This window comes from Pelmatolapia mariae, linkage group LG12 (genome assembly GCF_036321145.2).
Source record: "Pelmatolapia mariae isolate MD_Pm_ZW linkage group LG12, Pm_UMD_F_2, whole genome shotgun sequence".
Classification (NCBI taxonomy): Eukaryota; Metazoa; Chordata; class Actinopteri; order Cichliformes; family Cichlidae; genus Pelmatolapia; species Pelmatolapia mariae.
In genome coordinates, this window is record NC_086237.1 from 20,673,093 (window position 1) to 20,957,957 (window position 284,865).

Consider the following 284,865-nt stretch of genomic DNA (forward strand, 5'->3'; position numbering starts at 1 on the left):
AGAAAAATCTACTCTCCTCAGGATTCCTGGCAATAAGAGAGATATGTGGAGTGGGTGTTGGTGCGGGGTCATGAGTCGGCAGGACCAGAGGAGGACAGCAAAGAAGAGAGTGGGGTAGAATATATAGTGGCATTTTGTTACTGGTGAGGCTGTTTGGGAATGTCCTCACACTAGAGGTTTGCATTTGAATTTAGTACAATACAAGAGAGGTGAGAGAGGTGATTTCTTGTCTGGAGAGGGATTGTGAGCACAGAGCATGAAGATGAATCACAAAGATCACATCTCGAGAGAGGCATTAGCAAGGAAGAGAAATAAATCAAAAGGTGTGAGTGTGTGTCTAGTATAAGGTAAATTATCCTCTTAGACAAAACAACTAAATAGGTCCAATTTTCCCAGGGTATTACATACCATTACTGACCTATTGCTGCTCACCGTGTCAGGTTTTTTATATGTATCTGTGGAGGTGCTTTTATTGCACGTGAACAAGAACAGACAGAAAATGAAACTGTGACACTTCATCAAAGAATCAAAAATTAAAAAAAAAAACTAAAGACAATATAGCTCGCATGTATGAAAACAAAGATAATTTTATCCTATTATTCTTCCTCTTTAAAGTTAGCACTTTCATTAGTTTTAATTTATTTACTAAATAGTTCTGACATTGTAGGTAAGCAAATATATCTCACAGTGCAAACGTTAGATATTACCGTTCCTATGAATCACTCAAGCATAAAAAGAAATGTAAATCAAGGGATGAACCAGTGTTGTTTCAGACAACTTACAGTAGCAAAGAAACGATCTTAAATTGTATTTTTAGGCACTTTCTTATTAGCAGCCCACCACAAGCTACGAAAAATGTCAAACATAACAAAGTCTTATAGGCATAAAATAGTATTTTTGCACAAAAAGACAAAAAGGGTGATTCCCAAAGAGTTATTAGCTGAAACCATGGCATAGGCTGACATTGTGAGCAGAAGAAGTGCCAGGTCTAAAATAAATATGCAGTACATGAACAGTATCTGAAAGTCATGTCCTTAAGAAAGGGAAAAAACACTGACTAAGACCTGAGACAAGACCTGGGAGGTTCATCTGGCCCTTCAGTTGTTCAAACTATTGTTCACTGCTATGGTCTCACTGGAAGGGTGGCTATCAAGAAGCCATTCTTAAAGTAGAGAAGTCATGGCATGACCTCCCCAGAGTCCAGACCTCAACATTATGGAAGCAGCGTGGGATCATCTTGAATAAGAATGGAGCAAATAGCAGCCAATATCAAAAGAAGCCTGAAGAACTATTCCTGAAGATTACTTAAAGAAATGACGAGAAAGCTTAGCTAAGACAGTCCAGACTGTGTTAAAAAATAAAGGTGATCATACCAAATACTGACTTTCAAACTTGTCAAAATTGCACAAACTGGGTTTTGCATACGTCAGTGCAGCTATTTTCTCAAGGGGTCCCTCAAGACCTTTGCACAGTACTGTATAGTTTGCATTCTTGTTGTCTCCTGTGCAGTTTATGTACTGTAAACTCAGTTGTTGATCATTTTCCCACCAGACATGCTTTAATGATATGGGACAGATTAAGTGTGTCAGTGAATATAATACGTCTCTGAAAGAGAGGAAGTGCCAGGTGACAGATGCAATATGAATACTGAAATCACCAAATGATTTATTCGAGTCTGACATCTAAATCTGGCAATTAAAATGTCACCGGCTTGTCACCATGTATATGTATATATGGTGCTGTGAACGTGGCAGTAAGAAGACTGGGTTGGTAATAAAAATTGATAGGGAGGGGAAATTGGAGGAATAGCCAGGAGTTAGGAGAAGCAGGATAACATCTCTCATAACCATTCTAAACAGGCACGTTATTTCAGCCTATTTTCTCAATGTTTGATAATGCAGTCAGATACTGTGCTGCTTTGTGCGCAGTATCTGACTGCACGAAGCGGCAAATACTGTCACTGTTTCCTGCAACTGAAGCAATTTCATTTTCCTACACAGAATTAATGATACCTAAGGGGAAGATGAGAGACATCAATCAATAGCTGGGGTGACAGACAACCTTATAGGTGGATGACCAACATTCACTGTATGTAATATCGTATTTACCACAGTGTTTTTGCTGAACCTTCTCCTTATAGTCGCCTACTAGGGGCAAGTTCTGGTCTCACGAGCCATTTGAAAAACCAAGGTTTCCTAGAGAATTATTGATTGTGTCACATAACCCAATTTTTCAAAGACCTTGCTCCATGGGGAAGGAAGAAAAGGGGAGAAAAGAAACACCACCCCATACCGCCAACATGGAGTAATTTTTCTCCATAACGGACGAGGAAGGAGCATATTTCCATTCCAAATGGGTTTGGACTTATTAGTCTGGTCGGTGGGTATTCTGTCATTGTCATAAGCACAGTGAGAATTAATTGGTGAAATGGCACCCCATGAGCCACCTTGTGGGGTGCAAATGACATTTTCTTAACCTAAAGATCTTAATCAAAAGCAGATAGGTGGGGCGTTTTTAAGCACCACCAACAGGTGCAGCCTGACACCAATTTGGAAAGTCAGCAGGACTGGATAATAGAAAGGATTAGAGTCAGTTTAAACTCTTTATGATTTACCACTTATGTTCTCTGGCAATCAACCAAATTGGGGGCTTTAAATATTCGTATGAGCACAGCTGTTAGAACATCGACATATCTTCCTATACGAACAAGTTTTGCAATTCCGCTCAGAAAAATGCTCATATTTTTAGTAAAATAACACGCTCACCTAAAATGATGCCAGGTGTCGATAAAAAGTGTGGGCGGAACATTTTCTGTTGCCCTTCCATTTACAGCAAGTCACTTGAAATTAAATTATGGGTTTAATTAACAATTGTACACACTTAATTGCTAATATTAATTCAGAGGCTTTGCCTGAATGACTTTCGCACACGATAAACAGTAGTGTGAAATATGATAAGTTGGGTGAAGTGGGATATAATAAACTAATTTGATAGTCGTAAATACAATCCAATTAACCTCCTTGAGGCTTTGCAACAGGGGAGAAATAACATAAGAGGAAAAAAAACGGCACTTACTGAAAGCAAACTGGAGGAAACCAGGAACCCCTACAGAAAAAATGTAATTTGCTTCTATTTCTCTCAAAGAAATGAAGGAACTAATTAAATTTAGTAACTCATAACCATTAAAGAGATAGATTGTAAGTGATATATGAAAATGTGTCTAAATCTGTTGCAACATCTTACCTCTGTCATAACCTTAACTAAACATTTAATTAGGTGATAGCATCATTTAGTGTAGTTTCCATTTTAGTTAATGTAATACTAATTGACCTCCTTATTATGCTCCTCATAAAGCCTTCTCTCTGTTTCTCTGTTTCTCCTGCCTTCTCTTTCTTCTTCCCCTATCGCTGGCCTTGTCTGGAGGAGTAAATAATTGACGTCCCTCTTCTCACGTTGTGAGAAATTTATGAATAGTCGTAGAAGGGTGGCTGTATTTTTCTCCCTAACTTCTCAGTAGTCTTTCTCGAACTTGTCTGTGTATCCGCACGAAGGTCAAAATAAGTGCATATTTTATAAAGATGGATCACCCCTGCTAAACTTGTAGTCAGCCCTGGCCAGCAGTCTCCAGCCTAAGATGCTTACTGGCCATACCTAGCCCCAGGACAACCATTTCTCACTCTGCATTTTTGTGTTTGTGTGTGCAGACGTGCCTTTGACTGCAAAATGTGCAGCGTGATCACCTGATTTATGAATCAAGCCTAAAAAGGCACAAGAGTATTATTACAAATCTGAAATAATGCATTTTATCAGTAGTGTTGGACTTTTTTTTTTCTAATCTGCTACCATGAGAGAAAAAAAGGTGTACTTTTGCTTCTGCAATATTTAGTTGAAAAAAGCTGCAAGTTTCATCCAATTACTTTGAAGGAGAGAGAAGTAAGAGAGGAAAATAAGTTCTCACAGTATCTTCCAAAATATACTTTTTTAAAGAAGACTTTCATGAACTTTGCTATGGCACGGTCCTCAATCACACTTAGCGACAGACAGGGAATTATAGATATCCCCTACCGCTATCTGCTAACATCTGTCAGCTTATGGGTGTATTTTAGGCTAGCAGCACAAAGTCAAGTCAGCTACAGCACAAAAAAAATGTCTTTAGTTCAAATATCACCAGTGAGACTCAAAATAGAGCGACCCAAAGCCATTTTTTAATCCCAATACTTCACGGATCATTTCTGTTGTTCCTATTTTGAAGTGTGAAACTTACTTGCTAGCTTCTGCATTTGAAGGGGCTTTGTACGAGTGGGAACGTTGAACAGAGTGGGCAATACATTTAATTCAAAGTGAAATAATGTTGATTTTAATGGTGTTGAACAATTCCAACATTAAAGAACCAATATTGACAGAATCATTTTCAGATGAATTTCAAATGCAATCGTGTCTATAGTTAACAAAGTCTGCACAGGAACATTTGAAGTACGAAGAAGATGCTGGGGTTACACGTCAGTAAGGGCTAAATAACGGTCCACGGTGACTTAAATCTGAGAAGCATTTAACACATCTACAACGACTGAAGGGTAGAGGTTTTTTGTGTGTGCTGTTTGGCATCTCAAAGTGCCAGTGATCAAAATAACAGGTTCAAAGGCACCACCGGAAAAAAAGCATGACTTTCACTCAGATTATAGTACATACTGGTTGTGTATACCTTCAACTAACGATGATGATTACCATTATCAAATCTATTTCTTTGCTTAATTATTATCATTACTTTTTTTTTAGCTGATCAACATGTCACTTTAACTACATAATTCACTCTGCAGCAAAGTGTCAGGGGCTCTACATTGCGTATTGGTAAATGAAGCATGTAACCTGCATTTCTCCTGCTTCCCTTCTGCCCTGGGTGACATGTGCTGCTCTTCTGTGCTCTTCACTCCAAACAGCATCAAGGGCAGGAGCACTGGGAGGCAGCTTAGTGCACTCTGCCTGTCTCAACCATTCTTTTCAAGCCCTGCCAATACACTCCCTGGGTACTGTATGCAACACTGGTTGCTGGCCAAACACTGTTTATGGAGGACACATTTGCAGTAACACACTGACTGCACAGCTTGACTTTGTCATACAGGTAAAGTATTTCTGAAATGGTGATGGATCAATTTGCAGCTCAAATAGCCTTTCCGTAAACAGGACATATACGGATTAAAACACACATTCAGTCAAACCGTGTCGGTGAGGATAAAACACAGGAAAATGTGCACCCACATGCATAATAAACACGAATGATACTTGGGAATTATTATTAAAAGTTATCAGGGACATTAAAAAAATCCCACTGAAATTTCCAAAACCAAGAATAAATTATTTGCATCTATTACAACTATTGTCATCGTTATTTGTTTATAAATGTGTTGTTCATTACAAATATCTTTGTTAGGTTAGGATTAACCATTCAAAACTACTTGGTTTGATTTGTATGGGTTGTTTTTAAAACGAACTCTTTTAAAACATTGTTTTTCAGTTTCCATGGTGAGATCGCATTCACTAGAAAAAACACATGCTCCTGACACAAAATACATTTCCTATTGAGATACATTACTTACAAACGCGTGTTCACTGACAAGAAGAGACTGTGCTTGCCAGTGTGCTTCCTTCACACTATTTGACTGCGTTAATGTGGCCAGAATCATCACTGACACCCATGCCAGTAAAATTTAATTGCCAGCGAGTCTGGATGAAAAAAAACAACAAAACAATGAAAAATCAAATGTTCTTAAAAATATAAAATCCCAAATCTGACTTGACTCACAAAAGCCTGGTACTGCCCCAACCTGTCTGACCACATCCACCGCGGCTCTCAACTTTTCCAGAGTAAATGTGTGCATCAGTTAGAGAAAAACAATTTTGCTTGCCCTCCTAGTACAAAGTCTGTGTAATAGGTGCTTGAGCCCCTGTGTGATTGTCCGTAGAAATCCCAGTGAGCATTTTTGACCTGCCTTCTGCACTCTCTATCCAGTTTGTCTCACCTGAGACAAAAAGTATATTTCTGGAAGTAAGAAAGCATCTGACACCGACAGTCTCCTATTGTCTGCTCCATGTCATACTGTCCCAACTGCCCTTCTTTAATCAATCTCTGCAGTTCATGGGCCAAAAATGGGTCTCGATTGGTGCAGACATGTGAAAAGTTTAACTTTATTTAAAAGTGTTACAAAGGAAAATCAATAAAGGTTGCAAAACTTTTGTAAATGTGTTCATCTATTTTTTTTTTCATCCTTACAACACTTTGGTATTTTTAGCACTTGTTTTTATTGACTTGTTTACTCTGCTGTCTGTGCTCAATCTGTAAAAGGTCATTGTTCTATAATGTTAAGTCTCTGAGCAAGAAACTGTGTCAAATTCACTCTTCTTTCAGACATGATCTGAATTTTAGATTAAGTCCCAGCCATCACCCCCACCATCACCACCTCCTTCACCCAGAAAACAAACAAACAAATGTAATCTTAAATGTGTCCCTTGAGCTGCCAGCAATAGCTGAACTCAGGTCAGATCAGTGAAGCATTTCCTGCAATTACACATATTCAATATTAAGTTGGTTCTCATTATTTGTGCTCTGTGTGTGTGTGTGTGTGTGTGTGTGTGTGTGCATTGGTTCAGGTAGCTGTTTCCCACGTTACCCACAGACCACCAGTTTAATTTTTCATTTTAAACATTTGAAGTCAAAGTCGGGCCTAGTCGTTTCAATTAAACTCTGGCTTACTGAACTATAACAGCATTCTATTAACTTTATCTTAATTACTTCTCAGTGTCCACTGTAACCTTGGGGTTGCAATGCAGTCCCACAGCTATGAAGTGTAGAATGGTATGGCTTTACGAGAAATCACTGCTTAAATATGTTCATAGTCGGGAAAAAAAATCCATTTTTCTTTTCAAGAGCAGTGGAGTAATTGAATTTACATTTTTTAATGCATGTCTCCCTGGTAAAATTTGGTCAGTATACGATCTGCTTCTGTCTTGGGTACGCACAGTTCAATGTTGTGCGAGTCAAGGCCGAGCAGTTATAGTGGAACTGCGGTGAAATAAACAAACTGCATGGAGCTTGTTGATCTCACAGCCGCTAACAGCAACACTATGGCGTCTTCTGATCTGCTGATTTCTGTCCGTGAGCTTGTGACCTTTTAGCTGTGCCAGCCTTACTGGCTTTATATTTTTTGTACCTTGCTAGGATCGCAAGTGACGGTAGGGTTAGCATTTTCAACACTGCAGCACGCTACTGAAGAATAATTTTGTGTACTTTTACTCAAACGTAAAATTTTTTATTTGCAATCCCCTCACATTCTCCCACTGGAGGAATTTACACTAAACTACCACTGAGGTTGCTGAACAAATATCTAACGTAAGAACAAAAACAGTAAAATGCAAGTTACTACACTAAAATGTTCTATATTTTCTCGTCACTTTATAAAGTGGAATGAAGTGATTGCTGTAAAACTCAGTGACTCATTCCTCTATGATCCAACTGTGAACTCAACAAACACTCCATGACCTTAAAGAAAGCAAATCTGAGCTTTTTTTTTTGCTAACTGCTCTTTTTACATACTTAGCCAACATCACAAGGACAGAAAATTAAAAATGAGGGGCACTCGGAAAATAAGCCTTGTAAATACATCTCTTTAACATTAATTTTATGTGTACAACAGGAGAAAACTGAGTAAATTAGAGCATTACTGCAGAATTTAATAAAGCACGAGACATTTGACTGCAACACTATGTGTAGTCTTATCCTTAGTTCACTGTATTTATAATACTCCACATTTTCTTTTAAACGGATAAAGGCTCTCTTATTCAAATATTCTGCGCTCTGCTTTATTTTCCTCTCCTGACTGCTTAATTTGAGATGTCCAAATTCTTGTTTGGGTTTTATCTTAGGTGGCTTTTTCTTTATTTGTCTGCTTTTCGAATGACTGAATTATTCATTGTATCCCATACACAAACATGTTATTTTAAACAAAATGTCACAGACACATCAGTAATATTAAAACACTGATCAAAATTCAGGGTATAATGGTCGCAGTGGTTTATTTACCTGTAGAGAGGCGGGCTGTAAAGTCCAATTTCCGGGATTTTGATTGCTGCTTTGGAGGAGTTTGCATCATTAATTATTCATGTCTTTACTCTTTTTCTCTCTCTCTTCCTCTTGCTGTCTATCTCTCACTACTTACCTCCCATGCGTGAACAACCTTCCACATGAGTAAGCACACTGTCATTCACAACACACCCATCGACATCAGTCTGGGCCAAGATTGGCAATAAAAAAAAAAAACAGGCACATATGTGCCTTATTTCATATGCCATTCCCATTTCATCATTCATCACTTTCTGGCTACTTTATCAAATATTATTCAATTAACCACCTTTATCTGCTGGTATGCCTGGGGAATTTTATAGTATACCTAAGCTGTTCCATATGGCTCAACCTTTAATCTAAAGTAAAAGTACAATTAGTATGTGGAAAACAAAACAGGCAAGAGGACAGACTTCATTATATTTTCTTTAATTAAGTAAATAGCTTTGAGGGCATGCGATGTATGGAGTGGAGAGGCTCCAAACAATTAAGCCACAAGGTTTAGCCTGAAGTGATTTAACGCTTTCATTTCAAGAAAGATCAGATGACATATTTGCTCAGTTTCTTCTTATCCCTCTGGGCTTCTAAAGAAATGATTACAGCTCTGGATCATTAATAAGCCCTTGGTTACCGTAGTCTTGTGTTTAAAATGATTTCTTCAGTGGCAGTATAAACAGAAGTCCTTCGTGTTCTGCCTTTTGTTCTTGTTCATAGAAGTTATGATGTGAAGAAAACCAGCGCTGAAATGTTTGACAGATAATTAAGAACGTATACTGTTATGTTGCTGTTTTTGATTTAGGTAAGTGTACAGATACAATACAAAAGCACTTTCAGCTGCACTTTACATTATAGTGTATGCTGTGTGGTTATTTGGAGAAACATTTTCTTTCAGATTGCGCTGCCTTTAATGTTTGCCCCTCGTGGCTTCATCATCACATTCAGCTCAGGCTGCATTCTTTAAGAGCAGCTCATCTCAGACTGATTATCTTATTAATGTGGTCTTAAGTGAGTGAATGAACAGGGATGGGTTCAGAGTGAGAATACCTAGCTGCATCTGGTTCTGCTCATTTTAATCTTTTCTAACTGCTGCATAAAGTGGAATCTGGGCAGATGGGGAACTGTGTGATCACACCAAATGTGAAGTCAAGTTTCACCTTGCATTACATGTGTGAATTCAAGTTACAAACTTGTGAATATATGCCCCGTCACATCCAAGAGGGCTGGGTGGGTGGGGTGGGGGGACTCCACTTTCTATTAACTCTTATAATTTTGCTCACTTTTCTCCAAGACATCTCCAATTTTTTCCGTCTCCATATGCCCTCATATCAACAAGCTTGTCTTCTGTTTGTGATGGTTGTTGTTATCGGGGGATTGTTGACAGCCTGTGGAAGAATCCCTGCTGAGGGCTTTTTTATGACACAGCATGAAATAAATTTTTTGCCAAAGTTAAACTATATTTGTGTGGCCTGGCGAGAATTCACTTTATATGTGGTCTTGCTGCTTCATATTTGACGTGAACACCCATCGAGATCTGCCTTTGAGGTACAACAGGAAAAAATGACTTGCCTGAAAATTAGCAAAATGTGTACTGTGATTTAGCCAACTGTATCTTAGGTATACTATAAAAGTGAGTGAAAAGCATAATCAGCTTGAAAAACAATATAACATCAAAACAATTAATTATTAAAGCATTAAAGCTCTTTTAATTTGTCAACTGTCATTTGCTGGGAAGTTTTTATGCTTGAGAATCATTTTCCTTTGACTGCTCCGTCCAGTTTTTTTCCATCTTTAAATGAGTAACACATTAATGTTAATTATATTTCTAATTGAGAAACATTGTTCCTGTGGCAGTCGCTAACGAGACAGACACTAAACAGACAGTGTGTGCCTGACACCACAGAATACCTTGTAAGTCCTCTAACATCCATGCCCTTTACTACAACATTAGTGCTGAGAATACATTGGGGGATGAGCGGAGCCAACATATAAACCATATAATATAAACCACAAGCTTTTAAAGAGTGTGAAAATCAGAAGTGCTACATGGATTTAAAAAATGGATAAAATGAAACTTAGTGTGTAATTATAGTGTTATCCACTTATAAGACTCAAGTCAAGCTTGTTGGGAAAGGTCATGGTTATCCTCCCTTCATTTGGATGTCAGTGATGCCAGGACCTCCATGGCTTTAAATTAACAGTCCATAAAAAGAGCAACAGTCACACATGAGGCATAAACTTTAGATGAGATTGTAAAGATCAGGACAAAAAGGAAAAAGTCCTGAAAATGGTGCAAAATCAGGTGAATAAATCCATATTTTGCTCCAACATTGCTTCATTTAATGTTGATTTTCACTGCAGGACTTGTTGCTGCTGTTGTTGTTTGATTTCTTCTTTCACTGCTGCAGCAATCAAAGATTTCAAAGCAGCTACGTTGGTGCACACAAATAAGAGAGAACTTTTTCAAATAGCTTATTTCTGATTAGAATATTTAACCTTAAGGGTAAAACATTATAAATTAATTAATAAATTTATTATCAAATGGTGTCTGACATTCCACCTGATGTTACATTCTGCCTTGCCTAAAACTAAAATGAAGGGGGATTAAATATTTAACTTGATCTTATGACATACAAAATGTCATCTGCAGTATTCATGTACTGCCAAATAAGTTGGCCCTATCAATAAATGAATGTTGCTTCTGAAATAAAACCTTTGAGTTTTATTTTAGCAAACTGTAAGAAAGTCCTGTGTGAACATCATTTCCTTCACTTTATGGTTATGGATATTAGAAAGAACAGAAACAAAATACAGAACACCCTGTAGCATAACAATAAAATCATGTTCATTATTAATCATTTCTGCAATATTAGCACACTTGCAAATGAATACAGCAACACTTTTGTGGTTAAGGGAATAGTCAAAAATAGAAAAGTAATGGAAACTTTGATCTTAAAATTAAATTTACATTTCTTTGAGATGCACACCAAATTATAGTTTTACAGAGCAAAGAGCAGAATGCAATCAGACTCTCTGATCACTGAAACAACACAAACAATTTATTATAGAAAGGTCAGAGTCACAGTGGCCTGACAATTTTAGCTGAAACTTTAATGAGACCCAAGTGGGAGACTTCATCTTAGCAGAGAACAGAATAAAGATAAGAAATAGAAAAACAGTGCTGGTATATTGCATTGATACTGAGAATAGACACGCATATTTGCAAAAAGATAATCTTTATTATCTCAGGTTGATACTGTGGAATCATGATGTGATGGATAAATGATCATGATCCGGCAGCCACCCCTCTGTCAGTGCGCCCCAGGGCAGCTGTGGCTACAATGTAGCTTGCCATCACCAGTGTGTGAATGTGTGTGTGAATGGGTGGATGACTGAATGTAGTGTAAAGCGCTTTGGGGTCCATAGGGACTAAGTAAAACGCTATACAGGCCATTTACCATTTACCAATCATAGAAGAGACTTTAACTGTGCAAAACAGAGACAGCAAGGGACATACGGGTGGGATATGGGACTTGAAGAATTTTACTTTTCAGCCTAAATTTGCACAACCGGTTCAAGACTGCTTTCACTGTGGTTTGCATTTTCATTGTTAATGACTGTAAACAAAAATATATCCAGAGTTTAAAACTCAAATGATTATTTTATGCAAATACTGATATTATTTTAATAGTAAAAAAAAGTAGTAGTCTTTCTAATTATTGCCTGTGTGTACTCATGACAACTTGTGGGATAATGATTTTGAATCTATGTAAATTTTAATAATTTGTCACCTTGTTTTGGGGAAGAGTACATGAGTCATAGCAGTCATGGCAAGGCTGCCTGAAAGAAGTTTTCGGACCAAATTTAGTAAGAGTGACAAATGACATTACCTGTGTAATGCCCTCAGTCAAGGCTGGTGGATGCCATTTGACAGCATCCAGTCACTGGGGAAAATGTGTATTCCCAAAATGGTTGGGGAGTGGTTTCTGGTAGTTGCTAACTGAAATCAGTCACAAAGAGGGTGCTGCATTAGAAACCTGATTGATTTGGTTGTGAGCAGATTGCTGTGCTCACTCATCGTTTGCATGGAAGATTCTGGATTGTTCAGAACTACTTAACTACTGGGTGAATGGTAGTAACCAGTAAACAAGAAACAAAGCATTCACCTTCAAGGTAAAAGTGGTGCCTCACCACTGAAACCGACACATTTCAAAAGGCGCAATATTTACTTCAAAGGCGAATGGTCTCTTTTTCTAACATGTTTCCACAGTTTCAGTGTCACTCAGAGATCAGTGGGTCAACGTTTGCAGGCAAGTTTGACAAGTTAGTCGATGAAAAATATGGGCAACCAATCTGATCTGTCAGTGACCAAAGTAAATTCAAAAGGTTTTTTCATGCAGCACCATACATATGACTCTTACATTTCACCATGAGACAACTTGCAAACAGGTCAGAGAATAGACATTGTTTCTTAGCAACCTGTGGTCGTCAGGGGCTCCACTAACCTCTCTATGTCGGCATGACTGTTTTTTTGTTTTTGTTTTTGTTTTTTTAGCAATTTTACAGTGACATCAACCTTTGGCAACCAGTCACCAACTGGTTGTGGAACTGACATTTTTCAGTCATGATGAGTGCTTACCGGATATGTCTTAACACAGAATGATGGTACATACTTACTCTGACAGTATGCTTGTTTTTCTAAAAATATCAAATATTTGATAGATTGCATATGCTATCTACTGTCCACTTATAGTGACTGAAGTATTATTTCAATTTTTACTGCAGTGTTTAGGCACTAGCAACATCAGGAATACTCTCTGGTTTAGTGTAAACAAGGTCTACAGTACCTTGAGGCAAAATGTATTCATTAATTTTTTAACTCAACCCATGTTTCCTTACCCCAACCAAAGACTTTTTTCTCTAAACCTAACCAAAGAAAATCAGTTAACATTCAAATGTGGATATCTCATGTAACAAATTTATACTAATTTATACTTATACTTAATGATGTAGCCACGTCCCACCTTATACAGTCCATAATTGCAAAATTTAATCCATGTTTCTCTAATCATAGGCCAGTGTCTATTCTTGTAGAAAAATGGGACAATCATTTAAAAAAGATATGCAAGTAAAATTTTAGAAGGACAACGTTGCCTAGAACTTAGCTGAAAAGGCTACGGTGACATTGATGTGTCAAATCAGAAAAAACAAACAAAAAACTGAATCTAAAAAAAATTATTTTCCCTAAATTATATCCTTCTTGAAAAACTGGGAGCCTGAGGTTAACATGAAAGCAGAAATGAATACTGAACAAAATTATTACAAGTTATATTTCAGCATGTCATAACACAGTTCCCTTGATAGGTCTGTATAAAAGATGTAATCTTCATCAGACCAGTTACTGCTTTTTCACTTCATTATGGAGGATGACTCATAACACTTAGTTCTGCACTGTCTGGAACAAACTGTGGCTGTTTACACCTGTCTGCTTATATTTATAACAACATTCTTTTATTGCCTTTATAGTTAAGTGAATTTTTGCACAGTTGAAGTTGATAAAATGATGTAGATCTAACCTGCATAATAAAAACATGTAAAAGTAAAGAAACTTTCAAGCAATACAATCCCAGTGCTCAGAAGATTGAACTCTGTGCTACCTCGATTGCTACGAGCACAACACAAAATCTACTGGTAACCTTTACAAACTTCTCCAAAGTGAGAAAATGAAGGTAATTATTAATGTCTAATACTTCTCATTAAGGTCCTGTTATTGTTTCTCTTTTTCCTTTTAACGTGTTCTCATTTTGTGTAAGATGATATTGCCTTTTGTGTCATCACCCATTGCTGCAAGCCATGTTTGAATAAATTATTGAATGCACCTCAGGAAAAGCAATGATTGACTGAAAAGTGCACAGACAACAGAATAATGCCACTTAGAAAAAGGGGGAAAATACTACATATTTAATAAAAGAAGCATCTGCTGAAACCTGTTAGACAAAGAGTGGTGACCAGACCTATAGTTTAAAAACACTAAAATACCCCCTCTTTTAAGAAAGTTAGGAATGAGATGATTTCCAGATGATTTCACTGTCGTACAGGAAAACAAAAATCTGAGTACGCCAAGTACTTAAACTAAAAAAAGACAACAACACCAAAAAACCCACACAAACACACATTAGCACTTTCTTCTCCTAGCATTTATTTTATGATTCATGTAATATGAAGTTCAAATCAAACAGAGTGGGGAAGAAAGGTGGTTTGACTTTGAGCTTCGCGTGGTTGTTGATGCAAGACGACTGGTCTGAGTTTTTCTGAAACTGCTGGTCTCCTGGTATTTTCTGCACAACCATCTCTAGGGTTTAGAGAGAATGGTCTGAAAAAGAAAATATCCAGTGAGCAGCAGTTCTCCCGCTGAATATGCCTTCTTGATGCCAGAGGATAGAGAATGACTGCCAGACAGCTTCAAGCTGATAGAAAGAAAATCTTAACTTAAATTAACACTTAAGGCTTAAAACCAAGGTATGCTGAAGGTCATCTCTTAATGTACTATATATCCAAACTTGGGTAACAGGAGCAGAACCTCCCTGCCAGGTGTCACTCCTGTTTGCTAAGAACCAGAAATGCATGGCTACAATTTGCATGGCTCCTCAATATTGGACAATCGAACAGAAAAACTATTTTTGCTGCAACATTTGGATGGGTCAGAATTTGCTGGAAACAACATGAAAGCATGGATCCATCCCACATCCATGGTTGCTGCTGGTCAGGGGATATTTTCTTGGCACACTTTGGGCCAATGTCACAGTCTACCTGACTTTTTTTGCGTATCATGTGCATCCCTTTATAACCACAGTGTACATCTTCAGGCTGCTTACAACAGAATAATGTCCCATATCACAAAGCCCCAATCATTTCCGACTGGTTTCTTGAACATGAAAGTGTCTTTACTGTAAAATCTCAATTCGGTAAATGACTTTGGGATGTGGAGGAACAGGAGAGTGATGCCATGGATGTGCAGATGACAAATATGCAGTGACTGTGTGATGCTGTGACGCTGACACTCTGTGGGTAATGTTTCCAGCACCTCATTGAATCTATGCCACACAGAATTAAGGCAGTTCAGAGAACAAAAGCGGGGTCCAACACAGTACTAGCTGTTTCCAAAAGTGTCTGTTGATTAATTTGTGTATCATCTGAAATACAGATAAAATGCCTAAACATCAGTTGCTCTCTGTAGATGTTGTCTGATTTGGTAGTGACACTATATAGAAATTCAATCAGGAACTTGAATATTGAAATGTTTGCATAACAGACTGACCAACCAGCTGCATTTATTTATTTATTTTTTTCAGTTTGCTACGACACATTTTTCTCATTCCTCTCTTCAAAGAAAACCGCGGCTAAACCACCAGCAATCTCACGTCCACGGTTTGTAGAAATTAAACATAGTTTGACTGTTTTCATCATGAAACAGAGTCACAAGCTTGTGTTTATGAGATTTGTCTTAGTCTGAGGCATTCATTTCAAGTATCTGAGATAACTGCTCATATATCTTTTCTCTACCTTTGCTTTAGAAATTGTGTATCTCGACACCCTGAGCTGTAAAAAGAGAAGGTGTTATCGCATACACAGAGGATTTTGAAACCTTTAAAGTTATCAGTTTGACTGCACAAAGTGCTTTGGGAAACTGCCCCTTCTAAGCTCCTCTGATCCCATTTAAATTGCTAAGTGGGGTTTTCAGACTGTTGCATAGACAGACTGTTGTGTAACTGTAAATGTTTGACGCAATGAGAAACACACACACACACACATATATGAAATAGTTGTGAAAATCAAAATAAGAACATTTAGTGCATGATTTTTGGGTTAACAAAAAGAAACAGGGGCTAAATTAAACATTCTCAGCACCAACCCTTTGTGTACACTGTCCATTTTACTATCAGTGTAAGCCAATTCATCTTAAATCTTTAAGTAATCACCTCTTAGAACACAAAAAAGAAACACCACTAATGAGAAAATATAACACAATAGGAGAAAAAGATGACAACTATGTAAGTATGTGGAAGGTATGCATATTTTTTCCTAAGAGTGAATAAGTGGATTCAGCTGAAATGAGATATCAGGAAGGGAAGGGAAGAAAAAAAGACAGCTGAGGAGTGGTAAGAATATATGAAGAGAGTGACATGGAGATGTGTGGATTTGAAGCATTTGCACTAGGATCAGCTCTGGTTAAGAAACTAATACCTCTATTCACCACCTGCAGCCCAGTATAACACTTTCTTTTCACATATTCATCTCTGACATACAGAAAACCCTGAAGGAGTGAGAGGAAGAGAGCAAGAGAGGCATAACACTCACCAGCCCAGCTTTATTTTAGCTCCCATGAGGCACAGCTGAATTTGTCATATTGAGAAGTTGAATTTTTGACAGTTTCCAGAAAGCTGTAGAGTTGGATTTTACACTTCTGTATTCAAGCCTTTTAGCTCCGTGGTTGTCTACTTGTTTTGGGTTTTTGAGTTTTCCATTGACACGACATCAAAACGTCAAAATAAATGAAAGCGTTATTTTAAATGATGAACCTTTGCTCATGTGAAACTGTCAGAAAATGATATTCATTGGTAATTTTGAAAGCACATTTCCCTGTTTCCTTGGAATTGATTTTTTCTTAGTTTTTAATACACCTTATTCTGTCACCACTGTGATCTTAACAACTATATAAGACAAGCTAGACCCAGCAAACATGGTTGAAGCCCAGACGTCCTCAAAAATTGTTGCGGTACAATGTCAAAGAATGAGTGATGGACCAATGCTGACGTTCTTTTCACACAGACTAGAGGTCGGGTCGGACCATTTCTCACAAAATGAGAAATCAGATTATTGCAAAGAAAAATTGAAATTACAACAGACAATAACAACAGGTATAGCCTGTTTTAAATTTCCACAGTCAATAGTGCAATGGTACAGTGTAATTGTATATAAGGAGTAGGTATAGTAGGTGTGTGTGGGTAGGGTAAAAAAAGTGGGTAAAAATAATGCAGTCATTATTGTGCAGTGCCAGTAAACCAGTGCTTTCCTGCCAGCTCATGTGTTTTTACATACCAAAATTTCAAATCACAATGAGGTCCAAATTGCCAGAAATTGGACTTCAAGGCCATTTGACACATTTGCGGTTTCAACTTAGCACAGAGCTGTCATCTTTTTCACAAATAAATGCATGAAAATTTAGTAGGGTAGGTGACTTGAGAGTTTTGGTTTGATTCCCTTCTCCCTGCGTCAACATCAGCAGCCCCAATGAAGAAGACGCTTCTGGTGCTAGAGCTGTACTGTCGAATTCTTTATATAACTCACAATGCAGTCTCTGGCTTTGTCATTCTTTAATTTAACACACACCAGCACACGCAGGGACACACATAATATATTCACTCAACACTTACCAAACACACCTCCTACCCTGGACGCATACATCACATACTAAACAACTCATGGAGCTCTCACTGGAGACTCAATGGATGTGCACCATATAAATGCAAATGATGCAGGACACACAGCTTCCCTTCTTTATCCTTACACAAGGAAAGAATAGCAAAGGGGAAAAACACACTCATATATTGGTGCACACTAATCATTTTTTAATTATCCTTAGCCTTTGTGTTTGCAGTTCGTGTCTTTGCATGTCCACTGTCTCTTGTACATCAAAAAGGTAAGAAAAAGAATGAGGGAGCGCCAGCATGCTCTCAGGTCATTACAGCTTGCAGGCACTAACACATGACAGTCTGTGTCATTTCTCAAAGGTCAGTCCAAGATGGAGCTCCTGCTGGAGAATTAAAGATTCAAGTGGTGTGCCCATAATGGTCTTTCATGGATGTTCTTTTGTTATGTGTCAGGCTCAGATGGAGCATACAGAGGCAGAAGCAAAGCATAATGAAGATTTTATGAGAGCCAAAACATTATGTTGACTGGAGGCAAATGTAATGCTAAATTTTCATAATAAAGTATTGAAAGAAAGGTAATGTCAGTAGTTATGAAAGTTCTGTGATCCACATTGATGCCATCCTTAAAAACGTAATTTTCAGGCTTACCGTGCTTGACTGTGCAATTCAAACTAATAATTTCACTTAATTAGCATTATTATTACTACTACTTACTAATAAGTACTATTTCTTATGTACTATACTGCAATGCCTGTTCTAATATTACTTCTTAGACTTCTACCATCATAAAAATGTCATGATAAAATATTAAAAATCTATTAACACCATCATTTATCAATCTGTTTTTGTCACACGATGCATGCAGACACTGTGCAATGTCGTATAAGAACTTGTGCTGGTGTTCTGCTGCAAATCGTGGCACAAATGATGCTCTTAACATGACATCAGTGTCACCAGAGAAATTATTTTCAAGCCTGAAATCACCGGAATAAGTTGGGTTCTTGCTGAACATTTTCTGGGATAAAAGCTTTAAGAAGCAGGTGGCAGAAAATCCTAATCACAGTGTTTCAGCTCTATCTGCTCCCAGCGTGTCCCCCGAAATACTGCTCTTTTCAATTGTGTATATTTCACTGTGTTCTTTGTGACTCGTATATGGTTATCATCTAGAAAAACAACAGAAAAAAGAAAAACTTTCAGAACTGGAGCAGGTAACTTCTCAACGTTAATCATCAAAGTTCTGATCTGATCTGATTTGCTTTATGACTGCAGGATCTTGTTGCAGTTTCAAAGAACATGAAGTGGTCATTCTGATTCTAATTAAAATAATTTCTTGTTTTTCAGACAAACACATCTTTTACTACAGTTTAAAATGATGAATAGCCTTAAAGTCCCTGCCACTTCATGCAATGATGTTGCCTTGTTTCTTGCTAATGTGAGGAGACAGTGGTGGTCTGGGGAGCAATAAATCACTTTTACCATGACCAAAAAGGAATTTAATGATCCAAGAGAAAAACGGAAGGGAGGTTGAGTATCCCCTGCTCTGTACGCTTGACAGAGAGCCACAAATTAGATTTATTTCCATCAAGCCATTCACTTCACTACTTAAAATAATCGCACAAAGCCTATATTTGACAAGCACACTTGCCAAGGTACATATACCACATTTCCTACCTTGAGAATTATTTTATACTTCTATCAGCCAGGTGAATCATGTTAGATATTCTTTGGACAACTGCCCATGGGTTCAGCCACAAAGGTAATAATAATTCTACGTTTTAGTCCACACTGGTGACATGTGCACTGGTGTGTGTATCTTCAGTCTCAGTTGGATGGTTGTCTTGATTAGAGTAATATAAGTCTGGAGCCAATGGACTATGTTTGTTTAACTGTATATAATTAGCCAGTCACATGCAGCAACTCAACTGCATTTAGGAATGTATATGTAGACCTGGTGATGACAACCTGCGGAAATTGAAGGTGAGCATTTGGGATGGGTTAGAAAAAGAAGAAAGGTGATTTAAGTGACGTTGAACATGGCATGGTTTTAGATAGATAGATAGATAGATAGATAGATAGATAGATAGATAGATAGATAGATAGATAGATAGATAGATAGATAGATAGATAGATAGATAGATAGATAGATCTTTATTAGTCCTACATGCGGGGGAAATTTTTTATGGTGCCTGAATACTGGTCTATTTGTAGTATTTTTAAACTGCTGATCTACAGGAATGTCCCCACACAATCATCATCTGTAGAGTCCAGTGAGTTTTCTGGGTTTGCTGAGTGAAAATGTCTTGTTGATGAGTGCAGCCACTCAGCTAAGAACAGGAAGGCATGGTTACAATGACTATGGGTTGCACAAAATTGGATAATTGAAGATTGGAAAAAAATTGCATGGTAGAGTAAGAATTTAGCATAAACAATGTGAACACATGGATCCATCCTGCATTGAATTTGTTTATAGTTCAATCTGGTGGGAGGTGGTTTTCTTGGCACAATTAGGGCTCCTTAGTACCAACTCAGTATTCTTTAAACACCACAGCCTACCTGAGGATTGTTGCTGCTTCCTTTATGACCACAGCATACCCATCCTCTGATGACTGCTTCCTGCAGGATAATACACAATGTCACAAAGCCCAAATGATCTCATACTGGTTTCTTGAACATGACATTGAGTTCACTGTACTCATATGGTACAGAGTGTCTTTAGGATGTAGTGAAATTGAAGATTTGCATCGCAGATGTGCAGCCAACAAATCTGCAGCAAGTGCATGGTGCTACTCATTCAACTTAGACAAAAATCTCTGAGGAATGTTTTAAGCATCTTGTTGGATCTATGTCACAACCAATCAAGGATGTTCTGAAGGTAAAAAGGGGTCAAACCCAGTGCTAGCAAAGTGTACCCACTAAAGTGACTAAAGTCAGAGGGGTAAACTTGTGGAGGAGCTGTGATGAGGAATCACAATTATGCTGTGTAATTTGCTTTGTAAATGTAGAAAATCCTGTAAACAAATAAAAAACTGAGTAATTCTAATCATTATACAGCTGATTAACCTCCCCACCCACCCACCAATGAACTTGAATTGAATAAGTAGATGGATGGATATTAATAATGGCTGAAATTTGAGGGGGAAACGTCATTATCAATTTATGTCAGATAATAATATCTGTATCCATCTTTTTTTACTTATTAACAGTGCTATTCTATGAGGTCTTTGAATTCCAAATTGGGGGATGTAACATGGCATCATTAGCATTAGATAGACTTCACAAAGGAGGATCTAAGGATTCTTGGCTGAACTCAGGTACTACTAGAGTACTAGGAGCACTTGAGTGTTTTAGCACTATAAGAAACCCAAATGTCATGCCTATTGAGTTAAAACTGCTAACAAATTTAATATGCTGTTTCTGGGGAAAGGTAGACTGGTGCTATATTAGCAACAAGAAGATCTACCTTCAAATTGCAGTTTCTGTTTGATATGTGCTCATCAAAAATGAACCTTCAGTGTCATTCCAGTTTTGCAAGAAAGTTTTCAATTATGTAACACAACTCATCCAAAGTTTCTGAACTACTGTGGAACAATAATGTTAAATGTTATAATACCATGTTTATAGCCAGACGTCGAACTAATATAATTCAGTGGAAAAATAATCACATAATCAATTTTGCTCTAAACAGAGAAAAAGATTGTTACAACCTAACCTGAACACCAGGTACCAAATGAATATTCTTTGTCTGTAAACCTGACTATGTCTGATAAGACTGATTGACTTGTGAGTGAATCATCCACTTTATTTTTCTAATAATAGCAAACACCGAGCTTCTTTGCCAGTCACAGCAATGAAGCTAGATTCTTTTATAGGTTTAAATTTTATTTATATTTTTACCCTATTGTGTCCTGCTGATTATCCTATTGATTATGACTAAAGATTTATTGTGGTACTTTCCTCAGTTTTGACAGTGGAGTTGAGTTTACTAGATACAAATTCCTATCAGCAAACGAACAAAAACCCTACACATTTCTCGACTGGGAGTTTGGTTGTCATTTACCATTAGAATGATCCCCAGTCAGAAAGGCTTAAAAATGTTGTTTGTCTCATAACTGTGAACTATTTTCCATCATCCTGTATGTTTGCTTGCAAAACATGAGATCCCTTTTTGACCCAGGACCACGGCAATTCCTCTGCAGTCTGTATGGGTTGCTCTTTTGGTTTCATTATTTATTATTGTATGCATTATTTATTGTTGATATGTTCCTGTGCAGCTTCTGTGTGAAGCTGACTTGTTATCACATCGCTTTTATATACACCAGGAAGAAGAAATAAAGTAATTACTCACTAGCCACTTCATTAGCTACATCTTGCTAGTGCTGAGATGGATCCTCTTTTGCCTTCAGAACTGCCTTTTTTTGGCATACATTCTACAGGATATGACAGCATCACACGGTTGCTGCAGATTTTTCAGTTGCACATCCATCATGTGGACCTCCCCACCACATCTCCCAAATGTGCTCTACAGGATTGAGATCTGTGAAGACCGTGAACTCAATGTCATGTTCAAGAAACAAGTTTGAGATGATTTGAGCTTTGTGACATGATGGGTTATCCTGCTGGAAGCAGCCATCAGAACATGATATACTGAACATACAGGGATGGACTTGGTCAGCAATCCTCAGGTAGGTTGCAGCATTTAAATTACACGCAGCTGGTTCAAAGGGGCTTTGTTACCCGTTGAGGTTTCGGGTCTGGCTACCAGGCCGAGGGTCAGCTTACACTCAGCTTTAACATCACTCTGGGCTCTTCGCTAAGCTTTGTGTTTATATGCTGTCTGTGCAGATGCTTGCAAACAAGCCCGAGTTGTGCTAGCAACTGGATGTAGACGTTGTCCTGATGCAGTCTGAGGCAGTTTACATCATGCACTTGCACTTTTGTGCAATAAATATAAAGATATTGCCCATATCTCCACTCTGCTGCACCATTTTCCTCCTTCCACACACAAACTGAAATCAGCTGATTGCAGCAAAGTTCACAGGAAGAAAAAAGCTTGTTCGTTTCATTTTTTATTCTTTCTATGGATCTGTTGTGCAAATGCCTGAAGAATTAACTTTTGTTACCCAAGTAATAAGACATAATTGTAACTGTAATGTAATTGCTGAATTTTTCACATGTTGCATGCAGCATTAAAGTTGAAATCGGCTCATCAGGCCAAGCAATGTTTTTCATTCACATTTCCAATCTTGGTCAGGCTATGCAAACTGTAGTCTCTTTCTGTTCTTAGCCGACAGGAATGACTTTCGCTGTTATCGTGTGCTGCTGCGTTCTACTTGTTTCGTCTAACGCTTACAATCACTCGCTTAAAGTCACTTAAATCACCTCTCTTATAAAAATAATAATACACTTTATTTATAGGCACCTTTCAAAACCCTCAAGTTCACCTTTCATAAGTACAACAGTACAGTACACAATTAAATGAGGATTAAAATAACATATAAAACCACAAAACAAAACGTCTAAGCTGACAATAGATAGCTGACTACACAAGGGCAACAATAGACTATAATGTGTTGTAATGAATGGTATGCAAGTCTACAGATGGGTTTTGAGATGTGATTTAAAATACAAAGGCCCTTAAGTCCCATAGTAGTCAGGCAAGTAGATGGAATAGACTGAAGAGAAACATAGAAGAGCGAAGCATGCAAGAGGGGGTGTATGTACCAAGAAGCTCAAGCAAGTATGGAGGAAGGAGGTTATAAAGAGCTTTGAAAGTGAGGAGGAGGGTCTTGAAGTTAATGTATAGGTGAACTGGAAGCCAATGGGTTATTTAAGAATGGGTGTGATGCGTTCAGTGGATCTGGTCCTGGGTATAATGCATTCAGCCTGGTCTATCTTATCTATTTTGATCAGTTTGAAAATCGGCATATCATTTTGATGATGTCTACTTGTATAAATGCAGTGCAGTGTTGCCATGTGCTTGGCTGATTAGATATTTGCACTAACAAGGATTGAATAGGTGTAACTAATGAAATGGCTGGTGAGTGTATGTATGTAATGTGTGTGTGTGCATCTGTCTTTTTACTGTAAATCGTGGTCTATAAGACTCGCCTGAAATTAAATGAGAACAAAGACTGCGAGTGAATCCAATGAGTAGGATGAAAAGGGGATTTGTTTTCTGAATTTGAGAGATTTTGACTTTAAACCATCTAGTTCCCCGAGGAAGAAAAGCTGGTGTTTGAAATGCTATCCCCCAACTGCAGCTGGTGGGATGGTAACACAGTCTTCACAGTGTGCAGTATCAACACAGCCAACTTTCTCTCTCTTACATCTACATGGTAGATTCTTGTCCTCATTTACACATCAGTGTTTGTTTGATCTCCATCAGTCATGCAAGTTTAAAGTGGCAGCCTTGCATCAGGGCAAGGGATGAAGAGACATGGATGTTTTAAGCACATGCAAGCATGCATCATTATCCTTTCCCCTTCCTTCTAATTACTTAATTGAAAGGACATCTGTGTAATTTCTACAACACATTAGTGTTTCCCCATAGATCTGCTGTGTCCTGATGCCAGATCTTTGTGGCATCTTTTTAAATGGGTAATCCAAATTCTGACGTATCTAGGCAGTTTTTATGGAACAATTTCACATGTTGCAATTGATTCTCAGGCTGATGAAGGCAAATCAAAATCGTGGCTTTTTTTCCAGAATATACTACAAGATGCATTTTTCTGATTTATGTAAATACACTGGGGGTATACGCATTTAAGCCGTGAAAGCCCCAAAATATTATTTTATTTTCTCATGCTTCACTCAGCCATTTAATTCCTTTCTCAGCTCCCTTTTCAATACCTCTGTGTATTTCATATAGATTTTGTCATAAGACACAATCAATATCTCCATGTGAGGTTTGGGTTGGCTTCTTAAACCAAAGCAATTTGCACAGCAAGTAAAACACCAAGAGCTGCTGGACAGCTGTGATGAATAACTAATCTTTAGTTGGCTAAAATATTGGATACATTTGCACCGGACGTATATACATCAAGCTACCTTAATGTACGCACCCCCTTTATACAGTATATTTCTAATATTTGAGTTTCCAAGAAAACGAATCCAACTTGGCAGGACAACTTGGTAAAATTAAGATTATTAGTGAGGTTAAATTCATTGGCATCTGTTCAAAGAAGATCGATCATAATTCACCAGGCTGAATATAAGAATTTCTGTATGAGTGCAAAGTCTTCACACTGTGCACTTTAAATGATTTAATCATCACATGTTCTACCCACCTGACTTGTTTGTCTTTATTCTTCTCTCACGGGCTCTTTTTGTAATAGACTGACAGGAAGGTGCTACACTAGGTAACAGCCAAAAGGTGTGATAGCAGGAAATGCTTTCTGGGAAACACTGACACCCCAATTACCTGCTGGCAGTAGCAGGGGCAGCTCCTTGTAGTGTCCTTGGGTTGTGACATTTTCCCTTTCAGCTCTCCCTCAGATTTACTGGGATGAGCAGGGTTGCTGAGCAGGGCACTTTATAAATACATCTCCTCCCGATTACTGTGACCACCGGCCCAGGGCGGCAGAGTGTAGCTGCGATGGCTTCATCCCTTGAGATTCAATGCCGTACATCAAGGCCCCAAATGGCCATCCTAACTCAGCTATCAATCTCTGTTATTGCCTGCCACTGATGCCAGCGCAAGAAACACACACACATTGTGCTACCATCTAATCAGCGTGGTGCCAATCACTACATGGTAAACATGAAACAATAGCTCTTTTGCTCCTTGCCATGTGTTGGGTACAGAGAGAACGTGTCATTAATGATTATTGATGGGTGTTATGTATTTTTTTTTATCAACCCACATACTGATAAAGCATTTAAAAAAATCGGTGAACCATTATACTGCTACTGTCTTTACAACAAGCTCAGTAAATTCAGCCTGACAACACATTTAAGGTTCTACATAAATACATGAAATATATGCTGTGTAATGTGATTACATCTTAACTGTAATGAAACTAAAACAAACTATGTGGGAAAATAGCGAGGTTTAATTTGGGTGACTTTAAGAACATATTTTTAGTGGGAATCTTAGTAAATGCAGAACATATTCTTCCATTAGGTTTCAGAAACTCGCCCTTCAAGACAGTGTTTGGCTTTTAGTCCCCACGCAACTACACTATTTTGGTTATTCTGGCTAATGAGACCACTTTTAAGGGTGACATTTTACAGAATAATGCCTTGGAGCTTTGCTTGGGTTACCATGTCTGTGTAGTTAAAGTAATTACAAGTCACAACATGGGTTGCGCTGTAGCTGTTCACACATTCTTTAGGATGGGTGTAGAGAAAACTGTGGCTACAGGGAACTGCACTAAGGCCTTTTATACATGTGGGTGTGTATGGGTGCACTGACAGGTAATTAAACTAACACATCACTTGCATAACTTTGCATAAGGAAACAAACTTATGAATTTAGAGCTATTTTGTACCACTATGTCAAAAGTTAGACTTTAAAATGATTTTAGGGCAAAAACTTGCAATATCACATGCAATGCTTTCAGCCTTTGTGTTTTTGTCCTTTTTGAAGATTTTTCTTTTTTTTTTCAGATAAATAGTTCCAGCTCCAGGGACTTAGAGAGCTTCTGACTTGATAATTGCTCTTGTAAACACAAGTTTTGTTGCTACTGCACCTATGCATTATTTACACGGCTAACTCCGAGCAATTGAATGTTAAACACTAGTTAAGCATGCTTTGGCCTCCAGGCTTTTTACATTCGCAGTGGAAAAAGGTGCAATCTGTCAACATACCCGGAGTATATTTTTGCTCTGAAGATGAAAGAAAAGAAGGTAGAAGAGTATGAGTTTAGCAGAAATTTAAATAGGGAATGTCTTTGACAAGGTAATTAAATTTTTTTCAGTAAATTGTTTTGAATATGACATGCCTCCAAACACAGCTGCACACAGATCCATACTTGGTAAACAAAAACTGCCAAAGACAAGGCTACATGAGCAGTATTATTTATCTGATGTGGAGACAGTTTGGTTGCAGATTTTGATGTGTAGTTGCGGCTATTGTAGTTTTCAGCTGCGAGCATCAAGCAAATATGAAGTATGAAAAGTATAAAAAATGTCTGATAACCTGACTTCTTTCTCCACACCTGCAGATTTTTGTTTCGTTTATAACTTGACATCATATCACTTGAGGCAATTACTTAGATTTAGTACAGCTCCCCGTGGAGACACAAAAGGTTATATTACAGCTTTTTGACATATTCTATAGCGCTTCCAAAGACCTGTAAATAGACTTTTGTGTGTAGAATTTGTTTTCCTCTTAAATGTAAAACAGGGGTAGGTCTAAGATCTCCAAAAACTCTGTGGTGTCTAATACTACATCTACTACAGTTTTAGAAAATAGTGTCTTTAGTTATGTAACCTAAAAGCCACAAATCAACAAAAACAAATATATATGTTGTTCTTCTTGACATTTTCACATAGTTTATGACACAGTCAGAATAGATAAAACAGTAGTTGGAGATTGTGGTAAGACCAAGTTTATTGCAACTGCAGTCTTGCTGCCTTTGAAATGGTTGCTATGAAGAAAGTGACCACGTTTGTGAACACTTGCATACAGCTGCTATCTTCAAAGAGAATTTGGTGCATCAAGATAGTGACAAAGTTGAGCGTGAAAGCCGTCGGCTTGTGACTGAATGGAGTCAGTCTATTGCCATCTACTGTGCTTTACAAAGTTATTAGACCACAAGTAAAAAACCAACAACTTTGAACCAAAAAAACTTGTTTAAAGCTAAAATTTATATTGTTATTTTTTTAAGCAAATCAGTTGACTTCACATTGTTATACCCCAGTTTGAGCTGGCACACTAGGCTTCAGTCAGAAATTAAACAAGCATAACATTCAACAACTAAAGCTAATGTCTTTGTCTTCTTCTTAATCTTCTTTTTGTTTCCTGTTCAGGCATGCAAGTAAATAACTGAATTTTGGCATCTTCATTTAAAAAAAGTGTTTAAGTATTTTTTCAGCTTTTTTATAAATAAAACAAAATCAGAAAATTCATTGATGAAAACAATAATTATATGTTAGCTTTAAATATATAATTCCAATGACGCACTTACACGTAGAGATGGGTTGACCATTACAGAATAGAAATACTCCCACAAGTGGCACTACAGCATGTAAAAACATAAAGATAAGCTCTGGCGGACTTGGTTCTATGGTAGGTCTTAAAGGGTTAAATAGCCTGTGGCAAATATATTAGTGTTGTCTTCTCACTATACATGCTCTTAACTTTATGCAAGAAAAAATAAAGTATAAAAAGATGATATTTTTCGCAAAGAAACTCCGTCTCGTGGTTTGCGAGCTGGTGCTGCTGTACGTGCACCCGGATTTGCGACATACTTTACGGTAACTCAAAACAAAGACTGCACCCTCTCCACTCGCTGTTTACAGACTGCGTACTTTCTAGATGACCACAGGTCAGGTCGTATATCGTGATATATATCGTTATCGTGATATAAAATAATTCATATCGTGATAAATATTTTTTCCATATCGCCCAGCACTAGTCAGAACCATAATAGATTTAACAAAACAGTTCCTCCATAAATAGTGATACAGTTGCAGGACATCAACTGATGACTACAAAAAGATGGAAAATATACAACACTACTTTTTTATAGAAATGGAAACCAGTTGAGTTGAATCCCACATTGTAAAGCGATGCATAGAGATGTGTTTGGCTCATTAACACAGTCTAACTCAGACTGATTGCAACATGCTGGCAATCTGTTGATGTTTATAAGTTATATCGCAATTATTTGCAAACCTTTGGCAATCTGTCTGAGAGTGATTGGCATCAGTCTGAGTGCGGTGATTATTTAGAGACTTGTTTCCTCCCACCAGGCAACCAGTGCAATTGCCTTACAATCAAAAGTGGTTGACTAGAGGTTGAGGGGGTTGCATGTTTAATCTCTGAGTACCCAGTTGATTACCACAATTGCTTGCAGTTTTCTTTGTCAGCAAAAAAATTCAATCCAATCACCAGGCAACTACAGAGTTTTGCTACTTGCAAGGAGGTTGCATCTTAATTTTACTTTAATTTGACAGAGCGATTAACTTTTAACTAAAACATATCTTAATACAGTGTTGCCTCTATTCGTAGGCATCCTTTTTTTGTTGCCCGTTGTCCTCTGTGTATAGACACAGGGTTGGAGCACAATTCCAACCTAATCAGTGCTTTTGATTACAGTTCACCACAGTTTTATTTTCAGTGCACTTATGCTTTTCTGAGCGCTCTGTGTTATGTCATCATTATTTTTTCTGTTGTTTTCCAGATTGTAACTTATTGGAAAACTGATTTCACATTTGAAAATCAATCAATCTAAATGAGCAAATTATGATAAAGAGCCATGTCATGTATATCAAGTACAAAAAAAAGATACGGTCATATATCTATCATTACTTATGTTTTATAATGATATCACATGGTTTTCAGTGAAATAAACCAATATGCCTTCTGATTTCCTCAAAACAAGGTGACAGGCTGCAGCATACTTGACATGTTGGAAGTAGCTGTTCCTCTAGGTACTGCAAAGGCTCTGATGAGGCCATTTCATTAGCATACAATACCACTCCAGTCCCAGTTTACTCCAGTTTAATTTTATCTCAGACCTTCATATGGCATGACCCTCCTGAGGTTTTAAATTGGCTCCATGCTTAGTGGGAGATGGTTGCCCATCATGGTCAGATGGCTAACAATAACCACACACTGTTTGCTGTATTTTGGATACTCGAGCTGTAGGGTTACTTCCAATCCGGCTGTCTAACTGTGTGACAGGAGTCATTACTATAAAAACTGGCACACTAATTCATGGACCAAAAATGATGAATTTCTGTTGACTCCAGAGATTTTCACATAGTGCCACAGACAGAAGAAAATCATACAGTTATCAAATTGTTAGCCATTGTGGCATTGAAATAGTGGCTCTATATTCTTAAAGAAATTCATTCTGAGAAGACTATGTTTTTATACCCGCTGTCACACCAGCAGTTTCTCTGCAGTTCAAGACATAGTCATCAATAACGAGTAATCTATTCATGTTCATGGACAAGAATTTTCCTTTTTTTTCTGTACATGTACACAAATAATGGTTGCCACACAGTCTGAAGTCTTTTTGTGCAATCTCAGGCAGTTTGTGAAATAGTCACAAGTTGTACCTAACAATTCATGTCCGTAGACACAAATTATGGTGCTCCAGTTTGATGAAACAACTAAGCATGCATTAGGACGCACGAGGAGGTGGTGGTTGTATAATTCACTTGTCATTCACTTAAAAGACCACCGTCTGAATCACTTATTAGATTGTTCTTTTGAGTTCACTCACTGTTTGGTCAGGTTTAGAGAAAAATCATACTTTGGTTAAACATTTTACTTGCATCAAAATGCCATTTTCTCTGAAGAGTCTCAAAAACTTGCAATACATAGAATCTTACAATTTCAGATTGAACTAAGTCTCACTAAATGTCACTAAAGAAAACATAACATTTGCCAGACAGGTACTATAGAAAAAGAAAGCAAACCTTCTGTCAATTCTGTTTTACAGGACATCAAAATAAGCCATCTGACCTTTAGCAGTAACCAGTGTAAAGCAGCAAACAACAGATTTCACAGTTTCATTATTTATTCAACAGAAATGACGCCAAAATACAGGAGCAATGTGTAAAATAATTATTTGCCCTGGTCTTGTGGCTGAAAAACAGGCACAAATCACCACCCCTCCACCACTGTGCCCGACAGTTGTTATGAGGTGTTTGTGCTGATATGCTGTTTTTGTTTTTTTTCTGAACATGAAACTGTGTATTACAGCCAAATCCTTTCTAAAGAAGATTAATCTAGAAGTTTTGTAGGTTATTTACATAGAACTTTGAAAACCTAAACTGTTCTGCCATGTTCTTTTTAAAGAGAAGATTCTTTCTCCAGGTTACATTTAGAAACAAGTCATACATTTTCAGTCTTTTTATAATAGTACTATCATGAAACTTTAACATCTAACATGCTAACTCCAAATCTGAGATATATTTCTCTGAGTATGTCAGGATATGACCTTGAGGTGAATTTGACAGTCGACTCCTGGGAAGATTGGAAATGGTCTTAAATGTTTTCCACTTGTGAAAAAAGTCCATCATTCTTTCTCAGAATGATGGACTTCAAATTGTTTGGAAATGGCCTTATAACCCTTCATAGATTGATGGGCAGCAACAACTGCTTCTCTAAGATCATTGCTGATGTCTTTCGTCCTTGGCGTTCTGTTAACACGCACCTGAATGCTCTACACCAGCAAACTGGAAAACGTTTTTTAAAGAGGGGCCCCCGCTCACTGATGATCAGTTAATCAATCAGTGCATTTGATTAGCAGCACCTGTTTACTACTTGCCTACTTTAGTCCTATAGAAACAGTAAGGATGTCCTTAGTTTTTCACAGGTTGCTTCTGCATTTTGGCCTAGTCTTTGTTGAATAAATAATGGCACGGTGTATTAGGTCTTGTGCTGCTCATCTGAAGTTGTACATACTTAATTTTCAGACCTGCTAGACCAGATGATTCATATTATTATGTTTTATGCACAAACGGGTGTACCTTCTTTTGACCATGACTGTACATCCTGACTAATACAGATCCAGATCAGCCCCATTTTTGTTTTTGTTTTTTAGTGAGTCTGAACTTGACAGAGGTAAATTTTGTTTTCCACAGGTCTTACTGTGTGTCTGTCTGTGTATATTCTCAGTAATCCAGGTCATTGTAATCTAAGTAGCTTGGAAAGAAAAATGACTGGTGTTCTTTAAGTTGCTTGAAGACGTTAAGAGACTACGAAGACTAGTGGGAGAACTTGAAAAGGATAAAGCCATTGACCGCCCTACATACCACTGTCTGTGGCCAGGGGATGCTATACACTGCTTATATGAACTTCCAAAGATCCACAAAGAAGGAGACCTATTGTTAGCAGCCACCTACAACATTTCCAAGAACACAGCCCATCACATCAAAAACTCCACTGACTTCACCAACAAGGTCCAGAAACTTTTCTCGGATCCAGATGAAACCATAGTGTCCTTTGATGTGGTCTCACTTTCACTTGCATACCTACAACTGAGGCAGTGGAGACGGTCAGAAAACAACTACAGCAAGAAAGCTCCTAAGAAACAGAACCAACTTTGCCCTGATCAGGGACAGCAGCTAGCCACTGGTACAGATACGTGGATGACACGTGTCAAATATCCAAATTATGACCTAATATATGTGACATGCTCTACAAAATGATACATTTTCTAAATCCTATTGCAATTTTGTGCTATCTTGCTTACAGGGACTATTTTAACAGAACTGTTACACTGTCACCTAATGTACTTTCAATATCTTTAAGCAAAAACAAAAGTGCCAGTATCTTAAATAGGTCTCCTGAAACAAGAAAAGAGCCCAAAGTTTTTCCATTACCCTTTGCAAAGAAAAATCACTATTTAGAGGTGATAAGAAAAGGGCAATTGCAGTAATTACAATGAGTGTAGCAGTGATGCACAGTGTTTTTCTTCGTACTTTCCCTTTGGCAGTTTAGGTTGTTAAGAAGAGAGACTTCTTAACAAACTGAATAAACCAGTCCAAAGTCTTTGTATTTTACTCACAGAAAAAAAGCACAAGCTATAGTTTTCAGTTAGTTTTGATGAAGCTGAACTGAATTTCTAAACAGTTGAATGAGTGTAGTTTTCAGCTTTTGTAAAGTCCGTAGGTTTTCTAGTCACTTTTCTTAGAAAAGGCGCAATGCGGGCAACCACAAGCTCAATTTCAGTGCAGTTTTTATTTGGTTTTTTTTCACTGATTAAACAATGCAGTGACAGTTTTCCACACATACTACAATTAACAAAAAGCAAATTTCAACTCTAGACTGGCACAAGGCTTTGTAAAAGCATTATTTGTACACAAAGGAAATAAAAGGAGACACATTGTGTTTCTTGATCACTGTGAGCCCACACAGTCAGGGCTTAGTGACAGCATGATGAGTGTTAGTGGTCAGTGGGTAGGATGACGTTCCTGAGCAATGGCTGTTGTCACAAGGGTGGAGGGAAATAATAAGAAATGGGTAGTTACTGTAAACAAACAGAAGGTGACTCATGTGGGGGGCTAAATTTTAAATTGAGGAGGAAATTAACAGTGTGGCACTGTTAAAACAGAAAGTAAATCGTTTCAGGAATAATGTTGCAGTGAATGTCGTCTTTGACTGATTTAAACTTCTTGCCTCCTTGCAAACTGCTTCTCCAAGGAAAATGGGAAGGCAGAGATGAGCCAGAACTTCAAATAAAGGAACATGAGTCAATTATTTACTGTCTTGCAGCACCCTAACAGCATTTGTGATTTTTCCTGTTCCACTGACAAAACCTGGAGCTACAGATGGAGGATATTAATAACTAACTCTCCTGCTTTCCTTGTATAGTCATATTTTTCAAAATGCCACCATAGTTTAAATTTCACATGAGGCTGGTCATAGTATCTTTTTTATTGGGCTTAGAAAATACAAATATTGTACCTTGTTATATTATGCACGGAGCGTGAAAATGTCCTACAGTAATTGGCTTGTTAATTTTGCTCGACTACAGCTAAACCTGCAAGCCAGCACAGAGCCCATTTAAAATGAGAAAAATGTGTCCACTATTTCAAGGCATCTGACATTGTGGAACGTATGCAATAAATAAAGGAAGGGTGCTCTCCTCCTTAATGCTTTAGAACTGGAGTGGTGAACCACACGTTAAAGAAAAGCAACAAAACAGAGGTGGCAAAGTTGATTTAAAGCCCTGATACTTAAGCAAGATTAGGGAATCAATACCAACTGTCACGAACTGGCTCAAAGTAGGTGACTAATTTTCAGACAAGTGGGAGGTGGGTATTTATGCACCAATTCCACTGGGCCTAAAAGCAACCACAAACTGCCTGGAAGTCAGGGGAAATACTCCCAAGACACTGTCTTCAACCACACTGACTGCAAAATTAAAGAGACTTCAGACAATTAAACCACCTAATGTGGCTATACTCACTCAAAAACGACAAGTCAAATCTTGAATACATGGATTTGAGAGCAAAAGAGAGCATGGATTCAAGAGCTGTTGCTGCTGTCTTCCAACGTCAACCACAGAGTTAATTAATGTTACCAATCCAAATTAATGCCATTTTGTGTGGAACTCCATTGAATATTGGTCACAATGTTAGTATTGTGTAGCACTATCACAATAGCTCAAACTTTAATCTTACCAATGGATTAAAAGATCCCGGATAAGCCCCCGTTTATCACGAACTAGGCCAAAACTGGTGACAAGCAGGGGGACCACAGAAGACGCCTACTTAAATTAAAGATTATTTATTAAACATAAACTAAACAAAAGACAAACCGCACAGCTGTTTGATGCCAGGTGTAGCGAGAGAGACTGAACAGTTCATCTGGTCCAGTTTTTATAGCCTGCAAGACACAGGTGACCTGCATTCGCTGATGATCCTCCCATTATCAGTAACAACAGGCCAGGGCTTTTTTGACAGTGGGAGTGTGGTCTCATCACACTGAATCTGTTATTAGTGCTGTACATCAAGGCAAAAATAAGTGTGGAAATATGCCCCATTCAACTGAAATGTCGACACCTTAGTGGAAGATGCTGAAGGTTTGCTTGCTAGCTAGTTTTCGAGCCTGCACTTAGTATTAACATTGCATTTGTCAGTGCTTAGAAAGATAAACTAGCTTTTCACACCAAAGTGAAAAATTCTGATAAACAGTGCATATGGTACATGTTTCATTATTCATTTTTAGCTTTCACTGTAATGTGCTGCTTGCATGATAAAGTACCAGGTCCTCTGTTTGTGTTTTGCAGCTAAAAAGCGTCCACTATGACCACATCATGTAGCTCTAATTTGACACATCCCTGAAAATGTTTTATGCCATGCTCTTTACTATTTGTGAAAGTTTGCATTTTTTCACACTCTTGTTATTTTATTATGTGTAATTCTTACTTTTGGTTTTATCTGCCACTGCGACCCGATGATTTATTTCATCGCCCCATGCAGCTGCAGCAAAGCTTTATTATTTATCTGAAAGAAATTCTTGTGTGGCTTGTAATACAAAAAAGTCATTTTTATGAGGAAAAATCTATTTTTCTCAAACTGCTGTTGATCTTTTTGTTACCCTGGGGAGAAGTGATGAAAAGTCTCATAGTGATAGCTGTGTGTATTTTTCCATCATTTCTCTAAGTGACTAAGAGTCTAGGAGTTCCCCAGTAACCATTTAGGATGCCAAAACAATACTGAACATCCCCAAAAGCAGATATTGTGGATGCATTTTTCATGAGTCGTTGAACATCAAAGAATGGATCAAGATAAAACATGTATATTTTGCAACAGTTCAAATCAGCTCTGGTGACAAGTGAACCACTCCCTTTTTCCTCTTCATCACAAATCAGAAATAATGTAACCCTCTCAGAAACTGTACATCTTTCATTAATCTGACATTTCACATCCACCACAAATAAAATGTTATTGATTTTCCGTGGGTGTGCTGATGCTGCTTTATACTGTTCTGTGCCAGCCTAATGAGATTGACATGAGCTTTATGTGGCCAGACAGCCAACTAGGGGGCAAAATAAATCTGACAATAGGATATTAGTAATTTTATTGCCCTAAAAAGAGGGCAGAAGTGGAGGAAATTAAAGTATAAGATCTAAGTACAGGATTGTAAACCACAAACCTTGTTACTTTTCTGGCAGCTCACCTGGTGGATGCCAGAGGCCCAAATCCATCGATGAGATGAACAGGAACACTTTCAGTTGTTTGTCTTTCACAGAGAATCCATTAAAAAGTTCTCACTCCCTTGGTTTACAGTGCGTTTTACTTGTACCCCATAAATCACACCTCTGTCTAGGGCGTCTCCCTACTGTGTTCTTCCATTTTGTACCACAATGGTTTAACAATGTGTCAGACACAAACCCATCATGTACTGCACAGGGTGATGACGGTAACAAAAATGCTATTTAAAAATCAGCCACTAATTAGTGCTTTTAAACATTTTGTGGCAAGTGTGAAGGAAACGTTCAGCATCAATTCATCCAGGGGAAGAAAAATGGAACAAATGGAAAATAAAAGGAAACATTCAATGGAAAGGAAGATGAAAAGAAATGGCAATAAATCAATATGCTGGATGTCTTTTTAGAGGGATATATTCTCTCTCTCAATCTGTCTGTTTATCCATCTGTCAGATAGAAACACACATGGAAAAATATAAATTTACTAATACATATTTTGATGTGTTATTGTAGATAAAATCATCTTTAGCTGAAAAATTACAGTGATATAAGCAGTAGGGAATCCATAATTACATTCCAGTTTTTTAATGTTTCCAGTATTACGACTTTACCCACATTAAAGGTCTAAATGCTTTCCTTTTTAATGTGAAAAACATTTTTTTTCAATAGAGAACAATTTTCAGGCTCTGGTTGTAGTACCACTTTTCACAGAACACATCTATATTAGAGCTCCAGGAAGGAACCTGTTGTCACCTTCTAAGAAAAACTACTACCTATGTTAATAATAAAAAACTTCTACTTAATAAATATTTTCACATTTCTATATAACTTCTGCAGAGACCGTATGTATTTTTAAAATGTTAACAAGACCACTGGAATCGTAATGCTTCTTTCACTGTTCAGCGTCACTAGGTATTCAAGTTCAAAGGGGGGTCCCAAAACAACATTGCTTTTAATTGGTGCAATCGGGTTAATCATAATGTCACCTATAATTTTGCCCATTCTTTGAGGATACCAATTCATAGTTGAAGGAAAGCAGCAGAAAGGGGTTGTGAATTTTGCTGAATGGACGAGGACGGGCCAACATTATTTGTGATTTGCTCAAATCACCTGTCCTACCACCCTCACTCTCTCTCACAGACAGATACAAACATTCAGCCAAACTTAAAGCTATATTTCAAGATACTATCAACACAGAGTTCTCATTATTAAACACAGAAGAACATTTTGAGGGAACTGTGTCAAATACTGCTGTCCAAGGTGCAAAGTTTCCTCTGCCTTGTTTAACTTTCACAAAACGGTGTGCAGAAAGGAAAACGGCTCCTCAGCCCAACTTTCTCCTGACATTCTAATGAGGACAGTGAATTCGGATGAGTAAGAATCTAATTTCAGAATCACCGGCAATCCACCATCTCACTGACTACAATTTGCTGCCTCGCATACTTTGCACCCGCAGGGTGGAGATTAAATGCGAAATTATTGGACATCTGTCATATTAACGAAAGTTGAAATGTCCCTGGGTCTTTTGAGACTGAGGGAAACGATATTACAATGACATGACAAAATGAAGGCAGGTGAGGCAGTCTTTGATTCTGTCAGAGCTGAGATATCAGAAGTATTAAATCAGATATTTTACAGAAAACCCTTCCTTTCTCTCCTTTTGTTTCTGCATCGACATCTTTCAGTCTCGCTCAGTCTCGCTCCAGTACATGATATTCTTCTTCTCTCCGTCCTTTGTTTCTCTTTTTCAGTCTTGTTAATTCTGTCATAAATCATCCTGTGGCAGTGACAGAATTTGATTGTGATCTTGCAGTTTCCTTGTTTGATAGTGTCTCTTGCTTGATTTAGTCCTTTTCACTGAACATACATCAAGCCTTCCTTCTCAGCAAGTGCTGACTGTGGGCTTTTTAATAGACCCTGGTAAAAAGTTCTCTTTGAATGGAGAAGTAGCTGCATGGGTTTTAACAAATATCCACTTCCTTCACAGTCTTTCTTTTGATTTCCTTCCTCATTTACTCAGGGCTGTTGATCATGCTTTACTCTGATGTTCAGGGCCTGCATGGAGGATCTGCAAGCTGATTAATTACATCTCTTACAGGCTCTGCCTCAGGGGGTACTGGAACAGTCAGCTCAGGATGAGCTTGATTTAAGCTCTAACAGCATTTTACCATGATGCCAGGAGGAAGGTCAGAGCAAGTCCACAGAGGAGGCGAGCAGGAGGACAAGGGACTTAACACCAGATGATGGATGCCAGTGGTAATTCAACATTCCCTCAAGGACAAGAAACCTGGCTGTAAAGTAAAAGAAAATAAGTAAATACACATTACCTAATGAGATAGACACATCAAGTCTTCAACTTTGAACTTTGCTGGCATTAAACCTCTAAAGGAGTGAAAAGTATTAAGTTTAATTGCAGACAGGTATTGCCCAGAGTACTGTTCAAAGAACTGGCTGTGCCAAATAAAAGGACTGCGAACAGTCAGGTTAATTTTAGTTTCTTTTAAATTCTTTGTTACCAAACCCCCCAAAAAACTTTACATGGAAGCATGAAGGGCAATTGAAAAGAACTGCAGGACCAAAGTGGGGCCCACAGGGCGTCAGTCAAATGATCATATATTATACATTCGCACTGCAGGTTATATTAAACCCGGGAGATGTTATGACCACTGATCTTCTTCTGTGGTAGTCTAAAAATATTATAATTAAATGAATTACTTTATCAACAAGGACATTTTCATTGTGACTCTCATTTTTAATGAAATATTTTCCTGTTATTTATTCTATATATTTTTCATTATCTATTGACAAAAATCTTATCCCGTACAGAGAGTGACACTAAAACACATCTGCAGTGGTTCCACTATGAGATCCTTCTGTCTGAAAGGAGCCTTTGTCTGCATTTGTAAAGGAAGGGAGTCTGCATTTTTAATCTGTTTCTTTTCTTTTGCATTCAGCAGGGAGGTGAAACCTCCTTTAAACTAAGTTCGTGAGGGTTCATTGTGTAATTCTCCTTGATAAGAAATGATTTATTTGGATGCATACATACTACAAGTTTCAAATAGCTCTTGAACAGATAAGATAGCTGAGTTTATACCTACTAAAGGGAAGGAGTGCACAGACAATTCATCATTATTGTGACACACAAAGAAGAAAATCTGAAGGGGCGCAGAACCACACTGACGAAACTGATGGAAAAGCCTAAATATAATCAAGAATTGTTTGCCTTTCTACTGGTTGTTGTTTTACATTTTATTAAGAAGCATACGTCAAATGTGCATTTTATTTTGTATTACATTTTTTTTCTGTGTTTGATGCTCTGTAAATTAGACTGTGGTGTTATATTGCTGCCAGTAAGTTGCAAAATAAACCTGCATTTAGCAACATTATTTTGTTTCTAAATAGCAAAGAGAGCATTTTAATTGCTAGGTTCAGACATCTTCCTAGGAGCTTAAAAACCAATCAGTATCCTACTTCAGCTGCCCTGGAAAGCTGCTCCATCACCCACCCTCAGTTTTTCCTCTCGCTTCTCAGTATGTTTGACAGCAACCAAACAACATTAGTTCTTGGGAATAATTATGACTTCATAATGAAAGCACATCAATTGTATCAAAGTGGACCCATTTCCAAGATTTTCAGGGGTTTTGTAATACAGCTACATTACCGATGTTGATCTTACTGCCTCAACCAATGACTGTTGGCCTCAACTAACAAAAGCTCTAGCACCACCACAGTGTTTTAAGGCCCAAGTTTTACTTATTTATTTAAATTAATTCCTTTAAATATCAAGTGTGAGAGAAAAAAACTCATATAGAGAAGTGTGCAAAAGTCTTGAGCCAACTCTCTTTTCTTTGCTTTCTACATTTTGCTCTGAGAATGATAGATGGTAGCTACTGAAATATATAATCAGACATTGAAACACAGTGTCAAAGGCAAAAGCAAAATTTCTACAGTTATTACAAGTTTGAAAGTCAATATTTGGTGTGACCAGCTTTTTTGTTTACTGTAGACTGAACTCTCATAGGCAAGCATTTCTGTAATTTCTTTAAGTAGTCTTTGGGAATAGTTCTCATGGACATTTCAAAGCTCTTCTTTGGATGTTGGCTGCCTTTTGTTCTTTCTTCTGTAAAGGAGTTAGCAAAGAAAAGCGTCTGGACTTCTTAAAGTTGCTTGAAGACGTTTCACCTCTCATCCGAGAAGCTTCTTCAGTTCTAAGGTCAAATGGCCGAGAGTCCCAGACTTAAACCCAGTGGGAGTATCCCCCCAAAGAGGGACAAAGGACCCCCTGGTGATCCTCTAATCACATGAGCCAAGGTGTGAAAGCGGGTGTGGGACCTAATCAGCCAGGGTTTCGGGTATGCTCATTGTGAAACCTGGCCCCACCTTGTCGTGTGAATTCCTGAGGTCAGATGGCCCAGGATGTGAGTGGGCATTAAGGCGTCTGGGGAGGGAACTCAAAACTGGATTATAGATGGCAGACAGTTGGTGTCGTAAACCACCGCCTCTGTTCAAAGATGGTCGCTCACAGTGGACATAGATGGCCTCTTTCACTCCTCTTTCAAACCATCTGTCCTCTCTGTCCAAAATGTGAACATTGGCATCCTCGAAAGAGTGACCTTTGTCCTTAAGATGCAGATGGACTGCTGAGTCTTGTCCTGTGGAGGTGGCTCTTCTATGTTGTGCCATGCGCTTGTGAAGTGGCTGTTTGGGCTCTCCAATGTAGAGGTCTGGGCATTCCTCGCTGCACTGTACAGCATACACCACGTTGTTAAGTCTGTGTTTTGGAGTTTTGTCTTTCGGGTGAACCAGTTTCTGTCTGAGTGTGTTGCTGGGTCTGAAGTACACTGGGATGTCGTGCTTGGAGAAAACTCTCCTGAGTTTCTCTGATACACCGGCTACATAGGGGATAACAACGTTGTTGCGTCTGTCTTTCTTATCCTCCCTCGCTGGTGTCTGATCTTCTTTTCTGTGCCTCTTTGCTGACTTTATGAACGCCCAGTTAGGATAACCACACGTTTTGAGTGCTTCCTTTACGTGTGTGTGTTCCTTCTTTTTTCCCTCAGACTTAGAGGGAACATGTTCTGCCCGGTGGTGTAGGGTCCTGATTACTCCAAGTTTGTGTTCCAGAGGGTGATGGGAGTCAAAGAGGAGGTACTGGTCCGTGTGTGTGGGCTTCTGGTAAACTTCGATGTTGAGGTTGCCATTCTCTTCAATGTGCACAGCGCAGTCCAGGAAAGGCAAACAGTTATCCTTTGTGTCTTCCCTGGTGAACTTGATGTTTTTATCCACGGCGTTAATGTGCGCAGTGAAGGATTCCACTTCTTGTGTCTTGATTTTGACCCAGGTGTCATCTACATATCTGTACCAGTGGCTGGGTACTCTTCTTTTGAAAGAGCCAAGAGCCTTCCTTTCCACGGGGGAGCCCATGGCACAGCCATGTTTTTGTCTGTAGAAGCCTTCGTTGTATTTGAAGTATGTTGTGGTAAGGCAGAGGTCTAACTGTGTGCAGATCTGATCGGGTGTGAAGTTGGTCCTGTCTTCCAAGGAGCTGTCTTCTTGTAGTCGTTTTCTGACAGTCTCCACTGCCTCCGTGGTGGGTATGCAAGTGAAGAGAGAGACTACATCAAAGGACACCATGGTTTCATCTGGATCCAGGGTAAGTTTCTGGACCTTGTCGGTGAAGTCGGTGGAGTTCTTAATGTGGTGTGGGGTGTTCCCCACGAGACGTGCAAGGATGGTAGCAAGGTGTTTCGCAATGTTATAAGTGGCTGAGTTTATGCTACTGACTATGGGTCTGAGTGGGACCCCTTCCTTGTGGATTTTAGGAAGTGATGAGGTCCACTAATGGCAACTGTTGCGGAGAAATGGCGAAATTGAGTCCTTTGGCTAAAACCCTCTTTTCAGGTTCAGTGAGATGCCGGTCTGAAAAGTTCTTTACCCATTTCTCCCGACTGTCTTCAGGTGTGTTTTCTTCTCTGAGTTGTGTGGGTTCAGACTGAGGAGTGTGGGTTTTTGAAAGCAAGGTGTGAAATTTCCTGTGTTGTCTTTCTTTTCCTTTAGAGTGTTGGGCCCGCTGAGCCTTGTCCACAAACTTGTAAACCTCTTCTAGGATTGGAGAGGGTAGAAGGGTTTCCAGTTACTGCAGAGTCCGGCTGATCTTGATCTGGAGGGCATCTATAGTGAAATGGACCTGTCTTATCCTTTCACTTAGAAGGTGATTTTGTGCTCTCTGTAGAATCAAGTCTGCTCTGTGTCCCCTGACAGTGGATCCAAGGTGCAAGCTCTTAGGAACAACTCTGCTTTGTCTGCATCTTAGGTTGAAACGAAGGTGGTTCCTATAATCCGCCAGTTTCCTTGATTCCCTTTCATACTCCCGTACCAGTTGAAGGGTGTTCCTACCAAAGTGTACGGCAATATGTCTGTGAAGGTTCTCAGTCATCCAGGTCATCGTAGTCAAAGGAGTTAGCAAAGAAAAGCGTCTGGACTTCTGAAAGTTGCTTGAAGACGTTTCACCTCTCATCCGAGAAGCTTCTTCAGTTCTTCAAGCAACTTTAAGAAGTCCAGACGCTTTTCTTTGCTAACTCCTTTGACTACGATGACCTGGATGACTGAGAACCTTCACAGACATCTTTCTTCTGTAAAGATGAGCCAACACTGCTTCAAAGAAAGTGAGGTCTGGGCTCTGGAAAGGAAAATCAATGAGTGACAGTGTACCATTGTATGTTTTTTTCTGTCCAGGTATGCTTTTGCTGCTTTGAATCATTGTCATTGTGTACTACTCACGCTTTCCAGATGGTATTGTGTGGTGAATGAAAATTAGATTGCACTTATATGTATTCATAATTTAATCAATTTTTGACAAGATCCCCAACATCACTGACTGAAATATAACCCCAAACCATGACACAGCCTCCACTGTGTTTTATAGACCCCTCTCCTGACCTTCTGCTTACATATTGATGACAAGTTCCTCGCTTTTCTTCATAGATAGATAGATAGATAGATAGATATAATTTTATTTCGAACATGCAAATATAATTGAAATAACAACAGAAAAAAACAAAAAAACAAACAAACTTAAAAATCATCAAGTTTCCATGTATATATCTATTAGGGGTGCAATGATACTCGTATCGATATTGAACCGTTCGATACAGTGCTTTCAGTTCGGTACGCATGTGTATCGAACAATACAAAATTTTTAATTTATTTTATCAACTTTTCTTCTGACGATGCTGTCTGTGTTGAGAGCTCAGTGGATCTGCGTTAGACTACTCCGCCTAGGCTGCACTGTCGAGCGCAGATCCACTGAGCGCAGCGCAAGCTAGCAAGACAGAAGCTAAGCTCATTGCAACATGGCAAATTGAACCTCCCCCACCCTCATTCAGATCTGGCCTTTGGAACTATTTTGGTCTTCATGTGAAGTATGAGCCTGAAGGTAAGCGCGTCATGGACAAAAGTAAAACAGTATGTCGGATGTGCCACGCAATGCTCAATTACATGGGTGGGAACTACTGTGTTAGCGCAGTTTGCTTGTTAACGTGTTGACGCCGTCCAGCCCCACGCACTCGTTAACGGAGATTTGCCGTGTTGTGGCGTTAACGTCATTTCAGATTAACGTGGACAGCACTAGTGGGAACACAATGAATATGATTGTACATTTACGCCGACATCATCCTAGTGCAAAGACAAGTGGAAGCAGACAAAAAAAACAAGCACGCATGCTACAAACTTTACCCGAGTCACAGCCGTTAGCACATGATTCTCCTTATGGGGACCTGATATGTTTAATATGCTGCTGAGAGTGTACCCCAGAAGAAGCGTATAGTATAGCTTTTATTTTTGGAAAGAGCCATTTCTCTGTAATAAACTCTCTTTTCCAAAGATGAGTGATTTCTCCATCAGATATTTATTTTTTTATTACTTTGTCGTTTCAGCAACATTAAATTTAAAAACTGTACTTTTGAGTTAAAATATATATTTATAATTTTAATTAATGACAAATTAAAAAAGCATGAACATTTTTTTGTATCGAAAAAATATCGAACCGTGACACCAAAGTATCGAACCGAACCGTGAATTTTGTGTATCGTTGCACCCCTAATATCTATGTCTACAGAATGCGTGTGCTCGAAAAGGAGTAGGATGAAGTTTACACTTTTCTTGTTCCCCCTTATTTCAAATTTCATTCCTTGCAAATCCATATCCAGGATTCAATATTATTTGATCATATATGGTTAACTATGTACAAGTCTAACACATTGAACATACACAAATAAAACCATTTTCAGCACGTAAACCAGAACAACAACAAACTACATTTTTACATAAACTAATCACCCTGTCTATAACACCCGCTTAATCTCTGAGCTTATTTTATATCTATGTGACAAACACCTTAATGAACACTTAAGGTTGGGTTACTCAGGCCTTGATCTATAAAAAATGAGGACACAATGAGACAACTCATTCACTGAGAGGAAGATTTCCTATATTCATGCAATTTATTATTTTTGAACAATTGTGTGAATTTTTGTATTGATGTACTTGTCTTGATTTCATCTAGACAGGTGTTCCACACACTAACTCCTCTGACTGTAATGCTCTGATATTTTACATTTGTCCTTACTACTGGCTTGCTGAACATAAGGATTCCTCTCAGGTCATGAGTATTTGGTCTTATTTGGAACAAGTTCTGAATGTTGTGGGGCAAAGATTTATTCGCTGCTTTGTACATTGTTTGCACAGTTCTGAGGTCAACCAAATCTTTAAATTTGAGAATATTTAATTTGATAAAAAGTGGATTTGATGTTTCTCTTGAAGTAGCTTTATTTATTATCCTTATTGCTCTTTTTTGTAGAATGTATATTGGATGGGTGTGTGTCTTATACGTGTTTCCTCACACTTCCACACAGTATGTCATGTACGGCAGTATAATAGAACAATAGAGAGTATATAATGATGTTTGATTTATGAGATCCTTAACCTTATAGAGAATTGCCAGAGACTTCGATATTTTGCCTTTGATATGAGTAATGTGGGGAATCCAGGATAGTTTGTGATGTACTATCACACCAAGGAATTTTATTTCAGATACTCTGTCTAATTCAGTGTCATTTGTTGTCAGTTTACTGTTAGTAGAATATGTGCGATTCCCAAATATTATGAATTTTGTTTTGCTCAGGTTAATTTATGTTAATTTATTATGGTCGAACCAGGTCTTCAGATTATTTAATTCATTTTCTAGTTCATTCAGAAGTTGTTCCAAGTTACTTCCACAGCACAGTAAGTTTGTATCATCCGCAAATAATATTATTTTCAAAGACTTTGATATAGCACATATCTCATTAATATGCATCATGAAAAGCAGCGGCCCCAAAACTGATCCTTGGGGAACCCCACACACAACGGGTTTCAGTTCTGACTTCATGGCATTTATTTGGGTAAATTGTTTATGGTTTTTAAGGTAACTGTTAACCCATGATAATGCCACCCCTCTGACCCCATATGTACATAGTTTGTTAAGTAAAAGGTTGCGATCAACTGTATCGAATGCTTTCTTTAAATCTAAAAATACTCCGACAGCATATTCTTTGTTTTCAATAGCAGTTGTTACTGTATCTATAAACTCCATTAAGGCATGCGTTGTGGTCCTTTTGCGTCTAAATCCATACTGCTGTTCATATAGAACATTTTCTCTTATGATAAAGTCATATAATCTATTGTAAAATATTTTTTCTAGTATCTTAGAGAACTGAGGTAATAGAGAGATGGGCCGATAGTTTGTGAGAAGATGTTTATCTCTGGCTTTATATATTGGAACTACCTTTGCAATTTTCATCTTATCAGGAAATAAACCACTTTGTAATGACAGATTACAAATGTAGGTAAATGATTTCACAATACATCCAAAAATATCTTTAATTAAGTGCATATCAATGCCATCACAGTGAGTTGATTTCTTGGAGTTAAAGGATGTAACTATATCCATAATTTCCTCTTCATCTACACCCCTCATAAACATTGCGTTTGCTACATTAATAGTTTTAGTTTTAAGAGGGGGCCTAGTTTTTACAATTTCTTTAGCCAAGCCAGGACCAACATCAAGAAAATAGTCATTAAAACCATTTGCAATTTGTTTTATGTCACTAGTTGTTGTATTTTGTATTTGAAAGTTATTTGGATATTCCAATCCTTTAGTTCCTTTATTTACAATTTATTTAGCACTGTCCACATGTTTTTCATATTTTTTTTATTTTCATCTAAAAGTTTACTGTAGCTTTTCTTCATTACAAAAAACAGAATAGAAACAGGTCTCCATTTAGTCCATATCTGATGAAGATTCATTACAGAAGAAGCATCAATTGAAGAGGAAGCACACACGGACACACACACACACACACACACACGCACACACACACACGTGCGCGCGCACACACACACACACACACACACACACACACCATGCCGAGGTATGCCAGGTAATAGCTTTTTGGGAATCACATTCTTGGTGCAAAACTTTGCTATCTTAGATATTTTCATAGATTCAGCTAAAGATGTGGACAATGTTGTTTTATGACAGGTTAGTAGTAACAAAGTGCGTAAAGATACAATTCACAATTGTTTTTCTTGTTAAGTTGTCTGTTATGTGCGGGCAGAACTCTATTTCATCCCTAGAGTTAGGAGTCTTTTGTCAGTGTGAAGTCACTTAACAGAAAAGTTAAAAAAAAAACCAAAACAAACAGAAATGCAGATTCCTCTAAAACTATTCAGGTGGATCAAAAATAAGTGAAAAAGCAATCTCGAGAACTATTACTTAAAAACATTACTAGGAAGTCTGGCACCTTGGAAGCAAAATATATAAAGAAAATTCAACTTTAGCCTTTTGCAGAGTACTGTACATGTCTAATAATTAGCTAAAACTAAAACAAAGAAGGTGTTTACCCTTTGATATGTATTTTACATTTCACTGCACATTTAATTGTTAATTTGCAAATCGATAGGGGAAATCAAATGGATAGTTTGACGGTTTTTCAATTAATAATAATCAAGGGAATTTTTGAGTTTGCAGACATGAACAAACGGGTAAATTTCTCAAGCATGGAATCACATCCATCCATTTTCTGATTCAGAGGAGACGCACACTGGGCCAAGTTATTCAGTGTTAGACGTGTGCCAGTGGAAACCCATGAATATTCTCTGCATGTGAGCCTAGCTAATAGGCCCTTCCTGGAATTCAGATGGCTACTGTAAATTACTCTCTGATCAAATTCATCATCGCAACTGTGCCCCAGAATCAACGTAATGGCACATGTGACACTGTATTTAATCACTGCGGTTTATTTTTTGTTTATTTATGAAACAATAAAAGCCATGAGTCGTTAATTCCACAGAATAAAGATCATTTGTTGGATGATTAGTACTTGTGTATACTGGGGTCATGAGAGACAAAGAATCTCGGCAGCACAATGTCATTAAGATTTTATCGAGGATTAAGCCTCCGCCTCCTTTTTACTATCAGTTCATTCTCTCACTCGCTGCTCTCATTGCCTATTTCCTGAAAGACGGAGACAGAGAAAGAGCTTTACAATGCCTTCATTGTCCAATTAAAAAAGGTATTTGGGCTTTTTATTTCAGCCCACTGACACCTTTACCACCACCCACAAAGGGAACACCCTAAAATAAACATAAATAATTTGCACCAAAACAAGTGCAAATTACCCATCTGTCAGCTCACATTGTTCATGTTTTCAATTTAAAACTCCTCAAAGAACTCCACATCCCTCACTGTCAAATCATTTTCAGAGCCAACTGTACTCTAAACAGTCTTTCAAAAATGTATTCCACCACAGAGAAATTGTTGGCGGCGGTGGCCACAAACGTGGGCATGTATTTACATTAGAGTGCATATTTCCTCCAGCCTCAGGCCAGACGTCAGGCTTACTTCATTTACTAGTGTCTTCCCTATCAGACCTTTAGCTAACACTATGGAAAACAGTCAGGGTGGAGCAGCCAGCCTGCTGCTGCCAACAAAGGCAGTTAAGCTTCCCTGCTGGCTCTGTGCAACTCCAGCTGTTGGGGGGGGCTAGAACAAGACAAGGCTCTTTTAAGCCTGCCATCTGGGGTGAGCTGGGTAAAGGTGCAGGGTGATTCAGGTGTGTGACTGGAATTTTAGGGAGCTGTAGTGTTTGAGTATAAACTAATAATGAATCACAGATTTGCAGAGGGAGAGATTTAAATGGCGGGGAACCACAAATATACACTGTTCAAAAAAAAATTAATGCATATCTTGCAGGATATCTATGGTGACATGGACTGTGTAATGCATTAAGAATGAAAGGATGCCACATCAATTGATGGAAATTAAAATGATCAACCTAATGACGACTAATTTCAAAGACATCCTGAAAATCAAATTGAAGAAATGATGCGGCAGGCTAGTGCATTTTGCTGAAAATTCATTGCAGAAACTAAACACAGTACTTAGTAGTTTGTATGACCCCCAAGTGCTTGTTTGTGGGAGATCCTCCTAATGAGATGATAGATAGTGTCCTCTGGGATCTCCTCCCAGATCTAGACCAGGGCATGACTGCACTCCTTGACAGTCTAAGCTTAAACATAATGTCCCAAAGGTGTTCTTTTGGATTTAGGTCAGGTGAGTATCTAGGCCAGTCAATGGTAACAATTCCTTCATCCTCCAGAAACTGCCTGCACACTGTCGCTACACGAGGCCAGGACGTACTCCACCAGAGTATGGCCTGACGTCTGACAATGGATCCAAGGATTTTATCCCAATACCTAATGCCAGGCGGGGTGTTATCACCTAGCCTGTAGAGAGCTGTGTTTTCTGCATGGATATGCCTCTCCAGACCATCACTGACCTACCAACAAACAGCTGAACAATGTTACAGGCAGCATAAGGTTCTCCATGGCTTCTCCATACCCTTTCACATCTGTCACATGTGCTCAGGCTGAACCTGCTCTCAACCAGCGGTGGACCTGCTAATCCTGGTATTCTGTGGCAAATGCCAATCAGTCTCCATGGTGCTTGGCAGTGAGCATAGGGCCCATTAGAGGATGCTGGGCCCTCAGGCCTCCCTTACGAAGTCTCTTTCTGATTATTTGGTTAGAGACATTCACATCATTGGCCTGCTGGAGGGCTGATAGTACTCATCCTCGTTCTCCTTGCACAAGAGCAAGTACTGGTTCTGCTGATGGGTTAAAGGCCTTCCACAGCCCTGTCCAGCTCTCCTAGAGTAACTATCTGGTTTTTTGAATCTCCTCCATGCTCTTGAGACTGTGCTGGGAGGCAGATAACCTTCAGGCAATGGCAATGGCATATTGATGAGCCGTCTCAAAGAAGTTGGACTACCTGTGTAACCTCTGTAGCGTCCAGGTATCATCTCATGCTATCAGTACACACTGACCCTTGCCAAATGCAACACTAGTGAAAAAACAGGCCAAAAAAAATGAGGAGGGAAGAATGTGTGTGGCCTTCACCTTTAAAAGCATTCCTGTTTTGGGAGTTGTCTCATTGTTGTTAACTCATTCTTGATTTCATTCCTCGGCTACTAAGCTCACAAAGTTAATAGTTTAACTGACTTGGTGCTATAATCAAACAGAGCATACAAATATTTATTGCAAGATGCAAACAGAATCCATTTGAAGTTTACAGAAAACTGAAATGTAAGTAGGAAAATGTCTTTGAGATGTTCTTTGGGATGAGTCTCGAGTTTTTTAGTTTGTTCCTCAAGTTCAGCTTTCCTCTGGCTTACAGTCAATTAGCCAGCCTCATTCAGACAAGTCATTCTGTTTCAGTCTCCAGTCAGTTTCATTTCCAAAGTGCTCTTGAATTAAAAAAAAAGAAGTCAAGTTGTCCAGTATGGACAATGTGAACTCAGGTAAAATGAAAGAAAAGGGTCTCCTCCTCCAGCAAAAGAAAAAACTCAGAGCAGCTTCTCGGAGTAAGGAGGTGTTCAGGGCAGGCTCATCATCTTCTTTATCAAGGAGAGTCCCAGTTGATGGGCATTTCCTCGAAATCACAAAAACTCATAAAAGTGTGTATAAAATCAAGAAATATGATTTCTTAATGGCCAGTCATTAAACATATTATATGAACTCAACACCAAAGCATTAACAATTACATTTATAAATTACACGCTAATGTGTACTAATTGAGGAGTAAATTTTATAAATGATAAATTAAGCATTTACTAACACATTTCTAATGCTTAAATAGTGTGTAGTGTCAAACTGCTTTTGAGAAATCTAGTTTATTTTGAAAGGTGGGAGTATAGAGCAGTAGTCCTGTGTCCGTTTCTGAAAACGTTATTGCTAAAAAGTCAAAATTATTTAATTAGTGTGGCACTTTATTACAGGGACGGCACAAAGGACAAATGCAGTCCTCTTTAGTTTCTCTTGCGTGCCACAGACACACATAGCACAGAATAATGGAGGGGGAAACAAAAAACAACAAACTTGACCACAAGCCAAAACAATCACACCTGTGTCTCAGAGGCCCCCAGATCCACCAAACATATTCCAACCGCATGCAGTGAGAAAATCTAATGTGCTGGGTAAATGAAAATCCACAAGACAATTATTATGACCCCCTGCTGCACTTTAACAGTCAGGCTGTGAACTAGTGAGCTTCGGTCCTTCCACACCTAACCTTTTTGGGCTTGATGAAATGAGCTCTGATGAGATTAGCCATTAGTTCAGTTCATCACCGTCTCGGGAGGTTCCAAGCAAACTCTTGCGGGGTTTGATCTGTGATGTGAAACCACATCATTTTGTGTAGTGATTTCATACTCATTACAGGTTCTGACCAAGGATTTTTAATATCATAACTACTGTTAAACCTTTCTGTTAAGAAAAATACTCCCTGATCTGTAACTTTGAAACCGTGCAAGGTCAGTTGGTAACCATGGTAACATGTATTACATACAGGCAAAGACCATACAGTATGGTGTTGCTTAACATCCAGACCTTTCACTTGGGTTGTTTAGTATTTCAAATATTATATGGTGTCATTAGCACTTACAGCTCTTTATGAGAAAAGAAACAATGTGACGACTAAAAACAAGTCGTGCATCATTACCTCTACCGAGGAATTTATGTTTTTGGTCGCGTCTGCGTGCATGCATGCCATTCTGTCTGTCTGTAAATTCGATAGCTCGAAAAGTTTTGAATGAATTCTGATAAAACTTTGTAGGGGGTAGCGTGGGGTCATGGTAACAACCCATTAAAATCTGGCTTATATCCACCGAGGTCTTCAAGGTCATCTTAATGATTTATTGGTTGAAAATGGACAAAAAGTGTGGTGTGCATTGTTAACATAAGGAAAGTACTGTATGGAGATTTAAAATATCATGTCAAATTTGACCTCTGACCTCTCCTTCAAGGTCAATAGACTGATCTGAAGGTCATCATGATAATAATGCTGTATAGAGATATTTAAAACCATGTTTCTTGCTGCCATTGTTGTTGTGGCAACATGTAGGCATATGATACATGGGGATTCTGAATATTTCAGATTTGACCTCCGATCTTAATTTTACATTTCACGTCTGCCTTTTTTTTTTTTCAAATTGACCCAAGCATTTAATATTTTTACTTGACTACAAACCTTTTAAGCTGCACTGAATGAGAACAAAAAGACCAAAATGTATATATACAAAACACAACACTACAAGTGGATTTAGCATTAGCTATAGCAAAGTGACCAGTTTGACGTCTATCAGTTAAGTAGCTCAATGGACTATCAAAGAGGAGGGGATGTAACCTTTGTTTTGTTCATTTTAACAGTTCTGAGAGTTAAAAGCTTACCACTACAAACATATACAGCACATATGTAACACATTGTAAACTGTGAAGCTACATTAACCCAAGTTAGCTTTGACGTTTCTGTCCTCCTTCTCTCCTTTAATATCCACTTTAAGTTTGACTTTTTGCTAGGATTTGAAATTTAGCATTGCAGCTGCAAATAAGCAGAAACATAGAACAAATATAGGAGCAGAAGAAAACAAAGATATGTTAACCTATCTATGCTAAGGAGTTATTTGCCCTTTTGATTTCAGCTGTTTTTAAACCTGATCGTTTTGTATGATATATTTAAAATGAAAAAGAAAAGAAATGGTCAGATTTCGAAGAGTCACTGTAAATTGTAAGTAAAGTAAAGTGTAGTTACTTTAGTCTGCAGGTGCTTTTCTTGGATTAGTCTGAATAATTCACAACCTTTGCCAAGTGAATTGTTTTGTAAAGGTTATGCTTGTAGAGAACAGATTGTACACAAATGCCACAGGGGAGCAGAATTTAAATGACTGCAAGAGGAATGACATTAACTGGACTTAAACTTGCTCAGTGTGGTCCGCAGAGTCTTCATTTCGTTCAGTGTTACAAAGTCACAGTTTCATTCACATCCGTGAATCTGATCAAGGATTTATCTCTAATACCTAACTGCAGATGCAAATTCCCGAATAATAAACTCAAGGTCTATGATAATAAAATTATCATTGACGGTAACTTCTTGGCAAATTCTCCTAACAGTAGTCCTTGAAACACTTTAATTTAGTGTGTCTCTTCTGTTCTTTCACCTGACCAATCTGCTACAAGTAACAGTGCAATTGAAAAACAACAAGACAAAGGAAGGACAAAAATAGAAGCATCTATCTGTCGCTTCTGCAAGCAGACCCATATTTCCAGAGATCTCCTCACAGTATGTCTCATCCCTCTCACCCCCTTGGGGTGACCCGGGAACAATTTGTCAAGCTATTTTTCCACGTCATAGACTCCAAGAGCTATAATTTGCCCCGACAGCAGAGCAGTGCACTGACAGGCTAGTATATCCATGTGTTGAGATTTGCTGTTGGGCCAGGTCAGAGCTGAAATGCTTGTTCACGCGGTATACTGGGTATTTGGCCTGGAGAAATTGGCTGGTAAATTCTACCCAAAGCTCCAGAAACAGACTAGCGGGGCTCATTCAGTGCAAGAACAGCTGTGACAACAGCTCACAGCTGATATGTTCAGGAATCTCACTAAGTACGTGTGAGTCTGTTGTCATGGGCTAATACTACAGAAGACACTAAAGGACAAGCAGTCAGTATTAGACTTTTTTCACTTTACCTCCACTGTCAGATGAATTTTCTAAAAATATGTGATTGTAATTTTGTACAGGTCCCTATTCCCTACTTTCTGCTATCATCATAATCACAGAAACACCAGTGTGAATAAGATGATAGGTGGTAGTAAAATTGGCCAGTAATCATCATTCATTTGAATCATTATGATGAATTACTAAATTTTAAGATAAATTATCTCTACAAAAGGCCCCATTAGACCATCATAGGTTATACAAGATATGCATAACGGCTTAAAAGATTCAAAATCAGTATTTCAAGAAATCTTTATTGTATCATTATTATGAATACAGAGGTTTTTCATATATAGAGAAGGTGATCCCCCTAAATCTGAAAATATATGAAAATATTTAACACAGATGGAAGACTGTCTGGGGCCACTGGGAAACATAAGAATACATTAGTGTAACAAAGAAAATACAAAATAAACAACAATAATAATAGCAAAGCTTATTTCTTTTTAGAGCATTATTAGGTATGTAGTTAGTGTATCTTACTGTTGTATAGTTATAAAATGAAAACGTTATGCTTTTCTTTAACATAATTTCCAGCTTTTATCCAAAGTATAATCCACGTACAAGCTTATTTAGGAGGATCCTTTAATTATTGCATCAGGTAATTTTCAGTAATTTCAAGTAAACATAATTTTTTAGAGGGATTTATATGATGAAAGCAATCACGGTCATTTTGACCCCAATATAGATCAATTGAAATCAAGACACAAAAAACAACTGGGCAGCCCAGAGACAGAATCTCTCCAGCATGTCCCGGGTCTGCCCCGGGTCTTCTTCCCTATAGGTCATGCACCAAACACCTCACCTAGGAGATGTGCTGGAAACATCCTGGGCAGATACCTGTTCCACCTCAGCTGGCTCCTTGTAGTGGGAAGGAGTAGTTGCTGTATGTGAGCCCCTTTCAAGGGACCACTCTTCTTCTAGGATAGAGCCCAGACGTCCTTTGGAGGAAACTCATTTCTGCTGCTTGTGGTTTAACTTTTTTTGGTCATTACCCACAGCTCAAACCATAGGTTTGGGTAACAACACAGATTCATTTCTATAAATTGACAGCTTTACTTGCATACCCAGCTGTCTATCAGTCTAGCACTCTACTTTCCCCTCACTTGCGAACAAGACCCTGAGATACTGGAACTGCTTCACTTGGGGAGCACTCATCCCTGACCCGGAGTGGACACTTCACTCTTTTCCAGCCTGAGAACCGTGGCCTCAGAATTGGAAGTGCTAATTCTCATTCCAGCTGCTTCATGCTCAGCTGCAAACCACCCCACTGCAAGCTGGAGGTCATGGCTCAATGAAGTCAAGAGAACCACATCATTTGCAAAAAGCAGGAGACGAGATGCTGAGTCCGACATCCTCCATCCCTTGGCTACACCTAGAAATTCTGTCCATAAAAGTTGTGAAAAGAATCTTAATATAAGGGATAAGGGACAGCCCTGACAGAGACCAGGAGAGGGTCTGACTTTTTTGCTGGCAAAGTTCTCACTGAAGCAACTAAAATCAGCTAAAGCTGAACACACACAACAATCACTTATAGCATATGCATTTGCCTTATGCTATGCTTAGGGCATGCTGGCTGTGCTACCTTCTTGTCTGCGTTTTGGGAGGAAGAATAACACCTTTTTTCGAGTAGATTGTCCAGCCGAGTGTTGGACAGTCACATCAGCTGGTGCAGTTTTCTTCACTCTCAGGAGAGTCATTGCTTCTTGGATTGGGCCCTGAAATGTAGCCGTATCAGCTCTCCTTTTTCATGTGTGACCTGACCAGTGCACACATCAGCTGTCTCGGGAAAGCTGATGATCTCGGGGAGATACAGTGATGTCTCCAACTTTCCAGTCTAGGAAGTTTCCCATCCAGATGATGAATGCCATAATGGTGTTCTTTAATGTGTCAGAAACCTTAATTTGGGGTCCACTGCAAAAGTCAACTGAATAAAGAGCTTCACTTGTTAAAATTACATTTCTATTATTTCTATTTTTTTTTCATCACTAATCAAAGCAGAAACAGAAAACCACAATGTGACATCATTAGGAATAAACGGACAATTTCATTAAGAAAAATGTAATAATTAAAAAAAAAACACCTGTGCAATCTGACTAAAATATACCTCTCGGATCTCTGTGAACCCTAGGTAGTAGGATGAGGGTTAATTAATTTCATAGGAGAGCCATTACTTTGTTGTGCCGATTCAGCTATATAAGGAAATGAGTGATGAACATAGCAATTTTTCTCAAAAATATCCTCGAGTAACCACAACAGTCTCATTCCCAGGGCTTCAAATCCTGTCATTTTGTCAAAGCTGCTAGCATCTAAAAAATATGCATAAGATGTCCTTTGGTGTCTGTGCTGTGATGCACCTGGTTTATGCAATAGTGAGATGGGTGTGCCTCTCAGCTCATCTCTTATGGATGCTTGTAGAGGACCCCTCAAGTAACATGGTGAGCATTGATTTTCAACTTGCAAGTGTTACGACGGGAGAATTTTTATCCAAACCATAATATTTTACCTTATCCAAGTAGTTTTTAGTGCCTAAACCTAACCATTAAAGTAAGAGCAAAACAGGCTAGTAATCATCATTCATGTAAGCAAGAAGCAAGAGAAAATGAAACAAATCAGCCAGTGAAAGCCAAGGACACAAAGTTAAAAAAACAAATAAACTCCCAAACCAGTTTGCTGGCTGATAAAGCTCTAACTGTGTTGTTCTTAAAAAGAGATTATCTGTTGGTGTCTAGTAATGCCAAGGCTGGTGCATGAAGACAGACTGGTTAATCTCTGAGATGTGACATTTGACAACAATTGGAGTATTCGATGCCCTGGGATTAGAACATGTTGTGGTAACATGTGAATCCATATAAATGCCGCCCTCGCCTTGCCTGGTTCAAAAATAAACCTACAAACAGTCCAGCATGTAATCTGCATACATGGTTACTTTTCAGACCTAAAATCAGCTGCTGACATCAAAAATGTGAAACAAAATTTTTGTAAAGGCCTGCTAATTTGATATATTTCCTTGTTATCTATATAATTTCTGACATATATTGTCTTATCCATATACTTAATAATTTAGTTTCATGCCTGTATTCTCTAATAGGAAGAGGAGTGGAGGATGAGATGAAGCTTTACTGAAATATCACAATTGGTAAATTTGATTTTAAGATTTTCAGAATTAAAGCTGAATCCTTATAATCACACACTTCACAGTCAACTGCAGAGCACTTGAGCAGTCGCAGGAATAATAGCAAAACCGTAGAGAATTATAAGTGATTTGAAAGACAATCACGAGCATTGGAATTTTGAATAAAATAAGCCTGCAATAGATGGAGAATGCCTAATGACTCTTTAAGTGTCAAGCGCTCGAGAATCGACAGTAATGATGCAAAGCAATTGTCAGCACTCTATTTTGTACCTCCTCAGACTGCAATCCTTTGTTCACTGCACATCACTCTTGTTATTCTGTTTTCTCTCTCTTCTATATAAATAAAGTGCTGCCTTGTTTTTCGTTTCTTTTGTTGTTTTTTTATGTTAATTTGGTTAGGAAATGTGGTTTTGTTGTCTCCCAGAAACTTAATAAACGGCTCATCAAAAATAGTGCAAACTGAATTTAAACTGGGGTTGAAAAAAATTGGGGAGTTTTTATAATGTCCTGTATTTGCTTTTTGGCTTTTTGAAGGTGTTCTCAGTTTGCATATTTGAAGCTGAAATGAGTTTTTCTTTCTTTGCAGATTGCAGTATTTCTGACATCTCATCTCTCCTTTTTGTATTTGGAACAGAACAACAAGCTTCATCTTCTGGCTGTTGTTGGAGCTGTAGTCCCTTGAGGTTCTTCTGTAATTCAGCATCATGCTTCCCCAGCTATTGCTTCAACACAATGTTTTTTTTCCTTTGCAGTCTTTACACACAAAAGAAGTTGTGCTGGTGGAGAAAAACTGAACATTGTGACAGTGAGTGCAGATATGACCGTCTTAGGCATTGTATCAACACAGTTTGCTGTTCCACATGTAACAACCCACCAATTAAATGACCTATATACTTTAAGTAGCGATCATAGGGACAGATACTATTTATAAATCAGGGGACGTTCAATAGTTTTGTTATATAAATACACATGCAGTAAATACTGCATACAGAAAGAAACAAAAGGTCTAATTTACCAGAGGCTGATGGTAAACAAGACTATAGCCCTCCAAGCTCCTCTATGGATTATGAGCTTTGCTCTGTCAGTAGACCGGAGCACACTGAGTGTCAGAATTATGCAGCTGAGAGTATGTTGGTAGCGAACACATCATGGTTTAAACTAAACAGATCTGTCAGGTTTATCATGAATATATACATGCACACAGACCACACAATCCCACACCTGTGTAAAAGCAAATGCACACAGAAGAATACACACTGATGAGTTTTGATGGACTTTCTAATTATTGGTTTTACTTTGGTTGACAAAAATAAATAAATAAATGGCACAGATGTGAAATAAAACAGTGATGCTAAATTTGGGGATATTTTGAGGTTCTTTGATGCTGTTGCAGGTTACAGTTTGGGCAAAAATGATGATTTACTGGCCTTAAATTGTCAAGAGGGTTCTCCAGTCAGACCATTAGATGTCAGATGAGTGGCACAGGTCCATAACACTAAGTGTGTGTGAGGTGCATAAAGGTGAAACCCTGACTCTGCTGTTTCCGAGCTCCTGCTTAATATTTCAAATACTGCAACCAGCACAGGACAGTGGGTTGGCCTGACAGCTGAGTGCAGGACCCTGAGCTCTGACTTGAGCAATGACTGACGCCCCTGAGCTGCCTGCTGTAGCATGCCCAAGCAGCCCTGGGCAGATCGATCACTGCTTTAGGTATAGCGCTGCCACGGAACTTTTAACAAATACAGATGGGAGGAGATGGATACTTCCCAATGCTTACTATTTACATGATAAATTGTTTTTCTGGCAGCATTTTTCTTCATTTTCTTTTTTATATATACATTATTGTGATATTCTGTACTCCTGGACACCAGTGTATGCACCGAGAATGGCAATGGACAGCATTTATAGGTCTTTGTAAAATTTCCTGTGAAAAGTTCCACCACAAAATGTTAAATATTAGGAACAGGAGCACTATCAGGTTGTGCTCACAAACAGAGCCTTAAAAGATTAGAAGGTTTTATGTTGTAACAAACTAACAAGCCAGAAAAGTATCTACAATAGAGAAGACTAATGTTAGACACAAAAGACTCACTGAGATTGAAGCAACAGCCTTATTTACTGAGTTGTATGTTCTGTGACACAATCAGAGTTTGTTGCTACATTTAGTTTTAATTTTTTTAAAAATCAAACTGTTCAGGTCTTGGCACAGAGTTTTCCTCCGGGTGGATATTGAGTATTTCAGTGGGTATTTCAAGCTAATATTTGTCTTTTGGCACTAAAACAAATGACTTACTAGGTATGTTATAGGACTGCACACCATGAACTTGTTTTTCAGGATTTGACTGTCAACTGAAGTCCTGCTATAATGTCCTGAGACATTTAGATCATTCAGTGGAAGCAACCTGAATTGTAGCATGTGCTGGCTGATTAAATGTGACCTCAAATATCGAAAGGGGGTTTTACTCAAAAAATATTAGCCATGATAGTAGCCATAGCTCTGCAAATAAAGACAAGATTGAAAAAAATCACATATAGTTTGGGGTTTTTTTGTTTTTATTTTTATTGTCATGGTCCTTGGTCTTTGACCCAGGTTTTTGAGTTTGTGTAGACTTGTTGTTTATTTACGTGTTCAGTCTCTTAGTCTTTCTTTGTCCGAGTCTCAGTGTGCTTGCCACTTCCTGTTTTATTTTGACAGTCCCTCGTCCCCCTGTTTCATGAGTCAGATTTGTTCCAGCTGTGTTTCCTCCTCTCCTTATGCTGTGTATGTAAGTGCATGGTTTTCCTCTGTTTCTTGTAACGTTGTCATCATCATCTCATGGTGTGCTCCCGTCTGTTAGTCAGGCTTTGTGGTTTCAGTTGGTTTACTCCAGTTCAGCTCTGCTTGTTATATTGTTCAATCAGCCATTTGCCTGCAAACAGAGCTGTGTCTTAAGTTAAGCCTGTCCACCAAGTCTTGCATTTTGGGTCCTCTCTCTGCCTGCCACACAACCAGCCCATGACACTGATATAATTTTATCAGTAATGATTGTAAAGTAAGGAAACATGTTTTTAGAGTTTTAAAAAAACTAAAAAGCATTAACTTTAAAATATGCTTAAATTCACTAAACCTTTCACTAGCCCTATTTAACAATCATACATCATACATATATTAAATTATGGGATCATAATTATTTATTTGCCCCCCTGTGCTGTGCTCCAGGTTTCAGTCAAAACATTTCATGTCAGTTGACGAAATGACTCAAAATAGCACTAAGGTGTGGATGAGCTATGTGTATGAGCTGTAACACACTGTATTTTTTTCTGCATTTCACACAGTTCATGCTGATTCATGGTCCATCACCCCTCAAGTCAACAGGAATAAGCAGAGAAGAAAGATGGATGGGTGGTTGGAGAGATGGCTGGAAAGATATAATCTGTTAAAAAATATGACTGAAAAGCTAAGCAAGTAAAAACACTTAGATTAAGTTTTTTAAAAAATGTTTTTAAATGTATTTTTATGTGCACATTATTGATCCAAACTTTCAATGCCTATTCAGCATGTCTCTCATATTTTAAACTCTATAATTTAATAAGCTGGATCAGTTCACATTGTTGCTGTTTAAATGCACTCCCTGCTGTAACTAATATCTTTTCATATTCGCTGTCTATGCAGCTTATATTTGCACGCCTCCATCTTCATAATCATATAGAGGCAAAGACAAATGTGATAACTATATTTATTCAGTGCTACATTAGTACATTTTGTTCTTGAATTGAGCTTCCTCGAGGATTAAAAGTTGTTGAATTTCCTTTAGATTAGACATCAGAGTGCTGATGCATCATTTCGCTATTCTCCTTAGGAACAACAAGTTGTGACCGGTTCTTCAGTAAATTGATGTTGATTATGTTTGACTATCTGCTACATCTATTTTGGCTTAAAGAAATAGGTATATGAAGTCCAGAGTCTCAGGATTCATTTGCTGTGGAATTACATATGTCCTCAACAGAACATAGAGATCTCAGTGTGCCATTTCTAATACAAAAAAACTGGTTTATAGTATGCTATCTAAACAAAGGCCAAATGATTTCAGCAGGGACGAGTGCTGCAGTGCGCTACGCTATGACATAATGACATTTGATGCTAGATTTCAGGGCTGAAGACAACTCCCTGCTGTTCAAGCTCATTCTGGTTTGATTTATTGACAGACCTGTGTTAAATTGTAAGTTAGATCGTACACAGCAATGTATCACCCCCTACAACTTTCAAGGTCAAAAGTCAGAAAAGTCCAGTGCTATCAGATCAATACAGTATCTGATTTCCCACGAGGGGATGAGCTTACACTTTCACAATTAATTTAGTTGGATCAGACCACGTGGAGAGTTATGACCCCACTGAGTTCACTTCTTTAAGATTTGCAAAAGATTTTATATTGAAAAAAAAGGAAGTAAATAAAATAATAATACAGTAAATACTCTTAAATTAATCATGTGAACAAAAACTATAACAATATGACAAACTGAAAAAACAAGTTGTCAGTTAGAGTGAACATTTCAAGAAGTTACTAACCTACTGTATATATGTTACTAATTTTCATATTCAGAACAGAAGGAAAAGAGACCAAGACTTCCAGAAGAGTAATAATTTACTCTCCAGCTTGCAAGGGCAGATTCCTGACTTGAAGCAGTGGCACTGAGCATTTTACAACAGAAACCTTCAAGCTATGTTTTGTCTCAGTCCTCAAGGGAAAACAATGTACACCCTAAGGCAACAAGTCATGCATAAACAAGTGATAATAAATTATGTACTATTCATGAATGATTAAACAATAAACAGAATTGAAGGTGAAAGCAAATCGAACAGTATTTTTAAAAAAACGTAAAAGAAGTAGAGCTAGCTGTGCTGCCGGTCCTGTGCCTAACCTAAATGAACCCTTCAAATGAACCACACCTATCTATCATCACAAAATACTTATCTCTATCCCTGCACATACTCACACTATCAAAATGTTTTCTCTCCATGAAGAAAATGCCAAATGAAAAGAAATCATCCTCGGTAGAACTTTATTAGGAAATTGCTAAACTAACTCTTAATTAAGGGATAAATCAAATTTTGCTTCTGAATCAAACAATAACAGTCTAAAGTAATTAGGCAAAAGTAATGAAAGTGCTCACTCTAGAAAGTTTCCTTCCATTTAAACTGTTCTTTCATTCTTTACTATATTCAAAAATTGATTGCCATTATTGTTTTTGGTTTATAGTGTGCTTTACTGCACACACTGAAATTGGGTATCTCTCTATCAACAGTATCTGTACTGGACAGTATAATTTACTCTGCACTTATAAGACACAGCAAGCTGTACTTAGAAAAATGATGGGTAGCACCTAATAATATAGTTTGAAACTTACACAGCAGTGTAATTAAAAAACATGTTCCAAACAGTTTGGATTTTTATGATATCATTTTTAGCATCATTTACATAGCTATTGCTAAACTATAACAAGGAAGTAACAACTGGCTGTTTGGAAAAAATAAGTAAACGAAATGAAATGCAAACTTTCCCTTAAGTATTTTTTCAATATCTTTAGGGTTTTTTTTTTCTAAATATAAGAAAAAAACACTTATGCTGTAAGTATTTTTTAAATGTATAGGTACCTTTGTAGCAGTTAAAAAGGGGGTGGCAAAAAAAAAAAAACAAGTGTTTTTTTTTATTAAATGTATACATTCATTTGTTTTTTAAAAGAAATAACATACATGTCTGATATAAAAAGGTGTAATACTGTCTAAGTGCAGTATAATTTTTATATAAACATTTCTAATTAGAATATAACTTGGGAGTAAAGTGTCAAATTAGCGTATTGACTGCTTACTGTTTAATAATGAACATATTGCTTCTACTTTTCTCTAATTTGATACAATTTATAGCTTGAAGCATCTTATTAGTGTACTGACCAATAATGTGTGATTGTCAGTTGACCCGTAAATCCACTTCTGACCATTATATTTAAGAACACCTAATTAAGGTTTTACTTTCAGTTAGTCAGTGAATGGAAAATGCATTTAACTGAGGAAATGTAATCGGATAGAAACAGTAGGTTGTGTAAAAACTTCAACGAGTCTTAAATGACAATCACTGGTTGGGGTTGGGAGGGTTACTTGTCTGTATTGAAATGTCTCCCCTCTCTATCTCTCTCCTGCTGATTTGACACAGTCCATTTGGATTAGATGTAGTGGTGCAGAAAGAATTAATCTTTGGTGAAAATACTTAGATTGATAATTACAGGTTGTCACTGTTCACCCTGTTCATTCAAGTGACTGGTGTAATCGGTTGGAGGGAAACCAACTGTGCAACATCCACTCAGCCAGAACAGACGTTATAAAATACAAAGGTGTACCATCAGAAGGAGATCTAATCTTTCATTAGAGCTGAAAGACGTCAGTTAAATATCTTTTGACTAAATCCCTCATATTTTCAGCAAAATTGTTCAGGCCTGATGCGTACACATCATTGAAATAATATTGCAACTCTGCTACTGTAGACATAGTAAAACTAGATGTTTTTTTCACATCCATACCCAAGCCAAGACAAAGACTAATACTACAACATAAATCTATAGATACCCATGCCGATACCACATACCTGCTACACCTAAAGTAGCCTAGTGAATGAATTCAAGTATTTTAACAAAAAAGTATTGAACTAACTTTATCAAAATTATAGCCATTTGATATATATTGTCTCCTATTTTTAGAAGCTCATATATAGTTGGATAAACTAACATAATTTCACATTTAAGGCTTGTTTTTTTATTACTAGGATGAACTCATTTGTACTTAATCACTGCCTGAAGTCCAGGCAGTGATTAAGTACATTTTGGATCTCACCAAATTCTCTTCCCTCCCTTCAGATGCTCTGCAAGTCGTTTACTGCAGACACCTTTCATTGCTGTTTGTTCGTGGGTCTCTCTGCATTCAGTTTTATCTTCAGTGACTGAAAAGCACGTTTTTTTTTTTTTTACTGAAATCAGGTCACTCACTTGGCCATTGAATAATACTGCATACTTTTGCCTTGAGGAACTCTTACTTTGCATGGTGTTTTGCATCATTAACCATTTGGATTTTTAGGTTATGTTCAATCAATTTTTATAGCATTAAGCTGAACTGGTACAGAGAATATCACCCTGCACACTTTAGAATTATTTTCTTGCTACTTCTGTCAGCAGGTCATATCACCCAGTTTCACTGGCAGCCATATATGCCCATATGTAACTTGCCTCCACCATGTTTAAAAGATGTTATGGTATGATTTAGTGCTGTTTCTCTCCTTCTTCATAATTTTCTCATTCCATCATTCTGATACGAGTACCAAGTTACTCTTGGTTTCATCTGTCAAACCTTTTCTGTTCTGGTCTTCTTGCTCTTCATTGTGACCAATGGTTTGTATTTACATTTATGCATATGTATCTTTACTTGCCTCTTGGACAATTCTGTGATTATCCACTTCAGTTGTCTTCTGTGTTGTTTTCAGGAGTTGCTGAACTGGCCAGTTCAGTCTGTGAATAAACCAGACTGTTGATTTGTTACTCCTGAAGTTCCTGCCATCTCTTTGATAGGTTTATTTTTATTTTTTTTTTTTTCTGGTTGATGGTAGCCTACTTTGCTTTACTTCACTGCCTCTTGGGATCTGAGAGTCCCAGTCAAAAGCTTCCAAACGCAAGTGAAACATATGGAGCAAACTCTGGAATTTTCATCATGAAATAATGAAGAAAAAAACCTCACTAGGCCTCTGAGTTGCTTGTTAGTCATTTGTCAGATTAGTTTGTAGACACTAAAAGTCTGTGATTTTGTGTAATACTTACAAAATCATGAATAAAAGCTGACAGTAGATATACTTCAGTCACAGCTTTCTTTTTTATTGTTTGATTGGAAATCCACAGAAGTGGTGTCCAACAGCAAAAACGTAAAAATTGTTTCATTGTCCAAATAATTTTGATCCAAACTGGAGATAGCTGAAAAGCTGTCATGTTGGGGAGAGACAGGTTATCATTCAGTAGTTCTAAGGTGTTGTACTTGTGTGGGTGTCCTTCTAGATTAAGATTGTCCTATCCTGTGTTAACCACTCTAGGTAAGTACCCATGACTTGCAGTTCACACATTTGTGCTGTTAGCTACTTCCACTACATGGGTGGCATGGATTGTGTCAAGCCTGGTTGATGGACGTTTGCCTTTGCAATATTAACTGGTTTTTGATCTGTTGTATGTTGTGATTTCTTTTTCTCCCAGATTTCAAGTATTGTTTATCGTCAGCACTGGATGGGACTGGTCCATCCAGGGTATATTCCTTTGCTGGCCTGGATGGGTCTTCGGAGAACAAGACATTTGTTCTCTTGGGAATTGTTTCTCGTAGTCGCTTAGCAGTCAGAGCTGGAAGTCTTTGCTTGCTTAGCTTATTAACCTCCTTCTGGGGTTCTTGGACCTTGACTTTCAACCTTCTCGTTGCACTGGCTACATGTTGCATTATTAACCTAATACCAAGGGTCTTCAGGATTACTGTTGCAGTGGCTTCTATGATACTGGCAGTGGGAATAGTGAGTAGATCAGTGTTAACATCTGCCACATCTCTCCTAATGGGACTTTAGTTAATGAGGGATTCACATTCAGGTGTGTATGGCAGTGGTCAGTGCCATGCCCTTTTCAAACTTAATAGTAGTTTCCATCTATTAATGTTAGAGCCCTGAGCTACCATGTCAGTGTGGATGTTGGTCTTCTGCTCATCCTACATCTGTTGTATCTAACCTTTGTATCTGGAAACAGCTTTAAGCTGCTGAGGCGTGAGTGAGTGTGTGTCAGTGCTGATCAACAGAGTAAAAACTTTTCCCATTACAAGTTTAAGGTGTTACGGGACTTGTTAAGGCACCACTTTAACTGAGTGAATGTCATTAAAACTACATTTGTGGAACTAAATAATTTATCTGTACGTGAGTAAGAAACTGTTGCCAAGGTTAACTCCATACATACCTTGACAACAGCATAAGAAAAACAACTTTCAGCGAGGACAATGCTGGGAGCAATTGTATTTAAAAAAAAATGTTCAACAGCACTTTTGCTCAATGTCAAGCCGTCCTCCTGTCCACTGTGTCTCTGTCTAAATGATTTGGTAAAGTACATGCTTTATTTTATATTAGTTTATGAAAGGGTACTCAGCATTTGTTCTTTGACTGACAGATGCTTTATTTGTCTGTTTCCCTTGTCTCTCAGGCCAGCAGGTCCCTTATGAAAATGGACTGTGTGTGCGTGTGTGTGTGTGTGTGTGTGTGTGTGTGTGTGTGTGTGTGTGTGTGTGTGTGTGTGTGTGTGTGTGTGTGTGTGTGTGTGTGTGTGTGTGTGTGAGAGAGAGAGAAAGAGAAAGAGACAAAGAATTTGTAGTCACCGTAGTGACAGATAAGTCGATCTCTCTACTTGTTATAAGCTGCAATATCTTTTGTTGTCAGGTTTCAAAACGCCAGTCTGAGCTGTGAGTTTTGGTTAGTAGAAAGCTTGATTATACTGTGTAATAAAGGTTGGTGAAGAATCATAAGTGTTCATAATTAATAGTCTTCCATGTGACCTACACCCATCTGAGAGTGACGGGGGGGGGGGGGGGGGGGGGGGGGGGGATGGTGTTTTGAGAAGGAGCCAATAAAACTATATTTTTTCACATTTACATGTGTCTTATCTTCAAATAACACATATTTCTGCTGCATATAATAACAGTAAAGAAAGTGTAAATGATATGCTTCAGGTATAGACCGTCTATATAGACCTATTGATTCCAGGCTACCACATTTATCATCAATACCATGGGCTTCATGCCCATGGTATTGATGAGGCTTTCCTTCTTCTCTGGAGGTGATTTGCATTTAAAATCTCATTTTTATGAAGGTCAGGATAATTTATTTTTAGAGGGATAGACACTCTTTACATATTTGTTTAATGGAATATGAATCACTTCACACCTGAGAAATGAATAGATGCAGTGGTGACATTTCCAAGATCTGTTTTTGTTTTAGTATCATAATTTGGATTTGATAAATGACCCAGACATTTAATGGAGTAAAAATAAGGTCAAAAACAACTTGAGCATCATTAACTATTTTCGCTGTTTGTCACATATGGTTTTCTTAATGATTAATGCCACTCAGTAATGAAGCTCAGGCTGAGTAATTTACATAGGCACTCTCCACAATGTAGCAACACTAAGTACCAGAACAACAACTTCACTTACTTGTTTTGTATTATACATTATCACGACACATCAGAGTAAATATATTTAACTTGTTATTGTAAGATTTATTTGCTCACGCTGTTAAGAATCATGCATAAGTATCCAGGTCGCTGATGTTTCATGCAAACACAATATGAACATTACACAGCTGATAATATTAGAGACATGATTATTATAGTTAACTCACAGATGTTTTTGAATTATCTTCATTTTTCTCTCCTTTGTTACATCATTCTCAATTTCTGAGTGTTGCACATTTGTTTTATTGTTTTTCCTCTCTCCCTACCTGGGAAATACAGCAACTTTACCCTTAGCTAGCTAACACATTTTGGGACAAATTGCACAGCTGTGTCTTCAGTGATATTTGTTGAGCTGTTTGAAAAGTTTCTTTTGAAATTACCCGCCTCTTAAGAAAAGTTTCTCCCTTTATTTCACTCGTCTTCTTTGGCGCTACCTAGATGCTGACCAGGCTATATCATGAATGCACTTTCAATTTACATTGTCACCATGGAGGCATGGGACAAGGGTGAAAAGTAAAAAGGGATGTTTTGAGAGTGTACACAGGCCTTGGGATGTCATTATTTTCTTATTGAATTACTGTGCAAACGTCTCCTCTGGAAGCAACACCAGGCTGCAGCACATGACAAACTAACTCATTCACATGTACCATGCATTAACTGACCTATAAGATTTAATCACTTATAAACTGAACATGCTGGAATCCCATTCCAGAACATTCTGGTTCACTTTAATCCCTGGTGATATTTATTCTGATCTTCTGAAATCCTGCCCCTGACAAATACGCTTCATATTCTAACAATTACAAAAAACTAAAACTAACAATGAAAGTAATAAAACCAAACTATCTACTGAATATTTTCAAACAGTGAAAAGCAAACGGAAATGATTAAAACTGCTCTGGAAACTAACTGAAACAAAAAATAATACAAAAATAATTAAAAATTAAACCTATGACAAAATGCATTGAAATCAGGATCATCGCAGTGATGCTGCAATGTAGCACATCCAGACATTTTGATATTGGTGCTCTCTTAGCTATGACTTCAGGTTTTTCCTCTACAGTGAGTAAAGAAGACACAGTTTGCATGCTTAAGTCTACCAGTGGCAAACACATACACAGCCCAGTCCATATTTAGTTATTAAAAAGGCTATACCAACAGTGAATGTAAACCTGAGGGTATGAAAGTCTGAAGTTCTCTTTGTTGCCTGACTCTATTAAATACCTGCATGCACAGCTTTAGGTGAACAGCTCTCTCACTCCCCCAGTGTGAGAGAGTTGCACATTTGCAGGTGCCGGACAACAGCAGTAACACCATTAATGATTCATAACCATTAGATCAGTCAGTAAATCTGAGAACAGTGAACTGCGTAATGCACTTTGGTACACCTCAGAAAGGTGAGCTGTCACACAGTGTTGTACAAGTAAATCATTTGATACTCATTAGCTTTCCTCAGGTTTGTGTCCTGAACTCAATCACAGCCATTTATTTCACTTTTAGTAAGCGTGACCTGCACTAAAAAGTCAAAATTATTTCAAATTCAGTCAGTGTTTTCAGTAGTGATAACTGCATTATTACTGTTGGCATACATAATTACCATAACTGTATGTACGATACAACCTCTAACTCAAAAATTATAGTAAGAGTAGTGTGATAACAATTAAAACACATGTTAATATTTAGCTTTTTCAGCTTTAGTTGCATAATAACACATAAATAGACATAACGACCACAGGTTATATTAAACAACCATTATTTTCTTTTCTTAGTTTGTACAGTCACTCATATATTGTGTTATTATTGAGACACCTGGCCTACTAATTTTCACTTTGTCTTTTCATGTGTATTTAGCAAATCAATAAATACATTTAGATCTTTAGGTAAATTAAAATATTATCAGAAATCAATATTCATGTATGAATTTACTTATTTTCATCAGTCACAGCTTCAGCATAGCATAAATCTTATGAGTCAGTAAAGTTTCCTGATTAATTTTGCATTAGAGCTGTAACATTCTCAGTGTGCTTAATATTTTGATGAAAAAGATATTAAGGTAAAAATGTCATTTAACTGACATAAAATGCCATTTGTAGAAAAGCTTGCAAGGTTTGTTCTTTGAAATGAAACGCTAACTGCGCTGACAGTGGGGGAAAAAGCTATATAAACTGGGTTCATCAGGAGGTGGAGAAGAGGAAATAACGCAATAATACTGCCATTTTTGCAGGGCAGTGGGCTGGACACCATCAAAACCTGATGAAGTGATGAGGAAAACAAGTCTTCAGCGTACAGCATCGAGAGTAAATCAAAGCTTTACAATGGTTAATGATCTCATCTCACTGAATGCCTCATGAAATTAATTTATACGGTTTAATCAGTCCACATTCTGCACTTCTCTCTGATTATAGTAGGTTTACAAAGTTATTTCTTTCTTTACAAAGTAAGACGAATAGCTCTGGGCTCTGCAATATTTTCTTCTTTCACCTTAATATTTATTGAAATTTTTAGCATGCACACACATAACATTAATGCGAGATGAAATGCAGATGTACAGTCATCTTTCTTTTGCTCTGTTCCTTCATATAATAATACATGTAATGTATTCTCAGCATTAGAGCCAGACAATTACATTTCTAAAGACAGAATAATCTGTAAGCCAATGAAATTAAATGGGATTGTAGTGGATTATGCAGGGAATAAAGAAGAGAGTAAAATGCATTATGTGCAGATTACAGTAAACCCCATAATCTGTTTGTCCTAAATGGGCTTTGTTCATTCGAAGCCACAATCCATCTGTCCCTCTGGGACACTGTTTCACTGATGCCATCTCCAGCTGTAATTATTTAGACAAGTCTCACATTATGGTTTTTCTTTGCACCTTCTAAATATGCTATGCAGTAAAAACTCCAGGTGGAGTCATCCACAGGCATCCATTAAAAGCCTCAAAGGCTTGAAGCGATTCTCTATGTATATCTGAGAGAAGAAAAAAAAACATTTTCTGCTGTAGATTGAAAATAAAAGTCTGTAATTTTACTGAGAATGTACAAACTTGATGAGGTAAAAAATAAATTTCTTCTGTAAGGTAAACATATATATGCAGGCAGGGATTGTTCAGGATATACAGTGTGTGTGGGTTTTTTGTTTTTTTGTTTTTAAATATGTGTATGTTGTGTTTTAATATCTCCTGACTAACCACAAATTGGGTGTACAATGTTTACAAGATGATTCTGTCATGACCTATATAGTGCATAAAACATTAATAATGTCTGGATTATGAAAATACAGCTGGAACAAGGTACATATTTTTCTTGAGCACACACAGTGCTTGATATCAGAGTTAGGAGACACAGAAATATACTACATACAGTCAATCATGCGTAGTGAAGTGGGAGGACCCAAATGTAGGACACATGGAACAGACTTGAACAAACGGCAAGCCTTTATTTTGTCTGATCAAAGTCCAACAGCGAAAATAAACAGGAATCCAAATCAGAGTGGGCAAACCAGTGGGGTGTATGACGAAGCCAGATTAATGGGTTAGCGATCTTAAAATCAGACTTTCCTGTGTCATGAAAATGTCTCTCTTTTTATCTGGCTCAGTCACCATGATACTTTATGCTGAACACATAACCAGGTCGGGAGAGGGTGATGTTCTGACTTTCTGTTTAAAACTGGCTAGAGGTGCCAGGTTTTCGCTGATTATTTTATTTACAGCATGTTCTAAGTGCATTTTAGATGCTCTGCAGGGGGAATGTGTTTTATATGTGAAATTTCCCCTCACTCCCAACCGACTGCACTGGCTGGCTGCCCCTCCCTGAGCTTAGTTCTGCTGAAGGTTTCTTCAGGTTAAAAGGGAGTTTTTCCTTAACAGTGTTGCCAAATGCTTGCTCACAGGGGGCTGTGGGTTTGCTTTCCAATATTGCAGGGCCTTTATCTTACAATATAAAGCGTTCTGTTCTGAATTTATGCTATATAATTTGAAATTAAATTGAATTGAAATGTGTTAAGCTATACCTTAACAAAACTACTAAATAAAGTGCTATGTTGTCTTGAGAATTTGTATGTATTAATTTGGTGATGCAGAAAAAGTATATGTTGTTATACTTGATTGTAATCTGCTGCTAAGTCTCTTTTATACTGCTGTATTTACAGCTATAATAGCATGTAAAACAAAGAATACCTGTAGGCCAAAAAGGCAAGGACACAACACGGCATGACAAAGTAAAGAGGAAAGACTGAAATTATATGTATAGAAAAAGCTTGTGAACATATAATTTCACAAGCGCAACGAGATACAAGACAACGGCACAAGAGGCAGGAAGTAAAAACAAACAAAAGACATTTAACTAACAAAATAAGACAGACAGTGAAAAACAGTAACTAAAAAGGCTAAAACAGACACATCGATGAATTAACAGGACAATGAAACAAAGGAAACATGCAGTGAACTGATAAACTCTGATCACTAACTGAAACTGAAAAGAACAAAAACTGATACTAAGACAGATAGAAAACAAAAGCTACACTAAACAATGTAGAAAACAAAGAAACCATAAGAAACAAACCAGTAGCTAAAAAAAAGAAACTAAACTTCAAAACCTCAAAATCACTGGGACACACCCAGAGGTCACAACACAATCACTCTATTTATTGCTGCATTCCAAATCACATTCCTTATAAATGGCATGGATTTAACTTACCATAACATGCATTCCTTCTGTGGTCTCTATTGTTATATCTCTTCTCTTTCTGTCATACATCAGCTGCCTTTATATTTTTGTTGTCATCCTTCACTTGCAGAAGACTGCAGTGAGGAAGTTTAATGGCCCATGTGCACCAGCCCACATGGAGTGCATGATGTGAAATGTTTTAATACATAGACTTTATACACCTGCATTAGCCTTGTGTGACTATACTTTTGTACAAAAGCAAGAAAAAAAGTTGCTTTGTCATTTATACGGGGGAAAAAATGTTTAAATATAAACTTTAACATAGTCATTGTATAGGCTGTATCAACTAAAGAATATACTCTCATCACAACATGAAGTTTTAAATCATAGAATAAATTACATTATGTAGTTTTACTTTGAAATGCCTATGCTCTGATCAGGAAGTTGTTGTTTTTTAAGATAAGGACTGGTACTTATGTAGCATCTTTCTACTTAATTTGACAACTCAAAGTGCTCCAAATGCATTCCATTTTGAATGGTCTCCAACTGAATAGCTGTGATTAGTATACTGTAAATTCTTGCATAATTAATGCCGTCAGATAAACTGACCAGAATCAACACACTGTATCCATTTATTCATTTTCTTTACCAGTTATCCAGTGAAGGGTGGCAGCAGGGCCCATCTAGCTTTCATAAGGCGTGAGGCAGGTTACATCTCAGACAGGTCACCAGTCTATCACAGAAACCTTGTACATGTATTGCATGTATTTTTGAGTGGCAGCTTAATATTTAATATTGTGAATTCCAACTGCAGCAAGGATGTATGTCTTATCTGAGTCGTGGCCCTCAAGCAAGGCACTATACCTGCTCAGGGGCTTTGTATAGTGACATCACCAAAACTGATTACATCTTCAGCAAAAAAAGATGGGCAAGAAAGAAGTCGGTAAGAATGATGACATGGTCCATATATCACAATAAAGTAAAATGATGAACATACGTCAGAATGAGGGCTTCAGTAGCCTGGCGTTTTGAGTGATGTGATCACGCTGCACTATATCCAGACAACAGCTCTGTGCTGAAAAATGCCATTAGCAGTTGGCTGCTCTTCAGCAGGGTTGTGGGTTCAAGGAGATGCACAGCAGTGCCAACAGGCTGATGGGTAATCTGACATGACAATATTATTGCGTAGGAGGGCACAGTTGGCACTTTCCCCTGTCATCTCTGCTCCACTCCACTTTGCTCCATTACCACACACAGCACAAAGATTGTTCTCTTTGTGAATGTTCCCATCAAGAAGGCGCAGAATAAGAGAAAAAGCATGAAAGTCAGGGGTAGAGAACAGAAAGAAAGACAATAGGCAGCAGAAAATAATAGAGACATAGCGACATTGTGACAATAAACAAGAAGATAACTTCTTCTAATGGACTTTCACTAAGGTATTTGTTTGTATCGCTCTTAAATGAGTTTACCACAGTACGCAGCTAAGCCCATTTCTGCACTCTAACTCATAAATGACTGCTTTGTGTTAGCTTTAATTTAACTTTTTTGTTTTCACCCAACTTTATTATTGCAGAGAATGTATAATGGGACTTTAGCGGTACATTATACCCTAAGCCATAATGTCTACACATTTTAAAAAGTGCACATTTTCTACAGTTTGCTTTCCATGACATGAGCTGGCTGATTCAAAGTACTTCTGATCACGAGAGCACAGACTAAAGATATTATATTAATTCAATTTAGTAGAGACATTTGGATTTTACCCAACATTAACAATTTACAGCTCAAGTCAGATTCCTATGGATGATTTTTAAAGAGCATGGCAAAAAAAGAAAAGTGAAACATACTTGTCTTATGTTAAGATTAATGCAATGATATAAGGAGAGAAAAATCACTCATTTAAATAACCCTGCTTAAAATAGTGGAGAGCTTCATTAATCTTTATGTCATTCCCAAGGATAAATGAGAGAAGTAATTAGAGCTAATAGGAATTTCATTTTCCCCTCTATTTTGTGGAGTTATTATTCACTATCTGTCTGTGATGGGGGAAACGATTGCACAGAAATAGTTTGTGGGCTATGTGATAGAATGAGGTTATATCATTTCTTTTCAGTTTTTGGATAATAACTGGAAACCTTAGCCTTTTTCAGTGTCAAAAATCACAAATAAATTCCAAGTACCTCCAGGATTTATGCCATTTAAGTAGACTCAACAAGACAAGCCTAATAAATGGGGGAGAACTTGATAAGACCACCACAGCATTACCACGATCTTGTGAATTTTAATATGCAAAGTTTTGATTACTTTATTACATTTTTCCAAATCTAGTTTTTAGGTGCTTTTTGGTTACAAGTATATTTAAAAAGGGGGATTTTCTTCTTTGATTTTGAAAATTGTCTTCATCCAAATGAAAATGAAAAAACAAACAAAGAAAACCAATTATTGTGAGACCCTGTGAAGAAGATTTCTTTGATGTTCCAAGTCGAATTCTTCATTTCCGTTGTCCACATGTAAAGTTTCTGAAAATCTTCAACATGGAAGGAGTTTCTCAAAAGCTCCATTTTCAGTGACCTAAAACATTGTTTACGTACAAAAGCACAGAAAAAGTTATGTTTTCCAAAACATTTGTGTATGTGTGGATAAGGCTTTGATGCATTTAAATAACCGAAATAGAGACATTGCAAGCAAACTTTGGCTATGAAGTCTGAGGTGTTACATGGTTCATGTAATAAAAAAAAACAAAAAAAAAACATTTTAGATGACATCTAGGTCAAGTAATGTAATGCACTGAAATACAATGAAAAAAATTAAACAAATTAAAATATAGCTAAATACAGCCACTGCATTCAGGTGATAAATCAATCAATCAATCAATCAATCAATATACTTTATTAATCCCGAGGGAAATTAGGGTTACAGCAGGCAGCACGCTAATGGCGCATGAGCACTTACAAAGGAACCTTCTGACCAACATTACACAAACATCACATTGGGGAGACATGTCAGAAGGTAGGCTGATAGGAAGAAAAAACAACGAAAATATGTAACATATTTAAATTAATAAATATTAACTCGTACTTGCTTCCAGTCAGTGTCCAGCCAGTTGGGCTGTGCAGAAACTGAACAAACCAGCATGATATTACAAAAACAAAAATAGCATCATATTAAAAAAGCCATTTCTAAATACCTCAGTCACACTTCAGAATGACATTAATGCTTGCTGCATTTGAGCTTTTCTCTTTTCAAGAGAAACGACTGGATAAAGTCACTGCACGTAGAGGCTGGTTTTATACCGCTTTCATGAAATTGCCGCCGTTTCATGTTTAACATTTAAGATGTCAAGTGCTGTTCTGTGAGTGGCTACATTTCAAAATATAGGACAAGAATTTCTATCACCACCGAATGCTGCAGGATTACTTATAGCAACATTAACAGTGACACTCTGCCACTGTACATTATGTCAAACAACACATTTCTTTTTGTTAACCTGGTAGCGATAAATCCATGTGGCCAAACGGTTGTTTTTCAATTCATGATCAGCTCTGAAAATCTTATCTTGGAAAAAAAGTAAGTCAAACACTCCCTTGACTTCCCAACTTATCCCAGAGATGCCCTTGAGCAGCACACTTAACCTCATATTCTGAAGTCAAGCTGCTCAGTGGCCAGCTCAAAAAGACCTGCAGTTATATTGGGCTGTTTCCAGGTGCCATTAACATTACTATAGTAATATTAAATTAATTTCTTCAGTGCTCTTACCTGCTTCAGACACTGACAATTGGCTGTGTCTGTGAATGTGCAGAGTAACTGTGTATGCTGACTAAAAAATCTGGGCAACAGAGGAACACATGATTGTATTAATGCAATGGTTGATTACTGGTAAACATCCTGAGACATACTGAGGGATTTGCTGAACCTGCTACAACATAATGGGCATCACCATCAAGCTATCATTTAAGCAAAGATTGCATTATAGATATGCTAAAATAACATGCTTTCCAATAAATTTAAAAGTTTTGCTCCATTTATTTTCACTCCAGACAGAATGAACAATCTGTGAGCCCCTGCTACTTTTGATCTGTATGAATTTGAGATGATTTAAATCAGACTTTATCCATTGAAAACATATATCGCAAAAGAGTGTAATTCATCTTTTACATTTTTATATTAAAAGCTAATCCTACCTGTACAGAATGTGACAAATAATGGGTGTCGCCATATCATAACATATCTTAATTAACTGGGAAAGATTTACACATATTTATTATTTGGGAAAGAAGCAGACTTGAGGGCAAACCATAATCATTTTCAAGTAGTCACACTGGTGTTTTACATGATTGTTAATTTTAGCTTGGAAGTATGGAAACAGACAGTAATGCTGAGAACTAATGACAAGGTTTATGCCACAGCTGCCTGAAAATTAACAATACTGGTAATTACCAAATTATTTTTTAAAATGTTGCTGTAATGTTTAACCCACCAGTACAAGCTTTTTAATGAAAAATGATATCTTTAATGTTTTCAATTTTTTTTGCTTGCTACAAAAGAAGTAGTAAAGCATATGATATTTTTTAAATAATATGACCAATTGCAGTTATTTACTGGCATTCATAAACAGAAAAAAAATGTTTTTTGGTTAATTTTTGAAGTCCAGTGTCCAAATTTGGGTGTAGAAATGTGAATTCAGTTTGTTATTTGCCTAATAAATAATGGCATAATTTTTAGGTAGGTAGGTAGGTAGGTAGGTAGGTAGGTAGGTAGGTAGGTAGATAGATAGATAGATAGATAGATAGATAGATAGATAGATAGATAGATAGATAGATAGATAGATAGATAGATAGATAGATAGATAGATAGAGTTGTTGTAGCTGCTTTGTCTCCTGTTTATTTGCAATTGCGAAAAATTTGGTCATGTTATGCTTTTTGGAGAGCAGAAGGTTTAGCAGGTCATTTTTCACTTAAATTGGTAAAAATCACATCTTCTAACACACAACGAGTCCCAGAGTACCACATTTTAACTGTGGGGGCCCTAGTGCCAATCCATCACCTGAATGGAAAATATGATTTATAAGGCATCCATACAACCTCCAGGAGTGATAAATTAACTGGAAAAAACATTCTTTGTTGATCCCATAAGAATATGACAGCAAACGCCATTATTCCCTTATGCCACAAGATTTTGTGTTTTTTTAAAACACACACCATTTATGTATATGTATATATGTGTGTGTATATATATATATATATATATTGACACATTGTGTCAACAGCACATTCACAAAATGAAAAACTTCTAAAGTAAAATGTTACAGTACAGTACAACAACTGATTACGTACTGAAGTTCTGAAAATAAGTCATCCAGTCACATTTTTTTCCTTCTTCTATTTTTGCGGTGGTGAAAGATTATGAGCAACTTTGGGGGGGCAGGAGGCCTGGCACACACGTTATGCCTGAGGGGATTGAGTAATGGTGTAGTAGCACATGTACAGTAAGTAAGTCCTCTAAAAGTGTGTATCAAAAGTGAGTGAGAGCTATAGCAGGTGGGGGGAGCTGGACAGCCCTGATAAAACACATAAACAATAACTCATCCATAACTAATGCAGTGTCATCGGTTTCATTTTTATCATGCAATCTGCAAATGGAACATGCTTCAGGTTTGATAGCCACTGGTGTACCGGTCACGCAGCTTGCATCGTGCCATGTTTATTGCGTGTTTTGTTATAGAAAAAAAAAATGTTTTGCTTATGGATTACCACTGAGGTACTTATGTTGATATCAACAAATGCTCAGATCACAGGCATTCTGTCCTGCTGTAAAAGTATTTTTCCATCCTTAAATGCGCATAAGCTTCTTTGAGCTGTCCCTGCATCTGCACAGCTGCGCTGAGGAATCGTTCCCTGTCACCACATCTAAGCCACTTTACTCACCTCAACAGGGAGGGAGAGAGAAAGGGAGAGGAAGAGAGAGAGGCAGAGAAAGAGAGAGAGAACCACTCTGGGATGATAACCAATGTTAAGAATTTCAAGCGAGAAGAGATTAGGCCACATTCAGCTACAATGGAGGGAGGACTAAAGGGAAAGGACTTTTCTCAGAATCCAAAGCAATGCTTTGAGGATTGAACCAAAACAGAATATCCTTTTAAAAAGTGTCAGAAGTATTTGTAAGATAAATCTATCTGGTAATACACGAGTTTTAGCTCCGATTTTTAACAATTCAGCAACCTCTTTTCCATCTCCCTACCTGACAGCGAATGTCTCACACTTTGCTGTAATAATCATCCCTGATATCCATTTTGACTGCCTTGTTATATAACTGTCTCAAGTAAATATGACCACACTAACCAGAGAAAGAATGAACAATGGCATCGTTTAATGTCTGGAGTATATTTGTGTGTGACTTTGTGAATAAAAGATTCACCTGACAGCTTCATAGTTGATGGGATTTCTTTTTTAGCACACTCAGCAATATCTTGCTTTTTTTTTCCTCCCCTTTTTTCTCCCTACCCTGTCTCCTCAAATAAACACTGAGTCTGTATTCTATAGCTGACTTAGGGGTGTTTGAAATGCATGGTGGTGGTGCAGCAGTATGATAAACACCATCCTAGTTAGACCACTGAGGGAATCTACATCAGGGTTCACTTGAGGGCAAACAGCATTCATCATTGAAGTGCTCTGATGTGAGTTATAAGCTGCTGTAGCCATTATTATGGGTCAAAAGCCTCATGACAGCACTGGAGTACAAAGAAGCTTTGACCACAGCAGACATAAAACAATAGCATCAATATGGCAGTTCTTTGTTGTGTGATAGCGAGCCACCATAGCGACCAAAACTATTGAGGAAGTCTATTAAGAAACTTGAAATTGCTTCTCTCTGGCTGCTTGACTGCCTGACTTCTCTTTCCATTTTCAGAATGGCCCAGACAGTAGAGACAGGGAGGATGGCCTTTATTTTTCTAATGTGGTTACTCTGTATGCCCTCACAATCTTCTTCTCACTGTGGGACCTTAGGGACCAATATAAATAAATTTCATAGCAATTATCAATATTTTTAACTAAAAACAGTTATTTCAGTTTCTCAGTCGAATATCTAAAATATAAAATATCTAAAACTACCTTACACACATGAGTGATATTTAAAAGAACAGTAGACAGTAAAACATTACCTGATCTAATTTGTAAGAATAAGAAGCACTACTGCAACAGTGATGTTCTGATTTGCACTTTCAGCACAGCTTTACACTGTTTTTAAAATGAGAGGCATATATACACTATATGACCAAAAATACTGGCCCACCTACTTATTACACCTACACAGGCTGCTCACAGTTGGCCAGGGGAGGTTTGGAGCTCTGCAGTTATTGAGTCAGCAGAGCGCTGGAGACTTTTACGCACTGTGCCCCTCAGCTCTCGGCGACCCCGCACTGTAACTTTACGTTATCTGCTCTTCATGGCTGAGCTGCTGTGGTTCCTAAAGACTTCTGCTTTGCAATAGTACCGCTCGCAGCAGATCGTGGACTATCCAGGAGGAATATCCAAGTAACAAACTGACTTGTTGCAACAGTGGCGTCTTTTTACAGTCTCACGCTCGAATTCAGTGAACTCTTTAGAACAACACGTTCTTTCACAAAGGTTTATAAAGGCAAACTGCATGGCCAACCACTTTATTTTATACACCTGTGGCAACAGGATTGAAACAAACACCTGGATTCAAAGATTAAGAGGTAGTCTGCAATACACTAAACTTAATGGTACTCTGCATTTTTTATGTAATTGCAAGTGCCTTCAGTGTTAATTAAAGCCATATTCTAATCCACTGCTCTGATTTGAATTTCAGTAACTCTTTAGCTTGTAAGTTAGTATTTAAGATGTGAATTGTAATTTGTGGATTACAAGATTACATTGAATTAATGCTGATTTTTCATCCGAATTATTATTATGGTCAAGATTGAAATCTCAGTGCTAAATAAATGTTGATGAAACCTACAGTGTAATAGCAATGAGATTAGAATAACATTGATTTAAAGTTTTTGTTATAATTGATTGATGAGCTATTTATAGTTGACCAGGCAACAACAAAGAGGTTAAAAATTCATAGATTTATAGTTGACCGGGAAATTAAAGCTATTATCAGTTGGACTGTTCCATTGCACCACATCTGTTCAACAGTCATTGATTTATAGTTGACCGAGAGATGATATTTGAAAATTATGAATTTATGGTTCACTGGGAGACAATCTTGTATCAGTCGACATTACTGCACCCCTTGCATCCAGATTATAAATGAAGGTTGGGGAATGATGTTTGGTCAAGCACGGCAGCAAATTATAAACCTGATGAGAGAAAACAAGAAAAACCGTGCTCAATTAAGCGATATCTCCTGCCAGCTTCATGAAACAGAAGCTATTAATGAAGAGATATAGTGGCATCTCCAAGACACGGAGAAAAAGAATCAGGAGCTGGAAGTAAAGCTTGATGAAGCACTGGGAAAAAAAATAAGGTAATTCTTCAAGAAAAGGAACAACATACATAAAAGAGAGAGACATGCAATGCAAACGCCAAAACATGGGGAAAAAATCAGTCCTGCAAGTAACACTTGATGAATCACTGCACAAAAATGCAGAAATGCTTCACAAGAAAGAGTAACAGCAAGAAATACAGAAAGAAGCATAACGTATTCTCCAAGAGTTTGAAAGAAAAATAATCTAGAATTGCAAGCATGTTATAACAAAACTAGAAAGAGAAAAGTAAAAACTGGAAAAAACAAAAAAGCTCAGACGTGCAGTGTGAGTTCAATGAAATGCAGAGGAGAAATCGGGATTTACAACATACATATACAACAAATGTACAACATTTGAAGAAAAACAAGCAAATTTAGTAGAACTGGACAAAAGATACAAGAAATTTGAGGAACAAAATCCAGAAATCAATCACATGAAAAACCTCATCGTACTGAACAAAGAGCTACAGGAACAGTGCCTGAAAAAGAAGAAAAAGCACTTCCGCTTTTTCCAGAAGAGACACTTGGCTGCTTCCTCACTCAATCCTGAGGAGGAGTAGCCTCATCTTCCTCCACTTTTTTTCTATTTTAATTTTCATCTCATCTCCCCTCCTTCCCTTTCTGTCCTACCACCTCTCCACCTCTCTCCCTTTTTTCTTCCTCTCCTCCCTTCTTCATCCCTTTTCTCTTCTTTTTCCCCCCAACCAGTCACGGCAGATGACTGCCCCTCACTGAGCCCGGTTCTGCTGGAGGTTTCTTCCTGTTTAACAATTCCTGTACGTTGAAGCTCTGATTCAACTTCTTTACCCAAGTAAAAGTAAAAAAAAGTACACGCTCTGGTTGACCATCTTGGGGAAAGACCCCCATCCCCTCTGATTGCCTATATGGGCATCAAGCACACAGAGGTGTTGCTAGCAGACCCCGACTCCTGCGAGTACTCCCACGTAATGCCGAGCAAAATCCGGGAGCGGCATATGGGAGTGGCAGGGGCCACAAAAGCCGATCCCTTCCTTTCTGTCACTGCAACAAAGCCCAGCAGCAAATCCAGCTCAGCTGCCTCTTGCCGGGGGAGAAGATGAGGACGAGGATTTTAACATGGATATCCTCGGAGATGAAAATGAGGAAGATGCCATTCTCCCTCCTGCCCAGTCGTCAGGGTCTAGCAACTCCATCGTTGGGGAAATTCAGTTCTCCCTATCTCCCCGTGAGGTCAATTTACATGAGATATGTAAGCGTGCCCAGGCAGGCTGTCCATGAGATGGCATGCAGTGCAGGATGACAAGGGCGAGGAGAGGGATCTTTACGACGATAAAATATTGCCCGCTCACCAGGTACCCATCAAGCAGCTCATGCCCACTGTCCCGGCGTTTATGAAGGAGATGAGGCATTACTGGAATAAACCCTTTTGCCACCGAGTACCCATCAAGGGTTACACTGGCCTGGAGATTGCAAATAGTGGAATTTTGGAGCTAACCAAACCCCTGGTGGTGGAGCAGTTGGTGGCTTTTCAGCTCCATTTGAACTCACGTCAGTGGGACCAACCCTTCAGGTAAAATGGAGCATTTTACAGCCATCGTGTACCAGAAAGTTTATAAATCAGCAGCTCACTCAATAAACTATCTGAATGTGGTCACCCTGCTCTCTGTTTCAGGAGATGGGTCACCTGTGGATAAGGTACCCTGAGTCCTACGGTTTGGGAGGAGGTATGTATCATCACAGATCTTATTTTCCGGCTCTCTAGGGGTGCAGTGCAGGGTTGTGGCTGTGTCATGGGCCTGGTCGTCGCAGGGGAGAGATCGCGGTGGCTCAATTTCACCAACCTGCCTGACCAGGATGAGCAGGTTATTATGGGTTTTACGTACAAACCGTCACAGGCTAGGGGATTGTTTGGGAAGGTAGTAACCACTATGCAGCAGGCTGGTCAAGAGGTGCATGACCTGCTGATGCGACACAAAGACTGTGTCTCGCGACACAGGATGTGATGTGAAAATTGTCACTAGACACCCGCGACACAAGCAACATGGTGAGCATAAAAACGGCCAAACCGTCTACTTTCAATGTGGAAACGTAGCGGCTCTATTCTGTACTGCTCCTGAATGAGTGAACTACTCACCCTATCGCTAAGGCAGAGCCTATCCACCTTTCAGAGAAAGCTAATTTCTGCCGCTTGTATCTGCAGTTTCATTCTAATAGTGTTAACATAAGCATCAGGTGAGATTAACAGATTTGTGGGCTTTCTCAGCAACGATGCACCATCTGGTGGCACAAGGCTGCATAACATTTAGCACACAATAATTTACCGGCATTGGGCATCAATTAACATTTTAACAGTTAGATTAAACGACTAGTAAAAGGGGCATATTTCAAAGGCTAAAAAAAATATCTAAAATATATATATTTGTAATAACTCCAGAATCCAGAGAAAAATGCAGTCTTCCTTTGTTTGCCGTTTCCTATTATCACCGTAAGCAGAGACAGCTAATTATATACTGCATCTCCATTTTAATTTTTGTGTATTTTTCTGTCCTTTCTTTCCTCCAGTTACAGAAAAAAATAATAATTTGAGCTTGTTGCATTTTCACAGTTTTTTTCTAGCAATGTAAGATGGCTATTTGCCCAGCCTCAGCTACCCAACTAGGTAATAGCGGTTTCCCGGGAAAGAATAATGCCAAATTTGTTTGTTAAAGCCCTGGGATTGAACGTATCCCTACACTAAACATTTTTTGTCCTCTTTCTTTTTAACACCACTGGAGCACCTGCTGAAAATGTTCATTTAAGATGATCAACATAACTGAACGGTATTAGTGTGAGACTGTCATCATTTTTGAACAGAATGACATTTGCAAGGCCTCATGTATAATGTAGTGTTGTCTTACAAGCTAAGACCTCAAGACAAAAACACTTCTTATATAGTAGCTGTGAGAAAGCATTGTTCCTCTGTTCTAATTAACTGTATCACAGCTATGCCAAAAATACACTCAAGGACTGATTTGTTTTAGGCATATGGAGATGGAGAGAAAAAGATCTTCAGATAGAACACCCATGTCTGTGGGGAGAGAGACCCTGAAAACCTGCATAAATTACTATGTTGCGCACAAAAATCTCTCATTTCTCTGTATAACGTGACCTAATTTCTCGTACCTGGGGGACAGCATCTCTAACTCCCCCTCCATCGCAACACTCATGCAGAGGCAAAGCATTGCATCAGAGCACTGAACATGGAGAACTGAGGCTTTGATGACGTGAAATAAAATGCAGTTCACCACCGGGTAAAATCTGGTATCTGAAGTGGCAGTGCAAATGTCATTAGTGAGCACTCGAAATTTATGGTTTGCTATTGTTTTAGAAGCAAATATCAGTGCTGATCCAGTGTCAGTATAGGCGTTTGCATGAACATACATAGTTCATGCGTGCTTTTCACTTAGGCTAAGATACCTGCTAATATTCAATTAATTTTTAAAGACACAGACTTCGTAAAAGTGCTAGAAAGAACGATTGGGTAGCAGGGAAACATCCGGAGTCACATGCATTTTTTTTTATTTCATATTTGAACAATGAACATATAAGATCTTGTTCAACCAATTAGGAGATAAGATGGTGGCAAAAAGTACCATTTTTTGTATAATTTTTTGCTTCCCAAGACAGTACTTGGGAAGCAAAATGGCAGGGGTTTAGAATAATGTATATACTTTCAAAATTTAAATTTAATCTAATAAGAAATGTTAGTAATGTATTAATACAGGTCAAAAACTAAATGATAAAAAGAATGAAAATATTTTACATTAGACCATAATATAACGTCAAATCATATTTTAGTGTGCATAGCCATATACATATATAAGCCAGCAACTTCAACACTTTGATTAGTCCAAAGCTTGCACCTGTTGCTAAGTTTCCAGAAACAGTTAATTTAGGTTTAACTGTGAGCAGCTTTCTTTTTGTGCTTCATTTTATTTTGAAGACATACCCTTTTGCAAAGTAATTGAGCAAAGACAATCAGGGGAAACGTGTGAGACGACCAATATTGCACAAAGGGAAGCTGCGTTTCAACAGAACATTTGTCTCTCTGGGTGCTGAGAAAGTTCTACTTAACATGCAGATCCCAAAACAAAACAGTAGGAGGGCGTATAGACTGAGAGCTTGATATGCAGACAGGCATGGCAGGACAACAGCAAATAATAAACATGCTAATTTACGAAAGTGTAGCAGCCACTTATCTAGAGCCAAAAAAGTCACATCAAAATTGGCTTAAGCATTCTCTTCACCTCTGCAACAAACAGGCAGCAGCAGGCATTATGAGGTGAGGTTGAGTGCTGCAGCCGCAGTTTGTTTGCTGCTTTCCACCCACAACTTATAAAATATTAAAGGGCTATTTTGATTAGAATAACATAATCATCGCTTGTGGCATTTACATATATAGTGCATGCTTTCAATGGAATAATGGCTAAGCTCAAGGACAGGATAATATTGGTTATGGAAAATGTCTGAAGCCTTTTATTTCTCTGGAGTATGTGTTTTTGTGGCTCATTAGAATGTAGACATTCCCACTTAATGGAAATGGAAATGAAATGTGGGGAAAATACAATTCAGTCCAGTTCAGCATTGTTTTCTTTTGAAGATATTATACAATGTATTAAGAGAGATATATCCGTTTATCTGCCAGACCTAAACTTATAGTATGTATGCCTCCTTATACATATTTTTTTTTCAACTTGCTTTTATTTTTTCATGTTAATTGGTCCCGTATGTGCAGGGGACGCAGTGTTCACATGAAAAAATTCTGTCATTTTGATGCACGCCAGGATTATGATTGCCTTTTAAGTGATTTGAAAAACACTGCAAAGATGGAACATTATTTCTTTAAGAAGCCACCATAATGTCATATGAATTGTGGTCTGAAAATACATCTAAGATTATGAAGTGCTGACAGGATCGCTCAACACATTCTCATCTCTAAACCAGTTGAGGTCTTGAGGATGTGCTGAGCACTATTCAGGTAATCAACATAACTTGACACTTAGTCATTCATAAACAGGATCTGGGCTGTCTGTAAGCGCTGGCATAATAAAATAAATGTTTAAATGGCTTTGCTTTTCAGTCTTTCAGCAAAAAACTGGAATGCACAGGGTTTCTTAAAGGTTAAAAATGATTACAGTTTTTCAGTTACCTCAGCAAGTATTTATGCTGGTATTCCTAACTTATTTCTGTAATTACATTATATTAGCAGTCATATACTCTGTGTGGTAACTTTTTCCTCTCACTCTGTCACTAGATCATTTTAAACAGCTTGATCCTAACCTACTGAGACTTGCCTCTTAACTTGAAGTCACCGCAGCTGACTGGCACCATTTCTTTTTTCCAACCCTGAGCCATGGGAATCTATGAGGTCATCCCATACAGTACGTAACCATTGTAGCAGCTGCCAGGCACAACATCTACTTGATGAGCAGTTCGATTTCCAGCTAAGATCCTTTCATCAAAAATCTCCAGGGGAGAAAACTCAATTTCCATTTTAAACTATTTCAGGTGTTTTGCAATAAACGGTCCCAGGTGCCAATATAATGTTAGGGCCCTCGCTGCATGTGTCACATCTATGTTGATTGTTTGGTTTATGGTCGTGTCATAAAATATAATGACACTCATTGAACTCCTGTGGCAGAGGTGGGAGAATGAGCATAAAGAAAATATATAGTTCTTCTCATGAAATTCAATTATTCAGGATCACTTGCATCATGTGAGATTTCTGAGTAGTCTGTATAAATTCATTATGTATGTTTTCATTGCGATGTTTTCACTTTTGTGGATGCTTCCTTATATAATGTAGACTGTAGCCTGTATCTAGTGTGATTGTGATAATTCAAAAAGCTTAAATATTTGTAGTACTGTTTAATATATACTCATTTGCACCAGTAAATACTTTTTCTGAAGGTGTGACCAATTTAAAAAAAATGTTAAATACTATTTTTTTGTGTTTTGTTTTCTGTGTGGCTCATGACTCTCTCTCGCTTTTTTTCAAATTAAATTACCAGCAATAAAATGTTGTGGCTCTGTAGTTCAAAATCTATCTACTCTCCTCCCTCCAAAAAACATCTACAGTTTTTGTCCCCAGTATATGCAAATATTGAGCAAGATCTATTATTCAGTTTTATGATCACTGTGTGTGCAGCGGTGTATCACCTAATTTATACACTTCATTACGGCTGAGTCAGTCTCAGGCTGAGGAGCTGTACTCTATTGTGCTAAAGTCTTCGTCTGTTATGCAATGTAAGTCGCAGTGGTGAAACAAAGAAATGTTGGTTTGGTACACTAATGTTGTATTAGGTAATGAAGAACTGAAAATCTGTTTAGACACGATAAGAGGTTTTCCTCACTCTGTTGCTGCCCGAGCCAATCATCATTCAATCATGTAGTGTCTGGCTACTTCCCTGCCACTGGCAATGAACCAAGCCATTGCTGACTTTATTTCCACATATAGACTACACTATTTTCTGCACTAGAATACTTTCAAGACTCATAGTTGGCAGACAATCAAGCCACAAACAGAGGAGTACATGCATGGTAGGAGTTTGTGTGTCTAATGAGATTTTCCCCACCAAATGGTATTTATTTGAACATGAATACTGGTTGTATTTGTCAAACCTGTTACATGCCTCTTAACACAATTTTGCCCTACACTCTTTAGGATCCAGTCATGCAGGGCTAGTGACCGCCTTGGAACCACAGCTAAATAGAGAAAAATATATCTGAAAAATACAGCTTGTGATTTTCTGTCAGTCGCTATGTGACTTTGGTTGCAAAGAGGTATATGATGCTGCACTGAAAACCTCCTTGTGAATGCTCTGGTCTCAAACAATTTTATTCCAAGGTTTGCATGGAAGACATCAACTTCTCCACAAACAGTTGCCAACTGCCCAGCAAGTGCAGCAGTAGTGAAACAGGAAAAAGTGCAATGCACTGTTAACTGTTTAAACAGCATCTTGCAAGATGTTAGCTGCAGGAAAAAGGCACAACTTTTACTTTGAAGGGTCTTAGACCAATTGGTCCCTTCCCTGCAAACAATAGATATTTCGTACAACACCATCTTTATGATCTTTTCACAGCCAGCAAGAACACAATAGTACTATAATACTACTACTTAGAGCACTCAAGGAGTACATGTTTCACCAGGAAGTCCCTACCAGTCTGTTGGAGAGAGAGTAGTAGATACTTGGTAAATCATCTGTTTGGTTCTTAAATTTTGCTTCCTGAGTAACACACTTGTCTTGTTCCTGTAGATACTGTTTCCAAAGTAAAACATGTATGATATTTTAAGGCATGAAAATGAATAAATCTTAAAGTGGGTCATCTGTTAATCGGAGGGTTAGTAGATGATACCTGCCAAGGTATCCTCGGGCAAGATACTGAACCCCAAGTTGCTCTCCGATGTATCCATCAGAGTGTGAGTGTGTGTGAATATTTTGGTAGAAAGCACTTAGGTAGAAAAAGCATAGATTGCATGAATGGGTGTGAAGCATGCTGTAGAGCAGAAATGTGCATCTTAAGAACCAGTCCATTAAATAAGTAAACATCTACACTACATATCAGAAATATCTTTGATTTCCAACCCACTGGCAGTCTCTGGTTATATGTCTACAAACTCTACTCATCTTTAAGCATTGAACACAGAGAACAAATGTAACTTTACATTTATTGGTAGGAGCTTGGCTATGACCCTGGCCGTGACAAATCTATTGTGGCTTAACAATATGACAAGGAAACAAGTGCATCACTTCATCAACAAAAAGGGGCGAATTTCAAGGTTTTTGTGATTCATGTTCTCCTCTATTACATGGCTCTTACATAAAAAAAAAGAATTTTTTGAGAAGATGGCCTCCTGCAAATGATGCGTGACTGTGTTCCTACCAGATAGTACATAGAGAGCTTTCTCTAAAGAAGCCAAAATCACTGTCTGCCAAATTATTATATCAGCACTTTAGAAAACTGCTCTTCACTCTCAGCCATAAGGACTTTTGCTTTTTTCTCTATTCACAAACAGTATTCCTTTCCTCCTTTTTAGAAGTGTGAAGCACATCAGTTGCCACTTCTATGTTCTACATATTGAAAGGAATACCTGACCTTGCAATGGCTTGAATTTCAATCAAGCAACACAGAGTTTTCGAAACAAAAGCACAAACATTCCCCGCTGCATTTTCATTTGCTCACAGATTCGGTTTTATTTTACATGCATCATGCATAAAATACAGTGCATTAAAAATTTACAAGATTTTTTCACCCAGAGTATCTGTCAGCTTTATGAACTTGGCTTATTTCCTCATTTGGACTCTTTTCATCCTGACTGTATGACACCTTACAGTTGATCAAAGTCTTTATGCAGTTTCAACACTGCCTGCGTCTGATAAATTTACCCTCATAATTTACTCTCATACCAAGGCATTTGCTTCATCCTTGGTGGGCTGTGAATCCCTGTAAATGTTCTCTTAGAAATCAATAGGGCCATATCTTTTCCCACAGTGCCTGTGGTGACTGTAAACTATCTGTGGGGAGAGAGCCGTGTGATACAGGAAAGATAATTGCTTCCAGGAGTCTGAACACTTTAAGAAGTTACCTCTTTCTTTGATCAGGGTCAGCCCAGTTACGTTATTAATAAAATATGTGTGCTAGATACTGATACTGAGGGTAACTGAGCAGCTAACGCAGACACATATGGCCTTGCAGGTGTACATTGTATTGACATAGCATGTTCCGGCTATTTTGGTGAAAACTATCATGTGAATGTCAAAACATAATAAAAATCACTTTATCCTTAAGGAGTCTGAAAATTGGGTAAATACAACCCTGGACGAACAACAACATTTGAATTATTACACCATGTCATTATTTATTTACAAAAATACAGAACCATTGTGTGAAAAACCAACTAACCCTTGCTGCTTCCATAAGATTTAAGAGGGTATGTAGGAGACAGGTGCTACTAAACGCATTTGATTAACTGATCATTAGCAAGTGTGAGCACCTGTATAAAAGCAAACAAAGTTTGGGCAGTTTGCTGGTCTAAAAGACATCATCACCAGGAGTGGAACCTGAAAAAAAGAAACCCAAGAGCTACATCTTAGAGTTTAAATGTTAAAGTTCATGACAGTAAAATTAGAAAAAGCCTGAACAAGTATGGCTTGTTTGGAAGTGTTCCCAGGTGACATTCCATCGTCTCTAAAAGAACATGGAAGAATAGCTTTTTAGCATGACTGTACGTAGCTGTATTTGAGCAGTGCATCCCTTACCAAAGCCACAGAGAGCGATACTAAGTATATTCTGTGTTCTGTTCTATGTTGTGCTCATAAATTTAAGATATTAATCATACAGTCATATCTGGGTGTCACATATTGCATTTATTTTGCATATCTCCTGATAGAACAGTTGACTACACCATTTGCAGAGCTAAATATGAGTGCACGTTCTTGCACTATGACAAACCTCCAGGTACCTGTTTATGTCAGTGCCCCTTTCTTCTGTATCTAATACACAGAGAATCCTCTCAAGTGATATCTGATTGGAGGCCAAGCACACCAGAGACAAAGTCATTTACATATCCCACATCTTCTGTGTACACGGTTCCCATTTATCATCAAAGTCAAATTTATGGATAGGTATTTCAGCGAGCGATATTAATCAAGCACAAATCCAAAGGGAAACAGAAATCAGGAGCCAGAGGACAGCAACTTCTTGTCTGTGTGCTGAAGGCCCATGTCTTGGGTAAATATTGCATAGAGCTAAAGTGTAGGAGTAAGCAGAAACAGCAAAGAGAGGGAGCACAGTGTGCAGAAAGTGAGTTATTTCAACTCAGCATTTTGGCTTTGCCTGATGTGCTGGAATATACACACTGATGTTTTTGAGGGACTAAGTGATATGGTCGCAAGAGGCAATGGTATTTCTCATTTCATATTGGGCATCGATACCAGCTCCACCAAAAAAGACATACAAAAATGTATGCAACATACAATATTTTTCTAAACGTGTAGACATGCATTCAGTAGAAGGGCAAGTCTGAACAGTCACTGTTAGAGGGGGAAGATTTACAGTTACATTGCGGTATTATAGGTGTAGTAGTGGTGATATAATTTAAAACCCTAGCATGGGTCAGTTTCAACAGGAACATTAAATGGGCTGTCATAAACCCAGCAACAAGGATCACTTGATGAAAAGATACATCCTTCCTAAGGTCTTAATGTTCATGACAGCAAGTTCACAGAGCACTTAAAGACCAGCTTCTGTAGACAGAAAGCATTTCTGGACTGGGCTGAAAGCTCGGAAGTTACAAGCAGCATCACAGTTGGGTGCTATTAACAGTGCTTCATGCTTCAATACAACATGACTTTTACTGCAAAAAATAGACCTAAGCGCACATAAAATTACAGTGTGAATATTTGGAAATAGCTGACATTTTGTGCCCACGCTTTATAAGCTATAAAGTATTTTTATCATATCATTTGCTTTGGCACTGATAGAGGTGGGTATTTGGGACGGGGACCTATCGGCATCGATACATAATGATGTTACTTAATTTACTGTGTTTAATGCCCCCATATTTTAAATGTAATGATTGTTTTTACAGAAATTATTAAACCATCTACCCAGCCATGTTAAATTATTGCGGCTGTGGATATTCTTCACCTGACAACAAACATTACCTTGATTGAAGTCATCATGTTAATATTTTTTAGGGAAATTTATGGAGAAAGAAACTTTCCAGCTAGCATTTTAATCTCTCCACTGTAGACGGACACAGACCGCTAAGAGGCTGCTTCATGACCAAAGTTATCGGAACCATGTGCAATGAACATGCAATGTTGTTAAAGCAGCAATAAGATGGAGAGGGACTGCTATCAGTCTGCGATTGAATGGGATCTAGTTGTTAAATTCATGCAATGTGTTTGTTATAATACGACCAATTGATAAAAACTGCAATTATGCTCATTGTCTACATCCACAGACATTCACATTAAAGAGAATATCGCATTTACTGCTTACAGAGTCCAGACAGACCAGAACCTCTTAGATCAGAAGCAAATATTCAGAAATTTCTTCACAAATACTGAAGTGCAGGCAGGTGATTTAACTGCAAAATGACATATGTGCTCATCAACCTTGCCTTTATACTGTATCTATAAATATATAACCACAATAGAACCAGTTCAGTTTAGTCCCCAAGTGCAGAGGGTCATGTTGCAGACAAGTTGCACTCAATAGTGTGGACTAAGATTTACTCTGATCTGTTTGCATTTATAGTCATAAAGTCACATAAGCCAAAATAACTTACACTTAGAAGAAAAGAAGCACTTGTGTAAAGCAGACACAAAGAGAAAGTAACACGTTTTATGTTTTGTCTCACTTTTTTCTCACTCTACATCTGAGTTGAAAACAATAAATGCACGTTTCATCAGTTTGTTGTGTTGTTCACATGCTGTCCCCAGAGTGAGTATACATTGTGAGCAGGGAGTGAGAAAAGAGAACAAAGACAAACTCCTGTGTATGGAAATAGGGAATCTGTCCATGTTTGTGTCTTCAAGGTCATGAAAAGGACAAAAATACAATGGTTTTTTATTTCTTTAACAAAACGCATGATTTATCTGTCAACAAGTCATACCGAGGTCAATAAAGGATGACAGATTTGCAGATGAATTAAACATGAACTCACTGTGAAGCTGTAAGAAACACCCTATGGACAAAAGTACTGGGACACCCATACATCACAGCTACAGGAGCTGATTGGTCACCATGAAGCTCCTGGTGCTTCAGTTTCTGTGCTGATGTTAATGCCAGAGGAGGTTGGGAACACTGCAGGAACTGAATCAGCAGCGCATTGTTAGTTTTTATACACCATGCCCAGCTCTAAGTTTTACGTGGTCTGACAGTTCATGGAGTTGCTGCGCTACTTTGCAATGATACTACCTGCAGCTGATCACGGCATATCTAGGAAAGAAGACACTTCACAGACTAATGTGTGTTGCAAAACTGGCACCATACTTCTAAATGATTGTTTCACAATGTTCATAAAGGCAGGCTCTGCAGCTGGTTGCTTGATTTTATACACATGAAAAAAACCTGAAAGATTAACAAGTGACCCAGAGTTTTGTCCATGAAGTGTATATCAAACTGACCTATTTTACAGTGTTCATTGTGACTTTAAGTGCCATTACACTACAACATGCATTGTTACTATGCAACACAGACTCCTAGCTATACGTTTCATGCTATTTTCTTTCACCATGCTAGATTTACTTGTAACACAGTGTGCAGGGTCAGAGTCTTATCTTTCATTAATTTCGTTTAAAGTGACTTTTGCAACTCAAACCACAAAAATGAAGGTGATTAAGATTAACAAAAAATAAGAATAATCAATGCACTTCAAAGTTATTTCACTTTAGGAGATACTGAAACAATCCCAGGATGTTGTGCTCTATAGTCTTGTTGAATGTATGAGTTAAATTCCAGAGTAAAAGCTTATTTATTTCTAGTAAGAATGCAATGGCTGTTATCTGTGGTATGAAAGTCTTTTATAATCAAGTATTTTAGAGGAATAGTTTGGCATTTCCCTAAACATCTACGTGCATTATTTCTTTTTATTTTCTTTTTCACATTAATTTAAAGGTTAGGCCACCTGTTTTTCTCCATTTCCAGCCTTTTTACTGCTCGACAATCTGTTTAGGACATGCATGTAAAGGGTTAAAGTTTCAATAATAATGTTGACGTGGAACAAAGATTGGTCTGCAATAATCTATGGGAGCATTGTAGCAAGGCTCTTTGATATCTCTCTGTCCATAAGTACTCATAGTGACTCTCCTGTAATCATAGGCAGACTAACCTACACAGAGCATGAGCAAATAATCCCCAAACCCCAAAACAGAGCCAAGTCACATCATGTGTTCAGGCGTCCTGATTGCAGCACAGTCAGGATTACTAAAGCTTTCAAAGTAAATTATACTGTGCAGGAATCGTTTAGGATTTCAGCTGAGCAGGAATCAGGTTTCCTTCAGAGTCACACAGCATTCCTTTTAGTGTCTGTCAACAACTTACAAGAAATGCAAATCAGAATTCTGCTACAGTATCCTGACGTTTTCTACCTCTAAAATCACATGTATGGATGAGAAGACACACTCTTAAATATCAAGGGCCATTGGTGACATTCAATATCACAAGCTCTAAACAGTTGAGAGTTAACGTACTAATAATAAATAAAATTAATGATATATCTGTTTAACATCTTGAGCATGTTTAAATATGTTTCGTTTTTTTCAATAACCAGCACTAACATAATTTAATGTAATTTAGTTACATGTTTTTCTGTAAAATGAAACATTATGCTGCTGACTTTATGGCACCTAACTGCAATATTCTACATACAGTTGGTTCAAGTTAGTTTGAATTCATGTATATGGTGTGAATTTATTCTAAGTTGACTTTTTGAGTGCTATGACTATTACATTATTCAGGTGCCAGCTATGGGCTTATCTGGTGTGTACTGCCACAGGGAGTTTAGTGTCCTGAGTTAAGGACTCGTCTGCCACGTGTGAGTTAGGCCTTTAAGGCACAACCTTTCATGGTTTCTAGCCACTCAAAGAAATCTGCAGTATGAGACCAAGTTTAGTTTTAATTTAGGCCAACAATGTTTCTGTTGTAGCTACAAAGTCCCAAAAGGCATGACTCACACTTGGAGAGATAAAAATGTAATTTAAAAAAAAAATAAACAAAAAACTTTTTGCATAGAGTATAAACTATACAGAAGTGAATATTGATAAGAACAAGCTGTATTAAACTAACCTGGTCCTAGCCCCTGAATCACCTGGCCTCTTGAAATTTATGGGTTTGTTGTAGTCCAAATCAGCAGCATGTTCTCAACCGAACTGTGAGGCACCTATGCAAATGAGACTAGACCTAGTCAATCTGTGACTGAGACAGGAAATGGGGGCTGAATATTCCAGCATGCTTGCTGGTTATGTGATATTATGCATGCAGACCGCTTGGAAATGAGCCACCCATACTGAAGATGGAGTGGGCAGGAAAACACCAGTTTCCAGGTTTTGAAGTGGCACTCTTTCACAAGTACCACTTCATTCCCAAACGAGCCTTCTTGAAGCGGTATTTAGACTTTGCTGCCAGATTCGGTGGTGGGTTTATGTATCAACCAGATACATGAAGGTATCGCACAATGAATGGGGTGCTCTAACATGACTACTCATTCATTCTAATGAAAAGTGCTCACATAGAGCATATACCAGAAATGAGTAGTACTTTTCCTGGACTAAGCCAGTCTGAGAAAAATATTCTCTAGGAACTTCTTGGAACCGCTGCATCATTTTTAATAGATGTACTGGTCAGAAAAATTTCCATAATATTTGAATTGCTGCTTCTTAAGTAGTAGCTGTATGTTGCAAAACCTATTTCTGGACCTGAAGCCGAATAAACAAACACACAAACCTGATATACGCTCACTGACCGCTTTCTCTGGTACATCTGTTAACCTGCTTGTTAAAGCAAATATCTCATCTGCAAATCACATGACAGGAACTTAATACATTTAGGCATAGCAAAGATGACATTTTTGGAGCTTGATGGGATGGTCTGAGTATTTGAGCAACTGTTGAGCTACGGGGATTTTCCCACACCACAATCTGTAGGGTTTACATACAGCAGTTCTCTGGGTGAAAATGCCTTTCTGATGTCAGAGGTCAGAGGAGGTCAGAGGAGAAGGGAGAGACTGGTTCAAGCTGAAAGGAATGTAACAGTAACTGAATGGTGTGATGGATATATCCTTGGTACATTTTCTTGCAAGCAAGTTGCACCTTGTAAAGTCCTTAGCGAGTATATATTGGCAATCATATTACATCACATTGTAATATGCAACTTTTAACTTTTGTAATATGCAGTTAGTCCATCTGATTGGCATAGAGAAAAGAATGCACACATAAGAGATAAGATAAGATAAGATAAGATAAGATAAGATAAGATAAGATAACCTTTATTGGTCCCACACATGGGAAATTAGTTGTACATGTACATATTTCTTATTTCATCAAATTATAACACATCTTTCTAGGAATAACAATTTAGCTTCATACAGTGTATACAAGATCCAGTAATAGTCCACAAATTCTTCTTCTGCATCAAGCCCTGGCTTACCTACCCACACTACACTGTGACTTCTGGCATTTCTGTTCTAGATACGGTGTATTATGCTAGTAGTGACTAATTTACCTTCAAGCCTAGTCAAGCAGAGATTAAAAGCAGGCTAAACATATCTGCACCTCACCTCTCCATTTTTTTTAATTTGTGCCATCTCTTGGGGGAGTTTATCAGACTTTATGAAGCACCCCTCGGGACTTGTAAACAGACTTTGATGTGTGAAATCAGTTCCTCTTTAACCTTACTACAGTATTTTGGCTGTTGTTCCATTAGCTGTTGTAGTTTTGTTCATTCTGATTAATATTTAACCACAGACATACAGTCAGCTCGCTCTCAAGACAACACAAGTATGGCAAGACAACACTTAACATTCCTTAAGTTATCTTGAAACTGCTTTAAATTATTCTGCCATTTCACACACTTGACCTTTGGTGATACAAAGATGTGAGCCTAGATTTATTATTTATGACTGCCTTCATTTTCTTTTTACTGTAAATGACCTGTTTTTACTCGGTGCTGTGATTGTGCATTACAATTGCATTTGTTGTCTTCTAAACTATATGATTCCCTTGTAATAGTACCCCAGGACATTTGATAATCCCAGCCTCCCAGTATCTCTGCTTCTATTACAAAATGTTAACATTGCAGTGAAGTTCATAATATCTCTTAAAATTAGCAGTAACTGGATTTTTCAGCAATACACGCATGAACCACATTACCCAGGTCACAAGTATAAAGGTTCATTTTTCAAGTATGGCAGTCCAGGTGGGAATAGCATTAAAAAGGAATACCCATTCCTTTTAATGCCAAAGGGAAAACATCAAACAGAGAAAAGAGCATGAACTTAAGGCATTTTCTTTTAAGGAATATATTCATTTTCACCTCTGATCAACTTTTAACTTTAGCTCCTTAGATCACAGAATACTCGTGTATCCCTGCAGTCTGGTGGAGGGATGATATCTAACACAGTTCAGTCCTTGAGACTAAGGTGCGTGCTTCTGTTCAGTCTGACCTGAAACATGTTCAAGATCTCTCCCAGGTCACAAAAACATCTAAAAGGCAGACCATCAAGGGCACAGTGAAAGAAACAAGAGAACAAGAAGGCTCCGTTGTCTTCTGTTTTTGAAGTCAATGTGCATGAGTTTCAGTGTACCGTGTTTGTGGATGAGGCAGAAGAGAGACAAAGAGGTTGTATGAGAACTACAATCAGGAATAGGTTGCACAGAAAAATGGAACTATTTCTTTTTGAGTATAACACTAAAGGCTTATTTTCTCCTTGGCTGAGGGACTTAAGAGCAATCCATAACTCCACAAGGTTTCACAACCTCGCAAAAACAAGGAAAAGTGTTAAGGCATTAATTGTATTTAAATTATTTTACTGTGGTGAAGCGCCATAGTTTTCCCTGACACTCACTTTCTTTTAAACAGATACCTGTTATTGCCTTAGCCTTTCTGATCTTACAAAGCTGGCTGATAGACAAGAAAGCCAAATTAGTCTGAGAAGAAAAAAGATTGCACTTTTGGAAGAAACAACAAAGTATCAACAAGACAAAAGCAAGAATGTTGCAGAAAATTGTTACCAAAATGAGTTGCAAATGCAATCAGTTACTCATCAGTTTCATGTGACAGCCTATCTCGATTTCACAGAGCCACCCCTCATATATTTATTTTTTTAATTTTTATTTTTTTGCTTGCATGCAACCAGACCTTCTTGCAACATTTTAAGTGGTCTTCAGCGACTGTACTTTTGCAGCAACAATGATTCCCAAAGAGCTATTAGCCAAAACTTGGTATATCTCAGCATGGTGTGCAGTGTGTAACTAAAGAAATTAAGGACACCAGACAAGTGTAGAACAACAGAATAGAGAAAAAGCACATGAACAGCAGATGAACTTTATCTGAAAGTCATGCCCTTAAGAGTTAGGAAAGACAGGATCTGAATGAAGCATCTGGCCCTTCACTTGATCCATCTACTTTTTTTGACGTGTCATCAAAAATGGTCTCAGTGGAAGGGTGGCTGCCAAGAAGCCATTCATAAGGAAGAGAAATGGGAGGAAAGGATAAAGGATGCCAAATAAGAAATACACTGAAAATCAGTGTCTGCGGGTCCTATGGAGTTAAATCAAAACTTACAATATTTAGTTGAAATCATTCAAAGGCACAACAGTGAGTGTCTATTTCGTCTGTAAACCACAATGGATGTGCAGTCATGCTTTGGGGTTGCATTTCTGCATTTCATGCAATATCATCTGCAAAGTGTCGTGGAATTTTGTAAATAAAGTCTGCAACATGGAAAACTGTGGTCAAACTATTTATTACTGCGTGCAGGAGAACACACATACACATCAAAGCATAACAGGTTCATAGTAATGAGCGTTCTAACCTCGGGGCGTCGCAGCACCACTTTTGTAACATCGCACAAACTCTGTGTATCTTTTAGTTACAACAGTCTTTTGTCCAACCAGGGCTGCTGCTGAACAAAGAAGACTCCCACTGTCCTTTCCCAGGCCAGCACCTGGCGCTGGCCCTGAGCTTCATCCTTCTGAGCAAAACAGTTAGCAGATCACATAGTGAAACATTGTTAGGCACAGCTAAGCAGCTTTCACAAAGTCATGCTGACACATACTTACTTAATCTTAAGCATGCAAAGGTCATACAAAAATCATACAGTGAAATTCTAACCACCTAAATCTAAATGTGAGGGTTAACTAGAATTTTCCCATTACAAAAGTATCTGAATGGCTTTATTTATTTTGCACCACAATGATCCCTGCTATGCTTTTAATGCCAGTGAAGTTAAAACACACACACGCAATGGAACAATCTCAGTCATGGATTGGCCTCTCCAGAGCTCAGATCTCAACATTTGAGGTTATTGATTGTAGGTTATTGTATGGTCTTACAATATCCAATATATCTTACAATATAAAGTGCCTTGAGGTGACTGTGATTTGGTGTTTTATGATTTGAACTGAATTGAATGAGGGGTGGCTCAAAACCTTTGAACTGTACCGTAAGTTTCCACATGGATTACTACAAATATGAACATACTGTAATTAAGGGAGTCATTATTACCTTATAGTAAGTTTTTTCTTCCTCCTTACTTTCTTGTAAAGATTTGCTAAGGTCTTTTGTGATATAGGATTTAGCTACCTTTAATATAAGTGCACACAGGTGAAAACCCTTAAAATTTAAATTAATATAATGAGAACAACTTATAAAGAAACACTAATTCAGACTTTAAGGAATATCTTAAGTTGATGTGTTTTGCTTAACCTATCAGCTGCATAAATATTAAAATATATTTTATTTTTAATAAAACCCAAAGCATTCAAATAAGTGGCTCTGTGAAGACAAGGTAAATAGCAGTGACTCAGTAGCTGAGATCACAGCTAAGATGTTACATGTTGAACAGAATTAATTTTCTCACAAAAAGCTTTGGGGACTGCTGTACGTTCATATCTGAATCTCCAAGTAGTATTGTGCTGTCAGAAAACTGTCAAGACAGGCTTAAATACTCCCATGTCAGCACACGACACCTTGTAAATAGCAGATTGAGTCTTGAATGGGAAACGGCTGATAGTAGGAGAAAAACATGAAGCTCATTAGGGAAGTGGTGTTCCCCAAAGTCTGCCATGGAAGTTCTTTTTGCAAGTAAAATGAGGCTCAGTTTATACAAGATATCCATGTTGTAATGGTCACTCTACATGACTTCTACCAAAAACTTTGTTTTTCTTTTGCTAAATATAATATGTTGTTGACCTTTCACTTTATTTTTGTTGTGCTTCAACAGAATTTATAAGCTTCATCATTTTCAGATGGTTTAGTCCAGTCCTACCTGACCTACTTTACCATTTTCAGAGAATTTTTTATTTTTTATTTTTTGCATCTTAAGCCACTTAACACTGACCTTTGAATCATTTAACTCAAGGGATGAACTAATGTAATGTCTGCACATAACAACATCTCTATCCTTAGGCACTTTATTATAGCAGTCTGTTGAAAAAACACATTTTAATCCTGCTGAATCTATGAAAAAATAGTTTGACAGGGATAAAATAGATAAAATATACCCACAAAATGTTCTTCAAAGAGCTATTAGCTAAAAACTTTGTACAGCTCTGCATGCTGTGCAGTGTGTCCTTAACTATTTCTAGGGATGCAGCGAGCCACCCTGCATTTCTTCAAGTTTTCTTCAGCAATAGTATTTTTGCAGCAACTATGTAATTTCCATAAAGCTTTTAGCCCAAAACTTGGTATATCTCAGCACAGTATGCAGAAGAAAAAATAAATATGCAGCAGATGAACAGCATCAGAAAGTCATGTCCTTAATAAATAGGAAAGAAATCCCTTACAGAGGTTGGGGGAGATGTATTTCAAGACTTCTACATTTTACTGTATATGAAATCATAAAACCAGTTACTTAAAGAATTCAGAAACATAAATCTCAAATAAATATTAATATAAATGAATAATCCAAACAATTATGTCTGATTTTCTTTAAACTTCTTCCTAACACGTGCCTTTTCCTAAATCCACTAATCGTATTGCATCCATCCATCCATCCATTTTCTTCCGCTTATCCGGGGCCGGGTCGCGGGGGCAGCAGCCCAAGCAGAGAAGCCCAGACCTCCCTCTCCCCAGCCACCTCCTCCAGCTTATCCGGGGGAAAACCAAAACCAGGCCAGCCGAGAGATATAATCTCTCCAGCGTCTCCTGGGTCTTCCCCGGGGCCTCCTCCCGGTCTGACATGCCCAGAAAACCTCGCCCAGGAGGCACCCAGGAGGCATACTTGTCAGATGCCCGAACCACCTCAACTGGCTCCTTTCGATGTGGAGGAGCAGCGGCTCTACTCTGAGCCCCTCCCGAATGGCCGAACTTCTCACCCTATCTCTAAGGGGGAGGCCAGCCACCCTTCGGAGGAAGCCCATTTCCGCCGCTTGTATTCGCGATCTCGTTCTTTCGGTCACTACCCACAGCTCGTGAGGGTAGGGGCGTAGATCGACCGGTAAATTGAGAGCTTCGCTTTTACACTCAGCTCTCTCTTCACCACAACAGACCGGTACAGCGTCCGCATCGCTGCAGCCCCTGCACCAATCCGTCTGTCGATCTCCCGCTCCCTTCTCCTGTCATTCGTGAACAAGACCCCGAGATACTTAAACTCCTCCACTTGGGGCAGGGTCGCGTCCCTGACCCAGAGTGGGCACTCCACCCTTTTCATATTACAGTCACTAATAAAATAATTATGCTAAGTATAACTAGTTGTTTTATAGTTGCATGCAGAATGAGTGATATAAAAAAACACAAAACAAAAAAGCATCATTATGAAAGTACAAAATTTTCCTGAGCTCGGTCTACAACTGAAGGGTAAAGCTATGAAAATCATCCATCTATTGATGACAAAGACGTAACCATAAATTTCAAACTGTCCCCAGGTCAGAACAATCCATACACTGCTTCAAAGATGTCATCAAGTCTATTCAAAGAATCTGCAAAGTCAATATGCTAACAAAAAACTAGAACTCAAGGATTCCTGGGACAAGAGTGGTGCTCGGATGACTGTACGCTAACCTGAACCAGGCAGCCAATAATAAGCAATTAAATCTTCAGCAACAAAGAAGAGATCCACAGGTTTGCTGACTGTCTTGTGTGGTCACAAATTATGGTCTGAATGTACTGTGGACATCCATCCTGAAGCCATGACAGGAAACGGGCTACGTTTGTAACATTGCAGGTATGGACACTCTTGCACTGTTTTGACTTTGAGAAATTAAGCTTAGAACACTTCTTATTTTAATATATAAAATTCCCTCATTCATAACATTTCTTGGAAACACCAGTTAAATATAAATAAATACGATAGAATAAAAAATAAAATACCCTAGCAAGTTTATTTATCTACTTTAACGTGCCTTTGAATTGACTATGTAAGTCTCTGAAACTCTGTTAGAGGGATGGAGAACCACTCTCCTGAAAGATTTTCCTTCACTTTTTTGATGTTGGTGGTAGATAAGTATAGACTGGGTCATTATTTATGTACATGTATACTTTTAAAATCATGAGCAGTGTTACAGAGGTTTGCCTCTGGCTAAATCGTAGCTTTAGGCTTTGATGGACAAGAAGACAAAAGAATTCTTAAACCAGCTGAGGCTGCATTGGGGGACTTAGAAGCATCTGCCCAAGGGGAGAACCTGGTATGGAGGTTGAAGAACATGAGTTGGATCAGTGATCATTTTTTGACGCCTGCCTGATTATTGTTTCATCAAAGATACCCTGGTCTGTTGACTGCTACCTTGCTTTTATGGCTCTCTATTAATCTAGGCTTTCGTGTATAGTGAGGTTGCCAAGCCAGGCAGGGATACCTCAAGGATGTTTTCACCTGCCGCGTGGTAAAATGAAGAATCACTTTCTGGGAAGGAAGGATAGCCACAGTTATTCCCCAGTAAAGGCATTTTTTACCCATGAATACTATGTTAATCTATTTTCAATGGTATCTATAACTGTCAACCTACACATAGGCTATATTGTGGTCATGCATATCCACTGGTAAGTGGTTTTCAGGGTGCTTGAACACAAACACTACTTCCTCTGTTGTAGGTATTAACAACGAGGGAGTGCTTCTCTGACAAATGGATAAATCAGAGTCTTGTGTTTGTATATGCAGTGGGTCTGACATGAGACCCTTTACCCCTTCAGAAAACTTGTACATAATGCTTCAATGAGTGTGAGTACAGGATGAACAGCACTAGTGTATTAAAATATTCAGTTTGGGATGCAGGTTGTCAGTGGTCAAGGTTTCAGACAAGATCCTGTTCAACGCTGACCTTCTGGGAAAACACTTAATAACATGGTAGTTCATTGCATTTGTGGGAGGACATAAGGCAGCAGGGTGTTAAAGGCTGATCTGAGATCAACAAATAACATTTAGTATAGACTGATGTTGGTAGTTAGTGACTAAGTACATAACACTGTTGATTGCATCTTTTTCTGTTTTTGTACAAACTGGTAGGCTCACATCTCGATCCCTATCTTCATCAGCAAAACGAGCAATAGATCTAAAATCGTTGTTCTCATGTGGACACGATTCTTAGGGATCAGTGTGATAGTTGCAGTTTTCCATTACACCGTTGCCACGTGTCTATAGGAACCTATTAAAAATAGGATACTAAGCTGATGTCAATTCATCTGCACATGCTTTGAATAGACAACTAGAGATGCTATCTGGGCTTCTGGCCTTGTTAAAATTGATTTGCTTGAACAGCCTATTAACGGGGTCAATTTCTAGCCTGTCAACATCATAAACATCAATACCATCACCACCATCACTGTGTCGTGTTGGCTGAAAAATAATAGGTGCCCAATGCTTGTAAAGAAATACTCACTGAATTTGCTATCATCAATTTATTTATTTTTTGTGGTTTTCATGCTGGTGACCAGGTCCCATAGTTTTTAGAAAATATTTTCTTTCACAGCATGTTTTCTTTCTTTGAATTTCTTGTTTATTTCCTTTTTACAAGGGTTTTTTTTTTTTTTTAATTTCAGTGGTCTTAAAAGCCTGTTTTATTTTGTTGATAAAATCCTTCATTTTTTTCCAAATGCATAATTTGTTTCTGGGTGAGACTTTCATTGTCTGTTTTAGGATTAAGTTGTTGACAAAAAAAAAAAGTAATCTGAGGTAACCTCTGTGATCTTGTCAGTGATATATTCAGTTCTCAAGGGAAGCTATCCATGTTTGTGCACAGAAAACAGCTTTTTGGTGGCTTATTTCTGTCGTCTGTCTATTCTCTGATGGAATTCAGAATTATGTAAAGTGTCTTTTAAGGCTGTGGTTAATCTATGTCTGCATGTGTGTGCAGACATAGATTTGGGACTTGTCAAAAGTCCTGTTCTTGGTCATATTATATTAAATACACATTGGTCTGCAACTGATGTATCCATAGGCCTATATTATTGGCTGTGTTTTTTAGCTATTTGCTGATATATTGGTATTAGCATTTATTGCAGCTGATTCATAAAAATTAAAAAAGGAAAGTAGCGAGAGGAGAAACATCCTTCAGCGTGTTATAAATATTAAGATTGCATAGTGTATCTACTAGCGCTCTGCAACTTCCCTGTTGGCAATATGTGTTTGGAGCAGACACAGCACACAAACAGCAGCGAGTTGAGTAAGAGTGTAAACAAGTAATCCACAAGTTTTTGTGACAGTAAAACAAGTTTATTTTTAAACTGCATTGTCAAATTATCTCAGTAAGAACATATAAATTACACATAATAAATGTTAAAGAAATCTGTTTCTGTTTGTGTATCTGAAAGAAAAAAATATCGGTTGATATATCTGATTTTTAAATACTGGTTTCTTTATTGGTCTTAAAATCCCAAGATCTTTGGGTTCTACTACAAAATCTCTGAAATAGAACATTGATTTTGATCCTTTTCAATTACTAGACCTCTCCTAGCTGAGTGAATGCCTATCAGAAGTTCACCGGGGAAGGTTGCTGAGTTTGGCTGGATACTTGGTCCACATTTTTTTCCATGATTTCATGCCTAGCAAGGCCAATAGGGAACCAGTCTAAACTACAATGGTGTCATTACTCTGTATCCATTTAATATTTCATATTTAATATATGCACTGAAAATTGACTTCATAAAGGAAAGCCTCAAGGCAAAAAAACAAAGAAAAAAAACCCTTGCATCCTGCTTTCGTTTGAAAGACATTGTCTTGTCAGTTAACTAAAATCAAATTGAGATCAAAGCACCATTTCTGTGCTCCTAATCATTTAAAAACAACAACAACCTAGAACTGATATTTGAAATGATTTACTTCTTGGTGCAGTAAATCATTTCTGTGAGTGTTTGCATGAGCATGTCTCTGTGCTTACAGCTCTCTACCAGACAACATTTTTGAAGATAAAATGAGCAAATATTTACCATAGGGGAAAAACTGCGGAGCTTAACCAACATATTTGCAAACAATCACAGTAAAGATGCAGAACAAAATTATGCCTCTGTTTGTTTATTTCACGCCTCCTGAGGTTCATGGTTTCTATGGAGACCCACAGTATGTGGGTGGTGGCTGTGGGGACTCAGGAGAGACCTTATCCCCTGCTCAAGTTCTGCAACATCGACAGTCCAAACATTTTAGATTCACATTCGTTAATATCCGCAGCTTTTCAAAATGTTTGCTCACATTTACTTTTTAAAGCCTTAAAAGATTTCTTGCACAAAAAGGAAGGGAACTGCATGTTATATCTGCATCCAGGCTGTGGGTACAGTGTTTCATCATGTGGCCAAAGTGTTGTTTTGTTATTGCTTATTTATTCATTCATTCATTTACTTTTCTGGTACTCATTTACAAAATATAGAATCATTTGTGGGTTTGGGTTTTTTTTTTTATACAGCCCTATGATATAAGATACTTGTTGCTAGTACATTAAAGCTTAAATAAAATAAATACTATATATTCACTTTTTGCAGTTTGTTTGTTTACACTACAGTACTGGGCAAAGACACAACATAGCTAAATCAAAATCCATTAGAAACCACAATATTTGAACTGAAAGTTGGCATTTCCAGAAGTCTCATGGAAGGTACTTTTGGCTGCTCCCTTATTTCCCAAGGGGTCACCACAGCAGATGGATCCTCATATTTGACATGACACAGATTTTACACCGGATGCCCTTTTTGAGGCAACCCTCCCATTTATCCAAGCTCGAGACCAGCGCGAGATCAACGCTAGCTTGTGATCCCCCGAGGCTGGGTTGCTTTCCCTCCTAGACTCAAAGCAGGGATCTTTTGTCTGTAAGTTGAGTGTTTTAATGACTATACCGTGGAGACGCTATTTCTGGAAGCCTCATGAAAGAATAAAATCTCCTTATCGATAAGGAGGAGAAAGCCAATTTTGTATTGTCAGCTTTACTTCAGCAGTGTGCCAATTACCCTGCAGCGTCCACAGTTCCCACAGCTGTTTTCCAGATCTGTAAGAGAAAGGGAAACAAATTTAGGAAGGCTTATGCTGCTCAAAGATGGCTCTTGAATTGGAATGGAAAAATGTCAAGTGTACTGCTTTGTAAAGACTGGGATAACAAAATTGAAAATACCTCCATTGCCAAACAGAGAGTTTCTCACAGACACAGGCAATCCTTGCATAACATCTGAATTATTTAAATATGGCAGTGGGGGGTGCATAAGCATTGCTGATTTAAGTCTAACTGGGTGAGAATGGACACAAGCATTCCTTGACAGCTATAAAATCATTTTCAGCTGCAGAATATGTGACAGAGTCCATAGAGTAAAGGGTGACAGTTTCTGCAAGTAGGATCAATATATTGATCGTAAGTCATGGATCACTGGTGCTGTCATGTCGGTGGTCATCCCAGCTCTGCTTAACTTATTGATCATTTAATAGATTTTGCCAAGGAAGTTAATGGTGATGCAGGAATTAATCATTACCGTTTATCAGCCTGGTGTGTCTATGAAGGCATCTGTAAAATACCAGTTATTATTGCAATGTTTTTTTTATCAGTTTCATAAAAAAACAAAAAAAAAAAAACAACTTTCAAGGAAAGTATTTGGTACTCATTGGAAAGTGCTCTGTTTTTCTATTAAATTCATATCGAGACTCTAAAGCTTTGTGATACAAGGGCATTGGATTGTCAGATATTGTCCTTATAAATGTTGCTTTTAGTTTGGGATGAATGACAAAAAAAAGAAATAACATTTTCCCTTTTTTGGATCATGCCTGTTTTGTTTTACTTCCTATATAAATGATCAAAAATACAGCCATGTCTGGAGTATACAGGTGTGTGTTAACACAATGCCACAATCTTCCCAGGAGTGGACATCCCTCAAGGTCAGAAAGTGTAATGGTCAGAGCAATTTGAAAACCCAGGAGCTACAACTCAGACTTTACAGGCCTCAGTTAGCATGTCAAATGTTAAAGTTTATGACAGATGTTCAACATTTGACAGACAAAAGACTGAACAAGTACAGTTTCTGTGTTTGGAAGGGTTAAGCCAGTCAAGTTTATCAAGTTTTTATATAGAATACAATGAAAAACAACAGCTGTTAATATAATAAAATAGATTAAAAATATAAAAGAAATCATGTCTAACAAGAACATGGCAGCACAGCTGAGGTTTGCAATATTGTGTCTGAAAAATACACAAAACATCTGAAACAATGTGCTCTGGACAGATGAGATCAAAGTGGAGATTACTGTCTGTAATGCACAGCACCACATTTGGATAACACCAAAACACAGCATATCACTACAAACACCTAATGCCAACTGTAAAGGACGGTGGTGGGGTGAGTATTCTTGAGCCAGATGTGAAGCTACCTGTCCAATAGCTAAAGTTTGGCCATTAATGAACAGTGAAGCCAAAGCACAGGAGCAAATTTACACCAGAATGACTGAACAAGAAAGAATCAGTATGCTGCAATGGCCCAGTCAAAGAGCTCAGCCCAACTGAAATACTGTGAAATGTCTGCAAATCTCAATGAACAGAGGCATAAGAGTGGGCTAACATTCCTGTATGACTTCATCAGAGACTGATAAACTCATACAGGAAATGGTTACATTAAGTTATTGCTGCTAAAGGTAGTTCTGCAAGCTACTGACTCAGGGGGTGCATAAGTTTTCACAGGACTGCAAAACGTTTTGTGAAAACTATTTATTTTCACATGACTAGATTATACCACTTGTATATAATATAACTCTCAATACTCATTTAACATTATATTTTTACATTAGCCTTTATTGCTGAAAGGCTTGAAAAAAAAACAATAAGATTGTGTTGCTTGATTTCAACTGAACTCCCTGCCACAAGTAATTAAACAGTAAAATTACCAGCAGACCTAGCTGCTGGTAATATGTGACTTTCACTGACGTGCAGTTTGTCACTTTCCTTAAGTTATTCAACTCTGAAAAGAAGATTTTCACACATGCAAGTGAGTAAACACTGTGATACTGTTGTTTACTCTCAGTAAGTGGAGGCTTGATGTTAAGTGTCACCTCTTGTTTATCCCTTTCATCTCCTCCGTTTCCACCCACTCAGTTACTGCATCATGGCTGCGATTTTGGAAAACAAGAAAAAGAAATTTCAGAGGGCAAAACATTTACTTGTTCTTTGAGTCAGGGATTTTAGATATGACTGGTGGCTCGATGGTGAGGTTACTGTAGTACCCTCACAGCAGGACACTTCTGTGTTTAAAGGTCAAGGTTAGGTTTAGCCTTTGTGGAACCATATGAAAAGATGAGAACCCTCAAGATGAAATCTGTGAACCCAGGTGCTCTGGTTTCATCCCAAAAGCCAAACCTTTTGGGTTAATGGTATAATCTATTGAAATAATGTGTGAAATTCAAACATTGTTATCGTTGGATAGAGCTGTTTACCCCTTAATGTTAAGCTACGTTAACTGGCTGTTTCTGATACCGGTTTCATTTTTATCCTGCACAAATGATCATCTAATCTAACTGTTGCAATAAGAGCACAGAAATATATATATAACGGGCCAAAAAGTCTGTTTTTTAAAATACTTTTAGAGTGAACTGGCCTGTCAGGCTTCATGTACGTTTGCTTGAGCCAATAAGATCATGACATTATGTGTATTATGTAAATGCACTACACAGAGATACAGTAGAGACAGGGTAGCAGCTAATTTTGCTTTAACAGGTTGTTTTGCTGTCTGTGGCTGTTTCATTGCACTTTAAATACAAAACATTGCCAAATATGTAATCCACAAACACTTTTTGCAACAACCAGTAAACACGTTAGCACTGGCTCTTTCAATTTCCAAATGTCTTTTTTCAGCTTCTGGGTGTCTGTAAATACTTTCTATGGTTCCAGTGGAACAGAGGCTGTAAGTAACCTCCGTAAATGGTTTTATAAGCAGTTCACTGAAGCATGATGTCTCCTTACCTGAAAGCCCTTTTCATTATCCCTCACATATTACCACTGATACAATTTATTTTCAGGCATTTGCGGCATAGGCCGCTGATTCTCTCAACTGAGGCTACTTCTCACACTCTTCAGAAAGATCGAGTCATCCATCGGCCTATGTTCTCAAGATGAACTATAACTTTATATCTATAGGAAATCTCACATTAGGAAACTTTTCTAGACTTTTGGTTTTTCTTTTTTGTTTGGTTTTGTCTGAGAACATTTTGAGTTGCATGTCTAGGTTGAGGCTAGAAGGGCAAACAAAGGCCAGTTTTTACTGCTCGTAAAACAACTTCAAACAGGATTTATGATCAGAGCAGATCCTTTGAAAGGCCGCAGCTTTTAATGAGTTTTGTCAAACAGCAAAGCATACTCATCAAGAATAACTAAATATATCACCCCATTTCATAAGGCATTGCAAAAGAGAGAATTTATTTATAATAAACACACATTCGTTGATACTTTTAAAGATTCTTCTCAGCCTTTACCTTTTAGTGTGAGTTCTGCTGTTTCTGGTTGTTACTGGTAAACAGCTAAAGGGCTACAGGAGGGAGGAATGGGTAGGGATTTGGACATGATGGTAGGCAACGTGTGTTTACCCGAGATGATCACAGAACTGGAGGAGTCGGGTGGGAGGATTTGGTCATAACTCAGACTGTTACATTATAAATCCTGCTGTCTCATGCAGGCAAAGAGCGTATTGATTTTTGCACAAGAAATATAGTCCAGGTTGTTTGCCTTTGTTGATATGCAGCATTGTGGTGTGGAAAATGAGTTGCAGAGGTCTTCCGGGGGGGGGGGGGGGGGTGATCGCACACATTGACGTGAATAACCACCCCTCAGCATAATCATGCATTTGTGTTTTCAATTCTGGTTCTTTGGTACATTTGTTTCAGTTGAGTGAGTCAGGTGTGCAATGTGTGCTTACACGGTTGGCCCAAAGTGCTCCTATAACTTTGTCTTTGCATATTTCAGCTGCGTTTCTCAATTCTTTGCATTACCAGGGGCTTGCTCATATTTCTGTGTTCATGAGAAAATCTGAAATGTGTCAATACTGCAGTCCTAAACTTTTTGAGACAACCCTCATCTTTTCATATTTTGCTTGGAAAATCAGAGATAGGTGCAGTGGTTTAATGAAATGTGCAAACATACATGGAAAAACTAAGCAGAGAAAACCAAACCTTTGTAGAATTCTAACAAATCTGAAAGGTTGGCACGACCACCTTTATTTTTCAACTGAGCCTGAACTCTTAGTCAAGGTTTCTTGTCATTTATTTACATAGTCTCAAGGAATAGCTCTCCAAGCTTCTTGAAGGACGCTCCAAAACGCTTTAAATGTTGTCTCTCTTTTGTTCTGTTGATCCCACTTCAGTACTGTTGATGTCTGCGCTTTTTTGTAAGCTACTGTGTGCTTTTTTTTTTTATCAAGCTATTTCAGATTATTGTCATACTGAAAAATGAGGGACATTGTCAATCAGATGCTTTCCATATAGTATTGTATTGATCAGAATCTGATGGTACTTTTCTGCATTCATAATTACATCAATTTCTTACAAGATCTCCAACACCAGTGGTTGAAATGCACTCTGTCACAAATCGTGACAGAGCCTCCACCGTGTTTCACAGATGGCCGTAGACACTCAGTGTCACTTGCGTCAATTTGAATCACAATTTCCAAATAAAACCGGTTGTCACTGATTTTCAGTCCAGTTCTTGTGTGCTTTAGCATACAGCCTTTACTACCTGTCTCCCTAGAGAATGGTTTCTTCACAGCCTCCTTTCTATTGAAATAATTACTCATGAGATTTCAGCAAACAGTAGACTGATCAACTGTTGCACCGATGTAACTTCCTTCTAGGACGCAAAATATAGAGAAATGAAGGGTGGTTCAAGACTTTTGCACAGTACTGTACCTTTAAATAAAACATTTTTGAAACTGAATTCTGAAAATCTGGAAAAGTCCAACAAAAACAATTTAATCTGTTCAAACTTTTTCCTCCACACTTCGGAAGCCAAATAAGTTTGCTTCTCACACCCTGCAATTTTTATCACCCACTAAAAATTAAAAAGCAAAGGATTTTAAGTTTTTCTTAAAGGTCATAACAATAGCACCAGAAAATTCTGTTTTTATAACATCATCAGTGTATTCAATTTAGTTCCCCTCAACTTTTTCACCTTTGTGTGTCCAACATTTTGAGAAAACCACTGTGATAAAGGAACTGTTGTTAACAAGACAAAGAATATTTGATCAGTCTGGGTTTTTTTAACCTCTTTTTTTAACATCAAAAAATTGGTGATTATCATCTTGATGGTGGTATCACCAGCCTTTGTGGTTGTGTCTCAGTTTCAGGCAGTAATTGTTGTGAATTAGAGGTTTAAAACAGAAAGAAGTTTATAGAAAGAAAGAAGTTGGTTCTGTCATTTTGGATGTATAAATAGCATTCAAAGATAACAGCAGTTACCTGAGCCAGTCATTGTTGAGGTTTTCTCTCTATTATTTTAAGGTTGCTAATATAAAGCACCTTGACTGCTGTTGTGATTTGGTGCCATATAAATAAAACTGAATTGAACAATGACAATAACTTGTGAGACGGAAAGTTTAGGTTATTCAACACATTAAGTCCCTGGACTCCAGTGTGTTACTACATCAGTGTAACAAAGCCTACCTAAATATTATGATTTTCAGCCATAGTTTAGAAAAGAAATATAGGTTTCTGAATGAGGGGAGTCAGGCCAGTGTTTCAGTTATCCACCAGATTGTTGCCTTGGACATATTCATGGTGGAAACAGATGGGGCAGGGTGCACTGTGGCAAATGTTTGTTTTTGTTGGGGCGAGTAATGGAAAATGTTTCTTGTAAGGCGACGTATTATCGTTCTTTCACTCTAAAACTCAAAACTCACAGGGTAACTGGGCTGCATTGCAAAAGAACAAAATGTATCATATAAATATTGATACGAGTGCAACAACGAGACAAAGGGGTTCTGTTTCCTCATCATTTACAGTTTAAATAGTGGAACTGTCTACTGACATAAAAGTGGCTAATATTGAGCATCACAATCACAGCTTAATTAATCACCTCACTTTCATTGCATTTGTAGTTTTAGCACTCCGTGTATTTGCAGCTGAAAAAGTATAATAATAAGCAAAATGACAAAGAGAAGGAAAGTATGCTTGTGCCAGTGGTATCAGGAGCGAGGGACCAGAAGAAGAGAGGAAAGAGAAACAGAGAAGCCTGCTGGGGGAACATAACTCCGCTCTGTCCCAGTGCTGAGAGAGGAAAGAAAAAGAAGACACAATGCAATATTCTCTTTGGAATTAATACACTGTCTCTTCTGCAAGAGCATCTAATTTAGTGTTACTTGCCTTCCTCACAGTCTCAAGCTGCCCCTCGCTCTGTGTCTCTGCCACTTTCTTCATCCATCTCCTTTACTATCTCGCCGTTTCCATCCTGCTCCATGCCATAACCATCCTCCCACCCACCCCCCACCCCGCAACATCCACCACCTCTTTCACTTCCCTGCCTCTCATTCTCTTCTTCTCTGCCTTAGGCCTTTGTTAGACTGTCTTTGTGGCGAGTGCAGAAAAAGAGAGAGAGGGGCCTTGAACACAAGTCAAGCAGTTTGAATGGGAAAAGGATGGCAGAAGAAACTGGAGAAATGGGAGATGAGAGAGGGACCGAGTGGATATGAAAAACCGCTCGCCTCCTGTGAGAGACTGAGGGAATGAAAAGGAAAGGGAGCGCGCTAATGGAAAGACAGGCAGGCAAGGACGAAAAAAGTGGTTATCTACAGTTTTAAGAAAGTTAACCTCATTAAAATTGTGCTAAGAGAAATGCTGAGGGCATACCAGATAATAAATTCTCATGCTAATAGTACATGCTTGGTCAAAATTCATAGATTTTTTACCTATTAAGTTCCAATTCAAAATTATTTCTGCATCCTAAAGGTGCTACAGCTCCCTCTCCAACTGAATAAAAGCAAAATCTCTTTATGCCCCAAATGAAACATTGCTGGAAGAGAAATAGTGAACACCCGTCTTCAGCTCTTTTAGTTTTTTTTTATAGAAATGAAAACATGGAACTCGTTTTAGTGGCTAAAACAAAAACAGCAGTAAATGAGTCAAATATGAGAAGGTCACTTTGTTTTCCAGCCCGTTGCTCACCCTAAATGGGTCCCCACGGTCTAAATGAGGATGGATGCGAGCTGAAGACGATTCACTGATCTGTGCTCCATGTTCCGACAAGCCAAGGGAAAGACAAGGGCAAAGGAGGCAAACGGAGTTGAGTTTGAAGAAGGACTGACCATGTCAAGGTTTAGATATGCGAGTGTGAAGGATTTACAGAATACACTTGTGGCTGCTGTGATCTGTTTCTAAGCTGTGAGAGGAGACTGGGAGGAGGTCAAGAGGTCGGTACTTAGCGTGGAGATTTAGCAGCGAGCCCTGGTGCCAGTGGACAATCTTCTTTGATCTTCTCTTTGTTACTCAATTGTTTTGCTTTTTCCTACAGGGCATACACAAAACTAATGATGTGTTTAATGATCGCAGATGCATGCTTTTTAGTCAGATGTTAAAGTTTCATATTTTTTAGATGACATTTTGTTTTTCTGACTACAAATAAAGGCTTTACCTCACACATTTTACTGATACCTTTATTTATAATGATATTATCAGTGCAAAAGCATGAAATCTATAGTCAAAGATTGAGAGGACGGGATGTGATCTTGGAGGGGCTGGATAGACAGGTACTATTTTAAAGGGACCAGTGCAGTTCTTTGTTGTAGCAATATAAAATAGAAGTGGATCCTGTGTTTTTCATATGTAGGAATGTCCGTTATTGGAGTTGTGCTTCTCTAGACCTGTGCCATTTCCTAAACCTAATTTATGGTCCTGCAAATATGTCTGTCTGCATACACATTTAGGTGTGCACACAGAGGTGCAGTCCTCCAAAATCCCAAATGCACGTTGCTGGACACAGATGACCTATGCCTGTTGATTGACCTATTGGCTAACAAGTGGGCCTGAATAGGAAAGGGGGTAGCAGTGGAGTTTGCCAGGAGTGGGAGAACTTTAAAAAAAAATCTTCAAAGATCAAATATCACAGCATAACTTTTCTCTTCTCTGCAGCTGGCAAACAGACCACCAACAGCACAGGCAAGAGTAGTCAACAGTCTGGTTGTATCACATATTTTGTACACTGCTTTCATCGACAACAAACACTGCAGGTACACTGTCAGTCTGCTACTGCCCCCAGACTGCCTTAATGTTACCTCAGCTTAAGCATAAAATAAGCATTGCAACCAGATGTTTTACCAGATGTCTGCAACCACAAAATGTTCTTGTCCAGAACAATAAAGACATTGACTTTGGTCATAAAACAACTAAATTTAGTTTGTTTGCCTGCTTGGTTGCAGTCAGAGTTGCTGCTGTGTTGTGTTGAAGAGCTGTTCTGGAGCCATCTCAGCAGGGTGAAGCAGTTTGCAGGATGTAGGCTGAAGCAACTTTGTCTATGGGTCGTTCAGTCTTTACTGTCAACATTGATGGTTGCACAGCAGTGTTCTGTAGTGTTGCTCTTGTAAGGCAAACAGAGCTCAAAGGGGTTGGCACCTGACTGTGGCCCTTGCTCCAGTGTAAGTGAGGTTGAATGGTACCTGGTGATTTTAGTTAATATTGACTTTCCAGCTTGTTCAGAGTGAAGGAAGAAAACTTAGAGGCACATTAGGCAAAAGTGAACAAAGTGAAGAAAATACAGAACAAAGTTTGTGAGCTGTTATGGACAAGTCTTGTAGCATTATGTGAAAGAAGTCCACACAAAATAATTTAACAAAGAGACATGAAAAATAAAGAACAAAGATAACAACCAACGAGGAGAAAAAAGGAACTAGGACTCCAGTATCATACTGAAGTCTGTAACACAGCATGGGGTCTCCTTGTTGCTGGACTTACTGATATATCCTTCTAAAGACAGAGTTAGGTGCTGTTACATGGGCAGGTTTGATATTATCATAGCACAAACTGCACTCTTCCCCTTCAATATAATCAGAACTAAAGAAAAAGGCAAATAGAACAATGAGCAGGACAATTTAACAAATTCACATCTGTTAACCAATGTGCCCTTAGCACAATGACTAGACAGCATCAACAGTTGTTCTAATTTAATTTTATGATCACAATTACAGCTAAGGAACATCAGCAGCCACTGGATAATTTTTTAGGGATGTGTCGCATCCCTTCTTTGCCTTCTTTGCCCTTGTCAGTGGATTCATGAAAACCAATGCTTTTTTAAATATAATGGTACGCAGATGTTCCAACATGATCATACTTTGAGGGAGAGGGATGTGCTATTCCACCAAGTATCACGTGCAATGGAGACAAGTCTGGAAATCTGACACAGTGGGAGGTGCTCTTTGGAATAGAGGGCAGCTTCTCATTATCATGATAGCAGACTTTACTGTGGCCACTGTGGATGATTTATTAGTCTTGACCAAGTGCATACAGTTATAGGTCTCTATCTACATTAAACCATAAGACACCTGATATCTTTCATGATTCATAATGAGGAGCCTGAAAGCATCTCAAGGTCAGACTGTTGGATAAAGACATCGACTTAAAGTCAGAGTCCTGCTACTTTTCTTTCTTTCGTTCTGGAAACTTCTCTTTCAGATGTGCAGAAATGGCAATGGTCACAAATATGGAATGAAACAGTGCATTTATTCATGGATCAGTTATTCATGTAAGGAGAACATGTCATTGTAATGTCTGCAGCCAGTATGCTTTTGCTATTGCAGAAAATGTCTTTAAATACTATTATTATTTTTTAGAAAACAGATCAAAAATGTTATTGAGGAGTAAGATAACTATGTTGAACAAATATATGGGGGGAGTTGGTCGGGGCCCATAATCACAGTTCTCACCATGAGTTAATCAGTGTCAGTTTATAATTGGCAAAGTGCAATTGTCACATTAATTTAACTCAACCCAGATTCATGAAAATCCAATCAGAGGTGGGCGAAATATCACACGTGGCACAAAGGAACAATCAGTGTGGTGCCACCCTCTTGAGAAATAATCTAATTTTGAGAATGTCACACCCCAGTGAGACACCTGTATACGTTCAGTATGCACAAACAGTCTGCACACGCTGTGAAAAAGCATGGATGCGTTATTGTAGGTTACTTATTAAAGTTTATGTTTCAGTAAAATCTTCAGTTGAAGGATGGAAATGCCGTGTAAACTGGAAACTCGCTGTAAGCAGTGAAGTTGTGGTTTGTGTAAATTAATATGCGTTAATTAGATGTTCGTTAAACTCTGTTTCAGAGATGCTGTTCAGTCAGTGCCATCTTTTTCTCTCTCCTAGAAACAACAGGAGAATCTACAAAATCAAAAATTGTTCATAGAACATTACGGCCAGTATCCTAATGCGATAAAGAATTTTCCAATTTAATCTTTTTGTTGAGGATACTAAAACTCATCAAGGCTTCCAGAAAAAGACTTTTGAAACTACTAAATTAATTGCTGAGCATCCAACTTCCGGAGGCTTAAAAAACAGAAATCTGAGAGTGAAATAAGGAGTTTGGGAGAGGCTGATTATGCGCAATTTAAATTTCTAGCAAGTTCTGACTTTTGGAAGAATTTTTTTAAAGCCCTCTCTCTATTATTTATTTTTTATCGGGCGGTGGGAGTGGGAGGAGGAAGAGTTTGCTCCACCAATAAAGCCTACCATGAAGCATCCTCCGAGTGACCAAAGGACCAAAGTGACTGTGGTCCAAGCTGCATAACGTTTTGACAGTGTGACTGCACCTTTAAAACAATAAAAAAAATAGTAAGGAAATTAAAAAAAAACAAACAAACTTATTTATCCTTTAAAAAATAGCTTTATAACTTAATTTTTAATATTTCTAAAAATAACTTTATAAATACAACTAACTGCGTAACCAGGCATTGGCTTAAACTCTACATGACATGATATCAGAAAGAGAGAAAGAATTAAAAATAAGAAAATAAAAGTCGGCGAAAAACATGGTACTATTTGTTTTTTTATTATAATTAGTATTTATTTACTTATTTATTTATTTGGATACACGAGACATCAAATTAAAAGCCATCACTTCTAGTTTTATTTTGTAAGTGTGTAGCGGAAGTGATAATTCTTCTGACTCTGGGAGGTTTGACAGTAGTTGTCCGGCAGCACCGAGTGAGCGCACACGTCGCTCTCTCCACTACATCGCACCACTGCGGTAGGAGCGCGGAGGCAGCAGCAGAGGAGTGCCCGGCAGGCACAGTCCACTTGTTCCTGCAGGACAAAATCCAGGTGGCGAGTCTCTCACTCTGTCTCTCTGTGTCTCCCTCTCTGCCGACTTTATCACAGCGCAAGACTTTACCTGAGAGGACATAGTCATATAGCAACAGCTCTCAGGGTAACCCTCACAGTCCAGCCGGAGCAAAGGAAGGAGAAGTTTGGGCTATTGCCACGCGATTTTACCCACAGCTCCGTAACCTTGGAAGTCGGACCTGATTATTGTGAGAGGATGGGACCGCTACTCCTTTCCGTCGCCCTGTGCTTGAGCGCCGCTGTCCCACAGCGTGTGAAAGGTGAGCGGAACAAGTGACAGGCAAAAATAATCATTGTCACATTTTCTTTTCTTTTCTTTTTCCCCACACAAATAGTTCTTTAGCGTGGGAGCATCACCGAACAGGGGATCGATCAGAATCCTTTGGCATATTTACATATTCTACTGAAAGTGACAAAGTGCTGGTGATTATTCAAAGAGGATCGTGGGGAGTGGGGGTATCCCACATGAACGGTTCAACACTGTGCGTCTGTATTGTTCGCTGGAAACGGAGCAATCTCGGCACGTTTTTTTTTTTTTTTTGTATCCGTGCACGACTCGTTAGTTAATTGGTTTGATTGTGTTCAAAGGAGACCTGTTTGAGTATAGAAGCGGCCGATTGTGTATTTTATCTGTGTGTAATTGCTCTTTGATAAAGGGCCACATGAGACTGCGCACAATTAAGGCAAATGTGCACAGCTCCAGTGTTTCGTGCGCCCTCACAGTGACCATCTTCAGTTGCTTGCTTGGCTTATGTGCGAAGCTTACATGGGGTAAAAGAAGCTGAGGGTCCAGGTTTAGCCCTCGTTAATTAATGCAGGGGGACAAAGGCATCTTTCTCCCCTTATTTTCCCTTTTTTAATAACCAATATAAAAAGAAGAAGAAGAAAAAAAAACGGAATAGAAAGATTTCTTGCGTGGTGACTAGACAAATCTAGAGGTGATATATATCCTGTAATAGTTGCCTTATCATTATTAACCAGCGCAATATTACAAGTAGGGTAAATGGACATTGAAGTCTAATGTAGAGTCTTACCAAAACATGTCACACTGCTTTATGCAGAGAGAAAACTGCTGAAAGCTTATAGATTAACCTGACTCCCTGAATCACCGTTCCCATCATTTACATCCTCCCCCCTTTTGCCCTTCCTGTTCTCTGGTGATGGGGATGTTTAAGCTTTTGGCCGCTATATATTTTCCACCGTCAGTGCAGAGCCGTACCTGTGGGATACACATATATATATTTTTTGATAAAGAAAACAGGGTAGTCCTGATAGAAGTGGGTCATGCCATTGTCCCTGTCTCTGTTCATTTAGCAACACGCTTGCCTCAGGAGTCACACATGTCAGACAGACCTCAGTCTCTACACCGGGAGTGTGCCCCAAGCAGAGTTTCTAAGGCTCCCTAAGCCTCACAGTGTCAACTCACAGTCAGCTGTTACAAGACATAATACTCCCTGGTAGGCTGGCATAATGAATGTACAGGAAGAGCAGAGAGCCGTGGTGCCGCGGGTCGACTTGTTTCAAGGCTCAGTGAGTTAAAAATAAACCCCGGACTAGTCCCTCAATTAATCATATCCCAGTTAAAAATTGTGGTATTGTAAAGGGATTTAATTTTGAATGAGTTAAGCTGTAACCTTAGTCACAAAAGGGAGCTGGTTAGAGGAGGAAATGGAGGTTAATCGACAGTGTTAACGTTTCATCTGTGTTTGAACAACAGCCATAGTCATATTGGTCAGCCTGGCAGCTATATTTGCAACCTAACCCCTTCGTCACCGTTGCTGTCAGTCTGACATGTTTAAAAAAATCCACAGTCAGATTATAAAAGGGACACGAAAGCATTCAGCTGTCATGAAGAAAGTGGCAGAAAAAAATGTCTTGTGATTATTAGAAATCTCTTTGTGTTGCCTTGAAGATACGGTTTACTTACCTTTTGTCATTGCTCAAAGACAGCAGGTGTCTTCTGAGATAGCGGCTAACAAACACTGCATGGAGGATGTCACAGGGTGCCTCTGTCCACTGAAACAAATTGATGGGGTAGAAAGATTCGCCTTCAGGTAAAACAGACTGCATTGTTCCATGTCAGCGTGCAATACATCACCTCCTCTCTTTGGTTACTGGGGCTGACTTTCACACATTGTTTGGGGTCCTGCCTGTCTGTCTGGACAAAGCACATGACTGCACCCGTGGGTTCTGTGGATGGATATGTAAGACGCTTTTGTGCTTTGTTTGGAGTGTCAGTCTTAATGAGTTTTATGCATCTTAATTTTATCCCCAGTCTTGTGATAAGGACTTCACAATTAGAGGCTTTTAGTCAAATGGACAGCCATCTGGAGTGGCAGTGTGATTGTTTGCTATTGGTGAGCCATGATTAGTGTTAATATTGTCGACTGCTGTTCATTTTAGCCAAAGATTGCACTTGTGTAACACAGTTGAAGAAGTCAAACAGTACACTAATGTAGAAATATTGCAATTTTGCGAATGTTGGCAGCTTTAGATTGCTCATCATGCTCAATATGCTGTAGGTTTGAGAGGTTGGGAAGCTTACTGAAGGGCAGTAGAAGTTTTGTTTAGCTGAGAGAAATTGAGCTTCTGCTTCCAAACAGTTGGATGGATATAAATTAGATATACCGACTTGATAGATAAATCTATCACTTGATAGATAAATCTATCAAGGCCGATTTGATAGATTTATCTGAAAGGTCAACACATTTACTGGCAGCTGAGGTTATGGTTGATGTACCAATGATTTTTAATAAGAATGACATGTGACCTACACTGCTCTGCAAAAGTAAAGAGCCACCCCTCATTTCTGTATATAAAATGGGAAAACGCTACAAATATACATGGCAATACAGTATATAAGGCAAGAGTTTGTGCAATTCTAATGAGATTAAAAAGCCAATATTTGATACGACCCAATTATGCTTCAACACTGCCACAACTCTCTTAGGCAAGCTTCCCTGTCATTTCTTTTAGCAGTCTTCAGGAAAAGTTCTCCAGAGTTCTTAAAGAACATTCAAAGCTCTTCTTTGGATGTTGGCTGCTTTTGTTCTGTTCTCTATCAAGATGATCCCACTTACTCCAATAAGGTCTGGGCTCTGGGGAGGCCGATCCATGACTGATAGTCTTTAACTGTGTTTTTCTATCCAGATATGCTTTAAATGCATTGACCTCGTACTGGGAACCATTTTCATGCTGGAAAATGAAGTTGTTGCCAATTACATGCTTTCCAGATGGTATTGCATAATGGATCAAATCGAATCGCACGTTTTTGCCTTCATAATTCCATCAATTTTGACAAGATGCTCAATAGCACTGACCGCAAAGCATCCCCAAACCTCACCAGAGCCTCCGTTGTGTTTTACAGATGACTGTAGACACTGTTGTATCTCTCTCCTGACCCCTATGTACATATTTAAACCAAAATTTCACATTTGTTTTCATCACTCCTGAAAAGGAGTGGTGAAAATGATGATTTTCAGTACAATTCTTGTGTAATTTGGCATACCTGTAGAAGCCTGGAGAGATCCATCCATCCTCTTCTGCTTATCCTTATCAGGGTCACGGGGCTAGAGCCTATCCCAGCTACCACAGGGCTAGAGGGCCTGGAGAGCTATTTAGAAAATAAATAAATAAAAGAGAGTCTAGCTCCTTGGGAGCAAAATATGAAGAAATAAGCCTCTTCAAGCCTTTTGCACATTACTGTAGCTCTACAGTGCTGTGCACTAGATGTGCAAAGATCGTGTGGTGAAGAAGTGAAAGCCTTTTAAAAGAAGATTTATTTGTTTCCTTGCCACAAAAGAGGAAATAAATAACAGCAAAAACCAAACATTTTTACTCTGACTCAGAATTTTGGTTCATCTCTATTATGTCTTTAATAAAATGGAGCTTTTCTTTGCAGACATTTAAATGGATATAATGCATATTAATTGTACAGATTTATCCAAAACCTCATTACCTTTACTGGCCACTAAAGGTTATGGTTGATGTATGACTGACTTTTAATAACAATAACTGGCGACCTACCTCTACAGTGCTCTTCAATCCGGTTTTAAATGGCACAGTCCTTAATCAGTGGCGAGAGGTCAGACTTCTGTCAAATCAGCAGCCATGATTAGCAACGGATTCCAAGCTACTCATTGGACAACAACCCCTGCACAAGAAAGTGCAACATAGAATATCAAAACATAGAACTAAGTGATGTAGTGACAGCGGCTGCTGTTTTTTTTGTGGAACTTAATAGGGATATTTGTTGTCAGTGCAGATGTTGACTAATCCTTTTTATATTTGAAGGAGACTTCATTTGTCTGTCATGCTGACAAGGTGATGCATACAATGCTATTTGTCTTTGCCATCTCAGTTCTCCTGCCTACATTTCATGCTTGACTTATATGGAGGGCACTGGAGTGATGGTTATCAAGGTTGCAAGGACACATGAAGAGGAAACGCTTACCAAAGAGCTTTAATACAGCCTTGAGAAGAAAATAGCAGCATGGTGGTAAAATAAGTAATTTTAGACAGGAAAAAAATGGATGTTTCATAATTATTTTATAACATTTTGTGGCTTTGTTTGATTTAGAGTTCTGTGTAAAAGTCTTGAGCTACCCCTCATTTCTTTATATTTAGCTTCCAGGTTGCCAGTCTTTCTTGTCATTAAAGTGGTTTTGAGAAGTCGTCACTCTTGGATGAGTGACGAAACATTTCCCCCGCTGAAAACGCTACGTCCAGATGAACAGAATCATCTTTTTGGGAGTTCTTTACCTGGATGACTGAGCATGCATCAAGACATCTCAAGAAATAGTTCTCCAGATTTTTTTGTAGGTTTTTAAGAGTTTTTCTTTTACTCATTGGCTGCCTTTTTACCCAGTTCTTGTACTTGACCATTTTCAGAGAAAAGTTTTTTTTTTCCCTTTAATAAGCCACTTAAAACTGAACTATGATTCATTCAAGCATAAAAAGGGCACCTAAATCATAACAATGGACCAATATTATGTCTGCACATAACACACAAGTTAGCAAAGAACCAATTTTAAATAGTATTTTTAGAGACTTGGGTACCAGCAGTCTGTCGCAAAATCACAGAAATTGTTCTCATTTCTTAAGCTGTGAAAATGCCAAAGATAACACAGTTTGACAGATATAAAGTTGTATTTTTTCCCCAACAAGGTGATTCGCAAAGAGGGGAAAACTTGCATATATTAGCACTGTGTGCAGTGCATTCTCAAAAAAGTTGTTTAGACCTGCTTTTCAGTCAGTGGTGTTGGGGATCTTGTCAAAACTGATGTAATTATGAATGAGGAGAAATACCATCAGGTTTTTATTTGACCATGCAATACTGGAAAACCCCTAATTTTTAATGGTGGGCAATGTGACCTCAAAATTAGATTATGACACTTTGAGAAAATTTGTGATATTTCTGACAAATTAGAAAAAAGACATTTGGAGCATTTTATCGATGCTTCGGGCAGCAGCAAATGAAAGAAGGTAAATGAAAGACATTTTCCATCCTTCTTTTCCAATGAGCTACTGTCATTGAGGACACACTTCCTGATTTGAAGTGTGAATCTATTTTAAAAAATAAGGTGCCACCAGCAGCGTGGTGCCATAGTAGAGACACAAGATGTGTGGAATGTAAGCACAAAAGTAACCCAGGGAGTGTTTTCCCCTAGAAATTCTATTTAAAGTTGCTTCACACTTGAGTTTAACAATAAATAAAGTACCAAATTATTAATATTATTACATTATAAATATGAGCCATATTTTTTCTGTTGAATCTTGGCTCATGCTTTAAGCCCTGTTTTGCCACCTTGTAAACACATCAATAATTGAATGGGTTGAACATCATTAGCTGCCTGTACTGTATGTCTTCCTTCGTAGCCTGGACAATGTGTGTGGTTTTTTTCCTCAAGTCATGAAACACATTTGTTCTTTCCACCTTTGGCAGGAACAATTTTCCTTGCATATTTTGCTGAGTACTGTGCTTTGTTGGAGGTTGCTGAAGTAGTTTTAGTTTTGGCTGACTTGTGGCTGTTGCTGTCAGTCATGCCTGGGCTTCTCTGCTTGCATGCATTGGGGAACACAAAGGCATGGGGATGCTACAACATCGTCAGTGTAAAAATATCATGTAAAAATTTATACCAAACAGTCAAAGCTAATCATCACAAATGATATGATATGGCACAGCCCTAGTAATGGTTTCATTTCCAGCATGACAATGATCCCAGACACGCTGCCAATGCAGCAAAAGCAAAGCTGGATAGGAAAACACACAATGGAACACTATCAGTCATAGACTGGCCTCCCCAGAGCACGGACCTCAACATTACTCCAACAATGTGGGATCACCCTGACAGAGAACAGAACAAAAGGCAACACCCCAAGAGAATTCAGGCTATGTTGAAAAATAAAGGCGGTCCTACCAAAAATGGACTTTCAGGCTTGTTAGGATTGTCGAAACTCTCTTTTCCCTTATTTACTGTGGTTTCCATTTATGTTTGCACATATTTCAGTAAATCATCCAACTATTTCCCATTTCCTTGCACATTATAAAAAACAAAAAAACTGAGGTGCCTCAAGACTTTTACAGTGATGGTACAATAATCATGTGACCGTCACTGAAACACTGAAAATTATCGTGTTTGAAGCCTAGTTCTGTATCCTCAAGGTGACTTTTGCTTAACTCTGCATTTGGCAGTGAGTGAAAAGGAAGAATTCTTCAAGGCATCACACAGACAAAAGATAAACACAAAGACTGATCACCAGTAAAAATAGCAATTTTTCACACAATAGCTTGTCTGTTTTCCCACAGTCCTTAACTCAAAGGTGATGTTTCTCTTCACAAAACTATGGAAATGTTGATTATGTATTTCCCCAAACAGTGTTAAAGTTCTATCACTGACTAAAGGCAATATATAACATTATGACAGCTGACTTAAGCTGTGGCGTTCTTAGCAAAGTGTTAATGTCAGGAAAAAAAGCAGAAAGAGCCCCGTAGCTTGAGTAAAAAGATTATACAAATTCTTCATTTGTAGTGTGAGTTAACGTTGAGTGTACATTCATTTTTCAGCTAAGAACATGCAGCGGCCTGTCCCTTTCATAGCTTGAGTATTAATAAGACCACATGCTGGGTTTAAGTAATCCCACTGGGTCACAATTAATGTTTCAACTCTTGGAGGCACAAGAAGACTCACTGCATGTGAGGCAAAACAAGTTGCAGGTAATAACTTCAAATATATGCACTTTAACAAGTGGACCTGCATGTTTGAAATTGTTGAAGGGTATAGTGGATCACTTCAGAGTGACACATGTGACACAATAACAATTTTAGCTCAATTATGCTGTTTTCATAATGCTTCAAACCAAAATTGTAAATGAAAATGACATTTCTTTTTGATTACTTGATTTTCCTCCTTACAGCAGACAATTCAGTATCTCTGCTAGTACTAAACCTTACTGCCAGTTGATGGTTGGTGGAACGGTGGTCGCACGATGTAGTTTGATGATAAAAGTATTAAAGCATGCAGAAGTGGAATGCTGAAGGTTCAAAACACTTTTGATCTGTGTAACTCATGGCAATGATCAGCATTCTTTCCCCTGCAAATGCGATCTTACTTCACTGTTTTATTCATGTGTGACATTCAGAAGACATCACCTGTATGTAATTTGACACTAAAATTTGTATCCGCAATGCATTTTTGTTTGACTCACCAATAAATACGAAATGATTAATTTGAAAAAGCACCGCAGGCTAGTAAAAAAAGATGGGAAAAAAATATTTTTTTGTGGCCCTTTTCCTGCAATGCTTCTTTTATTGGCACATAAATTCAGAAAAAAGCACAAATGTCATAATTTTGTGTTCACTAAACTTATAAGGAGTAATTTGCAGGTGTGCAGCTCCTCTTGTGAATCAGTAAATCTTTGCATTTTGATGGATAAAGCTCTGTCAGCATGAGGCAAAAAGGGGAAATAGGTTTTAAATGCATAAAAGTGTCTTTTAAATGTGTTTATCGACACCACAGATGTGACTATTGTTAATAGTATTAAAATATAAATAAAACAAATTTATTTTAGAGATGTATTATAATACCTCTCAGTCATGGTACGGTATCATGACAACGTTGTATGTTTTTTTAAATCAAATTCTCAAGGTTCAGCTGCCATTTTTTGGTTAAAAATCAGAGGTATACTGCAAAAAGAAAGGCCCTGGGGGCCACAAGAAAAATATTAAAACCTAACTTTTTACAGATAAGGAAGCCTAACAAGGTAAACAATAGGTAACAGTCAAGTTGGATGAAAGGATGATAAACCAGGGTATTTTTTGGCTGGAACGTTAAGAGTTTTCTTGTATATCGTTAAAATGTTTGTATCTATCTTTCTCTATATTATTTTAAGAATGTTGTTTTTTATCAATAACTGCCTGTGCAGATGTGTAGGTGTGCCAAGTGTAGGTGTGTGTGTGTGGGAAGAGGCTAGGTATTTAGGAGGAGGGAGAAATGAAAAGCTTACTGACAAGTGTCAATGTGGATTGTAAGTGTATCCTCAGCCAAGCACAATTTCTATACTCAGTGGGTGTGGCTGCTGAGTGCAATGGACCCTCTGTATTTGACAGGGAGGTGTCACACCACTATCAGCATTCATTATTGGTTTTGGCCATGAGTGAAGACTTCACCTTTCCCCAACGGATCAATAGGAAGAATAAAGTATTTTGCATTAAGTGCAGAACTGCAGCAGCCGTTAAGTCTGATGAGATGTAAGCAGTTTCAGCTTGTTTAAGTTTTAGTGGGGGACAAACAAAGAATGTAACTCTTGCTTTTGTATGTGAGTATTTGACTCATTTTCATCTCTCAAAAAGAGACAATTTCTGGTTGTATTAATTACAAATATGGTTAAACTGCTTCAGATGGAAGTGAAGCTGCTGTAGTTAAAATGAGATTGAGTACTTTAGTCTTTGGTCTGATAAAGAACCCACCATATTCAGTCAGGCCAGTCTACTTACTTTAGTTCAGATGAGATTAAGTGCTTAAACCACCTGTCCCAAGGAGATGATGCCTCCTGATTCTGTCCCAAGGACATACTTAAATGAAGAGTCCCAACTCAGTCTATATCAAAAAAAATCCTTGAATTATGTCTCTGTCTTTGATTGACAGTTATGATGCCATAAAACCTACAAGAAATAACTAGCACTCATGTAAATTAATTAAACACTGTAACTGTTTTGCAACATATAATTTCTTTTAAAACTTCTTTGAGGTGTTTTCAGCTTTTTACTCTTAAAGACTTGCCAGCTCTGTATTATACAGTATTTCAACTTACATTTGAGTATATTAGTACATGCACTGAATATATTGTCTGTTTTTCTTTGTGTGTGTTTGTGTGTGTACAAAAGAGTTGGTTTTTGTGCTTGAAGCTTGGAGAGGTAACCCAGAAATGTCATCACACCAAGTCTAGGCAGCAATTCTGGCTGTTTTTCACAGTGTGGAAGTGGATCCATACTTCACTCATTTGGCAAAACACAAAACAACATTCATTTATTTATCGTGTGAGTCAGCCCGATTTTACACTAAATTGCGCTGAATAGAAACAGGTGAGTGACTGAGAGGAAGCAGGATACAATCAGTCTGGATATGACAAGTTTCAACTGGAAGCCTTTGCTTTAAACATTTTTTTTTTCAGAAGAGCAATTTTAGGTAACGACATAATGTATATGTTATCCATTTTGAAGATAAGTGCAGTTTTTTTTTAAGTGCAACATTTTCCATCCAGATGTTTTAGATTACCTTCGGGGTTTGTAGTACCAGCCACGGGTAGAAAGAGGAAGAAAAAATAGAGCTGAGAGCCAGGATGAAAATTCCCTTTAACATGATGTTCATTGAACAGAAACCACTCCTGTTCTGAAAATCAAAGTGAGACATAGTCACAGTCAGTTGCCCTCACAAAAAGGGCAAAGGTTGCAACAATTTACACCAGATTTGTACTTTCAGGCACAAGTTTCTGATAACTTTTTTTGCTAGAGTCTCAATGCTCAACAACATGTCACAAGACAGCAATAGTTTCAGATGAGCTTCTCTTGTTTTTAGCTCAGTAATAAACCAAGGGCAAGCCAAATGTAGCAGTAACCACTTATTAAGGTCTTAACTCTGTATAGCACATAGTAAGTAGAAAGAAAATTGTGGTTTTATACCAAAATACCAACATTAAAATATTACTTGACACCAGTGTGACCAGTTTGCATGCTTTAATCAAACAGAACTGAATTGAATAAACACTAAATTTGATTTGTGACCAAAAAGTCAGTATTTCTTTCCACTTCCTAACTTTTGCTTAATGTGGAGAATCCAACTTCTCACCCGTTCTCGATCCACTCGTGTTTTTCATTCTCATTGAAGGCTAGAGCCATTCCCAGCATGTACAATATACAGTAGAGACATTAACTGTTAAAGATCCAACATATTTCTCCACCTGACGGGAGAGAGAGAATCTGTTTTCAGTTTCCTAAGATATTATTTTCAAATTTTGTGTCATGCTAGATACTAATAACAACTCGAGCTGATTCAAGTTTGGTGAAAGGTCAAGGTCAAAATCAGCAAAAACTCCATGAGTACCTAAGTTGGCTAAGCATTTGAGCTAAACCTTCATTGTTAGCACCCAAGGTCAAAGTTGACCTTGAAAAAAATCTCCAAGTATTATATTATACGAAAGGGCATGAAGAGAGCTGTACAACACATTTTTTCTTTTGTTTTTTCAATACAATGCGCTACAAGGTTACATTGATTTTTACAGTTTTTACAATTTAAAGATTTCAGCCTATTCTGCTCCAATCGTATGAGTAAAAATAATAAAATCCACCATTTTCGTATGTAATACTAAAAGGTCATGGGTCAAAGGTCAGGGTCATGTGAATTGGGAAAAAGCTTTAGTTTCCATATTACCAAAACCAACATCAGCGTAAAAAACATTAAAGTTTTAGTGCAGCCCTTGCTTTTGAAATGCGCTCTATGGGTTTTTGTTAATGAAACAAAGTGTAACAATGTCTGAAACCAAGACCGAATCTGTGGTATAAATGTTGTAACCGAACTGCTGTTGAGATGTCATTTCATTACTAACAGATACACTGATGAGTGGAAATGGAAACAGACCAGAATTTATTTAGTGCTTTTCTGGTCACGGTGATCACTCAGAGTGCTTTAGGCCAGAAGCTGTGTTTAACCACAGCCTCATACAACAATTTATTCTATAAACTTTAAGCACTTTATCTACTGCTCAGCCATGGACGATTTCAAAATCACCAGTTAACTAAACAATTCAGCTCTCATAGTCCTGTGGGAGCCCAAGAAGGAATGCTCTTGTTGTGAGGCAACAATGCTAACCATTGCACCACCATGATGCCCAAGTGGGGTAGACACAGAAAAAACAAGGCAATTATGTAACAGACACATCAGGACCATTACTTCACACTTCATAGCAGAGTAACAGTAGTCTGCTTCATTTTCAGATTTAGCTAACTACTGGGACACAATTGGTATGTTAGCAAAGTTGTATATTTACATAGTTTAATTTTACCTCTCTTCAGCTGTTTTTCTAAAATTAAAACTGTGTACAGCATGTGTGGAAATACAGGATGATAATTGGCTGCCAGAATGTGCAGATGTAATGATATGCATTGATATTATCCATATGCTTGTTGCTACACAAGCTGGCCATGTGGTCTTTAAAACGTGCTTGCCTGTTTGAATACAGATGTTTTATTTTAACCATTTTTCCTTTAACTTCTGCGAATTCAGTCAATTAATCAATCAGTTTTACAGAAACCACAGAATACATGTTCTCAGTGATAAACAAGACCACTGAGTTATACAAGAACCATTAAATTGTTTGTTTTCACTTTCTTCATATTTTATAAAGAAGAAAAAGTGTAGCATACAGTGTGTCATTTATAGCACAGTCAAGCGTTACACCACTGGTGTTGTCATGTTTAATTTTATGCCTGTTTTAGGACTTCTCACATTCTAGAGAAAGCAATCAGAGGAAGCAGACAGGAAGAAATTAAACAAATGTCAGCCTATGCTTAATGTATGAACTGTTCAGCTTTCAAGCTGTTACTTCCCTCTTATTTAGTTTAGTTTTCATGTTGTATACCCAACCTAATTCTAACTTGCATTATTAACCATGTTTGATATCGTCCTATTTCATCTATTTTGCTTCTGAAACAGACCTTTGTACAACTCACCACTGTTTGAGGTACATGAAATATTTACAATTTTGATCTCTCTAACCTGTTCACTTGTCCTAGGTGGGTGTGCTCTATTGCAGATTCCGCCAGTGTATTGTGACTAAGCTTGAAATCTTGTTCTGCACCGAGTGTTGAACCTGTGAAGAGTGTGACAGATTAAATTAGCAACTGAAAAGTTCAAAGTTTAAATTGCAGTGTGTATTTTTAACTGTGTTCAGTGCACTGAAGGAGAGTCTTTGTGGGATATTGCACTCTCACTCTTGCTGTCTTCCTCTCTTGCATACAAAAACTCTAGAAGTTATAATTATACACATAGAAGCATAGTTCTTTAGTTGTTGCTGCATTTCGTTGGAGATGTGGTTGGATAATAGGAATAATGCTATCGACTGGACACTAGCATTGTCTAGTACATGTGTTTATCTGTCTGTGTCGCATGCTGTTCGGTTACAAAGATGTGTTATCTTTTAAAGAAAGACAAAGTAAAATCACTGAAAAGTGAATACAGCATTTTACGTCGAAGCTCAGTAATCACCCTTGACTGTACATCATCACTCACACACTGAGCCTTTTCTTGCTTGACACTGAATCTCTAAGTAAGTAGTGCCTGCTACATGAAATTCACTGACCAAGGGGTAAGCAGGATGAAAAAAAAAATTCAATTTGTCAAGGCCTGCCCTTTTCGTTGCACACAATGCACAGCTTAGGCCTTCGGGTGTGAAGTATGAAGGGAACAAGAATCAGAAGATATTTTTCAAGTATTTTTCATGTCCTTCGATGTTTCCTGCGTTGAAGAGGAACATTAAACAGAGCTTACCAGCAATTTCTAACTTTTCAAATAGCCTGTGTAAACTTACCTAACAATAAATTGTGGCAGGTGAAGGACCTGCTATGCAGTGAGACAGAACAAAGTAGCTCATCATGTCATCCATATGTTTTTCATTTAAATAAATGTGCTGTTAATTAATGGGGATGGTAATTGTTCTGTTGGCAAGAAAACGAGATCAGTACTATTCTCACATTTGTTCATTCAGTATTTAACTGGAGTAAACAGCCTCCTACCTTATGTTTAATTTGATTCAACACTGCTTTTAAAGTGCTGGTTAATCTGTAGTAATGTTAATTGTTATATTAGCAGACTGAATTTTATATAAGTAAATTAAACCCTTCAAATTCTCATTAACTAAAGTGTTAAAATTTACTTCAAACATGGCACTGCATGCAGCAGGTATTGCTGCAAAAAAGGGAAGCTTTGTTTTGCAAAATATACCAGTGGTGGATAGAAGCAGGTGGAAATCTCGCTTTTCTTTGTGTCAAAGGTAAAACAGGTAGTTCTACTGGTTAATACTTACAACAAAAAGAGTAGTTTTTGTAGATGTTAATGTTGAATATGTGTGCATGACCATAAAATACACCCATTATAACAGTGTCATTGTTGTGATCTGTTGCCTCTCTAGCAGTTTTTAACATGGATTTATTTTGGTAATCATGTGAAAATACGAACCACAAAAAGCTAAACAAAACCAAACTTTATATAAGGATTTCACACACTTAGCATCACAACTAGCTCATCGAATGAAACAACTTCTTCCTATTTCCTGTATTTATGCTAAGCTAACAGGCTTCAGAATCCATTAGACATTTGTGAGCTGCATGGTTTAACCCTCCTGTGTATTTTTTGACAAGAAAATAAACATGTAGAATTTTACACAAATCTTGATTTCAATTTTTCTTGATAAAATTCTCAAGCAGAAATGTGGAAATATTGAATTAGCCATATTTCCTGCTTTTATCAAAGTTTTGATTGGTTCTCTGAAGCACCCTGTGTATCCCTGTCTCACAAAAACACTTGCAAAAGCTGGGAAAACATGACTAAACATTTGCATTTGCCGTACAAGTGCATTCTTTGTGAATTTTCAATCAGCGTTGCTCAGTCAAAAGTGTGGCATAATTTTTCTTTCATCCAAAATGCCAAATGCAAAACATCATGACAACAAGAGGGCTAATGAGGTAAACATTTAAGGAACAGGGTCAAAGAAATGCCTAGATGTGTTGTTGAATATGCATTAATCCCGTAAATTTGTGTCACAGTTTCCAGCTAAAATGTATTTTTGCTTCGCCTATTTTGTCTTTCCTTGCCTGTTAATTTGCAGCGGCACTTTCCGTCACAGACACCTTCCTCTTCAGCGGTTACTGCGAAGATTCAGATGAGATGTGAGCTCTACTCCTTTATACATGTTTGATGAATCTTTTTATGCTACTTCTGGGATACAAGCATGAATGTGGGAGATCTTGTCTGGAAAAAAGGTACAAAAGATGGGAGGTGTCCAAGTTTGTAATGAGGCTAGCGAGGCTCTCCTGGCTCACAAGCAAACTAGGGCATCTGTAATGAGCGTGCAGAGAGAAAAGGGGGAGGTGGGGGCTGAGAGAAAGCAGAGAGGCATGTTGTGAAGTTGCATCAGAGCATCAGCTGTCCAGTGGATGGTGGTGGGAAGCAGGTGTCTTTCATAGTTCTCCCTCAACAGGACTTGAAAAACAAATTTGGCAAATTACCAGCGTCTTCAAACCTTTAAACATATTCAAAACGAAACTCAATTAGCTTGCTTTTTAAAAGGACATTTTCGTCTTCACAAGAATTTCAGACAGATAGCAAAGCATGCTAGAGAATGATATAGGTGCCCATTATATGAGTGATAACCATTAAAAATAATATGTCTGATGGCATTACAGCAATTAGCAGTATGAAATAGCTGTACCACACTGCTCAATATGTCTGTGCAAATACGTAATCTGATGACCGCAATTATTTAAAAAATTGAAAGGCACCAAGTGGCATTACTCCTTTGTGATATGGCTGTATTGGAAAATGATATATTTACTTAATCCAATTAGCTTTTTTAGCTCTTAATGAGCAAGAACCTGAAATAGGATGCTTTTGAATCATAATAATTAGCACAATCCATCAAAAAGCCTTAATGCTATGCGTCTCTGCCTGTCTGAGAATTACATCAGAGAAAAGATTTGAGCACTATTTCATTGTTTTGGCTTTTACTTTTGTGACTGAGGGATATCCATGTTTTTATTTTTTCTGTAAATTGATAGATAGCTAATTGAATAAAAGAAAGTTTTCTATTTTTTATTCTACTTCTCCTTATGGCCTCAGAAAAAAAGTGTAATCCCCTGTAATTAAATGGAATGTCAGTGTATTTTGTTTGTAATTACAGGGTAATTATATTGACATACAAATACTTAGCAAGGTGCACTGGATAAAGGAGGTAGCAAGTGAGGCTTTTAAAGGGAACAGATAAACAGTTGTAATATAGGTAAATGTAAGTAATTTTAAGCAATGTGCAAGTAGTTTTTGTTCTGAATGACTTCAGGTGTTTTACAGGAAAGGAGACACAAATTTTTGTGCAAGTAATTTTAAGTACTGTATAACTAATTTACTGCATAATTTCTTGTGGAAAAACATATTTGGAAATCTTACATTGTAAGTACATTTTATTTTTCAGGGCAAGAGTCGTATTATGGAGTGGCGTCAGACAACTTAACACAGTCGAATAATAGAACATCCATCGTGCACATTAACATAATGAGTATTAAATAAAGATGTAAAAATGCAACATTAATTCACTCCATAATACTCGATCATCACCAAAAAATTATGGAGTACTTATACTGTACTTAAAATTACTTACAGTATAATTTGTCTTCTATTGTGTAAAAAACCTTTAAATTACTAATGCCCAACATAAAATTACTTACACATACACTATTTAAATTTACTTACAGTATAATTATTTCGCTGTTTCCTGTAACAACCTGACTATTACCTCTGAAATTGCAGAATATGTACCTCTAAGTATTTGTAAGTAAATATAATAGTCATAGGCCATATTATGAAGTGTTACCTTTTCTATACTTTTGATTATAATTTGTTTTTTTCTCCTTCATAAACACATGGAAAACTGTCTCACTTGCTTGTTTTGTTAGCCACAAACTCTTCTTAAATCATCAGAAGTTGAGCAACCACACTTGGCATATACATTACATGTTATGACTCTGAAAGTCATCATATGAAATATTATCATATCAGGTATTATGATGTTATTGTGTTGCCTATCTTGTACCTTGCAAATAACCAATTTTTAGCATTTATGCACCTAGAACACCTTACAAAAACATTGTATAATTTTTTATTTTATGACAATAAAATAAAATGTATCACTACAAAAGTTTAATTATGCATGGCGTTATGATGCTGGGACGTTGCCTAGCAACCACCTAGCAGATGGCTAAAATGACCCATTTTTCAGCATTAAAACATCTACCACCCCTATTTTTTTCACATTTCTCAATTTAATTACATACATTAGGTGCCAACAGGAGGCCAAACAAAAGCACAGGCATGCACTAGCTGTTATTATTGACCTCATCACCCCAGCTTATTTTCCTTTATCAGAGTCATATTTATCAACTCTGTGTTTCAGATCAAAATTCAGAACTGTGAAAGCATGGTCATCATCTTTAATAGGATCTTTAATATCAGCCTAAAGGGATACTAAACCTGAAATAAGTACTGCAGCATTTAACTTTCTCTTGAACACTTTGTATAAATAACATAAAATAAAACAAAGTATAAAATCAGCTGAGATCGTTCGGAGGTTAGTTAAACAGCAGAATCACTTTGGTGTTGGAAAGTGCTATTTGGGCTGTTTTCCAGCTTTAATGCCTCTGTCTTTAATGGCCTTGTGTAATACATAAACACCTAAGGAACAAGCTTGTGTTCCTCATTACGATGGGTATTTGTGTCAGTGTGTGGAACTGCAGCCTCCGAGTTTTATATTGTTAAATGTTAAGTTTGACAGTGTGTCTCAGGCCATGTTATGGAGTCATTTAAAAGTAATGTAACAATATGTTTGCAAAGAATTGCTTTCTCCAGGGAATAATTAAGTAACGTAATGCAATACTTATGAAAAAAAAAGCAGCCACTACTATTTAATAGAATAGATGCTTGAGAAAGGACACTAGCATAATAACCCACACTTAAATTTTGATGTTGTGTATTTCAATGCAACTAGTGTGTCAAGGAAAGACTTTATATAAAAGAGGATTGCTTAGGCACAGTGCATTGTTGGGTCTGCTGGTTGAACCACTCAGTCATTATCCCTTGGATAGGGCTGAAAGATGTTAAATCCAAATTGTAAGTACTAGATTAATAAGACATTCATGACAGGTGCATGATATGAGCAGTGAATACTTTTCCCTGTCAGTTAAGGTCGTGCTTCTGCATCTGTGTATCAAAGATTTTTTAAGGACCTCTTAATTGTTTCAATTAAGAGGTCCAATTAAAATGTTTTTGTTGTTCTGTAACCGTTGAATACATTTGTTCTGTAGTCATGGTTTATACTATAGTGGTTCACCTCAGAAAAAGCTAGATCCCAAGTTGCTGAAAAAAAAATCCTGTGAACCCTCTAGGCCTTGGGCTGAGTGCATTATCGCTGCCCCTGGCCCATGATGAGGAGAAGTATCGATCTTATCCTCAGACGAAAGCCCTCTGTGCACCTCTGCAGGGCTTAGTGCTGGCTGAGGCAGGATGCACAGTAATGAGAACAGTAGAGGGCAGAATGGGGGACCAGCTTATTCCTAACAAGGATGGAGACCTTTACACAAAAGAAAAGAAATAAGCTAGATGGGCATTTTTTTAAAACCCCTCCCTCTCTTCAAGTCACTCTACTTTTTCTTTCTCTAAGCACAGTTTAGGTCTTAACCACACCACGGACTCTAGCCTTGATGGTCTTATCTGGAATTTTGAGCTCCTGTGGGAATATATCTCTGTACAGAGTGGCTAAAAAATAAATTTAGCACACTCCCACTATGAAGTCAGAGAAGCAGTAGAGGCAAGAAAAGAGCAAGAAAGTGATTTCAGCATAACCAAACTTATAAAATTCAGAGGATGCTCATGGCTGGCAAGAGAGATCTCAAATCCTTTGAGCTCCATTTTTGGATGCTTTTGTGGTAACAGAAGTTGCTTTATGACGAGGACTCCAAAGACAGATTTTTGGGTGTGCAGGCCTTTGAGGTGATTATTACATTTGTTGATACCTCAAGCCTCACACTGACTGGAGCTCAACCAAACCATACCAATTATGGGATGTGAATTTTGGATCATAAATGCTTTTAACATATATTGGTCAAGGTTGTAACAGAGTTGAAACAACTGTTTGTTTAATGCCTAACAACAGATTTAAACCCCCCCACAAATAAACGAGAAATAATTTGCTTTTCTTATGTATTATGTATTCTGTATGGTTCTCTGCATTTTAGCCAGTGCTGGAAACACGCCTGTGCCTCCTTCCTTACGAGGGTGGGGAATATATTGAACGTATAGTTTACCTCTTGCTGTTGTTTATTGGAACTCTCTTAGAAAATACAGAAAAAGAGAGATTGTGCTGCTTCTGACTTTAGATTTAACAGTTAATAAAGTAAATGTATCCAATTGCCTGGTTCAATTAAATACTGTTCTGTTTTGTTTGGTTGCAGTTTCCCCTTTTATTGCATGTTAGTTTAAAATGAGAAACTTATAATGAAACAAAGCAGTGCTTAAATGCAAAGAAATGCTTGCATTGGTTACTTAGATCAAAATACTGGCTTGACTGTATTCGTCAATGGGTTCACATTTAAGTGTATTAGGAAAAATTATATTTACAGGCCATATCATAAAGCACATGCTGCCACAGAAAACCAAGGATCTGTACGTTTATGACATCTCTCATGACAGCTCAAAAAATATCAACACACTTTGCAGGTTGTAAATGCCTTAAGAATAAGTAAAAAAGCTGAAATAATATCAAACATCAACAGACTTAAATTTCCTTGTTATAAAGTAAAACCTGACTGAGCCCTTTGTTTGACCTGTTTCAAATCAGAATATTACCTTACTTCCAGTAGATATAAAAATCTGTCTAACTCAGAGGGGGGCGGTGTAGAGGAATGTCCTCACCAACTGTCTGACTTAATAGGAGCACCTAAGGTTTCTTTCATCCTCAAATGTCCCTGCAGCAAAGGCGTAGATATCGTCTCTCTGGACCAGGACCTTCGATAAGCTTTCACAGACTTGGTGGCCAGTGTGAGCTCTGTTATCATTTACCCATTTCATCTGTGTGATGTGCTGCTTTCTTTAGATCTCTCTCTTCTGTCTCGCTTCTCTGGTGACTTTAATTCCAGTCCACATTCCTGTATGTTAATTTTTTTTCTACTTCTCTTTGTGCCTTTATCTTTATAAGGCAGTTTCTGAACGGTAATCTGCATACGTGTTCAGCTTACCAGGACCACACTGTCTGTCTTTATAGTTTTCCATGGATGTTTAGCTTTTTCAGCCCTCTTAAACATATTCGCTCTCTTCTCACTTTCCCCTCCCTGAGGCCAAACCAAGTTTATTCCCTCTAGCTATTACATCCAATTAAGGAGGAGTGAGAATTTCACCCCTCCTTCCTTTTCTCTACACTAACAATACAGTGGAATGAGTCGGGAGGTTCTCCTCTCTTGTTTGATGTGAACAAATTATGCTTTAGCTACACACTTCAAAAGGAAACCAAGATTTAGTTTATATTTTCACTACTTTGTCATTTGGTGAACACAATGAAAAATGAGACCTCTTGACGTGGATTGATTCCGTTTTAATTTCAGATATTCTCCTCCAGCTTGACAAATACTACAGTAGTTTGATACTATAATAGAGTAATTAAATTAAATTAAACGGGTCACAAGTTGTAATCATGTAGCCAAGCATGTTCATTGCTTCAAGCAAGGAAGCAATGAAAATACTGGTTACTCAATGAAATTTTTGATACCAAGGGGTGAAAAAAAACTGACAAAATTAAGACTTATTTTCTTTTTAATAAAGAGTAGAGCAAGATGGCACTAGTGTTCAGGTGGTTTAAATAGCATAAAACATACAGTGACAAAAGTGTAGGGCGCTGGTTTATCTCAGTGGGACGAGCAGGCGACCATAGCTGGGCCCGGGTTTGAGTCTGGCCCTTTGCTGCACGTCTTCTCCTCTCTCTTTCCTTTCAGTCTTTACTATATCTATTAACGGCAGAAAAAAAACAGCGTAAGTGTAAGGTGTATATATTTGACAACACTTTTTATTTTAGATTTTCTGAGGGAGAGTTGGTTTCTGTAGGCTAGTAGATGTTTCTCAGCTTCCCTCTATGACTTGAAGCCAAACACAACACTTTTTAGACATAAATAATTATGTTATTCTGTTAAATGAACACTGTGTATTAACACTGTATTAACTTGTAGCATTGAATTAACATTGCGTTACACGTGGGCAGGCCTGCTAACTGTTGTTAATATTAAACATAGCTGCTAGCTATTACCTTAATGATAACTTAACGGATGACTAATGTGGTAATCATATCACTGCTAATAGTTAAATGGCTAACATTAATGTGTGCGTTGGCTTCTTTAATATTTATGGTAGCTGTTCAATTTCTTGACATTCCTCTTAAAGTGTTGTTCAGTATTGTGAACGCCAGCTACTTCCGTTACTAGTGAGTGACAGAGCTGTGTGCCTGCCTATCTGCAGTAGAGCTATATGTTGTAACAACAGGAGGAGGCGAGCACGGCCCTCATCCTGCTGTGAACGAGAATCTAAGCTGATACTCTAATTGTTAGTATTTGAAAACCCTAACATAAGCTTTGCTCTGTTTTTCCATAAACAGTATCAGGTGTGTTGGTAATATATATGCCAGTCATGCTGACTTACAGTGTTGTCTTTTTCCTTGTTTTTTCCCCCACTATTTCTGAGACAAATCTCTGGATGAACAATTGTTCTACCTTCAGAGGCCCTTCTGTTGAATATAAAGCACCACTGCACACGGGGAAAGCGGTCCTGATGACCTTTAAGCGCCTTTTCCTTCTTCAAAGTCTGTGCCATCAAAACATTCTTTTCCTACAAAATAATTTTTAGGAACTAAACAACTACTGTGATCCTGGGCGTTGTTTCTCATACTGTCAGTGTCAAGTAGTGAATTTTATATATAACAGATGGCGGCTCTGGTAGGTGTTTGCCTTAAGTACATCCCAAAGCCCATGACAGCAGATTTCTGTGCTACAAATTATACAACTGACACATTTGACAGTTTAGTGTATCATATGAGTGTACAGGCGTTATACAACCGGACTAAAAAAAAGACATAAAAATAAAATAAAACAAATAACCTCACTGTGTCAGTTCAGCTGTTCTAGAGCTTTTATTATTTTTTTGTGAAAGACAATAGCAGTTAACCTTTAGAGTTCCATCTCAGATAATTGAAGTAAACACAGGTTTCTGATACAAAGGGGTCGAAAATTACCATAAAATTTTAGGAAAGAGCTTCTGCTGCATAATGGGGTTGTGCGCTCTACCACTCAGGGACCTCATTTGCTTTTGTTTATTGGTTGTACAACACCCCGGCAGAATATGCCCTGCATACATAAGGGTGAAAACAGCTTTTTTTTTTAAAAAAAATGTGACAAATTTATGAGTGGAGATGCAAATCGCATCTACCTGAGAACGATGTATAAAAAATGGCCATAGCTACCACGTCACTCACCAGTTTGTGGGTGACATAATGGTGACAATGTCATAGTCTCATTATAAAGCCTTGAGATGAGTTTTTTTTTTAAGTTTTTTTCAATCACAATTCCTGAATAATTTCCTCTTCTGACCTTTAAAATTACAAACATTTACAAAATGGATTTAATATTTTATTCAATATGACCAAAAATGAAATGAATCACTGAACCCAAAAGAATCGCTACTCCTCCTGCTGTATTGTTCAAATGACTCGTCACCTGCATTATCTGTAAACTTTTATAGCTACGGAGCTGAATTAACTACTATCTCACTAATGTTCTGGTTTATGAAAGGTTTACACCATTTCTGTACAGCAGAAGAACCAGAATACCCAGAGGTTACCTGGCCATCTGTTCTTTTATCAGTTAGTTTTGTGATATTATATTTACATATTAAAGTCTTTGCCAAGGAATCTCAATAAACAGAGTGTTAGTCAGTTAACGATTGTTTTTTGAAGAGTATCAAAAGTTAAAATGCAAATGAATAGTTTTGTTATGGCACTGAAAGGCACTTGCTTGTTTTAGTTTTCTATCTCTTGCCTGTCAATCAATCGCATTTCATTTGTAAACGGTTTCAGTAACCAGCATGAGAGTTTTCATTTTATTGATAATTGCCTGTTAGGCTGTCAGATTTTTTTCCTGTTACTGTATTCTTGTGGTAGAATTCGATAAATCATACAGGCTAAGTTACCTTCAAGAACATATGTTATTTTGTTGACACTTTGTTTTCCACACTGACACTAAGACTTTAAGAAACGTATCGATTCCATGTCAAAAACACAGTATGAATCAAACCTTGGATATGTCTGCGCTTTGTATTGACCACATTACAAAAACACTTCTCTGCAGACAGACTCATCCATGGGGTTTTCATTATCTTATGCTTGGAATAGCAATTTGATGCTCTATTTGACTGAGCACCTCCTCCACATGCATTCACATACAGTTTGTCGTATTATTAGTTTCAGGAATTTTACATTTCTTTTTAATTGATTTTTTTGAATCAGTCATACTTTAAAAAAATGAGAATCTGTCTTATATTACGGCTCTGTGTTTGCACACATCAGTTTCTTAATTCTGAACACAATATGTACCTTGTGCGTTTTTGATATTGTGAATATGTTGCCATTTGGTTTGAATACTTGCTACAGAAAAAGAAAATCCTTATATTTAAGTCTCCTAAACTTGTGTCTTAAGAGAGACACATAATTGCAGCAGATGTATGAATAACATAGCTAAATGCCATTATCATACAGACGCACCAGCCACTTTGCAGGTACACCTTAATAGCACCTGGTTGGATCACCTTTTGCTTTCAGGACAAACTTAATTCTTTGTGGCACAGATTTAGAAAAGTGCTGGAAACATTCCTCAAAGATTCTGGACCATATTGATATGATAGCATCATGTAGCTGTTAAAGATTTGTCAGCTGCACATCTATGATGTGAATCTCCCATCCCAAAGGAGCTCTATTGGATTGAGTTCTGGAGACTTGTGGAGGCCATTTGAGTACAGTGAACTCATTCTCATGTTCCAGAAACCAGTTTGAGATTATTTGAGCTCTGTGAATTGGCATGTTATCCTGCTGGAAGCAGCCATTGGAAGATTGGTACACTGTGATAATAAAGGTAAGGACTTTGTCAGCAATTGGCTCAAAGATTGCCAAGAAAATATCCCCCAGGCCATTACACTACCATCACAGGCCTAAACGAGTGATACAAGGCAGGATGAATCCATGCTTTAATGTTATTAATGCCAAATTCTGACCCCCATCATCTGAATGTCGCAGCAGAAATTGAGACTCATCAGAGCAATCTGTGCAAATTGTAGCCTCGTTTTTTTCTTCTTAGCTGACAGGAGTAGGATCCAGTATGGATTTCTGCTGCTGTAGCACATCTGTTTCAAACTTCAGCATGTAGTGCGTTCATGCACTTCTCCATACATTGGCTGTGGTTATTCAAGTTACTGTTGCCTTACAATAAGCTCAAAGAAGTCTGGCTATTCTCCTCTGACTTCTGGCATTAACAAAGGCAATTTTGCCCAGAGAACTGTGTGTTTTCTCTTTTGGACCATTTTCTGTAAACCCTAGGTTCTGTGGGAAATACTCCAACTACCATGCCACATTCAAAGCCACTTAAAAGTGTCTTTCTTTTCCATTCTGCTCAGGTTGAACTTCAGCAGGTCATCTTTTATTTTGATGACTAAAGAAAGCTAAAGTTGCGTATTCTTGTCACACTGGCATTAAACATCATTGCATTAATTATGGCTACAAAGCCACAAAGCCACAGGGCAATGGACAGCGACTTGTCCATTGCCCTTTCCACCGTCACTCCACAATGCACAAGAATTGTTAATCCTCGTATAGTCTTTATAAAACTTGCACACAAAGATCACCTGACAGGTCTTGAAGGTCAACTCATACTTATCATTTTATGAGCACATTTCAGTTTTGACAAGAATCACTACTTCTCCTTGGCTATTGATAACATAGCAAGATTAATTTGTCTTGGATATGACTCTTCGTGAGTTTCTCCGACTTCATTTTTTTGCAATACAGTCAGCAAAACGCAACTTTCTTTGTGTACTTTGCACATAACAGCCACAATTCACATAACCTCTGAATTTTGATGGATTGTTTATTTAAAAAATAATTTTAAGCCACATGTCATGTATATCCGTTTAATAAAACAGTGTAAGTATTTCTGTGCTGTATCAGGAAACACAGCTGTACAGCTGAAGTATTTTGCCAGAAACTTTCCAATGAGATTTTTTTTTCAAACCTCCTGCCCCATTTTTCACAATGAACCTACTCCTGTTTTATTACATAGAGGTTGTAATGGTGCATAAAGCATCCCTAGAAGCCATATGAATTGTTGAGATGTGAGGGATAAGTGTCTGACATCTTTCTGTAGGGAGGTGCCTTTCTTTTCCTTTCTAAACCACATGTCAAGAGCCCCACATTAATAGTATACTTTACCCTGCACTCCTGCTCCGCTGACAAAAAAGTAAAATGAGGATGGATGGGTTATTTACTTACAGAGAGATGGTGCTTACCACTCCACTTGATATAAAGGGTTGTGCTACTGCATTCTTCCTTGTCATTAGTTGGAAAACAACTAATGATAAGGAAGTGCCTCAACAATGCCTCCCTAATTATTGTTGGTATTGTGTCTGTGAGTCATTTCACAGTTAGCCACCCACTCCATAGCTGGATGATTTAATGTTAATAAGCACCGTAGTGATGGAACAAACACTTTTAAGGGTGCTCTTATGTGGGAGATAGATGTGCAATGAGCATCTGTTCATGGTTTGTGTGTGTGTGTTTGCGTGTGTTTGTGGAGCACAGGGAAAGGTGATATCTTTAGTGCAAATGTAGAACATGTATAAAGGCTGCCATATGTGCTGCAGTGCCACTAACTAAATCCTCATTTGCAACAAACTACTTTAGACATTTGTTTCTTTTATTCACTGTGAGAAGAAGTAAAATTATATTTTCACACACTAATACTGATGGGCTTCATGGGAAGCTGTGCTGATATCAGTAAATGCCTTATAAGCGAAACAAAGTCTCAAGCGTTTACACTTTCACTAGTCCAGAGGACTTTTCTAAACATCTTAACCATGCAAAGTGTAAATGATTATTGCCTGTATTGTGTCTCATAGAAATGATACCTTTACCTAGAATCACCATTTGAAGTAGTCTGTGATGATTTATGACATTGCTAGTCTGCAGGTGACTAGAAGGGTGACTGTGATAATTACTATTGCTCATTTATGGCTGAAAACACATGGAACCTTTTAAGCTGCAGGTTGAGACACGCACTAATTAAATGCAGGTCTATGGCAAATTAAAATGGTTTGTGTGATAATTTTATGGATCTTTTTTTTTTTAAAGCTACTGTATGCTAATTAAGGCTGAGCATATCTCCTACTTACCACCAAATCTTGGGAAGAAGCATGGGAACTCTAACAAAAGTTTTACTGCTTGAGATAACTACAGTAGAGCTACTTGGCACACAGAAACAGGATTTGTCAGCTCCAGCAAGGAGGTGTCTGGGCTGCCATCATTAGCACTGACAGCCGACTGTCATATTTGATGCTACACTGCTAAATGGGAATACGATCCATTACCCGGATCGTTTTTCGACTTTGCCATGGCTTCACTGGCCATGACAGTGAGAGTGATAAGCTTTACAGAGCCTTTATTTTCAACAGAACTCGGGTTTACCTTTTTCTGGTTAACATTATTGGGTTTTCAATTGATCAGCCCTAATTAAGCACTAAAAAAGTTTGCAGTAGCAAAAACATACACACTAGGTATAGCTGAAAGGCAACCTACTGAATCAGATCAAACTTCTCCATTAGCTTGTTATCTCTTAAAACAACTGGATAGTAATTTGCCTTACTGATGTAAGGGGCATCCACTCAAACACCCGCTGGATATCCTTGTAAAAAACTACCATCAAAATGAGGTTCCTACACAACCTTTCCAGCATACAAAGCACCGGTGAGGGTCAGTGTCAACACAACAGCATAAAACAGTCGGTGGCTCCCACGACTGTGTAATGCACTGCTATCATAATAACAGTGCAATCATTGTGTTAACCCCTCACCCTGACAAATGCAGGTACATCAAAACAATAATGCTGTCTTTAGTATTAAAGTGTTGCAGGGTTATAGGGTTAATGGTAATGGTTAGGAAAAAACACTGAAAAATACATTAAATATTTCATGCAGCCTAGCCCCACTCAAAGTCCAAATGTATTTATCGATTCACATTAAGCCTAACAGACAAATAATTCTCTGTTTCTTTGCTTTTGTTTTAGAAGTTTGCTCAGCAGCAGTTTCTGGAAAATGACTGCTGGTTAACAATGAACCTTAATGGAGAGTGCATCAGTCAGTATGTTACACTTGCTCTGCTGCGTGTTAGAAGACATTCAATTGGGAATTTGGCTGCAGTAAAATTCTCTGTACACAGAGAATAGAAGAAGAATAGAACAATAAATAGATGTAAAGGGCTTACTTGCTGACAAAAAGAAGAGTGCAAAAATGAAGTCACGAGTTCATGGATTTGCTGCTTTGGACGTGCCAGGAATTTAGAAGGCATTATTTACTTTCCATCTTGTGAAACGTGGTGTTAGAAATGCCTTTCATTTTTGGCACAAGTGTAGAACTTTGGGACAATCCAGATGTGACTTTTACTTACATGTTAACATTAAAAAAAAGTAAATAAAAATTCAGAATAACACTTTCGCCTTCTGTTATGTGGAACTGGAACAGGGTCAGTTTGTGTTTTAACTTAAAATTTTCTAGTGAACTCAACTAAAGGGGTGAAATTCTTCGTGAATCAGACTGAGTGACTGTGAAGGCCATAGAATATAATTCACATCATTGTTATAATTCTCAGCATTCAGTGACCCGGTGTGCATTATTGCTGAACAGGCTACGTACTGTTGGCATTCTTTTGGTCCACATTGCATAACCCTCAAGGTTTTCATGGATACATTTATGTGTGTAAAACAAGCTGTTAATACTAAAGGTCACAGCCATTTAACTCTACTAACTAAACTGTACTAACTGATTTCTGTTGGTCAGTCATTGATTTAAATGCTTCTTCCAAACAAATTTACTAAATCAAAATGGCTTATCATATTAAAGAATGTGAGTGTACCGTGTACATATTTACCCTCATGGTAAAAAAAATTGGTGAACCCTATTGTTTAATATATAAAGGGGTATCTTCACCCTTATATGAATGTGTATGTACAGTATGCATGCTCTGCATAGTTTTTATGCTTGTTCATCTTGTGCACTTGCTCCTCTATCTCCACTGAACACCTTGAGGTCATATCAATTCAGGAAAGCCTGACTGGTTCCTATTTAGATTATGGATGGTTATTACTGCCTCCTGGCTGTCAGTCAGATTAAACCAATATGTCCCGGGATAGAGGCTTATCATCTCATAGAGAGTACCTTCTCCTGGTAAGAAGGAGGGGCCATTTAAATAAGCCATCTCCAGAACCTTCCATGTTCTACAAATTTATTAATGTGGTCTGAAGAAATATCAATGCATCAAGTATTTATTGTACACCAATATGCTAGGTATTGCCCTTGTCTGTCAGATTACTTTATGGATTTGTCTCAATAATATAGGACTATACCACAAGAATTACACTGTTGTCCATTCCTGTGTTTGCTCCTGCAGTAAACAAATATAGTACCAGGTTCAGGGAGGGGAAAGACAAGACAGCGAAAGGAGTGCATGGAAAGGCAAAACACACACTTTCAAAAAGTTAACTGTGTGCATGCAATGTATTTTTGTGTCTTCATATGGGAAGAACTGACAATAAGCCATACTGTAGAATGACCCACGTAATATTTATAGCTTGCTGGCTAGCAGAACAGCTGTGTTTTTACCACTTTTTGATACAGACGAACCAATAGATTTTTAATAGATCCAGCCAATGGAGGGAGTACTCTGGTAAGGCTCTAATGACAGCTTTTGACAAGATTTGTTGGATTTGCAGGATTTTATGAATAAAAAATATATCAACATTCAGTTTGTCAGTCATTTTTGAATCAGCATACAACAATTCTTTGTTTTCTGTTGTAGAGATTTCATCTGATGACTTTGTTTTAACATTTTAGTATAAAATTAGAGGCACTTTCTCAAGAATGTTAGTAACAGTTTTTAAGTTGTGGTTAAGAATGATATTTATTGAAACGATGCCTATCTGGGTAGAATTCATGATAAGAACACAACCATTATGATGCCAATAATTTGCTGTCGGCATTAAACACGTCACAATCAGACCTCACATGCATCAAAATGCATACCATCAATTCAGACTCCCTCTCTAAGAGGTTTAGCATTAATGCACAACATCATCTTTGCTGCTACTGATTTCAGGAAGTCCGCGAATAATCTGGCAACAACAAAAGTGACTCCACCTCGGTTTACCAGTCAAAACTTTGCACTTTCACTATTTTAGTCTAGCTGAACGTGTAGGTAATTTTTAATATATATTTTTATTATTTATTTAAACTGATGGTCTATTTTTTGTCCACAGTTTATCCTGATGCTCACTGCTGTAGGAAATAAGCTATGTGATTCAGCTAACATTGGGTGTTTTGTTATTTTTATGGAGAACACCAACAATTAGAGACATAAATTTTGCCAACCCACTGTACTTTCAATATTTTATGCACTCTTATGATTCACCACTTCAACACTTGGATAAACATAAAACCCATCCTTTTATGCATCTCTGTCTTCTCAGCATGTGTATTTATGTGTGGGTGTGAATAGTTGTCTGCACTCTGAGGCATATGTTTTTTTTTTTTGCCTTTGTCAAGTGTGCAGTTTTGTGTGTGTGCACGTGCATGTAAGTGTGTGTGTGTGTCTGAGGGCTTGCAAGTGTGCGTCTTGACCCTTATAGTAAGGCTGAAGAGAAAACGGGAGCAGAAAGAAAACCACACTAAGTGAACCGTGGAATGCGCTTGGTTTGGGGATTACATTGGCCCGTGTGCATGGTAAAACACAAAGGAGAGCTTCTGCTGCCAGGCAGATGAGAGGTTGAGAAAGTGCTTGGCTTTGACTCTGTGTGGCTTCAGTCGAAGCTTTCTCTCACAGTCAAAGCAGCATTAAGGGCTGTGGTTCACTCTTTAATTGTATCTGTTTATCACATTTATGACTAAGTGAATCATTTTTCCCTTCAGTTTACAGATGCTGCTGTCTTGATTCAAATCGTATATTTCTGTCTAAAGAGTACCACATCTAGTGATCCACTAAATAATTTGCTAGACATTTAGCAGATGTGTTGAATAAAGACCCGTTCTTCATAAATAAGGGTCAAAATAAAATAAATAAAAAGAAAACTTATTTAAAATCCCCCGAGAGCACTTTATTTGATTTCCACATCCAAAAACACCACAGGGAGCAGAACCTGACAGAGCGCTGATGTTTGGTTTATAAAAAGAATAAAATCTGGTCTCCAAATGGTTCTGCGTGTTGTGGCTGGAAATGAAACAGATTTCTCAGATGGTTTTGTATATATTTGCACCTGTGTGCAATGCAGGCACTCTATGTCTGCTTTTCTGCTTATGCAGGCTTCACCCTCTCCATATGTTAATGTCTAATTAGTATTCAGTGCTGTGGATGAAAAAAATGTTCATGACATTGAATCATACTTTAATTAAGCAAGAATTGGTAAGCAACATCATTAGCTATTGAGAAATAATAGACACGCATACTTAATATGCTCTGTACAGCAGCAAATCTCAATACATTCAGGCCTCGTTTGTCCATCCATCCATCCATCCATCCATCCATCCATCCATTTCTGGTAACACATTCTGTTCATCCCCAATAATAATGACAATCATATTTATCATCCTTGAATCTGATGCCCTTGGTTGACTGCCTCTGCATCTGTGTCCAACTTTTGGGCACGTCTTTTGGACCAATTTCACAACTAATGATGGAGACAGAGGGTTGTGGTAATGGTAGCAGACAGGCCAAATCTAAGCCACAAAGCTGGACTGGGTCTTGGGAGCCAGGGATGCAGCTAGTAAGTATGTATGCCACAGGGGCTAATCCTACATTAGTCCAGAATGATGAACACATATTAGGGAAAGGTAACAGACCAGGACACGTGTATTGATGGGGCATCAGATGTTACACTGTGCCAGGTTACGTTTCATGGCAGCACTGGAGAGCATGTCTGTTGGCAGGATATTGTACCCTACAGGTAGCAGGTGTGTCTGCCTTCACATACTGTGTGCTCAAGGGAATTACACTTAAATGAAACTTTGCATATGATAGCACAAAATGTAATTATCAGTATAGCTGAATCTGTGGCAATACAGCTGCGGCATTAAATACATAGTTGTGATGAAGCTAATAGGAATTTCCTCTCTTCCCTTTTCCCCCTTTTTCTCCTTTGTGTCTCAACAGCAGCAGATGGTGAGGAACCAACTTCAGCAGGTGGGAATTTTTTATGCTTGGTAACGTGATTTCCATTCATTTGTTTTCATGCAAGTGTGTGTGTGTAGAGGGGGAGATAGAGAAATGGAACGAGCCAAGCCTCGTCCTTCCTTCATTACTCCTGAGTCTAATTCCTGCATTGACTCCCTGCTCATGCCGGGCCAGAAACAGTCATGATTACATCATTTAGCATTTCACTTCATAAGGCAGCCCTATTTAAACTTCCTCTAATAGTGTGAATCTGAGAAATATCTTGTCTTTGTCTAGTACAGAGTTTTGAGATTGAGCTCACAGTCCAATTTGGTCCACTGATTGCTTTTGCATGACTGTTTTTCAGTGGAAATGAAATATGGTGGATACCTGAGCATTTATCATATTTCTCAGGGTGTTTTTTTTCCTTGTGTGTGAGTGCTGATTTTATAATCCATTTACTTAAAAGCAACATTAATCCATAGCAATTCCAATATGTTTATTCTAGAGTTAATGCAGTGCATCCATAAATACATGCCATTAGCATCAGTCTTGATGTACATTGTATTCACTCCCTATGGAGTGGACTGAGTGTATTCTTTTTTTGCAGGCTCCAATAGATGCTAAAGTACTTATCTCTGAATTATCATACAGATGTTAAAATCATATTTTTAAGGTAGCATATTTGGTATTCCAAAGTACTGCTTCTGATTATTGAAATAACTAATGTAACAAGAGTTTTATTACAAAAGCAAGACCACAGAGGACAACAGTAAACAAGAACCTGATTTATCTTCATCAGTGATGTAATTAAAATGTCACTTCACATCCTCGGGAAGTACTGCAGCTGAATATATAATTCCTCTTTCGTTGCATCCTCAACATCTACAGTAATTGTCTTTGTCTATGTTTCTTTCATTAATGTTAATCCCTGCTGGTTTGTTGGGGATCAAGTGGGTTAAAAAAAGAATGATTTATTTAGATTAGACATAATACCCCAGGAATCAAAGTACTTTGCTGCAGCAATGCAAAGAGTTGTTTAATCTCAGAGTCTAATCACTTAGTCAAGAAAAAACAAAAACAAACACTTGCACTGTGTACTGTATACTGTTAGGACCATTGGTGTTTGACAGTCACTTTTTGGTAATTGTGCCTCTCTAAACCACCACAGTGGATCTTTAATCAAACAATCAAAATGCCATTGAAGTGAAGTGCAGACTTTCGATATTAATTCAAGGAGTTTTACAAAAGTATTGCATTGTCTGTTTAGGAATCACAGCCATTTTATTCACAGTCCCCCATTTTCAGAGGCAAAAGTAACCAGACAGTTGACTGACATATAGTTGACTGCAAAGGATCTTGATCCAAGCATTAGCAACAATGCTGACATTTGAATGACAAATGACATTTGTTTGAGCCTTTAGCTTCTGTTTCGTACAGATGTAAAACTCCAAAAATTGTCCAATACGACCATACTACATACAAGGTTAACTTTCCAGTATAACTCTAAGTAACAAAGTTACAATGCACAATTAAAAACATTAAATATTAAATTTCAAATGTCAGTTTTCCATTGTTATTTATTTATATTTTATTAAAAGTTCAATGTCAGAATGTGGGAATTTCATTTAATTGTCTGGTGAAACGAATGTGACACAACAGACCAACTAGACAGGCGTCTCAAGGGAATATGTAGGTATGAAGTCCAGTGACTGCTGTCTACCTTTGCTACTAAAATATGTTTGCCTGCTGTATAAACTACTTTTTGGCATCAGCATCTGTCTGGCTCTTTGCACAAATACCTATCGTAAATCCTTTTTTCCTAAAGCATTTCAAAGCAACTTTTCGTGTATTATACCCACTTCAGATCAGAGCAGCGAGAACACGGCAAGAAAAAATAATTATGGAGTAAGAAAATGAACTGAATTAGGTATGACTTGTGACCACTGACCTGGAACTGGACTGAGACAGAAAATAGGACAGAGTGATGTGGAAGGCCAAATTGCTCATGACAAGTTTGAAGAATTTAGCAAATCAGCTGCTATTTCACAGCATTTCATATCCTTACTCTACACAGTTTTCATACTTTGTCTCCATTCATACAAAGGGGGATATTGTTTGCTGTGTTTGGTCTGTGTTTATTATGGTTATTTGGCAGTGTATGAATACTGCCAAGTCATCTACACGGCTCCTCTTTAAAGCGGTGAGTTTATTCTATAAAAGTACAGTTTATTAAGCACCTGATATGTTTCATGAGCAAAACCAATTTCATTAAAAAACACACGAACACGGCTGTTCTTTGATCTGCCTCGGTTGGAGGAATTGAAACTTTTAAGGCCTTTTTACTTCCATTACTAATTGCAGGGGCTGCATAAATTACACTTTAACAAGAAAACTATATATTTTCTGAATTCTGTTCACCAAGCCTTTATTGCACAATCTCAGCGGTTGCAGTATGTGCAGTCAAAATACCATGGATACCACTGAGACCGAAGAAGCATATTTGAGCATATTTAATTGTAAAACTAACATTTGCCAAGTAGAAAGTTGAATATTAGCTCTCCAGTGAACAAGTTAGAGCCAGCCTTTGTCATATTTTCAGAAATGTTATTGGTAGACTGGGAATTTTATTTAACATATATAATTTAGATTTTGCTAATAAACATTAGAATTTTTAGAAAGTGTCATGTTTTTTTAAGAGACCCCTGCGAGAAAAGGTACGGCTCTGACATTTTCATGGCATTTAGTCTCTGACAAGACAGCCTTCATTTCTGCTTTTCTTTGGATCTTTCTAGAAGGATGGTGGTCTTCAATGTGACCTCTTCTTTTGAGTGACATATTCCAAAGCATTTTTGTTGCTGCACGAGTCTTACTACTTTTACCTTCAAGTGTATTTGTCTGACATTGTCAAATCCTGATGGGCGGAAATGGCAGAGTGGGAAGGGCACGGGAGAATAAAAGGCCAAAGACTCACTAAAAGCCCAACCGTCAGGCGGCTCACGCTGAGAGCCTCGATGTAATATTGGTGGTGCAGTGCCAGCTTCCATCAGTTGAAATGCAGGATGGATGCAGTGACCATGAGCCCATGAGCCAGTAAAGTCATCATACAAAAAGGCTAGGTTAAAATAGATTTGACGCAATTAGGGCATATCAGATGTCTCAGCAAAGTAGCAGGGTGCAGCTTCTGAGATGAAGAGCTTAAATGTAAATTTCATACTCTTGAGGCAGGTAAAATGTGTGCGTGTGTGTGTGTGTTTTTTTTAAAGATATTATAAAAGCCTAAGAGTGTGGTTGTATCCTGGCTTATCATTGTTAACTGGGGACTGTTTAAGATGGCAAAATTGGAACTGAAATTCAGAGTTGACAGTCACACAGCCATTTCAGTTTTGTTATTTAAATGTCTACCAAATTTCACTTTTTTAATAGCAGTTGCTGATCTAAGTAGGGTAAGGGCTGCTCGGTGTTGCTGTCAAAAACATCAGGAGTTGCGTACTAATATTTGTGGTGCCAGATTGAAAGCATTTCCTCCCATGTTGCTGCACAGTAACTTTTTCCCTGGGATCAGCAGAAATATGTCACATGGGGACAATACTTTGCCCGACCTGCTCATAACCCTAAACAATGCATGTAACCCAACAAGCAGTAGGAAGATATCTTTCCTTTATCTTGGATTTAATTTTCTTTGAAAAAGCTTTAATGCATTATTCAGATTGTATATGTTGTTCTCTTTGAGTCTAGAAAAAAACATAATGAACAAGGGGCTCTGGGTTCATTCATGTCCATATAAATTCAACTGACTATTAATACCTCAAGCTTTTCAGCTCATCTGTGCTTTCTAAAAATTGACTGCTATCGTTATTATTAGCTGTATCACTTCTTTCAGGCTAAGCAGAGTATGTGCAAAGCATGAAATACTGTCTCCCAAATGCCTGAATTCTTATACATTTGGGGTGAGCTAATGCTTGTGACAGCTTTCATTAAAGATGGAAGAGCACATACGTAGCCTTAAGCCTGAAAATGTCAAATCTCTGTGATTGATCTGCAAGGAAACAAAGGATGCTTTCCTGTGTTTAACCATTGGTCAGGATTTCACAGCTGATTGATTGGCCTCTCTTTGCAGCCAGAAAAGAAATCACAATGCCCATGCTGGACACAACACAGGCTTGCATCAATCACTATGCAAGTCTTGGCTTGTACAGCAGGGCAGCAGCTAACATTCAAATTCCCAAGAAAGCTCCCAGTGTTTCCTCCTTGCATTATCCACAGTGTTAGGATAGTTACTATTAATCTGTAAAGATTTATTATTGTGCTAAAAATACAGTGAGTAATGCAATTATAACAAATTCATCTTAAGGTGTAATTCCTCCTAAAAAGTATTTGAATGACAGAGTCATCACTGCTGCTGAACAAGCTTTACTTTCTACAGCGATGTTATGTCTCAGTCACCCAGGCCGAGAGACTGGTTGGTTAAACCTCTGACAGCCTCTGATTGGCGGCTGGAGGTGTCTGCTGCTGTGTGTAGTCAATTGTAGTTTACATGGAAGATGGCACTTTGTCTGAAAACATACCATTTAATCTCTAAGCTGTAGTGAAACTTGAAAAAGTGCGCCACACACTGAAATTTGTGACCATCATCACTCAGCACATTTCAGACAGTGCAACTTTTACTTTGAAGGTGAGCAATTTTCATTTCCTGTTTTCTGCACTTTTAACAGTTTCACTGCTATTTTGCCAAGTAGTTTGTGTTTGTGCACAAGTTGGCAAACAGTAACTCTGATTACAGTTACATTCATTTAGTGATTTAACTGAAACTACAGTGGCTTGCAAAAGTATTCGGCCCCCTTGAACTTTTCCACATTTTGTCACATTACAGCCACAAACATGAATCAATTTTATTGGAATTCCACGTGAAAGACCAATACAAAGTGGTGTGCACGTGAGAAGTGGAACGAAAATCATACATGATTCCAAACATTTTTTACAAATAAATAACTGAAAAGTGGGGTGTGCGTAATTATTCAGCCCCCTTTGGTCTGAGTGCAGTCAGTTGCCTATAGACATTGCCTGATGAGTGCTAATGACTAAATAGAGTGCACCTGTGTGTAATCTAATGTCAGTACAAATACAGCTGCTCTGTGACGGCCTCAGAGGTTGTCTAAAAGAATATTGGGAGCAACAACACCATGAAGTCCAAAGAACACACCAGACAGGTCAGGGATAAAGATATTGAGAAATTTAAGGCAGGCTTAGGCTACAAAAAGATTTCCCAAGCCTTGAACATCCCACAGAGCACTGTTCAAGCGATCATTCAGAAATGGAAGGAGTATGGCACAACTGTAAACCTACAAAGACAAGGCCGTCCACCTAAACTCACAGGCCGAACAAGGAGAGCGCTGATCAGAAATGCAGCCAAGAGGCCCATGGTGACTCTGGACGAGCTGCAGAGATCTACAGCTCAGGTGGGGGAATCTGTCCATAGGACAACTATTAGTCGTGCACTGCACAAAGTTGGCCTTTATGGAAGAGTGGCAAGAAGAAAGCCATTGTTAACAGAAAACCATAAGAAGTCCCGTTTGCAGTTTGCCACAAGCCATGTGGGGGACACAGCAAACATGTGGAAGAAGGTGCTCTGGTCAGATGAGACCAATATGGAACTTTTTGGCCAAAATGCAAAACGCTATGTGTGGCAGAAAACTAACACTGCACATCACTCTGAACACACCATCCCCACTGTCAAATATGGTGGTGGCAGCATCATGCTCTGGGGGTGCTCCTCTTCAGCAGGGACAGGGAAGCTGGTCAGAGTTGATGGGAAGATGGATGGAGCCAAATACAGGGCAATCTTGGCACAAAACCTCTTGGAGTCTGCAAAAGACTTGAGACTGGGGCGGAGGTTCACCTTCCAGCAGGACAACGACCCTAAACATAAAGCCAGGGCAACAATGGAATGGTTTAAACCAAAACATATCCATGTGTTAGAATGGCCCAGTCAAAGTCCAGATCTAAATCCAATCGAGAATCTGTGGCAAGATCTGAAAACTGCTGCTCACAAACGCTGTTCATCTAATCTGACTGAGCTGGAGCTGTTTTGCAAAGAAGAATGGGCAAGAATTTCAGTCTCTAGATGTGCAAAGCTGGTAGAGACATACCCTAAAAGACTGGCAGCTGTAATTGCAGCAAAAGGTGGTTCTACAAAGTATTGACTCAGGGGGCTGAATAATTACGCACACCCCACTTTTCAGTTATTTATTTGTAAAAAATGTTTGGAATCATGTATGATTTTGGTTCCACTTCTCACATGTACACCACTTTGTATTGGTCTTTCATGTGGAATTCCAATAAAATTGATTCATGTTTGTGGCTGTAATGTGACAAAATGTGGAAACGTTTAAGGGGGCCGAATACTTTTGCAAGCCACTGTAGTAGTAGCATTAGCAGCTAATACTTTCCAGCAATCAGCAACACACAACTTACATTGTACATGGTGTGTGTTTTTGTGAAGAAAACACAATTTAATGGCACACCATGTTTACTCCCTTGCCTTTCCTTGGAAAGTTGCTTCTTTTCTCTAAGTAGTGTTTGGTTTTTCTTCTCTGTTGCTTCCATCATGGCTCCCAGTACTTAATCCTTTCTAGAAATGGGCAGCTGTTGGAGTGAATAAGGGATTTCTTTCTTTTTTTGTTTATAGCATTAAAAAACACTTCTTTCTTAATGAAAATCATCATCCTCTTAGTTGAAAAGTTTGGAGACTATAAACAAATTTATTTCTTTTTTTAAAAATGTTTTTGTAACTATTATTTTCCCAAGAAATTAGAAACAGAACGTGGTTTTGTTTTGGTTTATGTTTTTTGTAAGTGTTTGTAAAGTTGTGTCAGTCTCAGCCCACCCAGGGCACGAAAGTAGCTGTTGCAATTTTCATGTGGTGTTTTCCACTGGCGAGACAATTTGCTCTCTCTCAGATGAATAGTTTTTGATATTATATACTGAGCGGATGTCAGATTTTTGTATGTGTGCTAATGTGATCTGGCATCTGATCCTGACTCACAACAGTTCTGCAGTTCCTCAGTTTTTGGCTTATTTTTAACTCATACCATACAAAAGTTTGCTTAATTTCCGGCACATTGGGGCGTTTTTTTTTTTCTTCCTGTTTTTCTTTTTTTTTTTTGACAGAAATTATGAAATCAAATGTAGATGTCATACTGAACACTCTTTGTATCTCTCTAACACACTAACTGAGAAACCATTCCCTCCCTCTTTTCTCTCCCACTACCTCCTTTTGTCCCCACTTTTTCTGTTTTATGCACTTGCCATTAGGGATGCTGTCAGTACAGCATGGTGCGACTATAGATCATCACATCAAAAGAGCCCTGAAACCTGTCACCCCCCCCCTTCCCGCAGTGAGCAGGTCCTCTGTGAAAGCTATTATACAAGCCTCTGTTTAACTGATTATCCACCACTCTGATTATTACTGATACAGGTCCAGGCTTTGAAATAGCATGACTTCGATAGGATTACCTCATTTGAAATTCACACCTAGAGGCCTACTAATTCCAGTGAGAGAACAATAATAGGGTCTGTAGTGATTTTGTATTTATTTGTTTATTTACTTCATTTTTTTCCTATTCTTTTTATGGGTTGGGGCTAGTGTGAAATGGTTGCCCCGCTGATGTAGTAAACAATTTAAGGCTGCAGCTTTTTACTTGACGTTGTCAAATGTTGTGCTCATGGGTGCTAATTTGTCAAACTGACTTAAGAGGGCATGAGATTCTCACCCTTGAGACTTCTTCTTGTTTCCTATCGCTTAAAATGAAATAAGAGACCTGTCAAAGCACAGTTTCCCTGTCAACTCTAAGATATGACTGTAAAATGACTGGAATAGAAATTGTATCACAAGATAGGAAACTCTTACAAGGGCATGCTAATGGAAAGAATTCGGATTTGCTAGTTCTTTTCTCAGCAGACTTTTTGAAACTTTAGAGTCATGTTAGATATCATTACTAAATGCAGATTGTGCAGTCGGTTCATGCTGTTGGCAATGTGGTAGCTCTTGTTTATAGATTGAAAAGCATTAAAGATAAATAGATTCAAAAAAATAAATACGGTACTAAAATTAGCCCATTTTTGTGGGTCCCCTACAAAGCTCAATTGCTGCTCCATTATATAAATATCAATTAATTGGTTCACAGGTAACATAGTGGTATCATAATATACTACATTTGAAGTTTTGTGGATATAAATGAAATCAAAATCATGCTTTTATAAGCTGCTTTAGTTGCGTAAATGCTAAACATGGGTCATTTTAGCCCTTTGGTAGCTGGTTGCTTGGCAACATGACAACGTCATGATATAGAATAAGAACCTTCATTGGCTAAAGATGTCTCCCATATTTGGTTGCTGTACTTGTGATCCTGTAGGAGGAGTTTGTGGACAGGCAGACGATGATTTTGTGGTTTATAATAAGATTTAATCTAAACATTACATTTTACAATAAATGATCAATTGACATGTACCTAGCTAGCACCCAGATGCCTGGGTGTAGGCGTGGGTGACGAGGGTTGACATGCAGCAAGGAGTCTGGGGTGGATGCAAGCCTGGGCTACCACAGTAAGAATTCAGCCTAAGTGCATGGTGCACACACATCACTAGGTGAGCAACGAACACGCCCCATCAATCTGCAAAGTTTTGACAGGCTCAGTGCAGTTGTACAACTCAATGTATAAAAGATTAGACAGATATTGGCAGGTTTTTGAGTTATGAAACCTACAAGCTTGCATCTAGGCGTCATCATTAACATTTTGCCCCATACTGCAGGCTAGTTCATGAAAGATTTTGAATGTCACAGTTTTGTGGGCATTGGCAGTTAATTAATTCATTGCTGTATCATACACAGCAGGTTTTGTTATAATAATTTTTTACCATAACGAGAGCAGAAACAAAAAGAAGAAAGAAAAAACAGCAACAAACATGGAAAGAATCATGCTCCAACAGAGTTATTAATCATTACCGGCGTAACTCTGAGGTGTTTTCTTTTTTTTGCTTGTTTTATTGAAATTCTTTCTATTGTTTGCTTAAATCCCAAAGCATGAATTCTCTAGTGGCGAAGCTTCCCAGTGTTCTGTGCACCCAAATATTGATGAGAAAACAATGGTAATGATGAATGGGGTTTTGTTTACACAGCATGAATACATGTGATTTGTGGCTATGAATATGAATTCCCTTGCAAATTAGTGTTTGGCTCATAGGAGCCTTTTGTGTACTGAGCAGCACTGACCCTCAGACAGGGTACAGCATAAGCGTTTGATTTTCTGTAGGAATGCTGAACTGTGGTTATCTGTGCACAATATGGGATAACTTCAACCAAATGGACAGATTTTATTGGTGGAGGTCATTTGCACAGCACTGAAAGCAATAAAAACATCCACTGAAGCAAACTATGCAGAAAACAGTACGTTCCAATACAAATGAAGTGACTTAAAGGATTGCCTCAGTTTATTAGTAGAGTAAATTTGCTACAATTTTCTGAAATTCAAACGATGTTGCTGTCTTTTGGTAATGCTTTTGTGTCACAAAAGCTCTTTGGAACACCAAAGGGCAACAAGTATCTCAATAAAAAAGCCATTGCAGTCATTGGAGTTAACAATTTAATGTACATTGGAGCAAAATAAGAACAGCATGTGACCTTTTTAAAATGTTTTTTGCACCAATATATTTATAACTATTAAAGACAGTGCGTTTGTGCTGGCCATTCTGCAGCACATTCACAACTTTAGACTACACCTATATTGTTCAAACCCTCAGAGAATTGCTGGTTGGCTAGCCTGCCCCTAGTATTCAGGACAGCAGCAGTACTTTCACTGTGGCAATCACTTGAGCAATCACTTCTTCAGAGACTATTATTTTGCTCTGTGGAGTACAAATTCAGTACAATGTTAATAACGATTCTCCATTTTGGGGGACGCATGAACAGGAACTCTTAAAACTGGTGAATTATTCACAACAATGGCCACTTTTCATTAATTAAAAAAAAATAATCTTGTTTCAAATTTAAGTAACTGCTTAGTAGGGCTGTGCGATATGACCAAAATCTCATATCCCGATATAAGACATCTATTGTCCCGATAACGATATAAATGACAAAAATTTGACATTTTCTGTAAATTCTGTGAATCTCGGGCAGCTCGACTTGCGTGAAGTGTTTCCAGCTGGGCGTCGTGTACCTGGAGTTGAGTGTTTTAACGATGCATGAAACTATACATTTTTAGACATAAGTTTCAACGGCCGCCGTTTTCTTTGTAAGTATCTATTACACAGCGTGCTGCGGGGAAAAGCCTGTTCTAACATTTGAGTCTAAGGTTTATTTTTTAGCACCTGACGGCTCTTTTTTTGCTTCTCATCCGTAAACACTCTGCATACTCTTTCACGTGATTCAGTTTATTTTGAAAAGTCTCAACAGGATCTTGAGCTTTATTGTGAAAGGTTTATGTGGAAAATAAACAGGCGGACACGCGATGGTTTTACCGTTGTTGTTGCTAATGACAGTGCATAAAAACAGGCGCTTGTCCGTCTGTAGTGTGGTTATATTAAATATAAGAGAAAGAGAAAACTTAAGAAATTAATATAGCCACTACAGTGACCATCAAAACGATGAAAAAATATTGCCGTAAACAGTTTATTTTGCGACACCATGAAACAAACATAGCATAAAATGAATGAATGAAAATAAAGACGTTTTTATATCGTCATCCGATATATATCGTTATATCGAACAGCCCTACTGCTTAGTCAAAACTCGACTTATTTGTGTGAGCATTTGTGTGTGTACGTATGTGTGGGTGATGCCGTGGGTACATTTCAGTGCATAGATGGTGGTGCTCCATTTTACCTTGCAGCTAGTCTGTGCTTTTCGCTTAGCACTGTGAGAATGAAGTGTTGCCTTCCTGGAGGGGACACATTCAGTGATTTCTAGACGGTGCCTTGGGCCGCCCTCTAGACAACAGACACCAGCAGCAGTCACTGAAAGCCAGACTCTCCCGACACTCCTTTCATCCTCAGTTTCTCCTGTCAAGCGGTTTTACTTAAACACCACCTCACAATGTCTCCCAGTGTACCTTATGTATTAAAACTTTGTGTGTTATTGTGTGCTATTAAACACTGTAGATGTGTTTAATGGGACACCCATTGTTTAGTTTATTAGACTACTGGCTGGATAACAATGTCTAAGTACACTTTTGTATCATATACCAAAATTACTGTGGAATATTATCAGCTGCAATTTGCTCTTGTGTGTACAGTTAAAAATGTTTTTAAAAAGCCACCCCCATCATCGGTGTCTGTTTTCTTCTTTTTTCTGTGCAGGTCCTTGCCATCCAAACCCTTGCCACAACAGAGGAACGTGTGAGATCAGTGAGACCTACAGGGGTGATACCTTCATTGGTTATGTGTGCAAGTGTCTACCAGGTTTCAGTGGAGTTCACTGCCAACACAGTAAGTTGGACCAGCCTCTTCCCTGTCCCTTATTTAAAGTGTCTCGAACGATTACGGAACTTAATATAAAGTCAAAGGGTTTGCAAGGCCTCTGTGTCTCCTTTATGGCATTACCAGGAAGAATGATTGGTCTGTTTGATCATAACGATTTTCTAACAGGAGTCAAATAATAACCTTGAGCAGTGAACAGATGTTGAAAAGCTGACAAAAAGTAAATTCCTGGTGAAAGGACGAGTTCAGCAAAATGATAGTGAGTTCAGGAGAGAAAGGAAGCGCTGAGCTTGCTTCCTTTTGTTGAGCATGCTCTTAATAAAGGTTGGTGTCAGAGGGTTTGTGCTGCCTGTGAGATAACTCTCGACAGTATGTTAGACTGGGAACACTGTTCTCATCCCATGCACAATTTATGCTGTCTTAGGAACTGACCTTTTGCACTCTTAAACTAGCACCTGGAATATGGGGACAAGGGTAATGACTGCAATCAAGGGGTACAAGCACATTTGGGTGTGACCAACACTATCGATCCTTAAACTATTATTGAGACCGAGCATGTAACCGACTGTCATACAATGCAACTGTGTGAGTGTGTTCCTGGCCCACATTTTAAAAAAGAAACAAAACAGTGGCAAGTCAGATATATAATTATTTTTCTTTGAACAGCAACATGCATCAATTCACGTTTCAAAGCTTCATTCAGCTATTGTTTAGATCCAGTATCTGTTCTGACAGAATGAGTCTGTTTCACTTTAAGTATTCTTAGTAGTCACAGCAGTTTTTGCAGTCAATTTAATAACAAGAATGTGTCAATAATACTTGTAGCTGCTCTTACAAAAATAGTCTGTTATTAAACAGGACCGCTAAAGCTGAGCAAATTAGACTATTTATTTGAAAATGAAAAGTCATACATAACAAATGTGAGGTAGCATGGTGGTGTGTTGGTTAGCACCGTTGCCTCACAGCAAGAAGGTCCTGAGTTTAAAGCCACTGGCCAGCTAAGGCCCTTCTGTGAAGCGTTAGGACGTTTTGTTTAAGTTTATTCCTAGTTAACCTTGGAGGACAGAACCCACAAAGAATAAACTAAAAACCTAGAAAAAGAAATTCTGTTAAACTAAATAAAAACAGAACTAAAACTAAATATTTTCAAAGAATAAAACTAGCGGCCACGGGTGCTACACCTCAGCCTCCTAGTAGATGTGCCTATTGTATTAGTTAGAAAGGTAATTTTCAGAAACATTGACCTCCGACCTTGCACTCAGTCACTCTGAGTGAAGATTCACACTTGTCTGAGATTTTTAGGAGACGCATCAAACGTATCAATTTAAAAAATCCCAGGTGACGTCCTTCTTGAGTTATCGCACTCACAAGATTTTCAGAAAATCTTACCGCTTGTCCCTGAGTCTGAGGTCACTGAGATTTTTCCACGTTTGAGATGTTTTTGTAGATGCACAGTTGCGTCAATTTGAAACTCTTTCACTCACTTCGTTCTCGAGTTATCCCATTTCAGTGTCCACACTGCGCGCCCACCTGCCCCCCAGCCAGGGTGACAATACCCCATCGGCTTTTTATAGCTGAGGGGTAAAAACGAATTAGTAAATACTAAACTACAATAATCCTGCTCACCAGGTAATCTGTCTTACAACTAAATGTGCATTAGGCTGATTGATGATTCTAAACTTTCTGTATCTGTGAATGTCTTTCTGTCTCTCTGTTAGCCGTCAGTAGGTTGACAGCCTGTCTACCATGTACCCCAACTATTGTCCTATAGCAGCTGGGATTAGCACCAGCACAAGCGTGACCCTAAATTGTATAAGCAAAAGAAAATAAATTGATGGACATAATAATTGTATCAGCAGACAATTAATGCAGACCTTTACATTTTCACTTTTCGATTGACTCCCGGGATTTAGACATAGCATATATCTTTCTCTGTGTGTGCCAAAATCTTGCTAAATCCCGCAGTATGATATATAGGCCAAGTTCTGTGGCTTTCCTGTCTCTGCGTGTGCTTGGCTGAGCATTGTATTAGCCTGCATAACACAGTTGTCCTTCACTGCCGGTGTGCTTGTAAGTAATGGCTTTAATGTATCATGGTGCAAACCGTGTGGCGTGATGGCTCCTTCTTAGTTTGTAAGAGAGAGGATTTGTAGAGAGAGAGAGAGCATGGAGAGATGTTAACCAACGCTTAACAAAAAATGTGCACCAAGGTTAAGGAAGACAGTAATGTGGTTTTTTAACTCATAAAAGAAATAGTTTTTTATGCTGCACTGGTCAGTGTCAGGCATAAAACAGAAAAGGAAATGGAAGGAGTCAGTAGATCAATGTTATGTCATCGTGTTTGTCTCCAGCCTGAACTGTGAGCAATTGGCTATCATTCATGTCATAATTCAGTTATTGTTTCCTATTATGCCCTGGGGTGGTGGGAAACTGATTCGATACAGTCTGAATACACATTAAAGTCTGCCAATTTTACTCATGGACATCGTCTGAATGGCAGAGAGTCGTGAGAGAGACAGGAGGGAGACATTAATAAGCAAATCTGTTTCTGGATAATTCCTGCAATTAAATTATAAAGCGACACGTATAATGACAGCTTAGCTGGCTTAATAATGGTAAGGTACTGGCTTTAATGCATGATAAGCTGAAAGGTATATTGTGTACCTTCACAATTTGGAAAATGTATGAAACATTTTCATTACTGATGGACAGAGTTTTAACAGAAAGTTTGAGTTATTCATAGTTAATGTAGTGAAGGGGGAAAAAATGCAGTATTCGATATTGGGTTGGTTCACTGGTTAAAACTGTTGCCTCACAGAAAAAAGGTTATTGGTTCCAAACCTCCTGGTTAACCGGTGACTTATTATGTTGAGTTAGGTTTGCTAGATTAATTGTTAGGTGTGGATATGAGACTAAACGTTTGTCTGTGTCTCTGTGTTGACCCTCTGATCGACCGGTGACCTGTCTAGGTTGTAGCCAGTGTCTTGACTGTAAATTGAACTAGCAGTTAAGAAAAGATGAACAGATGGGAGATCCCCTAGTCACTAGTTTGGTAGATAGCTATAAAGCGATAATAAAATAAATTGATTGTATTACCTTTGCACAAGTTGATCCCTCCTGAGCCTAAGCACAGAGGATATATTAATAGACAGAAGTTTTAATTTAAAGCTACTGTTAAGCTGACATATCGTATTAGTCTGCTGTTACTGTTGATTACACATTAAAAAAAAGAAAATTAATTATGGTAGGCTAAGTCATCCATTATTGTATGAAAATGTAGTTAACCTTTTGGTGCTTTCTTGCTGTTGTAGCTTTTCTCTTTGTGCAGTTATTCTGTTTGTGCCACACGGCTTCATAACGAGGTGATTATGTTGCATTATTCAGTGTTATGCCCCCCACACTTCTTCTCGCAGCCACTGGGCTCAACGGTTTTTGTGGCAGAAACATTGCAGTGCAGGTAGCGTAAAGAGTGGGTGCTCTTTGGAAACTATTTCTACATGCTAAATGTTAGCAGTGGCAGCTTTTATCACTTGTGCCATTTGGTTTGTCCCATTTTGAAGCCTTGAGAAAAGCATTTTCACAGTCGTTGGCGTTTTGAAACTGGATGAGACGATGAGGGGTCAATCTGCAGACTCATTGGTTCTAAGTCACAAGTCTGCAGCCAATGAGCATATGATAAGCCTCCCTTGTGGACTTCTAATGACTAAAATAAAGTAATGTTTTGTTTATTATGACCAAAAATGGAAGAGAAATAGTTGCACAGAGGCAGCTCCAAGTTTTTTCAGAAAAATTTGCTTTTATATTTTATAAATTAAATTTTTTATTTTTAGAACTTAGATGTTTTTGACTCTTCCCGAGGTGATGAGATTTTCACATTCAGGTCAGATGTTCAAGTATCACAGCTGAAGGTGATGACAGCGTGCTGGCACACTAACTGTGCAGTTAACACAAAGTTTGACAAGCTTGATTTCACTCAGCCGCGTCATATGAAAGTAAAAGATAGAGTATTTTGTCTCTGGCCTGTCAAAGATGAGGTGAATTTTATTGTGACTGCATTAAGTTGGGTTTTAAAGCAATTCTTAGTCCGTCTCAATCTCGTCTGAAAGCCGTGGCTTTCTTTTGGTTAGTGTTATTGCTTTTATTATTATAGTCATTATCATCACAAAGTCATTCATCTTTCAGATAGTGTGGCGTCATGTCCCTGTGGTGACAGGAGAACAAATGCAGCCTTATTGGGCAAGTAGCCAAGCGCCGTAATGAGCTGTCACAGTGTGAAGATTGGGACTGATTGCCTCAGACGTCATGAGGTTGCAGATCATTTTTAGGGCACACGTTCTCGGTCTGTCAAGGACAAATGTTGTATAAACTGTAGGCATTTTTATTCCTGCTCTAAGAAAGTTGTGATAAAGTCATGCGTAACATACACGTTTTATGTTTCGATTACTAAAACAATAATTTGATGTGATGCAGTGATGGCTGCTTTTGAAAAATCCAAAGTTAAAGGCAGTAGATAAACTGCTTTTCAAGCAGAAATGTACTGAATAAAGACCCTGTTTAAAAAAAGAAAGATAAAAGAATTAACAGGTTAATTGGGCTAAACTCTCTCTTAGATGGCAAGTGCTCTCTTTCTCATTCGATCTTCCTCCAATCTTTCATAGCCTGCAGGTCCTTTCAATAGATGCCACCTCGTGCTCGTGGATCAATATGTTTCTTTGGCTTTCTTTCCTTTCTTTCTATAAGACACCAACAGATCCGGATTGATTGGTGGAAAAAATTGTGAAAAGCTTTAGTTATTTTTATTCAGCCCCTTTATTTGATCATGTATCGTATTCCTATAATCCTAGACCCGCCACCTCACAAACCTCTTGCCAGAAGATAATCAGCCACTGTTTATGACTGTGGCCTGATGTAAAGCCGCAGGGAACCATTACTGTTAGTTAGTTCACCTGGGGGCTGAGCGAAGACTGACTTTCATCAGCACATGAAGAAAAAAAGAGACTTCATAACTCCCTCTGCATGTTATGTCTCGTAGCCTATTTATTGACCTGATTAGTGTATTTCGGAGCGAGTAAGGAGGCATCTGGAGATCATTACTTATTCGTTTGTTGTGTGATTCTTGTGTGTCTGTCCTCAGACTCTCCACCTTTCCAGTTTGATTTTCCAAAAAGAAAAAAAAAGAAAAAAGAAAAACGAAGATGTGACTTTTTCACCCTCATCTGTTTTTTTGTGCTCAATTTACTGCCTAAGATAACAGCACTAAAACCCGAGGCAGCATGAATGAGTAAACGACAGTGGTTATTTGACTACAACAACAACTTGTGCTTGTCAGCTACAGCACAGCACCCCTTCACCTTAGCAGCACTCCAGTTACCTGGCTTGGCATCGCGGGAGGTGAGCCTGTAACTGCACATCTACAGCATTTTGTGATGGCAGAGAGAGGAAAATAGAAAGCCTCCTGTAGAGAGCAGTGAGAGAGTACAGTAAAGTGAGGCAGAGCAGGTCTGGTGGGCTCTCGCCAAGATTGAAGCAGCTGTTATCTCCTTCAAATTGTGAGGCTGCACTATTAAAGTGACTTCAGCAAACATCAGAATGACACACGAAGACTTCCTTAGTCTTTTGTGGCTGTGTTTAAATGATAAACACAACCTGAGCATCACACTCAGGATTAAACAACCAGCATAATGTTTTTTTAAGAGATATTGGGATAAAAAGGATCAGCCAGCTGTGGCTCAGGAGGTAGAACAGGCTGTCTAATAATCAGAAGGTTAGTGGTTTGATCCCTGCCTCTTTAACTCTGCATGTCAAAGTTGCTAGATACTCACACACACGTTTTATTCAAATAAAAGGAAACTTTTATTCAAGTTGTTAAAATCATACGAGCAAGCATCACATTCATTAATAGATCTACATATGCCGGAGCTTTACACCTCGTCAGTAATGTTAACGCCGTCACTGCTGGGACTCCCGGGAGAGATACGAGTGTCAAACATGTGGACTGTGCATATGTTTTTTGTCCACAGTGGATTTTATTTTATCAAATAGAAACACTTCTACCCAGCAAATAGGCCCATATTTCCAGCAAATGATGCTCCAAATTGTCTCTGCGTCCACAAAATCAGCTTCACAAAGTACAGTTGCTATTTTGTTTATCGCTCCAGGGGAAAGTCGGTCGCATACAGAAATCCACTTACTGTCTTAGATCATATAAGCAGTATAGCTGAATTATGTTTAAGGGCAGATTTTCACTTCAAGTCTAAAAAAAAAATTGTTTTCAGGGCAGGCTTAGTTAAATGGATTATGATAGATTTAAGTGCAACTTAAGTCAGTGAAAAAGTTTGTTGAAGAAGTACTTTGTCCATAGAAAGTTCATCTGTTTTCAAAATAAACAGAGGCATGGATTTAGTCACAGTGCCCGAGGTCTGTACTTGTAGCTATAAATTGGTTTCGTCTTAACAGCCTCAGTGTTACAACATGCTTGAAATTTCACTGAAATTATGCTAATCTGCACTGCAGTTATTTTTATATGAATAAATTAGCATGACTAACTTGTAGCACCACTTTGTTTTTCTCACTAAAACTTGTATATGTGTTCAAAGGACGAAGGCAAGACATTTGTGACGCTTTATTCCAGTCTGCTTGTGAATACACCAATAAAGTTACGTTTTTCTGTCTTCCCAAATTCATCATTGTATCAAAGATCGCAAAAACAATGTGTCCTACCACTACAAAGTGGCCTCAGAACCACTGTGAACACCTCCAGCTTCGAGCTTCTCCCTGTTGTTAGATTGCTGCGATATAGAGCTGTGTGGGAAACGCTGCCATTTCCTGACACCGTCTCAACATTACATTCAGTCTCACAGCCCACCCACTGCTCACAGTCTGTGGCTGGAAAGCTGCGTTTACAGGCCGAGATGAGTGTAGAGGATCCTGGGGGAAGGGTCTGTAAGTCCAGCAGACATTCAAAGAAGTGACCACAAGCACAGAGCCAAACCGACAGACGCCGATGATCAGCAGAGAGCGTGCCTGTAGATCAAAATAAAAAGATTGCTCTGCCTGTGGGCCAGCAGTCGTTTTGTTTCGGCTTACTGCACATTTGGTCTTTTTTTTTCTTTAAGCATCAAACAGTAGAATTCCTCTTTACAGACTTCAATAACTGGTGTCAGTAAATCCAACATTGTGATGTCTTCTATGTTCTTTTTCTTCTGTGTGAATAAATACAGATGAACATCTAAAATGGTAGATTGTATGAAATTTGAAAGCAAAAGAGAATGTCTGTATCGTCCTACCTGCATCCACTATATTGTTCTCGAGGGAGGGAAGCAATCAATAAAGGAAAAATAAACCAAAGAATAAAATACAGTTTTTATGTTAGCATGTCATACACAAGTAGTGCGTGTGTTTAGCGGCATAAATGTAATTCACATAATCCCATTGTGGCATCAGCTTTACTTTTAGAGTTTAAAAGGCAAATACCTATAATCAAACTCATTACATGGGGTTATAAGGACTTGGTTTAAGGCTTGGGTAGTTTTATTTTTAGGTTATTGTTAGCATCAGGGAACTACTTATGGATAGGCTAAGTCTCCAGAATATGACTGTAAGTTAGTGTAATGTCCTGAAATGATGCAACCATGAGTGTTTGTGTGTGTGTGTGTGTGTGTGGGTGTGTGTGTGGGTGTGTGTGTGTTGCCTGTAGTAGACTAGCTCTCTCTTGGACTCGATGAGTGTGACAGTGGCTTCTTCAGAGTGGCTGATGGGCTCCTGGTGAATAAGCCACTCATGGGGTTTCTGTGTAAATGGCGTACTAGAAGCAGATGTGTGTCATTTTTGTAATATAACCAACACTAGCTTACTTGACAGATGTGTGATTATTTCCACTGTTGAGATAAGGCATTTGTCTCCTGCTTTATAATGAGGTTACACTTGGCATGTGAGGAGGCTTCAGTCAAATCCAGAGTTGGTGGAAACTCTCACCCAGTTTGAGTAGTGTGTGTGTATGTTACTGACAGTTTTCATTTGCTTTCTGGTTCCAAATAACAATTTGGAAAAAAGCTGTAGGAATAATAATTGAGAGGATTCATAGTTTAATAAGAATTTACATGTGTACATTTGTTTCAATGCTTCAGTTTTTCAACCTCTAACTTTACAATAGCATTTGTGAGTTTACATTTTTTCTGTCATTTTGCATTGGTGCTATTCCAGCTTTTACAATAAATAAATACACACATTCTCTTCCATTACTGTTTTTGGGCTACAGTGTGAGTATTGTAACTCAACAGTAATATTCCACAAGGGTGCACCATGATTGAGCAATTGATGGTTGTTACGTACAGCAGATTTGCTTCCAAGCCCTACGCACAGGGTTTGTTTGAAAGGATTGAGACATTTAGAAAAGAAAGAAAGGTCTTTACTCTGTGAAATGAAAATGAAATGAGTAGATGTCTGAGCTAACCGTGGGCTCGCCAAAGGAATCACTCCCTGTATGGGTTTTTGGAGTTAATCTAGTCTATAGATAGTCTGTGGGAGCTGCACAGTTCATTACATGTGTGTGCGCATGATAAAACCAAAACCCATTTGTGTCTTCATCGCCGTAATAACAGTAACACCAGTGATAGTGACAAAACTACTCCCCTTCATTTGTATTTTGCAGGACATTGAACATGAGTATAAATATAGGGCACCGTTTTATGTGATGCAACCGTCTTTACATACACATTAATGTTTTTGTAGTAGAAGCTATTTTCACCATTCTTTTGGGTAACTCCTGACGTTGCATCTAATTTAAGTCTCAGTTTTATAACGCTACTTTGTTGAAGGTTAATACCATTTGTGTCTCCCTTTGGTTTCCCTCAAGGGTCCTCTGTTTGTAAAGAACATGTAGGTGGGTGGAAAGATAGTTTTGCTACACAAGAGCAGTGATTCTCAGAAACTGGGTGAATGAATTTCTTGTATACCTGCGCCCAGAAATCAATATGTATTGACTATGTTTTGACTGCCAAAGCCTTTTGTTTGTATGACTTGATTTTATTTTATTGTCTTTTTCTCTTTATAGTAAAAGTGAGTGATTCTTTGGGGACTTTTCATTGTTAGTGGAATGAATCCTCAATAAGTATTAGACAGACAGGCAGATAGTAGACAGGTCAAGTCATAAAGTGGAACACATGTAACACACTTTGCAGTTTTGTAAACTATACTCTAATAAGAGCCAACAAAAAAAAGCAAAAAGCACAAAAAATGTATATACCTTTCTGGTTGGCTTTTATTGAGTCTATACTTTGTTGTGTGTGTGTGTGTGTGTGTGTGTGTGTGTGTGTGTGTGTGTGTGTGTGTGTGTGTGTGTGTGTGTGTGTGTGTGTTGTGGGTGTGTGTCGGCATGCTTTCACAAAGAGGGAAACCCGGCCAAAGATGAGCCTTGTACTTCAAATGTCTATTTCCTTGGGTATCCTGCTGTCTCTGTCTCTTCATTCCTGGAGGAGCTGACCCTATCTCGCCTCTGTCAGAGGGCAGTTTGGATAACAAGCTGGGGAAACAAGCTAGAATCAAGGTGTTTAGGAGCGCTTTTTCTGTGCCTCTGACACCAGTATTTTACTTAGCCTTTAAGGTGGAGTTGCCTGCGTGGTACATCAAACTGACAGCTGTTTTTCCTCAGGTTTATTGAATACATAGAATAGCGCTAGACGCTAGATATTTTTGGCCCCTGATCCTTGTTATGTTTTATGGACATTTTTATACTATACATATTTAGCACCATGGCCTGAAATCATATAATTGTGATACCTCACCTCGCCCACATGTCTTCAGTGAGCAATCACTTCTGCAGATCCTTTGAAATTAAAATGCCTGTAGAAATATATTTTGAGTAAAATGACCTGTCCTTGTTAGCAAGCTGGTGCTTTGCCAGCAAAATTACAGCACAGCATAACATTGCTGTTAAAACAAAACATAATTGCACAGAATGCCTTGAGGAAGGTGAAGCTATGTAAAATGGTCAGACTAGTGGCCTGAAGTGCAGTGCTGTAAGAGAAACATAACCTTCTAGTGTTTCCTATCACTTTGGCAGTTCTTTATGTCACTTTTTACAAGCATTACTCACAAAGTAAAAAAAAAATAAATACATTTGGTATTTGAATCAGTACAGACAGTACAAAAACAAACTGTACATTAAATGAAACTGAAGTTACAACTTAACAAAACATAGTAAATACATAAAAAGCTGAAGAATCTACAAAATCTGCCGACCTTCAGGGGCATCCACACAAGACGCGATGCACAGTGACATTCTTCAACTTCATGTGACAACAGGAGAAATACCTGCTGGCAATGTGAAGCTGGCAGGTCCCGAGTTAAACTTTTCTCAGCGTGCAGATGAATAACTGAAGCGACTACCAATCAGTGGAAAGGATGCTGCTGATTGATATAAGAGAAGGTGGTAAATACACCAGAGGGTTACCAGGGTAACTGAAGCCTGGAAGATCTGCTGGTGACCTACAGTTGGTTACATCTCCTTTAACAGTACTGATAGAGCATTTCACTGCTTTAAAAGCCCAGGATGGGTTTGTCAGGGCCTGTATTTTCTTAACTTGCTGCATTGAGATTAAATTAGAAAATGTCAAGAAGGAAACAGAACTACAAAAAAACAGCCTTGGAAATGTGATCTGTGGATGTTATGAAAAGAAACAGGTGAAAAATAATGAGATGAGTAAAGCTGCAAAGGTGTTTGGGCATTTCTATTTTCTTTGTTTCCAGCGCTGTGCACGCATTCACCTGGTTTATCATTCCTGTAGAGGAGTTGTTAGTGAACGAGCTGTTACCAGGGCCTAATTGTGTGAGGCCCCCTCAGTCAGTTGAGCTGCGTTGGCGCCTCCTGGCCTCTGCAATAAAGATGGGCCATGTTGGCGGTTGGCCAAAGCATAAATAGAGATGCAATTCCAAATCCCAGATGGCGAAAATAGTCAGACTCCATTCTACCCAGGGCTTTTGGCTGCCAGTGCCAGCCCAAACAAAACACTGATAAATGTTGTGCTTGACTAGAGCTGCATTATTTCAGGATGGTCAGTGTGGGCCAAATCAGTGTCAGTGTTATTTTCCTGCAGGTGGAGTTCATTCAGTGTGACACATAAAAGATATTACATTCATGGTCATGAGAATGTGGAGCATTTAAACCATAACATGGTGATATCGTGATGTATTTCTTTTTGATGATGTTAAATGAATAAATGACAGTGGTAATGTTTTTTTAGTAAAGCAATCATGGTTGTGTTAGAGACAGAAAAATGTCAGAAAAGGGTCAAAATTCAAATAAGTCAAAAATATTAGTGTCAAATTTCTCTCTGCTGAAAGCACTTATTCACAAAGCTGGAAGTGCCTTTCACTATTTTATAAATGCTTTCATTTCACCCAGGTAGATGTTGGTCATTCACTGGACTTTTTTCTATTTTACAATGTAAAAAAACCCAAAGAATAATTAAGTAAGAAAGTAAGTTTAAAAAAATCACTGTTATAACAATATTGTATCCAAGGTCCTCAGTTCATTAATTCTGCTTCTTCTACCAATTGTTTTCCTTAGAGAGTGGCACAAAATTCAGAACAGGCATGATTCCCAGATGAGTTTGGTAATCGTCTAAAATTTTTCTCTTCATCCACCATGAGCTTGGCATGTTTTATTTTTCAAATATCACAATAACTAATAACTAAGAAATTTGCCAGGAACAGTCATGTTTCCATTAAAATAATAGTTGTCATATAATAATGATGATGATGATAATCCATGATTAATCTTAAAACAAAAAGCAAAGAAAATAAGAAATGTGTATTTGCATTCAAGGAGCCAAGTGGGGTAATGACAATAGTAATAACACCACCGGTGTACAGGGAGGGTACATGGGATATAGGATGTTGTGCCACTACCACGAGGAAAATAGGACTTGATCTGACACACACCAAGAAATTGGTGTCGTGTAGGACAGCGGAATGGACCTGACATTTGAAAAAGAAGGACGACCAAATTTTAGATAGCGACAGAAATGGTTGAAATATAGTTTTAATGTCTGCAGTGAGATAAAAAGTTGGGTAATACAATGCTGCTGAATTCTTTGAAAGCAGCAAATAAGAGATACATTTTGACCTTGAATCAGCTTATTCAGGAAAGAGGAAGAAATTACTTTTTCATTTCTGAACACTTTTTAGTTAGATATATATGTAAACAATCTGAGATGTGTTAAATGCGACTATGCAAAGCTAAATTTGTCAGTTAATGGGGAATATATATGCTCAAAGCCTCGGGATGTCTAGTATCTCAATGAGCCGAAGGGCCTCAATGCACTAATAATTTTATGGCCATGGCCTTACTCGGTTTGTGCTGTCCATTCTTATATTCTGGGTGAGATGGCTTATACATGTGTGCACTGTAGGAATATGAAAATTTGCAATTTTCTATTACAAAAATCCTGTTTTTTACTGGCTTAACACTTTGTTTTCCTCACCTTCATAGCAACAGTGCTCACAAGCACTGTCAGGAGAGGGGCAGCCAATTAAAAAAACAGATAGGGAGCTCAAAGGGAGAGGAGTTGTTTTAGACAGGATGAACTGAGTGGCAGTTGGTAATCACTCAAAGCTACTCCAGTGGAGCTGGAAATCAGCACAGTAATTTGTCTTTATATCTTAAAGAATTGAGGTTGTCAGTGATGTTAAAAAGAGGGTTTGGCTAACGGACATTGTCATTGACCATCGTTGTTCACTGACTGTCAGATGTGACAGCCATTACTAAAGAAACTGAAAAATTGCTTCACCACAGTCAGCAAGCCTATGTCAGGATTTGAATTGTTGTTTTCATTCAGTTTAAGTTGTTTGCCCTCACCTTTGTTAGTCTTACCTGTGGTTTTTTTTCCGCACCTTTTGTCTATCTGGTTATTACATCCTTGTGTCCAGTCAGTCACTCATTCACCCGAGGGGCCCCAACTTCAACTTTACTGTGAGGTTGTCCTGTTTGACAAGCTTTTCAATATTTTTACGTCTTTTTCCCCTAGTGTGATTTTTTGTCTATGACATTCGGTCAGTTTGTAGACTCACCTTCTGCCTGCTCCCCATCTGGATTGTTTGTCTTGCTGCCTGTGCTCCTGTGAATTGTTACCGCTGGTTATGATTTTTGATTTTTTTAAGGACATTCTGTGTTGTTGTACTAGCTTACGTATCGCTTTAGGTTTAGAAATACACTGTGGACAAAAGGACTGGGCACCCACCGGAGCTTGGATAACCCATGATTCTAAACCCATAGCCAATAGAGTTGATGTTGGATGAGAGAGCCTAGCTCACAGTCTCATTACTAGTTTATCACATTTTTTTATTAGGGTTAGGGTTAGGGCTCCGTATTGGGCAGTCAAGTTCTACACCAAACTCATCCAACCACACTTTTATGTACTTTGCTTTGCGCACTGGGGCACAGTCATGCTCAAACAGAAAAGGGCTTTCCCCAAACTGTTCCCACAAAGTTGAAAGCATGAGATTGTCCAAAATGCTGTGGTAAGCTGAAGAATTAAGATTTCCTTTCACTGGAACTAAGGGGCTCCAGGCCAAACTTAGAAAAACATCCCAATAGGATTATCTCTAATACACCAAATTTTACAGTCTGCACAATGCAGTCAGGCAAATAATGTTTCCCTGGCATTCACCAAACACAGACTTGTCTTTTAGACTGATGGATTGAGAAACATGACTTGTCACTCCACAAAACACATTTCCACTGGTCCAAAGTCCACTGGTGGCTTTACACCAAACCACCTGAGATAAGGTGATGTATGACTCACAAACAGCCATGGAAAACTACACAACGAAGCTCCCAGCTGATGTTAATCCCAAAGGAGGTTTGGAACTCTGCACTTATTGAGTCAGCAGAGCGTTAACCACTTTCACCAACATTTCCTCTCACCACTTGATGAACGTCATCTGTAACTTTATGTGGTCTGACACTGCGTGGTTGAGTTACAGTCGTTCTTAAATGTTTCCACTTTGCAATAATGCCACACGCTGCCTTTATTTATGTATTAATTTATATTTTTCATGGAGAGAAATTGGCCGTTGTTTTATTGATTTTGAAGAAATCAATAATACATCTTTCATAAACAGTAAAACTGAGTATGAGTAGTCCAGTTAGTTAGATATCAGCAGTTCCCACTTCATTTTTATTTGTTCTGTATTAAGAGCTTTTGTAGTATTTTTTGTGACCTTGTAAGTAGATATAAGAGCAGAAAGTAGCCTTGTAAGAGTAGATGTCTCTTCTGATTTTCCGTCTTTGCCCATCATCTCCTTTTACCTTTTCCGTTCATGTCATTTAAGCATTCTAGCAAGTGTACCTGGGTAACATTAAGGAGCTTGTGGATCAGACTCTTTTGTTCCAAATTTCATCAGTATTCCCTTCACACATCTGCTGTGGAGGCTCCATCTGTAAGCTTAAAATGACACTTAAGGCCTTACTCTGAGTGTCATTCTTCCTCCAGGCTGAGGGCTCTTCACATTCTGCACATCCCAGCTTCGGCAGAGCCCCCCCAGTCTGCATATCTTCAAAATGATGAGTGTTTTGCTTCTCAGATACTTAAACCTCTGCAGTGCATCCTAAGACACCTTTTCAAGGGCTTCTGGAGTGCTGCTGTGAATAACTTCTCAGTAGGCTAATCCCACTTCAAAAAGCATGTCCTTGGAATACACTATTCTTAATCCTGCATTCACAGCTTCATGCATCATCATCTCCCCTGACACATACGCCACATGTGCACCACTGTGAAAACAAGCTGGGATGAGATGAGAAGTTTTTTAGTCATCAATAAAATCGGTATGCTGCTGAGAATCGAATAACAGAATCTCAACTATATTACTGTGACTATACGTTTCACAGATGCATCGGATGAAGTTTCTCTTTTAACTGGTTGACTGACTTCATCAGACCCTTAATAGAAATTCTGTCTTTTGTGGTGATAGTCACTTCACATGACTAAGGAAAGGATAGACTGACAGCACAGACTGACAGTGGAGACAGGCACTTCCTTGTTCTGTCTTCTATCGCTGACTCAACTTGGAGAGACAGGGCTTGTCTTTGCTTCATGTAGCATGGACTAGACACATTTCACCGGACTGGGACTTTGCAAACCCAACATCCAAAGATGATGGTCCATATACAAAGATGCATTTCTGGAGACCTGTTGGCACAAAAGGATTATAGAAGTTTCCACCAAAAAATTCACAAAAAGAAAAAGTTCTACATAACTACTGTATTTACAATATGTGCATAAATGTATAATGTTTCTGAGTATATGCTAAAGCTTATTTAATCAAGACCTCTAGGTTGAAATGCAGGCAGAAAAATAATATCATGCATTTAGATTTTATAATTGGCATAACAACTAAGCCTTAAATCTGCACTTAAAGCTCACTCTGGTGTATTTTTTCCACTGAGATATGAGCAGATGCATAACATTAAAACAACCGTGTGGGAGATGGGATACATGTATTTTCACAAAAGAAGTAAGCAAGACCATTGCACACCAGTCACAAAGGGGCGCCGGAGAGAAGCATGAGATATGTTCTTCTTATCAAAACTGAAGTAGTGCCGTGCTTCTAGCTTGACCTGTGCTGTATATAATATCACATTAAGTACCTTTGCCACTGAATGATAACATAATCTACTGTTGCAGCTGTATGTTCTTTAGTTGAAAGAGTTGCAAACTATTAATAATCATCATCAGACATGAAATTCTTGTTCTTGTAACTTCCTCGCTGGTACATAGCCCATTAACTAAAGACATTAGTATTTTACTACACTGGTTATATGCATGTTTTTTGGAAGGTTTCTTCCTTTTTTCTTGTATGCACCCATCAATTGCAATCTATTTTCAGTATCAGATCAAACATTTACAGTGCTGCTATGAATCACAAGATATCAGCAGCAGCCTGTCCCAGAGGAACTCTAACCACTATTACGAATAGCATGATTACTTCCAAGAAAGTATGGGTGTCCAAGGTCAGGGGTTAATTATGTGGCAGGCATAAACAACCGGTGATCCACTTAATTGCTGTCGATCACGGACCATAGAGGTCAGACCACTGCTCCATTCTTAGAGTTGCCTAGAGGATCAGCTTGCTTACCAAATACTTTTGCATTCGCTGGCTCAGTAACACAAAACAGATAAGATGAAATGAATCTTCCCCAGGGGAAATTTTTCATGTAAGCTAAATTACCGTATGTCCAGATGCAAAGACGTAACACTGTGAAACAACTCCTTATGAAAACAAAGTCTTGACTAACCTCCAGTTCTGTGGCTTACAGTGCCTTGGCAGGGGCATAAAAGAAGGCTTTACCCAGTCTTGCCCAACATCTGACTGTAATTTAATGAAGGAAGTGGGTGTGATGTAGGGGCAATACTACTGGGACATTACCTTTCATTCAGCTAATTAAGTTAGGGGGCTTAACAAGTTAGAGAGGATTAAAGGCTTTTAGCAGGCATTTATTTCAATCATTTATGTGATTTAAGTTGTTGTTTGGGCTGTTTGGACATACTGATGCCATAGCCTCTAGATACAGTCCAATGGAAACTAGAAGCATATTTAAATATAATTCTGCTGTGCAAATTAAGCTTCCCATGGACCATATTAAAGAAAACACCAGATCATGGGTGGTGAATAGTGCTTTAGAAATCCTAATTTTCAAGATGTGACCCATATTTCTACTATTAAATACACTTGAAAGCAGATTTGTTGGTCTGTTTAGTTATGGTGAATGGCTGTACTAGGATCGTAGATGAAGAGTCCAGTGGAGCCCAGAGTTTGGGTGAACCGTCTTTATACAGGCCCGTTCCTGCTCCCTGGACACCCCATAGTCAGTTTGATACTTGGAGCCAGTCTTATTTCCTGACACACAGGACTACTCATTGCTCTCCATATTGTCTGGCTTTTTTTTTTTCAGGAAGCAAGATGTTCCAGTGAATTGACAAGAGCATGATGATGGTGTGACCAAAGGCCAAGGAATTTTATTTATTTTTTTTATTTTACCTTTTGGAGATGCAGTAATGATGAAATTTTGACAAATCAGAAATATCAAATTTGAAGAGACACAAATGAACGTATTGAGTTTACATGGTGAGCAATATGAATGAACAGTAAATGAATAAATTACCAGGGAGTACCATTCAATAGAGTCTTAGCTGAATCAGTCTTGTGCAGGCTCTATAGAAACATTACACGCTTCATTGGTCTGGCTGGACAGTCAGTATACTGGTTCACATCTAATTGCCTAAAAATAGAAAACAATTAATGACGCCTTTAAATGTCAGCTGGGACTGGTTCCAGGCCCCTACAATACAGATCTCAATAGCAAAAATGGATGTGTAGAGGATGGATGGATTCTTTTTTCTTTTTTTTCAATTCACATTTAAGTTAGAAATTCTACTCATACTAGTTTGCTAAATTGTTCTGATTACAAAATTCAGGCCTTAATGAAACATTTAAAATGTACAATGGTGGACTTTGACTAACTGTGAGTGACAAACCACCACGTGACTCTGTTCAATTCATGTAAATCAAGTTTATTTATTGGCACCTTATTTATTTATTTTATCGCTTCCTGTTTTGCTTTCATAATAATCTTTTTTCTCGCCATCTCGATCCCTACCTTTTCCTCTCTTCTCCAGTTTCTACCAGTTGGATTAACTGCATCCCCCAAAGTAATCCCCTTTCTCCCACCTGATTTACTGGCAAGTCTCACTTTCCCCACGCTAATCTCCTAGGAGCTGATGGCCTCTCATAAAAGGAAAGCAAATCGCAAAGATGGACTAGCTGTGTTTTCCTCTCTCTGTGGATTGTTGTGCTCTAGGCTATTTGAGTGGCCTAGCCATTTGGCTTACCTCTATAATTGAACCTACTGGTGGCAACAGGCTATGTACTTGTAGCAACAGCATCACATTTCTAAGTGGTGTGATTGCAGTTGTGAAATAACCGTGGATGTGGATTGTGCCTGTGTGCACACTGATCTTTTCAGGGTATGCTGTTCAAGACCTTGTGGGCTGCTCAAGCAACATTTGTGCTATATATTTTTGTGTTTTTCATAAAATTGTAAAGTTTTTATTAGATCCAGAATCAGTCAATTCAGCATTCAGTTAATGCAGTGATTATACAGTAAAATAGCTTTTCTGTAACTGGTAATAGAGACTGAACTTTAAAAAGGAGACAGCATTTGGTAGAAAAAAAATCTGATAAAGAGATGAAAACAGATAAGCAGCAAAATTTAGATATTTTTGGTGGTTATAGTGTGATAAGAAATGACATCAAACAGAATCCCTTATGTAGTGAGCGAATGGCTGAATGGCAAATGGAGACACAGGAAGAGACCCGCTGAATAACCTGGATGAAGCGGGGATGGGAAGGAGGAGGGATACATGACAGACAGCATGAGAGGCAAAGTGACAGTGACAGACAATTTATTTAAAGAACAGAGACTGGAGACTTGATTGGCTCACAGAACACAGACAGATCGGTCACTGGATGAGACTACCAATGTCAAAATTTCAAAATGAATGGATTTGACAGCAAGTGAAAACCAGTGACAAAAAAAACAGAGCAGCGAATAGAGCTTATAGCGCCATTAAACCCCCCCAAAAAACTTTAGTTTAATGTGATATGAAAGGGGTAACTGTTTCCTCAGTGGGTAGTAATCATAATCATGATAATCATAAGTTTTGGTGTTTTTGTAATTGTCAAAACTGCCTAAAATTGTTGTTTTTTGATTATCTTCATTTAAACAAATAAAAGCTGACTTGCTTTTGGAGGTTTTGGAGATTGATAATTGTAATGTGATTATACAACCCGAGTTACTACAGTTTAAATAAAACATATTCCATTTTCACTTCATTTACCTTCTCTAACCAATGTTTCATTCTGACAAGCATGTTTTTGCTCATGTTTTGCTAATAATGTGTTGTCAGGGTGAGAGTAGTTTTGTGTAAAGCTTGACGAATCTGTTTTTGACTATTCAGATATTCCTTTGTTGGTTTGGCATGTGTTTTTCACTTGTGAGATGTGGATATTCGTTTTTCCAAAATGTGGAAATAATTACCATCTCAGCTTGGGCGAATGACATCCCTCTCGCTCACAGCAGTGATCTTCACACTTCAGTTCACCTCATTGCTGCCAACTTAGCGACTTTGATGCTAAATTTATCAGCTTTTCATGCCCTTTTACATACTTTTTTCTTGTTGTTTTGTTTTATGTGCACAAAAAAACAGTCGCCACTACAGCTCTGGGAGACCAATGTGTTGCTCTTCTGCCACAAGCACACCTCATTCTTCTGATCTAATCTGTTGAAGAAATTGCAGAGAAGCAAGTAGCAGGGCCTGTTTGAGTTGCTCCCCTACTGCCATAATCAGACTGTCCTATACTACGCTTATCAAAGCACAGTTAAAAAAAATGACAGTTACACAAATCAGCTACTGTGAAGCACAATAACACCTAATTACTGTACTGTTTGTATCTGATTGTAGCAAGCAATTTGGAGGTTAAAACACAGACATTCAAAGGTTTAGGCTATCTAACCTTGAACAACATCTATGCAAGTACTACAAAATAAATCAGATATTTTTTGTTGTTCAAAGTGATTTCTTATTTAAAGTGGACCAATTATGAACATATTTCAGCTGGAACAGGCTCCCAGCTCGCCCCACAACCCTAAGATGGATATGTTGTTGAGAAAACAGATAGACCTCATTACTCTACCGCTTCTTCTCTTACTAAGTGTATTTTTTGTGATTGCAAAAGTGTCATGAAGTTGTTTTTGTCTCTTTGTTGTCTCTTTGGTTGTTTTTGCTTTCTTCCTGTTCAGATTTTAACCCAGGCTCTGACTTAGCATTCAGTACATCTCTTCAGTCGTCTCACAGTTGAAGACTCTAGTGCGTTCACCCCAGTGGACAATGAAAAAGATGTAATCATGATGTAATTTTGGAGGAATGGGACCGTGCAGCAACTGCAAACTGAAGTTTTAATGGCTTTGTATTAAAATGGCTCAATTTTTTTTTTTGTGAAGCAGCGAAAAACAGCCAAGCATAGACGTGCACAGACGATCACAAACTGCCTCTGTAATGATTAAATACAAAACTAAAAGGATACTTGCCACAAAATTGTCATGTGGCTGCCTGAGATGGAGCTGACAGGCTAGGGCTGTAACACAAATGTTTCTTTTTTTGAAACATATTCAGTGTATTTTACAGTATAATCAAATATAAGTGAGCCCTGCTGTTTAGATTTGACTACATATGGTTCAACAATTCTGTGTGTTGTTGTAGTCTGTTCTTCAAGATGAGGATTTTTGCTCCAACTGTGAAAATGTGCGCTTATTGTTGTCCTCTGTAAAACACACGCTGGCTAAGTATTTATATAAGACTGATGCATTGAACTCTACAGGTTAGGTTACATTGCATTTGAAATATCTGCATTTTGGTTCACAGCACAGTTGATTTATCATCGACTGCATTACACAGAAATGGCTGTACAGCCAGCCAGTTGACAAATAGCAGAACTTCAGTAACATTATCTGTATCTGAAGTGAGATAACTGTTACATTACAGCTGTCTAAAAATAAATAAAAAAGGAACACAATGTGAGATTGTGCTCAAGATTATATCTAATTTTAAATGTCCGAAAGAAGACCGACACACAGGCAAGCGTCCTCCTCCTGCATACCAGATAAAGGAAAACAGTGTTTGTTGCGATGTGTTTCAAGTTTAATCTGCAAAACTTTATTATGTTTTGGGAAATGCTTTACTGCTCAGTTTCATCAAAATATCATTTTACCCAAATACAGTTGTCTTGCAGGTTGCCTATATATTACAGAGCGATAACAAAACATTTCTCATATCTTTCTCTCTGTACGTCTGTTATTTCGCTCCGTTTATTTATTTGTTCTGCTCGACTGCAGATTAAAGACGTTCCTGCTTCTAGTCACACCACCACATTGACCATTATGCATGAAGACCTGACTATATTCCTCCTGAGCGTCCAACATTCCCCCTGAAAAAAAAAAGATGTATTTTGAGATAATGCAAGTGACTCGCGCTATTGTGTATGCTACAGATAAAATCTTAAAGCGATGAAGCACCATAACAGACTTACTTTAATCATGTTTCACTTTCTTAAGCTTCCCAAATCTCAAGCCTAGTTACATATTCATGAAGCCAAAATGTACCTATAACTCGCAGACAGCCCAGGGTAGGTGGTAGAGGATTAAAAGTCTTGTAGCAGCCATAGGCAAGTTTGGAAGTCAAATCATTAGAAATTTGTTAAAAATTGTTCAAAAGTTCACCACTTTTCCTCTCGCTGCTTCAAGATCATCCCCATAATTTCTTGCTGTTAACTCTACCTGTAACAGAACAGAGTGCAAATGGGGTGTAATGGGTGGGGTTGGAGTTCTGTCACCTTCGATAACCAGTTTGATGAATCAGTCAGAGAAAATCTGTTTCGCAGCGCAATTACAGAGCAAAGGTGATAACGTACTCTGCTCTCCTGTATCTGTGATACTTGAATGAAGAGACAGAGGATAACAAGCACACTGGAAAAAGCTTCTGTCAGTGGTGCAAAATTGTGTGTCATTGCCGTCTTCCACTTTAGTGTAGGTATTTTTTAGCACCATAGATATACAGGAGTTCAGCTGCAGTTATTCTGACTTAGAAAATATCATAACATTGTTAAATGTGATAAATTTGATGCTTTCTAAGTGAAAGTTTGTCTGTAAAGCAGTGGCCCACACAAGTCTCCCCTCTTGCTGAACTTTTGATATTGTAAGACAACGACAACTTTTTTTTTTCCTAAAAGACAAATTTTGTATATATGGAAATATTAGTTATTCAATTAAATTCAGACTCCTCGAGTTATTGAATAATGCATTAAGGATGGTCTGAATCCACAACTGGAATAAAGAAAATAATGTAACCATGTTAACAAGTTTCTATTGATTTATTTTTTGGGGAGTTTTATTTTTTTTTTAGTACATTCAACATTTATATTTAGTTCAAATTCAGCAATTCAAAGTTACTTTATTGGCATGGCAGTTTTTAAATAAACACATATAATTAATATATAATTATATGCATAAGTTTATGTGTGGAAGATGTGCCTTGTCCTTCTCCTTTGAAATGTCTATTTAAATTTGGAATTGGTTAAAGTAAGTGTTCCTTACCTCACTAAATTTTTTACACTTCAGGAGGAAAATACATCTCTGTTTCTGTTTCAACCTCACCTGTCAAACAGTGATCACATGTCGGGCTTTCTTTATGTTGCCATGCCTTGTTGTCTCTTTCTTGTTTGATTGCCAGTTTGTTTTCACCGAGCTTATACTGGCTTAGGATCTGTCTCTGCTTTCTGTCTCTGCTTTCTGTCTCTGATGGTAAGGAGATATTCTCCCAATTCATAGTCTTTGTTTAGCACTAAATAAAACATGTGAGTCTGCCTTGGGTTTTAGTTTCTTCTTTCCAGTGTTTCAGATATTTATCTTTGCATTGTTTTGATTTGGTTCACTCTGATTGGTGTTTGGAAAGCAGTGTTGTGAGACTGATCAGTGTGTGTTTCAGAGGAGGCAGTGTAGTATCAACACTAGCTGACACATGGGACTTTTTTCTGGGCTCATCTCTTGGGTTTGGAGGGCTTTGCATTGGATGGTGTCTTGGGGCCTGGATTTAAGATGATTAAAAAATGTGAGTGCTCTCGTTTGAATGTTAATTGTCAGTGAATATCTGCCTAACTCTGCTTGACAGACATTTGTTGGTGTGCTGCTGTGTGTGTGTAAAACGTATATAGAGAATTCTGCATGTAGAGATTTCAAAGAGTGTTTATCTCAGTGGGTATAGCTCTGATGACTGAATAAACCCCATACTTTGCTAACCTAAGTAGGCTTTTTGCAAACTCCCCAAATGATGTGGTATGTTCTGAAAAAATACTACAAAGAAAGTAAACTGTCAAGAAGTGGATTATATTCCAGCAAAAATAATCTTCCTCTGAGTTTTTGAGTTATTAGTTCCAAGAAACCTGTGTCTTTGCGTGAGCTTCCATGTGCACACAGAATTGAGCAACACGCAGAGAAAATTCAATATATGCTCCCTACCAATCCATTTTAATGAAGATGAAGTCTTTGTAATTGCCCACGTCTGCTTCATATAAATGAATGCACTCTGTTTTTTTTCTTGCCTCTTCCAGATATTAACGAATGCGAAAGGGACCCGTGTAAGAATGGAGGCATTTGCACAGATCTGGTTGCCAACTATTCCTGTGAATGTCCAGGAGAATACATGGGGAGGAACTGTCAATACAGTAAGTACTCCTGTTTCTTTTTTTTGGCAATGTTTACCTTCTAACTCTTACAACATACCATTGATTCGAACAGCACACCTGATGCTGCAGGTAATTGCACTGCTGGTAGTATTACCGACACAAAGTGATCGATCAGAGAAAAGGGGGGCTGGTAATTCTCATAAAGAGCGTCTGTCTTCTGCTTTAGTGCTTGGTGCACCTCCCTTTGATCATCGATTTTCAATGATATGCAAGTTTATCAACCCCTTAAGTCCAAAGCATTTTAGGAAAATTCCCACATGGAAAAAGCAGATTTAGTCACTCACAGCTGGAAGACCTTGGGATCTATAAATAAGTACACTTGGGAGAGTTTTGAAGTACAGTTTGAAGTATCATCCTTATCATCAGTTCAGAGTAAGATTTGAAAATTTTCACCTAAATGTAAATACCAGCTTTATGCAAATGTGACATTGATGTTGTTGTGCGTTTTAAAAAATGAAACACTTTCTCTGAATAAGACATCAGTAAGACATTATAAGATATTGTAATGCATAACAATTAATTATTATAAGCACTAAAAATAATGTATTTCAAGTCTGGTATTCAAATGCTTGCCTTCAAACTAAAATAACTCTGTGCCCTGAGCTACATGACACATTATAACTACTATGACTTAAACATTTATAAAGTCACAAAGAGATCCATCCCTACATATCAGCATTCTTATAAATACCCGATTCTGGTGTTAATATAAAGTGAGATTCTTATGCAAAGTGACTGGAGGAGGTTATTATTAGCAAAGGTATGGCACTATAACACATTCTCAGCTATATTCTTTGCTGCTTACAAGTAAAGTGTTAGACACAAAGAATCAGATGACTACCAAAACCTTATCAAGTGTTTATTTTCCAAAACACACAGTTCCAACACAGAAAATGGCACCGTCACAGTAAACACAGCTGCCAGTGGTACAAGTGGGAGGTATTATTGAGTATTCTCCCAGGACAAGTTTGAATGTGAAACAGAAAGTGAGGCTGATGTTGTGAGTGAGTATGTGAGCTCAGCCAGCTTGTATTGGGCAAATAAAAGCTGAAGTGAAAATGATCAGTATTATTAGTATTGCCAGAAGAAAAGAAAATGCATTTTAAGGCTTTAGTGATGAAAGACTGCAAATTTTGTGCGTAGCTATCAAATGTTTACTAATGTCATATAAGTGCCTGACACTTCATGCCTTTTGGTCTTGTGTTGGAGAGAATATGGTGTTGCCTAATGTAAGGTCAAAAAGCAAGTTGAGTCATTTGGGATGCTGGCTGCACAGAAAAACATGCATTTCATGTTGTTGGTTACAAAAACACAGAAACCTAAACCTGAACTTAAAGGGTCTTGGAGACGTTTCATATGTTCTACAAAAGGCCCAACAGAAAATTGCTTCTGGGCTCTTATTGAAAGGAATCAGTTGGGTGTGAGGGTTAGATTTCAGGTGAAGAGGATTAATAACTGTAGGAGCCACCCTGTGAACAGCGTGCTTTCTCAGCACCATTAAATGTAAAGAACCATACAGTTAGACTCATAAGTATTTGGATAATGGCACCATTCTTTTCATTTTGTCTGTGTACATCACCACAGTGCATTTTAATTACACAACCAAAATTTGACTGAAGTGCCCACTTAAAGTTTTTTCAGCAAGTATTGCATTGCCTGTTTAGGAAAATATATATATATAGCCGTTTTTATACATATTCCCCATTTTCACAGGCCTCAAACAAACTGAATTTAAGGATTGTTTTGATACTCGGATGAAAATCCTTTATAATCAATAACTGCCTGAAGCCTAGAAGCCATGTATCCACTGTAGCCACCTTCAGCTGCTGCTTGCTTATAGTTCTCTCTGCTTGGTCTGTTGAGTTCAAATCAGCTAACGGTCACGTCACTGGTTCCACTGGCAGCCATACATGCCCATGTTATAACATTGCCTCCACTATTTTGACAGGTAATGTGGTATGGTTTTCGAATCATGAGCTGTTTCTCTCCTCGTTCACACTTTTCACTTCCTATTATTCTGGTCTAAGTTAATCTGGGTTTCATCTTTTCAAATTTGTTGTTGTTTTTCCCTCAAATGTGCAGATGTCTTCTGGCAAAGTCTAATCTAACCTTCTTGTTGAACAGCGGTTTGCACCTCGTTGTAAACTGTCTATATTTCTGTTCACGATGACATTGACCGTCTTGATTGTCGACCCTGGCAGTAGTACACCTACCTCCATGAGAGTGTGACTGTCTTTGTTAACCAAGGAAAGTTGTGATCATTAACTTTTGTTCTCTTCTGTGGTCATTCAAGCCTTTTGGTGATACAGAAGTGGCCAGTTCATTCCTTCTTTTCAAGAACATAACAGACTCCCAAACCTTTACTATATTTTATCTACTTAGTTTGTCTTGGATTAGTGAGGGACAAGGTCTCACCTACCCATGAAGGTACTTATCAGTCAGTTTTTCCTATTACTTTTCAGATTGGATATAAAATGGTTGTAATTTTCAAAGGTTATGCAGTACTTTTCTCAGACCCCTTGAATTAAAGTTGGAAGTCTAAACTTTAACCACATCTTGACTCTTTGATTTCAAAAGAGGCAAAATGACAAAGACTGTGTCATTGTTTTAATACATAGAGACCTAATTGTATGCTTTAGTAAAATGGCCTGCAGTCTCTCATGCAGTTTTTCAAAGGTTTAGTTTTATGGCTTTTATGCTTTTATTCCCATACCAAATAAAACAAGATTTAAAAAGTACAATTTGAGCTTCACACACACACACACACACACACACACACACACACACACACACACACATATATACATATATATATATATATATATATGTGTGTGTGTGTGTGTGTATAACGTTTAACATTTGAAGAAGTAAGAAGTTATCATATCATGATAGTATAGTGGTCACATTCTTTAGGAACATAATTAAACCTAATATTATAAACATATTATAAACATTTTAATTCTTATAAAATGAAAGCATGGATTTGTCTTGCCTTGTGTCAGTATTTTGTGTTTACCAGCCCTCATTTTTTCCCACTGGCTGCATGGAAAAAGTCTTTAAAGGAGTAGGTTTTTGCAAGAAGCCCAAGAGCTCAAAGAGGCTTTATGTGTTTATTATGCTATTGTGAGGATTTCATGTGCAGTCTAGGAAAATATTAGGATTAATATATCAGTGAACTTGGAGCCCTGAGCAGGCCCCAAACACGGCTACTCACAAATGAATTCATCAGATTTTCTATCTTAGCCCCACAGTTGTTCATTGGCAGAAAGTAGACATCAGGAGGCAGAGCCTGACTAATCAGATTGGATTAGTGAGTGAAAAATACAGATGAAAAAAAGCAAAGTCGTGTTGATGGAACACAAGCTAAGCTCCATTTTTTAAATGATGTTTATTCTCATTTTCTGCTATAAATTTTATAAGTGCAAAATTTTATTGTGCAAAGATCAATTTAGGCCATTACTTTAAAAGATTGTGCTTAATTGAATGGTTTGAGCTCTGTACTTAAACAAATTACATGTGAAATGAAATAGTGTTCACAAAGTTGTCAAGATCTGCAAACTGCAGAGCTGATAGAGGACCCAAATGCATAAGACACAGGAGAACAGGAATGAGTTAACATTAAGCGATACGTTTATTTGGGCTTAACATAAAGGTACAAAATAAGAAAAAACAAAATGTATCAAAATAACCTAAAACTGGGAATGCTAAGGAAAAATAATTGAAATAGAGACAAATAAGACGTAATGAGGTAAGGGAAGGAAACTGAATGTAATACACAAGAGACAAGGATTATTAAAATAAAACCAGGAAGTAGCACGAACACGCAAACTTGACAGCAGGATGCGGTTAAGCAAACATGGAAACACATGACAGACTGGGGAGACAAGGCTGAAACACAAAGAGATCAACGTGGGAACAAGTACGGGAGACAAAACACAGACACATGACTAAGATGCACGGTGAGAGAAACAGACAGAGGGAGAGAGACAGGGAGGTACCTAAACATGGAGACAAGAAACGATTGAATGGGAAAAGCTGAAGGAAACTAAACAACCTAAAATACACCTGAATCACCAAAGACGAACAATAATCAGAAACACATAAGCAAAAGAAAACTAAACTAGGAAAGTTTTATTTTTTTTATTTGTGCTGCAGTATAGTAACAGGTACAGTACTAATACTGACAGAGTGAACAGTTTTTCTAATACAGTATATAATTTATCAATATCGCAATATCATCAGTGATAATTAATATCATTGACCATCAAAATTCAAAATCATTGTCTAGTGTTGTGAAGTAGCAAAATTATATGAATAATAACTAATTAAACTTATTAGTAGTAGTATGAGTATTACTACTAGTTTTATCACCATCAGCTTACAGAAAGAATTCACTTGATCTTGAATGAGGTTTGTCAGGGATTTAAAACTCCAGACTCCTCAAGTTTGTAAGGCATAAGTGACCATTTTTTTTTCCTTAAAAAGAAAAAGGCAAAGCACAAAGCACAGGGAAAAAAAGCTGAACTTTTACTGCCTTGAATGCTTTAAGTTCCAGGAATGCTGAAATCTTCATTTCTCATAAGGTAGCTCAGTAGAATTTTCCATTACCGCCTCCCTGCCTGGTAAATGGACACATCTTACACAATTAATGGGTCTGCTTTATAACAGCAGAGTCTTCAAGCTCAAGCAGAGATGAGATTGAATTATTTCCCAAAGGTACACATATATATATATATAAAACAAACTGTTTGTTTGTTTTTTGTTACCAGATCCCACCATGTTACAAGAAAGCAGAAGTGGGGGTTGAGCTGCTCTGTTCAGTGATGGCTCTGCCATCAGTATTGATTTACATGACCTAATGGAAAGCAAAACGCCGGAAGTAGATATCTATTCGTAATGAGATAGCAGAAGCTGCCTCAGCCTTTCTGCTAAAACAAATTTGGGATTGCTACCGCTGAATATTCTGGAGACATTAACACTTCGAGACTCTAAAATGGTAGGTTAATACACACATGAGGTAATTAGGAAGATGCAACACAGTTGAGCAAAAAAAAGCTGCAGGTGAACTAAAGGGGTGTCCAAATTCATGGGCTGCATCCTCCTGAGGCCGCATTTGTAGACTGATTACGTCACAGCGACGCGCCGAAGGCTGTCCAAATTCGTAGACTCCTCCAAATGCAGCCGACAAATGCGTCCTCCTTTTCCCCGAATCTGAAGGATGGGTCGGGTGTATCCTTCGTGGCCCACCATATCCCATTCATAGCGCGCCCCAACCAATTCCAGTTTCCAACAATGGCGGCCGCTACTAAGTTTTAATATTACTCTTATTACTCTTTCTGGGTCACAAAATAAACTTTTAAGATATTTTCAGGCGAGAATATAGGTGTGTTAACTTCAAATATCTGCTCGGTTTATCAAGATATCACATATTTGCAAAAGTGCTCCGACGTTTTTGGAGACGTCTGTTACCCACTAGCTCAATAGCTAGCCGGGGCGATAACAGCGAACATCATTTCCAACTGCACAACTTTCGCTACTCAGGTTAAACATGATATATAAGTCACTTAGATAACTTAAAAATGTTATTGTTTGACTTTTTTCAGTGTTTTATTTGTTCGTGAGTAAATTGGTTTGGCTGAGATTAAAGTTATAGTTTTCACACAGCTGAATAAACGCCAAACAGAGAACTGATTAAACAGAAGTGTGAGAATTTACACCAGTGTTCTGTTATATTTTAGATAGAAAGGAGCAGACAGCCAAGTTTATTAAACTCCACCGAGACAGCGGTGACGCAAAACTGAAGGCTAGACCGTCCAATTTCACTGCCGCTCACTTCTGGCCTACCCGGCCTTCGGAGAACGCGGGCCACGTAGACCGCGAAGGCCGGGTCCTCAGGAGGATGCAGCCTATGAATTTGGACACCCCAAGTAGGACGAGAGACTATCAAAATAAAACAGGAAACTACCATTGAGACTAAGACATACAGACATGACAAACGCAATGGGAGAATAAACAGAGACATGACTGGGGAAACAGAAAAAGAATACACAGAAAACAAATGATCAAAACCCCTCTGAGAAAACGAGAAGACTTCAACCATAAATCCTTTCAACTAAACAGAATTGAGAATACAAAACTAATTATACTCTTAAGAACTGACCACACAGTGTTGCATTTGAAATTACTAACCACTTGAAAGATGTTAATCACTTTATGCTCGCTCATCTTGTGTAGGGCTAGCTAGATGCTGAAGTACTACATCTAGCCTGCAGTCATTGCAATGTTGTGCAAAATAAAGAAATAAATAAAAACACTGGCCCCTTTAACCCCTGACTATGCCATACCATTTTGGCTTTTTCATCTATTTTTATGGTGATTAATAGGCGAACAGGACATCCTTTCCTGTGTTACTGTTTAGGCTCAAATTGGTTTGATGTTTAATGGCCTGCAGTGACAAAATAATAACTTCCATCGAATGCCTTAAAACAAAAGTAACAAGCCCATTTTGAAAATGTAAGGAGTAAAAGTACAAAGTTGTCAGAAAAATGACTACTCAAGTAAAATACAGCTACCTGAAAATTCTACTTTAGCACAGCAATGAAGTATTTGTACTTTGTTACTTCCGACCTCTGCCTAGTGGTGGCTCAGGTTCGCAGTATCAGTTTCCTAATGACAAGATCTCCACTCAGATAAAAAAAAAAAAAAACAACCCTCAGCCGGAAATGGCAGTGGTAACCCTGCACACCAAGGATGTTCCTGGCAATTAATTTCTTAGTTGACTACACAAGGCGGGGGAAACAAGTAGAGTAATCAACTAGTCTAAAACTAAGAAACACACAAAGAAAGAGAGATCCTCCAAGAGAAAGAACAGCAGGACATAGAACTGAGAGACATGCAGTGCAAACTCCAAGGCATGGAGAAAAAATACTGCACGTAAAGCATAATAAAACACTGCACACAAATCAACAGCTGCTTCAAGAGAAGAAGCAACTGGACATAAAACAGAAAGAAATGAACTGCAAGCTTGAAGACATGGAGGAAAAATACAAAGTGCTCCAATTAACTCTTGATGAAACACTGCTCCATAATCGAGAGTTGCTTCAAGAGAAAGAGCAACAGGACATACAACAGAAAGAAGAAAAACTTATTCTCCAGAGGAAAAATCAAAAACTCCAAGAATTTTATAATGAAATGAAGTACAAAGCAACTGAACTGAAAGTAGAAAAGAAAAAACTGGAAAAACAATGCTCAAAGATGCAGAGTAGCATTAATGAAATGCTGAGAAAAAACACAGAACTCGAGGAACTTTCTAACAACTTGAAGTACAAATACACTGAAATCCAGGCACAAAAGCAACAACAACAGAAAACACATGAAGACCTGCAGGGTACACTTCAAGAAATCCAGAAGAGAAACCAGCAGTTAGAAGACATGCACAAGAAAGTAGAACAGAGAAATACAGATATGCACAAGGCAAAGCTAATAGAGGAGGCAACGTCTAAAGAACTGAAAGACAAGCTTAAAGAAAAACAAGCACAATTAGTAGACGTGGAGAAAAGATGCAAGAAACTTGAGGAACAAAACACAGAAACAATCGATGAGTTGAAAACCCTCATCCTTGAGAAAAAAGTGCTCACGGACCAGTTCCTGAAAAAGAAGAAAAAACGCGTCCAGTGGTTCTGGAAGAGGGACACTGCTCCTCCTCACCTGATGTAACCTCGTCTTCCTCCACCTCTGTTCGAACTTAATTTTCACCTCTCCTCTCCCCTCTTTTCCCCCTTCTACCTTTCCTTTACCCCCTCATTTTCAACCTCCCCCCCAACTTTTTCCATTTCTTCCATCATCTCTCAATCCTCTGTTCCCTTTTGAGAACACGATTGGGCGATGTGGAGGAACAATAAACACAATTGGCCACGTTTTACGTGTGTCAGATCAATGTCTTCATTCAACAATAGCTGCATGTGCGTTTGTGTGTGTGAATAATATAAATACTTTACTTGTTGGATCCAAATCCCAGAAGGAATTAAATAAAAGTCAGTAAAGGTCAAATAGAAAAACAAACAAAAACAAAACACAAATATGTTTCTCTGCCTTCACAGGTTAGGTTTGGTTTTAAATCCTGATTTGTATTAGCTACCAGTTAATCTATATTACAGTGGTCCCTCGTTTATTGTGGGTGTTACGTTCTAAAAATAATCCGCGATAAGTGAAATCCACGAAGTAGCCAGCTTTATTTTTTTACAATTATTATAGATGTTTTAAGGCTGTAAAACCCCTCACTACACACTTCATACACTTTTCTCAGACAGACTTGAACATTTTCACACTTTTCTCTCTTGCTTAAACACTCTCAAAGTTCAAACCTTTGTAGAAAAATAAGTCCAGTATTATAGAGTGAAACCAAAGATCAAACCCTGTTTTCAGGTCCAGAACATGGGAATAGAGCAGCTGCGAGAGAAGTCAACATTAGTGAATCAATGGTACGGAAGTAGAAGAAGCAAGAAGAATGAGTTGTGTACAGTTTGACTTATCTGTTTTGTTTGCTTAATGTGCCTTATAATCTGAAAAATACAGTAACTTCTACCTTCCTTTAGCATGTCCAGAAGTCCAACTTCTTGCGTGATGGTTAGCATCTTCCTCTGCCTTTTGGATGCTACTGCAGGTGCCTTTGACGGTGCAAAACATTTCGTTGACATTGTTGTGTTTGTTGGGGAGAAAACTTACAAACATACAGTACAGCACTTCAGAGTCACGCTGCTAGCAATCGCAGATTTATGTGAATTTGACAAGCTGAACGCATTCTGTACTGGACAGACGCGGCACGGAGGAGACTGATTGACAATGGTCTACAGCCGATCGGGACCCAGAACAGAATGCACTATAAAACATTTAAAAAAGCATGCAAAATTTCACACAATAAAATCTGCAAAACAGCGAGCCCGCAAAAGGTGAATCGCATTATAGCGAGGGAGTACTCTAGTTCCTTTTACATTAATATAAGTTCCTTTTAGTTGTTGTTCTAACTCTCTGATCAATACGAGTCCATTCAGTTCTGTTGATTTAATTTAGCCTGATGCAGTTCACCCAATGCTTTAACTCACTGTATGCGCAAAGTGGCTGGTTATGAATACCCAATAACGGTTCTATGAGTTACCAATACAACTCCAACAAAACGAATTTGATTGCTGAACATGAAATCAACAGTTCACCTTCGTATTTCTTTGTGAAGCACTTTGTGATGTTTGTCTTGAAAGGTCCTACTTTCTCCACAATCGACCGTTACAAGAAAATGTATTTGAATTCACAATCCAGTGTGTCATCAGTTCATGGTTGAAGTCATCTGCATGATGCAGTAACAGAAAATATTGTCAAAGCGTGCTGAGTGGCAGGTGAAGAGCAGACCCAAAATCCAGAAACCCTCAGACAAAAGTAAACTCACTAAGTGCTGCTTTATTAGCTAGAACCAGCAAGCTTAACAAAAACATAAGCTGAGCACACAACATGGAGGAGTATTACAATGACAGACCAGAGGGAAACTGAGGACTTTAAAGATCCATTATTGAGGAAAGGTGATGGTCTTAGGGCATCCAAGGGCTTTAGTTCCAAGCTGTTACATATACACTCACCAATCAATTTATTAGTTACGCCTGTTCAACTGTTTGCTAATGCAAATATCTAATCAGCCAGTCTCACCGTAGTAATTCAGTGCATTTAGGCATGTAGACATGGTGAATATGAAGCACCAGAATGGGGAACAAAAGAAACTTAAGAGACTTTGAATGTGGTTGTTGGTGCCAGATGGGCTTGTTGTAGTACTTCAGAAACTGCTGATCTACTGGGATTTTCCTGCACAATCATCTTTACAGCTTTACAGAGAATGGTCTAGAAAGAGAAGATGTCAAGTGAGCACTTCTCAAGGTGAAATTTTGCTGTTGTGCCAGAGGTTAGATGAGAATAACTAGACTGCTTCAAGCTGATAGGAAGATGACAGTAACTGAAATGGAGTAGTGTACCCGAGTATTGTTTCCATGAGCAACCCCTTTGTGACCAGCAGGATAATGCATCATGTCAAAAAGCTCAAATCATCTCATACTGGTTTCTTGAACATGACAAGGAGTTCACTGTAATCAACTTTTAAACTAATTTAAATGTTTCTCATAATGCAAAGTGTAAGTATTTATTTTATTTGGGTCACTTTTTATTGACATTTTTTTTCATATTGATTGCATCAGTGGTTCCCAATATATTTGCTGTTCTGTGAAAATGTGATTGTATACTACGGGTTTTTCATTATGCTATAGACCATCCAAAGTTCAAAACTGCACAGTAGGTGTACAATATGTGCAGTATGTGCACTTGTTATTTGAGTGAATATTAATTCACAACTTTTATTGCCTTACATACTGAGAGGTAGAGCAGGGAAAGCTTATTTTAAAAATAAATGGTGGAAACCTATTTCAAAAATTTATTTAGATAATATAATGTAAGGAAAGTTAATATGTGCAGAAACTGGATTGTTGTACTAACTAGAGATGGACCGATCCGATATTACGTATCGGTATCGGTCCGATACTGACGTAAATTACTGGATCGGATATCGGAGAGAAATAAAAAATGTAATCCGATCCATTAAATATCAAAAAAGCATCTCACAAAACCTGCGACACGGCGTAACTCGGCTCATAACTGTAGCACGTCGGAGCAGTATGCCTCACCTGATAGAGGGCTGTGTGTATTTGTAGCCTCGCTACCAAACCAGCATTTCATCTCCGATGAAGTTATTCCAGAGAGAAGTAAAGCAAGTGTGTAAGTTCATCTCTGAATGTTTGTGAAGCATTCCCGCGTTAAGCTTAACAACCGATATATGGAGCAAGTACCTCTTCTTGCTGCTACTTCAATTGTGAAACTGCTTAATGATCAGCTGATCGGCTTTTCTGTCGCAAGTCCGTCTTTCTTGTTTGTTTTTGGCCCACTTCGCGCCAGAAAGAGGAAACCAGCGGCTGAACAACAGCAGAACGTTTAAGCTTGATAAGCTGTTGTTAGAATTTATTTAATATTACTTTCTACACCAGGATCGTTTTCTACGTAGCTGACGGCTGGTAACTGTGCAGGGGCGGATCTAGCAAAGTTTAGCCAGGGGGGCCAATAGGGCATGAACAGGGAAAAGGGGGCACAAAGACATATTTTTCTTTCTTATTCTCATTTAAAGTGTCTAGCTTTTAATAAATAATTATCTGAATCTTACACCCCAAGTTTTAATCTTATGTAAAATATATAGAAGTCCATTACTGTATATAACTGTTAAGTCTAATATACACTAGTAAGCTATACTACTTTTTCCTTTGGGAAGGTACCATCTGTGCAGTCTGCAATTCTGTTGAAGAAAGATGTTGAATCTATTTAATTATTCTTGAAAAATAATTGATTTCTGTGCATTTTTTCCCCCACACTGCATCAAATTAAAGTTGATTACGTCAATTAAGCATCATGAGGTGGAGGGTGGGGGGTGTTTCCCTATTTTTTTTTTTTGCTGGGAGTTTGCAACCCTATTAGTTAGGTTGCTTAATATTTCTGCTAAGTACTCTTTAAAATACCAGAGTAGGAAGGATGGAGTAGGTTTAAGTTTATTAGATTGATCAGTATTGCTGAACTATGAAATATTTTGGGTGCAGTGTATTTTTTACATACAGGTATAACAGAATAGCTTTAGTGTTGTTGTTTATTGAAACTTGAATATTAACTTATACAAAATGCAGCAATATATTAAAAAAACAGTTTTATTGATTAAAAAACACACTATATCGGATTCATATCGGTATCGGCAGATATCCAAATTTATGGTATCGGTATCGGACATAAAAAAGTGGTATCGTGCCATCTCTAGTACTAACACAAGCTATGCATTTTTCTCTGTTTGTTCAGCTTTATTCAACGAGAGCGTAGCAGTATTCTTTTAAAACACAAATTGGTAGCTTGGTCACTTTTAAAGTTGCAGCTACACAAGAACATGTGCGTACAGGTGCATTTTATTCAGCGCCATTTGTCACCTGTGGAACGTCTGTCGTGCGGCAGACATCTGTTTGGTGTATTTATTATTCTTTGACTTATCCCTTCTTTTTGCTCCATGGTCATTAGTATTGGTGCGGTGGCATTAATTTCAGTGGGGCGCTAATTTGTTTAGGCTTTAGGTAGGGCTTGTGGGAGATGGATTCAGCTGTCACATCACGGCACTGGCGGGGTTAGTGATGTGTGCTGTCGCAACGCTGATGTATGCTCAGGGGCCAGGAGGGCAAGGCCCCGGGGCTGGCTGCCTCTGCTGCTCTGACTGACGACTGGCAGGCAGCTCGTTAAGAGTGGCCCATCATTGCCACAAGGTGAGAGGGACCGTGGATTTGCAGCAGTGTCTTGTCACAACATCTATATGGAATATCTTACAAGAGAGCTGCCCAAGAGGCACAACATCTAGACAAATATAATATTGTGTTGATGCAACACTGCACCTCGATCCGCAGGCTCTAATGGGGAAAAATAGATTTCCATTTCATTTTCAGGAGGTAAATTTGGGTGATATGACATTTGGTGCCAGTGTCTGAAAAAGCATGTGTAACTGCAGGGTCCCTAACAAATTGAAAGTCAGGATTCATTAAGAAGGATTCATTATTAAATTAAACTTGCTGCATTCTTTGCATTTGGTCAGGAGGGATCGTTCTCCCCGCAACGCCCCAGTTCTGTTCATATCATTCAAAAAAGTATATTTAAGCATGTTATCAGCACAGCTCTAGGAAAGGCAGTGAAAATAATCTGCAAAGTCTGAAAGAGTGGGTATCATGGCTGGAGACGCTTTTGTTTTTCTTAGAAATAGAGAAACGTATTCTGCATTGCCCAGTTACTGTTATTCCTGACTTTAAGTTCCTAGGGCGACGTAATCAGTTCTGCAAAAAAAGTTCACTTTTTTCTTCAACCTGGCAGCCCCAAAGTCTGTAAAATCCAAGCAAATCTGCAGTTTGGGGGTACACTCTCTAGATTAGCGTTACTAATTCAACATCTGAGCAAATGTGAAACAAGGTCACATTTTCCATTCTATCATCACTTAATTCCTTTCCAGTTAGACATTTGTTCAGTATTTTGTTGTAATCAAAACAAGGATTCTTGAGATGAAGCCTACAATGTGATTTGTGAGGTCAGTGTGAACCCTAAACACCAAATTTTTGTCAGTGCATCCTTGAGTCCAGAGAAAGTTTGTGCCAAACTTGAATCATTTCCATTCTTGCATTCCTGTGATGTTCAAATCAAGGAATACCAAAAAAAGAAGAAAAAAAACAGCTAATACTGACACAAAGGCCTAAAAAATGTGGCTATTATTACAAATGTTACTTATTTGAAGTATATTAAAATGAACAGTATACTGAATCAGTGATTCAAACAAGTAACAAGAAAAACACTTTACAGTTCCATGTATTTAGTTTAAACTGCTAGGCTGCATTTGAAAATAAAACCAGTTTATTCTTAGAGAGCCTTTTTCAGAGGACCAAATTAAGTTTGTCCAACAGGTATTGCAAACTCATGAGATTCTCAGAGTTTTACCAGTGGTGTATCCACCTACACCATCCTCTCATCAGTCTGGAAGCGGTGAGTCACATAGAAGAACTAGTGAAGCGAGAGTGATTTACCATACTCGAATATATAAACATATCTCTGTCAGTACGTGCACACAAAAAGAAATACTTGTGCTTCCTTCCAGCCTCCAGTAGATCTCCCTGGACTGTCCTCAGACATTACTCACTGTCTCCATGGCTCCCTGTTGACTAGGACCCCACTGTTTTTAGCAGCTGGATAAGTCATGCTAGGGTTGTTTTCATTGTTCCACTCTTTTCTGACTCTTGGCTTTCTTGTGTGGTGTAAGTCTTCTCACACGTCTCAGTGTTGCCAGTTTGGTTGTCTGTTGGAATGCGTCTGTGTCGTTTCGATCTGTGTTTCAGTACTGACTTTGAAATGCCTTTTTTTTGTAGAGTTTTGTTTAAATGGTGAAGGCAGCTTCATAGCTTTTAGGTGACCATTGCTCCAGGCATTCCCTGAAGGCTGGTTCGCACAGCCACTTGCACTTCAACCAGCATAAGCAAGCTGTGTCTCGAGCTGAAGTCTGTACTTGATGTGTCCTCATTCTTTTGGGACTCTTCCAAGTTCCCTCGGTTATTTTCTGTATTGTAGTTTTTAGAGCTCTTGCACTATATAATCATCTGCAATCACAAGCATGCTACTTGAATAATCAAATTGTTTGATTGATTTTTAATGATAAACCAGTGGTCCTAGAAAGAGTTTAAAAATGATGGTGTCATTAACTATTAAGGTATTATTTTTTTTGCATTCCATTCAGAAAGTGTATTTAAATACCAAAATAAATGTGAAAGATACACAACACAAAGGTTGTGGGGAATTCAGCCTCCATAATGTTAGCATTGATAGAGAATGAAATGCATCACACTGCAAACACTGTTGCAATCACAGTAGACCAGTAATAACTGAAAAAATGTCCATCTTATGTCATGCAGAGACAAATCTTCTATAACTATAACTGAGAAGATAGAAGATAATGTCATTAACTAAGAATTAATTGCTAAAATGTCATCAACTAGCTGACTTTTGCATAAGTAGCAAATAATCCTGCTCATCTTTATTACTATTAGTGCTATGAGTGGGTTCTCGTAAAAGCTTAGTTTTATTTCACATTGCATATCACGTGAAACCAATTTCTCGCCATTTTTTATGCAGGTAAACTGCATGTTACAGTTTAAAGTTTGCAAGATGAGGAGTTTGGGAAGCTGGCTGGGCCAGGGGTGTCACTGCAACATCACCCCTGTTTAACATACTTTATTGAGTGTGAGAGATTATAAACAGGTGGCGTAACAGCTGAATCACTTTTGGTGTCAATGGGCCACAGCTTATTTTAAGGTTCGACCACAGTTGCACAGTACAGTGTTTTCTTGCTCACATCAGTTCCTTGATTCTGTTGCTTTTCCACAGATTCACAATTCGTACTTTCAAATAATATAGGATCTATAAAACATTTTTACATTATCAGAGCTGTCCAAAACAAAATCTGTTGTGTTTTGACAGAAACAATATTTTTATGTGCAATGTACTGTGGTATGTTGTATAATTTATGTACACCTTCTCCAGCCCATTCCATCTACGTCTGTATTCTGTGCCAAGTTTTTTTTTTGTTTCATCTCTCAGTATTTTTCCTTTTTTTAATGGAAACACAAAGAAGTACTTGTTGTGCAGAGCAATAAATTCTTTATTGGATCAGCATTGCCAGAATCCCTTTTGCCACAGGTATGTTTATTAAAATGCATTGGATATGCCTGGACACACTAATTAGGCTTAACTGGGAAAAACAGCAGCTTTAAAAAAGGATTTTTGACTGAGGATAATGGTGTCAGACTTCCCCATTTTAATGCAGCCTCTAAGATATTTAAAGCTATTGCAAAGCTTGTTGACTTTGGGAATGATGCTGTTCAGCTGTGGCTGCAGCTCCTTGGGAGAGAGCCCGGGGGCTCTGTTCCTGATGGAAGAGATGAAGGAACAACCTGTTAGTCCATCAAATGTGTGTAGTAGCACTGAGACGGAGACAAGAGTCCCAATCTGCAGCTGTGACTTAAAAGAACTTGGGAGACATGAGAAAAGCGCCTTGTTAACAATCAAAATTGTAGGTACAGTAGAAAAGAAAATAGCTATGGTGAACATAACTGTGAGTTAACAAATAATGCAACAATAGTTAAGAGAATGTCACAGTTTTAATGACCTTGGCTAATATAATACAAATGAAATTTTGGAGCATCTGGGAACTGAGAAGTGGTTCCACTTGAGAACTGGTGCCAAATTGCTCAGTCTATTGGAACTCCAAGCTGATCAGTTCCCTTTTATTATTGCTGGCTTAGTTTTCTGACAGTTGTCCATTGCAGAAGGCTGACACTGAATTCATGGCACTGGAGCTTTTTTCCCACCTAAGTCACATGCAAGCCTTTTTTGGCTACTCTTGGTCTACACTGTGTTCAGACATAGAGATAATAAAAGCAGCCAGTGATGCTGTGTAGGCCTATATTGTTATTTTTCAATAAGCTCAGTAATCAATTGTGAATCAATGGGGAATCGGACCCATGAGGGAAATCCATAATGATGATTCCAATACAACATTTCAAAATAAAAAGAGTGAAACAAAACAAAATGGGGAGGATAAAGTCAGTGGTTTTGTGCTTTTTTTTTTAACATTATATGCGTTCCAGAAACTCACTTTCCCACATTTTTGAGTGTTAGAATGATAGGAGGACTCATCTATCGCTTCCTCTCTCTGTCTCTCTGTTCTCTCAGAATGCTCTGGCCCACTGGGCATGGAGGGCGGTATAATCTCCAACCAACAGATAACGGCCTCTTCTACCCACCGTGCTCTCTTTGGCCTACAGAAGTGGTACCCGTACTTTGCAAGGCTCAACAAGAAGGGCCTGGTCAATGCCTGGACTGCAGCCGAAAATGACAGATGGCCATGGATCCAGGTAAAGCACAGTCACGGGACAGGCGCCACATAAAGTTGGGCCACGGCCAAGTGCAAATGAATTCAGCTCTCAGTTACAGACAGATTCCTGTTTTTGATCTTTAAATGGTTTAGTGTTATATTATTTAGAAGATCCCTGGTGTGTCACGTCACCTGTTTGTAGCTGATGGTAAGTATAAACTGTTTGCGGTTTGGAGTTAATTACAGATCCTGTAAAACTGATGGCTAGCTTGCTGTTAATAAAGACTCACCATAGGTTTAAGCTGTAGGGTAGAACAGATGCTGCTGCAGTTTGGCTTAACATGAGAAACAACATCAAGTGGCAAAGCGTTTACTTTTTTAAACGTTTATTCAGCTGCACCATCTCTTGTTTTGTTTGAATTGTGATTTACTCACAATAGTAGCTGTGCTGCCACTGTATCTGTTGTCATAAATTGACTTTTGCAAAGTCCCCTACTGACAAAACTTTGTTGCATTGTTTTGGTAATTATTCAGAGGTATTGTTGGTTTCTGTTTGTTAAGCGTTTTATATGTTTTACTGAGCTATCGAGAGAGGTTTGATGTTTAAATTTATACTCAACTGTGTTGTAAACAGTAATTTTCTTGTTATCCGTTGGAAAAAAAAGGATTAATTGAATTCTGCTCAACAATTCCCTTCGTCTTTTTGTCCTTTTGTACCCTAGAGTGTTTGTATAACCACCTAGAGGGCTTTCGTCAATAACAAGCATATAATTGTAAAATGAAAATGTGTGTTTATAGCAGCAAAGCATTGAGGCACAAAACCCTCCTCTTACTCCGACTTTGTTATAGTTAACCTTCACACTGTGCCATTAGTCGGTGCTTACTGTCAAAGAGCTGCATAGACAGATCGATATCATGGATTAGTTGGTGATCCTGAATTATGTCTGCACATCATATCAATAGATTCTGTCCTCTCTGGTCCTGCACTGTGGAAATCTTTTTAATGTGTAGTCTTACAAAATTGTACTGATAAGAGCCTGGGAGCAGTTTTTTGCACTGAGTGAAGTGATGGTATTTAAATGTATGCATCATTGTTACCCAAAATGTAAACTGACCTAAGAAGAAATGGATTTATTTCTTTGGATTGATAGCAAAAATTCATTCTAAAACAGCTCTAGCACATGAAAACAGTTCTGATATCTGGATTTGCGCTCAACTCAAGATTTTCTACTCTTCATAAATAGACTCTGAGTTATATAGGATTTTTAAGACGGATACCAATACCGATATTTGGTGATTTAAACATACGATATATTGGCCAATAATTTTTATTTCTTTTCATACACACAAAACATGTTTAATATCATTTTATATTCAAGTTGTGGATTGTTCATTTACGCGTTGCCCAACTCTGCTCGGATCAGCTGGTTGTTGTGTTTGCAGCTTTGCAAACACGTTTCCATCTGAGAAGTTGCAGAGGCCTCCCTAGTGGACAGACTATTCGATATCAGCATTCACACCCTGGTTAACAGGTCTTTCTCTGGTCTCGTCTTTATTTTTTAAATGTTCCTTTAATGGCTATTATAAGTGCCAGTATCTTTAAATAGCTAATAATGGCCGATAACCCCTGCAGATACATCGGTCAGGCTCTAGTAATACAGACCAATAGTAATAATGAACTATTTTGGAAATAAGGTGTTTTTTTCTCACATTACATTCCTCTCACTCTGTACTGTGATGACAGACAGCAAACTTTGAAGCACGCTGTTGTCAGATATAAGAGAAACAGACAATGAACCGTGAACAAAGTATAATCGAAAAACATAGTACACCATGACAGTGTGATGGAGAAAGTGAAGCTGTATGTAACAACAAGAGAAAAATAAGACAGGACAAAAATGGATTTGTAAAAAAAGAAAAAGAAAAAAAGAGTAAAAGAAACAGCAGAGATGATTGAGAGAAGAGAGCCCTGGCACATGGAGAGGGTGAGGAGAGCGGCACATAAAACATTCAGGCAGCTTGTTTGACTTTAATGATGCCATGTGGGATGCTACGCGGGGTGCTGTAGGCATTGTGTGTTTCTACATAGGGCCTGGATAATTGGGATGTGAGTACAGAGGTATACAGTCATGTCAGTGTTTTGGGATTATGCTAAGGAGTCAATGGTGTGCTTTTGTAGTGTGGAGTGACTGTTTACATGTCTGTCATGCAAAGCAGGTTATACTGACAGATGACAATCCCGTCAGGAGACACTTCAGGTTTGTATGGCTATTTGTAAGGTTTACTCTGGAGCAGAATGTACTACAGTATGTGTTTGGATGCCAGCCAGTTTCAGCTCTTTCTCCCTAAATCTCAACAAATGAATGAGCCGTACACAAACACAGAGCAACAAATTTTGAATAATACATCATAGATTTTCAGACAAAGCACTTCATATGCCTTTGTTTGCATTTATGTTGGTTTGTGTGTTTTTGATTTGTGCGTGAGTGTGAGCTCGCTACTGTTCACACATCTATGTACTGTGAGACAGCCTTGCCACTTCTAGCTCACACATAAAATTGCATTTGAGCACTCAAGGGAAATATGCTGCCGGTCTCACCAATATCAGCAAAATATAGCTTTAGCCGGCTGTGCTGGAAGAATGAAACAATATAAATCACTTGTGAAGGCTAAGAGGGTCTATACATATTTCACCTGCAGTTAAGGAGTTAATGACATTACATTAAAATGCAGATCTCCATCAGTATGGACACATTTTTTTGTATATAGAACACGCTTAGATTCTTGGACTTCAATTCTGTTCCTATCTGAGAAGCTATTCCCTCTTCATTCCAGCGTGACCTTAGTTATTAAAACATTCTACTGTCTGCTGTGGTTGAAATGTGACCCTGAGAAAGGTTTTTCTGTCACAGTTTATTTTATAATCACAGCATGACTGCACAGAGGTTAAATCGAATAAAGCCTTTGGACACATAGGCTTTAACGTTACGTCTTTGAACTAAAAGGCCTGAGATTTCCTCCCAAAACAAATTCTTAGATAAAACCAGTTAAGATTTTGAGGTCTTAAACTTGCTGCTGGACCTTTAGCACTGAGAGCAACAACATGATTTGTACTCTGAGTTATTTAACAGTTTCTAACAGCGGTATGGCGGCCATCAATCCCTTAGCAGAGAAGCATCAAATCACTCACAGTGGTTAACTTGCCTATTTCTGCTTCTGCTACAACACCTCAGTGGTGCTTCGATCTTTAGGTGCTTTTTAAATGGTGTGAAGATTTGTTTTCCTGCCATTTAAAATCATTTAAACTTCTTCAATGTCCATCTGTTCACATACAATAACGTGCTTGTATATCACCAGCTACTGCTGGCTTTCGTTGGCCTTTAGGTTGGCACTTTATTATAGTTATGGTTGTGTTAAAGAATATAAAGTTTGATTACTGTACACACTAAACATTACTGAAATAAAAAACAAGAAAGAAAGAAGAAAGAGACGCTGATGTTCAGCGCTCTTGAGCCAACCTGTATTTATTTATATTTTCTGGCAGTATAGTATTTATTTACTAGGGATAGAATATGTGCAGCCATTTACTGAAACATACATGAAAATACAGCAACAATGGCAACAACAGAGTTTGTACAGTTCTAACAAACTTGAAAGTCAATGTTCAGTATCTATTTATTCATTACATTAATTTAGTATAATACTGCCTGAACTCTTCTAGGCAAAATGTATAGTCATTTCTTTAAGTAGTCCTCAGGAGTAGTTCTCCAGGCTTCTTGAAGGACATTCAAAGATCTTCTTTCGGTGCTAGCTGCCTTTTTTGTGTTCTCTGTCAAGATGATCCCACACTGCTTTAGTAATATTGAGATCTGGACACTGAGGAGGCCAATCTGTGGCTGATTGTGTTTTATTGTGTGTTTGCTCTGTCCAGCTATGCTTTTACTACATTGGAAGTGTGTTTGGTATCACTGTCATGCTGAAAAATGAAGCTGTTGCCATTCAGATCCCTTATAGCTGTGTTTAATGGATCAAAATGTGATTACACTTTTGTGTGTTCATTTATGACATTTTGAACCCAAAATTTTAATTTTGGATTCATTGCTCCATAGCACCTGATGCCACTGATTTTCAGTCCAGTTATTGGGCCTTCCATAGCCTTTCTTCCTCGGTTCTCTTCTTAAGGATGGCTTCTTTTACATTCTCCCTTCCACTAAAACCATTTCTCATGAGATTTCTGAGCTCAGGTACAAGGACTAGATTGAAAATCACTAAAAAATCAGCCAATGTCCGAAGAAAAACTCTGAAAGACCTTCAGAAAACCCAAAGACCTTTTGCTGAATTCTTATTTAAAAAAAGAAAGTCTGGTTCCTTCAAAGCAAAACATAAAGAAATGAGGAGTGGCTCAAGACTGCACTGTAGTTAAAATTTGTTCCTGATGCCAAGGATAAAGAAGAAGCTTTTTAAATATGTGTAGCCAGTGTGCTTGACTGCGCGTGCGTTTGCTCACATGCATTTTTAAACAGCGGTGCCACAGGGCTGTTAGGTAGCTTCAAGGACAGTCTAATTGTTACAATATTGTTGCAATTCCCTCCGCAGTTCTGATCTCAGCATGTAATCAACAAGGGGTATATTTTGCCTGACCTTTGTATGCCTGTGTGTACGCATGTGTGTGATGTTTTGCTTGTTGGTATGAATATTCTGTGTGTGGTATAATTAGTGGTCTTAATAACATAAATGACTCAAAGCTAGCTGTTCTGCAGTCAGCTGCATTTTTACCTGGAGGTTGTTGTTGTCGTAAATAAATGCAGTTCTGCCTGTTTTTACTTAGAGCAACTTTTCGAGCTCTGGAAAGATCCTAATGGAAATTATGTTTTAAAAATGACCCGTTTTTCTTTTTTATTCAGCAGACTCCTGTCGTTTAAAACCAATATTACATAAGTGAATGTGTCACGTGCAGAAAGAAACTAAATGTCCAAAGTTTTCATCATGATTAGTGCTCCAGCTAACAAGTATTTCATTACTGGTTGTGCTCTTAATGATTTTCTCAATTATCCATTCTGCTTGCAAAATGTGAAGAAACAATGAAAAATGGCTATAATAATTTCTCAGAGCCAAGCTGCCATTCGCTGACAAATTGTTTTAGTCCTAGTCATTATGCATAACTCAATTTGCTTCTGACATGTATTTTCATGGCAGGGGACTACAAATGTAGATAAAAACAAGCAGTAATGGCTGAATTATCTACATGTATTAGCACAGGTTGCATTTTTGTTTTAATTATGAATTTGGCTCACTAAATTCTCTAAAATAGTTGGTGTTTTTTTAGGCAATCTCAAATGATGAGTGGAAAATTAAAGCTCTCGTGTTAATGACCTTAAGTATGTATGTATATTTTCTTTATGTCTCTCGAACAGTTATGCTGAACATTTTCTGGCGGTACTGAAAACATTACAGGGAAAAACAGGTTGAATCATGCTGTGCAAACAAAGGATATGTTCTTTATTTTGCAAATAGAGTCTGAGAACAGAAAATATTTGATGTAGAATTTCTTTACTTTAGAGGCTCATTTTACTGAGTGCTTCGTACACAGGTTGCTGTCTGTGTCTGGAACAGGCAGAGAGTGAAATGGTGAAAGGGTAAAAGTTCATTCTATACTTCTTTTTTTAATATGCTGCAGTGTTACTATTTTATATCTAAACCAAATTTACAGAGTACACAGTGTATGCTAAGTGTATGCTCTTTGTTAGATTATAATGAAAAAAAAATCCAGTAACAAACTATATCTAAAATGCCAGCTCATCCTACTTCGCAAGACATCAACCTCTGAATGCGGATCTGAATGTTGTTTTTTTAGACAGAGCTGCAGCTGCAGACCAAAAGTAATGGAAAAGGGAAAAAGATCAAACTGTGCTAAATACTGAGTCACTCAGTCTCATTAGCAATGACCCTAAACTGCACAGATACATAATATATAACCCATATCAGAGAAATGTCAACAAAATTTTGCTAGCAGTTTAATAATGCCTTCATAAAGTTAAGATTTTGTAAAATTAGACAAACATAGATAGCTATAGTCTTACAAATTTGCTAGGTACCTGATTTGTTTCTTTTGTTTTCTCATTGTAAATATTTATTTTGCATTTCTTTTTTTAACAAAGACATGCATCACTATTAGCACTCGAGTGACAGAGGTGCTTTTCTGAGTGGTGAATTAAAATGTGAAGAATCACCCCAATTACCCCAGCGGTGGCCTTTTAGTGACAGGGCTTCTAATTAGTGCAAGAAGTATCTATCTCTGTGGAGAATAATGAGAAGAGCAAAGAAATGCTGTGAATGGGAAAGTGTGGGTCACTGCGGCTCTGAGGCTCTAAGAGGTTTCCTCATGTATAATTAACATGATACGTTGGTTTAAGCGTGTAGAAAAAATTGGCGTAATTGAGTCGTAGCCCTAAAAGTGGAAATTAAGATACAAATCAGTGCTGTAAAAGATTTATTACTTTTTTTTGACAGTTCAGGCATAGATGATAACCATCATAAACAGCTCTGGATCTGTTAGAGCCGATGCTCTAATCTCGAATGTCGTCAGGAGACAATGCTTAGAGCATTTTTGCTTTTTCAATAACAGAAAAAGGAGAGTATAATTTGAGCTCGTGCTCTCAAATATTTTACTTGTAAATTGCCTTATTTCATAGTAATGCTACCACTCGTTTACCAGAAAATGTGCTCAAGCCCGCAGAATACCACAGCAAATGTAGTCACACTGCCAGTTCCATTTCTGGCACTGGCTTTTAAAAGGTTTGTGCTCTTAAACAGACTTTAGCTAACAAACATAAAGCGAAATACAGGCTTCTTTCTTTGCAGTCGCTCACTAAGTTGCTGTGTGAAATGCACAGACACAATAACAGCAGCACTGAGTCACACAGAACCAGCTTAATTCATAGGAGTAATTAAAATTCTGTTTTAGTCTGCATTTCTTTTATTGGTTTGGCTGTCCCAGGTTAATGGTCCTTTGCCTAATACTTCCTCAGAAGTGTGCTACTGCTACCCATCTGTTCTGCACAGAAATGGAAAGCTAGACAGCTGTGTTTTTATATTTTGACAGGGAATGAGATAGATGAGCCTTTTTTGGTGAAAATGACGCTGTTTCATTTCAATGTAGTGCCAACATTATTAAAGAATAACTGTCATCAGCTCTTATTTTCTTTATCTTATTTGTCACAGTCTGAGAGGCTATGTTGGTCTGAGACTGAAATTGCCCAGTGCCCTGTGGCTCTACTCCCCCCCCCCCCACACACACACACACTTTTTTTAATCAGTGTTAAAATTCACTGTAATAAATGGCAAATAGTATGTGTCTGTGAGTACAATGAACACAGCATCACTCCTTAGTCACCACAAGTCACCACAGGCTTCTGCGTTTTGCCACAGTGAAGTTAGCTGTCATCAACTGTCATCAGCTGTCTCATTTTTTTTATACAAGCTCACCAGAAATTACAGGCGAGTGGCATTTTTTTTAACCGGTGCTGACAGATTGAAGACAAAGACTGTAGGGAAGCATAGATGTGGCGGGTGTAATATTACTCACAGGTCTTTCAAACTTGCTGCAGTTGTGAATTGAGAAAAAGAACCAGCCGGTGTGATAGGCTGAGGTTTCTTCCAGTCAATCAGTATTCCTCAGAAATGTAAAATTCTGTCAGCGACTATCACCGAGACAAGCTGGTGTTGACACCATCAAGTCTTCTGCACTGATAGTGAAGAGACGGGATCCTTAAAGAGCCACTGTGGTTATTTTGAGTTCACCGTTAATAACATCGGTTTTAGTAAAACACTCTATATATATATATATATATATATAGACTTTGTATCCAAGAAAGTCCAGTGATTAGAAAATTGACACGCTGTCAAATATGCTGCTGCTTTGCCAAAAGAAAATGTTCAGGAAAATATTGAAAATGCATCCTCTGGCCATTTCATTAGTTACACTGGTGTAATTGGTTATTATTAACCCAAATATTTTATGTGGAAATCAGATGGAAATAACTCAGAGCATTTAGCCATTTAGACATGGTCAGGAGGAGTTCCTGCAGTTTAAACAGAGAATCAGAAAGGGTAAGAAAGGTGATCTGAGTGACTTTGACTGTAATGTGGTTGTTGGTGCCAGACAGGTATTTCAGAAACTGCTGATTTACTGGGTTTACAATGGTCCACATAAAGAGAAAATATCCAGTGAGCAGCATTTCTCTGTTTGAAAATGCTATGTTGATGGCAGAAGTCAGGAGAATGGCCAGACTGCTTCAACCTGACAGGAAGGCAACAGTAACTCAGATAACCATTCATTACATCCAAGATATGCAGCAAAACATCTTGAAGCAGATGGGCAACAGCAGAAGAAGACCATGCCGGGTGTCAGCTATGAACAGGAAACTGTGACAACCATTCACATGAACTCACCTGCACTGAACTAGAGAAGATTGCAGAAACACTGTGTGGTCTGATGAGTCTCAATTTCTCCTATGATGGGGTCAGAATTTGGTGTAAACACAAAAGCATGGACCCATCCTGTCTTCTATCAACACTGCAATGATGGCGGGGATATTTTCTTGGCACATTTTCGCACTGATACTACCAGTTGAGCTTTGTTTAAATGCTACAGCCTACCTGAGTAGTATCAGATTGGTTTCTTGAAAAGAACAAGGAGTTCACTGTACAGATGCCAGACCAAATAAGGATGTTAATATGGACCACAACCTTAGAGGAATGCTTCCAACACCTTGCTGAATCTATGCCACAAATAATTAAGACAGTTCTGAAGGCAAAACGGGGTTCAATGTTATGCTAGTAAGGTGTACCTAATGAAATGGCCGGTGAGCTTATACTTTATCAAAATGAGCTGTCAGGGAAAGCTACTGAAGATACTGGTCTGTATGTAATGAATCTGGTTTGTGGGTGCTGAGTAGGATCTATGGAAGCCATTCGTCATTTTCCTCTTTCTTAGTCCCTCTTTTTCCTCTTGGCTCACCAAGCTGCTTTACACTGGCACCATATTGACAGTTTGCACAGTGTGGGCAGACTGGATATGGGGTGTACAATTGATTAAATGTTCTATTTGGACACAGACTTTTAGAATAAGATGGATGGCCCTGACAGAAAAGATACAAGGGGGTGAACTGAACTCGATGACACGCATGCTCACAGACACTTACACCTCTATATACAGTGTCTGAAAATAAAGCTAGAATTTCATCTTCAGCCTATCTGTATTTTTTTCTACTCCACAGATAAACCTGCAGAGGAGAATGAGGGTCACGGGCCTAATTACCCAGGGTGCAAAGCGTATCGGCAGCCCAGAGTACGTCAAGTCTTACAAAGTAGCCTACAGTGATGACGGGAAGACCTGGAGAACATACAAAGTCAAGGGCAAAGATGAGGATATGGTGAGACACTTGTACGGGCACACAGACATAGGTGTACGCATCCATCGTCACCCATTGCTTCTTGTTCTGTGGTAGACAGACGAAATACACACTCATACATGCGCACACATCGACTAGAGACTGTGCACTCAGTCAAGGACAGGGTGGAGGACATGATGAGATGGCTTTTTAATTAGCTAGCGCACACCGGGCCCATCCTGCTGCCCCTTACCCCCCTCCACTTTTATGACTTCTAGATTGAATTTTTATACTATTTGGGGATGAACAGCCACCAAATAGGCCACAGAGCATTCTATCATTCCTGACAGCAAGCCATGGCTGTCCTCTCTTTGGCCAAGCTCCGAAACAACCAGACCTCCAAACTTATTATCAGATATGTTGTCAGATTTGTATGCTCTACGTCTGGACTTTGATATTATGCGCTCATTTAGAGCTCTTTTTTTTTGCTAAGTCAAAGCTAGACACAGCTATGACATGTCTGTGTTTGTTTGTATATCTTTCGCTCAAATCATATAGTTTCTGTCAGGCTATCTTCAGCGATTTGGATGAAACACTCCAGAAGGTAACGTGATATAATTGGAGCACTAATTTAAAACACACCACTGTTCTTATGAATTACTGGCTCAAATGGTGCGACAAATTGTCTATTTTTCCCTGTAATTCTAGCTCATTGACCTTGAATGACAGCAATTTGTTGAGCGTGGAGTAGACACTAGAGACAGCAGCGGATAGACTGCCACATTATTGAAAACTGATCTGCTTCACCATCCTCCCCCGCCCCCCATCTGCTGTTATTTCATCCCTTGCAACAGATTTTCAGAGGAAATGTCGATAACAACGCTCCATCAGCCAACTCCTTCACCCCTCCCATTGAAGCCCAGTACGTGCGCATTTACCCCCAAGTCTGCAGGAGGCACTGTACTTTACGCATGGAGCTGCTCGGTTGTGAGCTAACAGGTGAGTGAGCTTTCTTTATCCAACTGAATACACTAATCACCATCATTATCATAAATAAATCATACATAATTTGGAGATCCACTCCAGTATGCCTCTTGCACAGTTGTTCCTCTTGTTTTTAAGTAGTGTCAGCACTGAATCCATTTTCAGGAGGCCTGGGGTTAGATGTAAAAAAAAAAAAAAAAGACAGTTTAGAGCCAATCTGTTTTTGTTGTTGCCAGGCTGTTCTGAACCACTGGGTATGAAGTCAGGCCATATCCAGGACTATCAGGTCACAGCCTCCAGCATCTTCAGGACGCTCAACATGGACATGTTCACTTGGGAGCCTGGGAAAGCCCGTTTAGACAAGCAGGGCAAGGTCAACGCTTGGACAGCTGGTCATAGCGACCAGTCGCAGTGGCTACAGGTGAGCTATAATCTGAGCCAAGTCTGTTATCTGTTGCAGCTACTGTAGAGATAAATCAATGTATTAGCAGCAAAATGAACAACAGACACCCCTGTTCTTGCAGATAGCTGGCTTTCACTCTGATGAAGGATTAGCTCTTACCTCCCTGGCATAGTAATTGATGGTTGTGCATGGTAATGCATGCCAATGGATTCAATTATATTTCATAGGGAAGGACTTCACTGTTCATGCCAGTTGAGAATTAAATTATCTCTTAAAAAACCACCTTTGTTAGCTGCTTCTCAGTATCCTTCTTGGAAACAGTCAGTAATAGGTTGTAAATTCTGTTTATTTCCATGTCAGTCTTTCTGAATCCAACACCCACACTGCCTCAGTTGGAAGAGTTGCGCCCTGTTATCTCTGGCTGCAGTCCAAGGCTTTCTATCTCTATGAAACCAGCCCATCTATTTGTTTTCATTACAGAAGTGAAGGCTAAACATGTCTCCTGAAAGGGACAAGACACGTCTCTAAGTGAACGTTTACCTCCCAGTCTTTCTGTTTAACAATATGTGAGATTGATGGTGGCTGAGGGAGTTTCAGATAGATATCAATAAGGCTCAGTCAGGCTTAGAATTCCCTTACGTATGGCCTCATATATTGGATTTTTTTTTTGTTTGTTTTTTCATACAAAAAAGAAAAGTCATAAATGCTTTTTGCTTTTAAAGTGAGAAACCAGATCTTACTTCATGCTGTAAAAGTGATAGCATAGAAGAAAATGTGATGTGGATTATCTCATCAGGGAATTGAAGATCAGTGATTTCTTTGATTTCTTGGCCTTTCTCGCGGACTCGCTCGCACATACCCCCTCCCTATCAGTGACACAGTTAACGCTCTGTAGTCATACCGACTGGTCTGGCTGTTATTAGATTGGTTGGGTTCTGATTCAGACATGTTTTTTATTACGCTGAAAGCTTTTTTTAGATGGTGACGGCACACAGGGCTGTGTGTCGGTGGAGACAGGTACTTAGTCGGGCTCCATCCATGCTAGGGAGTTTGGCTAAGCAAAATTGATTGCTTTGGGTAAAAGAAAACTTGCAGTCTCATATTACATGCTGTGCTGGCAGGAAAGAGGAGATGCCATACAGATGAAGTGAGAAAATCAATGGCTTCCATTGCCAAGAACCATTTCTGTGCACACGAGCAGATACAATATCCAGCTTTTAAAAGTCGACATTTAAGAGTTCTGTACTGTAAAGTATGTTAATGAGGCTGTTGGTAATGACTGTTTTGAATATTTAGCGATCATCTTATATGCATTTGTTAAGCTCCTGCTATAATCAGTGTCTTCTTTCTACTCGTTGCCATGGCAAATAATTGATTCAGAGTGGCGTTACTGAATGACTTAAAACCTCACAGACTAATGGAATTAATCAACCTTAATGATAAAATAAGTATTCCTATTAATCAAGAAAACTGTTCTTTTGCAGATTGGACAAAGTGAAAAACCCTCTTTATGCATCAGGGTACATAATATAATATAATATGGATTGCTTAATGTATACAACAGAAAAGACGTGATGATGCACACATTTTGTTGGAAGGCCTTTTTTCTTATCAGAATACCCGCACATTTCTAATAGATATTGGCATGCCAGCTCAGCCAGCTGTGACAATGGGTAGGAGGGAGGTAACAATAAATGCACATTTGTCAAGCCTGATGTCACCTTGCACTCAGTGCAGGAACAGTTTACTATGTTCAGACTGATAACTAATCACCACTCAGTACCCAAAGCTGAGATATCTGTAGCAGTAGCTAAGCCGTGGCTCAGTAAAACAGTTTTTAGACCAAATATGCCCAAATATGCCAAACCTAACACATTTACACTCAAAGAAACAGCGAGTCCTAGAGAAAGTCGCTGGAAAATCGCAGCACAAATTACCGTGCTGTTAAACTGCTGTTTGCAATAGAAATGCAGCCATTTAGTTTGAGGACAGCTCAAAGTAAATGTTCAGCAGCTGTAAATGTTTGTAAAGTTAGACCTAATCTATCACTCTACATTAGGGTAGGCGAATCTGAAATTGAATAGATATATTTTACACAAAAATAACTGATGAAACCTGGAGGGCTACTGATCTAGCGCCTTCCTCCTTATCAAAGTAACACAGGCAATTGTCAAGCCTGTAAGACTTTGGTCTGGAGAGAGCATATCAACCAACCAATGTGGAGCCCTAAATAGTAAGACATTTCCCCACCTAGTAATCACGTCTATTATCATCATTTGATCTAACTGCACAATTAACATTCTGAAGTTAGCAACAGCCTTAATATTTTTTATATTAAGGCTGCTATTATATTCCTTTTCATTTTGCGACAGAAAGCTTCTAAGTAAAGAAAAAAAATCACCAAGAGCTGGACCTTTTGGTCACCTTCCAAGTTGAAGCTATTCTGTTCTGACAGGGGATAAAATTACACAGGGGGAGACTAAACCAGAAAATTTCAAGATGTTTTCAAGAGAGGAGCTGAAGCTGTCAGACGAGGCTGCCAAATGTTTCGAGCTGGCATAAGCTGATTAGTTAATTATGCACATTAACATGTCCACGTTGCAGAGAGAACGTGATAGAGAGACAGTTGCTACTTTTCAGTTTCATAACTGTTCTGTTAAAGCAACAAGTGTACTGCAAATTTTCTGACAAGCACTGCTCGGGACTGTGGAGAGTTTTTATGGTGGATTATGATAAACAAGCCCCAGACAAACAAGTACACAAGGCTGGAATGAAGTGGGATTGTCTCTTCCCTCATATTTAATTTGGTTGCAGTTAACAAATGACTTGGCAAGGGTTTTGAATTCTCCATTTGTATCTCTGTCATAGGCAGCACTGAGGAGGTTTTACATTTTCTTGCTATTTGTATGTTGGTTATTTGTTGACACTCAGCTGCAGTATTGGCATTGGCATGCCTTTGCACTTAGAAGAAGTCACCCAACCTTCAGGAAACTCTTCTACACAAGGAATTGCAGTTTTTTCTTAGATTATTCCTAATATTGGGTAACTACATTGCAATGGGCTCAAGTAAATAATCATTAAATGTAACCATACAGTACATTAGTGAAACATGTAATACACTAATCTATGGTGTTTTGTAAGCATGGCCTTGTGTAGACATAGATAGCACAAAATACATCACTTAATTTGCAACTTGTTATATTTATTTGTATCCTGCAAAGGTTACAAAACAAGTCATGAACGCAATTCCGGTCTGGTGGTTCATTTGTTATCCCCCGTCTCCATGGTTTTCACACCCAATTATCTCCTTAAATTGATGAATATGTGTGGTGTGCGGCTGTGGCACCCTGATAATCACCTCTGCCTCTGATGATGCAGAGTGAGCGAGGTTTGTGTGAAAACTTTGAAAGAAGTACAGTAACTCCCTTTTTAATAATGGCGCTAATGGTTTACTCAGCAAACAGTGGTTGTTGCTAATAAAAGCACTGTTTCTCTAATGCAGTAGTGTTGTAGCAGCTGTAACATCATATCCTTTTTACACTGACGAGTCATCATGTGCTTGACCAACTACTCCCAAAGCATGGATCACAGCTCACTGGTGGGCTATGATAAAACTGCAGGTGGACCACAAGTAGTTATTTACAATAAATGGAAATCCTTTTCATTTTCCTATGTGTAATTCATTTTCAAATTGCTGTAAATTTTAAGGATAAAAATTAAAATAAGATGCAGGCATCAGATACATGAAGTAATGCTATTAATGGAGATTCAACCTCAACAAAGCTAATCATTGCAAGGTTTTTGTTTTAGTGGAAACAAAAACAAGAAGAAAAACTTTTTTCCTTAGTCTTGTGAGCAATCATCAAAAATAAGAAAACCAAAGATAACCATAGGCCTGCGTCTGATATTATTATTTACATCTGAACTTCGAGTCTAGCATTAGCATTTATGGACTCAAACACAGCATCAGTGCTTCAGAGTTTCTGTGGTTTCTGTAAGTAAATCACACCAATCCATCTGTTTACTCTGTATTAGACAGATTTGCCCAGATATTATCACTGTTTAGTTTGTAACACGGGCTTATTGAATGAAGAGCATTGATGTTGCAGGATCGTAAAAAAGAAAGAAAGAAAAATGAGCAACCAAAAAACTAACATGCAGAGCAGAGCACACATAATTAGTGTGAACTATGATAGTGCGGGTTTACTTAGGCAGATGCTGATGAGGTAAATATTGAAAGTGCAGCAGGTGAAGTACTGCTTACTCATGGGGGGGAGAAGTGCCTCTCTGTTGGAGCACATGGGACCGAGGAGAAAACACATTGGGCGATTACAAACAAAGATGGGGTAACAAGTTAAGGAACTGCCAAAGAGAGCTGAGATCAAGGTAGCACTAGTTTACAAGCACACATTTCTTCAATGCCAATATTATGTGCAGAAATCAAGTATTAGTTAAAAAAAAAAGCTATAGCACTCTCATCCTCTTTGTTGATCCTAAGAATTTGGATTGATACTACCAGTACAGGAGGTTTGGGAAGTTGGTAATTATCATAAAGCACTACAGGTATATGACAGAATTGGGTTGCAGCCATTTATTTCTTGACATTGGCTAAATGAGTCTGTGTAGTCAATGCTCACTAAAAATGATGAAGGCCAGCCAGGAGATAGTTTTCCCTCTCCCGCTTTTTGGCTTTGACAAAGTTCCAGTCTGCCACCAAAAGACGTCAGAGACAGACGCATGATAACACTCATCCACGGACAAACATTTTGAAAATAGCGAGACAGTAGGACAGCAGATTGCATCATCTAGTTCTGGTTTATATTTTTATCCATTACCTTCATTCATGAATCACTATGAAATAAATACCAGGCTATGTGAACAGTTTGACTCCCTGCAGACACTCAGTACTTTGTGTATGGTTGTTGATAGCAGTAATTGGTGGTTTTGACCATTGCCCTGTTTAAATCACAAGAAATGATCCATGTTGAAAGAGCAGTCCTGACCTATGAAGAAGAAGACATTACCGGCATGAAAAGAAGCAGGTTAGATGAGCTTTTTGTCTGAAGTCTTCTCGATTTAAATGAGCATTGCTTTAATTCGTGGACCTTAAAAAGTCATATTGTAGCAGGGGTTAGTGATCCGGTTATACTGCTATGTTTTTTAATGGAAAAAAAATACTTTTCACTCTATTGAGTACCTCTTTGTGATTTGCATACTTAAGAAACACTTCAAAAGTTTAAAGGATCCCTCAATGTCATGGAGACAATGGCAATACTACCTTAGCATACTTAGGCATTTCGTACAGTATTAATGCCTTTTAAGCAAGTAAGATTTCCAGAGAGAGAAGCGTAAAAGCCACTAAGCACTTTTCATCCGAGGCAAGTGGATATATTTAATTCATGGTCCAATGCTCTTAATATGAAGCACGTCTGGAATCCAAAGTCTGTCAGCACCAAAAAGGAATGGCAGTGGTTATACAGTACCGGAGGAGACTCCCAGCAGGATGAATGTGAGAGATTAGTCTTGTCGTGTTAAGGCTAGGCACAGTACAAGCAGCACTTCAGATAGATACAAGCCAACGTTTAAATGGGATGATCAGTCTGTTGCTCAGCTGTTACTCAGATGTTCTTCTTCTCGCCTTATCCTCATCTTGAGATTCATGAAGCACTCTCTGTTTCGTTAATGTTCTCAGTGTTCAGTCATAGTAACCCTATAAATGGCTTGCTGTGGGTGGTTGATTATTACTGGGGCAGTGGTGTGGCAGATAGCATCATTGCTTCACAGCAACGAGGCACTGGGTTTGCTTATTCTATCCAGGTACTGCAGCTTCTCCCACAGTCCATAGACATGCATGTTGGGTTAACTGGTGACTCTCAATTGGCCATAGATGTGAATGTGAGCATGAGTGGTTGCCTTTCTATGTACGCCCTGAGACAGAATGGTGAATTGTTTAAAGCATATCCCGCTTCTCACCATGTGACGACTGGGATAGGCTCCAATCCTACCGTGACTTTCAGAACAAAATGGATAGATGGATGGATGATTAAGGGCACTCAGGACACTCAGTAAGAAAATATTTCGATTAAAAAAACATTTTGCTAAAAGCAGTATTCATGATTTTTACCAGAAAGTGTAACTTTTTAATGGGTTGCAGTTCCTAACAAACAGTGGTAAATAAGAGCAAATAAATGTTGTTATGTTGTCATTTAGCTTGTCTTTATCTCACCCACTCTCACAGACAAGTTAACCTCAGTAAAGGTCAATGTCGCAGTTGGTAATGTTGTATTTATAAACTAAGGAATTAAAATGATATCTCAAAAAAGGCACGTGATATCCCACCAAAAAAAGGCACTGCACTTACCCCGTTTGACAGCATCAGTGCACCTCAAAAGTCTAAATAAACACACAAACACATCCGTTGTTTCATTAGAGAGAATTGTGTAATAAGAGCAGAAAAATTACATTAAAGTCAGTAAATGAATTTCAGATATAGTAGTTACTGATTATAATCCTGCAATTTTTTGTTTACTCTTTAAAAGCATTCATCAATTTTTAAACCTCTGAGAGTGTGTAATTCAAAATGCACTTGTAATAAAGTGCATTAATTAATATACTGTTGAAGAAAATCACCCGCAGTGTTCGTTCATAAAGCATTTTACACGTTGACACTTCACACTTTTTCTCATGTGGGTCAAAGACAAGAGCACACAGTAAGTAGATGTGATGCAAGATTGAGTCCTGCTCAGTGCCTGTGAGCATGCATTTGATATAATCAAACCGGGTATTATCATTTCACCAATTTTGCCGAGCGCAGCTTCCTAATCAAATTGCTGCTTCAAATACAGCGCTGCTGACAACAAATTCTATTTCTTTTAATCAATAGAATTAGCTGGGTGTTTGTCTCATCCATCCACAGAGGAGAATGGCTTTAATTTGTCCCATTGAAACTCTCATCTCTTCTTGAGTGTTTATGCAGCAAAGATGAAGTGTGTCCTTTCTAAAGAAAAAAATCAAAACAGAAAAGCTGCCTCTGAGAGAGTAAAGGCATTGTGGCATGAAAGGATTTAAGAGGGATTCTTATTGTCTAGCATGGCAATGATCATGTCTTTATTTCAAGAACAAAAGACCAGCACTTTGTTGCAAATACTTGCATGAGACAGTAAGAATTCACTGGGAACTTTAAAGGGTGAGTCGCTGTCTTCTCTGTCCTTCAAGTATGATCCCCTCTGCAGTGGAAGATTTTTTTTGCAACAAATATTAGGCAGCACAAACGTGGTATCCTCTTAATCCAGCATTTTTTTTTTATTACTGTCATATTGATCTGGTTGAAACTAGATAAAGGCACTTGTCCCTGCAGATTGGACTATTCAGCATTCTAATCACATTCTGTATTTTTCCCGGCTGTGCAGCTTTTTATCGTTATTTGTCCTACTGCACTAAATACAAAACCGAATCGATAGGAGCGGCGCCTGTAGCTAAGTTTTCTTTCTGAACTAATTGAAGAAAGCGACTGCTACAGGGCAAACATCTCCAATCGGTTTCTGTTTCAGATGCCGCTGAGAAGCACATAACCATGGACTCTATGAACAGTGATCTGCCAGGCTGCATCCACGCTTGTCGATGGGGATTTTATCCAACATAATATTAGCCAATCCTTTTTCTGCGTAAATATTTATTTTGCTTAGTTTTATTTGTTAGTCGTGCTTGCCTAAGCTTGGGCTGCGGCACTGCCTGCTGGTTCCGATTTTGAAAGCCATGTTAACAGATGACCGCTGCTCCAAATCCCACTGCCAGCGCTTTAGCTGACGTGCCATCTCAGTTGCAGAAAGGCAAATTGAAATTTGCACCGTGTAGCTATGGGCGGTGCGTGAATGATTTTACAAGTGGGGAAGTTTTTTTGTTTGTTTTTTTTGTTGAATATTAAATGGAATCGCTCTGGGCTCTTATCAGACTTCAGTAGAAAAAGCATGTCAGATGGGACACATCTGCTACTGCATATCTAACTGCTGGCTACCCAACTATAATATAATCTGAATAGACATAAAAAGTAACTGTTGACTTAAAAATAAAAAATTTCTCCCACATCTGTTGCTAATTCTATTATTTTGACACCATTATCCAAGAACTCAAAAACAATTTGCACACTAGCCGAAAACATGCCCGATGTAAATTCAGTGGAAGCGTTATCGTCCAATACGACTCTTTCTTGGCTCTATTTTATTCAGGTTCCCTGCAGCTAGTGTGCTGATTCAATTAGCTTACAAATGAAGTTATAGAAGGGATGGTAAATCCATCTGCTTCTCTGATTCATTTGGGTGCGTTCTTTTTAGCGTTTCCTCCCTCCCACCACGTCCGTAAATGTACAGGTCCAAAATCTGTGTAAAATAACTCATTTGTTCTTATTATCAAAGGAAGCCATCTTATCCTTCAGCACCACATCCTCTCTCTCTTTCTTCCTCTGTTCCTCTCATTCCTTCTGACCTAACGCAGGATGCATTTGTCTGTTTTATCCCGGGATGATTGATTCATGAGTCGGCAGCAGAGCATGCCGTGGTTCTGCAGGAATTGTCAGAAGTGAAGGTGCCAGATCTTAAATCGGTGCAGCAGAGATTCGCTGTGTTTTGCATGTGTATCTTGTGGTTTCATCGTGTCTGGAAGCCATCTCTTGGCACACAGGGGCATCCGCTACTCACATCTGTACACTTAAATCAGACATGATATCCACTCAGGAGAGTATGGACTGAATTTAAGGACGACTGCTACATGCTAGAGTATTATGATGAATTTAGAATAGTCTGAAGCCAAGCTGTGGCTGTGTAGATATGATATTGCAGTATGCACTTATGTCCATAAATGAAATCTGTTTTCTAATTTCATCACTTCCTCTTTTTATTGCTTATGATGCACTCCACTTCCTTCTCTTCCATTTTGTGCACTGTGTGTTTATATATGTCCATATGTGTGAGAATTTGATATGAATATTTCATATACCGTGTGAGAAGGAGGAGAAGGAAGCGGGGAAAGTGGTATGATGAGATGTAAGTGCAGCACTCGGAGTAAACATTTTTTTTTAAACTGCAACCTCATTTGCACTACCTCCAGAAAGAGTAATCAGCGATAAAATGGAAAACCTTTCTTTAGGTTATTAAATCATTTTACATTTTTTATGCCTGCTTAATATTTCAACAGTAAGGAGTTCTCTTCCCACCAGAGTGAGTTACAGATTTGAGTTCAGTCAAGATCACACAAGGAGACAGAATGCTTTAGATTTTTCGCTGTGAGTAAGTGTCCATCAGATGCCTAGCCACAGTGAGCATTAAACAGAGTGTGAAATTCCCCAAGTCCCTTACTAGTGCACCATCAAGACCATTTTTTACGCGTGTGGATCCGACTCCCACACTTCACTCATTCTGACATGGGAAGCATCTGGCTACAGATGATGTTCTCCGTGCCGTAATAGCTCTAAATGATCCAGATGACCATGGTTGATTTCTTTCCTGTTCCTTTTGCCATGACCAATTCCCTGCATCGGTGCAACCATTTAGACTTAACTTGACATGCTGAAGTGAGGCTCCATCTGTTTTATGGCTACAGTATGTGCTCCAAGTTTTCTGAAAGAGGCCTTTTCAGATAGCAGTGCTTGTGCCCTAACCCGCTTGCTTTGATTAAAGTCTGACTTTGCTTTGGAGCAAAGAATGGAAATTAAATAATCATTTAATAATCTGAATATGCACTTTCTCCTTTAAAGCATGGCGCTGTGCTTTTAAATTGTGAATTGGATAAATGAGGTCTAAAATAAAAGCTGACCTTGCAGGTATTTTTGTTTCAAACTGTGACTGTAAGGCGGATGGTCATATTTCACTACTAATTTATCAAATAGTTTTTACTCCGTAAAAGGCTGATGCGATATTGCCATCACCCTGCCAGGCAGGCGGGCAACATGAACACCCAAGTTTGTGAATGCAATAACTCAAGAATGAGTAAGACTTTCAAATTGATACCATAGGTGTAGCTACTAAAAATCTCGGAAGAGTTAGAATCTCAGTGACCTTGACCTCAAGGTTGGGGTCAAAGTCAGATTTTCTAAATATCTTGTAGATGTGGTAACTCGAGAAGAAAGTCACTTAGCATTTTGAAATTAGTAATGTAAGTGTATCTACCAGGAAGCTGAGGGGCACCGTTGACCACCACCAGTATTTTAATAAATTATGGCTATAGGATACGGTACTGTGAAAAAGTCTTTAGCCACCCCTCATTTCTGTGTATTATTCTAGGAAAATGGGGAAAAAATGCAGTGCAATGTTCTAAAACCTTAAAAAATATTTTTTTTAAAGGAAATAAAGTGGAAAATAAAATGATATGAGAAATATGAAGGACCATTCCTTAGACATCTGGAGTAACTTCCTAACCTGAGGCCCATAATACAAAACAAGTTTGGTATAGTCTGGATATTTGTACCATCAGAGTTTGCACAATTCTAACGAGATTAAAAGTCAATATTTGGTATGAGCACCTTTATTCTTCAACACAGTCTGAACTCTCTTAGGCAGTTTTCTAGTAATTTCTTTAAGTAGTCTTCAGGAATAGTTCTGCAGGCTTCTTGTCCGTAATCCAAAGCTCTTCTTTGGATGTTGGCTGCCTTTTGCTCCATTTTCTGTCCCACACTGCTTTTCTCTGTTTTCTTTGTATTGTTGTTGGTTTTTCTCCCTTACACTCTTTTCTTTTTTCTTTACTTTACACAGTTGCCTCTTTAGGACAACTGTTTTTATGATTTGGCGCTATATAAATAAAACTGAATTGATCAAATTATCCATTTTTGTGAAAGGCTCCTAGTAACAAAGTGCCTAAAGATCCATCCATTCTGTTCCACTTACCCTTATCAGGGTCACGGGGAGGCTGTAGCCTACCCCAGCTGTAATAGGGCGAGAGGCGAGGTAGACCCTGGACCAGTCTGTCGCAGGGCTAACACACAGAGACAGGCAAAACCATTCGCACCTATGGGCAATTTAGAATCACCAATAAACTTAACCCCACTAAAGTACATTCCTCATAAAATGGCCAGGCACAATTAAAGAAAGAACTTCAGAAAGTCTGGAAAACATTTGTTCAACATCACTTTAAAGATGACAAGAAATATGAAGAATTGAGGAGTGTTTCTTCTTTACTTTTGAACTGTTCATTTATCTCCTGTTATAAATTCTGATGCTGAAATATCAGCAACGAGCTAATTTTAGCCAATACATCCACCCTACCAATATACTGGTCTAGCTCTCTGATTTATTATGTATCTAATATGGATACATTTATGGATAAAACTTCTCATGCTGTGCTAAACTGCCATTCTGTCAGGTTTGGCTGATAGAGTCCAAGTCCACATTTGGAGGTTGAATTGACTGTAAAGGTTGAAGTTTGACAGCCAGAACTTGTCATGTCTGGGAGATTTCTAATTCGCCTTTTGTTTTCATCTATTTTTTCTTTTTGCTACCAAAAATTGCTTATTGAAGTTTGGGAAAATACCAGGGAAAACACAAGGACCCCTACTCCCTGAATGTGAAATGCCAGCAATGTTTGGCACCGTAGCAATTAAAATTGACTTGATTAACACGATCAAGGCTTACCAGACATGCTGAAATGCTAACTTTAGCAACATTAGCATGCACCGGATAAATGGAAATGATACTGCTGGTGTCGCTAGATAAGATGTACAAACAAAATTATTTATTTTTAGCAACAAAGAATTTAAATTCAGTTACATGCAGCATTGCGTCATTCAAGTGTGCTGCCAGGAAGATGAGAGAGAAAGGAGTGAGAAGAGTGCAGGGGAGGATGTTTAATGCATGCAATGTTCATGGCATGTATAACTGTTTGCCTTTCAAATTTGTGTGTTTGCAATTCACTGTGAGTTACTGCTTTGACCAGCCAACCAGCTGACTCTCTGCGACAAAGACACATGGCACATGAAGATTTTTCTTTCAGGCGACTGCATTTGATTCTTATTTTGACATTTAGAACTTTTGAAATCAATATAGTCCAGTCAAATTAAAAAAGAAAAAATGTTTACGCCCAAGTGTGAACGGTCACGGCCACACTGACCAGCCTGTTATGCTTTCCCTCTGTGACATTGACTTTTGTATGCTAAATGCTCCAGGGCAGCTTCAAACTGCCTGCAAACCTTCCTTTCAGTGTGTGAGAACTCAGCAGCCATTTATACCTTCTGACATCCCACCACCCGGGTCACAAAAGGTGTAAGAAAGGAGGATCCACTATCTGTGAGTGTGTGTATGCACGAGCCATACTGAAATTTGTAGGAGTACACACATCTCGGTCTGCGTGCTAATGCGTGGAGCCTGTTAGCTTGGACTTGGACTTGAAATTCTATATAACATGGCTGCGTAAGACAGATGGTAACTGAAACACAAAAAGTGATCATTTGTACTGCACTGTGGAGTAGAAAACAACATCACAAGGAAAAAGTGAAGTTGATTGAGCACTGGTGCGTGGGTTTGTGCGCATCCACGAGGAGGAACGAGAAGAGAATGAGTCATAATTCACTCGTGGAGCAGGAGACCTCCTTAGGTAACATAAACAGAGGTGTAACATTAGGTGAGTTATTGTTCCCTTAAATTATATAATACAACAATATAATCTGAGCTGATTAGAGTTAGTGACAACAGTATTTTATCAAACAAATCACCTAACAATGAAGTGTACATTTATGGACAAGCTAACACTTCCCCAGATATATACTGTATATTTGTCACCCGAGGCAGTCACTAATTCTGCGTGAGGGTTTGTCATGCATTTCTGTTTTATTTACAGTAAAACTTTTTATCATGTTGGTTTTATATACTGACATTTTTACAATAATAAACAAATATATCTGATATATGATATTCACTTTTCACATTTCTGGGGATGTCACCCAACATGTTTAGAACTATTTCAGAAATTTAAAGGTGATTTGTAAAGCCGTAAATATGTTGCAATTTATTTTTTTTAATGCTATCATTTTCACTTTCATGGTACTGGGACAATGTGCTGTCATACAGAGAAAAAAAAACACTTTGTAAGCTCAGCGAGACTCAGACCAGTGGTTCATTTTATGAAATAGGCTTAGCCAGCTCACCTCTGTGTGCAGTGGCACATCTTTAAGCTTAGAAAGGTATCATAACACAAACAGGCTCATTTTTGCACTCAGTAAAGAGGTGCTGTACTCACTGAACCATCTGTCTGGAAATTGTCTGCCTGCAGTCTCATCCCTCATTTTTTTTTTTTTTTTTTTTTTTTAGTAATTTCATGTGTGCTTTTTGGATTAAAGATCTTTTTTTGGAGACAGGTGGTTTGAACCAGTATATAAAAGTGTTTGCCATTTGGCATGTTATGCTGTTTTCAGACGGTATTACATGTCACCAGCTGCCTCTCTGATAACTCATACATAAGTCAATGCAAATGGGCCATTTCTCCGTGTAATGGCTCCCTTATTTGACTTCGCATCAGCAAACAGCAGGAACAGTCTACAAACATCCACAGTGGTTCAACTGTCTGCTGTGATTACTCAGTCCAATATATATCAGTCCACAAAAAGGTACACTGTGACATTAGGTGGCTTTGTTTGGATTGAATTCTTACAAAAATACATCAAACATCCAGTGACAAAAACTGTACAATTGCAGATGACTGACGAGTGTAATTATCAGATTTGTAAGCCGTCTTTTATGTGCTTTCTTACAGTATTGTGTTTATAATCATATTCCTTCGACTGCTCCCTTTAGGGGACTCCACAGTGCATCATCTGCCTCTTTCTCTAGCGTCCTCCTCTGTCACACCAACCCTCCTCATGTCCTCCTTCTCTACATCCATGAACCACCTCTGAGGTCTTCCTCTTTTCCTCCTTTCCCACAGTTAAGCAGCATTATTGAAGAATGTGACAAATAGTTTAAAATGCCTTTGTTATTAGTTTTTGACATTTTCCATTAAACGATTCTCACAGTTAACTTAATATCTCAGTGTTTCTTGGTTTTAAACTACTCAGTCAATTTGTTTCCCCTTGTGACTCAGAAATTAGTCACCAGGAACATCCCTACTCCCAACTAAAATCTTAACACCACCAGCTCTGTCTCCTGTATTTTAGTAATTCGATTTTAGCATTAAAAATGTCATTTCAATTTCACATACTGGTGGATTAACCGTTACAAAAACATGAAAAGGGGTTTTGGTAATTGCCAATACTCATAATTTAGGGTAGCTGTGACATAATTTCTTTCTTAAAGGTGAGATTAAAATCAAACAACACACCCAAGTTTCTAACATCTGATTTTACATGAATTGAAAAGGAACCAAGGAAGGACTTTATGCTTGGATGGAGCTTGCCTAAAACAGTGATAACAAATTCAATTTAATGCTAAGTTTCATTAGCAATGAGAGCCATTAACATTACCAATTAACATATGCAGGACTGGCTGCCCCAGTGCAATTTTGACTGTTATTATGCCTGTAATACGTGAAACAGATTTTAATTTGTTCTTAATTGCATCACATGTGCATTTTTCTCTGACTGCTGAACTTGACACAATTCAACTTGATTTTTTCTCAGCATTGCCCTGGTCTCCTTACCAGGCCATGTGCTATTTTATCATGCTACCAACTGAGTTGTAGTAATATGACACGATGTTCACGTTCAGCGTGATCACATGAAGCATACACTACATTGTTTAGGTTTTCACGAGTAAGTAAACAAACCTCCTACAGGTATGTGGAAACTTCCTGTAGACAGAAAAGCACTTTTTAATGTCCTTGTTGCATCTTTAAGTTTTAATGATAGCTGCCCTGTTGTGGGCTTTATGGGCCATAGCACTGATCTCCTCATGACTGTGAGTTGAATTCTGAATTCTGCCCTGTAAATATACAGTATACACAAAGACACAACACCTCCCTTAGGCTGCAAAGATTAAACGAGTCTTCGCTGCATACAGTTAAATCAGCACACCTGGACGAAGAATGTTAGCAGGTTGTTGTATATGTGCATGTACTGTATTCATAATATAGAAAAGCGGGACGTATTCGGCTCCTTATTAAGCTTTCCTCTCGCTGCATTAATCTTCTTTATCCTGCAGTGGCAAAACCATTTCAATACAAACAGGACATTTAAATACCAACTCATAATGAGCGGGAGAGATAAGTGTTTCTCTGACAGAAGTGTACAAACATTTCCACTTTGCACAAAGCCATCAAAGACAAAGTACAAATAAGTAATTGACCCTGTCTCCCTTTTGCCTCTGCGGCTCATGGTTCTGGTAATACTGAGAGCTTAGATATGAGATGAATCTAATTTTGTAATCTCAGACTCAGAAAGCCAAATCCTAAAATAGATTCTCGTGTTTCACTTCTCTGTAAATTGTACGCCACAAGCATTCAGAGATTGCTACAAAGACTTCACACGCTCCTAGTTTGTCTGGGTTAAAAGCTTGTGGAGGAGAGAACGGGGTTGAGAGCGTGATGGAGGAAAGAACAGAAGGTGGGGGCTGGAGGAGAGGCCGTGCTTTAACAAGCTTATCTCGCTCCCTAATGCAGTTTGGGCCATCAAAGCATTGAGAGGCGGCGACGCTAGGGGCGGTCGTATTTTTTGACCGCTACCTGTGACAGCAATTACTGGTTCCCCTTCAAGCATGCCTTTGTTTGGTGGCAGACTTGAATGCTCGGGTAGAACAAGATTACCTCAATGTTTTGCAACTGCAGCATAATCAAAGCCTCACAATGCAAGGTGCCATGCCCCTCTGAATCAACCGAGCTAGGTCTGCCACCATTTCTTTCTGGACCCTTTATTCAGGAGGTGGTGTGACATTATTTTCATTATAACAGAGTTGGGTGTTTTTTTAAAGGTATACATCACAGGCAAATATTCCACAACACTTCCACAGCTTCTCTTAGAAACAGCAATGAGAACTGTGTTGCATAAAAAAACCGAGGTGTTGACAAAATTCATTTGGAAGTGGAATTTAATGAATAGAGCTTTCACAACAATTACATAATGCATCCATAGCACGCTACTGTATCCGCTAGTTGCATACCCGTGCTTCAGGTATTCATGTGAAATAAATGTCCCACTCCCAAACCTTTGTTCTGCTTTCAATAGCTTATCATCTCACATATGTTGGCCGAGTTAATCCCTTTAGAGATAGTGTGGCCTTTACCTTGGACCTTCAGCGCCGTAAAAAACTATTTGCCCCCTTCCTGATTTTTTTGTTTTTTACATATTTGTTACACTCAAATGTTTCAGATCGTCAAACAAATTTGAATATTGGACAAAGATAACCAGAGTAAATACAAGGTTCAGGTTTTAAGTGATGATTTCATTTGCGAAGGGAAAGCATTATTGTTATGGCCCGTCTAGGGTTAGCCAGACCACAACATAAGGGTGATCCATCCTCGTCAGATCTCAAGCAGCCACATCACACAACTATTAATTAAACTATTAGTAATTAAAATTTGTTTGAAGATCAAACAAATGAAACAAAAAAAATGAGAAACAGGGAAGGAGACAAAAACTTCTTTACTGTAATCCAAACCTGTGTCTGCTTATGTAGCATAGCACACAGCACAGTGTCATCATTTAAAGCCTCTGTAATACCCAGTACTAAGATTTGCTGTCATCTCATTTGCATTAACGCTAAGACAAAACTGTCAGGGTTTGGGGTTTAATTGTAATTTTGATTTTGTAAGATCACTTCCCTGCTCTTTCTTTAGAGCTAACTTTTCCCCCTCTGCGTATTCATGTCATTTCTTTCAGTTTTATTTTACCAAACTTTCTTTTTGTCTGTTGTTTGGGTTTTTTTTCCTTCATTTGCATCTTGCTTACCTGATAGTTTTCTGTGCATTTACAGTCCAGTCCCTTGTTGGTTGTGTCAGCCTTTGTGTGTAATCCTAAGCTGCATTCCTCTATTTTGACACTAGTGGTTTTTTATTGTGTTCCTTGCAAATTTAGCTTTCGGTTTACTTGTTTTCTTTGAACTTTGTTGAACAAGCTTCCCGAATTTTTATATTCCTTTGGCTTGTCATTAAGGCTTAGGTTTTGCAAACTACCTGTCAGCCTCCGGTGTCCTGCATTTGTGTGTGTGTTTGCATGTGTGTGTGTGTGCGTGTGAGTGTGTGTGTGAGAGAGTTTTTTTTTTTTCCCTAACTCGTCACAACAGATAATGCAGTCAACTGGAAAGTGTTTTGTGATGTGCCAAGCTGCACTGCAGGGTTCTGCAATGTGTCAAAACCAGGAGACAGAGTGAAACTAAACCATACCTCATGCGCTAGTTTGTTTGCTTATTTGTTTAATCTACGAGGGGGCCATTGTTTTTTTTTTTTTATCAGAACAGTGTGACACAGTATAAGTTGGCCTGTGACCAGGCCAATTAGTGTGATGCATGGTTGTCTTGGCGTTGTGTACAGCATATTCAGCAAAAGAAACAACTCTGCATACTTAGATTTCTCTCATGCGCTCGCTGCGCCTCTAAATTTTGCAACTATCTATGGCACAGCAAAATGCCAAGTCGAACCCAGTATTTCATCCTCTATTCATAGCAAATTGGTGCCACGTTGATGTATGTGCTAAGTAGGACAGCTTTACTGTTAAATTTGAGCTATTTTGTGTAAAGGGGGGATCAGCCTAAAGCAGCTTCTTTGATATCACCTACGCAGTGTTGTTATTATGTTAGTTTGCTGTTTATCTAATATAAAATGTCCTCATTTAAAAATGAAAGATGGAAAAACAAAATTTCCTTTTTATAAAAAAAATGTGTGAATTGCATGTTAAATAACAAGAACAATAAACTTTTTCTGCTGTTCTACAGAGTTTTCAGGTTTTCATTGTGTTAAAAGGGTCTCACATTACACACCCACTGATTCCTGAGAAAAAACAAACTATTTATTTAGTAATACTGCACTTAAACCTAATAAAGGTATGCATGGCTTTGCTGAGGACTATATTAAAAATTACTTTCAATCCCTTTCACTTAATGGATGCAATATTTATTTAACATAATTATCATGGTGGTAAAATCTCACCCCAAAAAAGCTTGATTATCATCTCCTTGGTCCAAAGTGTTGCCTGTATCCTGAGATTCTTCTTAACTTCATTTTTTGTTTCAGCCCAACAGTGTTATGTACTTTTCAATATAATAAAGCATAATTGAACATTAAAAAGCCTATAAATGTAACAGTTTGTGTATTTACTGCCTGGAACCCTTGCGCAGTAAATTGTTTGCAACAAATGAGAACCTATTAAAAATTAACCCAAATGGAGCAGTGTGGGTCTCAGAAGCTGCTGCAGCATGCAATTTCTGTTTTGCTGAGGCGAGATTGTGGACTTAGCCTTGTTGTTCAATATTCTGTGAATAATTGAAACTGACTTGACTGGCGCCCGGTGTCTTTATTCAGTAAATCCTCAGATAAAATCGAAAGGAAAAATGCTGACTTAATCCTGAAAACTTAGCATATCTGACACTTTGCTACCTGAGTTTGTTGAGCAATCGAATTTATCATTCTGGTTTTGTCTCTCCTTCTCTCTGCTCCCATCCCTCCTTGGTCTTTGCTCCTCTCAGGTGGACTTGCTTGTGCCAACCAAGGTGACAGGTATCATCACCCAGGGAGCGAAAGACTTCGGCCATGTCCAGTTTGTTGGTTCATATAAAGTCGCTTTCAGTAATGATGGAGAGCAGTGGAATGTATATCAAGATGAGAAGCAAGGGAAGGACAAGGTAAGTTGCTTTTACACTACATATTGATTTGAGTGGTTTTTATTTTATTTTATTTGAACGAAGGGTCACACTCAGCCAAATAAACCTGAAGCAGACAAAAACGTAGCAAATATCAAAAAGATGTGTAAATGTGTTATAAGGTATTAAATTGTTAAAATGTCCATCTTGGAAGCTGTCTGTTTCTCCTTTCCATTTCCTCTTAGCATCTTCTTATCAGCGTCTCAAACTGAGCTGTCCTGGTCTGTCCTATTGCCTTTCTCTGGTTTGAGATCAGATAAGACCACCCTGTCAACCTGGCCAGGCCGGTGCTATGCTGAAAATCTTGTTTACGGTCCTTCAGCAGAGTACAAATGTCCATTCCAATCGCCAACAACAACAGAGACAGTGCAGAGCTGCAGCGGGCTCTTTGTTGATATCAGGGAACCTGCAGACACAGGCTAACAGCTAAAGCTGGAGCGTCTTGTCTTTCAGATACTGATTGCAAGAGAGGCTGTGTTTACTTTTCGATCTTGCTGTGTTATTGAAAGATAAGGCCTACCTCTTCATTCTGATTCATCCAATGCTGATGTGTCGAATTCAGGAAGCCAAATACGCTTAGCATGAAACAGCTTTGGGATAATTTACTGTATACTTTGTTTATTCTCCAGTCTAACTTAAATCCATTTAGGCTTTGTAGATAATTTTAAAATATTTAACATTTTAAAATAGTTACAATAGTTAAAATAGTTTTCAACTGGAGATGACATTTGTATTAATAAATAACTGACTCTGTTAAAGCTGTTAAAATTTGTGAATTCGGTTTTATCAGAACAGCCCTACCTTAGTTATTATTTTTATGCATATTTATCACACATTTCACATCATCGAACTAATTTTGATATTAGACAAAGATAACTGGAGTAATTGCAAAATGCAGATTTCAAATGATGATTTCATTTATAAAGGAGAAACCAATCTGCCTCTATGCAAGCAAGTAATTGTCCCTCTTTGATAAATCATGAATTAACTGTGATTAACCATGTTTTTGCTTAGCTAAGTTCCATGTCATTAACCACATCCAGGCCTGAAAAAGAAACATATCATGCCATGATCTAAAGAAACAGCTGAGAAATAAATTCACTGACATCTATCAGTCTGGAAATGGTTACAAAGCAATTTCGAAGACTTTGGGACTCCAGCGAACCACAGTGAGAGTCATTATCCAAAAATGGAGAAAAGTTAAAACAGTGGTGAACTTTCCGAGGAGTGGCCGGCCTACCAAAATTACTCCAAGAGCGCATCGATGACTCATCCAGGAGGTCACAAAAGAACCCAGAACAACATCTAAAGAACTGCAAGCTTCACTTGTCTCAGTTAAGGTCGGCGTTCATGATTCAACAGTGAGAAAAAGACTGGGCAAAAATGGCATTCATGGGAGAGTTTAAAGAGAAAACCACTGCTGACTTAAACTAACGCAAACGCTCATCTCACATTTACCAAAAACATCTTTGATCTAAAAACATAATGAAATGATTCTGTGGACTGATGAGACAAAAGCTGAACTTTTTGGAAAGTTTGAGTCTTGTTGCATCTGGTGTAAAACTAACGCAGCATTTTATAAAAAGAACATCATAGTCTGATGGTCTGGGGCTGCTTTGTCACTTCAGGAAATGGAAGACTTGTCGGGATTGATAGAGCCATGAATTCTGCACTGCAAAGAAATTAGGTATCAGTTCATTTCCTGCATAACTTGGGTTATGCAGCAGGATAGTGATCCAAAGCACACCAGCAAGTCCCCCCCCCCCCCCCCCCCCACCACCACCACCACCACCACCACCACCACCGCCACTGCCACTGCCACCACAAAATTAGGTTTAGCAGTGATCTAATCAAAGTTCAGACTTTAATCCAATTGAGATGTTTCTATATGACGTTAAACAGGCCATTCATGCAGGAAAGCCCTCCAGTGTGGTTGAATTAAAACAATTCTGCAAAGAAGAGTGGGCCATAATTCCTCCACAGTGATGGGAAAGACTCATTGCCAGTTATCACAAATGCTTGATTGTAGCTCTTGCTTCCAAGGGTTGACACAGCCAGTTGTTAGGTTCAGGGGCCAATAGCTTTTTTTTTTTACAACTGGCTAGGTAAGTTTAAATAATTTTTTTCCTGTAAATTAATGAACTAATCATTTAAACTGCATTTTGTATTTAGCCACATTGTCTTTGTCTAGTATCAAAATTAGTTTGACGATGCAAAACATCATCACTTATCTTCATCACATCTGTGTTTGAATCATTCTGTTTTAGCTCATTTATTGGCCACCTCCCAAAAAGTCCATCCTCCTCTGATTGGTCAGTGGGCATGAAGAAAGTCAGACACATAGACAGTATAAAAGATGGGCCTAGTTTCCAGGTCTGAAAAAATGAAGCTAATGCATAACTGCCTTAAACCTGCAGTTTTTCTAACGACCATCAGGAGGTGAGAGCTGTCCTATAGAACAGCGGTCCCCAACCTTTTTTGCGCCACGGACCGGTTTATGCCCGACAATATTTTCACGGACCGGCCTTTAAGGTGTCGCGGATAAATACAACAAAATAAAACTAGTACCGGTACCGAAAAAAAGAAGATTTATTTATAACACACGTGAAAAGACCCAGGAAAACCGAGTTAATGATAAAAACGATAACAAAATAACGCTGAAAACCGATAAAAACGCTGAAAACCATACATTTCACACCTGAGCCTCAACTCTGGTACCAAACGACTCACGGACCGGTACCGGTCCGAGGCCCGGGGGTTGGGGACCGCTGCTATAGAAGGCCCTCTGCGAGGAGCTGTTGACATTTTGCTGATGGGTTTATAGTCAAAGTAGCTCATTTCATGTTATACTGTATAAATATAAAGCATTAAGTCTATTTATTACATTTTGGTGTCAAAAAGGAAGATTTTTCGAGATGTGCTCACTGGATACTGAATTGTGCTTTAGCAAGTCAGTTTGAAAATACCAAGACGGCGACGGCTTGAAACAGCTTAACTCAAGGCCTCAGAATGGGTCCATCTTTTGTGCTGTCTATGGTCAGGCAGCTTTGGTGAAGTGCTTCACCACCTTAACTCAGGTTAGTTTCTGCTAACAGAAAACAAGTCGTTTTAAGTGTAAGTTTTTAAGTGTAAATCACGGCACATTATGTAAATGGTCATTTTGTCAGCACAGAGCAGAGGTTGAAAAATATGCCAAGTGGCAGGTTTACAGTAGTCTTAATGTGTTAGACTACTGTAAACGTTGTATGTACGTTGTATGTCTCTATTTTATGCTCTGTTTACTGTATGACAAAAACAGAAAATTGTGAATATTGTCACTGGAAATTCACCTCTATTAAAATAGAGTGGCTAGTGCATAGCTTTGCGCCATTCTACCATTAAACACATGGCGATTGCCTTATTACTGCTGCAACATTGCCATCAGAAATAAAACAGCTCAGAAGTTGTGAGAGCATGAAGACTCTTGTGTTCACCGTTGCAGCCAGCAGCAGAACATTTGGTGTGCTTTGTTCATAGCTGAGATATTTTCGAGTAAGAATTAGCAGAAGTTACTCTAGCGAGGAATTGATAGTGGGCTGCATGGCATGTGGCTGCATGTGGATTTAGTTGAGGCAGCTGTTTGAGAGTGTACCAAAGGAACTAGGTAAGTATTATGCCATTGTCTTACTTAATGATGAAGACAAGTACCGTGTTTCCTGGGAGAGAACAGCATGGAATTCTTTACATGAATAAAGAAGGTATAACAGACAAATAAAACCTCACAAGGCATAATATGAGCACTTTAATATCTGAAGGCAGACTGGAATTTTTGGATTCAAAATCTGTATTCCAGTATATACATCTATAAGTGAGTTTTTAAACCAATAGTACAATAAGACGACACTGAGCTTAACATCCTTTAGTTACTAGTTTTCTGTCATGCTTTGTATCATAGCCCAGCTGTGGGGCATACTCTGTAGTTTGTGCACAAATATTTTCAGGCTTTCTTGGAGAAACTGTTTCTGAGCAGTTTGAAGAGGTTACCGGTGCCTGTAGCAGGCATTAAGTTGAGGTAGTGTCCTGTCTTTTTTCTTTTTCTTTTTTGTCAACATATTTTTGAAACACCTTGAGAATTTTATTTTGAATTTGGCACTACTGCTCACTTGGAGCATCAGCAGGTCAAAGATCACCTCTGTGTAACATTCAATAATAAAAAAAAAAATCGTGCAAGTGTGCTACTGGGTTGAAGATGTTTGTGAAGCATTCAAGAATTATAACTTCCTGCTTCTTTTCAGCAAGATCCATATTTGAAACATTAACATCTATCAACACGTTGTCTTTCCAAATCAAAATATTTGGCCAAACCATGAGAAGATGAAAAGTCTTCCTCTCTGTAACTATACACTATTACAGTACATACACAGCAAAACATAACCTCAAATGAGGAATCACTCCCATCACCGAGCAAAATGGAAACACTGACTTAAATTGCAATGTGGCCCATTGATGGAGGCATGCAACCACGAGGGGAGTTACAGTCTTAGAAAAGAGCTTCCATTTTTGTTTGTCTCTGATACACGATAGATCAAAAGCAGCGCTTTGTTGACACCAACAGCTGCTCTCAGTTTATCCCCTTATCTTTGCTGGGGATCCAGTGAAGTAGCAGATCCCTGGAAATAATTTTCCATTTCTACAGGTCATATTCTTTGCTTGAGGAGTTTATAACACTCGTGGTGGTCTTTGGCTAAGGGCCAGGCATGCTCACCATGATTTATACTCAGACAATTTCAATACCTTGGAATGAATGTTTTCTAAGCGTCATCTGAGTTAGAACGTGAAAGAAGGAAAAATACTGGTTGTATCTCAAGAGAGTGATACATTTATTTTTAAGTCTAGTTTCAGCTCCACATTTTTTTGTTCTCTTCTGTGTTGTTATTGCTGTATAATTCAGAGAAGAACTAAGACTATACAGTCACTCCGAGCATGTGTGCTCTGTATTAGAGGGCGGGTGTGTTTTGCAAGACTTCAGCAAATGTCAATCAGTTTGTCCCTTGCTGGAGCCAAGTGGCTGTTCAGATGTATGATTCTTCAAGGTGTTTTCCCCCTTCAGTCAGCCGAAGCAGCCATTAATGCTAGAGGACACATTTGGCTGTTAGACTCCCGAGGCTCCTCCTGCCACACCACAATGCTTGACTTGGCAGGGATATACTGTGAAAGTTTGTGTGTGTGTATGTCCGTGTATGTGTGTTTGCCTATTTCCAACACAGTGGTAGAGGCTTGTAAGTATTCTTCTCAGCTCCCCCCTCCAGCTCCTGTGTGGCAGAGGCTGCAGGCAGTTAGATCTAGATTGAGAGAGGAGACTCTGTCAGAATACAGATGTTGTCAAAGCAGGGCCCAGCGGTGCACGCACAACAGTATCCCTCTACAAAATCTATAGAGTGCCCTGTTTGCCTTTTCTTTGCACACCAATCCCACATACCGCTGTACTGCACTTGTAACTGAGACAAGTAAGAGCAAAGTCCATTGTTTAAACATAATTACACTGAGACACATCCCATAATCCTACATATCGGCTAAGCTGGATTCCCTTTCCGCACCTGGGTCACTATGTTACCTTGTCCTGCACCACCGCTCTTGCATTGGTGTCAGTATTGAAACAGTCCGTCGATGGGTTCAATCAAGCACAAAAGTAATTGATTTATGTTTAATAGTGTTTTACTCAGGTGACATGGGTTAATTAGTCATCAGAGCCTTCAATTCCCTTCAGGTCAGAGGGTAACTGAATACTAGATGGGTTTGAATACCGACATCCTAAAATGAACCCATGGTAGTAGTATTTAGTAGCTGCGGTCAACTGTGCACCTCAGGATTACAAAAACACATAACTAGGTAACGTATTGCCGACCCCCTCAAAGACTGGTCTCGGTGTGCATTTCAGTTTGATGCAGCGTGACTGCCTCTTTCTCAGCTCGCATGATGCTTTTGACCTTTCACTGAAGACGTACGTGAGTTTTCCTGGTTTTACCGCAGGCGGCTCTGGGCAACAAGGGGTTAGAGAGCAAAGAGATCTGAGCGACCTGATTCCTTGACCTGTGCAGCAGGTTTAAATAATGTAGTATGGGCTGAGTTGCAGCTCTAGAGTCGCATAGGGCCCCACCTCATAATGCTTCTGACTGTCAGGAAAATCAATAGTTAGGAGCAGTTGTGGCTGCTGTGTCACTCTGAATACACGCATAGTGACATGTGCTCTTTGTCATTATGCCTTCACTGCTGCATAATGTCTTTGTTTAGTGTGAAGGTAGATGCAACTAGCTTCAGCATATTTGACTAAGTTTACTATTCCAAGAAAAGTAATACATGCAAAAACACCACCTGATTCAGTGTCTCCTTTTCTTCAGAGTTATCAACACAGCTTTGTGAATTTGGCAGCAGTTCAAATAAACTTACAGTTTAGAATAAAACACTGCCACATTGTTAAGTGTTTCAGTTATCCGTGGCACAATTATTAACACTTGGCTTCACCTGTCAGTTGCCAACTCCTTTATTGTCACTGTCACTTCTGCAAGTCACGCATGGCAGGTTGGGCTTGTTTATACTCAGCTACGCATAGTTTGTTTTCTTCTTCTTCCCTTAGAAAACAAATAAAAACTGTCATTAGTCTTCTGCTTAATAGATTCTAATTCCAGTTACAGTAATAACAGGTTCTGCCACTGTTCTAACTCAAGTACAAAGCATATCGATCAATCTGTCCATCCATCCATCCATCCAAATATCCATTTTCTTAACCATTTATTAAATTCAGGGTCATTGCACGCCTGCAGTCCATCTTAGCTGTCACTGGACAAAAGTAAGAACAAAGGCAGTAATAATAAGTAATTACAGATTGTATATTTAGTAATCTTTTATTAACAACAAAACTCCAAAGATGCTTGAAACTGGCTTAATTTTTTTAAACAATGCCTTTCACTGTTTTGCTGTGGAATCATATCCATCTATCCATCCATTTTCTTCTGTTTATCCGGGTCAGGTCGTAGAAGCAGGAGCCCAAGCAGAAAAGTCCAGACCTCCCTCTCTTTGGCCAACTCCTCCAGCTTGGCCCAGGGAACACCAAGGTGTCCCCAGGCCAACAGAGAGATATAATATAATATATATATATGTATAATATAATATAATCTCTCCAGCGTGTCCTGGGTCTGCCCCGGGGCATGTCCAGAACACCTTACCTTACCTCACCTCATTTCACCTCACCTCACCCAGGAGGCGCCCAGGGGGCCCTAACCACTTCTACTGGCCCTTTTCAATGTGGAGGAGTAGAAGCTCTGCTCCGAACTCCTCACCTTATCTCTAAGGAAGAGGCCAGCCACCGTTCGGAAAAAGCTCTTTTCTGCCGTTAGCGGTCAGTACCCAAAGCTCGTGACCATAGGCGAGGGTAGGGATGTAGATTGACCAGTAAATCAAGAGCTTCGCTTTTACGATCAGCTTTCTCCTCACCGCGACGGACCAGTACAGCGTGTGCATCACTGCAGCCGCAGGATTGTTGTTTGATCTCCCGCTCCCTTCTCCCCTCACTCTAGAATATGATCCCGAGGTACTTAAACTCCTCCATTTGGGATAGGAACTCGTCTATGAACTGGAATGGGCACTAAACCCTTTTCCACCTGAGAACCATGGCCTCAGACTTGGAGGTGCTGATTCTCATTCTCAAAGCTTCACACTCGGCTGCGAATGAGGTGGAGAGGCCACCGCCTGATGAAGCCAACAAAACCACATCATCTGCGAAGGCAGAGATTCTTAGACCACCTAAGTGGAAGTCTTCCGCCACTTGGCTATGCCTAGAAAGTCTGTCCATAAAAATTATGAACAGAATGGGTAACAAAGAGTCCAACGTATTGCCGGCTGTGCGGACCAAGCGCTTGCAACAGTTGTATAAGGATCAAATATCTAGTCGGTACCTCTCAGCCTCACGCACTAGCTCAGGCTGTTTCCCCACCAGAGAGGTGACGTTCAGTGCCCCAGTCGCTAGTGTCGGGACCCGGGAAGTTGTCCTCCAGGGTGTCCACCCCTGGGCGCTGCCCAGCACACACTGCACCGGACCCCTGTAGCGCCTTCTGTGCGTGGTGGACCTACAGGAGGGTGGGCCTGTCTCCCTTTCTCGGGCTGTGCCCGGCCAGGCCCCGTGAACTAAGGTCTGGCCACCAAGAGCTCACCTCCGGGCACCCTCCCCGGGCCTGGGAGTAAAATTGCAAGTTATGTACATTTTTATGCAAAATTTTCTATGTTAGACAAACTGATCAGCATAGAAAAAAAAAATCATAAAACCTGTTAAATAACTGGAATTTGGAAATCTGAATCTTTATGTGTGTTTACAATATGCAAACTTAATGACAACATGATGTTTGCACATTTTTCAAAGACTTCCTTTTCTTGCTCTTGAGAAATGATCCAGCTTTCCTTTAGTTTGCATCAGTCTTTTACATCAGTTTTAGATGTGTTTAACTATGCCAAGTGATTCAAAATTGCATCTTTATATCTTTCCTGTCTCTGAATGACTTTAAACACTGGAGGGTGTTTGCCATTATCCTGTTGATGTGGAGGAAATCTTCAACACCTTCCCATCCCCCATCTTTTTTTTGTTTTCCTCCACACATTATTTGTCCTTTTATTGCGATTCTTCACATACCCTGTTCCAAAGAGTAGATTTATATACATTGTGTGTGACCTGGCATGTCCCTGGACAGTCTGGCAGACATCTCTGTCATATTTCGATCAGCTGCTGGCTTTATGGCCTCCCTCTTCTGCCTTTTATAACGTGCTACCTAAAGTCACAGTGAGAGTCCTGCATGTGACACATTTCTCAGGTTGAAATAATGTTGTCAAATACTAAAAAAGTTGAAAGAAATGCCCACAGAATGGTTTAGAAATGTTATTCTTGAAGAATCAGCACTGTTGATCAATACTCGTTTTATGCATTTATTCTGTGAAACACATTTGTTGTACTACAGTATTAACAATAATTGCCAAATACCACAGAAAATGTAACATTAAACCTCCTGAAATAAATGGGACACTTCTATGCAAGAGCACGTACCAAATTACACCAGTCAAGTTCATTCCTAAGTAATAAGGTTGGTCCGTCTGATGTCTTGATGCTTGTGTTGACTATGGACTGTACAGTCACTAACAAAGACCAGAATGTGAAGTATTTCTTCATAAATGTATCTGGTACCAAAATACAACCCTAAGCTGTTGCGTACTCTCTTTTCTGACAGTATATTTTTGTTTCTCCTAACTGAAAGGCAACGACCGAGAGGCAAGATGGGAACAGAGTTCAGGAAAAGTTCATTCCAAATGCTCTATAAAATTCACATATGTTTAATCTTGTTTAGTCTTCTTGTTGAAAACCAGAGGAATCATAAAAATGTGTTATTGTACAACTCTTGGATCATTATCATCCTGAAAAAGCAAAATAAGTGATTAAATTCGGATGCAGATGGAAAATGACTTATGTGATTGACTCATTAGACAGAAATTGTGTAAATCTGTTACACATTGAAGCACGGAACAATATAGAAAAGGAAACCTAAAATATAATGCTTTTATTTTTTGTAAGCACTCAAAAACAGCAGAACAAAGAGAGGGAAAAGACTGGGAAACTGACAGAGAGCAGGATGCCATGTGATGTTGTTTGCACCAGATACAAACCTTGTCTGACTACAGTCTAAGCTCTGTGCTACAATATAGATGAGAAATAGAGGGGAAGAGAATGGGTTTCACTGAAGGAGGAAAATGATAAAAAAGAATGTAGAATGAAAAGGTGACCCAAAATCGTTTGTATTACATGTGTGAAATAAGGAAAGTAATGAAAGAGTACACCTGTCACCTTCAGCTTATGTTCCCAGTAAGAGTAACTCACACAGGAGCCAGAACATGAAAACCATAGGGGCAGACATGCTAAATAAAGAATTAGTCAGAGACGGGTTAATCGAAACGCACCTGGTTGGAAGAGAAATAAGAGGTTTGATTGTCACGCCATTGTGCATTGATTGCAGACCATAATGTCTTATATGTCCATCTGTAAATGGATACCAAGTGAGTCATGAGAGTATCTGATATTTTTAAGCCATGATTTATACAATAGCTTTCTCTGTAATTTGAGCAGTATAGTATCTTTCATGCAATATTGCATGAATATCGTTCATGCAATATTGTATTGCATGAACTTTGAATGCAAAGCTCCTCTAGCAGCGTCCGAGAAATAAACTGAGGTGATGAAAATAAGAATAGCATACCTCGTTAAACATTGTTAGTGCAGATGCTATATAATTATGTATAATTAATAGTAGCCTAAACCTTTTGTTGCATTTTCTTTGACAGTAACTACTTCTAAAAAATGCTTTAGATGGATAAACTGAGTATTTATCGAAATGTAAGAAAACAACAATAAATAAATTTCAGCTTTTCAACTTTTCACATTTAGTTCTGTGGGATGTCCTCTTTTGCTTGCATTTGTTTGTCATGATTATCAAATTTTTGAGTTGTGCTATTTGGAAAAAAGAAAGATTCAGAGTTTTTACATTGTACAGTTCCCATTGCAATTTTCTTTGATCTGACAATACTTACCTCATTTTCTTTATTTCATTTTCACTCTCACGTATTTTCTGCCCATTTGATCAGATCCCCCTGCCCTCATTAGTATCAACTGTATCCAGTAACCCTCTTCTTCTTTCTTCCTTTTCCCCTGTGCCAGCTAAACTCAGTGTTTTTGTGTCTCACATTCCAGCTGTTTCTCCTCACATTCTCCTTGTAGTCATTAGATTTTACTGTTGTGTTATTGATACTGCTGTTGTGTAGCACTTTTTTTGGGTGGGATACAGCCAGATTTATTTGGACTGTGTAGCAAACTTTGTTGCAAGTAAAGACCTTCTTATTCAAGCTGTCTGAGAGTGAGTCATGCATTTGAGTCGCATCTGTTGGGATCCTCGTTACGGTTCCCAGTTGACTTGACAATCTTAGACTTTATACATAATGGTTTCGAAGCGACAGTTCCCCCATGCCTAATATGACAATGATTCGCATTCGTTCTCTGTGTTGAATGCGTAATTTATATTGTGTACTTTGATTGCACAGTTATTTTCTCATGTTGCCACTATACCGGTGAACAAGAAAGCACTTTGCCTCATGTTTTTTTATGCATAATTTGTCCTATTCAAAGTTATACTGGCTTGCCTAAAACAATCGGCTTTTCGTCCTTGTCATATAAGATTATTTTACCCGATTTACTAGAAAACAATTCTGCGCTTATGTTTGATGAGGACATTTGGATGTGCAGAGGACTTTTATACAAAGCCGAAGCTGGTGCTTAATACTTAAATCTTCAAATCTCCTCTCTGGCCTGGTATTTTAGAAAACACTGTACAGTCTGTGAATATTTGGTTGAATCGCACAGTCTGAACTGTTTTTTTTTCCAAAATTCTTAATGCCACTATGAATATTTGAAAGGGGATTAGATGAGTATTTACTCAAAAGATGTGAAGCCCCATTTCTAGCACCTGCTTGGATTTAGCCCACTGATTTTTTCATTCCACACAACACCGAATCCCATTTCATCCCAATTACACAGGCATAATCATATCTGTTTAATTGAAATGATCATATTCTTCAATGAAGCACTCCCTGTAGATACATTTCTCCTTAATATACTTCATTGTACCGTCTATTAAACACACACCAAAGCTTGTAATAATTAACAACAGAGCATGCATACCAGTGTGACAATTATAGTTGTTTGTAATAGCTGGTCAGTCACTGACCTGTTTATTTATGGTTCATCTTAAAGTTCTTAATTTTCAGTGAATCTCTATGAAATTATATTTTCCCAAAACTAGAGTGACATGGTCTCCACTTTGTACATTAAAACAATAATCCATGTTTTTATCATCTCTGGTATACAAAACCTAATCTGAAACATAGTTCAAAAGAGATATGCAGCTCTATTGATGTATCAACAACTGTAACCAAAACTTTGCGTTTCTATCAATGTTAACAAAATCCCCAGCACCGCTGGCTGCAGAAACTAAGTTCTCTTTGGAATTTTAAATTCAATGAAATGTGTATTTTTTAAAGACCACTTTAAAAAAATTACAAGAAGTAATCAGGGGTAGTTTAAGACTTTTGCACACTGCCGTATGAATGATGGTGACTATATGAGGAGTAGGCGTGTTCATTAATATCTATCAGAATGCATATTATTCTCTAGCACAACATGTAATGACTTTTATGGAGCCAATATTGAAGAAAACTGCAGGGCTTTTTTTTAAATAACATTATGCCAAAGCCAAAGTGAAGAATTCAAGACTGTGTGGCAAAACTGAAGGAAAACAACACCAACAAGCCTGAGGTGCAGGTTACTTAACAAAATTCAGTAAGGAGGAGAAACAGCAGCTGATGTTTTTGACTAATTATGAAGGTGGCACTTCCAGCTGTGCCACTCTAACAATGCGCAATCTTCCCCAGGGGGGAAACTGTTGATGTGTTCACATGCATAGTGCATAAAAGAAAATTACCACGAATAGGACCGAGTTGTGGGAATGTTCTCTTTCTGGTCATGTTTGTATTGAAATTCTTATTGGCTGCACTTCATTCATTACCAGTTCAAGCATGAGGTCTTCAAGGTAACAGTCTGTAGAAATCAAATGAGAAATGCACCAAGAATGTTTTGCAACCGCCTACCAAAAATACTTTTGGTTGTATGTGTGCGTGATTTCTCTCTTTGTCTTCACACATGACGCACGTTGAAGCATGTGGCTAGAATATTGGACATGAATATTGCATTTCAATTCTTTCCCTGGTGATTTGTTTTTGCAGAAACAATCGAGTCAAATAACCAACCAAACCACAGAAAGACTTCACTGTTCTAAGAACTAACCATTAACAGCCATTCATGTTGTCATTTTTCCAGGTATTCCAAGGGAACTTTGACAACGACACGCACAGAAAGAACGTGATAGACCCACCTATCTACGCTCGGTTCATTCGGATCCTTCCCTGGTCGTGGTACGGCAGGATCACTTTGCGTGTAGAAATACTCGGATGCACAGAGGAAGAGTAAACCCTTTCCTTCATCTTTCTGCCCATCGCCCCTTGTCCCTTGGCATACTGGAGTGTCTCACAAAGTACTTCAGAAATAAACTGTGCAACCTGTAAAAAGAAATTGATTTCCAATGGATTTTTCAAGAGTATGCGTTGGTTGTGATGGGTTGCTGTTTGTTCTTTTGTACAATGATTTAAAACCTGCCCCTGCCCCTGTTTGTCCTTTTGTTTTTCCTATTTAAAGCGTGATCTTTGTCTTTTTATTCCTCTCAAGATTTGCCATCCTGTTTGGAATGAACTTCTATAATATATATATATGGGAGGGGTGGGTTTGGGGGTGGTGTCAGAAAAGGGAGTCTCCCTGTGGTTTTAACTTGTTGCCATAGAAGCTATTGTACAGTGTCACTTTTTAACAAATGTGTGAAATCTGTCTGTTGTGCTTCATTGGACATGATTAACCAGCTTCATGCCATAACTAAACTGTCTAAATTATCATGTAGATGACATGTTATCTCATCATCAAATGTGTTTTTACTTTGAATACAGCACCTCCTCAAGCCATGCCTTTTCCCTAATGGACACTGGCATTACAGCATCAATCAAAACACTGCTAAAGCTCTTGTATTATATGTAAAAGACTAAGAAATTGCATGGTGCGTGAACTATAAATATATATTATGAGAAATCATTTAAAACCTCCAGCCCTGAAAGCAAATGGATTTGATTTAGAGACCTATTTTTATGTGCATTTTTAAATAGTTCTGAAACATTACAACACACTGCAAAAGCTTAATAAAGATGACTGATATGTGAGACAAAAAGCAAGCGCTGCAGTTTAAAGTGGTACTGCAGCACTGACACTGAGGCTTATAAGGTTATATATAGTTGAAATGTTAGCTCACATTTTTTTTTAACATTCGATTATTGCTAGATGTAAGATTATTTGCTATTATTGTTTGTGTGCCATTTTGTATTTATTTTATTTTGTTTGGTTTTTCAATCTCAGCTGTTAGATTCATAAAATGTGTTTAATGTCCTCGTGTTGTCTTGGAGATCTAAGTCAAATCAATTAAAAAAGCTCAGGATAGATGTTATCCATATTAACCCACAGCGCATATTTTTGGCCTCCTAGTTGAAGATTTCTGTGTTATTATTTAAAGAAAATACCACATGAGTGAAAGCAATTATTCAAATCATCCATATATTCATAACTCAAATGCTGAAAGCAGTTTCTAAATATCCTTAATTTCTTTGACTTGATAAGTGAAAACCTTTAATTAATTTCCTCATTTTCAAAAGACAGGAAAATTGCTCATATTACTATTATCATCTCAGACCTACAATGACCAGAGTGACAGAACAGAGCTCTAAATTAATTATGAAAATGGAATAATAAGCTTTTATTAAAATGCTGGATTAAAGTATAGGAATAAAATATTAAAATGCTTATATGTGTTTCCACTGTTGCTCTCTGCATGTTCAAATGGTTGCAGGTTGCTAGACATATTTAAAGACTTGCAGTTTTTACTGTATGGCTTCTCTTGTTGGCTACATCTGCAGTAAATGAACAGCAATGTTTAGCCAGTTAAATAAATGGAAGCAAACAAATCCTGAGGTATTGTAGTAGTGTCAGAGCTTGTGGGCCTGTATCGGACCTGGATTGCTCAAGGGTTTTCCACTATTGGCTAGTTTTTCCAAAGCTCTCTAGTGCAACAATAAAATCCAAAAGGAGCCACTTCCACTTTTATACTTCATGTTTCACTTGAGCCTTGTCAGCTTTCAGGCCCATAACAAACCCTTCATTTTATATTTTCAGAATCTAGTTCTGAAAAAGAAAGTGAGAAATTTACAGGAATTCTGTACTGAAATAACTGCATCAGCCTTTAACAGATATTTTGATGGCATGAATGAATAAAAATAAAAATCCTCTAACATTATTTTTAACTTAATTCTGCAATGCGAAATGATGAAAAGTACAGAAAAACATCATGAATGCTTCTAGACAAAAGGTAAAAAGTCTGAAATTAAAAAACAAAACCTAACAATAAAGTTACCTAACAACCAAGCATAGGCAGTAGTGTAGGTTTGGTAAATGGCAGTGTGATATGATACAGTATGCTACAATGGACCTGATGTGTGTTAAGATGTTATTTAAGTGTTACGTATTTGTGTAAGTAACACCGAAAGACTGCTGTACATTACCTATGTGTTTCTTTTTCTTTGTCCTTGGAGTGAACTGGTGACTCCATTGACACTTCATAGGTTCATGAACACAGGACACACATAAGTATACGAGTATCTCTTGTATATTTTACATATTCGCTGTGATTCTTTATCGACAAGTATCAAGTATTTCCAAGATCTGCTCCAGTTTGTCTTTGTAGTTAATTTGTCGTGAGCATTTATGACAAAGCAGGTCTGCTGCAAAGCTTTGTGGAATTTTGCATGATGATTTGAACCGTACAGTACAACAAGGATGTCCACAGGCACATTGTGTTCTTGCATATCATAAAGATCTAATAGCCTTTACTTTGTATTCACCATCAGTTGTCTTGTGCATTGTAAAACTGAAGCATCTCACGGGTCCAAACGGGGAAAAAAATAGAAACTCATCATGTCTTTGTATTTCAGTGTCAACTGTTCACATATTATTTCTTACTTCCTCAATCTCAGTGTCACCCACTATCTAGAAAATGTACCCATCATAATAATAGTTAGGTTCAAGCCTGCAGAGGAGAATCTAAAACTCTGTACAGTGAAAAAAAAAAAGACATTGCTTCAAAACAAAAAGTTCTTTCAGTTTGACAAATAAAAACATATCTGTGAAAATGATACGTTTGCTTTGTGTTTTTTTAAATCTTTGATGCCATTGATATTACTTTAGTAGGAAACATAATAGCGTTAAAAAAAAGTTTCCCACCTTTCTAAAGGCTGGGAACGCAGCATCCACACAGTGGAGCACACAAGTATTTCAGAGAGAGAAAGTTATCTTTGCTTTTTATGTGTTTTCTTTTTCTTTTTAGCATCATAAGTCTTTTGCTGTTTCACTGTTGTTACAAAATTAGTTCAATTTCAAACTTCTTTCTATAGCCACAGCGCAACAGCCTTTTTTCCCAGTATGTGTGCTATTTCACAAAGACACACACATACAATGAGTTATACAGTGAGTACCCCTTATGTAAAGGATTAGACTAAATGTCTATGTGGAAAATAAAGATTTGTTAGTGTAATTGTCAGCTGTGAATGGACTGGTTTGTGATTTGTGGCAAACAATTAAGTCTCAAGGTTCAACAAACTGCATACATACAATCCCATTATATAAAAACTCAATCACTAACTGAGTGTACAATATATATCAAGTAAATATATATCAATATTTATTAGTAACAAGTTACAATGGGTATGACATGAAGCTGCTGAGCTAGCTGTTTCCATCCTCAGAGTTCAGTTCACAGTGCAATCATTGCACCTATTAGCCCAATTTTTGGCATTACTACCTCTGCTGTTTTCCTTGAACTAGCAGCTACAGTTTTGGAGGAATGTTTCAGAGTTGACACCAGCTGACAGTAGCAGTACAAACTTTGATCACTCCCACTCAGCATGCAGCAGCAACAAATGCAGCACCACAATCACAGAGCTACCCGAGCGGCATAAGACCAGCACATCCATGACTAACATGGTAATCATTAGTGAAGACCTTGTGCTGCTATATGGCCATAAAAATCGACAGACGTCAGTATTAAAATTGTTTCATAGAAATCATCATGATTTTTTGTTTACCAAGGTTGATGACTTTGACTGGATTTTTCATACCTTATAGAATTTTACAGTTTAAAAATACTTGTTGTAATTTGTGATACCTCCATTTAAACCAAAGAATAATTATGTTTCTGCTCCCATTTCTTGTCCTCTGTTGCCTTGCTGTTTCCTGAAAGAAACATGTGCATTGGACCTACTCATGCTATTTGTTATATTACGACTAAGCAGCAAGTTGCACCTGTGACGTTAGTAGAATAGTGGCACCCTCATCAGTTCTGCTCGTTTCCAATCCCCCGCTAATTTGCACTGCTCTTTGCAGACTGCATTGTTCATTGCTGATATGAGCTGACTGCCTTAGTGTTCCTAAACTCGTGCATTGTCCGTAGATCTCACACAGAATTTCTTTGGTGGTTTTTTTTCCGATTACAACCTCACAGTAATTTACCATGCATGCTAGATCTGACCCTATGTTTCATTGATTTACTGTGACATGCGATGGCCATTCTGTGTCTCCCTGAGGTTAGTGCCACAGTTGTGGCAGCTTATCAAAATGAGAGTTACAGGGCTAACACAGTGCAGGCAAGTCCACCAATGCTACTGCTATGGAAGTGTCAGTCCAGTTTAATGTAATTGGCTTCTAAACCTGACTGAAGCTATAGGGCAATTAAAAAGTGATAAGAAAAGGGGGAAAATCAGTTTAGTCGAGTTGGCCATGCCTTTTAATACCCTTAAAGATTTTACATTTAAATTAGGAAGGGTCACGTTAAGGAAGATTGTGCATGCAACATTCCATCTAATCTACCTTAGATGTAATGGGAATACATATTATGGTAATCATATATTGCATAAAAAGTTCAAGAAGTCTAACATTTTGTGTGATATATGGAATTTCCCATGTTGGGTCTGTCAGTAAATGCAACGTGAGGTGAGCACTGTGACTCTGGACCACAAGAAGTTGTTGTTCCACTTGCAATAAAGAAGTGTTCTGCAAGAGCTCTGGGTCGATCCTGGTTTTGTTGGATGTTGGAAGACATTTACATTATGAATCAAAGTTGCTGTTCACTTGACTGGCAAACCAATTTCTCTGTGCAGTCGTGTTTTTATCCCTCTGTTGGTTTAATTTTCACATCATGTGTTTTTAATTTCTTGTTCTCTTACTTCCCACCTTAGTAATCAAAGCAATTCTTGTTTTTCTCTCCATTTTATGTCAAACAGCTGTTGTTTTAAAAGGCTCTGTAATAAAGCAGAAAATTGTTTGCCATTTTAATTTCAGCATTTGTGTGCGTGTTTGGACTCGTCTTTGTTGACTTGACCTTTTATTCTATTTGCAGTTTCACGTCTCTTATCTTCTCCCAAGCAAGGAGCCTTAATCTATTACTGTGATCAAAAAGCAAGTCATATTTACTCTGGTGGCCCCATGATTGAATTTAGCTTTACAAACTGAAATGGCTTAACAGATTAAAGGATCACGAAACCTTATAAACCTGAGGTAGAAGGAGGCATCCTAATTTACAAAAGGCCTTGTGTAAAAAATAATTAAATTTCACTAAGTTAAACATATATAAACAGGTAATCCTATAGTATGTTTTAAAAGTACCTACAGGTACTTATAAAAAATTATCCAGTGCAGTGCATAACAGAAAGCACATGTAGATACTGTATGTGATAACACTAAATAGAGATCAGAGGAATAAATTGTTAATAAAACAGTATTTCTCCACTTCAAGCACTTTACGAACACCGAACTCTGGAGAGGAAATTGAGTTAAATATCTTACTCCACCATCACAGGACTCAATATCAAATATGTACAAGCTCTTGTCACGATTCATTTCAAGCACTTTATTCAAGCATGGTGTTGCATAGCCTTAGAAATATCAAGAGTCGTATATAACGATTCAGCATGTCTATTTTTAAAAAGCCATGCTGAAAGAATGAGGAATAAAATGTTTAGCGTGAGTGGAGTGTAATGTGTAGTCGCTCTTACTGCCTGTCTATAGAATTTGCAAAAAGCTATTTGTAGGAAAGTGGAGATTAGGACTTGTTCCAATCAGAAGTGTGTCCACCCCTCTGCAGAATGCTACATTATCATGTGAGCAGAAATGACAGGTTTTGGATCACATTAAATACTCTGCTGCTGTTCTCGTGTAAAACAGACTAAAGGAGCTGTAACAGTAAAATGTTTAACAAGAACTGCTTCAGACAGCATAGAAAAACCTCAGAAATACAAAAAGATTTTTATTTTTTAGAGATAAAAATGTTTCAGTCTTCAGTTATTTCAATTAAGCCAGATAGCAAACAAATGATTCTGATTCTTTTGACAGAATTATCTTAACTTCTACTTTTACTTACTCTCATACTGCATCTACTTTCCCCTTTGACAGCATCACACATCAAGGTACTGTGCAAAAGTCTTGAGCTGTCCCTCATTTCTTTATATTTTACTTACAAGAATCAGTTCTCATGAGCAATACTTCTCTCAAGCAGTCAGTATTTTGTCTACACATAATAGACAATGTAGCAAATAACCGATTTAAAAAGTACCTTTAGGCACTTTGTTCCCATTTCTTTAGTTGAATCTATAAAAAAAGGCATAAAATAATATTTTTGCATCAACAAGGTGATTCCTGAAGAGGTATTAGCCAAAAAACGGCATATCTTGACATGGTGTGCAGTATGTTTTTAAAAAATGTGAGGAAACTGAAGACGAGCAGGACAAAGGGTGTGAGAGAAGTGTGAGGTCAAAAAAATCTGCAGGAAATGGACAATATCTGCAGGCCATGTGCTTAAAGAAATTACTAGAAAGCTTAATAAGAAAGCCTGTTGACTTTTTAAGCTTGCTAGAATTACACGGTCTCTGCATTTATCTTGTATGCTAAATTTAATTTATCTTTGCACTACATTTTAATAAATAGTTACATATATTTCCCACTTTTCAGCAAAATAAAAAGAAAATAGAGTTGGCCAGTAAAGTACATTTCCCCAACCCTAAACAATTATATCATTAAATGTTCTGATGGATTTTAATTATGTATAAGTTCAAAACTTTATTAGGTTTAGCAAAAGATTCTGATTTGGGTTCAAGTACGAACCTTGTTAATGTTATTCGATCTTTGTTTTCATGGTTCGAATAACACGTGAAGTTATGGAGCAGACATGGTTAAAACAAACAGTGACTATCGGTTAGAAACAAGAAATAAGCAGTGATAAGTAATTCAGTGATCTTACATATTTTTCTTACCTCACTTGTGAAAGCTTTTGTGATTAATCTCATCATCCCTTATCCAGAGCATTTTGTATCTGGAGCACTACAGTACACACAGTGTTTGAGCTATATATAGTGTCACTTATCATATGGAATAAATTTATCTGCATGCCGTGTTGTTTGTCGCAATGAATATTGAGGGCATATGAGTTTCAAGTGCACTGTGATATCTCTCTTGTTATCTTGTTTGTGCAGTCTTTGGGGAGTTTTTGGCAGAACTGGGCCACACTTGTGTGGACTGTTCACTTCTCTAATGACACTGAAGCAAATGTTATTTTTGGTTCAGTTTTAAAAACCTGTAGTGCATTCAAGAGGGACAGAAATTGTGACTAATAAGCTCCTAAAAGCATTAAACTATCTTTTTTCCCCTGTTTTTGAGGTCATCTTGAATGCCTCCTTACACAGCGAGTGTAGCGAGTTGCATTGAGGTTAATAAAACAGCTCCTGTTTCTGTGAGAAGTCACATGACTGAAAACAGTGAAAGTAGGCAACACATAGGCAGATTAGAGGTTCTCGGACAGGACCAGTGTTCCAAAGCACGAGAGTTTATTACTTTGTATGTATAACCTTCTCACAAAGGTAGAGTGAATGCCTGGGAGCAAATTTTAAGTACATGTGTTTCCTAATGTGTGTGGAAAGGCCAAAGACTTATTTTTACAACTGCTGGCATTGGTTGTTATTAGATTTGATTACTTTAACAAGTCAGGCGCAATGAATTTACATTTCAAAACAGTATGTCTGTGAGTACACACTGAAAATGAATCAAATGAGTATTGACTTCATATTGCTCCTCCAATTTCTGGTTTTAAGCTGGTTCAAAACAACAATAGGTGGATTGGTTTTATTATGTTGTAAATAAGGTGACAGATTGCAGGCCCAATACTAAAAAACATAGGATTGTAACTGTGTCTTAGTGATAAAAGAACTTTATTATAATGCCTATTATATGTCCCATTGTTATTCACAGTGTTTTGGGCACAGGTGTATTAATATGGAATGTTATGACATAAGATAACATTATACCATATATATTTATCACCTATACCTCCCCCCACCCCATCCCCCACTACCGCCACAGTGTCATCATAAAGTTTCTTTGGTTACTCCCTAGTGGTTAAAAATATTCTCTCTCTAGAGTCAAGTTTAAAGTTTTAAATGAAACTTAATTACAGAGAATCATCATAGTAGGCAAAGTTGGGCCTGATGACAGATCAGAGAATAGAAGCACTGTCTACTTGCTGACATACACAGACTTTCCAGCAGTCTGGGATGATATTAGTCCAACAGTGCATTTTTTTTACTTACACAGCTTTACCTTTATTTAAAATTAAGATGGAATTGCCTAAAGGATATTCATTGCATTCTGAAGCAGTAAAGGATCTGAATGACTAGAAAGTGAAAAGAATACAAATGGAATAGTTACTGTTTAAAATAGATTAGGACTGTTTTCTTCTTCACTATCCACATTTTCTTCTAGAAGGAGATAAAGATGAAGGGAGAAACTGTATTACTCTGGCTTTACATCAATAGAAATAGCCTGGAATAATCTAAATCCTCTTCCTAAGGTGATTTTTTGTTGTTGTTGTTTTTGTTGTTGTCTGTTTTTTAAGCTTATGGCATTCTTGTAGTGTCTTGTCTTGTATCGCTAGCTAGTCAGATATTCTGATCTTAGAAGCTTAAGAAAATCAAAGCTTGAATGGGAGATGAGGAAGAATAGCACTGGGTGACTAAGTGATAATGTGACCAGTTGAAGGAGGTGACAAAAACTTTGCAGCAGTCTATGAAAGATACATGAGCCAAGCTCCCATGAGCCTCCAGTCCACGTCAAGAGGAACGTGTGAGTCCAGTGCCTTTGAGAGTCACCTTTCTCAAAACTTGCACAAAGCTATATATACAAAACTTAAAACTTGAGCAGAGATGTGCTCTTACTGTAGGCAGTGTTTAAAGGTCGGAGAGTAAACTGAGAAAACTGGACCTGAATAGACCTGAACTATCAGTTCTCTCTACTTATATAAGATTTGTTACAGTCAAAAATGCTTATTTTAACCCTCTCCAGGCAGGCGTTGCCGATTTGCAACAGTTAAAAACTAACAACCTGATTACCCCACATAGATATTTTATGAGATTTTTTTACTCAGAAGTACCACTGCAGGACTTGGTTGCGCATTAGCAACAAAAACTTAATTTGAGCCTGAGAGGGTTAAGCATTGTCCTAACCAAAATATCTATTCTGATGTGGCTCTACTTTTTTTTAATTTTAATTTGTTTTTAGCTCACTGCTGTATTTTCAAATACAGAAGTAATTCAGGCGTAGTGTTTATGCTCATATTTCCTCCACATAAAGGTTGTACACTCCACCTCTAGTCATTTAGTCTCTCTCCTCATAGCGCCAGCTATCCCTACTTTTGGTATGTTTTCTACATCACCTTTGTTCGACCGATCATGCCCCATGCTTACGGAAACCATGCTGAAATAATATAAAAATGTCCTTAGAATATTTCTTCTGCAACAGCTTCTTGAAGGTGAAAATTCACATTTGTGTTTATTGTATACCCGTGAGCTGTTTGCAGTTAATTTTTTAAAGGACCTTTTAAGTCCTTTATGTTTCTGGCAACTCAAAGCTTCAGCTCCCTCCACAGAATTTGTATATGATTGATATCTGGAGATTGGCTACGCCACTCCATGACCATAATGTGCATCTTCTTTAGCCACTCTTTTGTTGTTTTGGCAGTATGTTTTGGGTCTATCTTGCTGTACGACCCATCCATGACACATTTTCAGTGTTCTGGCTGAAGGAACAAGGCCCCGTCCAAGTTTTTATGGTATGTGGCCGCGCCCTTTGGCCCTTTGATGTGCTGTGCTTCTACCTCCATGGTTGACTGTGGCAATGGTGTTCTGATATATCACTTTTCTCATGGTTATGCTCACACCATGAGGCAGCTCCAGCCCGAGGGCATTTCATATTTTATCCATTTCCAAATAATCACACTTAAAAGTGACCTTTTCAAAGCTTCTTCTGATGGTCATGTAGCCCATTTAGTTTGTGTGCAGGTATACATTCTTGTCACTAATGTCTCTCGATAGCTCTTTAATCTTGCCCATGTTGGTGAAGAGGTTGAAATGGAAGAAACTGATTCTGTGAACAGGTGGGCTCTGGATACATTGAGTTAAGATCATGACTATCTGAAACTGATTGACTGTCTGTTATCTGCTTGTGTGCCATGTGGGCACATAGCCAATCTGTGGAAGCCATGATTCTTGTTGGGTTGTTGGGAATCAAATACTTAATTCACTTTATCTTATGCAAATTAATTTAGAACATTTATGTAATGTGTTTTTTTAGACTTTTGGTTGAAATTCTGTTGCTCTCCATTGAAATGAAACTACCATAAAATTAGAGACTGTTCATTTCTTTATAAGTGAGTAAGTCTACAAATTCAGCAGAGGATCAATTAATTATTTCCCCCACTGTAAGTGAAGTATGAAGTTATATTAACTGGTGCGACGTGTAAAAAGTCCAAAAAGACACATTAACTTGCATCCTGTACTGCTCTTCTCTACTTCTCTTCTCAAGCTATTGCTCATTTTTTAACTCTGCAGTACAGCGAGCTGAGCAGCAAGGACAATAACTGGTGCGTAGAACTAATCAGTCACAGTGTTACAGATGTTTTTAACTTCATCTTTACCTCTATCTACCAGCTGTCTCTGTTACTACCTGCACCGTAGGACTGTCTGAAAGGACACCTGCCTAAAGTTTTCTATAAGTGTTTTCTATAAGTGGTAAGAAAGGTATCAGTTGTGCTGCTGTGCAAAATTTAGCATTTATTTACCTAAGTATTTGCAGTTTTTGAGACTTTATACGTCAGCTAATGTATTATTTAGAGGAAAATGTTGTTGTGTTGTGTTTTTAGTCCATTAGGATATAAGGTAAGATATATAGACATAGCGCATATGAAGCTATTATGATTGTTTTTCTGAAAATATACCAATTTTAATTTTTCCTCCTTTTTAGAATAGCTTTTTAACATTTGTGATATTAAGAAAATTAAATTGGTTGTTGGTTGGCTTGGAAACGCCTTAATATCTCCTCTGGAAGAGTTAGAGAAGGTGTCTGGGGAGACAGTGATCTGGGCATCTCTGCTTAGACTGCTGCCTCCGCAACCCAGACCCAGATAGGCATCAGAAAATGAAAGCATAGATAGCTGGGCAAAGCATTATTGTGATGGTGTAAGTCTAAGGTCTAAAACAAAATTACAGAAGTTACAAAAACAAAATGCTGTTTTTATATTAATATATGAGTAATAACAATTTGACTCCTAGGAGCCAGCTCCCCGCAGTAAGAACTTTTACTTTCAGTACTTCAGATTCATATAGCTTGTAAATATACTTGCAGTTTTTGCATGTCTTGCACTAAAGGATTTATAGTTTTCCTTTAATAGTTATGTTCATGTAAAATATTCATGCCCCTCAGTACTTCTGTTATTATTTTACAATAAACTGTATCAAAAGGGCCCCAAGACAAAGTTACACCTCTGTGCTGACAGTCTCACTCTGCATACAGCGATCCTGTTTAAGCAGCCAAAAAACCAACCACACTGCTTTTTCAAAAAGTAAACTTCATTAGAAGGAATGTTGAGAGGATGATATTAACAAAAAATGTTTGTGTAATGTAGTGTTACAACACACACACACACACACACACACACACACACATATATATTTTTTAAAATGTTGTTTCTTTTCTTTTGTCGCCCTTCAGTTTGTCGCCTGTAGACTTGTGAAACATGTTTTCATCTTTGTCTGCTGGTTCAAATGTGCTTGCTGCTCTAGATACTCTGTGGACCCAATTAGAATCAAACAATAGAAACAAAATCCCTCAAGGTAGTGATTGTGTGGTTTGGACATTTGTATCTGCAGTGGTATGGGGTGCTGAATCTGACACAATTTGAAAGCATTTGTTTTATATCAGTACTTTGATACTGCAAATTTACACTCTTAAGTTATGAGCCACTCTAAAGGAAGGATAGAGAGGCCCTACTATGATGCCAAACCAGGGATTCAGCTTTTGATGACTGGTCAAAAGAAACAAAAAGATGGATGAAATTCGGTCCAACCATGCAGTAGGCCAAGCGACCTATCTCTTTAAATTTTAGAGATACGTCGGTACTGTACAGTTAAAGGAGATCATTATTATTTAATCATCCATAATGACCTAATTACTAATAAAATTGCAAGCTTTTCTTTAGTGAGTTTAAAACTTTCATTAATATGTGCCACCAGCTTTTGAATGACACAGTTTTCCAGATTAAATTCCATTGTGGTGCACCAGTTTCAATGACAACACAGGGCAAAGTACTAATAACAAAACTAATAAGTATCAAAATAACAAAACCAGAACCGCAGCTGGGGAGAGCATCCCAGGGCAACTGTGTTAACCAAGTGCTATCACATTGCAAAAATAGCACAAGTACAAAAAAAAAATCACAATAGGCACACAACAATTGACAGTAATACTAAAACGTTGTTGCAAAATCATAATTGCTCACACAAATTTAGGCATGAGATGATATCAAGTGCCTGTACTGTGCAATCATGGTCTAAAAATTGAATGCATAAACAAAACTACCAAAAGCAATGCAAAAAAACAGACCGCTGGTTCTCCAACCTTTGAACAAAAATAAAAAAATAAATTAAAAAAAAGCCTGAGAGCTGCTTGGCCTGGAACAGAGAGACATCATTCTTCTCCAACCTCCCTTAAACAGGGGCAGGACAGTCCAATTACTTTGTCGGGTAGCACCTGAGAGCAAGGAGAGAAGAGGAGAACAAAATCAGCAGCCTAACAGACATTAGAGCACAACATATTTTTATGGATATTGATTGATTTATTGATCAATTTGATCATTATTCTCATGGTGTCAGCTATCAAACTTTTCCCTTCAGAACAGAAGGAATTCACCAAGGTGACTGATTGATTGATTGATTGATTGATTGATTGATTGATTGATTGATTGATTGATTGATTGATTGATAATACTTTATTCATCCCGAAGGAAATTGGGTTAAGGCTGCCAGCCGTGCCAGCGCCATCTTACCCTTCCGACCATACATACATTACACAAACATCACATGGGGTTGACAGGTCAGAGAGGTATAACAATGGAAAATGCACAACATGAGGAAAGATGAGGAGAAAAGAACTCCCCTCAGACTGAGCTCCAACAGGGAGATCAGTTTGAGAACAGAAAAAAACACCTCAGCACATAGCACATGAATCATCACATCTCACAACATAGAAGACATAAGCTTCGAAGGCATTTGGAGGGGGGGGGGTGCAAATCTCCTGTAGCACCACATCCCAAAGGCCCTCTTTTGGATTGAAATCAGGTGGTGGAGGCCAATGAGTGAACTCATTTTAGTGATCAAGAAACCACTTTGAGATTTGACCTTTGTGACACTGTGGTTATAAAGGGATAGATATGGCCAGCAACAATCATCATGTAGGCAAACTGAGACTCATCAGACCAGGCAATGTACTTTTTGTACTTTTAGTTTCCTGTTCTTCAGTTACAAAAGGGGAACCTGGAAGCAGGAGGTAACTTCAGAGATGCTCTTCTGCGTACTTCAGTTGTTACAAGTAGTTACTGTTCCCTTCCTATCATCTCAAAGCAGCCTGCCCGTTCTCCTCTGATCTCTGGCATCAACAAGGCATTTTCACCCAGGGAATTGCTGCTCACTAGACATGTTCTCTTTTTCGGACCATTCTTTGCAAACTCTAGAGATGCAGGATGTGCAGGAAATTTATGGTTAAAGGAAACAGAAGTAGAAAATCATCAGTCTCTGAAATACTCAGACCAGCCTATCCAGCATCAACAACCCATTCAAAGTAATTAAAATCACCTTTGTTCCCTATTCCGATGCTCAGTTTGAACTTCAGCAGGTCTACAAGCTTAAAATGTGTTCAGTTGATGCCATGTGATTGGCTGATTGGATATTTGTGCTAACAAGCAGTTGAACAGGTGTAACTGTACTGTACATGGCAATTTTATTATTATTATTATTATTATTATTATTATTATTATTATTATTATTATTATTATTATTATTATTATTGTTGTTGTTGTTGTTGTTGTTTCTCATTGTCATGTCAGTCTTTATAGTGCGTCACTCTTCTACAATTGAGCAGTCTACAGAAGTAATTTTGTTTTAATGAGTGAAAAGGGGAAAGTGTTTTAATGACATGAATCCCTCAGATAACATTTTGTATAGACTAATGAGCCTCGCGACAGATCACTCACACAACCCAAATTCTAGATGTGTGTACATTCACGTGTGAATGAGTGTGGATGCAATGCTCACAAAAAGAGCTGCAAGAGTTAGGAACACTGTCAAATTAGACAGTGAGAGGTCTTTTTTTGGCTTATCCTCTAACGTCAGAGCAAAGCAGAGGATATTTGAAGGGTAATATTGTTATCTAGAGGGTAAACATACTATCTCATTTATGATCTGAACTTCAGGGACATCTCGCTGTGATGGATGCAGTGCCTTCTTTACTGATAACGCAGAGTTCATATAGCAGAACAAATGAACTACACACCCTTATTTAATGAGAAATTTTATTATTAGGTAATTCTCAATTTTGTGTTAGTATATTCATGTCTTTAAAATATATATCAAAAGCAGTTAAGATAAATTCTATATGTTATTAATTTTGATTTAATTTATAATTAAATTAGTTCAGAGATATTTAACTTACAAAAGTGTTTTTGAAAACAGCGCTTTCTGGTTTTCCTCTCAACATCAGATCGATCAAATTATTGTTATTATGTTCCTATTTGCATCTGTTTGTAGTTTGTAGTTCGCTCACAATTACTATTTCAGCTTCTTTTCAAAAGAAAAACATGTTTGTATCTGTTGCTTCCTCTTGTCTAATTATATTTGAAAAACTATTATAATTTATTTTCTATACGTTTTCCTCTAAAACCTGTATTAAATGATAATAATTAACTGTCATCATGTGCACAAATAAGATAAGCTTATTTGCATGTTTATATGTTATTCCAGCAGCATATATAAGCCACTCATATCCTCAGAGGGAGTCATACGAGTAAACAAACCTTTAAATCTGTGCAGAGATATAAAATCTTCCTGATTTGCATAAGCATTTTTTACACTTTGAGATGGCAGAGATCATACCAAATTGGCATGAAAGCCCAATGAGCTATTTGGGTGCAGCGTTACACTTCAGAGAGCCTTTCAAATCAACCGCCCTCTCATCTCTGCCAATGAATGCTGCATGTCATTAAAACTTAACACCAAAACACAGGAAGCGACTCAGTGGTTTTATCGAGAATGAAAACTTGTGCCTTGAAACCCACATAAGGAAAAAAAAAAAGACATGAAGAGAGGAAATGAAAAGGAATAACCGCCGATCTCATCTCTGCAGTTATACACTTTTATTGCATGAAATATATTCAGAAACAGAGTTCAGAGAAGAAAGGAAATTTAATATTCTAGGAAACATTCTTCTCATTTCAAGAGGAAAAACTGCCAGTTAATGGTGGTAAACAGTAGGTAGATTGTAATGTTCAAAAGTGGTAAATATGGCAAGCGTGATGCTGACATTAGAGGAGTTTGTATTGTTTGTTTGTTATTTAATGTTGAAGAAAATGTAATTTGTGACTACATGCAGACTGCGTAGCGTTTGTGAGTCCTTACGTTAACATTTCATGTGATCGTAAGAAGGAGTTTTGCTTTTTGGCTATTTTCGAGATGAATTTTATCTGTAACTGCTTAAAGTTCACAAAAAGAACACATTTTCAAGTCTGAGCTTGAAAAAGCAGATAATCAGGTCCGACCTTAAGCAAACTCTAAGAGACCCTTAATGTTGGAGAGAGAGAGGGGAGAATGAAAAGGGGAATATGAGGTAGGATGTGACTGGGAAGAGGAAATAGCTTTGATGCCTGCAATTGCAATCTGGTCAATCAGCAATCAGAGTGCGCTGAAACACTAATGAGGGGTTTCAAGACAGGATTCTGCAGCACTGCTGCTGATGCAGATGTGATATGACAGTTAAATCAACTACGGGAGTTGGCCTGTGGTGTTCTGATGGAGTGAGCCGTAGACTCACTGTGATTTGAAGGGTTATTTGAGAAAAAGAAAATGTTTTATTCCTACAGGTTTGACACCAGATTCTAAGGGACCCCACAGTCAAACAGCCCAGGAGAAATGATAATAATATACATCACTGACATTTCACACACTCTGATGTTAGACCCATTTTCATAATAGTCTCAGTCAGTCTGCTGATAGGTGATATTGTATTATATCTTAACAATTACAGGATGATATTAAAAGTTCTTTTGTTATTTTGTTCTCATGCAAGCATGAAATTGTGAAAAGATTCTGCCATAATCTAAAATGTGTGGACAGCTTAGTTAAATCCCTATATGTATGTGTTGAATGATAACAAGGCATCTGTTTAGATATAGGTCTGAGTATATCTCCATCCACACAAACACCAAGAGGTATTGTTTTAAATACATGTGCTTGTTTGGATGAGTCTGCATTGTCTGAGCTTGAAAACAGTGCACGGTGGCTGCGTGAGCAGTGACTCCATTCGACACTCCAGCCTAATAACACGGACGGTTAAAGCGCGCTATTGCTCTCCAAATGACGGCATCTGTCCAGAGCAGCTGTCCTCGCTTGTGTTCTCATCTGCTCGGGTCAGGCCACCTACGCTGACCTCCTCTGACTTGCTGTGGGCTCAGACCTCACCAAGAATGATGATACCAGTTGTTCAGCTACCAGGACAGGTGAACTGCCTTGGCTGCATTCAGTCATTGCTCAGCTGCGTTTGATCTACATTGTAAGCCCCATGTCTAACACAGCACACTGAGCCTGCTGTGCTCAGTAGTAGGCTCTGCTGTAAACCACGAGCAGCTTTTCAGGGGTCAAACAGATGGCATCAGTGGATAGACGAGATTCATCAGATTAGGTTGATTTGTCAAACAAGACTGATTATGTAATAGCTTTCATCAGCCTGAAGTTCACTCTGGCGTTCTGTCCTCTTCTTCTGCTGTGATCAAAAAGTTCTGAAAACAAGTGCTTAAAAATCAAAGTCTCATTTTACCAACTGCCAGTGTCTTACCTAATTTAAACTGGACCAGTGTTCAAGGTCATGCAGCTGTTGTTTGTTTAGATCTCTCAGTAGAAATCCCATCATGTTCCCTTGTACTTGTGCTTCTGGGATGTGCGCTGGACATCCTCCACTCTGTCAAAATGGCAATCCTTCAACTTGATTTGCATTTTGGAGAAACAGATGAATTTGCTGGGAGGCAAATCTGGCCAGTGATCCATATGTTTAGGCCGGATTGTGCACATAATGCCAAAAAACTCATGGGTTTTTAATGCTCTCTGAGCCAGCACACTGCCATACTCTGCAGTTCCAAACATTTCCTCTGAATGTTCCTCAGACGCTTCAGGATTTCACAGAAGTAATTTCACCCTGGTGGATGAATTCATGATTTGCGATGTGCATATGGATGCTCATGAGTTTCGAACTTTATGTTTGCTCTCTGCACAAGTTTGAGATGAAGCAGAGAACTCACAGACTTCCTGTAGTGCAAGCGGTCAGAATGAATTTCCAGGGATTAAACTAGAAACAGTGACTGGGGTGAATAACACCACGAGAAGACACATAATATGACAGCACAAGACTGCTATTGCTAATAAACTTTTTTGTGTGTGTGTCTGTGTGGATGTGGGTTTTCTTTGTTTGTTTTGTTTGTTTTTGTGGTGTTTTTGCACAAGGCAGAAAACATCTGCAATTTTCAGGGGATTTAAAATATTTTTTACAGGATGGGAAAAGCAGTAAACAAGTGCATTGTTGAAAAATTACTGCCCTTGTGTTTTATCATGTTTAGTCCAAAAATGTCTATTTTTTTGTTTCTCTGACCTCTGACTGCAAATTTCAGCGCAATATTCATTTCCTGCATACAGTGGAATGTGAAACTGAGCATAAAGAAAGAAATAGTGGTGCATCTTAATTAATTTTTAAATTACACATTTATAATTATCACAATAAAGTGTCTGATTGCTGCCTTGTTCCATGATTCTTATAGCAGATCCAGTCTTTGTATGTGTAAACATATTTTCTTACATGCTCCGTTGCACGCCCATGTTCACGCGTCAGTTCTGACTCTGAGATGTGAAGCGAAAAGGCTATGACTCACCAAAGCTAGTGAACATTAAACCTCATTTACTTCTTTAATGAGATATCTGTATGAGGTGACTAGTTCTGCAAACTAATCCCGGTATTGCACACAAGAAATGTAATTGGCTAATTGTCAAAATGCCATGCAGTCTATTGCAGGCCCATATATCCCATTATTGAGATAGCTGATGAGTGAATGGTAGCAGTATGTGGTGCTGTCTGGGAACAAGCAAGCTCTATCTTCCTTCCAGGCCTGCAATAAGAGCTGTCTGTGAGGTCTGATAAGAGACCCCAAATTAATGACATTTTAATTACTGAGCCATTTGGATTCTCTGCCTTTGTTTTATAACAAGGGCAGTAGAATAATCTTTAGGATGCTTACTGTGGCTCACCCTATCTTTGCAGCCACTCTGTTATATAAAAGAAAACAATGTAGGGTGCCCAGTTAACATAACATGTTAATATCAATCAAAAGGAAAGCATTTGTTTAAAAAATGGCAAACAAGTATGACAACGAGATACATGTCACCCAGTCAATGTGCCAACCAGTTTCCAGACCCTCTAAACTAGAGGTGTCAAAGTCATTTTACATCTTGGGCTGCAAACAGACGACTTTTTATCTGAAGTGGGTTTCTGTTAATGTAGTTTAACTGCACATTTAATCCCTGAGAAATCTTAATAGAAGAAAAAGAGGTGTAATTTCAACAGTGCATTTCAGTTTTGTCTACATGAGAAATGCTGCTGTAGTTAATGAAAGAAATCTGTCAGGACAACTCTTTGGGGTTAAATTGTAAGAAATTAATGCGTAAATTCATGGAAAAGTTTTGGTATTAACTTATTGCTATCCATGTCATTAATTATGAAGCTGAAATTTTTTGTTAATTTGCAGAAAATAGCCTATTTTATTCATTTATTTCACTTTGGACTCTTTATACAGTCCAAACACATTTTCGAAAGATGCCGCCCAGTGGGCTGAATTGGACTCTTTGCAGGGTTGATTCTGGCCACCGGGCTTTATGTTTGACACTGCTGTTATAAACCAACATTTTATACTTTTTCTGATCTGTTAAGAATTTAAAAATAATTTCCCCGGATTTCTCATCTCATGTAACTTCACACCATCACACTGTTTGTCTTCTCTGGAAAATGTTCATGTGACAGGTTCACAGTTTAGACTTAGACTTGTAATTAGTTTTATTTAACACTCACTCATCACATACTGGGAACAGCAGTAAGTTAAATGACATATCTGTTGACATGTATCATCTGTCCTGAATAAATTTGCATGTAATGATTTGCATGTAAATGTGTTACAGATATGTGATGATGATTTTTCCCCCCAGTAGGTATCTTTATTATGCACCTTTTAAATCCAGCCTCTCTTTTTCCATTTACAATAACTGTGCCAGCACAAAATGGACTCGTTGGCTGGTGTATCAGCGCTAAAGTGGGTTCTTGTTGTTTTTCATTTTCCCATTATGGTTTTTAGAGCTAACCTTCAAAGAGCGGAGATTCTTTTGTTACTTTGAAAAAAGCAAGATTGTGTAACTTGCAATATTCCAGTGAACTCTGATACACATTATGAACAAGATAAAATTTCTATTTTTTTCCTATTTTTCTGTGGACTCTGCTGCTGCTGGGTATATAACTAATGAATTTAACACTTAGCAAGTTAACAATATAAGACTGCATACTGTATGTCTAATGGATTTTATAATGAATGTGTTTAGCACTAATGCATCACTTAAAACATGAAAACACTCTCCAATTACAGTGTTGATAAGGCTGAACATGACAAATTGCTCTCTGACTTTTCACATATCTACTGTCATGCTTGTAGATTTTGTGAGGCTGTAGAAAGAGTAAAAACAATGTCAGCTTGACAGAATGCTCACACAAACAATGGTGACACGTTGATGTTGTACAAGTATAATATTCCTCATAATCACCATCTTTTCAACTCTCATTAAACACAAAGCACAACTGAAGCTGATGGGAATTTCATTTGTTTTGTGGGCATGTGGTTATATGCCAAATAGTTTTCTCTAATATATAGACCACATGGTGGAGCCAGGTAAAAACTCAGAGGGCCACCATTAATAACTGAATTAATTTGAACAGAAACTGTATGAATTAAACTGATTAAGCAGAAATAGCAGCCTAATGCTGGGGAAAAAAAAGGGAACTGAGCTCACCATTGTCAGGAGGCTGCGTCCTTTGGGAACCATTGTGATTATGAAGCTATGTATATAAAACACATGGATACATTTGAAGGCAAACAATAAAACACACAAACAGTCACACTAGAGTAAATATAAGACGTAATCTCTTGGAATCGAGAAAATGGTTGTCTGATGATTGCAGGGATTTTTTGTTTTTCAGGATGTCATGATCTGGCTGTGTGCAGGCAGGAATCGGACCCAAACGCAAACTTACTGGAAACAGGACTGAACTCAAATGGCAGCTTTTGTTGCTGAACAGAAAACTCTACAAAACCTAAACTGGAAGAATCTAACAAAACACACACAGGAAGAAACACACAGCATGAGGGAGATCGCAACACTGACACGGAGAAACACAGGGCTTAAATACACTGGGAAATAACGAGGGGAATGAGACCCAGAAGGGGAGCACAGCTGGGAGAAATCGGACATAACAAGCCCCAAGGGAAGCGAAACTCAATACATTCACGTAGGACACAGACCTTCAAAGTAAAACAGGAAATGTAACACAGACACGGACTTGACTAGGGGAGACGGAGCATCTAAGAAACACAGAGACCAACAAAAAGGAGACACAGAGGGCAGCTACTAAATACTCAGAAAACTAAACAGAATACAAGAAACCCAAACTAAGTCACTAGACTATAGAATAAACTGGGGCAACAAAGAGAACTAAGATCATGATACAAAAACCCTGAGACACAAGAAACTCAAAGCACTGGTTCACCGACCCAGGACCGTGACACAGGAACTGATTTCACGTAGGATTAATCTCTGGCTCTTATACATTGTCTTTTGTCCTGTCTTCCTCCTCTCACCCCCAACTGGTAGTGGCAGATGGCTGCCCCTCCCTGAGCCTGATTCTACTGGAGGTTTCCTCTGCCAAGGGAGTTTTTTCTCCCCACCGTCACCAAGTGGTTGCCCACAGGGCCATCTGATTGTTGGGGGTTTTCTCTCTATTATTGTAGAGTCTTTAACTTACAATATAAAGTACCTCAAGGGGACTGCTGTTGTGATTTGGTGTGATCTAAATAAATAGTTCCACTTAGACTGACTGCAGTCTCGTTGAGGCACGTTCTACTGCAAAGATTTGCAAATAATTTATAAATGCAGACAGATTACCAACACTTTGCAATCAGTCTAAGTCGGTTTGCGCTGATGAGTCTGCAACACATCTCTTTGCAATAAGAACCTCGACTCAGCTGGTTGCTGACTGGTTATATGTGATTTTGCAGTTAAATTGCTCTTCTGCAGCAACTAGAAATTTGTGGAGGAATTATCTTTTTTTTTAGAGCAAATCTAAGAAGTTCTGGGTAGGCTCTGAATGTAGATTTATTGTCATTCAGCAGATAGATCAGTTACTGCACGCCATACTGAAATTTCAACACAATGAAATGAGTAAATATAAATATAAAAGCATAAAGTATTAAAAAGAACCTAAGCTATATACATATAAAAATATAAGAAAATTTTTTGTCTATATACATATATTAGTAAAAGAAAAACTCGACAGGTTTTTAAATAAATATATTGCACAACAATAGAGCTGACCTGGTCTCTGTCTTCAAAGCAACCATTTCAAAGGCTGCACCTTCGCTGGTCGTGCCCCGGTGTCCAATCACTGTTTTCACTAATGTGACTGTAGTGTAAGGAACAAATAAACCCTGGATGTCATTAGCCCGAGTGAGCACACTGAAAGTGACAACTGTCAGATTTTTAAAATGCAGTTCTAAGTTTAAATGCAGTAAATCCTTTATTAAAACAAGTAAATTAGAAGAAAAATCTTTCTGTAAGCATCTTGTGATGGTCAAACTTTAAATATTTATAAGCCACCTTGAAGAAAAAGCAGCACCTCTAGTAATCTCATCAAGGTCTGAAGTATCTTCTCAAAAGTGTTGCAGTGCATATCTGGTGATTTTCCTGTATGCCACCAGAGAGGGCAACGCTGCCATCATAGCAGCCGTTTCATTAGAGCGAGAAAAAGTGGATGAAAGGAAAATGCATTTGCATAAAAATAACAGTAGTGAAATACGAATAGGATGGTTCATGACCACAGCGAAAGTGGCATCCCTCCGAGACAAAACCAGGGCCGTGTCTTTAATTTGAAGGAGAAAGGACGATAAAACCTTTCACCGATAAGACGCACAAGCGCTCATCTCCTCCTCACCCAATGTTCTCATATTGTCTCTGATTTTTGCTGTTGTTTTTCTCTCCACTCACAATTCCATTACTTATTTATCTCTTGTTTTTGGCATAGTCTGTTCTGGGATTGCTGCGCTGTGTATGGAATGACTATGAGCCCCTATGTATCTTTCTGATGGTGAGATTTTACTAAAATGCTAAAGGCTAGCTTCTATGCAGGAATTGTGACTGACAGGAATTGGTTGTCAGTGGAAGATAAATATATCAGTCTGCATGTGGCTGAGTAGTACACAGTGTAATAATTCCCTTGTATGCAAAAAGGTTACAACAGAAGCCAGATGCAAATGATAAGTGAGACATTTCTTCTTACTATGCCAAGGTGCACCTAGATTATGCTGGGGGCAAACACAACCAAGGGGAATATTAAAGTGTGTTAAAGAATGAGAGAGAGCACATCCCTTCTTTTGTGTGTGTCTATGCATTCATTACCCCCCTCTGTATGTATGTGTACACTCAAAGAGCACAATGAACAGTCTGTTGATAGTCTCACAAGAACAGAGAGCACCTTTGAATTGTAACATCAATGTTGCTAAGTCACCAGTGCCACAGAAGACATTTCATGAATCAGGCAAAAGGATAAAAAAAAGGACAGGGATAACGAGCCGGCCATGGTCTGCAGCGGTATCACATTGGGCCACATGGTCCCATAAAGCTATAATAAGGAAAAATGGTCAAGGCGTGAAGAGGAGCCAAGTGGCGGGGTGAAGGCCACTAATTTCTCTCGTCTGGAACCAGAGATAAGGGAAAGATTAAGATTAACAATGTCCATCCTGTTGAAGGCTAATTACGAGGCACTGTGCATAGTTGTGTAAGAAGCATTTAACTAGGAAAGACCGGAGTATGTCCACTTGTTGTTTGTGTGCAGAGGTGGGAAGTAACAAAGCACAAATACTTTGTGACTGTACTTAAGTAGAATTTTCAGGTATCTCTACTTTCCTTGAATATTTATTTTTCGACAGTGTTTTACTTTTGCTCCCTACATTTTTAAACTTTCTGCTCCTTACGTTTTTAAAACAGGCTCATTACTTTGGGTTCAACAGTATCATTTACAGCGTTTATGCTCTGGAGGTAGGGGGCCGAGGAGTGCAGGTGTCTGTAACTTGTGATGCAGCTAGCTCTGCAGAAGAGGATGAAGGGATGGACATTTTTTTAAGTAGCAGCTAATTTCAAATTCAACATTTCTATCATCTCAACAAACATCAGCAAACACACAAACTGTTAGTGTGCAGGTTGTCACACAGTGTGTCGCTAAAGGTCCAGCTGCTGTTTTTCACAGCTAACTTCACTCAGAGATGGAGAAAGATAAGAAAGACAGAAGAGGAAGAAGAGAGGATAGATTTAAAGGCAAAGACTGCTCAGTGGCACGTGATAAATTTAAATTTAAATACTGGGTAGTTTTGTGTCGGATAAACAGGTTAGTTTCCATTATGTGGTGAATTCACAGTAGTGACGCGTATTCGACTGGTGCACGGTGGATGTGGTGCTCATGGTCAGATTTAGGTTACATCAAGTGTAGCAGAGATGAATTTGCATTTAAGCTGATGATGCTTAGATTAATTAGCTTTATACTGTCTAATGTAAATATAGTATAAACATTATAGCCTGTGAAACTGTTAACATCTTGTTGAATATAAATCCACAAAGAGCAGCAGGTCAGGCAATCACATCCTTTACACTAACAAAAACCTACATTTTACTGTAAGTAGATTAATCAGAGATAGAATTTACAGTGTAACATTTTTATTATATGTGCAATATTGTTTTATTATTATATTAATATAACACAACATTCAGTTACCTTTGAAAAAAAATATTTAGTAGAATTGTCCTTTAAGGAGATTTTTAATGTCTTATTTTGACTACATTTCAGAGCCTGTACAATTTCACTTTTACTTGAGTATAAAAGTTGTATAAAAGTAATTAGTAATTAGTCACGAAAATATGCAAACATTAGATTGTTTTAAAGAATAGGTTCTCCTCAGTAGGTTCTTCACTGCTAGCAGTGGAGACGTGGAACTTTTCAAGATCAGTAGGAGAGCGAGTGATCAAATGGCCCTCATTTACATAAAAGTAGTTTGAGACTAAGATTAAGTACATATAAATTTCTGCCACCATTAAATCTGCATAATTAATCTACAGCCGTTGATTACAAACATCATCACCTGTATCAAGTGAGGGTTGCTAACGTTTTCGACCTACAGTGCCAGTCTCAATCACAAAGGAGGACAGCATGAACCTCCAAGAAGTCGGGGTTGCTGCTGACATCTGGTTTGTAATTTTTGATCACTGAAGCGATTTTACTTGTTGTCTGTCCCAGAACAGAAAAACAGATGGAGAGACCTGACACTTACCTTTTAAAGTTGTTCTCTGCCGTCAGGCACTAAAGTGCAGCCCCAGACTACCTCCTCAGCCTGAGGGAGTGGGAGCACAGTTAGCTGTGGTGGGAGTATTTTCTGAACTGTTTATACATGCAAAAAGGCTCATCCGAATATGTGCGACCTATGTGCTGAAGCTGTGTACATGCCTGCGTATTCTTTTGTGTTAATGTGTTTGAAAAAGCACAGGCTGTGCAGCACGGTTGTCTAGTTGTGTTTTAATAAAGTTGCCTTAAGCAACAATACAGTATGGCTCTGCTCAACTGTATGTGTAACTGTGAATATCTTAGTGTTCTTTTTATATCCAGCCTTTCCTTCCGCTCTCATGCATAATGCATATCTGTCACCTGTGCTCTGTCTGAGTGACTAACTCTTTGTATCAAAGAATTTTCTGACCTACAGAAGACTTCTCTTCAAAACTGGTGGTGCAGGCACGCAAGTAAACACACACACACACACACACACACACACACACACACACACACACACACACACACACACACACACACACACACACACACAAACAAAGTAATAGTTTGATAGCTTCAGCCCAAATTATCCTGTTTTTTTTCTAACAATTTCTATTTTCATTTCAGCTTCCGTTCATTTTCACAATGTTTCCAGGCTGGCTGTGCTCGCTGCCGTTGTTATTTCTTACAGGCTGCACATTTTTAGCTCAGTTTATATGTTTCTAGTAACTATACAGTAGACCCCACGCTGTGAGCGTTCGAAAGTGTGTACCGGCTACAATATTGCTCCACCAGAGTGCACAATGCATGCACATTTTGGGTAATTTCTGGAGTTAGAACAAAGATAAAGTAGCTTTAGGCAAAATGAATATATTATCAGTTTTTCTCTTCTAAACTTCTTTCATTTCATTTCATTTTTCTCATTTCTTATAAACAACACAGAAATACCATCAAACATGGATGCTGTAAAAACAAATGTTCAGGGCCATAAAATTACTTCTTGTAGGGTATGAAGTAAGAAAATGATGTGAGAAGAGGAAATATTAGCTCTAAGTAGCCTCTGTTTTAAATCTCAGGAATTGTGCGAGCAAGTTTTCCTTTTTGAGCTTAAACACATGATACAGTTTTGCTCTTGAGACCATCTGTTCGCACACGCTATAGGACATCATCTCTTTCGCAAAGACTCATTCGCACAAGAAGATATTGTTTCATGATTGCAAACATTTTGTCATCATGGCATAAAGACATACTGTAGCTTCTACTCACTCACACACATATTGAGCTGCACATATGCTGGCTTCATTTTGGTTGTGTCAGCTCCACCTGAACTTCTTCTTCTCTTTCTACAAGCTTTAAGCAACTATTTGTTCCGTTTTTCTTTAAAGGGAATCTATTTTATAGTAATTTCCAATTCCATGTTTTAATTTTTTAGTTCTACTAGTGGAGCATTGCATAACTCAGAGTCCAAAATTAACGTTCTCCCACAAATTTCTTCTGATTGGCTCCCCCGTGCATACAATAGGGTCTAAGGTGGGTGGTGCTGCTGTGTTTACGCCTGGAGCTGTGATGAATATAATAAGGAAATTGGCCTTTCTGGACATTGTATAAAGCAGGGATGTCGAACTCATTTAACATCAAGGGCCATATACAGCCATCTTTGATTTTAAGTGGGTCTGAGTGAAACTCCCCTTTCTGTCAATTTAAAGATATTCAACCGCACAATTAATCACTGCGATATTGTAATATAAGTTGAAGAAGTACAATTTCCACAACACATTAGAGTTTTTTTTACATAAATGTGTAAAATTGACCAAAAAAAGTTCAGCTAGCTCTCTGCCCAGACTGTATTTATAAAGCATTTTGTTGCTCTATAAAAAAGTTCAGTTTTTAACCTAAATTTCTGTAGTAAAGTAAAAACCAGGAACTTTTCTCTTAATAAATTTTTTATCCATTACTTCATGACTTTGGTGTAGTATGAATGGGCGTGAGAGAGGTGTTTACAAGCAGAAAAAAGCTGTAATACTTATAGAAAAGCTTTTAAATCCAAAAATATATGCCCTCCTTATATTTTCCAAAGCAGTTCACCGGGCCACATTAGAGTATTTGCTGGTGCAATTCTGGCCCACGGGCTTTGTGTTTGACACCTTTGGTATAAAAGCAAGATTAGAAAAAGAAGTGAAGTCTTTTTCTGGACTTTTGGCTTAGGGACATATAGTGACATTAATATGAGAACATGGAATTATTGTGAGGCATAGCAACAAGTCTATACAGAAATAATAAATAGCTGCCCATGCTAGCCTTCACCAGCTTCTACTGCACGGCTCTATAGCATAGTTATCATTATAACTATGCTCCCTAGCTTACATGGGCAGGTCTGCTACTGCATGGTACGCATACTGTTTTTAAATGGTTGGTGCCCTGCTAGCCATAGAGCGGGCTGCACAGACTGAGGTCCTGTTCAGTACTTGTGTTGGATCCAAACGTACGTGTTGCATCCAAGTCAAACAGCGTTGCTTTATTGCACACACAGATAATTGGTAAATTCTCACAGCCTCCAGCCATGAACTCTGTAAACGAGACTCTGAAGGCACTGCATTATCAGGGCCCTCTTTATCTAGCAGTGTAAAAACATCAGCCCAGTTAGCACACATTGAACCATCCTATTTTATTCATACTGTAATTCTTCTCCAATACCCTTGGAAAAACTCTCAAAAAGACAAATTACTTTTTTTTGTCAAAACTTCCTTAAAATGTGATGAAATGTCTTTAAATTATGGTCAAATAAATGATCCAGCCTCTTACTCAGTATGTGTCTGAGTCAGAAGGACAAAATGTGTGGAGGTAAGAGTTATTCTTTATCATTCATTTGGAGATAGCAAATGTAAACCAGACAGCAAAGCAATATGACTGTCAAAAATGGAGTCAACGTGTGCACGCGGTGCTGGTGAAACACCTGCAGGAGGGAAAAAGAGCTGGGAAAATCAAACACTCCATCTTAACTCTTACTCCATCTGGTCTTCCAGTCATACTGAACAGTCGCTGCTGCTGGTATCATCGAACACAGAAACACACCCGCTCACTTATCTCACTCACTTTCCAGCTCACTGTCTCCCCGTGCACCACGCTAAACCCTTCATCATCTAGTGCACTGGTGTGTGGCAGTGATTGAATAATGACTCATATGTAAATACTTGAATATTTAGGCTGAAGTTTTTCTTCTCTGTAGTAGGTACTGCACAAGTTAGCACACTGTGTTCTCAGAACTACAGTTCTGAGGCTGATGGAATACAATGCGACCCATTTTTGTGTCTCTTCTTGAAGAGAGGCCAATGGTCTCAGCTCTGCAGATGGCACATTTATATTCATTTCACAAATGCTACACAACTCTAAATTATTTGGTCTGTTACAGGAAATTTGCATTTGCGTTTATTTTGAATCCTAAATTAAATTAAACCCTCCATAATTTGTTAGTTGCACAAAATATGCCATACTAGCAGAAAATTGCATCGTGGCAGTAAGCGAAAGACAAAAAACATGTAAAGTATTTTCTGGGTCCCCATCTTTTTTTTTTTTTTTTAACTTTGAAGTAAGAATATTCTGTTCATGTCAGTCTCCATGTGACCCAGTCAAGGTCATGAGTTTAATTGCCTTGGCAAGCTTGGTGAGCCTGCATCCACCTCAAAGATCTTTAAGTATGGGCATCACACACCTGACTAGAGAATCATAGTCTGGAAAGACTGAAAACCCTGAATAAAACACCCAGATGGATGAAAAGAACTGAGAGAAATCAGACACCTGCTAAGCTACAGTACGACAGTAACTGACCTGCACGGTGCAGATGCCATACTTCAGAATTCTGCACCATTCGGTTTATTGGATGGTTTGCCTACTCATGTGTGAAAGCAAAGCAGAGCTCCGGGTGCTTCAGGAGGAAATGCTTGATGATCCACATCTTGTAGGGCTATAGTTTAGCCTGGCAGTAACACTGATAAAACATAGCAAATCCTCATCTGGCCAATGTTTGTGTGTCAAATGCAGACAAAAGAATCAATAAACTTGTCTTGTTACTGAAAATATCGAGAAAAACCTTCAATTTTGTATAATTGGTATCCCTTTTTTAATTTCAGAGAGAAAAATATGAGTTTCATTTGCTTTTTAATGTGTTTTTTTCATTAACTCTTGTTAATAGAATTCATGACCACTGAATGATCAACCGTGCTAAAAAGCTAACAGGGTCATTGAAAGACTATTAACAAATGGTATTGTGCCTCATGTTTATCTCAGAGCAGCCTTGACCACAACTTGTCCACTGCAACTGAACTAAGTCTGTAAATCTGACACGGTGCCCATGCTGCAATGTGTTCAATAATGCAAAGCATTGGCAGTGGTGTTGGTAGCGGAGGAGCAGGGGTGAATTATACTTGTTCCTCGATATAATTTCAGCAGAAATGTGGGAGAAAAAAGAGGGACTTTTGGCAGGAGAAGGCATGATCATAGAGGAAGCCTTGCTAGAGGGTATAGAGGAGGGAAAAATGTTGACTTAAGTCACAAAAATAAATTGTTTCCAATGTATCCTCCCAGTTCATTCAAGAGAGTCTGAAAGGATGTCTTTAAAATCAAACCAACCGTGTACATTTAATATCATGGCCACAAAAAAGAAAAAAAAAGTAATTTCCTCTTTCCAGTCCATCAAAGACTTTGGAGCTCACTGACCTCACAGCTGGATCGAGCAGCAGAGAGAGTTAAGGGGAAAGAGTACTAACACTGAGCATAGCCTTACACTTTCCAAACCAACCAAAGACCCACTGGGCCTAATCATGACCATCATGGAGGGTTCTGACTGCAGATAATCCCCTGACAAGATTTATGAGCACCTGCTTTTAAAGTTATAGCAGAAAGGTGCAGTTTGGATATATGCTAATCAGACTTGATCAAAAAAGACGCCAAACTTTTTTTTGATACTGTTGTTGTGCTTAAATGTTCAGTTTCTCTTTCCTTATGGAAGCCATTACATAAAGTGTTTAAATGACGTGCATTCAACTTACGGCTTCATTTACCTTCAAACAGCAACAACTTCAACTCAAAGTCTCTATTCTTACTCCTTTGCTATTCATCCATGTGCTTCTATAAAGTCCACTTCCATTCAACATATTTTTTCCCCTTCCTTTTCAAATAAACTCATTAACTGCATCTTTTGTCGTGTGGTCTCTTGAGAGAGGAACAAAAGCAGGGATAGAGTTACCGACAGACCTGTAGCACTTTCAGGACTGAAGACTGAACAGCACAATGGCAAGTGTGTCACCAACAGTCCCTGAGGACTATCCAAAATTAGCCAAAGGAAGATTAAAGAGACAACTTTAGTTACAGTCTCAACAATCACAATTTAGCAACATCTCCAAAAAGATTCACACGTTTTGTGGAGAGCTGAGGTCACCTACTCTGTTCATGACGCTAATGAAGCAATTCAGGTACGAGCCATTATCTCTTAATGACTTTACTCGTTAAGTGTCTGGCAAGTAAAAAAATTGAAAGGTGATCATCAAAAAGATTTCAGCTCATTTTTTTGTTGAACTTGTCGATCTGCATAACCTGAACGCAGTGTATTTCTTACTGTTATGTTACCGCCGTGGAAGCAGTCAGTCGTTGCATCATGAGGAGATGGTCACACTTACTAACAGCCCGGCAGCAGCCTGTAACACACTGACAGTGATTTTGCTGTGCAATGCTAATGTAATTTCCTCTTAAATCATAATTATAACAACACATGACTTGTAAATTTGTTCATATTGTCTCTTCTTCTACTGTGAAGAAGTCTGCTTACAGAAGCTGTCAATCAAATGCAAGAAACCACATGCAGCCTGCAGTCAGCTGAGTGCATTTATACACACAAGCTGAACTCATTCCTTCAGTTGTTTCCATGTAAATGCTCAGACATTTTTGCAACAAAGGGTACTTAAAATGATTTAGAATGCAGAATAGCCTGCTACAAAAGCATAAATCTTAAAAATTTACCTAAGTGTAGCACAAGTAGCATGCATGCACGCATTCATTGCATATTTACTGCATGGTTTTTGCTGGAAATAAGAAATAAAAAAAACAAAAGAAAAAAATCTCAGCATTTCTGACTTGCAGCATTCAAAAGACTAAGCCTCTGTTGAACCAAAGCAATGAAAAAAACATCTGAGGATCTGCTGGTTCACATCTTCAGCGCATGCCATCACACTATGACTTTCTTGCAGCATTGTTGCAACACACACATGCATCTATGTAATGACTCACTCCATTGTTACATTATGCATCGCTCCACATTGTGGTTGTTTTTCAGCACACTGGGTAAGATAAATATACATCCCCCTCCCCATCAGCCCCTCTTTTTTTTCTTTTCATGCTTCTCTGATGTACTGTAAATAGCATTTCTATGAGACAGGCGTGAGCTGCAGGTTTCAAAGGTACAGAGCACAATATACATATTCTACTCACTATTTTTCAAAGTGGGAATTTGAAACAAAAATGTGATGTTTGGGCATAAAAGGTCAGAACACAGGCACTAGAACATCTACATTATGAACATTCAGAGAGCATTGATTGCATCCTCCTACCCCTTTCAACCCACATCTGCACTCAAGACCATTTGTGCAGGAGAGGGAGTATCTGTGGAGCATGATGTGTCCAATAGTGCCATCTGTTGTTCGCTGGATCACACTGCGATTAACTGCGTTCTCTACTTTGGATAGTAAAATGAACGTTAGGAGGAAAGAGAGAGAAAAATTTCCACACTGTATAGATGTAGTCAGATTTTATCCAAGGATTTTGAGTCTTGCTTTCAAGCTAATATTTAGTCTGACTGTGTAAAAAATTCAACGGTTAAACTTTATGTAAGAGTCTTTTGGATCAAAAATCAACCAAGATGTGTTCATTATTCCACGCAGAGATCACAGCACTGTTATTATATCTATTCAAATGCAAGCAAATGCCATGCTTACACTCACTCAGACAGCAAAAATATAAGTACGTCAGACAAAGTACAATGTACTTAAGCACTCCCCTCCGGAAAAAAAAAGTGTAGTTGTGGGCCCATTAACTGTACAGACAGCACCACCTGCTGTTTAGACTTTATTTATACTGTATGTTGCATGTTGAACACCAAATGAGGCAGAATAGATATCTTGTCTTGGATGAATGCACTGCATCTATCTTCCCTTCAGAGTCTTTAAACGCAATATCCTGTTTAAAGAAGCTGGATGCAGCGATGCTCAGCACAGAGTAGCATATTCCTCAGTGAGTGGGCTGACAAACGTCTTAGTCAGTGAAGGGCATCAGCCCCTAATGCATAATAACACCTACAGCCTCCAAATGGTTGATTGTTTAACCCCTCTGCCTCCCCTTGCTGTTATCTGAGTGATTTTATGCTCTTTTCTGTCTCAGAATGTGAATGTGGGGGTGGTCTCACCCCATTAGAAACCACAGAAGAGACATTCTCCCTGTGGTGATATCCATCACAGCACCGGCCCTGTAAAGACTAATAATGGGAGAGAAAAAACTGAAGCACTTGGGGGCGGCAGTGATTGATGATACGCTAAGGTCATTGTGACCAGCCAATCATAGCTCAATAAGGTCGAAACTAAGCAGGAACATTTTGGGCCTGTTGCGCTGCTTTAAAAAAGGCTTTTTGGTATCAACAGTTTAATTTGTGTGTTTGGACCTGCAGCAGGCGAAAAAAGTGTCTTCATCGTAACTCATGACTCAAATCTGCAGGAATCTAATACCCATAGTGGATCAATGGAGGAAAGGATGAAACAGCCGTCTGCTTCTTGCTGTTATGTGGCACGTAACCCACAGGATGCCAGTGATTTCCTTGTGCTGTTCAAACACACCTATCAAAGCCAGCTAGAAGGCGACCTCACATTTTCTATGAGAAACAAATGTGCGTCTACACTGTGATAACATTCTCCTCAAAGTACTTTCCCAGTAAGTGACGAGCATTTCTTTTTCATAAACAAATCCTGTCTGCTAGAAAAGCTGATTTACTCAGTCTTCCTTTTCTGAAACCTTTTATAAAGTTTGACAGAAGTTTTCTTCATTTCACAAGTCATCTGAGTCTTTCTTCCTTTCATTGCTACTCTTGGTCGTGTAAAGGGAGATGAAAGGTCCAGAGCAGTCTGCTGTCCTTGTATTGTCTGCCTCAGTCTCCCAGTAGGAGGAATGTAGGTACACAGAAGAAGTCAATATTGACTCGAGTCTGCTGCTTTGTCACCTTCACTGAATGGTGCTGATTGCCTTTGACCTTTGACCTATCTTATGCTTTGTCTGAATGATCACAAACTCCGATAACTGTGGAATTTAAATTTCTCAGGTGCTGTGTCTGCCCATGTGTGAGGGTGTTGCGGAGTGACAGAATTATGCTTGAATGTGATAATAAAGCCAAATGAAATTTTTCAGAAAGTAACCTGTCACAGAGAGACAGTACAGTAAGAGCTCTGCAAGTGACTGTGACTGTATTTGCAGTGCAGTTCCACTCTATGGCTTTATCACTACTAATTGCGTTTATCTTACATATCAGTAAATATGAGGAGTAACACGGTGGTTGACAGTAATTTAAGCTCAGCGAGTTTTAGTAATCGAGAGGATGTCAAAACAAGGTTTTTCAAGAGTAGTGTTGTGCTTCTCGTTTTTTATCGGTCCTAAATTGTATGCTTTAAAGAGAGTTGTGTCAGAGTGCCTGTTGTTAACTCACACTGACATTACTTCCCATTACTTCACTCTCACAGCACTTCACTATTAATATTAAAATGATGGTTTATTAGGAATAACAGAGTTCAGTTCAATTCAATTATCAATTCAATTTTATTTATGTAGTGCCAAATAGCAGTTGCCTCAAGGTGCTTTACATTGTGTGTTAAAGACTCACTTATAGAGCGAAAACCTCAACAATCAAATGATCCCCTGTGAGCAAGCACTTGGCAACAGTGGAAAGGAAAAAGTCATTTTTAACAGGAAGAAACCTCCAGGAGAACCAGGTTGTGGGAGGGGGACAGGACAAGAGACACACAGTGGAAGAAAGCCAAAGACCAAACAAGCAAACAACAACAACAACAACAAAAAATCACCCAACTCCACCCCCACACCAACTATTTTAATGATTTCAAATTCCTGCACATCGCTTTACTTGTCTGCAGCGAGCAAGTTCAAAATGTTTGCGTTTGACTTTTGTCCCTGAGCAAATAGGAATACAATGGGCCCTTTCTTCAAACCTGCCCTACACTGTACCCTTGTTACTTCTCCTCTGCTTTATTACTTTGCACGCTAACACATACAAATTCTTGTGGGAGCAAATATTAGTGTGGGAGCCAAAACCGCAGTGTAAGTTAAAGGGTATGTTTGAAGTGTTCTAACGACCCAGTAGCTCCTCTGTCTGGAGCATTTCTCCACCTTATGTCCCGAGAAGCTCAGAAGTGACAATTTACAGTTAATCCTGGTCAGCGTAAATGATTTTGGTGCAAAACTGCTGAGCTTTGATTATATTGTAAAGCTATCATTTAATAGGTCATGTAGATGTGGTAAAAATAGATGAAAGTACTCAGAAATTCCCTATTTGTTGTATTTGCTGTAAAGGATTATTTTCTGCTGGGTTTTACTCTTGTATTTCTCTCGGGTCCATTGGCTTTTTCTTTGCTTTCTCATGTCTAGAGTTCTATATATTTCAGCGTAGGGGATTATTGTGGCCTTTGATGATAGCAGACAAAGTATTTTCCATTGCTCTGGGTCCTATCTTTGGAGAGAAAACAAGCTAGCGCTGTTCAATCGACCTGTCAAAAGCTAGGAGCATAACCATAGATAATTCTTATGAGAATTCACCCAGAAAAAGAGAAAGAAAAAAGATAGGGCTGGTTGTCCCTGTATCAGAGTGGATTCTGTCGTCTCCCCATGCTTTTCTCACACCATCTGAGGATGGAAAAAAGAAAGGGCAAAAACAAAAGACAAGTGCTTTTATGATTCATTTTTAAACTAACATACCAGAGGTAGTTTCTGTCTGCGCTTTGCTGTGAGACTTCGTTTCACCTTGTCGAGCTGTTTTAGAGAACTCCAGAGCTCCATAATCCATGAAGGTTCTCAAAATCGGACTCGTCTTCAGGTGCGCACGTGGGAAATCAAACGCTACCATTCATTCTGCTGCTTCCTTCTTCTGTATGAAAAATGTGTGCAGTAGCCTCTCAACAGTGTGAAATTACTCCCCTGGGTGGGCAGAGAAAAGGCAGTCAGCCAAAGAATGTCACCTGGATTCCACTCAATGTCCCCTCATTTGTCATGACTTTACTGCACAGCACAGGCACAACGTACAGAACCCTGATTTTTTTTGTGGTGCACTATAAACTGTTGTTGCTGATAGTTGTTTTCTGTTGTCACGTTGAGAAACAATCTTGTTGTCTCTAGGGTTGGTTTGCCAACAATTCTTCACCATTGCTCTTAGTACCACTAGCACTTTAGCAGCATCTTAGACAGCCTCTTTGTTCTACTTTGCACATTTACAAAGACCTAACTCTTCTACTCTTTTGACAACAATGTCATTATTGCTCCTTTCTCAGTTTTTTGCAGCTAGAAAATGTTATTACAATAAGTCTGCCTGAACCCCCAAATAAAGCAGTGCCTGGTGATTTAAAAAGGGGAAAGAAAGTGAGACTTTTTTGAGGGAGGCTGAGTCTGATTGGTATGAATGCCACATTGTGCCCGAGGAGTGTGAAGGAGAGTCATTACACCCACAGAGGAATCATGGGAGGGTCTCTTTTTGAACTCTGAGCATTTGTTTTGAAGTTTGATGTTTGAAGCTTCCAATTATCATGACTAAGTCACTTCCTCGGGCCAACATTTGGCATTTAATGAAGAACATGTCACACAGACTCTCAAAGCTGGTGCTCATTTGTTCTAAATTGCATTTTCCTATGTTTTCAGGTTTTTAGTGTGTTTAAGTGCGTGTTTAGCATGTGTGCATCAGAAAAAAACTGTGACCAGATTTGAACACATTTGCATGAAATTGTAGCTGCATAGTTGATACGTTAAACTTATTTAACCATCAGAACTGAACATCAGGCATTTCTCATGCTGCTATTTGTGAAAACAGTTTGAAGCTACAGTTTGAAGACAAATGTCTCTAAATCTAGTTACTGATTGTTCTCATCATTTGCTGCCACTGTATCAAATTACAGACACTGGAACTGGATCATTTCAGTTCTGTGAGTTGTGGTGTGGGGCCCAAGTGGACTGGACTTGTTCTGTCATATCCTTAATTCTCAAGTGGATTGTGGTTTGGAGGTGTGTATAGCTTGTCCTTCTGTTGTGTTCCCTGACCTTTTCCTGAGCAGTTTTTTGTGGTATGGTGAGGTGCATTGGTCTCCTATAGCTCCTGCTATAGGAAGGTGTACTTGGTCTGCATTAATGTTCAGAAAAAGTGTTTGTTAACATGTCTTCAACAACAAATCTGATTGAACTAGAATTACAGTATTGTGCAAAAGTCTTTGCCCACCCCTCACTGTATATTTTGCTGGGAAAATTTGAAATAGGTGCAGTGATGTATTCAAATGTTTAAACATGCACGAAATGCAGTATGTAAGGAAAAACAGAGTTTGTATAATTCTAACAAACTTGAAAGTCAATATTTGGTATAATCACCTTCATGATCACCAACAGCACAGCCTGAACTTTCTTAGGTGAGTTTTCTTCTAATAAAATGATCCCACACTGCTTAAATAATGTTGAGGTCTGGATTCTTGGGAGCTATTCTGTGTTCCGTAATCAAGCTGTGCTTTTACTGCTTTGGCAGTCTGTTTTGGCATTATTGTCATGCTGAAAAATGCACTGCATGGTGAATCAAAATCTAATAGTTTTTGTTATGGTTTTTGCATTCATAACTCCATTATCCAACCATTAATTTTGCAAGATCTCACGCGTTCAAATGAAGACCTATCCATGATAGCGCCTCCACCATGTTTTACACATGGCTGTACCCACTTTTGTACCTTTCCTGGCCACCACCATACATACTGACAACAGTTTGAGCAAAAAATGTTTAAATTCAATTTATTACTCTATAAGACTTGGGGCCACAGTTTTTTTGTGTAATTTGGCATATCTTAGCTCACCTTTTCTCTGTGTTTCCCTTCCTTAAGAATGGCCCCTTAACAGCTACTCTTCCACTGAGACGACTTCTAATAAGTTAATAGTAGATGGATCAACCAAAATGCCAGATGGATCTTCCAGGTCCTCTGATTGGTCTTTGCTTAATTTTGTCATACTTCCAAAAGACATGACTCTCAGATGTTGTTCATCTGCTGTAGATTATTTTTTAAAGCCTGCCACTTCTGCTTTAGTCCTTTACACGTCCAGTTTCCACATTGCCCACCAGTGGAAGAATAGCCAAGTTTTTGACCAATAGGAAGTTGGTGGTGCAAAAACATTTTGTTAACTTTGACGTTTTTAAATGAAGAAATGTGAATATATTATGTGCTTTTGTCGGTTATGTGCAGTTACAACTCGGATTCATCCTTTGAGTTAGATGCCTTTTTTATACTTGGATGATTCGTAGGTCGGTGTCAAGAGGCTTAAAAAAGTAGAAGGACTGGACTGAAAATGTGTGAAAAAGTGGCCGATACCCAAAGAACAACTGTGAAAGACCTTTCAGAAGCATTCAGAAAAATACAAAGTACAAGCAACTCTTGCTCCTTGGAAGTAAAATATAAAGAAATACGGGTAATTCAAGACTTTTGCAAAGTACTATAAAATTAGGGTCATTAAAGTAATTCGCACAGTGTAAGTTATTGTCATTATGCATCATTTGTGCTTGTGTTTGTGTGTGTTTGTTTGACTTGGGCGGAAAGGGGTTGTATCTGTGCATTAGAGGCACATAAATCTTAAATCCATGCATGAATCTGTCACTGGTTTTGTGTTTCAGTGTGCATGTCTGTTTTTTGTGTGCAGCATGTCTGTGCAGTCATGGATCCTTGCTGAATTTTCTGTGGGTGTTTTGCTGGCTGTCACTCCAGTGATCCATCTTGTCTCCTCTTCCAGCTGCTGATTTGCCACAAGCTACAAGGGGAATTTGCTGAAGGAATTACACCGAACTTTAAGCCAAGAATCTGACATTAGAATGCCATACTTCATCTGACACAAACACAAACGGCCATCCAGTTGTTTTCAAGAATTGCATCACTCTACTGGGAAAGAATCCTCAACATGAATTGAATATATACAGCGCTGTATGTAAGAGCCTTACGCTATAGTTTGCTGATGAGGCATGTATCACAATTTTTTTCTGTTTTGATGAAAAAAGCTTTTCAGAACAGCTTTTCTCATCTGATTTGAAGAGAAAAGCTGTCATCATTCCTTTATACCCAAAAGGAATGTGATGACCCAATAATATCATTTAAAATACAGAAAATACAGCATGGGGCCTCTTTATCTCTAATTTGAGATGGGCATAATTCCAATGGTCTCTTGCTGTTTAATAAAAGAATTGTGTGGTACTTCACGGTAAAGTTAAAAAGGGTTAGTGCAGTTTAGTGTCACATATGTTTTACATGCCTCTCTGCTCAAAAAGCTTACGATGATACTTGGGGACATTTCTGCTCCTCAGAACTACTAAAATTGTCATTAGTGCAGTTTTATCACCGTGCAAGGGTAATAAATGTTCTTTATACCTCGTGATTTCATTTTATCTCTCTTACTTATTCGTGAGCTTGCAGTAGTCGACATTCTGTTTCGTTATTCATTCACAATAAACTTCCTGTAGAGGAATTCAACTCATTCTCAGCACAGCTGCTATGTGAGTTACAGTGTTGATACAATAACTGGTAATGTGAAACACAAAAAGATATGACACTCATGCTGTAAGAATTGCATCTTATATGACACCACAGACTGGACACACTAAACATTATGTCTGTATTTAATTTATTTTCTTCATTTTTCATTATTTACACAGGGTCAGTAAATGGACCAATGATGTTCTTTATTTACGTTACACTCATGAACAGTATAAAAGATGGACATGGCTACTGTGGTGTCACCCATTAGTTTCTAAAGCCCTGTTTTGAAGCTTTGAGATTAGCATTCCAACCACTGCTATCTTGATCGCAAAATACTGGATGTGCTGGATCTTGCTGATAAACTGCACTGTCATTGGCTAATAACCTGTGACTGACAACTCATTAGCCAATGACCATACACAGATAATCCTCCATAGGCAAAATATGCTTCTTTTTTTTTATTATTAAATAAGACTCCAAATGAGTGACTGAGCTCATAAATTCACCAGGAAAGTGTTTAAGTAGGTCTAGGCAGAGAGCCTTTTTCTCATATTATGCCTCTACAGGCATCAAAGTGTTTTTGCAGCTACAGCTATCGCCAGCCAGAATGCAGGTTTTTTTAAGTTCTCCTATATTGATTTCATTTTTCTGACCTGGAAGCTTCAGCTGTGTTTTTTCACTGTCTGAGATTACACTGATTATTAGATGTTGCAGAATCCTTCAACAAATGGTATACTGTGAGGGTGTGTGCCATCAGTGTGTGGGTATTTACATAGTAGGATGATGCACAATGGCAGTTTAATGGCATCTGTCATCATTTAATTAGTTCAAGAATCACTTGAACAAAACACTGCAAAGCTGTGTTACAGATGATTAATCATTATAAATAATACACATGTAAATCTTTAGTCATGTGTTAGTGAACAGTGCATTAATTGTTTCTGTTGTGTGATGATCAACTTAAGTCAATCTAACTGTTTTATTTGTACTGATACGATTATTCAAAGGGAATAAGCACATTTTTATTAGGCCTGATTGAATGATTTTACTTCATTTGGTTATAGGTTTAGATTCAACTACTGATGGCATATTTACCTTGTTTTATGTTAGATATCACAATATCCTCACAGTAATTTTTTTACTTAAAATCTGATATTTTAACGGCCCAAACCTGAAACACTCACTGTGACTCCTAAATGTAGAAATCTATCAAAACTTCTTTAAAAGTAAAAATGAAATTCTTATTTATGATGTAAATGAACTGAATTCATGTTTTTATACACACACTAGACCTATCTGACAAGTCCGAAATTCATTAAATGTAACATTTAACCACTGAAACATTTTTCCTGCTCAGTATTGCAAGTAAATAACTGTAATTGGGCATAAAAAAAATAATAATAAAAGGTGCTTTACTATTTTTCAGCTTTTTTGTAAAACAATACATTTATAAATTCATCGATAACTACAATAATTATATTTTAGCAAAAGAAGAAATCATTTTGATTACAGAACTTACACATGCTGGTACATTAACTATCAAAAAATCTTTTCTTTATGATTGTCAGTGCTGTTAATTTGGGGCAGCTGTAGCAAACCTTATATTCGCTCTTAAGCGCTGTAGTTTAAAAACAAGCAAAAAAAAAAGGACCTGCAGGTGTTGTGTAACTTGTGTTGTGTGATTGAGCTGCACCAGTGAAACATCACTGTGACAGTGAGTGGTGCTGGGGTGAGGAACCATAGTGGAGGCAACGGGAGGCACAGAATTTCAAAACAAACAGAGCTTTTATTTCATTATAATCAAGTCAGAAATAACAAAATCCAAAGTGAAAGTCCAAAAATCACAAGGAACTAAACACAGGATAACACAGAGAATAGGACTAGGTAATTGGAGACAGGTGGGAAATAAAACAAAGCTAAGCTTAACACAAGAATTAGTAGTCTTAATTAGTTAATTAGTTAGTTAAGAATAATCGGGGAAGACATGGGTGATTATATTTAGCACAGAATGAGGGGGAAACACTGATGGAACTCAGAAATAACATGAACGCAGTGCAAAAACTCATGAAAACTAAAAAGGAAACATAAATCAAATAATACAATAAAATCCAGGCTGGTTATTACTAGAATGATGGAACATCAAAAAGGGAATTCAACACTCAACCAGCAAAGCACAGAAACCAAAACTACAAACAAGAGAATAACAGAAAACCCAAACATACCAATTAAAAACAACTTAAACCCAGGACCATGACAATCCCTCACAGTTAGCGTAATGATTACACTTGATAGACTCGACTGACTCTGAAATTTTACTGGCACTTTTAATTAAATGTTGTGCATCAGTTAGACCAGTACAGTCCAGGGTGCATTAATGGTTTTTGCACATGCTGAGAAAAAGTATTCTGGGAGATTCAATTAAATTCCCGATGACTCTTATTTATTAACCTGTCAGTAAATAGTTGGTGTCCTGTGAGATGGTTTGCTTTATTTTTAGCATACCTGCCTGTTTTTTTTATCACTTACATCGTAAAAAGTCATTCTGTGTTTTAAATTTTCAGTGAAGCGATGCATACATTAGCAATGTCACATTTTTTTTAAAATCTAAAGTTGTATGTTTTTTCTGTTACTTTTGATGAGTTTGCACATTCTTGTCTTATCTACATTTGGGTATGGCATCTTTTTCCCCATAGTCCAAAGACATGCAAGTTATGCAAAAGTAAGACCATAAATTAAAGGTTATGCATTAAAAATTCAGCGGTTCTCTGTCTATACTCTAGGTTGTACCCAACCTCGTGCCCAGCGTGAGCAAGGGAAAGCTCCTGCCCCCCGTGACCCTGCACAGGATTAGTGGGCTCAGATGATGGATGTTATATTTATTATTTTACCTGTGCTTTATCAAGATGTAATACTTTAATATTTTGTACCGTGAGTGAAGGCTAAATGAGAAATATCTGGCAACCGCACCAACATCAGTTATTCAAGCAAGTGCACAGCAGTGTGCCTCTACCAAATCCTGTAGCACACTACCTGCAGGCTGTCATTAAGTGAGCATTACATGTACCAGTTTCCTGTAGATAAATGAACACAAGCTCTCATCAGCATAAGTTCTCAGTACCCCTGCTATGCAGAGTTCAGTCTGAATTTTATGTTTGCCACATGCGCCTGCTTCATGCTGTCAGCCTTTTGCTGAAGTGGGTGTGGGACCCCCTGAATTTTTCATGTTCGTAAAACACAAAGTGACCAACCACAGCAATTAAAGTAAGCAGGATATTCACTCAGACTCTGATTAATCTGTCATTATTTTGCTCTGCAGACTGGCTGTGTGTAATTAGTGGGCACCAAGAGGCTGCTGCTGATTTGTGAGGTTTGGTTTGTTAGTAAAAGTGAAGATTGGTCGTGTTTCAAGCGCAAGAATTAATTAGTATGAAAGATTTATTTGTACTTGGCTGTTACGAAGACATGTCAGATAATCATTTCCCCAGAATTTGATCAGAATACAAACCCACATGTCCATTTTAGCAGCTTCACACGCCTAAGGAGGCATATGGGACCCCTCAAGAATAAACAGAGCCAAATGTTTTTTAAATGCTTTTGTAAGAGTGCATCAGTGCTGAATGGAGCCATTTCCAGCAGTGCAGCAAAGTGGCTTTTCTTTTTTTCTTCTTTTTTTTCAAAAGCTGCAATCAAAGCCAGCAAATCCTAAAACTTAAAAAGCTTCCCCGTCTTCAATTAGTTGTTTTCAGTGACCTTTGAAAGCATGCACAGATACATGGATATCATACAGAAAATCCAAGTTTAATTTCATTATAATATTGACTTACATTTTTTTTAAATGTAAGAATCCATTGTAGTCATATTTTTACTTTCAGAATATCATTCTTTAAAGTACTCTTAAGTATTCTTTTCCATGTGTCCCACTTCTTTATACTGAGGATAGAGAAGAAAGCAGGTTGGTTATGTAATCCCTCTGAGGCCTGCTGAGGTCTACTTGTTACTGGGGCTCCATCACAGTGAATCAGCTCATGCTGAGAATGACTCAGTAGAGACTCACAGCTATGGCCTCAGTATCTGTTGAATCAGCGTTATGTTAGATAGAACAGTGTGATCCAGGTCCCAGCCTCACCTGCTGTGAAAACAGGTTGCTTTATCCCTCAGTGTAAAAGCCAGTCAGATCATCCAAGTGGTCAATGTGTCGATGTGTTTTTTTTAACAAACTTGATTTGTACTTTACATTTATCTGTGAGGGGCTGATGATAAAAAAAAAGTCAACATTGTGAATGTTGGCTTGCTAATAAGTGTTTGCATTGAATAACAGTGATTTTCTATACTGAGTTGTTATTGTTGTTGTGGTAAAATTACACGTGACAAGCACTGTGACTTTGTGGAAGTCTAAGGAGTTAAAAATTGGACCACAAAGTGAAAAATTATGGTTGTTAAAATCTAATATTAGCAGCAATTAAGCAGCAATACTTCAAGCTAGAATGTGTGGCTTTGTAGTTTTGTGGTGCTTAAGAAGCAGAAGATCCCCAGTTAGGTCCTGGGAACAGATACAAAAACCCTTTTGGGGTTGAAGAATGGGCATCAAACAAGTGACCCAGTGTGAATAAAAGTAGCTTACTTTTACTTAAGCTCAAGTGGGTACTTGAGTTTGCACCTGAGTTTTTAGTGTTGGTGGCTGTAACGGCTGCTGTGGATTTGTGCTGACTGTCGTGCGCTTGGCTTCTGACATAATTTTAAACCACCCTTACATAACACACATGTGTGGAGGTGATGAAGAGTTTATTAAGGAACATTTAATGCATAAATCAAAACCTGAACTAGCAAATAGCAAATCAAAGTGTGCACGGCGCTTTGTTAACAGAAGGCACATTCAGTGTTTCCACATTGCGTCAGGCTCTGAAAGAAAAATCCTCTCTGTGCATCTACACTGTTACCATAAACCAGGCAGATGACGATAACAGATTCTGATATTTTCCTGTTTCAAGATTTTGCACCCATGCAGTATCACCAGTGATGCTTTTAACATTGAATGTGCAAAGATTTTCCAGGCCTATGTGCTTGTTGTCACATTACTGCTGGTGGAAAAAGCAAAGGAACGGCTTGGAAGCAGCCTGATGTTCAGTAGCCAGTGATTTTTATATCCCGGCAGGGAATACAGCATGTACATGATCCAATCCAGGGGAATTATGTTTCATAAAGAGTCGATGCGTTGGAAGAGAATAATCATGCGAACATGAAGGGTTTCGCTTCTTTGTGCATTGTACACGAGGTCCCATGTGAGAACGTTAGCCAGCTGTGTTGTCTGCTTGATGTTCATTGATCTCTAGTAGCATGCCATTTTTTATAAGACAGTTAAAAGATTGCTAATAGGAGCTCCCTGATCCCAAAACCAACCTCAGCTCATTTTTCCACTCACAAACCATTAAGATTTCACAGCGGTGTATTAAAGTGAACTGCAGAGCTCTTTGCACACTGTATACCAGAAGCACAACTGAAAGAATTTCATCGCTCCTGGTAGGGTTGTTTAATTGTTTAACTGGTCAAAATTTTGACTTGAAACTTCAGTCTCTGCTGCACATAATGCAGGCAGACATTGTGAACGGAGTTTCCCAGAATTCACGTTTCCACCGATTTGTCAGTGTCTTGCAAAACAGTAGAATGCAATGATGGTGGTCCACTGTCATTTTCTTTAATAAGCACTGCAATGGAAACGTTGTGATGACACCATGTTTTTCTTTTACATGATTCTGACAGATGGGGTGTTGACTGTAT

The 284,865-nt window shown here is 38.3% G+C and overlaps 1 protein-coding gene across 3 annotated transcripts; it reads left to right on the forward strand.

Annotated features, from left to right (window-relative positions):
• Positions 1-115,390: 115,390 nt before the first annotated feature.
• LOC134638936 (EGF-like repeat and discoidin I-like domain-containing protein 3) lies at positions 115,391-243,123 on the forward strand. 3 transcript variants are annotated; one of them, XM_063489898.1, is made up of 10 exons: positions 115,391-115,796; positions 146,344-146,373; positions 157,699-157,827; positions 181,039-181,152; positions 197,542-197,723; positions 206,962-207,117; positions 207,930-208,074; positions 208,296-208,480; positions 227,050-227,205; positions 240,161-243,123. In XM_063489898.1, the coding sequence occupies exons 1-10, from the start codon at positions 115,733-115,735 to the stop codon at positions 240,308-240,310; spliced, it is 1,311 nt and encodes a 436-aa protein (XP_063345968.1). In that variant the 5' UTR covers positions 115,391-115,732; the 3' UTR covers positions 240,311-243,123. The 3 variants fall into 3 exon arrangements, with proteins under 3 accessions (XP_063345968.1, XP_063345969.1, XP_063345970.1); XM_063489899.1 differs by having other exon boundaries at positions 146,347-146,373; XM_063489900.1 differs by lacking the exon at positions 146,344-146,373.
• The last annotated feature ends 41,742 nt before the right edge of the window (positions 243,124-284,865 follow it).

What these genes read in the sequence shown, in the direction of transcription:
- LOC134638936 (XM_063489898.1), top strand. Translation starts at nt 115,733, where the DNA reads ATGGGACCGCTACTCCTTTCCGTCGCCCTGTGCTTGAGCGCCGCTGTC. An exon ending in TGAGGAACCAACTTCAGCAG is followed by an intron (nt 146,374 to 157,698) that starts GTGGGAATTTTT and finishes TTTTCTGTGCAG; the next exon opens with GTCCTTGCCATCCAAACCCT. An exon ending in TGGAGTTCACTGCCAACACA is followed by an intron (nt 157,828 to 181,038) that starts GTAAGTTGGACC and finishes TGCCTCTTCCAG; the next exon opens with ATATTAACGAATGCGAAAGG.